General features: G+C 52.4%; 3 protein-coding genes, 2 long non-coding RNA genes and 1 other non-coding gene across 20 annotated transcripts; 3 read left to right on the top strand and 3 right to left on the bottom strand.

Moving 5' to 3' along the window:
- Positions 1-2,064: 2,064 nt before the first annotated feature.
- On the top strand, positions 2,065-51,899 carry WFDC1 (WAP four-disulfide core domain 1). 3 transcript variants are annotated; one of them, XR_011436934.1, is made up of 8 exons: positions 2,065-2,538; positions 14,784-14,967; positions 19,028-19,111; positions 20,103-20,243; positions 24,593-24,634; positions 26,209-26,281; positions 38,330-38,415; positions 50,840-51,899. XR_011436934.1 is itself a non-coding variant. In XM_070262118.1 (7 exons), the coding sequence occupies exons 1-6, from the start codon at positions 2,410-2,412 to the stop codon at positions 26,265-26,267; spliced, it is 639 nt and encodes a 212-aa protein (XP_070118219.1). In that variant the 5' UTR covers positions 2,065-2,409; the 3' UTR covers positions 26,268-26,281; positions 38,330-41,135. The 3 variants fall into 3 exon arrangements, 2 of the variants coding, with proteins under 2 accessions (XP_070118219.1, XP_023493180.1); XM_070262118.1 differs by lacking the exon at positions 50,840-51,899 and having other exon boundaries at positions 38,330-41,135; XM_023637412.2 differs by lacking the exons at positions 38,330-38,415; positions 50,840-51,899 and adding an exon at positions 27,785-28,211.
- MIR9073 (microRNA mir-9073) lies at positions 42,455-42,599 on the top strand. The gene has a single exon (NR_128096.1). It is a non-coding gene; the product is annotated as a microRNA mir-9073 (primary transcript).
- A 2,346-nt stretch (positions 51,900-54,245) lies between the features above and the next one.
- On the top strand, positions 54,246-131,576 carry ATP2C2 (ATPase secretory pathway Ca2+ transporting 2). 5 transcript variants are annotated; one of them, XM_001499832.7, is made up of 27 exons: positions 54,246-54,522; positions 76,486-76,596; positions 78,510-78,626; positions 84,685-84,774; positions 85,824-85,859; positions 85,960-86,021; positions 89,208-89,316; positions 96,112-96,261; positions 96,352-96,420; positions 96,763-96,838; positions 100,913-100,979; positions 107,694-107,818; positions 107,967-108,064; positions 108,944-109,045; positions 110,434-110,523; positions 111,044-111,145; positions 112,910-113,066; positions 115,622-115,792; positions 116,544-116,641; positions 116,727-116,777; positions 117,844-118,010; positions 119,611-119,679; positions 119,774-119,890; positions 121,328-121,475; positions 129,239-129,337; positions 129,520-129,661; positions 131,210-131,576. In XM_001499832.7, exons 1-27 carry the CDS (start codon positions 54,424-54,426, stop codon positions 131,326-131,328), a joined length of 2,841 nt encoding a protein of 946 aa, XP_001499882.3. In that variant the 5' UTR covers positions 54,246-54,423; the 3' UTR covers positions 131,329-131,576. The 5 variants fall into 5 exon arrangements, with proteins under 5 accessions (XP_001499882.3, XP_023493184.1, XP_023493183.1 ...); XM_023637415.2 differs by having other exon boundaries at positions 54,268-54,522; positions 112,916-113,066; XM_023637418.2 differs by lacking the exons at positions 54,246-54,522; positions 76,486-76,596 and adding an exon at positions 76,763-76,895.
- On the bottom strand, positions 61,750-77,889 carry LOC138923389 (uncharacterized). Its single transcript, XR_011436935.1, has 5 exons — positions 77,696-77,889; positions 76,860-76,977; positions 75,960-76,038; positions 75,714-75,863; positions 61,750-61,980 (listed from the first exon to the last, which is right to left on the bottom strand). It is a non-coding gene; the product is annotated as an uncharacterized lncRNA (long non-coding RNA).
- Positions 131,577-142,038: 10,462 nt separating the features above from the next.
- On the bottom strand, positions 142,039-162,174 carry MEAK7 (MTOR associated protein, eak-7 homolog). 8 transcript variants are annotated; one of them, XM_070262112.1, is made up of 11 exons: positions 161,977-162,086; positions 158,044-158,079; positions 155,848-157,187; positions 155,488-155,756; positions 154,907-155,084; positions 152,898-153,128; positions 152,399-152,543; positions 150,150-150,578; positions 146,003-146,121; positions 144,178-144,357; positions 142,039-143,718 (listed from the first exon to the last, which is right to left on the bottom strand). In XM_070262112.1, exons 4-11 carry the CDS (start codon positions 155,496-155,498, stop codon positions 143,602-143,604), a joined length of 1,410 nt encoding a protein of 469 aa, XP_070118213.1. In that variant the 5' UTR covers positions 155,499-155,756; positions 155,848-157,187; positions 158,044-158,079; positions 161,977-162,086; the 3' UTR covers positions 142,039-143,601. The 8 variants fall into 8 exon arrangements, with proteins under 8 accessions (XP_070118213.1, XP_070118214.1, XP_070118218.1 ...); XM_070262113.1 differs by having other exon boundaries at positions 155,848-156,092; positions 161,977-162,084; XM_070262117.1 differs by having other exon boundaries at positions 154,791-155,084; positions 155,848-156,092; positions 161,977-162,084.
- Positions 162,175-180,466: 18,292 nt separating this feature from the next.
- On the bottom strand, positions 180,467-185,701 carry LOC111772806 (uncharacterized). 2 transcript variants are annotated; one of them, XR_011436936.1, is made up of 3 exons: positions 184,095-185,701; positions 183,038-183,183; positions 180,467-181,705 (listed from the first exon to the last, which is right to left on the bottom strand). It is a non-coding gene; the product is annotated as an uncharacterized lncRNA (long non-coding RNA). The 2 variants fall into 2 exon arrangements; XR_011436937.1 differs by lacking the exon at positions 184,095-185,701 and adding an exon at positions 183,280-183,513.
- Positions 185,702-202,130: the final 16,429 nt, after the last annotated feature.

Here is a 202,130-nt window from a genome sequence, read left to right on the forward strand (position 1 = left end):
AGAGATACATTCTGAGAAATTCATCATTAGGCGATTTTGTTGCTGTGCAAGCATCCTAGAGTGCACTTACACAAACCTAGATGGGATAGCCTACTACACCCCTAGACTATGTGGTACTAATCTTATAGGACCACCGCCATATACGTGTTCTGTGATCAAAAAGTCATTATGCAGTAGAGGCCTGTATGAGCTCATGCCACCCTGTCCTCTTTCCTAGAGGGCTTATTTGTCTGATCTGATCACCATGGAAGAAAATGTCCTGCCTCCCTGGGGAAGGAGCATGAAGCCTCAGGGATTATGGGAGCTGGAGGGGCAGGATTTCTTCCTAGACCCTGTCACGTGAGCCAGGCCCTCTGCTGCTGCCAGTCAGGCCCCTAAGCACTTGTGCCCTTTACATTTTTAAAGGAGACCTTTTCTTCCGTCTTCGGAGGGAGCGAAGCCAATGGCGGGGAGCTGCTGTCAGCCCCCAGCAGGCAGGCCTCGCCAGCTCCAAGGCTTTCCCAGAGGAAACCTCACCCCCGGAGCCACAGGAAGTCACACTCACGGGTTGGTGAGTCCCAGGAGGACAGCCCGCTGAGCCTGGGATCCAGGCCAGGTCGCCAGAACTCAGATGAACTGGAAGTACCTCCACCGCCTGGAACACGAAGTTCTGAGGCTGGGCCAGAACCTGGGAGGAGTCACGGCCCCCAAATGGTGATGAGCCCCAGGCCCCGGCTGGCCCCCTGGGCCCGGTTGGGCGCGTCCAGCCTGGCTGCGGGGCCGGCATCCTGCCTCATCCCCGGCCACGGGAGAGCGGCCGGTTTTCCAGGCAGATTTGTCGCATGTTTATTTCTCGTCCTGGCGCTCTCTCTCCTCCCACAGGAAACCTGCGGGGCTGCCATCCCCGGGCAGGCACCCCGATTGTCCGGAAGACTTCGGAGCATCATCTTCGAAGTCAACGCTAGCGAGAAACTAACTGACAGTCAAGCTCAGCACCCTGGGTCCCTGTGGTCCCCATAGTGCTGCAGAACTGATATCTCAATTGAAGAACATATATTGCAGACCTACTGCACGCCAAGCCCAGTGCCACGTGCTCAGGGATGTGCTCTCAGTCACTAAGGGAGACTCCGGGACCTGCGCCTGACTTTCATGACCATCTCTTTGCCTATAGACCAGAGATGCTTCTGCGTAGGGCTGTCAGGATGATGAAGGCTACTCTGTGCACCGAGCCAGTGCCTACTGAGTGCCCATGAGGGCCAGGCCCCATGCCAGGCCAGGGGAGCAGGCAGCAAGGGAGGCATAGATTCTTGACTGTGTGGAGCCTGCATCCCACTCCGGGTGTATGAGCGTCCTGCTGCTGCTGGAACAATTGGCCACAAATGTGGGGTCCCAGATGGAAGAACTGAGGAGCAAAGAGGCTCCTCCAGCATGGCTCAGACGCAGAGGCTGAGCTGGGGCTCGGCCCCAGGACATCTGCGTCTGGAGCTTGGGTCCCTTCTGCTTCACCTGGCAGCGTGTCACCATGCTCAGATGGGCCTGGGGTCAAGCCCCAGCTCTGCTACCTGCTACCTGACCTCAGGCAAGGCTTGTACCTCTGTGTCCCCACCGTAAAGTGGGTGTCAAAACGGTCCCCGCCTTGTGGGTGCTGAGAACAGGCGACAGAATAAAACGTTGATGAAATCCTGGTCGGCACACACACGAGCCGACGTTCACAGCTCACTTCCGACGGCTGCGAAATGCTCATGTGCCCAATTTCATTGAACTCTCCCAAGAAACACAGGATGTGAGTAACTGGCCCCACGCCCACGTCCCAGCGCAGGACAGCAGGTTCCAGGACGTCAGTCCTCTTCCCGTGGCCACACGCTCAGCCAGGCCCCATGCAGCAATGTCTTGCACAGAAGCTCTTATGGGCAGACGGAGTTTGTCACCCCAGCTCAAAACGTGGATGAGGTGGCAGCTGCGCACCCCCACCCATCCTGCTGGGCTGAGTCCCCCACCCCCACCCCCCACCCCCCACCCCACCCCCGGCCCGGAAGCCCACACACCTCCCCCGGGGGAGCCGCCCCAGCCCGCAAGAAAGCTCTCATTATCCCAGTGTGGCAGGGCCACTCCCGGCCACGTCTCCAAGCACACCCGGTGCCCCCTCCTCCTGCCGCGCCCTCTGACCAGCCTGGGCTGCAGATGTCTTGGTTGGAGTCTCTGGGGCCAGATGTTATAGGGCAAGCTAAAAATAACCAGGTGGGCCGGCCACCATCGGGGCCGGGGGTGGGGGCGTGTGCCGGCGCGGACACATGATCCAGGGACCCGGCCGAGCGCAGCGGAGACGGTCGGCGGCCGCGCGCGCCTCTGCTCCCCGCTGACGGGACCCGCCGGCCAGAGCGCCCTCTTCTCGGAGCCTCTGGGCGAGGAAACGCCATCTCCAGCCGCGGGATGGGCAGGAGGAAGGGCATGAGGAAGGGCATGTGGGGTCTGTGCCTCCTGCTGCTGCTCCTCCGAGCCGCTTCCGCCAAGAACATCTGGAAACGGGCGTTGCACGCGCGGCTGGCCGAGAAGTCCCGCGTAAGTCCCGGGGGGCGGCCGGGAGGAGACGCGCCGGGACCCGCAGGCGCCGTGAGCGCTCCCCCCGCGGCCGGCGGCTCCCTTTATCCGAGGAGTCCTGAGTAGGGTGGGGGGAGGTGGACCCCTCGCCCTCCAAGGCTCCGTGCCTGGAGGGAAAGAGCGCGCCGAACGTGTGCGGGGCTGGGGACCTCCCTTTGCCCACAGAGTGTCCCTTGTCCCGACAAACGGCCCGGATCTCAGAGCCGGAGCACTTAAAGCGGAGTGTTCCGTCTCGACAATCCATAAGCAAATGCTTCTGCAATATGAGATGCTTGCATGCGGTTGTTTACTCATTCGGCAAACATTTAGTGGAAACTGCTCCGGGCCAGGCGCCGTGTGGGGTCCTGTGGGCGCAAGATGGAGACACCAGCTCCCGCCCCTCCGGGGGACACAGCCGAGCTGGGGGAGACACCCCGGCGACGTGGGACGGCAGCAGGAAGGGATGCACCACACAGCTAGGAACGTGAAGCACACGCCCGTGAGCCAGTGTCTGGGTTTGAATCTGGCCTGGCGCAGCTCACAAGCTGTGTGACTTCAGACAAGTTGTTCGACATCTCTGAGCACCAGTGATCCCATCTGAAAAAAACGGAGTGATGCGTTCCTTTGAACAAATGTGTTTGATGGCCGCTGTTTAGCAGGCACCATGTTGGGCCGTGGGGACAGGATGTCAGATTCCTGCCTTGGGGAATTCACGTAACGGTGGGAGAGGCAGAGAGTGAGGGAGAAAGAAAATGAAGCCTAGTGTGCTTGGTGACAAGTGCTAAGGAGAGAAATAAAGCAAGATGGGGACTAGGAGAGAGAGTGGGGGTGGAGGGGTGTGATTTTAGCCCCTCTCCCCAGGGGAGCACAGAGGCAACTAGGAGATAACACCAGCACTTCAGCATATATGTGAGGATTAAATGACTCGATATATGTAAAGTGCTTAACGCACAGCAAGTGGTCAGTGCATCTCAGTGACTTTTAATTAAGTAATTGTGAAATTGTTTGGTGCTTGCCTGGTGCCTGCCATTAAGTTGGCGCCCAATACATTCTTGTGGGTGAATTATGGGCAAATGCAATGCAAGCACAGAAGAACACGTGTGCAGCTCTGCCCCAGGAGAGTTGGGGAGGGTTTTCCCAGGTTAGGGCATTCAGCTTGGGGCTTTGAAGGATGAATAGGAGGTTGTCAAGTAGAGAAGTGGGAGAGGGGAATGTTTAATGACCCCAGGCATGGTGGGGTGCATGAAACCGTACTGAGGCTAATCTTAGCCTTGGGGCACCCATTCTACAGTTGGGCAGGAGGCCACTGGGAGTAGAAAAGAGTAATAGTGAGTAAAATGATGATAGGTGTTTGGAGGAGGGAGAGCTCACATGAGATGGTGTAGTCACAGAAGGCTTCCTGGAGGAGGTGGAGACTCTGGTCAGATCCTAAAGAACTATTAAGAATTAGGAGGAGGAAGGACATTCCTGGAAGAAGACTCCGTGGGGGCTGAGGCACGGAGGCAGAAACGGTGCGTGTGGGAGCCCCCGAGCGGGCCAGTCCTTGCTGTAGGAGAGGGCTTGTGTGTGCAATGAGGGAGAGAGACCCTTCTCGGGTGTGGCTCCTCTGTGCTCTTTGCTGGCCCCACAGGACGATTTAGGCCTCACCATAGTGAGCACTTTGCTGCTGGGACCACAGAAAGATTTCCAATACGTCCTCTGGTCTTGTCTCCAGCTGGTTCCAGAGGGTCACAGGAGCAGATGCCGTGGCACCTCGCTAGGACGAATGGGGAGGCTGGGAGGGTCGGGGGCAATGTGCATGGGTGGTGGGGGGAGTCTCTTTAAAAACACAGGCCTGAATGGGCTTCAGAAACCGAGTTGCTTCTAGTCACAAGCTGTCAGAACTCCCCCCAGTTATCAGCAGACATCAGCATCGCTCCCCAGCGCCTAGACTCAGGAGAGGTTTGTGCCAAGAATGTGCCTCGGAGAAAGCCCTGGGGAAAACAGGCTGTTGGCTTGTGACTCAGAGGACAGGGAGGCTGGGCAGGGCACCCAGCCCGGGATGTCATCTCTGCAGCATCTCTAATGAGCTGTGCAGCCTTGGGCCACTCACTGCCCCTCTCTGGGCCTCAGGTTGTTCACTGGGAAATGATGACCAGATGACCTCCGGGGTGCTTTCAGTTCTGATTCCACGTTCCACACAAATGTCCAACAGGGAATTTAGGAGAAACAGGGAGAGCCCCTACACACTCAGAGGCGAGACTTTCCCACGTGGCCCCCACCCTAAGCCGAGTCAGACTTTCAGCCTTGGCCCTGGACCCTTGAGGGCTGTTGGGCAGGTCAGGGCGAGCAGAGGCCGGGGCTCTGGTAGTTTCTGAAGGCAGCTTATACTGCTTCGGAGGGTTAAACACAGCCCTTGTTAAAAACTAAATCACATGAACTTATAATCATATCATTTATGTTAAAAAGAACGGAAGGAGGCACTCCTCACTAGGAATGTGTCGCTTCCTGATTATTTCACTCCATCTCACCGTTCTCTCGCTCTTGTGCTTTGCGTCTGTGGCACGTGCCTGGCAGAAATGCTCTGCGCCGAGGAGCTGTGCAGCGTCTCTCCCTGACTCCTCCTGCAGTGCGTCACGTCGCTGACTTGCAGTCAGGGATGGGGGAGCGTGCATCCGTGGACATCGACCGACAGCTGCGCGCAGAGCTGGTGGGGGGCACCTTGACCGGCACGCGGCCGCCTCCCTCCTCACTGTCGCCAAGCCCCTGCCCGCCGGGCGGGCAGAGGGGCTCCGCAGTTGCCTGACGCTGTGCCCCTTTTACTGCCCAGGACTCAGAGACAGCGCCCGAGGGGAAGACGCTGCCTTCTGCTCCCTTTGGGGGCCTTCTCCTCCGTGAGCCTCAGTTTCCCATCTGCAGCCCGGCGAGCGGCAGCGTCTGCTCAGCGGAGCTGTCAGCTCGGTGCCTGGCTCAGAGCCACCTTCTCTACACGTGCACGACTGCAAACAAAACACAGCAAAACACAGAACCAGATATTTACAAGGCGGGACGAGGCAGAAGAAGGATGCTTGTGAATCGTCTTACAGCCTTCCTGGGGAGCCCGAGGTCCGTTCTGTGGAGCTGGTGCCTTTGGCTTATCTTTCCTGGCATTCGATGAAACTCGTAAGAACAATTCTTTCCTGAGGGCTTAAGGCGTGTCAGGCCAAGCGTTCGCTGTGCTTGGTATGGTGAGTTTATAAAAAGAGGACAAGACACAGAGCAGAGACACACAGGGAGAAGACCACGTGGAGACAGAGGCAGAGATGGCAGTGATGTACAACAAGCCAAGGGGCACTCGGGGTGGCCGGAGTCAGCAGAAGCTTGGAGCGAGGCACAGACCGGATCCTCCCTCAGCCAGCCTCCACTGACACCTTGGTTTCCCACTTCTGGCCTCCAGAGCTGTGAGAGGATGTATTTCAGTTCTTGGAGCCCCCAGTTTGTGGTCCTTTGTTACAGCAACCCGAGGACCCTTGAAAAGCCTGCTTCTGGGAATGAACATAGTCAGCGTCTGTTGCTTGCAACCGGCAACTCTGACGACAGACATTTCCCAGACGAGGAAATGGAGGCCCCAGTGGGGAGTCACGCACCACGTGCCAGTCCAGCCAGCGACGGCTGAAGCTACCACTACACTCTCCGAGCCCTGGGGGCTTTCCTTGCTCCTCAAAGATGTGACACTACCCCCCTGGAGGGCACCATCATCAGGACCACTAAGATGCCTTCATCTGGAGGGGCGGGGGCTGCGCAGTGGGCCCTGAAGTGTCCATGGCCAAGAGCACGTGGGTCCTACCTACCTGGGGGCAGGAGAGAGGAGAACTGGCATGCCTGCCTGCCCGGCCATAGGCGTGGCCATCTCCTAGTGTCCAGCACAGAGCCTGGCACATCACAGGCCCTCAGAAACAGTGTAAGAATGGGGGTATGGCTGGCTGGATGGGCGGGTGGACGGAGGGAAGGAAAAGGAAACGAATAGGGTGACTTTGGGGGTGACCTCGGGCACATCACTTTCTCTTCTCTGAGCCTGGCTTCCTCATCTGAGGTTCCAGTCCTGAAATTAATTCCAGATGGAAACGAGCACGGAGAGGCCTCCAGGGCCTGCATGGTTATAATCTGGGAGCGCAGAGCGAAGCTCTGTGGCTGTCCACAGCAGCGCTGGTCACGACTGCCAAAGGCGGCAGGAGCCCAAATGTCCATAAGCTCAGAGTGGGTAACAAATGGAAGTCTGTCCACACAGTGGAACAGTGTTCAGCCGTAAAAAGGGATGAAGCCCCGACACACGCTACAGCACGACGGACCCCGAAGACGTGATGCTCAGTGAAAGAAGCCAGTCACGAAAGGCCACATAGTGTATGGTCTGTTTGTAGGAAATGTCCAGAACAGGCAAATTCAAAGAGAAGGAAGCAGATTAGAGGTTTCCAGGGGCTGGGGGCGGGGAACGAGGAGGAAGTGCTTCCTGAGAACAGAATTTCTGTTTGGGGTAATGTAAATGTTTTAGAAATAAAGGCGGTGGTTGCCCAATACCATGAGTGTAATTAATGCCACTGAACTGTGCACTTAAAAATGGTTAAGGGGCCAGCCCCGTGGTTGAGTGGTTCAGTTTGCGCACTCCGCTTTGGCAGCCTGGGGTTCCCCAGTTCAGATCCTGGGCGTGGACCTAGCACTGCTCATCAAGCCATGCTGTGGCGGCGTCCCACATAGCAGAATTAGAATGACTTACAACTAGGATATACAACTATGTGCTGGACTTTGGGGAGAGAAAAAAAAAAGAGGAAGGTTGGCAACAGCTTTTAGCTCAGGGCCCATCTTCCTCACCAAAAAAAAAAAAAAAAGATGCTTTAAAAAAATGGTTAAAATGTTATATATATTTTACCACAATAATAATTAAAAAAGCAGCAGGAACCCAAAGAACATCTTAGGGATTCTGTGAAGGGGGAGCGGATGGCGGTCCCCTCTGTGTCCCCAGCACCCCCGGCGGGCGTTCGGAGTGCTGACTCCCGGCATCGACTCTTGGTCTTGCTTCGTCAGCCTCAAGGGCTGCTCCTCAGAGGGCCGGTCCCTGAACCCCCCGTTTGAAGTTCTCTTAAGCGGCTTCCTAACATCCCGACTTCTCCTGCATAGCCTTCAGCTCCATTATTATCTGCATGATTTATTTTTTTATTGTGGCTTTGTTCAGTTTTTCATTAACTACTTTTGCAGATCACAAAGAAAAGCAATTAGTTTGCTTTCTCTGTGTGATGTTGCGTTTAGTTTGTCACTTGTCCTGGAGCTGAGCCGTGTGAAGACAGGGACAACGCCTTCTGGTTCAGCTCAGCTGTTCTCATCTGCAGCCGGATGCCTGGCATGTAGTCAGCCTGGGAACGATGAATTTACCATTAAATGAAGGAATACATTCTCTAAAACCATCCAGAAGAGGATAGAAGGGATGGAAGGTTCTAGAAGACCTTCAGGTGCACAGGAGGGCTCAGTGGACACCAGCTGAAGGAGTTGGTGGAGTTTGCAGTCTTGCTGCACTGAGATGGGGTGTCCCGGTGTGAGATCTCGGGTTTGGGGTACCTCTCCGAGGAAGCCCCATTAGCTGTGCAGCTTTCTGCTCCAGAGCCCGGCGCTGTGGTCCCAGGACGCAGGAAACGGCATTCGTCAGCGCACACTGAACTCAGCCCTCTGTTCCAGGGACGGACGTATTTTTAGATCTTTGACGTCCAAATTCCAGAGGAAGAGCAAGTAATACTTAGAGGAAAATTGGCTTTCTTCCTGCGCCAAGCAAACCAGTCCTAGGGTGCTCTTTTATTGGTCTGGCTCTTAAGTCTCTGGAACATTCCAAAGACGGGTAAAGAGCTCTTGCACGCGGAATGAAGTGGGTGGGGAGCGCCGAGGGAGGGATGCGGGTAAATTGGGGCAGCTTTAGAGATTAGATTCTTTCTCCTTAAATGGAAATAGTTTAAAACTTTTTCCTGATTAGAAAAATAATGTTTACTGTAAAGGAAATTCAGACAATACAGTTATAAATAAGTAAAAATGGTCTAAATTCTTCCTCCACGACATAAGCGCTGCTGACATTTTGATGTGTGTGTGCCTAGACTTTTTCATGAAACCGTTATACTCGAAACAAATTTTTACTTAGTGGTATTTGATTCATGTTGTTGGACAAAAATTTGATTGAGGTGAAATTCACATCGCATAAAATTAACCATTGTAAAGTGACAGTTCCTTGGCATTTAGGACATCCACAATGTTGTGCGACCACCCCTCTATCTGGTTCCAAAACATTTTCATCACCCCCCAAAAAAACCCCACACCCGGAGCCGGCCCCGTGGCCGAGTGGTTAAGTGCGCGCACTCGGCTTTGGGGGCCCAGGGTTTCGCCGGTTTGGATCCCGGGTGCAGACATGGCACCGCTCATCAAGCCATGCTGAGGCGGCTTCCCACATAGCACAACCAGAGGCGCTCACAATTAGGATACACAACTATGTACTCGGGGGCTTTGGGGAGAAAAAGCAAAAAAAAAAAAAAAAACCCAGACCTATTCAGCAGTTGGCTCCATTCCCCTCCCCCGGCCCCTGGCAACCACCAGTCTCCTTTCTGTCTGTGGATTTGCCTATTCTGGACATTTCCTATAAATGGAATCATACAACACGTAGAATTTGTGTCTGGCTCATTCATACCGTTTTGTAGCTTGTGGTTTTCATTGAACAATATATGATGAATATGTTAATATGATAGATCTGTGTCCTTTTTCAAAGGCTTCTATGGTGTTCCAAGGTGTGGATATACCAGTATTTATTCTTGCAGCCTACTTTATCCAGGCCGTTTGCTCCAGTGGAATCTGGACTCGGATTTCCAAATGGGGCTCCCAACTGGAGGAGCCCAGGACCGGCATTTCCCTAAGCTGCTTCCAGAGGACGTCAGCCGCAGAATGGCTTTGCAAATTGACAGAGGCCTCCAAAAATATCTCCCCAAAGGGTGAAAAAAGATAGCCCCCAGGTTGAAACCTTAAGGGAATCATTTTTATCCAAGTAAGGCACACAGCCCTGGAAAGTTCTGGTCTGAGTTGCATCATGAATGCCTGCTCAACAGCTGTTTGGATATAGATCTGCTATGCAGCCGCTTTGCAGGGATGGCGAGAAAAGATGGGAATCGCGGGTTGGTTGACTGGGGTTTCCATGAAGGATGCTGTCAGTCCAGGGTGCGCTGCCTCATTGCTCAGAGGGACTTGACACACCACTGAGTGGCAATGGAGGGGACAGCGGCCTGGGGCTGCAGAGCGTGGGGCGAGGACATGTTCTTCCCAGGACGTGTACCTGAGGGAGGCAGTCACGTGACTACATCCGGGGCTGGTCCACAGGCAGTCAGGAGGCGGGGCCATGTGAGAGGGAGGGGCCCTGTGCTGATGAGCTGGAGGAAGCTCCCGGGTGAGGCTGGCGAGCAGCTCCCCAGATCCAGGCTCCCGGGACAGGAAAGCGCTAGAGTCAGACAGACCCAGGTTGGAATCCTGCTTCCACTGCTTGCCAGCTGTGTGACCTTGGGCAAGTGCCTTTAATGTTCTGTGCCTCGGTTTGCTCATCAGTGCAATGGGTTAATCATAGCAGCAGCCTCTGAGGGTTATGCTGAGGGTTCAGTGAGACTCAGTACGTGAGGACCTAGCACAGTGCTAGCACACAGTAAGAGCTTAATAAATGCTGCCTGCCCATATGCTGACTGTGCCTCAGTTTCTCACCTATCAATGGGGACAGAAGCAGTAACTACAGGATGGGGATAGAAGCTACTTCCGCGGACCCTCAGGGAGGAGGACAGGGAGTGGCTGTTCCCACGTGCCCCACCTTCCTTTTAGGAACTCTGCTCATTGTTTGCCCTTGTCCTGTCTAGACGCCATGAGGCTGTAAATTGCGTTGTGGCTTGAGGGTGTCTTGCGTGCCTGCATGTTTTGTTAACTCCTTGGGGGCAGGAACAAGCCTCTGCCTCAGCGCCAAACCTAAATCATGCTTCTGTGAGTGACTCGAGGGCAGGAAGGAGGGAGGGAGAAAGGAAGATGAGAGAGATGAATGAAGCTACTGCGATTTGAACAGAATGTGACAGCTCCCTGGCTGCAGGACCAGAGGCTTCTGATGCCGTTGAGTCAACAATGAGAGAAGTAGAAATAATACCAGCAGATCCGCGTTGCTGAGTAGAGCACCACACCGATGCGATCTCGTTTGCTCCCCACCCCCCCCCCACAAACACCCGCAGCAGGTGCAACTCTCGTGCCCATTTTGCAGATGAGGAAAATGGAGGCTTGGATAACTCAGCCATTTTCCTGTGTGATCACACAGCTTCAGGGGTCCAGCCCAGACTCGCCGAGTTCCTGAGCCTGAGTTAAATCCCTGTCGGCTCAGCCCCCGCCCTTTATGAGGTCGTGGGCCTTGCATCTTGTGCCCTCGAAGCTCGGACACGGCTCCTGAGTTCTTGCCCCAAAGCTAGAGGACGTGTGAGCTGGGCCAAGAGATGGGGACGTTCTGGGTGGAGGGAACGGGGTGTGGAAGGCTCCCAGGCGAGGAGGAGGAAGGGCTCAGCAGTGGAGGCCGGCCCACTCGGGATTCATATTTTGGATGCATGACTTGGGGGCTCCACGAGGGAGGAGAGTAATCCGTGAGCTCGTGAGCCTTCTCTGCCTGTGGCCTTGGGCAAACCTGTCACTCTCCAAGCCTCGGGGGCCCCATCTTTAGAGCGTGGATAATGACAGGACCTACCCCCGCTGGACTCATGGGACCAAAGGAATGTGCTTGATAAAAGGCGCAACGTTAAACAAATATGAAGGGACAGCTCAACGGCAGTGACGGCCGCCTGGACCGCAGAGCCAGCCGCACGGGGCTGGCGTGCAGATTAATCAGTCTACACACACAAACACTTAGAAGCATGCCCGGCGGGGTACACCCCAGTGAGTGTTGCCCATCACAGTCATCGTCATCTTCATCACAGGTTTCGTTCAACCACACAGATCTGAACTGAGCATCTGTTCCGTGTCGGGGCCACAGCGAGGACCAAAACCGAATCCTAAGGAGAGCACGTTTAGGAGGAGAAAAACAGTGCTCCCCTGGGTGCTGGTGGTTTGGAGCCACATAAAGCAGGGGAAGGGGACGGGGAGCACCAGAGAAGGGTGTTCGTGAGAAGGCACCTGGGGGAAGCGATGGCGGGTGCCAGGCAGGTATGTCGGGAGGGAGGCACAGCACGTGCAAAGGCCCAGAGGTGGGACTGGACTTGTCATGTCCCAGGAACCTCAGAGAGGCCAGGGCGCCAGACAGGACTGAGCCAGGAGGAGAGTGGTGGGAGGCAGGTCAGAGAAGTGGGGGTTTGGGGGACAGCTCGGGTCTGACTTTGGCCTTTAAACCTCCCTGGGCTGCGAAGCCATCGGAGGGGGATCTATTTATTCCTGTGCTAAAAGTCAGTTCTTCCTCAGAACCCCAGGAAACGTGCTTTGTTTAGAACCCTCCTTGAGCATCACCTTGCATGACATGAAATATTTTTCAAAACATTCAATCCTTTAATCTGGGCCCCTCAGCAGAATCAGTTCTTTATCACACCATCTGCTGTTTCGGCCGTGCCATAAATAACTTGGGAGATTCGACTTCTAAGGCGCTTATCTCTTTTGTTCTCTCCAAATTCCGAGAAACGGCGTTTGAATTTTCCTCGGAGAGCTGTGGCACGTCTAAAATTCATGTCCCTCCAGTCCCGGGTTGGGGCTGCCATTAGGAAGTCATCGGTTAGGGAGGCGCCGGAGGTGGGTGGAAAGTGTTTCACTTCTGGTCTGCGGGTCCCATTAAATTTCATAAATGAGGCTCGATGTAAACGCAGGCGAGGCGGAAAAACCAGCCGCCCCTCCCGACCACGCTCGGGCCCTCCATGTCACCCCCTGAAGGAGGCCAGGGCGGCTGTCACATTGGATCGGGATTAAAATGGTGGAGCCCCCGCATGGGTCCAATTTCGCTAATTCTGAAGAAAATGAACTAAGAGCTAATGGCGTGGGATTATGTCCCCTGCTTGCAGCTTGGGAATTATTCATTATGGTATGGGAATTAGGGGGCCAGCCGAGCAGGGGGTGGCGAAAGGGCTGCCCAGGAATTCAGATGCACGCTCTGCTCTCCCCTTGGTTTTAGGGGGGGACAATCTCCTGAAGCTGTCGTTTCCGTCCATCTGCCAAGTGTTGGCTCCGTGTCGGTTTTCACTTTTCACGCATTTAATGACCTCCATAAGGGAGAAAAGATGAATTCTCTGGGTGAAGCCGGGGTGAGGCCAGGAGCCCCAGGCTGTCCCCTCCCCACCTGCTCACTGCTCTCTGGCCCTCAGTCTTAGCCCCTGGGGGTCCCTGGGAGGTAGTTTGAAAACCACTGGTCCTTGTTATTCCACCAGTTCGCAGATGCTGCTGGTCGGGACCTGTTCTCGGTAGCCTGACGCCCCCTACAGGGCGTGGGGAGCAGCACATGGAGGGTGAGGCTACAGCAATATGGGGGGTGGGGGAACACAACACACAGGACTATGGGGACAGACACTCCAGCGTCCTTGACCTTTCCTCTCTGACTCAGAAGAGATCAGCGGCATGTGCCATTTTGTGTCTTGCCTTTTTTTAAACTAACAGTGTTCTAAGTGTTTGCCCTGTCATTGAAAATCCTTCGTAAGCACTTCTGTTTCTAAAATTTTTAATTGCCTTCTGTAAATTGAAAAAGTAACATGCTCACGGCAAAAAATATATTGAACCCGTGCCAAAGAGTGTACAGTGAGGACAATGAGGAGACACCTCCCTCGGCTTCAGAACCTAGCTCTTCTCTCCGGGGGCAGGCTTCCATAATGTTCCTTGTGTATTGTTGTGCATTCTTCCAAAACGGTTCTCAGCCCGTACAATACACGCATATTCCGTGTGCACATCTGTATATTTTAAAATATAGTTAGGTAATTGCATAAAACTCTTCTGCGCCTACTTTTCTTCACGAGCCACCATATCCTGGGATCTTTGATGAGCAGCCCAACAGAGCTGACTGCATTTTTTGGTTAACACATTAAGGGCGGGTTTTAATGGCTGCATACTCTTCTGGTCTGCAGACAGGCATTATTTACTCGGGTAGTACAAGGGGGCAGGATTTTGAAATATTTCTCTCTTAGGGGGCCTGGGGGGAGCGTTTTTAGACGACAGGAGCAGTTTAGGCATAAGCCAGGAGGTGGGGCAAGCCAGGCTGTTTTTTCCCACTGAACCTACTCGATATCTGACTCTGTGTGTGTGTGTGTGTGCAGGGCTGTGTAAGACCCACCCTCCACACGCCCCACTTCCAAACCCAGAAGCAGAGCAGTGTTCCCAGCATAGATGGGGTCTCCTGTCAGAGGGACCAGCCTGTGTTGCCTGGTGTGACTTCAACACTCCCAACCCCATCTCTAAAATGCTTGTTTTATTGGTCACATGCCCATATTTCCTGTATGCCAAGGACTGTATCTTATCTTTAACCTTTTATTGAAACATAACACTGAAAAGAGCAAAACTCACTTATCCAGCTCCGTGAATCCCCACAAAGTGAGCACACCTTGTAGCCAGCTTCCAGATCAAGAAGCAGAACAAGGTGGGCCCCAGAGACCCCGGGGCCGCTGCCCCCGCCCCCACCCCCCCCACTAAGTGAGTACTCTGCTAACTTCTCACCCCGGACATCAGCTTTGCCGGGTTTTAAACTAAAACTATAAATGCAATCACACTGTGTGTTCTCTTGTGAGCTTTTTATTTTTTGCTCAATATTATGTTTGTGAGATTCACCCAAGTTGCATGAATTTATCCATTCCATGTGTGATTTGCAAAATCTCAAGGCTCTGTATAAACATATGGATAAGTATGTATATACAGAAATATATGTGTATATTCGTGTTTGTATATATACATATAGATGCACATATATACCCTGTTTTATATGTGCATATATGTACGTATGTAGCTATAAGCAACCGGATAGACACAACATACAACTCTTCTCCAGACTCACTGATCCTTTCTGCTGCTGACGGCTTACAGTTATTTCAGTTTCGGGATATTACAAAGAGAAACAGCATCTCTGAGTCCTCAGAGCGGGCCGCTGAGGCTGGTCCTGCTGGATCACGCCACGACGCGGAGGCTCAGAGAGGCCCATCGACTCGCCCGCGGCGCACAGCCGCGGGCGGCGCTGGGATCCGCACGTGGGCCCCGCCCCGCTGACCGCCGCCCTGTCCCCACAGGCCGAGGAGGCGGGTGGCTCCCGGCAGCCCCGCGCCGACCGCTGCCCGCCGCCCCCGCGCTCGCTGCCCCCCGGCGCGTGCCAGGCGGCGCGCTGCCAGGCCGACTCGGAGTGCCCGCGCCACCGGCGCTGCTGCTACAACGGCTGCGCCTACGCCTGCCTGGAGGCCGTGCCGCCCCCGCCAGGTAGGCGCCCGGGCCCGGAGAGGGGGAGAGGGTGGACACCGCGGGTCACCTGTTCCGCCCTGCCCGGAGGGGCCCGGAGGGGAGGAACGGAGCTGGGCGCACACCTGGGCCGTCCCCCTGCGCAGTGGGACTCTGCGGCTTCCTGCGCAAGCATCCCGCTGGATGCACTGAGCGCCAGCTGTGTGCGGGGCAGCCACTGCCTGCAGAGCTACGGCCCAGGAAACACCCCTCCCAGGGAAAATGACCCCTCTTATGAGGCTGGGGGGGGGGGGGGGGTTTCTCCTTAAAAACCCACATTTCTGGCTTTTCTTAAAAATGGTGGACCACATTCCCTGGGCCCCCATCCGCTGGAGCCTCAGGTGCCCCGTGGATGGCAGTGGGGTCCTCCAGCTTTCCACCACCCCACCAGGCCCACTCGACCCGTGCTGCCTGGCCCTGGGGGTATTTGAAATGCATTCCTGGAACCTTAGTAGTCTGAGTGGGGTATGCCCCAGAGAGGTGGGGGAGGCAGACCCCTGGGTTCAAATCCACAGCTAGCTGGTCACCTCCTTAAATCTCCTCACCAGAGAACAGGCCTGGAGAGAGAGCAAGCGAGTGGCTCAGGGCAGAGTCTGCACACTGGGCAGTGCTCAGCCCCACACCCGGCTTGGGGCAGGTGATCAGTGACGTCTTTGTGGAACCCTTACACGGATCTCTGGGAGACGGTGCTCAGGGATTCATCAACACAGAGGTGTTTCTGACCCCTTCCAGAGAGAGGCTTGGGGAGGGCAGGGAGCCCGGGGACACTGAGGGGGATGGCAGCTCCCTCCCCCCGGTGGGGGAAAACTGCCCCCTGAGTGCCCAGGATGGGGGCAGTAAACATCCCCCCCTCAGTTCTGCCCGGGCTGAGCCTTTAATAAGAACAGCCTGGGGCTGGCCCAGTGGCATAGTGGTTAAGTGCACAACTTGCACTTCTCTGCAGCCTGGGGTTCGCCGGTTCGGATCCCGGGTGCAGACATGGCACTGCTTGTCAAGCCGTGCTGTGGTAGGCGTCCCACATATAAAGTAGAGGAAGATGGGCATGGATGTTAGCTCAGGGCCAGTCTTCCTCAGCAAAAAGAGGAGGATTGGGAGCAGATGTTAGCTCGGGGCTAATCTTCCTCAAAAAAAAAATATTAACAGCCTGATTGACTGCACCTTTCAGCAACAGGCTTCAGGGTCCCCCCGCCTTAATTCCTGGAGGCAGCTCTGAGACGGCGGCCCCAGCCCCTGCTCCCAAGGCCAAAGCAAGACTGACCGCACTTTGTTCTCCTTGGGGTGAGGTCACAGCGATGACAAGGGACTCAGCACCCTTAATAACACTCATAATTACAGTCTCCAGTGCATTCGAGCACCGCTGCTTGTCCAGGGCCGGGGTGGGCGCTCAGGCCCAGGCTGGCTCCTCCAGGGCGCTTTAGAAGAAAGAGAAACTGGGGCGCCCTCCTGGTGGAAGAAGCACACAGAGGTGCTCCCCTCTCAGGGCAAGTCAAAAAGGGTGCCCCTTCCTTTGGACTGCAATACGGCATAGGGATTCTGGCTTCACTTGCCACCCAGGCCAGGTGCTTTTGAGCAGTGCACAAAATGTACAACTGTCCATGACATTCCCAGTAGCCTTTCTGTACATCATCTCATTTAATGGTCACACGGTCCCATGGGGTGGAGGAAGTGTTATCAGCTGAAGACACTGAAGCTCGGAGAAGCTGAGTCACTTGCCCAAGGTCACACAGCAGGCGGAGCTGGAGTTTCAATCCAGTGTTCTGAGTGTGGAGAAGTGTCTGCTGCTTTAGGCCCTGAATGCAGGGATGTGGCGCCCCCTAGGCACATTTGTGGGGTCCTTCACTGCCCGGAATATCCTTCCCCCAGACACCCACACAAGTCACTCCCTCACCTCCTTCAGATCCTGGTCCCGAGGGGGTCACTTTCTCAGGGATCTCCCTCTAAATGGCCATCCCTCCTCTGGCCATTCCTTACCCCATTCCCTGCTGAAGTTTTCTTTATAGCACAATCTGGATTGTTGTGTTTTGTTTTCGACTGTTCCCCTCACTTGAAAGGGAGCCCCCGAGGCAGGAGGTTTGGTCAGTTTCATTCATGGCTGTATCCCCACCACCCAAAACCGTCTCTGGGCGCCTAAAAGATACTCCAGTGAACCGTGAGTGAATCAATGAATGACTCGCTTCCCTGGCCAGCAGGAAGGGCCGTCAAACCATTAATTAGTCATACTAACAATTAGAGTAATAATATCGAACACGGCTTCTCACCCCGGGCACCCTTCACATTTGGGGTTAGATAATTCTAGTTGAAGTGGGCGCAGGGGGCTGGCCTGGGCATCCTTGGATGTTGAGCAGCACCCCTGGCCTCTACCCATTAGATGCCAGCAGCACCGCACCCGACAATGTGACAACCAAAAATACCTGTAGACTTTGCGGAATGTTCCCTGGGGGACAAAGTTGCTCGACACTGAGGACCACTGATCTGAGACGAGCGGATGACTTGAAATGCGCCAGGCCCTGCGCCCAGCAGCCCACACGCTTCATTGCCGTCTTCCTGTGGGTCCCCCCGAAGGCAGCCCCTGAGATAAGGGCTTGGGCGCGGGGCGCTTATTTAGCAGGTGATCCCAGGAAGCTCTAGTGAGAGAGCAGAGGGGAGACCCTGGGCCTCCAGGCTTTAGGGGTCTGCAGATGAACGGGAGGCCTGGAGCGAGGTTCAATATTTCCAAAAAGTACAGGAAAACGTGCCCATGTCCCTGCAGCTCGGAAGTCTCTGAGCAACGCAAAGGATGATACAGACAGTGAACACGAATACGTTCCCTACTGGTAACAATTGCATTGGAAATACGTTCACTAACAGGAGGTCCAGGGTGGTGGGGGGAGGAGGGAAGGAGCAGGAGATGGGAAACAGTGGCTGTGGGGCCTCGTGGGGTCATCCTGGAGTTTGGAAGTTGCAAACGCTGGTCTGTTCCTCTGTTGTTTCATTTCCACGTTGCGAGCTACCATCTCATGCTCTTTTAAGGAAAAAGCTAACCAGCATTTTTACCGATGTGCATCTGTGTACTTTAAAAGGTGCTAGACAGCACACCAGCCTCTTTATTTTTGTCATATTCTGGAGTCAAACTAAAGCGGAGGTCGAACACAAATGTGACCCCAGACCAGTTTTATTTGATCTCCAGAGCACTTAGAATTTTTAAAAATTAATTGCCAACATTTAAAAACCTGGAATTTATAGTTTAAAAAATATAGCCTTAAAGTTTTTTTGAAAAAACCCCAAACCCCAGAGGCCCTGGGAACCTGGGAATGGCCGGCCAGAGCTAACCAGCAGCTGACCCAGGGAGGCAGCAACAGGCTCCAGTTTGCCGTGGTCCTGCCTGCCCTCCTGCTTTGTCACCTGTCTGCCCCGTGGAGGCATTTGGGCTTCTGACTCCTGCTTTGGTTTTTGAGGACCTTCCAGTCTACTGTGTGGGTCACTCTTCCTATTAGAAATGTATTGGTTAGAGAACAGGCTGTGCTACTGTAACAAAAAGACTTGTAAATCCGGGGGCCCACCTGCGAGGCGTTTACCTATCCCTCAGTTAATAGGCGAGAGTCGATGGGTGATCCATTGCAGGCAGGTGGCTCCACTCCATAGTCATCCAGGGCCCCAGGTTCCCTCCGTCTTGTTGCTCTGCATGGTCAGAGTAGCTCCCAGCCTGCAGGAAGAGGGAAAGAGAGAGGGAGGGGAGCAATCAGGCATCAATGCAAGGGCGAGACAGGAAGTTGCATCATTGCTTCTGCTCACATCCCATTGGCCAGAACTCAGTCACTTGGCAACACCTAGCTGCAAGGGAGGCTGGGAAATGTAGTCTCCAGCCCGGCCACCTGGTGCCCAGCCAAAACTCAACATTTCTTTAACAAAAAGGAAGGGGTGAACATATGCTGGAGAACCCCAGCTGTTTCCCCCACAGGGAGCCCCCGTGTTTCATCATAAAATGTAGGCTCCCCCACCCCAGAGGCTGGGCCATTTCTCAGCTGCCTGAGGAGGGCCTCGATTTAACCATGCGTTGTGTTAGTTTTAGACTGGCTGGTGCAGCCGAAACCTCGATGGCTTGGTGGCAACGGCTGGCTCCTGGATGGCCCTGAGGAGACGTTGCAAGGTACCTACAGGGTGAACCCCCCCGACATCAGAGCCAGGTCCCCCTGTCTCAGGCTGCCACCAGGAAACTGATGACAGGGGCTGCCTGTGCCCCAGCAGGCTGTCTGTCCCCAGACACTCAGCCCTCTTGGATTCCCCCCTCACTGCAGCACAGAGGGTGGTGGCGGGGGCTTGGCCAGGCCTTCAGAATCCCCAGAGCCGTGTAGGGCTTGACCCTTCCTGGGAATGGGGCCTCCTTCCTGGTGGAGAATTGAGAGGGGGGGCTCGGGGTTTTCAGACCCTAAAATCATAAGAAGGTGTTCACTGCTCCCCAGTGATGAGGCCTCCTTCCTGGGTGTGTGGAGAGCCATCTCCTGGGGGCCCAGAGACTCGCAGCGGTGTGAGAGTGTACATCTGCGTGTGCACAGCTGTGCTCGTGACTCTGCACACCTCTGGGTGTGTGCCTGTGTCCATTAGGGTGTGCAGCTATGCATGCAACTGTGTGGCTGTTCTCGTGGCTGTGTCTGAATATTTGTGCATCTGTGTGCATGCAAATGTGTGTGAGTGTGTGTGTGGTGCAGGATTTGTGTGCCTGTGAACGTGTGTGTGGGTGGCTGTATGTGTAGTGTGTATATGTGTTTTAGGACTCATGGGGTGGTGAAAATACATGTGTGATATGTGTGAGCATGTGTGTGTGTCAGGATAGGTGTGTGTGAACACATGTACACATGTGACTGTAGCATGAGCATATGTGTTTCAGGGTGTGTGGGTGAACATGTATCTATGTCCGTCACTATGCATGTGAGGCCGTGTTTAGGATCATGTTCCTCTGGACTGCCCCTTTGTGCATGTGTGCGTGTGTGCATGTGTGCATGCGCACATGCATGCCGCTGTGAGACCCAAGGCTCAGCGTGGAATCTGGGGTGCAGATGAGAGGCAGCCCCTCTGGGTGATGAGCATTCACTGCCCTGCGGGGGGCTGCCCCTGAGACCCCGCGTGTGTCCTTCCCACAGCAGAGGCATGCAGCACCACGGAGGATGGGGCCGAGCCACTCCTCTGCCCCTCAGGCTACGAGTGCCACATCCTGAGCCCGGGAGACATGGCCGAGGGCATCCCCAACCGCGGGCAGTGCGTCAAGCAGCGCCGGCAGGCAGGTGAGTGTGGGTGCCCAGCCCTGCTGCAGCGGCCCTCTCCACGTACCCCCACGGGAGACTGTCCCAGAGAAACCATCGGCTCCTCCCGCCCCGCCCCTCCTTTCGGGTTCTTCACCCCTTGCCTGCACGAGACATGGGCCCTTGAGCAGGCAGACTGGCTTCAAACTCCCATTCTGCCATCTCCTACAGGGCTGACCTTGGGTCACTTGTTTCAAATCTCTGAGCCTCAGTGGTCTTATCTGTAAAATGGGGCTACTTTATGTTATTATGGAGATTAACATAAAACATACATGTGAAGCTTGGTGATGACAGGTGCTCCGTAAACGTCGGATATTTCATATGCATCTAGGTAGATCTATGTTTTGAATTGTCCGAGAACCCCTGACTTCCCAGGACCTCTGCTAGGACCATGCAGTGTGACTTCATTAGTCTTCGTCTTTGGAGACAGGGCAATAAACAGACCAGCAAAGAGCGTGAATAGCATTGCTTCCGTTTGCATAATTTTCTGTTGGAGGGCAAGGAGGGCAAGGAGGTACCTAGATACCTGGGTACACCACATGTGCCTCCTGCAGGGCGTGAAGTTGAGAGGTTTGCTGTGGAGTTTGGCAGAAATGGGTGGCAAGCAAAGAGTCTGGAACTTCAGGGAGATGTGGGGTAACCTGGTCAAAGTAGAGCTCACTGGAGCCCTGAGCCCACCCAGTCCAGGGCTCGCATCCCCGCCTCGGCACCTCTTAGCTCTGCTCACTGAGGACAGCATCCTCGGTTACGATGGAGGATAATTCCAGCCACCCCGTGGGCTGAAAGAACACATCAGTGCGTGATCTGCCAAAGCACTTTCTTCCCCTCATTTGAGAATCTGTCTCCCTGAACTGTTTCCAGAAAGAGATAGGCATTAAGTCAGTTACGCATTTAACATCATTATCATTGCAAATAATAAAATTATGAGACATCAGAACTGTCTCGAGAATCCTAGTTCCTGGAATTCTGAGCTTTGAAAAAATTGCCTATAAAAGGATTTGAACCACCTAGGCATTGGTGTGGTTTTCCCTCCATTTCACGTGCTATTTGGGGCTGTGAGCGGGTTCTCCAGCCAGACGGCCTGTGGTCTGAGGGCCACTTGGTCCCTCACTGCTGTGGGCAGCAAATAGCCTAACCTTTTGGGGCCTCGTTTTCCTTGTCTGTAAAATGGGCTAATCATACCTGAGCTACTTCACGGACTGGCTGAGGAATCCACATAAACCAGGCCCATCACTTTGCGAGCACAGAACAGAATCTCTGCCATTTGCATCGTTGTTCATCTCTAGACACCAAAGCACACCGTAGCGGGGTGTGGTCCTTCAGATGCAAAACTCCGAGGGCAGGCCAGCCTGCAGGAACCTGCTGGAGGGTGGAAGGGACAGCCTTTTCCGAACGAGAGTGGTGGGGCAGGTTAGGAGTCCTTTGATGGTGATGTCATTGCTGTAACCAGAGAGGCCGGGCACTGCCTCGCCTCTCATCTTCTGATCGCGCTCATTCAGTTATGTCACTTCCAAGACCAGGGTAAGCCAAACCAGTTCAAACCAGTTCCAGAGGGTCCAAACCAGTTCAAAACAGACCCACTTCAAGGTTGGAGGTTAGCGGAGAGAACAGACGAGTGAATGACTGTGCTTGGGATGCGTGCCGTGGTTTGAGCGCCTCACGGGTGCCCTCCTTAAGCTTTAGTGCAAGCCCGTCAAAGAAGTTGAACCAGGAGGCAGCGGTGTGTCTGATTAAGAATGCAGGCTCAGAACCACTGAACTGGGTTCAAATCCTGTGGCTTTCTTCCTGGTGACCTTGGGCAGGTAACCTAACCTCTCTTAGCCTCAGTTTCTTCCTCTGTATCCTGGAGATAGGGATGGTCACAGTAGTAATTGCCCTGGGGTAGTTATGAGGCTCGAAAGAGAGAACACCCATAAGGTGCTTAGAGGAGCACCAGACGCACAGTAGGTCCTCAATGAATGTGTGCTGCCATCGTGTCTGTCCACGGAAGAGGGCAGAGTTGAGATCAGGAACTCGCCCAGACAGTGCCCACGGCTAACCAGGAGCAGAGTGGGAACTCTGAGCCTGTTCACCTGTTCCCAAGCCCGTGAGTGTGTGTGTGTGTGTCTGTGTGTGTGACATCCCAGGGGGCTGTCACTTAGCAATAATTTTTGTTAATTACATGGAAGTTTGGAAACATCTTGAATTCCAGCAAGTTCCCTTGGAGCAGTGGCCTCAGGGAGGAGCACTCTTTTCCCAGGGTAACCAAAGAAGAAGCCTGTTATTTAAGTTTTGTTTTTTAAATTACACATTTGAAATAATTTCAGACTCACGGAAAAGTGGCAAGAATAGCACCTTGGACCCTCCACCCAATCCATCAATTGTTAAAATACTGTCACGTTGGCTTTGTCATTCTCTCTCTCCCTCTCCCCAACCCCTGCTCTCCCTCCGTACACATCTACCTATTTATTTTTCTGGACTATTTGAGAATAAGTTGCTGATCTCGTGCCCACACCTAAGATGCCAGTCTTCTCTGAGAGCCGGCTTCTAGACGGGGCCGAAGATCACTGGGATTTCACAGTCCCTCAGCCTGGGACCCGACGTGGGAGGGGTCACGTCTTTCTTAAGAGGAAGATGAACATCGACACGTGCAGGAAATCTGATTCCTCGGAGGACTGGGTCAAGGAATCCGGGCATTTTTCTGAGGGCATTCGAGGTCATTCAGAGGCTGACCATTCAGGGCCGAGAGGTGGGAGATGGGGCCCCATGCTTGCCTCTGACAAGTGACTTCATGGGATGCTGCGTGAGAATAAAGTAGGGCCACGCAGCCTTGAGCAGGGGAATCTGTTTTGTAAAAACTACATGGGATCTCTTTCGGTAAACATAGTAGGTGTGAGGTGGGTGTCCACTTCCACACATAGCTCTTCTCCTTTCTGTAGCATCATGGGCCAGAATTCCTCCCCAAGGAGAAGGGAGGAGCCGGGATGTCTCGGGGAGGAGCCTCCCGCCTGGAAAATCTCCATGTGCTTCGGAAAATAGTTGTTACCACAGTGGCTGATAAGCTGTCCGCCTGAGGGTGGATTGCTCCACTGGATTCTGTCGCCTTAAACAATAAATGTCAGGGCTGGTCAGTCCTAAACACCCTGAGGATTTTTAGGATGGTCATAAAACAGCAGAAAACAAAAGGTCCGTCTATAGCACAAATATGAGTTTTTAGTGAGATGTCATTGACAGATAACATTATATTAGTTTCAGGGGTGTAAATGTGATTTATTAACGTTACAGCAGTCAGACAAGCCCAATATGCCGAGGTGGGGAAGCGAGCCAACTGACGGCGGCCTTTTGCGCCTTCTGGCCTGACTTCCCCACTCTCCCTCGAATGTTTCCCTGCCGTGATGGGGGGCCGGGTGGAGGGAAGACGTGGGGTCGATGACAATCCACAGCAGGAATTATGTAGTGGAAATTGTCAGTAATTTGAGACATGAAATTGCCAAGAGTTGACCGCTTCCTACATATAAAAATGGCAATTTAAAATCATTCCTCCTAATATTGGCATATATATGTTTTAAATGAAATTATTTCTTTTAATCCTCACAGTCACTTCAGAGGATTTTGTGCCCGCTTCCAGGTGTGAAAGCCGGGGCTGAGAGAGGCTCAGCGGAGCAGTGGAGGGAAGACGCGTCCTTGAGTTCTTTGTCATTTTCAGTTATTACATTCAAGTCTCTTTTGAATGGACTCGAAAGAGCACCACTCACTCCCCCTGTGAACAGAGTTTGTAATGACACTTGCTGAACAATATGTTGACCTTTTGCTTCCAGTTCATCCTTTTTTTTTTTAGATTGGCACCTGGGCTAACAGCTGTTGCCAATCTTTTTTTTTTTTCCTGCTTTATCTCCCCAAACCCCGCCTGTGCACAGTTGTATATCTTAGTTGCAGGTCCTTCTAGTTGTGGAATGTGGGACGCCGCCTCAACGTGGCCTGACGAGCGGTGCCATGTCCGCGCCCAGGATCCGAACCCTGGGCCGCCACAGTGGAGCGCGCGAACTTAACCACTCACTCGGCCACGGAGCCGGCCCCCCAGTTCATCTCTTAAGACAGTGGTTCCCAAACTTTTTGGTCTCAAGACTCCTTTACACTCAAAAAATATAGACAACCCCAGAGAGCTCTCCTTGGTGTGGGTATGGACATCAGCTGTGATATCACATGTCCTGTAGCTTCTGGAAACTTCTACCATACCCTTGTGGGAGATTGAGAGTGAAAAACTACAAATAATTCTTTAGTATTATTATGGAAATAGTTAAGGGCCCTATAAACTCCACGAAAGGAGGTTAATCCTCTCATTTGTTTTCCAGATGGGCGATTCCTACGACACAAATTTCACAGAGAGTATCCAGGTAAGAGAGGACACCACTCTTTCTTTGCAGAGGGTATGGAAAAGGACCATGAGTATTTCTCAGGTGAAGAAGTAAAGTACAATCCCGTTGGCTGTTACGTGCACTCCAGTCTGAAGCTGCTCAGAAGGGAAACGCCCATCTTCTCCCCAGCTGCTTTTATGCCATCGGCTGGCACTTTGTGGGTGCGGTGGTGGGGTGCCAAGATGCTTCTGTTGTGAAATCTCTCCTCCAGCCTGAGCGGTCCTCCAGGTGGCATCTGATGTGGGCAGGAGCCATTCCAGGCTGCAGGCTGGGGCTAGGCAGCGGCTCAGGGATGTCTCACCGGGGAGAAATGGGAACTAGGATTGGAAAATAAACTAGAAGCCCTGTTGTCTGACGGTGGGCGGGGGAGGTGTGAGCCAAAGAGGGGCTCACAGCACAAAAGGGCTCATGTTAAACATCAGAACTTGGGACTGGGTGTGCTAAAGTACCTCCTATTTTCATTCAGGGAACTGGAAATATGGCTGACACCGTCCTTCCATCCAGTCATCCTTCCATCCATCCACTCTTCCATCCATCCACCCATCCATCTATCCATTCTTCCATCCATCCACCCATCCACTCTTCCATCCATCCACCCATCCATCTATCCATTCTTCCATCCATCCACCCATCCACTCTTCCATCCATCCACCCATCCATCTATCCATTCTTCCATCCATCCACCCATCCACTCTTCCATCCATCCACCCATCCATCTATCCATTCTTCCATCCATCCACCCATCCACTCTTCCATCCATCCACCCATCCATCTGTCCATTCTTCCATCCATCTACCCATCCACCCATCCATTCTTCCATCCATCCACCCATCCATCTATCCACTCTTCCATCCATCTACCCATCCATCTATCCATTCTTCCATTCATCCATCTATCCATTTGTGCATCCATCTATTCTTCCATCCATCCATCCATCCATCCATCCATCATATCTTTATTAAGAATCGACAGCACATATTTATCAAGCTTTGTTCTGTGCTTGAGGTTGGGGCTACATTGGTGAACATGGAAGACCCAGTCCCTGCCATCAGGCAGCTAATATAAAGCAGGAAATTAAAACATTAATAAAAACCCAAGTGGTTATTTAGTGACAAGAGTGATCAGGGCAATTGAGGTCATATACAGGAAACTGTGAAAAGGACATCTTCAACTAGGATGTCAAGGAAGCCTTCCTGAGGAGGGGACATGTAAGCTCAGCCTAGAGAACAAGACATAGTCTAAGGGCAGAGGAACAGCAAGTGTGAAAATCCTGAGGTTGGCAGCAACCCGGCCATCACTGCAGCCGGAGTGTGCAGTGAGCAAGGGGGTGAGTGGCAGGAGATGAGGGCAGAAGTGCAGGCAGTGGGGCCCTGGTGAGCAGAGCGGGGAGGCTGCAGAGGGGCGTGGGTGACCTCATCTGGGGAGAAGGGGGGCACGGGGCCAGGGCGCCAGGCCAGACCGAGGTATTTGACCGACTTTGGCAGTGGCTGGTGAGCCGTGACTGTTTGAGCAGGAATTGCACACCCGCCCTGACAGCCCAGTTCTCTTTACAGAAGGTGACTCCAAGAACGTGGCAGAGCACGGAAAAGGACAACAGAGGCACTTTCAGTAACTCGACGACAGCAGGTGAGTGGGAGGAGTGATGAGTCAACGGCGGGCCGTGGCTTCAGGCAGCCACGTGGCTTTAATCACAAGTTGCCCAGTGGGAAGGGGAGAATGGGGCTCTACCTGAGGGGGAATTTTTAAATTTCCTTCCGATTTCAAAGTGAACACTGGAGAACTTTGTGTGTAATCAGAAGCGAAAGTCCATATTCTCTGGACCTAAGTCTGCAGACTAGACAAGGCTGTCACTTTCTTTCCATTCCTTTGTCTTAATGCCTCCACGAACAGACAGACAGGTCCTCCACTGTCCTCAAAGTCTGTCCCTCTGTCTCCCCCTTCCTCTGTCACACTCGACTGTCGAGTGCCAGCTCTATGATGGGTGGGTACAGGCATGGCACTCAACAGTCGCCCATGGATTTCTGTGTAAGCCAGGAGTGCTGGGTAATGCAGCGAATGAATCAGAGAGCTCCTGCCCTTGCGGGGCTCACATCCTAGGAGGAGACTAAACAAGCCAATAAGTAAATCAGCAAGAAAGTGACAGACTGCCGCAAGTCTTGTGAAGGAAACGGACGGGCGATGTGAGGCAGAGTCAGGGGCGAGGACAGGGAGCTGCTTCAGGTGGGGGCAGGGAAGGCCGCGGTGAGGAGGTGACATCAAGGATAAGAAGGTGCTGCCCTGGGAAGACCTGGAGAATGAGCACCCAGGCAGAAGGAGCCGGAAGAGCAAAAGTCCCGAGGCAGGAAAGATGTTGGCTTTGAGGAAGCACTGGGGTGGGAACCGAGTGATGGCGGGGAGGCAGGCACCAGAGGTCACAGGCTCTGCTCTCAGACACTCTCCAAGGTGAGCTGCAGGTGGATGCACAGAGCTGTGGGATGGCAGCTCGGAGGGGTCTCAGTGGGTAAAATCTGACCACCCACCCATGCCCCGGAGATGCTGAATGTCTACACATGGTAGACAAAAGCCCTGGAGAGTGGACGAGCTCCCCAGGCTGTCCTTGAAAGGTAAACATCAGGTTTCAGATTCCAGAATATTCAGGTGTGAGTCGTCCGGGACAATCTAGACCCGTGAGGATGGATGCCAGCATGTCTATTACCTGCTGATGACAGGAACAGTCCTTGGAGTGGGGCTGACCCACCGAGGACTGTGAACTTCAAATGGGGAAGTGCTGGGGGCCAGCGGGGAGGAACAGGACTGTGAAAGCCAGTTCAGGATGGCTTTTAGGGGCCAGCCAGACCTGGGTTTAAACTCTCACTCTACCACCGTGTGACCCTGGGCAAATGACTTCAACTCGCCAAGCCTCCGTTTCCTCATCCGTAAAGGGGAAGGATGGGAAAGGATGCAGATGTAGGAACTAAATAAGATGGTACCCACAGAGACCTAACAGTGAGGTCGGAATTTAGCCTTAGCAGAAACTGGCATCTTTCGGGATTTCTGGCGGGTGAGGAAAAAGGAGGTGACACAGATTCGTGGCCCCATGTTCTGCCCAAGCAGTGGCTCCTATTCCTTCCTTCTTTGCTTCCCTTTCAGCCAGTTTACAAGAACATTCCTCCACTTTCTGCTAAGCCTTGGAAACAGTTGGGTAAAAATGATTTGACCCTCAGAAGTCACGCCCAGCTCAGCAGAGCACAACCCCAGAGAGACAGGACGCCCAGCTGTCAGCCCCAGCTTGGCCCCACCTGGCTGGGCGACTTTGTGGGAGCCCCTTACCAGCACCCGGTCCCCGTTTTATCATCCTGGAGACAAGGCACGCCCGGGAATCTCATCTGACCCTACAGCTCCGCAGGTCCTCCCCAGGGAAGAAGTGACTGCTGTTGCGAGCGTGTCTGAAGCCCTTTCTAAGACAGAGTTCAGCGTCCTGGTTCTTGACGACTGTCTTCCAGGTCTGACGCCGGGAGGCATGTCCCCATCCCAAATGCTCTCAAAATAAACTCACTCTTCATCACATGCAAATGCACTCACCTGCACATGCGTGATTCATAGTTTTAACCACCGGATGGTCTTACATTGAATGTACTGGTGCCACTGGGTCCTGGGGGCGGTGAGGGGCTGTCACTGGGATGAGAGGTCAGCTCAGCTCTGCTTCAGGAACCAGGAGCACCTGGGTCCCGTGCGCAGTGTTGGAGTTTGGGTCCCTCTGGAGCAGCCTTGGGAGGAGGGTCTGTTGAAACCTGTTTATGAGGAAAAGTTCCTGGGGAAAACGAGCAGAGGGATGGGGAAATGGGACGGGGGAGAAGGTCAGACGAGGTGAAGGGTCCAGGTCTCGCGGAGGATAACTTTGGCACCATCCCCTCAGGGGTCCTAGAGGCAGCCTGAGTCCCACCAGGGCCCCCAGGGGCGGTTCGGAACCCATGTGCTTGCTCAGAAGGGCTTTGCGCTTGGTGTGATGACATTCCTAGGATTTGTTGAACAACGGGGCGCACGTGTTCATTTTGCAAACGGTGCAGGTGGCCCTGAGTCACACTGTGGAGTCGGCCCAACAGGGAGGAAGGGAGTCGAGTGTGAATAAGGCCCCCAGCGCCCCTCAGTGATCAGGTATGGGTGGCCCCTTCAGCCAGGGGCTGTCAAGTACACAGGGACCCAAGGGGACATGGGCAGAGCCCCAGGGGCTCCTGTTACACAATCGAAATTTCAACAATGTCTGCACAAGAAGGGACGCACACAGACACAGGCTGTGGGGGATGCTTCAGTTCCCCCAACGGCTCGTCCCTTTCAAAAAGCCCCGTGGTGATTGGCGTTCATCAGCCCTTTGACAAGACTCCACCTTCTGAATTCCAGAATGGGCTCGTGTGGAGGCAACACCTGAGTACCCGTATGTTACACCAAGCAGCTCTCCCCTCTCCCGCCCCACCCACACCCACACACACACTCTTTCTCCCCATAAATCCGTATTCTCTTGGAAAATATTCCAAGTCCAATTTTAAGTGGAGATTGATGACTGATGGGTCTTTTTGTTTTTTGTCATTTCTGAGCATCAGTGCATTCATATTGCTCAAGAATTATTTTCTTGTTTTGTTTTTGTGTGTGGAACATGAGAGAAAAACAGTGAAGCGATTCATGTAAAAATTGTGTAAAGTGTGCACCTGTCACACTGCCTGGGGGCGGTTTGACCTTCACACTGATAGAAAAGAGAGGTGACCTTACCCAAGAGTGGCAGGTCCGACAGGAGACGAATACGATTGCCATTTTGCAGAGTGAGGTTTATGTCTGTCCCTTCCAGGCACCTGCCACGTCATAGAACTTATGCACGTGACTTCCTTGGGACAAGCCAGTGTGGGTCACTCATTGCGTTCCCAGTGCCCCACATGTCCTGGAGGGTCCATCTCACTGGTGTGGAAGGGACCCAAGCTGAGGTTGGCTGAAGCCCCAGGGGGTCAGGGGGGTGTCCTCACAAGCAGCCAGGCTCATCAGGGCTTAGGACCACAGGCCTAAGGGACTGTCCACCCCATGGCTCGCCACACACGGCGGAGGCAAACAGTCACAACCTTCAGGGACTTGAGTGTGCCTGGCATTCTCATTCATCTCCCAGAGGAGGAGACCAAGCGAGTGTCAGAGATCTGAAAGGACTCACCCAAAGTCCCAGGGCCAGTGAAGTGCCGGGGCCAGGACTCCACCCAGGTCTGCCTACCCACGGCTCAGGCTCCAGACACCCAGCTATTCCGCCAGTTCTGGGCTGGTGAAGCGGATTCCCTCCAGCCACTGAGGCCCAGAGGGGGACATTGCTGGTGTGCAGACCTGCACAGGGCTCTGGGTACAGAGCTGAGTTCATCCCCACTGCTGGAGGGCTGCCCGCTAGCCGGGGTGGAGAGAGTAGACTGGTCAACCTGGGTTCCAGTCCTGGGCGAGGCACTTACCCTCTCTGCGCCTCAGTTTCTTCCTCTGTGAAATGAGTGTGATAAGAGTAGCTGCCTTTCAGAGTTGCTGGGGGGATTACGTGAGACGATAGATAGTAAGAGCTCAGTGGGCACGGTTATAATTCCTTATTACTATTAGGGTGGCTCACTAGTCCCCGGGGTGCACAGCTGCCTCCAGTTGAGAACCTCTGGATGAAGCCCAAATAACAAGACTCCAATTGGCATCACTTCCGCCATCAGTCAGTTCCAGGGGAGCATTTCCCCTTAGGTTCGAGGTAATTAATTAACTTCCCCACTCACTCATCGCCTATTCATGCACTCACTCGTACATTCATTCTGTCAAGAAATATTTACCAAGCGCCAACCACCTTTTCTTAGAAAACCCAAGATGCACATTTTTTCATCTTTCCACATCTCTGAAGTTGGGATGTGTCACAGCTGTGGCCACCAGGCAGGAGGCGTCATTGCCGGCACATGAGCACGGCGAAACGTGCCCGTTGGCTGTAAGTGGCTTGGTGGAAACTTCCAGGAAACACAGAGGCACCGTCTTCTGGGAAATTCTGCGTCACCAGCCTCCCAGGGATTCAGAGGGCCACACTGGCAGAAAAACTCAAATATTGGCGACTCTGAGTGGAAAAGTCGGAAGATTGGGATGCAAAGGTAGTGATGTTCTTGGAAATGCCTTGTCCGGTTTATTTCACTTGTATTTTCTTTTTGGTGTACGAGAACGACACAGGATTAAAATCTAGGTCTAAAGAAGTCTGAAAGAGGTTTTTAATTTAAAGTTTGAAATAGAAAGGTAAAAGCATTAAACCAGCCAAGTGCCTTTTGCTGTTAATGATATATAAAGTTATGCATGAATTATGATATGATATGCCTGTCACTGTGTCAGTCTCAGATATAGATGGGAACAACCCAGAAATGGTCCCTGCCTGCAGGGCGTTGCTGGTCTAGCGGGGATTTGGACCACGGCCTGCTCTCCAGGGGAAGGGGCTCCGCCTTCCATCCCACTGCCCCCCGAGGGGCTCGCCTCCCCTCACCTGCCTCCCCTGTGTTGCTTCCCTGCCCTGGGTGCTCAGTCTGGAGGGGGCCACAGAGATGAATTGTTGCCGCAGGAGGTGGGATGAGTGCCCGGGCCCGTCTGGAAGCAGCTGTATTTCTCGGCTTTGAACCAGAGCCGCGTCCCCCTTGGGAGCTGGCACAGCCCTTCCTTGCACCTGACTGGTTTGGAAACCAGGCGATGGTACTTCTCACCTGAGCTGACATCTGAGCAGAGGTCCAGCTGTCCGGGGCATGAGAGAGCTCTGGTCTGGGAGCTGGGTTCCAGTGGTGGCCATGCCAGGTACAGCTCTGTGTCCCTGGACACACAGCTTAGCCTCTCTGAGCCTCGGTTTCCACTGCGATGGAATGGGAATGACACCTGCAGTCCCTTGCACAGGACAAATGAGGGGAGGGGCGTGAAGACGGCCGGCGATCAGGAAGGCCTGCCAGGGTCTCCCGGGGCTCAGAGGTGGAGGAAAGCAGAGGGCCCACGGGCAGCCCCAGCCCAGCACTGAAGGGGCCCGAGGGGCTCTATGTCCACTGTGCTGGTGGCTTCAACCAGCTGGGGAAAATAGGGCCTCAAGGAAGGGCAGGGTGGAGGAGGGGCTGGGGGCATGGCTTTGGTGCTGGGCTGACCCATTCAAGTGCTGGCTCTGACAATTGCTTTGTGTGACATCACACAAGTTAGTCACTGTGCCTCAGTTTCCCCATCTGTAAAAGAGAGTGGAGATGCTCCAGGGCTGTGATGAGGCGTAAAGAGCTAAAGTGTCTGCGGGTCTCGGAACAAGGCCTGGCTCGTTGCATGTGTTCTCCGGGTGCTGGCTGCGATTGTTGTTGTTACTATTATCTCTAAGGAAGAACCGACCGACCTCCGCGTGGGGAGACAGGGCCCCCCCTGTGGAACAGCAGGAACCAGGGACGGAGTCTCCCGGTTCTGTCTGTCTTCTCCGGGCAGAGTGACTGTCTCCTGGTGACATGAAATGTGGCAGCTCCAGACTCTCCATTTGGCACACCCACCCCCTGAAAGAGACCGAGAGGGAGGCGTTCGCTGCCCCTCTGAGCCCCTGGGGAAGGCACCCAGATCTGTGCCCATCGACTGCGGCCGAGGGAAGCCAACGAAAGAACTGGCAGCTCCCCATTAACAAAGGCACTGGGGGTGGGGGTGGGGATGGTGCGCCAGGAGCGGGTCCTGGGAGAACCACACAGGGGGTGGGCAGACGGCCTCCCAGATGTCCACACCAGAGACCTCATTTCACGAGGCAGGACAGCAGGACGCCAGAACGTATCGTGATTGCCCAAGATCATACAAAGCCAGGCAGTGATAGGTGGGTGGTCAACCCTTCAGGGACCCCCTCTGTTCCCAGCACTCGCCCTGTATTATTAGGTTACTCCTCATGGCAACCTTACATGGTAGCAGCACCTTCTAGCACTTACTATGTGCCAGGGCCTCTGTCAGCCCTTTACAGAAACTAACAGCTCCTCTGAGCTATCCCAACCCAGGAGGAAGACACTATTGACACCCATTTACAGATGAGGGAAACTGAGGCACAGAGAAAATCACTTAGCAAGGGTCACACAGCTAGTAGATGGCAGAGTGAGGACATGGACCTAAGTAATCTGATTCCAGAGTCCTAGGGAGGTAGGAACTTTTTCTTTTTTTTTAATCAACAACAAAAAGCCTATAATTTGTATAGGTATGTGAACATATATAGGTATTGCGTTTTTGATCAAATATCTGACTTAATTATGACATTATTCTATCTGTAGCCATCGGAGTAGAGAGATATGACAGACATTGTTAGTGTCCTAGAAAGTACAAATTACAGGAAGCCTTTCCAGAAAAGATTGTAGGAAGGAAAGAATACATTTGTTCTTTTTTATTTTTTTTTTGCCACTAATTGTCCAAGTCAAATTATACCTCATACTAAGGTCATCTACCTCTTTTTCTTTTTCAAAAATAGCTTTTAAAACCCTTTTATTTGAAATAATAGTAAATTCACAGGACATGCAAAGACATGTACAGGGAGGTCCCCCTCCCCCATGGTAGCATCTTGCAACTGCAGCCCAGTATCGCAGCCGGGAAGTTGGCGGGTGTACCAGTCACAGAGGTAGTTTTCTCCAGTTCCACAGAGGAAGCTGAGAGAGTGAAGCGACTGACCTGAGGCCACCCAGCTTGGAACTGGCCGAGCAGGCCACCGGGACATCAGAGCCCCATCTCCCATTCTCCCAGGAACGGGGAGGCCAGCTTCACCACTCCAAATTCCCAGTCTAGAGTGTTCTCTCTTGCCACACAAGGCCTCCCATAAGGAGTGGCCCAGCCTCTGAGAGGGCTGCGTCCCTCCTGGGAGCAAACAGAGCCTCGGAGCACAGCCCCAAGGAGCGGCACCAGGAAGCTGGGAAATGTGGGCGAGTCTGTGGGCTGCTCCAGCCCTGCCTGCCGTCCATGGCCCCTGAAAAGCGACCGGAGCCCAGGGCACTTGGCTGAGGGCAGGGGCCTCACCCACTGAAGCGGCTTTTCCAGAACTTAAGTAAACAATCCCTCTGTTCCTTGGGCAGAATGACATGGCCACAGTCTTTCCTGGGGCCTTTTTCCATCTGAGCTGCCAGGATTAAGTAACCCCCGCTCTTGCCCCCGGCCCCGAGAACATTCATACAGACATCAGCAAGACAGTCGAAAGCAAAGGCAGGTGGGGCCCTTCCAGGTGAGGCTCCTGCAGGACGAACCTTATCTTATACCCCCCTGGGGAGGGGGGGCGGCAAGTCTCCTCCTGCTCCTACCTGGGAGGAGCTGAGTAGCCCCAAGAGGGAGAAGGTGAGAGGCGCCCAGACTAAAACAGACTTCTTCCTGCTGGCACCTGCGGGCACCTGCGGGCGCTGCCTGAAATGCCACCATTAGACTGTCACCTGTTGTTGATGCTAGAGGCCTGCTACAACTCGGATTCCTCTAGGAGAGGCTGCTGTCGTCGGAGCTGTCAGAGACAGACACCTGTTGTCTTGCGGGGGACACACAGGTGTGGGTGCTCAAGGCACCGTGGGAAGTACTTGGGCTCAGGGCATCTGGTTGGGGTGGGAAGTCGTGGAGGGTTCCCAGAGGAGGGGACGTCTGAGCTGAGTTCCTGAGCATTCGTCTCCTGTGGCTGCCATACAAATTATCATAAATGACAGAAATGGATTCTTTCAGTTCTGGAGGCCAGAGGTCCAAAATCAAGGCGCCAGCGGGGTTCGTTCTTTCTGGAGGCGAAGAGAGAATCTGTTCCGGGCCTCCCTCCAGCCCCCGGTGGCCGCCCGCGATCCATGACATCCTTGGCTTGTGGATGCATCACTCCAATCTTGGCCGCCATCTTCCCATGGCCTTGCCCTCTGTGACTCCGTGTCCCAAACTTCCCTCTCCTTTCTTTTAAGAGGACACTTAGCAGACTTAGGTCCCACCCCAAATCCAGGATGACCTCATCTCAAAATGCTTAACTGAAATAGATCTGCAAAGACTGTATTTCCAAAAGAGGTCACATTCACAGCTTCCAAGGTTGGTGGGGAGGGTGGTGGTTGGGACATGGACATATCTTTTGGGGGGACACAGATCAACCCACTATAGAGAGCAAGTTAGTTTAAGTCAGGTTGGGGAAGAAGAGGAAAGGCATCTCAGGTAGAGGGAACCGTATGTGCAAAGGCACGGACCAGAGAAGTTCAAAGACTACAAACAGCTGAGCGGCTAGAGAAAGAAGGCGCTCAAGGAGTGGGAGGATGCAGGGTGGCAAGTCAAGCAGGTGCCAGCCAGTTCACATCACAAGTTTGAACTTGACCCTGAAAACAAAAGGGAACCACTGAAGGCTTTCCCTGGGTTCTTCTCTCATCTGATTCTCCCCACATCCCTGAGATTATCCCAGTATGACCATCCCCATTTACAGATGAGGAGGACCATTAGGAAAATGGCACAGACAGGATTTGAACTCGGGCCACGTCTAACTCCGTAAGTGGGAAGATGAATGCAGCAGAGTTTTGTGAGCCTGTGGGAAGCAAGGGATGGAATACCCAGGAAGGAGGAGGGGGACAGAAGTGAGATCTTTCCAGGACCAGGTGCCGGGCTCACATCATCCCCGCCCGCCCTCCTTCCAAAACCAGCTCTCTAAAGCTGGGCCTGGGGGTCGCCATGTTGGTACTCTGAGACCCACCTCCTTGGCTGCAGCTGATTGGTCCAGAAACAGGTCACCTGACTCAAGCTGGGCCAATCAGATTTCCCCCAGGGAATAGGGTCTTTTTGACGCCAGGAGGTAACACGGCGGGTGATGAGGACCCTGGCTCAGGAGTTAGATGCGGCTGCTATTCCTGCCCTGCTTCTTCGCTGAACTGTGTGGCCTCAGGCAGCTTCTTGAACCTCTCAGTGCTTCACTTTCCTTCCCTGGAAGTCAGAATGGTGAACACAGCACTTTCCGCCATGGCTCCTGTGGGATTACGTGAAATCCTGATGGTGATGCTTTTTGCCCAAGGCCTGGTTCACGGAGGGGATGGGACTTGAGCTGTGTGGAGGCCACCTCCTGCCTTGTATATGAGGAGGAGAAGGAGGGAGAAAGAGCCAGAGAGGGAGACAAGCCACGAGGTCCTTGACAGCTCTCCAGGACTTGCTTCCATCTCATCTGAGGCTTGGCCACCCTCCCTATCCTGAGGTTCTGTGGTCCCCAGGCGCCAGCCGCCCCTGACTTTGGCTTAGGCTAGCATAAATGAGTTTCTGTTATTTGCAATCGAAACCAAGCCAGAACAAAATAATACAGAACACCAACCAAAAAAACGCCTTGATTGGGACAGCTTGGTGAGCTGAAGACCCCATGGAATCCACTGGAACCACTTTTGAACTGGATACCAGAGAATTCCTGTCCCGGATGCATTTACGGTGTAAAGAAACACTCGCCAGGTCCAAGTCACAGTGTGGGGCAGCCATGGGGGCTCCTAGGCGGCCATCCTGCCCCTGACCACCCAGAGGCCTCACATCCTGGGGAACACATACATGGCCTGCCCATACCGTATTCCACACCCACGCCTCCCGCCCCCAGATGGACAGGCTTCTGGTAAATTCCACGCTCAACCCAGGAACTTGGTGAAGAGGTGCCTTGAGATGGGCGAGTCCCCTGCCCATTAGACGCTGCCCTGTCCAGGCCCGGGCTAGAGAACGTATGAGAGCAGGGCAAACTGGAGTCAGTATAATTTCGCGAGTTATGTGCCAAGGTGAGTGCTACGTGTCAAACATCCACTGTCTCCTCAACAACCCAATGGGAACAATGCCATCGTCTGCCTTGATAGCACAAGGACTGAGGCTCAGACATCGTAAGCTTCTTGCTCAAGGTCCCGTGGTCATCAGGGGTGGGAGCCAGAGCTTTCTCCTACGTGAAATCAGCAAGATTGATTATTAACACTTTCAAATATAAACAAGCCGTGGAAAGTGGTGTAACAGCCTCTTTGACCCATCAGCCGGCTTCCATTGCGTAATCTAAACCCTCAACTTTCTGCAGGGGAGAGAGCCTCGGGTGTTCTAAAGTAAATCCCGGATGTCACACACGTCACCTGTGACTGCTTCAGAATGCCTCTCTAGCAGATGAGGCCTTACTGTTTTTAACATAACCACAAGGGCTTCATTACAGGACTGCTTTGATGGGAAGTTCGCCTTGGAACCATCACACCGTGGGTCCTGGGAGGGAGCAGACGGTCCCAGCTGTGTCCTGTTCTTCCCTGGCGGGCAGTTCACTGGAGCAGTGATTCCCAAAGTGGGGTCTCCGGACCAGCAGCAGCAGCATCACCAGGAAACTCATTAGAAATGCAGAGTCTGGGGCCGGCCTGGTGGCGCAGCAGTTAAGTGCGCACATTCTGCTTTGGCAGCCCGGGTGTCGCCAGTTCAGATCCCGGATGCGGACATGGCACCACTTGGCAAGCCATGCTGTGGTAGGTGCTCCACATATAAAGTAGAGGAAGATGGGCATGGATGTTGGCTCAGGGCCAGTCTTCCTCAGCCAGAAGAGGAGCATTGGCGGCAGATGTTAGCTCAGGGCTAATCTTCCTTAAAAAAAAAAAAAAAGAAACGCAGAGTCTCAGGCCTGCCCAGACCTACTGAGTCACAAAGTGTGGGGTGAGGCCCGGCATCTGTGTTTGAACACTGCCTCCTGGTGATTCTGAGGCCACGTGAGGTCGAGGACTGCTGCTCTAGAGAAAGACACTGCACGAGGAGGCGATTCCATTCCTGCGTTCACTCGATTTATTCTTGGGCAGCTTCTGGCTCCTTCCCGGAAGGATGCTGAGGGCCTGGTCTTAAGTGGTATTGTCTTCCGGTGAGACGTGTCCACTCTGGAGCCCAATGGTCAGTGGGTGAGACCTGGCTCTTCCTGTCTCTTCTTAGGTGGCCCTGAACCAAAGTCCCCTCATCCATAAAGCGGATAGATGACAGCACGTGCCTTCTGGGCTGGCTGTGAGATGGAAACTAGTTAAAGTTCATGAAGCACTTCAGGTGGGCCCTGGTGCAGAGCAAGTGCTGCAGGAGGACTGGCTGTCTGACCAAATCGGGTGGCAGAGCCCAGTATGTGCCATCGTAGGACGCGTGGGAGTGAGCTCGAGTCGTGTCTCCAGGAGCCTGACTCTCGGGGCAGGGCTAGGGCCAGGCCTCCCGGGGGACAGCGGGAAGGAGATCTGGGGGCTGCCCTTCGAGCTTCTGGGAGTGAAGGATTAAAGAGGGGAGTCAGAGGATGGCCTCGGTGTGGGAGCTGCCGGGAAGAGCGGGGAGTCCCCCTGAGGTGAGGAGGCTGCAAGGCAGTGATGGCGAGAGATGGCCAGGGAGGAGCTCACGGTCGCCTGGGGTGATGGGCTCCCCAGAGTCCCAGGGAGAGGACCGGAGCAGGGGGCCTCCAAGGCTGCAAGGCCTCTGGGAGCCTCAAGAAGTTTCTCGTCCCCTGGGGTCCAGCGGGGAGACAGGAGGCGTGAACACTCAAGGAACGTTGGGGGCGTGGACACCTGGGAGTCGGGGGAACAGGAGGGAGGTCTGGCTGGGTTCTGAGCAAACACTGACAGGACACTTGCCCAGGTTTGGTTGTCCCCAAGGCTGGAAACATGAGTTACATGTTGTTAACTTAAATAGGACACAGACTCTCAAGCCCTTTGTTTAAATGAGAAATCTAACAGTGATGGAAATCTTGTCTCCTTCCAGGCACGTGAGAGAAGAGTCGTAGGCTTCACGCCTTTGACAGGACAGAGATGTCAGTCAAACAGCTCCATCAGGGAACAGCTTATGAGGTGCGATAACCAATCCACTTGCTTGGTATTCCATTTTTTAAAATACATCTATATTCTCTAGCCCTGCCCCCTGAAAAGGCTCAGAACAAGAGGTCACCTCCTTGGCCTAACACCCAGGTTGTGGTCCTGAAAATCATTTCCCATTTTAAACAAATGGAAAAGCAGGGTTTCTTGGAGAAATAGCTGTTTCTAGGGCTGGAAACGGACAGGAAATGGACAAGACAAGGCTGGAATATTTCGTTTTCCCAAACGGCAAGGGGACTATTAAGGAGGACTCCTGGGGTTATGCCACAAGAACTCAGAAGCCAGCTTGAAGACCCTCCCCCGGCCGAGGACATGAGCGTCGGAGCTTCGGAGAGGAGGATACTGCAGGCATTCAAACCCACCTGTGTTTAAATTCGTGAGTTCACAAAAATGTGTTTTAAATCTCGTGGATCTCCTCCAGAAGGTGATGAGGAAAGCTGGTGAAGGGAAGGGATCAAGCAGTGACTTGGCCTTTCCTGTACCAACGGGGAACCAGACTGTAGATGGGGGAGAGCAGCTCCTTGTGGAAGTGTTACAACTGACACGTTACCAGGAGATGACGGAATTAGACTATCACAGCTCTGCAATCCCCACTGAGTTAGTGAATCGGGACGTTGAGAACCAGCGAGTACGAACATCACAAAAAGAGACAGTGAGACGTTAGGAGCCGAGGGGATGGAGTCTGAGCCAGCCTCTCGACGCCACTGCTGCTTTGCAGGAAATCCTGAGGAGAGAGGAGCGTGCAGAACTGCACTGGGAACGTGCCATCGGAAATCCAGACTGGGGGCCGCGCTGTGGGCCGAACGGCCTGGTTCCTCACCAGATGGACTGTGAGGGGGGAAATAGATGGAGGGGTCGGCAGAATAAGAGATCCCTGAAGGAGTCCGCATCCTGATCCCCAGAGCCTGTGACTGGGTGACCTGGCATGGCAAAAGGGATTTCACAAAGGTGACTTGAGTTAAGGGTCTTGAGATGGGGAGACGATCCAGGTGGGCCCAAGGTCATCACGAGGATCCTCATAAAAGGGAGGCAGGAGATGGGGCAGCGAGGTGAAGCAGCGCGAGGAAGACTCAGCCAGCCATTTCTGGTTTTGAAGATGGATGAGCGGGCCAGGAGCCAAGGAATGCAGGTGGCTTCTAGAAGCTGGAAAAGATAAGAGAATGCCTTCTCCCCGGGAGCGTCCAGAAGGAATGCAGCTCTGCCAACACCTTGCTTTTAGTCCATTCGGACTGTTCCAGACATCTGACCTCCAGGACCGTAAGAGAATCAATTCGTGTTGTTTTAGGCCATGAAGTCTGTGATCATCCGTTACAGCAGCCACAGGGAACGAACGCAGGTGGGAAACCCGAGGGTTACAGAAATTTAAAGGACATATCAAATTATCACAATGGGCAAGACCAAACTGGAGTGGCCTGGACGGAAGTGATGAACATAACAGTCAGGAGAATGGGTGCCCCCCTTGGGGAGGGAGGCGGTGGGTATTGGAGGAGGGCACATGGCTGAGCTCCCAGGAGGGTGGCCAAGTTCTGCTCTGTCCTGGCTGGTGGTTTCCAGGAGTTCACCGGATAATGATTCATTAAGTTGCGCCTTTGTTTTGTGTCATTCTCTGAGACTGTTTCATTTTGCGTTTAACAAGATAAAAATAATAACAGTTGCAAGGACGGTTTTAGGTGTGGAATAGGACCTCCTTTGCTGCAGCTGTAGAAGATGGAACATTTTCTCCTTCTGATTTTTCTGAGGTTTTTTTCACCAGCAGCTCAGGAAACGGCATGGAGAGGAAAGAAGACAGGTCTGCGCAACTAATAATTTATATCATGCAAAGGAGCAGGGCAGAGTAGACTTACCAACAAGTGGCATGTGGGCTGAGTGCTTCGCATGTATACACATAAACCTCGCTGTGGCGCACGTGGCGGGCTCCCCGACTCTGGCTGCCCCACTCCTTGGTGGGGAGAAGTGTGTTCTGCACCGTCTGCAGGCCCCATCGTGGTCACCGGCTCCACGATACCCCCTTCATCTGTTTCTTCCCTTCTCTGCTTCACTTCCCCACTCCCTCGGCCACTGTTTCCTGGGGTCACCTCCCAAATGAACCTCGCATTCAAATCTTGGTCTCAGCGTTTGCTTCAGACGAAACCCAAAGCAAGACGCTAAGGAAAAACGTCCTGAGGTGGAGGAGATGGTTCGTCTGAATCGCCCAGTTGTGGGGAACACCTGTGGCCGCTTACGGATCAGCTTCTGCCACCACCGCCGTCCCTCCGAGCTCCTCACTCCATCTCTGGTGTGTATAGACACTGAGTAACTCTTGGCTGGATGGATAGGTGGGTGGCCAGGAGCAGCGTCCCACTAGGGAAGTTGAGAAGGACATATCCTCTCTCTCCCTCCCCTTGTGCAGTCCTGGCAAACCTGTTATCACTAAATCCTCCTTTTGCTTAAAATAACCAGAGTCAGTTTCTGCGGCTGCTAACCGATACAGCCAGGTGACCCTTAGCATTAACTGACTGCTCGATACAGCCTGAGCTTCCTGACAGCCAAGACAAAAAGTTCCACACTGAGAAGGAAGGGTACAGCGATCAAGAGAGACATGCTTTCCTTTTTTTGTGTGTGTGTTATATCCCATGATGTTGGCCAGGCCCTGAAGAATACATATAGTTGCTTTTTCATTAAAATGAATACATGAAACATTTAAAACTTTAACAAAATATAGAGGCGAATACAGTAACTTGGGGAAGATGGGGTGTTCCTAGGTGAAGGGGTGTAGTTGGGCATTGGGTTCAAAGTCATGAGCAGCCATGACACTTGGCGCTTTCTCCCCAGCTCATTCAAGCTCGTTTCGGCCAGTCCTTCACAGCCCCGGGACGGGGGGTGGGGGGAGTTATCCTTCTTGTTCATTATTCTGCTCTAACTTGTCAGAAAGGAGGCTCAGAAAGTGGGGCAGCTTGTCGAGGACTCCTGGAGGTCAGTGGTCGAGGGAGAACTGGCCCAGAGCGGGCTGATGTCCAAGAGTCTGTGCTAATCCTTCTGTCTGTGTGAGTCCTTCCCACCATGTTCTCTTTGCTGTCTGACTCGGCCCAAAGCCCCAGGAAAGAGGTGAAGCTCCGGGCTCCAATGAACCGCTCTCAGATGTGGGGCTCGAGCCCGGGTACCAAAGATGCCCTCCCCAAGGCAAGTGTCCGCAGTGGGAGCTCCCGAAGACAGCACTGCTGCTGGTCCACCCAGCGGCTCTGTGAGGCTTTGAAAAGGGTGCCCATCCTCTGCCAGGAGCATCTGCAAACCTACCATGGTGTGACAGGGGCCCGCTAACCTCTGCCTAACCTGCCCCAGCCTACCTGGCAGGGCTTACTCAAGGCCAGGTCATTCTCATGGGACCCTCATGACCTCCTGCAAGGCGTGTGTAATTGTTCCCCTTTGGAGATGAGAGAGGCCGAGGCTGAGAGGGTCGGATACATGTGGCCCAAGGTCCCAGAGAAGCAGAGAAGCCATCAACCTGGGGCCTGGGTGCTCACCCCACACTGAAACGCTTCCCACAGGCAGGTGTGCTGCAAGGGCCGCCTCCACGGGCGTTTCCTCCCAAGCTGGGCCAAGAGCATACTCACTCTGATTACGTGTCCTCCTTCCAGCCCGACCGGGAGCCTCGGCTGTTGTGCAACTGCCGTCTCCCAGACCAGGCGTCTCCACCCCTTCTGCCCCGGCCAGACTCCTCCACATTCTTTAGACCCACCTCTGCATCACCTCCCTGGGAGTCTGCCCTGAACCTCCTGTGGACTGATCTGTGCCCCGACTGGGTCCTGCCTGTGGGGAAATTGTGACACACGCCGTGTGGTTTGCTCCTTCCCCACCAGATCCAGAGCTCCTGGAGGGCAGGGACCACTTCTTACTCATCTTTCCCCCAGCTTCTAGATGCAGCAGCTTCGTGCATCCGATGCAGACACATAGTAGGTCCTCAACACAAGATTATCCAATTGGTGAATGATCACATGGATGAGGTTGAGTCTGCCTTCCTAAATAGGCTAAGAGCTGCGGAGGAGGGGCCTGAGCTTCCTCTTTGCCCTCATGAGCTCTGAGCCTGGCAGTGGGGGATGGTCCAAACAAGTCCGTGCATGAGTGAATGAGTCCCCACACGGAGGCTGTGCAGCATGATGGTTAGACGTGCAGGTTCTGGCCTCAGACTCCGGGGACAGAACTTCCAGCTTTCCATCTTCTTTTAGCTGTGTGACTGTGGTCAAGTTGCTCAACCACTCTGTGCTTCTGATTCTGTCCCAGGTCAGGGTCCCCAGAAGCAGAGCCTGAGACAAGGGCAAGTGGTTGGTTAAGGACATCCTTCCAGCAGAAGCTGGTAAGAGAATGGAGAGAACAGGAGAGGCAAGGGTGTGGCTTCAGGCCAGGCCCCAGGCTCAGCCTGGCCCACAGGGAGCTCTGGAGGATGAGCCAGACCTGAGTTGTCCCTCCCGGGGCCAAGGAGGTAAGCTTTCTGCCTGGGGCTCAGCCTGGCCTGGTCAAGGGAAGCCCTGGGGGGTAAAGACATTCCCAGGCACTTAGGTCTCGTGCTGCCAGGTCTGGCCTCTCGAGATCCCCAGGTGTGGGTTGTTAGATGGGGGAGCCCCAAATGGGGAACAGGGAGACCCGGGGATCTGGGTGGAGAGCCACATCATCCACTGCAGCTCCCTCTTCTGTGCAGTGGGGCGCTGACAGCAAGTAGGGTGTGTGTCATGAGAATTAAGTGCAGGCCAGAACCCAAGCACAGAGCCTGGCGCCAAGCCGGCAGCACGGTTCGCTGGTGTGACATGCCACCGCCAGCCACCTCTCGTCTCCACTGGCTCTCAGTAAACATGTGGGATGAATGAACCGGCTTTCCTACTGGTTAAACCAGGTTTCCTGTGGCCGCCCCTTCACCACCCAGACTGGTTATCAGAGTCTTTTTGTGTCCAGGCTGGCTGGTACGAAGGCAGCGGGACCCCAAGCAAGGAGGAAGCAGTTGCAGCCTCGGCTCCCCCCTCCCCCAGAGCCCTGTCTTCCCACAGGGCCCGTTGGTGCTTCAGGGCCACTGTCTCCAGGTTGTGCCTCCCTTTGGTTTCACTGTGGCCAACACGCTCGGTTGCCTCTGGCTACAGCTCTCCTATTCATTTATCAATTCAGCAAAGTTTTAAGCACGTACTATGTGCCAGGCGCTCTTCTAGGTGTGAGGAATAAAGCAAGAAAGGGGCCGGCCCTGTGGCCGAGTGGTTAAGTTCCTGCACTCCGCTTCGGCGGCCCAGGATTTTGCCGGTTTGGATCCTGGGTGTGGACATGGCACCGCTCATCAAGCCATGCTGAGGTGGCGTCCCACATAGCACAACCAGAGGCACTCACAGCTAGAATATACAACCATGTACCGGGGCGGGGGGCGGGCTTTGGGGAGAAGAAGAAGGAAAAAAAGATTGGCAACAGATGTTAGCTCAGATGCCAATCTTTAAATTAAAAAAAAAAGGAATAAAGCAGGAAAGATACAAATTCCCTGTTTGCCCTTATGGAGCTGACGGCCCACGGGGGACTCTGCTGGTAAACATTCACAAAGCCATGAAGTCAGCCAATACAAGCTACAGAGAAAAATAAATCAGGATGGGGGATGTAGGGTGACAGAGGTGGGGTGCTATTTCTTTTACTTTTTTAACTTTTGAAATAATTACAGATTCATAGGAAGCTGCAAAGATTGTACAGAGAGGCCCTGTGTACGCTTCACGCAGGTTCCCCAGTGGTCACGTCTCATATAACTACACGGCCACATCCCCCGGTGGTCACATCTCACCTAACGACAGGGCCACATCCCCCGGTGGTCACGTCTTGCCCAACTATAGGGCCACGTCAAAGCCGGGGAAGTCACACGCTGCAGTGTGGGGGTGTGGTTTCTGTGTCATTTGATCGCATGTGTAGATTCATATAAGCACCAGCTCCACCAAGATCCAGAACCGGTCCATGCCCGCCTAGATCCCCTCACTACCTTCATAGCCACACCCACCCTCTGCCCCACACCGCCCCTCACCCCTGCCAGCCACTGCCTGTCCTCCAGCTCTCTGATTGTGTCATGTCGACAATGTTATATAAGTGGAATCACACAATATGTGATCTTTTCAGATTTGCATACGCTCCTCACCAGATTCTCCACGTCTGTGTGCATAACCCTCTTTCTCTCTCCTCCCCCATCTTTACCCCTAAAAACTTCAGGGTACACTTCCAAAAAGGGACATTCTTTTACCAAACAAGAGCGCAGTGATCAAAATCAGGAAAGTCCAGTCAATATATTACTATTATCTACAGACAGATGTATTGGAATCCGCCAACTGTTCCACTGATGTCCTTTATAGCAGAGATAAAGATGTTTCTCCAGGTCCAGGATCTGGTCCAGGATCACCAGCTGCATTTGATTGTTATGACTCTCTAATCTCCTTTAATCTGGAACATTCTTTTCCTTATTGTTCCTCACGTTGACATCTTTTTTCTTCTTCTTCTCCCCAGAGCCCCCCAGTACCTAGTTGTATATTTTAGTTGTGGGTCCTTCTGGTTGTGGCATGTGGGACGCCGCCTCAGCGTGGCCTGATGAGCAGTGCCGTGTCCGTGCCCAGGATCCAGACTGGCAAAACCCTGGGCGGCCGAAGGAGAGTGAGCGAACTTAACCACTCAGCCATGGGGCCAGCCCCCTGACAGTGACATTTTTGAAGCGTACAAGCAGCTTATTTCCTAGGATGCCCCTCATGTGGGTGTAGTGTTTCCTTACAAGGGATTCAGGCTCAGCATTTCAGCAGGAGCACCCCGGAAGTGAGGCTGTTGTTCTCCTCAGTGCATCGTATCCAGGGCCACACAATGTCCTTTGTCCCATCACTGGTCTCGTAACGCTGATCCCCTGGTTAAGACGGGGTCTGCCAGCTTTCTCCACTGTAAAGTGACTATTTTCCCTTTGTAATTAATTAGTATCTTGTGGGGACATACTTTAAGAATGTGAAAATATCTTGTTTCTCATTAAACTTTCATCTGCTTTTTAAAGGAAATATTTAACAGAATTTTTTATTGAAGCAAAGATTACCTACGGGAAAGTTCACAAAGTGCCAGTTTCACTCAGTGGACTGTTACTAAATGAACGCCCTGCAGGGCAGCGTGAGGGTGCTGTGATGGGGGCGCTCGGATGCTGTGATGGGGGCGCTCAGGGCAGGTGTCCTGCCAGAGGACACTAAGCCTAGGCCGGAAGGGAGGGCGAGCTGGGCCCTGTGAGTGGCTCCGGGGTGAACACCCTGGCCTGGCGGAGGGACCTGTGAAGTTCAAAGGCCAGGAGGCTGGACTGAGCTCAGCTGGTTTGACAAACAGCCAGGAGGCTGGAGGGCGTGGGGGTGCTGGGCAGGAGGAGTGGGGTTGACAGATGGGGCCTCCTGGGCCAGTGTCAAGAGTCTGATTTTATTGCAGATCCTGGGGTGAGGTCCCAGGGTTCCTCGAGGAGATCCAGGAAGCAGAAGGAGGGGAGCGGGAAAGCGAGACAGGGAAGGAGCCCAGATGGGGTTTTCCCAATAGCCACCCCCGTGAGCAACTGGATCCTGATCCTCTGGGAGGGCCCTGGGCAACAGTGTAGACTACACCTCAGGGCTGTCCCCTGCAGGGGTGAGGAAAGCCGGGGGATTTCTCCATCAGGTCTGGTCAGTCACTGCAGAATGCATGGGGGGTGGGCATTAACGCTGGCATTTCTGGCCCAGGGTGCCAAAATCAAATCCTTCAGCAAACACCCAGGGGGGTTCGAAGTAAGTGGCCTTCGCTCACAGGTGAGTGTGCACAACGTCGCCCTGGGGAGCCAGGAGGGCTCTGAGCAGGGCGGGGTCTGCTCTGAGGCGCATCTGTGCGGGGCCCCTCCGATGGTGCACAGAGGCCTGACTGCAGGGGCAGCGGGATGGGAGACCCCCCTGTCTCCTTGCCTGGAGGGATTCCAAGCCCCTTCTGAATTTCTCCACCCTGGGGAACTGAGTCTGGGACGGGCTGCACCAAACCAGGGGGAACGCAGGTCCCCCCAATTCTAACCAACAGCGACTTTGCTGAGAACGAACCCCGCCCTTCACTCACAGCCGCCCTGGGCACCCAAGGGCCCCACAGACTTTCAAAGGGAGGAGCTGGGAACTTTGCACTTTTTATTGTATCAAAAAGCCAACAGAAATCGTACATTCAATTTCCCATCAGACTTCCCAGTTTAACTACACACAGACTCATTCTCCTCCTTTCAACAAGTGCATATTCAGTGCCTCCTTTTAAAAGGTAATTTTATTAAGATAAAATTCATGTAACATAAAATTCACCATTTTAACCATTTTAACGTGTGTAATTCAGTGGGTTTTAGCACATTCTTGAGGTCCTACAGCCACGCTCTCTACCTGATTTCAGAACATTGCCATCACCCCAGGAACTTTCATCTTCAAACTGCCCCTCTTCCCAGCCCCCCGCACCCCCCCCCCCCCCCCGACACACACACACACCCGCCTGCTGCCTCTCTGGGTCTGCCCGCTCTGGGCCATTCCTACCAATGGACTCATACAATACATGGCTTTTGGGTCTGGCTGCTCTCACTCAGCGCAGCATTTCCGAGGGTCATCCACGCCGTAGTGTGTCTTGGTCCTTCCCTCCTTTTTCTGGCTGAGTACTATTCCACTGCACGGATAGGCCCCATTCTGTTTATCGAGCCCCTGCTGCAGGACATGTGGGGGGTTTGCACTCAACAGTCCTCTTTCTAACTCGTCAATGGAATAAAGTGCCGCGACTCTCTGGAAAGCATGGGGACAGTGGGAGAGCCCCTGCAGACAGTCCCTTTGGTCCAGGGATCAGGAGGGGCCTCTCGGGAGAAGCAACAATTCAGATAAAACCTGAAGGATGAGTAGGAGCTGGAGGGATGAGAGTCAGGGTGAGGGGGCCTCTGGGGCATGTTCCAGGCAGATGGGACAGCTCAGGCACAGGGTGGGGTGGGCGGGGGGAGTGCACACCAGGGCCCTTTGAGAAGGAAAGGGGTTTGGCATGGCCAGAGCGGGGAGGTGGGGAGAGAGGCCGGGGCAGGTCTTGGTGTGGCTGCTGTGGCATGTAGGAGTCTGGACTTTAACCGAAGAGAAGGGAGCAGCCGGGGCTGACATGTGCAGTATGCAGCTCCCAACAGTGCCGGGGAGGAAGGGGGACTAGCCATGCTGGGACTGAGGGCTTTTCCAGGATGCCAGGACTTTCTGCTAAAACTGGGCCCATTCCAGCCAAACCAGGACAGTTGGTCACCTCTGAGTGACCGTGGGGAGCATGAACTGGAGGGTTTGAATATGGAAGGCCTTGGGCTTCTCTGCTCTGGATGAGAATTCTCTTGACTCTGGGAACAGGTCTGGATGCTTTTTTTTTTTTTTTGCTGAGGAAGATTTTCCCTGATCTAACATCTGTTGCCAATCTTCCTCTTTTTGTATGTGAGCCACCACCACAGCATAGCCACCCATAGATGAGTGGTGTAGGTCTGCACCCAGAAACCAAACCCAACCCACTGAAGCAGAGTGTGCCAAACTTAACCTCTAGACCACTGAGGCTGGCCCTGGATGCTTTTGAATTTATTAAAATGAGGGTAGATTTTGAAAGGAGTCAAATGTCCAACTATATGACATTCTGGAAAAGGCAAATCTCTAGAGACAGTAAAAGGATCAGTGGTTGCCAGGGGTCTGGGGTGAGGGGGGTGGAGCACAGGGGAGTTTTCGGGCAGTGAAACCATCCTGGATGATACTGTAATGGGAGAGATATACCATCACGCATTTGTGAAAACCCACAGAATATACAACACCGAGAGGGAACCCTCATGTCAATTATGGACTTTACATATGGAGATCTTCTCCTTCAGCCATACCTGCAGCTTCTAGAAGGCTCTATAACTCCCGCTCCCCCCCCCCCAACCCCCAACCAAGGTCATTCCTTCCTTTTCTGAAAATCTTTTGGTAAATAGGTTTAAATCATGTGCCAGCTCCAAACAATTGTTGGTGGCTACTTAAAGTGTGACAAGAAGAAGAATTCCTAGGCCTGCCCCAGCCAACGGGGACATGTCACCCCATGAGTGAACGATGACGTCTGCCATGGGTGGAGGAGGAGGGGGCTGCGGCATCTGAGCTGTGTATTTACCTCTTGCCATTTAGCAATTCCCAAGGCGCAGTCATTTGGCACCTGGTGTCGTGTTCCACAGGGCTGCGCCTGGTCTCTCCAGTGGAACTGAGCTCCGCGGAGGCCCACGACACCCACAGCTGCAGGAAGTGCTCAGCTGATGTTTCCCCGTTGTTTGGTGAACAGTGACTATGGCAGAAGTGACAATGTATGACACGGACAGTGCCTGGAAACAGGCTCTGTAGGGGGTGTGGGGGGTTGGGGTGTGTGTATGTCACCATGGTTTTGGTGCAAATGTGTGAATTGTTTCACATAAGTGGGTCTCACTATGGCGACACAAGCTAAGCACATTTTTGCCCGGGACCTCGCCTCTTTCCCTTCTCTCTGCATGGGATGCTGTCCCCCAGATATCCACAGTGGTCACTTCTCACCTTACTCAGGTCTCCGGTCACATGTCACCTCTCCTGACTGCTCTCACTATGAGGGCCACTCCGTCTCCAGCCCCCATCCTTCGTACTTCCTAGCCTTGCTCACTGCTCTCATTTCCCGGGGCTGCCATAACAAACGACTGCAAACGGGGGGCTTGAAACAACACAAATCTATTCTCTCACAGTCTGGAGACCACAAGTCCAAAATCAGTGTCAGCAGGCCACACTCTGAAGGCGCTGGGGCAGAATCCTTCCTGAGCTCTTCCAGCTTCTGGTGGCGCCAGGTGTTCCTCAGCTTGTGGCCGCATCCCTCTAGCCTCTGCCTCCATCTTCACTCGGCCTTCTCCCTGTGTCTGTGTCTCCCTGCTTTCGTCTCTTATAAGGACAGCAGTCATCGGATTTAGGGCCCACTCAGTTAATCCAGGACGATCTCATCGTGAGACCCTTACCTTAATGATGTCTTCAAAGATTCTTTTTCCAAATGAGGTTACACTCACAGATTCCGGGTGTTAGGGCGTGGACACTTTTTGGGGGGCCATTACTCAACCCACTGCATCCGCTGTCTGACACTGCATTACTCGTTGATCCGTTTGCAGCCTGTGGCGCCCACTAGGAGACAAGAGACAAGAGACCAGGGATGGAGTCTGTCGTGTGCAGGGGTCTGTCTCCAATGCCACACAGTAGGTGCTTAAAAATATTTGCTGAATGAATGCAAGTGGCTTTGCCTCCCTCAACTCCAATTTCTTCTGGTAGGGAATGATTATGTTATTGCCTGTGTGCACGGCCATTAAAAACAAACAGAACTGAGGGTTTATGTAAAGAGCCATAACTTCAGACCAAGCCCTAAAATTAAAATATATATATATATACAAATTATACCCTTTGTGTACTATACCCCCCTGAAAAGGATGCCTTCAAGTGCCAACCTTATAATTTGTGAGTGAGGTTCATTACCAAGTGAATTTCAGGTGCTTTGGGATCACATCAAGGCTTTCCAACAGAGTGTATTGTTGGGAAATAATTTATGGGCAGTGGAATGACACCACTTTCCTGTAGAGAGTGAATGGGAGTTGAAGAGTGTGACTTCATTGTTCAAGGTGCCCAGAACAGACATTTCGAGAAAGCCTGCATGCTTTCGGCCGAGTCCCGCCCTGACTCTCAGCGCTGGCCGGAGCCTGAGGATCTCCCTCAGAGCCACCAACCTGAGAGAGTTCCCAGCAAACTGTCTTGTCTGACTTGATTCCTTGAGAGTGGACTCGAGAATTCAGCAGGCTGAAGGCAGAAAAAACTCCTGAGGTCAGTAGTGAGGACCATGAGATCCAAACGAAGTGGCTGAGCTAAGAAAGGACGCTGAAAACAAAGATAAATAGCAGGTGTAATTCTGGAGCAAAGTGGAGAATACATGATAAAAAAGACTCAAAAATAAGAGTTCAGATAATTAGATTAAATTACTAAGACTAGGAAAAGAAGCGAAGAATGGAAAAGAAAAGGAAATTCACAAAATTCCTTTATATTTGTAAAAGGGAATCGAAAGAGATGGTATAAATATTTGTGTCTATTTCTGAAATGCTTTCAGAAAGTTCCTGATAGCACTTTCAATGAGTTGCTTACTCTGAAATCAAAGTAAAAGATGACAGGACATAGCAGAGTGCTTGCTCAAAAAGCATGGAGATAAAACATGAATGAGGATGACAGACTACCTAGGTAGTCTAATGGTAACAGTTATAACAACGTAGACACAATGTATGTCCTTAATAGAACATGAATAATCTCAAATTAGCTTAAAAACAGATTTCAATGATCTGCTGCTTACGACAGAGATAGATTCAATAAATATTTTTTGGGCATTTCCCATGTTTCAGGAACTATATCTACCATGACACACCCTGAGCAGACACACAGTGATGAGGATGAAAGAGGTCCCTTCTCTTGCAGAGATTACAGTCTGGTGGAAAACAAAACAAGACAGATAAAAATAAGATATCAACAAATATCAATATCAAAAAATAAGGTAAGTATAGATCACACAGACTTGAGCCATGGGGAAGAAACAGTGGCAATATTAACTCTAGAAAGTGGAATTTAAGGAGTATGCTTTAATGATACACAGATGGCATTAAACAATTACAAGAGTTACAATAAACAGGTAAGTCATATGCACTAACCAACAGAGAAGCATAATACAAAAAGCAAATATTCAGACATACAAGGAAGAAACGGACAGGTAAGCAATGAGACTGGGAAATTTTAAACTCTTCTTTGTCTTCCTGTGTCAGATCAAACAGTCAAAAATAAGGATGTAACAATGTAACTAGAAAGTTAGAATGAATAGATACAGAACTAATTTACAAAGGAGAGTACAGCTTACCGACACCCTTACAAAGACGACTACACCAACTTTTCTAGTGCCGTTGAAATATTTACAAAAATTGCATACAAACCAGGCACAGTCTCAATCAACCAGGAAAATTTAGTACACATGTTGTAAGTGAGCAAAAGTGAGGCCATCTTGTTTCGCTAAATGGCCCCAGCCCCTCCTCTGTGTGACTACTCGCTGCTCTGCACGTACTCTAAAAAACTCCCCTGCTCTCCTAATTTATGGCCTCTGGCTTATGTATGTACTCCTGGATAGCTTGATAAATTAAAACTTTGTTCTATGAGTTTCTCTCCGGGAACAGGCTGACCACAGGCGGGAAACACACCTACAAGGTATCCATCACAGCGGACAGAAGAATGGAACAGTAAAAGACCCTGGAGTCCGTCATGCCTGAAAGAAATGCCCTCCTCGTGGCCCATTTTCCCTATCTAACTGCCTCAAGATTCTGTAATCCTTGAAGATATATATTTTTTTTGAGACGTTACTCTGCCGTCTTCCAGATTATACCAACTAATAGAATTAAAACGTCCTTTCTCCTTCTCTAACTCGTTGTGATTAATTGGCTCCAATCGTGGCCAGCAGAGCGAGCCCATTGGTGGGTATCCATGTGTGCAGACTACATTTTCTGATCACAATACGACGAAAACAAAAATTCAACTTAGGCCTCAGGGGACCCATTCAGCTGCTTCCAGTCTCATAGCTGATCTCTTCAACTGCTTTCTCTGTAGTCCGCTCCATTTTTTGTTCATCCCAACAGGGCTCAGTGTTCCACCATATCCACTCCCCAGAGCTTCCTTCCTGACTGCTCTAGGCGTTCTTAAACCTGATCCACGAACTCCGGCCTGGACGTCTTTGAGCTGGAGCAGAGGCCACGAGGATGGGATCCAAGAGGCTGGGCTGTGAAGGGCAAGGCGTCTGACCAGCACATCACTGCCTTGCTCACGGAGGCTGCACCACCTGGAGAAACAACGATGGAAGTTCTATGCCAAGAAGGCATCTTCCAACCTGGATCCAGTGCCCTCTGAAAATCACAGAACGCCGCTGGAAAGGACCTGAGAAATAACTGCGCTGCGTTCCCACGTATTCTTTTGTATTAACAATAGAGCTTTCTGAGGACATCCTATGTCAGGTACTACTAGGCGCTCTAGCTACGCAAACGTGAGCTCAGATCTGTACAACAGGACTGTGGGGTCGCTCCAGATCTCTCCACTCTCCTCCCTTCTCCTTTGGCCTCTCAGACCAGGACTCTGCATCCGCAGCTTCCGTTCCCTTTCCCTCCGCGGAAGCGCTCAGGTCCCCACAGCTACTTTCTCCAGGGGACTGCTCTCTCCTCTCTCCTTCCAGACCTTGGAGGGGGGCAATTTATCGTTGCTGCTAATCTTGGGCAACTGCAATGTCTTCTGGTTTCTCTGCATTCCACCTACACCTTTGTAAATAGTCTGTTTCTCAAACTCTCCCCAAATCACCCAGTTTGAGGGTGCCGTCTGTTTCCTGCTGGGACCCTGACTCCTATAGGTGGGTAGTGCCATCGCCATTTTGTGGATAAGTAAACTGAGGTGGAGGAAGATGAAGTCGCCTTAGGTCATGCATCTGGAAGGAACAGGCCTGGGACTCAAATCTGGACTGACTCACACCAGAGCTTGGCTTTGTCCCTTGTTCCTGGGCCTCTGCTGAAATCGGTGGAGCTGGGCAGCATGATGTCGGTGCCCTCTTTTGTTTCAGTAAAGGGGGAAGAGGCAGGAGAAAGAAGAAGGCCACTAGGACCCCCCTGTGGTTGAATGGGGCTGGGGGGCCACCCCTTGGGGAGCAGTTAAGGGGCAAATATTTGCTCAAAAGGGGCAGCATAATTTAATGGACAAATACACATGCCATGTCCTACAGTCCTTAAGTGACCCCACTCTACAGATGAGGAAACTGAGGCACAGAGGAATAGCACAGCCTACTCCAAAGCCACCTCCCTACTACGCAGGGGGTCTTGCTATGGATTCCAGTCCCATCTGAAGCCATGGCCCTTACACTGCTCAGTATATCCACCTGGGGCTGGAACAATCTACACTGCACATCACTCCCAGGCTTCGGGAGCCACTTGAGCCCAGCTGCTTGCCTGTGATGGTGATGATGATGATGGTACCACCGACAAACGCCCTGCCCCACCCCTTCCTGTGCAGCGCTGTCCACTGAATGCTCTCGATTCCACCACGAGGGAGCTGCCCTCATGAATGCCCTTTTAGAGAGCAGTAAACTAAGCCTCTGAAGATTTAAGAACCACCCCCCCCCCCCAAGGTCCCCGGATTAGCCATCAAAGGAGCCCATTCTGCAGATGAGGATAAAGTGCTCAGGGCTCATTCAAGACCACGCAGAACCCAAAGGCAGCGGGGTCCTCAAACTCTCCTCCCGCTTCTGGGATTCACTCCCAGGGCGCCCCCTGGAGGTGAGGACTTAGCCTTCTTCTCCTGCAATTACAGACGAAGGCACCGAGGCTCAGAGAGGCCACGTGGCTCGCCCAGAGCCGCACAGCAGCGGCAGGAGTCTGACCAAGCTCCGGTTCTCCGTGCTCCCAGCGCCTTAGGGCTGACCACACTGGGCTCCCCAGGAGAATCACCTGGACGCTTGTAAAAGCCCAGCTTCCTGGCCCCCTCCAGACCCAGCGACTCAAGATAGGAGTCTGGCAATCTGCACTTTAAACAAGCTTTTTCTCTCCCCCACTGCACCATCCCTCCAGGTGATTCCTGTGATCTGGCAGGTCTGGGAAACAGCCCGCGCTCTAACCTCCCCGCGGCAGCTCCCCAGGCCTTCCCGGGCCGCGGCTGCCCCCAGGGCGGGAGAGTCCCGGGCGAGCCGGCAGGGCGGGGAGGGGACAGGTGCGCCGAGCGCAGCAGGATGCGCAGCCCCGCCCCGGGGCGGGGCCTCACCTGCGGCGGGCAGGTAGGCGGCTACTTGGTAACCTGGGCCTGGCCCAGGAGGCTTGGGCGCGCGCAGCCAGCCCCGGCTCGCCAGGCACCGAGGGACGCAGGCAGGGGCGGCCGCGGTGGCACGGGCGGCTGGGAGAGGGGCCTCCGCCCGCTCACCATGGTGGAGAAACGCTTCTCCAAGTTCCTGCAGAAACTCGCCTTCTCGGGCGCGGGCCACCGGTACGAGCCGCTGGAGAGGGGCGAGTTGGACACCTTGGTGAGTCTGGGCGACCTGCCTCCGGGCGTGCGACCTGATCCCCCATCCACCCCAGTCCACCCCCCGAGACCCCATCCGCGCGCTGCGGGCTGCGCTCCGCCGCCTCGCCCCCCTCGCCCGGCTCTAGAAGGAAGCCGGCTTCATAGCAACGCCTGCGCGCGTTCCTGCCCCGGGCCGGGCGCTACCGGTTCCCCCTCCTGCGCCAGCCCATTTTGCGGATAGGAAACTGAGGCCGAGACAGGTTAAATTTGTCCTTTAAGGGGCACACAGCTAGCAAATGACCTCGCTAGGAACTTAATCTAGGTTTCTCTAACTCCAGAGAATGTAAATGTCTTGGGTCTCCACACCCAGGCTGCTATATGGATTTTTCAAAGTTACTTGATTGGGGCTGGGGGGGCGGAATTAAAGCGACGTTAAAAACAAAAACAAACTGTTGCGCAAATGTTTTAAGAATAATAGTAGCAATATGGTGGAAATCAAGGTAAGAATGGCCAGGCCTCCCAGCCTTGCTGCCCGCGACCCCAGCGCACTTTTGAAAAACCACTTAGATTTGTGTGTTGACTTTGTGACCTCCAGGGGATGCTCTAGGAGCTCAGATTCCCGGGTGTGGGGGTTTTTACTAGCGGACAAAATGACAGAGCTGTCCCCAAAAAGCCCTCCACTTGGAGAAGCCAGGGGTGAGCCAGGGGTGACAGGTAACCCAAACTTTCTCCTTTGCTTTGTAAGCAGAACCCGCTCTGTGATGCAAGAGCAGAAGGCACTGAACTCCTGCAGAAGCATCTCTGATCCTTCCACTGTTTTCTTTTAAGCTTCATCAGTCATTCAAAAATGAAATGCCTAAATAGTCCCCTGGACGTGCAGGAGTACATCTGCGATGGCCCTTTGACTGCTGGCGGGAAACTTCACTGTTAGATTTACTTTCTAATGAAAAACATCAGCTGGGAAGATGTAATTTAAAACGCTTAGTTTTCCTCCCAAGAATGACAACAGTCGGAACATTTTGGTTGTATGTTTCTTAAATATTTGTGCATTTAAAAAAAGAGTATTTTGTTCATGGATGTTAGGAGAATTCTGGAGCTGGAGTGGTCGACCCCAGGGCCCTGTAACCAGCAGTTCTCAGATCATCTCTCGTTTTCTGAAGCGAGGTGTGTGTTCAATATGGATTAGGTATAGAGTTCGATTATTTTGCCAAGATCCGTTTTGCAGCGTATATGCTGTGCAATGCGTTCTGTTAAAGGAGTTTGAAGTTAGTTTGCCAATGGTTGCCCTTTCTGCGTCACTTTTTCTGTTTTTTTCCTTCCATCTTTTGATTTTTGCATCAAGCTGGGCATTTGTCAAACGCTCCTGATGTGCAATTGGTTAGAATCAGATTCTATAGGACATCTGGGTTCACCAGGGATCCAGGTATGGCAGGTGTGGGGATGAGGTAAGATGATGTCTCGAGATGCTGGGGTGAATTTGATTTCAGCACCAAAGCAGACTTCATCCCCCTCAAGCTTTTCGGAGGGGCCTTCACGCGTGGGGCAGGTCTTCAGCCTGCCTGTAGGTATGCTGGGGGGCTCATGCACCTGGTGATGGACCCCGGTTTCTCAGACCACCCTGGGGGGGGGGGTGTGATGACTTGGCAGTGTGAAGTGACCAGGCACTGGTGACCAGGCAGCCACAGCAAAGGCCGGTGGAGAAATGAAGTGTCCCCTCTCTGAAGGTGGCCTTGTGCAAACCCAGGAACTTACAGCGAAGTTAACGCGGAGTGTGGCGGGAGGCCACTGGGCGAGGCGAGCTGTTTCCTGCCAGCTCAGCAACACCACCTTTGCTGTCACACATACATCCTCCAATCTGAACTCTTTTTTCTGAGGAAAGATTGCTTCTTTTTCAAACTTTGCTTGCAGTGGTCATCTCCACAATGGTGGCGACTCTCTTTTAGGAGCACTTGTTCTGTGCGACGTCGGAGCAGCCCTGAACCTCCTATTGCTTTGCCAAGTCACCCCAGTTTTAATAGTAATAATTATTGAGAACTCGCGTGTCGCCTCGCTCCAAGATATGAAGCTCACAGGTGGGGCTAGGTGGGGCCAGGCAGTAAGGATGCAGCTGTGTATAAAACAAAGTTCACAGCCCGCAAGGAAAGCGACAGATGTTTAACTGAAGATCAGCATTCTCGAGTGTGCTGGTGAGTAAGGAAGCAGAGTGACTGGGCAGGGGACAGGTGGTTGAGACGGGAGCAGGAGGAGCCAGAGTTAGTGTCGGAGGCTGAATCTGAACAGTCCTCATGGCTCCAGAGACGCTCATTCTTGCTGCATTTCTGTGTAATGAAAAGAAAGGTGTTTGCAAGCCCCGCTTAAATTAGTTACTGGAAAAAAGTTGCTCTCTGCTGACCTGAACGTTGGGCAAGGAGAACGCTGGACCAGAAATTCCTGCTTCCCGGATGACTGGGTATCGACTCTGGGGAAGTTAACTCTCACCCTCAGGGCTCCCATCTCTTAACCAAGTCTCGCACGGCTCCACCCTGCCCTGCCTGCCTGGTTGGTGAACTGGCTCATCTTCCTGGGGCTCTGTGGGGTGAAGGCTGGCTTCCTCCAGACTCGGGTAGTGGTCGCCATTCATTCAGCCGAGAGTCACGGAGCACTCACTGTGTGTCAGGCCGATGCTGCACACCAGGAATGGGGTGGAGAAAAAGATGCACACTCTCCCTGCCCTCGTGGCACCCCATCCTGGGGGCCAGAGATGGATCCCAGACTACAGGTCAGAGTTGACTGTTTAATGACAGGTGTGTAACAGCTGGGAGCGAGGAGGGATGTTTAAGATGCACAGGAGAGGCAAGGATTAGGAGGCTGTGCTGGGTGAAGGGCACAGGTTGATGGAGAGTTCTAGGCATGAGGGAGTGAGGCGCAGGGCTTGCCGGGAGGAGGATGGGGCTGCAGAGGGGAAGTGCTTGGAGCCTTGTGGGCTGTGGTGAAGAATTCGGGCTTTATCCCCAGAGCAGCAGGGAGCCACGGAAAGGTTTTAAGTTGGGGCATGACAGTCATTCATTTATTTGATGCCAAACATTAGGAACGCAGTAAACAACAGACACAATCAGATTTGTGTTTTTAAGAGATCACATTTGTGTTGCAGGAAGAGAATGTACAAGAGGCCATTCGGAGGCTATATACACACACGTGCAAATACACACATCTTTAACCTCAGGCTTGCACACACATATAAATCCTTACTGGGAGGCTTGCACACACCTACACACACAGAGACACAGACACAGATACACACACACACAAGTTGTTAGTGCTTCTCAAAATTTAGCAATATATGACATCTTGAAGAAATCTATTGAAAGCCCACAGTATTGTCTTAAATCATTTGTATCAAAGTGTGACAAATAAATATATGCACAAAACTTGCAATAAACATAGATGTGTTCCTATAACTCAATAACATCCAACTAAGTTTATAATAAAATCATCAAGTAAAAATGTAGCAACTGTATTTTGATATGACTGGCGATGTTTTATTAAAACTCAGTCAGTGATGTTGAATGGCTGTGTTCGTTGTCTCCTGCTGTATAACAAATTACTCCAAAATGTGATGGCTTAAAACAATGACTATAAGCAAAAAGAGGAGGATTGGCAGCAGATGTTAGCTAATCTTCCTCAAAAAAAAAAAAAAAGAGTGTTTATTATCTCACAGTGTCTGTGGGTCAGGAGTCTGGGTGTGGCTCATTGCGGTGCTCTGGCTCCAGGTCTCTCGTGAGGTTGCAGTCCAGCTGTCGGCCGGGGCTGTGGTCTCCTCTGAAGGCTCTCGGGGAGGCAGGGGAAGGACCTGCTTCCTGGCTCACTCTCAGGGTTGTTTGCAGGCCTCGACCCTGGCTATACGGGCCTCTGCACAAGGCTGCCTCCTGGCTCAGCAGCTGGCTTCCGCAAGGGTGACTGATCCAGGAAAGACTGATTGAGAGAGCACCGTAAAAGCCCAGAAACCACAGTCTTTTTATGACCCAATCTTGGAAGTGACATGGCACCACTTCTGAGTTCTGTTCACTAGAAGTCAGTCTAGGTCTAGCCTGTGCTGGAGTTGTTGGGGGGACTACACAGGGGTGTGAAAACGGGGAGGGAGGGATGACCGGTGCTTAGAGGCCTCCTGCTGCTGTAGAGGAAAGCAATAGCTCCTTATCATGCATATGTAAAACAGAACCACACCTGGCATGTTATCTGCTCCAGACTTATCTGTTTTTGTTAGTGTTTTCATTCATCTTGAGTTCTAATCTTTACTTAGACTTTGAATTTTGATTTTGATAATGCTCATGTTGAGAATGTCTAGTGACACATACGTGTACAAGCGGCATGTAACTATGTCAAGAATTTGCTGGCTTGGGATAACCAGCCTGCTGTGTAACCACGACTGCCAGCGAGCCGCCCATGCGTGCTGGTTCTAGAGGCTGTCGCTTGATAACTGCAGGGCTGCTCTTTCACTTGAAGGTCAGGTGAGCGTTGACGTGGTGGAGAGACTTTCTTCACTGTGTGTTGATTCCCATACTTGGTGCTTGTCAACGGTGGCAAGCGGCTGTGTACAAAGACTCGATTCATGTAAGGCCCCCGCTTGCAAGGTGTCTACACCCTCATGGTTCTTTAAGGTTGACCCACCGATGCCACGGCCGTGTGCTGAGATGACTCAATTCTCCCGCCCGTGTTTCCCTCTGAGCCACTGAGAAACTTTCACCCTTGCTGTGTGCCATGTGATTGTTGTCACGGATGCAGATATGGTCACGAGTGTCACATCACAGTGCTTTATTGGCCACCCAGAAGGTCTCTGTTAATTAGGCTACTCATTAAAACACGTATTCAAAGTTTACACGTTCTTAGAAGACTCTTGTGCTCTTGAGGATGTGTTTGAAGATCCCGTCCTCGAAACCCTGCCTCAGACCCCAACGTTAGGAGCCTTGTTATCAAGGGTAACAGACCCTGGATCCCCAGAGCTGCCAAGGGGAGTGACTAGAAGGCTCGTAGGTGGCTGTCTCCTCTCTGTGCGTGTCTGTGTCCAAATTTCCCCTTCTTGTTCGGATGCCAGTCATATGGGATCAGGGCCCATCTTAATGACCTCATTTTAATTTAATCACCTCTTTAAAGGGCCTATCTCCAAACACAGTCACATTCTGAGGTACTAGGGGTTGGTTCTTCAACGTACGAATTTGAGGGGGACCCAATTCAGCCCATAACACTCTGCTCCTTGTAGAAGATATCCTGAAAGGGTATTTGATGAAGGGAGAGCTGTGGGCCACTATGGGAAAATATGTAATGCTTATTAACCCCACCCACCCGCCCCAAGTCCCCGGCTAGGCAATGGATGGATGGTGTTCGTCCAGCGCCACCATCTTCCCAATGACCTTCCCATTGGTAGGGAGCAGAGCCCAGCAGAGTACGTGTTAGGCCCGACTTGAAAGTCAAGTACATGACAGGGGAGAAGAGCTCAAAATTCCTGATTCTGGAGTCCCTGGAGAAAGGGAGACTTGAAACATCTAGAAGAAAGACAGGTACTACACATAATCATTCTTCATATGTCAAACCATTGAAATCAAACTACCACGTTGATTAGGTGTGGTTATCTTACAGCTTGCCCCGGGGTCGCCCCGTGTGTTTCTCAGGGTCTTCCTGTCTTTGCCTCTCCAGCAAGACTGAATTTGGGGGCCCTTGTGGGTGCAGGGGAAAGAATATTGGCCCGGAAGACCACTCCTCATGGGAAGATCTTGGTTTAGAGCGTGGACCGGGGCCAGAAGCCCAGAGTTCGAGCCTGGGCTCCATCACTTACTGGCTATGTGAATTTGGGTAAATTTCCTGCATCTCCCCACATCCAAATGTCTTTGTCGGAAAGTGGGGATGTTTGCCCTCTGGCTTCTAGGTTCCTCATCAGTGCCTCCCCTGCTTTTTGTGAAGATTAGATTAGGTAATGTCTGTAAATGTTCAGCACAGTTCTTTGCACATGGAATGCCTTCCCTCAGTGGATGTAGTGATAAAAAAAAAAGGAGAATGAGAGAATGTGTTTAAAACTCTACACAATGCTTAGTTCAAAAAGGGATCATAGTTTTTATTAAAACTCTTCGTGCAATGGCTTGTTCAAAAAGCGACAATAATTTTTCTCAGGAATCCATCACTGGCTTGTTGTCTGACCTTGGGATGCATGCTCGGTCCTGTGCCCAGAGAAGAGCTCAGTGGTGGGGGCAGGACCGGCTGCATGATTTGCGGGGCCCCCTTCTGGAAAAATGACTGAGAATTTCAAGAGGGCGGTTGCAGGGCGATGCAGGCAGCGCACACCCTCTGAAGCCCACCTGTGGAGCGGCCCTGGGTGGGTCGTGGTCCTGAGGTCAGCCGTGGGAGACGCCAGCTTGCTGGTTCTTGCCTTTTGGTTCCCTCCTTTTCAGCCTCCACCACACTGTGCTCCACAGACTTTTGTTGCTCTTTAGATCAGCTTTCCTCCAGTGTGGGCTGGGGCCCCACGGTCTGAGTGTTAACAAGCCCTCGGGTGGTTCTCATGGTCGCTTGCGTTTGAGAACCACTGCTCTGCACAGTTGGCTTCTCCACTCCTCTGACATCCATCCTCCTATTTGCCAGACCCGTTGTCTCCCACTGGAGACAGAATAGTGAGCAACACCTCAGTCCTACTGGGTGGAGCTCATAGTCTGGTGGGCAAGAGAGAGAGTTATCAAATAATGCTACTAGTGAGCATGTAACTACAAATTGAGATTAGTCCATGAAGGAAAGCAGCACACGTAAGAAAGGAGTCGGGCACAGCCTGAGTGTGGAGGCCTGGTGGGGTTGCTACTGCTGCAATCTGGGGAGGCTTCCTGGAGTTCGTGGCAGGGAGTTTGAGAAGTAAGACTTGCCCTCAATCCATGCGCTCCTGTATTTGTCATTTTGATTCTTGATGTCGGCCACATTTTATGCTTGGCCCGGAGCGTGGCTTCCCTCCTCTGATCTGGGAGGTGCCTGTCCCCCAGCGGAATTCTGCAGAAAGCTAGTGTCATTCAGCAGCACTTTATCTCCAGTTTCGGAAGTCACCTCTCTGTGGCTGCCCCTCTCTGTACCTTCCTCCCCCAAAAACCAGCACACTGACCTTTGTGACAGTTCACCTTCCTTGACTGTTGAATTAAGCTGGTGTCAGTTGCTGTTTTTCTGCTATTTTTTATGAATCAGGAACTATACATATTTTTTCTTTCCTTCCCTCCCTCTTTTTCCTTTCTTCTTTTTTCCTTCTACACTTGTATTAAATTCTTTCATAAACCACAATAAAACTTGCACAATATGAAGGGCCGGCCCAGTGGTGCAGCAGTTAAGTTCACACCTTCTGCTTCCGTGGCCTGGGGTTCGCCAGTTCAGATCCTGGATTCGGACCTACGTACTGCTTGTCAAGCCATGCTGTGGCAGGCATCTCACATATAAAGTGGAGGAAGATGGGCACGGATGTTAGCTCTGGGCCAGTCTTCCTCAGCAAAAAAAAAAAAAAAGAGAGAAGGATTAGCAGCGGTTAGCTCAAGGCTAATCTTCTTCAAAAAACAAACAAAACAAAACTTGCACAGTATGAAATTCCTCCTTCCCTCCCCCACTACTTTGCTCTGCTCTCCTCCTTGGTGAGGGGTGGAGGGAGGGACTGATCACCTCTAATTGGTTGGCAGTAATCAGGTGGCTGGCTGGGCATTCCTGGCCCCTTGTCTGTGCTTTTCTGGAGAGTGTAGGGGAGGAAGACGTTTCCTCTACCCACTCTGGGTCCTTCTGGCCGGACAACGAATTAAATTCCATGGGACAGAATAACAGGAGAAAATTAAACAAAGCTTTATAACATGTATACATGGGAGAGGCTCAGGCAAACTGAGGAACTCAGCCAACTGGCCAAGGCTGCCTGTTTAAGTATCTCCAGCTACAGACAAGGAGGATGTGTCGGGTAGTGGTTTGGGGCTTCAAGGGCGGGGAAGGCAACACACATGGAAATGGAAAAGCAAATGTTTGGTAAATAGAACTCTGATAAGAGCACGCTAGGCAAGGATCCTCCCAGTCTACCGGAACCCAGAGTTATCTATGGCGATGGCCTGTCCTGGGGACGGGCCTTTATTTTAAATTTCTTTTAGGCGTTTAGGGGAGAAAGATAGAATGTTCTTGCTGAGTCTGAGCCTTCGTTGTCTTCAGCTGGAAATAGTCTGCATACCAGAGTGGCGCATCTTGGGGCGGCCTGCCCTGAACCCCATCGAGAGGCTGTGGTTCAGAGCACCTGGTGCGAATTCTAGTTCTGCCACTTGCCGGTGGTGAGAGCTTGAGCAAATCCCTCCATTTGTCCGTGCCTGTTTTCTCTTCTGCACGATGGGACAGTAACTGTGCGCACGTCAGAGAACTTTTGAGGAGTGGAAGGACTCGATGCACACGAAGCACTTAAGGCAGCACCTGCTCACAGGAATTACGATTTCTATACAACGACATGAGCATCTTTTAACTTTTTTTTTAGCACACACGGTCATCCTGCACACACCGTCTACACCTCCTCCGCCCTCCCCGTATCCCCACTGTATACGCATAGGGAGAACATTCCCCTTTAACCTCTGGAGGCATTTTTATTTAACCCACCCCCTATTGAGGGCCCTTTAAGTGGTTTCCTTTTTCTAATTTTAAAACAGTGTTCCAGTGAAAACCTATGGATGCACCACATTATTTTGAATCCTTAGGAAAATCCCCGCTGAAATCCGAGGCTTAGAGAGCTGAGTAACTTGCCCAGGGTCACACAGCCCTCTCAGGATCGTGGACTGGTCTGCCTGAATCCTCTGCATGAGTTCTCTCTGCTCTCCTGGCCCGGTTTCTCTTCCATCAAGTGACTAATTTCCCCGTTGTAGTTAACGAGCATTTTCGGAGCGACAGTGCTGAGGCTGTGGCGGTAGCCCGGCTCTCGTGCGATTTTCCTCTTTAGCTTCTGCATCCGCTGGTGACCCTCGCCTGCGTCAGTTATTCTGACAACGTTTGCTGGACGGTGATTCTTGGATTCCATCTTCGCTCCTTTGTTTACTACTTGGTGTTCTGGAGGAAGGACGAGCCGCCCCTTTCCCCTTCATTTAGTCATTTATTCATTTGTATATCGTCATGAACTCAGGAATTCCTATTTTATTAAGTGTGTTAAAACTCGTTAGCAGGGGGCCGGCCCCGTGGCCGAGTGGTTGAGTTTGCCTGCTCTGTCGATGGCCCAGGGTTTCGCCGGTTCAGATCCTGGGCGTGGACATGGCACCACTCATCAGGCCACGCTGAGGCGGTGTCCCACATAGCACAACCAGAAGGACCCACAACTAGAATATACAACTATGTAATGGGGGGCTTTGGGGAGGAGAAGAAAAAAGAGGAAGAAGATTGGCAACCGACGTTAGCTCAGGTGCCAGTCTTTAAAAAGAAAAAATGTTTGTTACCAGCATTTTTTCTTTTTTTATAGAACAGTTTTATCGAGATGTAATTAGTATATCATACGGTTTACCTATTTAAAGTGTAATTTTTAGTTTTGCAGTATATTCACAGAGCTGTGCAACCATCATCACAGTCAATTTTAGAGCATTTTCATGACCCCTAAGAGAAACCCTGTGCCCCTTAGTCCCCCCAACTTCCCCCAGTCCCCCAGCCCCCCAGCCCTAGCAGAAGGCTGGAGCAGTACCCCACGGGTCTGTTTTCTGTCTCTCTAGATTTGCCTGCTCTGGACACAGCATTTTTTATTTTGATGCTCAGATTGTCGCAGATTTGGCCCGTGGGAGCCCTGTCAGGTGACTTCTGTGTCCTCTGGGCATTTTTTCCATTATTCTTTGAGCACTTCCCTACTTTCTGGCATAATGAGGAATCCCAGGCTCGTCTGGTGCCTTCCCTGCCCCAGCCCTGGAATCAGCCATTTCTCCCGGGATTCTTGGTTCTTTCTGCTGGAAGAATGGTGCTTAGAAATCAAGATCTCAGGGGCCAGCCCGGTGTGGTTGTGCTGCGGGGTATTAGGGCTTCCGGGCCCTCTCAGGGGGCGGGCGGCGTATGGGGTTAGATCCGTATTTAGTTTTATATTTGGGTATATATATAAAAAACTATAGATTCCAGTTCTCTAACTACCAGAGGGTCGGGGCCAGCTCTTCCTGTGTCTGTAGCTCTGTTCACCAGCGCTGAGCGCGGCAGCCCCATCGTCCTCAGTGTATTTACTCACTGAGTAATCTCCCTGTGATAGCCACTCTCCTTACCTGCCAACCTCGGCCTCCATCACGCTGGCCACCACCTAACTCGGCCGTCTCCTCCCTTGGCCCCTGACTACACTGGTCACCCCCGAACAAGATAAGTACTCTGTGCATCTCATTTTGCCCTGTTGATCGTTCTTTGCTGTCTGGGGTCCCTCCACCACTACACACACACACTCACACACACACACACACAATCACAAACACTACCTAGATATGGTATCAGGAACTGGAAAACGTCTCTAATCTCATCTTGACCCGGGGCTGGAATTGGAGGACCCGTGTCTCAGCAGTCCTCGGTGTAGGATATCATTATTCCCATTTTACAGAGGAGAAAACTGAGACTCAGAGAAGTCAAGGGACTTGCTCAGGGTTGCACAGCTGGTAGCTGGGAACTAGAATTAGAGCCCAGATCAGGGAGTTGTGGGCCCGGGGATGCTCCCTCCACCCAGTTTGCTGCATGCAGGGTTTTCCCCCTAACGGCAAAGCACATTGGCAGGCTTCTTGAGTCCCTTTGCAGTGCTCTCGCCCAGGAGCTGAGCCTCCTGTTGCTCTGTGCTCCCTACCCCACCCCCACCCCAGCCTCCTCTCCGCTCCCTCTGCTCGCAGCCTTTGCCCACGCTGTGGCCCTGCCTGGGGGGCTCTTCCTCTCTCCCCCCTTCCCCAGTTAGCATCTGCATCCCTCTCACTAGGAAGCCCCCGCCCCCTGCCCCAACCCGGCACCAGCTCTGCCCCCAAGCTTGGTCAGGACTGGGTTTTCCCCCGTTGAATCAGCAATTCTTACTCATGGTTTAAGATTCAAGAAGGTACAAAAGGGTGTCTGGCAGGAGTCTCTCACGACCTCTGTCTTCCGGCCATCCAGTGCCCAGCCCCAGAGGCAGCCTCAGCCCCCAGTTTCTGTGGATTCTGCCAGAGATGTGCCTTGCATATACGGGCATATTCTTCTCCTTATTATACACAGGCTAACGGATTACTCACAATATTGTGCGCCTTTTTGTTTTTCCTTCTCCATCTATTGTTAACGGTCCCACCACTTGGGAAAACTGTCAGTGTCTGCTTCAACTAAAGGCATGTGCGCCCTCTGGCCCAGCAGTTCAGCCTCTGGGTGTGTACCCAGGAGACGTGACGGCTTAGATCTGCTGGAAGACCTGCGTGTCAGCGTGCATAGCAGTGTTATGGATTACAGGCCGAGCTGGACCCGACCTAAATGCCCAACCACATGCCGAGAGTTCAATGACTTCTGGCACATCCGTGCAATGGGGTGTTTGAAATACACACAGCAGCAAAATAGAATGACTTGGAGTTGTTAATCCATATTGTTCACAGAACAACCCAGATGAGTCTCGCTAAGATGACAATGAGTAAGAGAAGCCAGACGCAAGAGTACATGCGTATGATTTCCTTTATCTGGGGTTCCAAAACGGGGAGAAAAACTCCACGCTGATAGGAGTCCACATGCTGGTCGCCTTTCGAGGGCTATCAACTGGGAGGGGGTATGAGAGAGACTTCTAGAAGCTGGAGAGCTTCTACACGGCATTTGGGTGGGGTTACCCAGGCACACACACATGGAAAAATGCATCCAGGTACACGCTTATGATTTGTGTACACGACTGTCTGCAGGTTATACGTCAAGATATGTTTAATGTTTTCCATGCAGGTAGATTGAAAACTTTCACACTCTTATTTTAATGGCAGCATAGTGTTTCAGGTTATGGAGGTACCATAAGTGATGTAACTGGTCCTTTATTAGTGGATGTGTGGGCTGTTTCCAGCAGTCAGCTGTTACAAACAATATTGCAGTAGGGGACTTTGAACACATACCATTCTGCCGTAAGTAAATCTGAGAATAAATTACTGGAATTGGGATCTGTTTTAAACTTTGATGCTGCCAAATTGCCCTCCACGAGGGCTTGTCCAGTTCACTTCCTGCCAGCCATGGATGAGAGGCCCTCCCCACCCCCCGCCTGGCACCACCTGTCACTAACTTCTCGAACTTTACCTATCAGCCAGGTGAAGGATGGTACGCTGGAGTCTTTTGAATGTGCCCCTCTGATTTTAAATGAGTCTGACTATCTTTTTGTGTTTCAAAGTTATTTATCATTCCTTTTCTGTGAACTCGGTTTATATCCTTGGCCCATTTTTTTAAAAACACGAGCTGGTCATCTTTTCCCTTCCTCACAGGGGAGAGCTCTTCGTTTGGGAAGGTATTCTTCGTTACTGTTAGGAGCTGCAGATACACTCCCAGGGTGGTTTTATCTTTGCACTTGGTGTGCAATTCTCCTTGCAGAAAGCAATCCCATTTCTATGTCATGAAATCGTCAGTCTTCCTTCGTGGCACCTGGCTTTTCCTTACACTCAGAAAGTCCTTTCTCACTCTCAGATTTAAAAAAATGTAGTCCATGGTTTCTTCTATGCTTTCTTGTTTTCCTGTTAGTCCTAATTATTCTTTTAAATAAACTTGCTTGTGTGATTTCTCGATTTGGGGCAGGGACTGTGTCTGCTTTCCTGGGGCACCAGGCGTAGTTTCCTGCACACAGTAAGAAGGTGGGGAACGGATGAGGGCACCAGCAAAGGATGGTTTGCTGAGAAAAGATTGTGCAAGGACTCGGGCCAGCTGTGCTGGCCGACCCCCGGGGCATTTGCTCAGCCAGCATCAAGAGAGGCAGCGCAGGGGGAAGAAGCTCCATGCTCTGTGATTGTGCCTTCTAACTGCTACTCCCTTAGGCCGCCTGCGCCTGGCCATTGTCCTTGGCAACTGTACCTGCCACTCGTACCTCCCTCCAGTCCTGGCATGGCCCCCAGCACATGGGGACATCGAGGCCTTCCAGGCAGCTCAACACCGTGCCCCATCCTCCGTCTCTCCCTCTGTCCCTCTCACAAACATTTTTGAGCACCTTCTACTTGCCAAGCACTGCGCTGGGCACCAGGGTGTGAGTTGGATAAGACCAGCCAGTGCCCAGGAGGCTCACAGTCCAGTGTTGGACATGAACACGCGGGTCAGCGGTGTGCCGGGCAGAGGGAGGCCCGGGAGTCTGGGAGCTCAGAGACGGGGTTCCTTCCCGGGGCCGATGGGGGACGGTGTGTCAGTTTCTGACCTATGGCAGCTGAGCAAATGACTGCAGACTCAGCGGCTTAAAACGACACAGTTTTATTCTCTTACAATTCTGGAGTCAGGGTCTGACGCAGATCTCACTGGGCTAAAATCAAGGTGTTGCAGGGCTGGTTCCTACTGGAGGGAGACTCTGTCTCCTTGCCTTTTCCAGCTTCTGGAAGTCACCATATTCCTCGGCTTGTGGCTCTTTCCTCCCTCTCAACGCCAGGAATCGCATCACTCCCGCCTCTGCTTCTGTCCTCATGTCTCCTTCTCTCGCCCTCCTGTCTCCCTCTCATAAGGACCCTGTGATGACATGGGGCTCACCCAGGTCACCCAGGATCACCTCCCCATCTCAAGATCCTGATGTAATCACATCTGCAAAGTCCCTTTTGCCACGTGAGGTCCCATTTTCACAGACTCCAGGAAATAGGACACGGACGTCTTTTGGGTCCGTTACCGAGGCTTCTCTTTTCTTCTGCTGCCACCATCCTCTCCCTCTGCTCTGCTCAGAAGATCCAGAAAGTCACCTTTCTCTATCTGCGCTACACAAAACCCACAAAGAAGTTTGCTCATGTTTTCATAGAGTGGGAACGAAAAGTGCTGGCTCAGAGTCGGCCCGTTCAGCCACGTCTTCATCTGCAAGATGGGAGAAAAACTGCATCCACCTCAAAGGGCTGGCTGGTTCAATGGGATTGTGTATGTCGGATGCTGGGCAAGATGCGTGATATCAGAATGTTAGCTGTCACATCTGCTGAATCAGTAGTATTGATTGTTGTAGCTGGGCGTCTCCTTCCCTTGTTCTAGAAGGACTTGGGGGTACTTGCTGCCTTAGGCCCTCACCCCAACCCTACCTCCAGGAAGCAGAAGGAACCCTCCCTGCTTGGACTCCCCAAGCTCTCGCGGGGCCCCAGGCACGTCCCCCCTGGTGCTTGGCGCGTTGATCACCATCTTTTCTCTCCTCCAATATGGCAGCCCCTTAAAAACAAGACCCACGGGGTCGCTCTTGGAGTGCCTCTCCCAGCCGGGCGTCCTCAGCTCAGCTCTGGCTGTGTATTAGAATCACCTGGGGCTTTTAGGAATCTGATGGCTGAGCTCCGCTGCTCAGCTGGTCTGGAGATGGGCCACAGCAGGTAGCGTTTTACAAGAGGCCAGTGATTCTCCAGCTTTGGAGTGTGTGAGGATCCCCTGGAGAGCTTGCTAAGATATAGACTACAGGGCCCACCCCCGGAGCTTCTCATCCATTAATTCCAGGATGGGGCCTGAGAATCTGCATTTCTAGCAAATTCCAGATGATGCTGTGCTGAGGACCACACGTTGAGAACCATCAGACTCAGGTTTAAGTAGGTAATTCAGACACGTGGCTTGAGAAACATGGCGACCGAAGTCTTGGAAAGAAGGAAGTATTGGCATTGAGTGGGGATCCTTTGCCCCTTGTCTCACACGTCACCTCCTTAATGATGCCCACCTGATTGTTCTTCAGATCCCGTGACCCTTACTTTGTTCTTCCCCAACTGCATTGATCCCAGTAACGGGATCCACCCATATTATGAAATTCTCAAAGGGTCAGGGCAGGGCTGTGTGGTTCACTGGCCCCTGGCTTTCTCTCTGGCCCCATCCCTCCCTCTGAGACCCTCCAGGGCTGCGTGCTCTCCCACCAACTCAGGACACTTGGAGTCCCCAGACGGGCCCCCTGCCTGCTCTTCTTGGCACCTTCCAACCGTTCTTCCCGAGACCCGGAAGGGCTCTCCATCCCTGGGACCCACTCCTGTTCCTTCTTCAGGGCTGTCTTCCCATGATTCCTGAATGCAGCACTCTGAATCACGGCCCCCACCTGTCCCCGTTACAGAGTGAGGTCTGTCACGGCATGGCACACGGGTCATGGGCATCTCTCGGCTTGGTCCTACCTAGTGTTGCCAGATTTGCACAGGATGCCCAGCTGCATTTGAGTTTCAGATAAACAGTGAATCATTTTTTAGAATATATGTGTCCCACGCCGCATTTGGCAAGCACACATACTGAAAAAGGATTTGTTGTTTATCTGGAGTTCAGAGGTGACTGGACATCCTGTTTTTTGTGGGGGTTTTTTTGCTGAGGAAGATTCATCCTGAGCTAACATCCGTTGCCAATCTTCCTCTTTTTGTCCTTTTTTATGTGGGCCACCGCCACATCGTGGCCACTAACAGACAAGTGGTATAGGTCCACGCCCTAGAACCTGACCTAGGCCACAAAGTGGAATGCACCGAGCTTAACCACTAGGCCCCTGGAGCTGGCCCGGACATCCTGTATTTTCATTTGCTCAACTTGGCAGCTCTATTCAGAGCTCTCCTCCCACTATTGTGTTCTCGGAGCTGCTGGGCACGAGGAATCCTGGGGTTCCCATCAGCTGTCACGTTTCATCACCCCGGGTGCTCACATTCCATTTGTACTTCCTGGGGGCTGGGCTCCAGGTCGGTGGTTTCCTGTTGTCCCAGGGCAGCCTTAGGGCGTCCCGGCTATTATCCCCTCCCCTTTCCAGAGCGGGAAACCAAGGCATGGGATAAATTTTGGACAAATATCTTGAAGAAATCAATGTCTGTGTAAGTCCTTTAAACAGGGAAGCGATCATTGGGGTCTAACGCAATAACTGTTTGAAATGAGCTGAATCCCCCCACTGGATGGGAAGGCTGGGAAGGCAGAGAAAGTGGGGTTCCGGCTCAGGGGAGGCCAGTTCACCCCCAGGTGCCACACACCGCTTGCTCTGCCGTGAGCTCTCAGCTCATCTTTCAGCAAAGGCCGTATTTACCCTTCGTGGTTCCCTCGGAAGCCTCCGCGAGGTTAGACGTCGGCACCCAGATGTCTGCACTTGGTGAAAATACCCGAGGGGCTCCCTACATTCCAGACTGCTTCCTTGGGGCTTGGGAAGGCCCCACTCACCATGGCCAGCCCTGGCACGCCAGCGCGGGTCTGTTTGCCGTGGGCAAACAATACTTTGGGGGGCACAAAAGGGCACATACTGTGTGATTCTATTTATGTGAAATATGCAGAATAGGTAAATCCACAGACAGACAGCAGATTGCTGGTCACCAGGGGCTGGGGAAGGGGGGATGGGGGTGACAGTTGATGGGTATGGGGTTTCCCTTTGGGTGATGGGAGTGTCTAAGAACTAGACAGAGGCGCTGGTTGCACAACGTGGGGAAGGTACTAAATGTCACCGAACTGTGCACTTTAAAATGGCGAATTTTGTGTTACGTGAATTTCACCTTAATAAAAAAGAACTTAAAAAAAAAAGAGAGAGACACGCACAAAGGAGAAGGGAGGGCAGCTCCCCCCAAATCAGGTTTGACAGGAAGCGAGAATTGGGGCGCCCCAGAAGGCGCCTAACCTCAATCAGGATGCACCACTCTCGTTCCAAAGGGAGCACACTGTGATTTGAACCGGACAGACGTCTACAAAGTGTGTGTTCGTAAGGGATTGAGGGGGCCGCGTGTGAGGATCATGGGGGCCAGGGGCCACGTGCTCAGTCCCCGAGCCACGGCCTCTGCTTTCTGAGAGTGACAGCCTTACAGTGAGATGCACTGAGCCCTCGCCGGTGACGTTTCGGCTCCCGGGCCACTCCCAGCAGCCTTGGAACACAGCAGGGACCTGGGGGACCCAGCCCAAGTAGGTTGACAATGAAAAAGTGGAGCTGGCGAGTGTAGACGACTTTCCTGAGCTCGATTTTGGTGAATGAGGGGAAAGAGCGACATCTCCAGCGTGAAGCCCAGAAAGAAGGTTGTGTTTAAGCTGGAAAACCATATTGAGATGCTCATGGGGAGACAGAGTGAAGAGCCAGATGGAAAGTCGCCTGGGGCGGGCGCGGGGCGGAGGTCTGAGACCTGAAACAAGTGGGACCCAGGAGCGAGTCAGGGGTGCCCGTTAGTTCAAGGTCACGGAGGGGGTTCCCGTCTGCGGCTTGTAAATGGCTTTTGAAAGATGCTTTTTTAAAAGAATTTTATTGTGGTGAAATTCACATAACATAAAACTAACCATTTTAAAGGGAACAACTCAATGGCATCTAGTACGTTCACACTGTTGCGTGACCAGTGTTTCTAGTGGAACCCCCAGTGGAGGGTTCCAAAACACTTTGTCACCCCTCCAGGAAGCCTCGCACCCGTTGGCAGTCACTCCCCCTGCCTCCCCCAGCCCCTGGCAACCCCAATCTACTTCCTGTCTCTACGGATTTGCCTCTTCTGGATATTTCATAAAAGTGGGATCAGCTGATATGTGATCTCTTGTGACTGGCTTCTTTCACGCAGCATCATGTTTTCGAGGTTCATCCGTATTGTAGAAGGTGTTCATTTTCTTAGGGCTGCTGTCCCCAAATACCAAAAATATGTGGCTGAAATCAACAGAAATTTATTCCACAGCTCTGGAGGCCACAAGTCCAGAATCGAGCAGCTGGCAGGGCTGTGCTCTCTCTGAGCCTCTGGAGGAGAGTCTGGTCCAGTTCTTTCTCTTAGCTCTGGGGTTGCCGCCGTCCTCGGTGCCCGTGGCCGGTGGAGGCCCTGCTGTTCACGTGGCTGTCGTCTCCCTGTGTCTTCACGTCATCCTTCCTCTGTGCGTCTCCATCAGTGTCTGAATTTCTCCTTCTTATAAGGACACCAGTCCCATTCGATTGGGGCCCATCCTCATGACCTCATTGTAACCTGGTTCCCTCTGTAAAGATCCTGTTTCTAAATGAGGTCACATGCTGAGGTACTGGGGTTAGGACTTCAAGATATCTTTTCTGAGGGGACACCGTTCAACCCACAACACAGCCTGTGTCAGCACTTCATTGCTCTTTAAGGCGGAACACTATTCCGTCGTGTGGCTGTTCCGCATGTTGTGTATCCATTGTCATGGACGCTTGAGCCGCGGTGACTCGGGCTGCTCTGCACGTCCATGCACGGGTCCTTATTGGAGTCCCTGTTTTTGGTTCTGTGGTCACATAGCTGGGAGTGTGGAAATGGCGTTTGCTCACAGAGCACAGTTGGAAGCCAAGCGTCGGCCCTCTTTAGGCTCAGACTCCGCCCTGCAGTCACAGGACGCAGCGGGTGGGCAGGAGTCTCCTGGAGGCCTGTCCGGCCCCTCCCCTTAACCACACAAGCCTCTTTCCACCACTTGGCTGGCTCCCAGGGTCGTGCACTTGGACAGCCTCGGACACCGAGAGTCCCGGAGGAGGGTGGGAACACCTGCTGGCCTCAGCCCACAAAGCCAGGGGGAGTGGGTTCCTTTGATCCTTTTTGTTGTTGTTCTGGGTTTTTTGTCTGCTTGGTAAAATATACATAACATGACATTTACCGTCTTAGCCATTTTCAAGCATATAGTTCAGTGGCATTAAGCACATTCACGTTGCTGTGCAGCCATCCCCACCATCCGTCTCCAGAACTTTTCCATCTTCCCAAACTGATACTCTGTCCCCGTTAACACTCGCTCCCCATCTCCCTGCCTCAGCCCTGGTAACCGCTACTCTGCGTTCTGTCTCCGTGAATTTGTCTACCTAAGTGCTGCATATAAGTGGAATCCTACAGCATTTGTCCTTTTGTGACTGGCTTATTTCACTCAGCATAGTGTCCTCAAGGTCCATCAATGTTGTAGCATATGTCAAGATGTCCTTCCTTTTTAAGGCTGAATAATATTATTCCATTGTTGTGGACAGACCATGTTTTGTTTATCCATCATCTGCCGATGGACCTTTTTTTAAAACTGAAATATAAAGAAATTATTTGAGACTAGTGTCAAATGCAAATCAAGGGGGACTTTTAAGAACAGAATTCACAGTTTTCCCACCTGAAGTTTCAGTGTTTACTAAAAACACAGATTCAAGCATTTGTGCATCTTCTAGACTGACTTGTAGAAACCTCAACCTCTCAGAGAAACAGAAGATCAGTCCCCAGGAAGACAAAGTCACAGAGAGAAGCCACCTGCTCCAGGGTTGCCCCCCACCCCCACCCCACACCCCGACCCCTCTGATTCTTTAGGTTGCTGGTCGTTTGTGGAATATTTGCTGAACGCACCTGCCACGTGCAAGGTGCATTTACGGAGTTGGTTTTTTAATCTTCAGAACTACCTGAGACCCACAGATCATCGTCCCTGGTGACAGGGCTGGTCAGTGACAGAGCCTCAACCCAGGTCTGTGCGGTTCCTACCTCTGGGCTCCTTTGCTTGCCCTGTGCTGCTTCCTGCTCTCGAGTTTCCTAAACACAGCTGAGCCATCCAAGTGAAGTCACCATCACTGTGATTCTTAACAAGCACTGGACGTCTGGTCCCCACCACATGTTCTGAGCCAGCATTCGCTGGGAGCTCATGGCGGGTCTGGCTGCGTCGAGCCCTCGGCATGCGTGCACTCGCTTGATTCTTCAAAAGCATCACAAGGTGGACATCATCATCCCCATTTCGCAGATGAAGAAATTGTGATCCCCCTAGGTGACCAGCTAGCAAGCGGAGCAGGAGTGTCTCCGGGGCAGCCCTGACCGTGAGGGTTGCCCTTGTGGCTGAGAGCGTGTACGCAGTCATCCATATAGTGCAGCTGAGCACACGGACATTTCAATGGCTGTCCTGAGCTCTGACTGACAGATTCTTGTGCTGCAGCCCGCGTGGCCCAGGCACTGGTCCCCACCTTGCAGAGTGGCTGCGTTCTGAGTGGATAAGGGCACTTAAGTGATGACCACTTGCTGCCAGTTGTGCAGGTGCCATCAAGGAGCAGTCCAGGATGCTGAGAGGGGACAGCAGGTGGACTAACCTGGTCTGGGAGGACATCAGGACAGACTAACCCATCTGTCTCTAGAGCAGGTTCCTCGCCCTCAGCATTGCAGACACTTTGTGCCGGATCATGCCTTGCTATGGGGGCGTCCTATGCATTGTGGGACGCTTGGCAGCGTGTCTGGGCTCTGCCCACTGGATGCCAGTAGCATCCCTGCCCCCCCCAGTCATGACAACTAAACAAGTCTCCAGGCATTGCCAGTGTCTCCTGGGGACAAAACTGGCCCTGGTGGGGACCCCTGATTTAAAGTGTGGTGCGGCAGCCACGAAAATGTGCCATTGAGGCCCCTGCAGGGACACTAGAATGGGCCCTTCCTGGGGGACACGGGACTCCAGTGGGCAGCCTTGTGTCTCATGGGCCTACGAAGTAGGTTTTTAGTTAGGTGTACTGCTGCCCTGACCACGACCAGGAGGACATGGAGGGTGGACATGAGGCGGGTCTGCGGTAGCCATGTTAAAGATAGTTGGGTTTTTATCCTGAGAACACCTGGAATCTATCCAAATGTTTCAAGCATGGGGGAGGGGCAGGGGTGAGGACTGGATTGACATTTTTCAGGGTCACTTGAGATGCTGTATAAAAAAAGTGAATTGGGTGTGGTCGTGGTCAGGAAGAAATGGCAAGATGGAGAACAGCCAAGGCAGCAGGTCCTGAAACCCCAGGGCAGCCTCCGTCTGTGGCGTGAGCAAGAACCGAGCGCTTTACTGAACCAGATCTTGAGATGGTTCTGTCTCATTTTATGACGCACATTGCTCTTAAAAGTGAAACTTGACAACAAAGAACGTAGCATTGACTTAAGGAGAGCTCGCGACAAAGGGCAGAGCCTGTCGAGTGATCTGTGTGATGGCTGCTTGCTTCCTGGTCACTGGCCCAGTGAGAAGCAGCCCCGGGAAGTGATGCGGTGAGCAGAGCTTCCTAAGCACGTGAGGCATTGGGACATCATTCGAGTGGGGTAGGAGGGCCCAGCAAGAAGGAAAAGAGGAATTTGCCATCTCTCTTCCAGCTAAAGGAAGAGGCGAGCCACCGCCTCTTTGCCCTTCCTCCTTCCCAGTGCCCAAAAACCTGGGGGAAAAGGAAAAGATGATTATCGTGTCCTGAGTAGCTAAATACCAGGAATGATTTTGTAAAAATACCTAGCAGTTTCCCGATTCTGAAGTCTGCTCTTTGTCGTCATGTCGTCAGCCTCCAGGTGTTCCGTACGGCGTCCTCCCAGGGCCTTCAGACGCCCAGACACATTTTCTCGGGTTATTTCCAACATCCCACAGAACAGTCTGTGATACCACCTGTCATCATTGGGCACATTCATTACAAAATGGTGCATATTTGACTGAGAATCCCAAAAGTTCAAGTTTGACCATTCTAAATACGTAAACTCTTACCTCACTCTGTCAGCTTTGCGACTTCCAATTCTGTTCAGTAAGTTTGCTTAAGAACAGATGCGTCAGTAATAGCCAACAACTGGAAACAACCCAAATTGTCCATCAGTGGTAGAAGGGATAAATAAATTGAGATACACTCATTTAGTGGAGTACTATGCAGCCATGAAAATGAGCAAGCCATCGCTCCATGCAGCATCATGCGTGGATCTCACAACATCGAGTGAAAGAAGCCAGACATGAAAGAGGATTGCATGTTAGCGTTTCTATAAAGTTCAAACCCTGGCAAAACTCATCTGTGGTGACAGAGATCACGACAGAAGCTACCCTTCAGGCGGGTGCATGAGGGAGCTTATGGGGGCTGGTAATGTGTTTTTCTTGATTTGGAGCCTGGTTATATGGGTCAGTTTCTGAGGATTTGAGCTGTATACTTACGACACGCGCACTTTCTAAAGGTATGTTATGCTTTAAAGAGGTGCATCAGTACACAAGTTCAATTTCCTTAACGGCCATCCTGCTTTCTCCGCAGATTGGTGAACCATGTGAGTCAAAAGCCATTGAAAAAGAGAAGACGGTGGTAGCTTTGCCACCCAAGGAGGCGAGCAAATGCCACAGAGAGGATTTGGCCAAAGCATTTTACGTAAGAACTGAATTTGCCTTTGATGCCATTTATGGTAAGGTTTGAGATGAAGAGGAAAGCCTCACAGAGTCCTGAAGGCTGCTTTAGAATTCTGTGTTATATTACATTTTTATTATCATTGTTAGAAAATACTGTTGACGCTGAACCTTTCCGATTTCCCACGCAGAACACCATCAGCATTGTTGTCCACAGAGCTAACCCCCTCCCAACACTCCAGAGAGATGCTTCTCTTGGTGGGAGACACAGAGAAGGCAGTGACTCACGTGGTCCCACGGCAGCACAGCCAGAGTTGAATCCAGGTGCTTTGACATCAAAGCTCAAACTCTTAACCATCCGCTAGCCACACCCTTCATCGTTTATAATCCTCGGGGTTGCCAATTACTGAAACCAAATTCCCACAAGTTCCACAAGTGAATTTGAACTCCTGGCCAGTGCAAGACAGAAAAACAAAAGCAAAAAACACCCACCCGCGCTCCGTGAAGCTGCCCTCTGAGGCTGCAGGACTTCATGCTTATGTTTGAAATTTGCTTTACTGCAAAGACTGAGCGAATGTGGTGATGTGTGTGTGTTTACTCAGACCCCAGCACGCTTTAGGAAAGCAAATTAGAAGCCACTGAGAAAAGGGCACAAGCCGCAGCTTCTAGGAAGCTGGAAGTCAGTGTTTCATGCCAGTCTTAAGAATAATGCAAGTCTGTTTAAATGCCAGCCCTGCTTGTTAGTCTTTGCAGAGGGGAAGGAAGTATTTTTTCCTTGCCGAGATATTTTTCCTTACTGGGAAAATGAGCTTGGTTTTTCGTCTCTCTTCAAAAGAATCAAGAAATCAACTCGGCTTTCCCTGCCTCCTCTCCTACCGGGTGGAGCTTTCTTGTGGCCGACTTTGTCAAGCCAAGGATACCTTTGCTGCAACCAGAACAACAAAGTTTCCTTACATTGTTATTGACTCCAATCAGCTATATTTAACCTTAGTTTATGTCAAGAGCTTGACGTTGTATCTGGCACCGGGTATGCACAATATAACAGTTCTTCCTATTATTGTTGCCTTTTTTATGTTTTTTAAAAAATTGTGGTAAAATACACAACATAAAATTTACCATCTTACCCATTTTTAAGTGCACAGTTCAATCGTGTTGTGTTCGTTCACACTGTTGTGCAACCAGTCTCCGGAACTCTTTTCCTCTTGCACAACTGAGACTCTGTCCCCCTTAAACGCGAGCTCCTCATCTTCCCTTCCTCCAGCCCCTGGCGCCCGCCCTTCTGTTCTCCGCCTCTGAAAATCTGGCTACTCTGAGTACCTCAAATCAGCGGAATCATAGAGTACTTGTCTTTTTGTGACTGGCTCATTCATCCATTGACGGACACTTGGGCTGCTTCCACCTTCTGACTATTGAGAATAATGCTGCTGTGAACCCTTGTGTGCAAATCTCTCTCTGAGATCCACTCCTAATTCTTTCGGTAGATAGACACCCAGAAGTGGAATTGCTGGATCCTGTGGTAATTCTTTCATTTTTTGAGGAATTTACACACTGTTTTCTATAGCAGCTGCACCCTTTACCTTCCCAAGTCCTGGGTTGTTTTTTTTTTTTATGAAAAGAGAAAATATGTGCTTTTGCATTTCCAGAATTTCGTACTACAGTGGCACTGGTTGAAACTGAGGCCCCAGGTTGTCTCCTCTGCTGTAATTGTAGGGCAGAAATGTGGTCTAGTTGAAAAAGAATGCAGCGGTGGGACTGTGGGTTTTCCTTCTCTCTCTGCCCCATGTGCTCAGGGTCTTTGAACTGGTCCCCTCTCCTTTGTGGCCAGCCCATTTTCCTCATCCGTCGTGAAGGTGGCTGAGTGGGCACTCTGTGACTTGGGCCCCTCGGTCCTCCCTGGCCCGTCGGTGAGTTTGTGCCCGATCATCTCCCTCCTTCCAGGTGGACTTACAGAACGGGCTGTCGGAGTTCTCGGTGACGCAGCGCAGGCTGGTCCACGGCTGGAACGAGTTTGTCGCTGACAACAGCGAACCCGCATGGAAGAAATATCTCGATCAGGTAGGACCGTAGGTGTCATTTCTTTCATTAACTAGTCTAAGCCGGAGAGGGTGGGGCAGCCATTCATTCTTTAAATATTGATAGAGGGTGTCCTTGGACGGTCCCAGGGCGTGGGGTGGCTGTGCTATAAAGATAAAGAAGGCTCCCCCTCATTTGGGCTGCTCTAAGCCAGCAGGAGGGACGGCCTGAGTAGATCACTAACTACCCAGGCAGCCATGGGCATGAGTAACAGTTGTTACATTCAAGCAGGGTTTACCATGTGCCAGGCACCCTGCTAACGGCGTAAGTAAAGTCAGCCTTAACTTACTTAATCTTCCTCCCAGTCCCCGTTTTGAGAGGAGGGGGTGAAGTACAGAGAAGTTGCAGTATTTCCCCTGGCTGCGTAGGGTTGTCAGATACAGCAAACGAAGATACGCGATGCCCTGTTCAATTTGAATTTCAGCTGGATAAGCAAGGAAGAATTTTTTGGTATAAGTAGGTCTCAAATGTTGCATGGGACCTACTTATATTTTTTTAAAGTTCCTTGTGGATCTGAAATTCAAATTTAACTGGATGTCCTGTAGTTTATCTGCCAAACCGGACCCCAAAGTCACATAGCAGTAAGTGGCAGGGCTGGAGAGGGACGCCACAGCTGGTTCCGGAGCCCCTGCCCTCCTTAGCCGCTGCCGTCCGGGCCAGCATGGTGCTGAATGGATGGCACACAAGTCAAACGCCTGGAAGACGTTGGAAGAGGAAAGAAAAATTTGAAATAGACATGGCTGCAAGTTCCTGCCTAGAAGTCAACACCCCCATCACCCACCCACGACCAGTTCAGAAAGCCCCCGTTAACAGGCAGAATACCCCAGATACCTGAAGCCATTCAGACTGCCTCAGTTTCCCTTCCCTGGCCTTCTGCACCCCCTCTCCCATCCCTTACACCTTGCTCTCCATCTCTGGCTCCCTCGCGCCCCAGGCTTCAGCTGCCTTCCTATTGGCTCAGCGTTTAAGGCTTTGTTGATTGGTCAGTTCAGAGACCAATCACAGCCCTCCTTGCAGCATCCTCAACCTCCACTCTCCTCCAGTCCCCACCCTGCTCACTGGTCCATTCTCAGCACTGGGGATGTCATTTATTGATGCCTTTTGGCTCCACAATAGGCTTCTGGGTAAGCAGGTGGCTCGGGCCAACCCAGAAACTTCCTGGAACCCCAATGTTGGAAAGAGGCAACAGAGCCTCCTAGAAGTCGGAGTTCAGGGAAGCAGGCTGACGCAGGCTGTGGGGACATTCTCCTCCTGCAGCCCAGCCCCGCCGGTTCTGCCCTGGCTGTCCCTCCCACTAGGACCTGCTCACTCGTTCCCCTGGCTGTCCCCTTCCCACCTCTGCCCTGCCAAAACCTCACACCAAGGGCTCTCCTCCAGCCGCCAGCCAAGGCCTCTCCAGAAATGAAACCTCTTCCATTTCTAAGAGTGGGGCCCCTGCTTAATTCATCTTAACTTTGTCGCTTCAGGGATCCATCTGTGGAAATCCTTGCAGGATTGGAAGGCAGTGCCCAGCGGCCTGTTCGCCTGCCCTTGACACATACAGAAAGTCCGTCTGCACTCACTTATCAATTCTTTACATTCGTGCAGCACCTGCTCCCTGCTGGGTGTGTGCTTCTCCTGTCTCTCCTCCAGTGACGGGGAACTCACCACTTCACAAGGCAGCCCTTCTTCTCCATCTCAGGAGACTCACCAACAGGCCATGCTGCCCAGAATCATGAGGCAAAGGGAGATTAGAGTCATGCTGCCCGGGTTCAAATCCCACTTTCCAGCCTTGTGACTTTGAGCAAGTTATTGATCCTCCTTGAGCCTCAGTTTTCCCTGTCTAGAAAATGGGACTAATGAATACCTACTGTTCTGAGTTTTCCATAAGAAGAGGAAAGCTTTGCATGTATTAACTGCTTAGTAAAGGTTGCCCCCCTGCAATTGTGAGTCTACCAGGTGGTCCTATGGGACCACGGCAGTTAAGGGCACAGGTTTCGGAGCTGAGCTGGGCTGCAGGAATCCCTGGGCACTTCCGTTTCTTTCAGAGCCTTAGGTTGCTCGTTTGTCACAGGACTACGTAGCAGTGCCTGTGCCCTGGGGGAGGAGGGGCCCCCAAAATGATACAGGAGGAGCAGTTAGCACAGGGCGCGGGACACAGTGGGTGCTCCAGAAAGACTGGCTGTTTTTATTGTAGGAAACATCGCCAGTGTATCCCCAGTTCCCACACAGCAAGGTTTCGACAACCCCCTCTGCCTGTCTGCCTTCACAACCGGGGCATAGAAGGGGCCCTGCGTGCCGGGAGGGGTCTGATCATCTGTGGCCAGAGGTGCAGTGGTGCCGCGTGTGGCTTCTTCCCAGTGGCTCCCTCACCTGTCTGCTGTGTCTCTCGGCAGCTCCCATGGGGATGGGACAGGACAGGTGCTTGGCACTGTCTCCAGGAGGTGGCGGCAGGGGGTGGGTGATATCAGTGTCAGCCTGGAGAGCTGCTCAGGTCCAGCCTCAGGACGGAGGTGAGAGGAGACTTTAGGACTGGAATTGGGGGTGGAGGAGGGAGTTGGTCCGGGCCTGGCTAGAGACCAGCTCTCAGGGCGGCCCTGGCCAGGACTCTTCCCCTGAGCTGACCCTGAGCCCATGGCTGGAGGGTCCCTTGTCCAGAAACAGCCCATCGCTCCCAGAGGCTCCAGTGGGTGCAGCCCGCAGGGACGAGGGAGCTGCCCAACCAGGGACGCGAGAGGTGGGGGCAGGGAGCCCAGAGGCATCATCAGTGTGACCTGGGCGGGAGGACACACAGCTGGGGCAAGACGGACCCCGTGCTGTTCTCCACTGTGCTGTGCGACCTTGAGCAGGAGCTCCAGCCCCCCCATGCCTCGGATGCCCCACCTAAGCGTGGGGCTTCACTGCTTCCTTTGTTCATTCTTCCCTTCCTTCATTCATTCCAGATAAATCCCTGATCTGGGCCCTGTGCATAGACCGGCAGCCAAACCAATTTCTTCTTTCAGGGAGACAGACAGACAGGCTGCATGTACCACAGCACCCGGTGGCTGTGGTGGGGAGAAGAGTCAGGATGAGGAGTTAGGAAGCGACGGCAGGGGGCGGCTGGGGAGGGCTGGTGGGCAGGGAGCCATTGACCTGTGCTCAAAGGAGGCAGGGTCTGAGCAGGGAGCTGCAGGATGTGAGGAGGGGAGCCATGCAGGGCTCTGGACGCAGGGCACCATAGGGGAAGGCATGCAGGGGCCTGAGGTGGGAGGGCCTGGTGCGCGTGAGGCTGATGGGCATCGGGAGGTGCCAGAACCCGGTGCATTGTGGGCATTCACTGCCTGTTTGTGCAACACCCCATGCTTCTCACTTCCATCCAACTGGATGGGAAGTCTGTGACGGGCTCAGGGCTGAAGTAAAATCTTGTTCTTAACTCCCCTGGACTGAGGGGTTCTTCCTCTTGGTACTAGGGTGCATAGTGTCCCCCCAAAATTCATGTCCACCTGGAACGTTAGAAGATGACCTTGTTTGGAAATAAGGTCTTTGTAGATGTGATTAGTTAAGCTGAGGTCACAGTGGATTCACGTGGGCCCTAAATCCGATGACTGGGCTCCTTATAAGAAGGGAAGAAACTCAGAGACCCACACAGAGAGGAGAAGGCCCTGTGACCACAGAGGCGGAGACTGGACGGATGCATCTACGAGCCAAGGGTGGCAGCCACACCAGGAGCTGGAAGAGGCAGGAAGGATCCTCTCCAGCAGCTCCAGAGACATCATGGCCCTCTGATGCCTGGGCTTCAGACTTCTGGCCCCTGGAACTGTTGGAGAATAAGTCTCCGCTGTCTTCAGCCCCCCACGTTGTGCTCACGTGTTACAGCAGCCCCAGGCCCCTGACGTGCTCTGTGAGCCGAGCTTTTCCGCGCTCACGTTTCCTTCTTCTCTGGCTCTTTGTCCTCCCTGGATTTCCGAGGAAAGGGCGAGTCCTCCTTGGGGCGGGTGGTTTGTTTGACCGTGACTGTGAGCTCTGCCAGGTGGCCAGCTCTGCGTCCAGCCCAAGGACTCTCGGCAACCCCTCCCTCTGCAGGCTGCACCCCACCCACCCAGCACTTTCCAGTGCTTTCAGAACCAAAACTGGGACTTCTCTCACCAAAAGCTTTCTTTTCATATTTTATTGGAGAAAATTGCAAAACTATGCATAAGTAGAATAACAGAATGACCCCCACGTATCCATCATCTAGCTTCAATAGTTACCAACCCATTTTGACATTTGTTAGCCCCTTTCTTTCTCTACAACATTTTAAAACAAATTCTAGATGCAGAATCATTTTACCATCCATACTTGGGTACGTATCTCTACCGTGGGAGGACATTTTTCTTTTTCTTTTTTTTTTAACCATAACAACAGTATTATTATCCCGCTAATACCATTAACGCTTCGTTAACATCCCCAGTGCCTGGTCCAGAGCCGGTGTTCCCCACGTGCCTCAAAGACGCCTCTTTACAACTGATTTGTTATCCTCGGGGTCTAAACACAGCCCGCTTTCACTTTTGGGTGGTGTGTCCCTTCAGTTGCTTTAATCTCAGCCCTTTTTCTGATCCGTGAATCCATGCCCGTGGAACAGTTTATGAGGTCCACAAAACTCACAGATGGTTTATCTACATATTGGAGATGTGATGCTTACGGAGAAGCCTCTTGCTACCTGATTAAGGTCCCACCTGGGACCTTCGATGCGGTTCCAGTTTCGTGGGGAGCTCCCCTGAGGGCCTCCCCGAGTTGACTCCCAGTGTGTCTCAGACCTGAGCCCCGGGCTCAGCAGGCCAGCTGGCTTTGGGGGGCGATTCTTGCTGAAGGTGTGATGACCCCAAGGGCCAGCTGTGGGACCGAAAGCCCTGATAGAGGGACAATTTTCTGGAACGTGGGCGGCCACAGTTCCCCCTGTCGCCTGATGTTTATCTAGTGCCTTCCGTAATCAGTCTGGTGGTCCCTGTGGCCACCATGTCTTGAGCATCCACTGTATGCCAGCCACCGGGCAGGTGACTTTACTGTCATTGTCACCTCCGGTCCTCACATCGGCCGAGAGAAAGCAGAGGCTTGCTGAAGTTACAGGCTTGCTCAAGGTTTCTCAGTGAGGGAACGGTGGAGGTGGAGCTAAGAAGGAGAAATGTCTTTGAGCTGCTCAGTCTTGATGATTCAAAACAGATGGTGTGGCTAACTCAGGGCTGCTGGTGAGTGGACCACAAAGCGCCCTGTCCCTCATACAGAGAAGGTAAAGTACAGCATTTCTGGGGTGGGAGGCATTAAATCCCTTCTCGCATCATACTGGCGTGATGTCTCTGAAGGGCTGCTTTTTGTGGACAGCATGAATCACACATCTGATCACATTTCCCCTTTTGCCTTGGCTGCTGGGAAGCTCTGGGCCAAATGTGCAGCCCCATTTTAGACAACCATGACCTGCTTGTTGATATTTTAACTCTCACCCTGATCCTGATCTTTGGCCTACTGTCTCTGATCCTGTTTTTATGTGTTTGTGTTTATGCTTCCTTTCAGTTGTCTGTAACAATCGAAATGTATGTGTGAAACGAGGGGGCAGATACATAGAATGATAAAGTAGAAATCCTTTGGGGAAGTTTCTGGAGGACCTGTTCTCAAGAGGGACATCTCCAGAGCCCCCATAGGCAGTTACAGGAGCAGATGGGTGTGATTGGGACACAGAGGATTGGGGGACTGGTGTGGCGGGAGGGGACCCTTAGCTGTGCTGGACCAGGGCTGGCATCCTACCAGAGGGGACAGCTTGTGACCTGGAGCCTCATGGAGATGTGGCCAGGTGAGACCAAGAATTCAACAGCAGGACCAGGACCGGTGTCCGGACAGGGGCAGTGTCAGGGAAACTGCAGCAGTGGGATTTCAGGTGGATGAGAACCGCTGGATGGCAGTGGCCCTCCTCCCCTCCCCTCGGGTCACTGCAGCATTGGCCTGGCCGCCTGGCCTTGAGGAAGAGCTGGCACTGCTGCGCGGTCAGAAGCTGGGTCCCCCATCTTTGGGAGGCTAGGAGAGAACCTAGTGGCCTGTTTCTGTCTTTCAGTTTAAGAACCCGCTGATCATGCTGCTACTGGCCTCCGCCCTGGTGAGCATCCTCACGAAGGAGTACGAGGACGCCATCAGCATCGCCTTGGTGAGTGCGCGGGATGGCGCGTGTGGACAGCACCTGGCTCCCAGACCTGCTGTCAAGGGGCCCACTGAGTCTCTGCTTCTTCTTGTGTGAGGAAAAAAGAGTTTGGCTGTAGAGGAAAAAAATAGAAAAGACGGCAGCAGAAGAAAGGAAAGCAAATCCTCCTGCTTCTGCATCCCCACGTGGGGGGGTCCTGGTTTATGTGGCTGGTGCTCTCTTGGGGACACTAGCCCTCCACTCGGTCCTGGCCATGTGTGGACGACAAAGAAGAATCGCTGGTAATCCTTTACCCAGAGAGAACCGCGGAGCACCTTTCTTTAAAAACATTTTTCTTATTTAGGTGAAAAGCACATAAGAAAGTAACCATTTTAAAGTGATCAATTCAGTGGCATTTAGTACATTCACAAATCTAGTTCCAAAATATTTTCATCGCCCTAAAGGGAAGCCCCGTATCCATTAAACAGTCGCTCCCCCTGCCCCCTGGCATCCGCCGATTCCTCTCTGTCTGGTGGGTTTGCCCGTTCTGGGTATTTTGTATAAATGGAATCATACACTGTGTGACCTTTTATATCTGGCTTCTCCTGGAACCTCTGGATGGCTGTCACTCCTGCCTCCTTCCGTCTGTCCTGTGCTCCTTACAATACAAACCAGGCCCATTCCACGTGATGGGACGCGCTGCCTCTGTTTAAAAGGCTGAGGTTAGACCCACATCTCGTGATGTGGAATGATGTTTACAGCACGTTGTTGGGTGGAAAAGGCAGTTTATAAAAGAATATATCTGTATTTTATTATCCTGTGTTGTTAGAGTGTCTATGCAGAAAAATCTAGAAGGGCACCCCAAAATGTGAACCTCTAGGTGGTAGAATTTGGGGTGATTTTTCTGCTCTCCTTTTTTTTGGCTTGTCTGTTTTCTAAATTTCTGCAAGTGCACTTACTTGGCAAGAAGAAAGGGAATATGTTTTGAAAGACGATTCCCTCTCCTCGCCTCCCGTGGGTCCCCTCACTCGCTCGCTGGGCAGCTGGGTGCTAACGTGCCTCCCTTTGCCCCACAGGCCGTGCTGATCGTGGTGACCGTGGCCTTCATCCAGGTGCGTATTTCCTGAGGCCCCCGCTGGGGTGACCCGGGCATGGCGGGAGCTCTGTGGGGTTCCCACCCTTGAACTGCATGTTCCATGTGCTTCCTGCCAGGAGTACAGGTCGGAGAAGTCTCTGGAAGAGCTGACCAAGCTGGTTCCCCCCGAATGTCACTGGTAAGTCGGAGACCCCCTGGAGCTTTGGTTCACTGGCGTCGCTGGCGGGCTTGTGAGCTTGGCGAGATTTGTGTCCTTTGTAGTGTGATGTGGCAGAACCAGGTCTTCCCGGGGTTAGGAGAGCTGGTCTCCGCCCTGGCCGTGGATGACTGTGTGTCCCTGGGCACGTCACTCGACCTCTCTGGGCCTCAATTCTGTCATTAGTGTCTAATCAGGGTGCCTCGCCTGGGGGCCACAGCTGGCAGGAATGGCTTTGGGAAGAGGGTGGCCCATGAAACCTGGGATACAGCGTGCAAACCTGCATGCACTGTTCCTCGGGAGAGGGTGCAGAGGTTCCCCTGGCCTCCCCAAGGGTGGATTCAGCTGAGGGTGAGATGCGGGGCTTTAACAAGCCGAGGCACCAGAACGCTGGGGTGGAGGTGGGACCAGGGAGGATGAGCTCCAGGCATTTGAGCAGCAGCCCACCAGCCTCCTTCCTGCCTGACATTCCCGTGTGGCTGTTTGTTATCACGCAGCCCTCACCGAAGACGTTTAAAAAGCAAAAAGAAAAGGCAAAAATGTCTGCCGACACCTCACAGGCATTTCTGCTTGGCGCAGTGCTGTGCCATAGAACTTTCTGGAATGTTCTGTAATCTATGCAGTCCAGTCTGGCATCACTAGTCACATATGGCTACTGAGGTCTTCAAAGGTGCCTGGGGTGACAGGGACTGAATTCCTTTTTTATTTAATTTGAATGTAAGTAGCCGCGTGGGCTAGTGGCTGCCAGATGGGACCGCTCGGGCTTCGGGCGTCTGCGAGGGCTGCTGCCATTGGAGGAGGAAGCCACAGGCACAGAAGGGATGATGGGTTAGGGTCGGCTTTTTCTTGATTTAATTTTTAATATACCAGTAAGTCATACGTTTATTCTCCTTGTGAAAATGAAATGATTTCAGAAAAGGCCAAAATCTTCGCCCTCGCCCCTCCTAGGGTTGGTTGAGTTCATTTCAGGGTCACGTGTCTTTCTCAAAGATGCCCTGCTGCTCCAAAGAAAGTCAGGAGAGGGTCCCATGAGTGGAGGTGCTCTGGAGGGAACTAAACATACGGTAACTATTTTCTGGAGGATAATTCTTGGGGAAGAAGCTGCACATATATTTGGGTAAATATGGCACCAGTGAGCCTCAGGGCTGGGGGATAGAAAGGTATAGTGAGAGGGAGTCCTGCCTCTCAAGGAATCGGCAGCAAGTTGTGTGTGTGTGTGTGCGCGCGCATGTGTGTGTATATAACACAAGGCAGAGAATAATGAATAACAAAATAGAGACGAAAAGAGTACAGTGTGGAAGCCTGAGAGAGGATGAGTCAATTCTAGAAGGTTCGTTGGAGGCAGTAAGGACATCTGGGCAAACAAGGCCGTCAGAAATCCAGGCGTGTGATGCGAGGTAATCGTACGAGCAAACGAAAGCACACGTGGTTTACGTGGTTTGATGATCTGATCGTAGGTTTACATACCAAGTCGTGGCCTTTCGGGAGAGTAGTGTGCATCACTGATGTCCCCAGAAGTCACTTGTAAAAGGCGAGTTTCTTTTCAAGAACAGTGGTGGCAAGCAGCCTGGTAGAGTTGAAATAGCGTTGGAGACGTATGGCCGCACCCTCTGAGGCTCTGAGACCTGTCTTACAAAGTGGGAGAAACGCCTTCTGCACAGCCCCTTCCTGCACCCCTCCATCCTTCGTGCAGTCATAAAATATTTCTTGAGCACCTACGGCATGCCGGAAGCAATAGGGCCGGGGTTACACCTGTGAGCAAGATGGGAAGGCCTTGGCCTTCGGGTGCTCACATTTCCACCAGGGCAGTCAGGTAATAAAGTGAAGGAACAAGACGATTTTGGAGTGCGGCACGTGCATTAAAGTCAAAAGACCCCGAAATCTCAAAGCCACATGAAAGTCAAAACAAACAGAAACCTCCCAGAGATGCTATATTGACTGATGGAGGAGTGGAAACAGCTTTCCACAGCTGGTGATCAGGCTGCCCTGGTCTGCTGCTTAAGGAGAAGCTGACGTTTAAGTTGAGGCCTGAGAAAGAGAAGGAGCCAGCCATGGGAAGAGCTGAGAAAACAGTAGGTGTCTATCTCATAGGTGCTCTTGGCTACGAGGAACAGAAAATTCAGCTGCACAAACCACAAGGAAATTGTGTTATCTCATGGCAAAGGATCTAAGGTAGAGGGACAAAGGGGTTAGTTAATTTAAGATGGCATCGAGGACTTGTTCCTTTTATTTCTTTACTCTCCCATCCTCAGCTTATTGGCTTTGTTCTCTGGCTGGCTCCCCTCCTGTTCCCAAGATGGCTGCCACAGCTCCAGGCATCACAGCCAGACATGAAAAGGTCCAACAGAAAGAGAGGCCATCCGTGTGTGTATGTGTGTTTACAGAGTGAGGAAACCTTTCTCAGGAGCCCCCAGCAAGTGTCCACTCATGTCTCCCAGGCCAGGATTGCAGAATGTGCCTGTGCCTAAGCCAGTCATGGGCAGGGGCTGCGTTCACCATGATAGTCTCAGCCTATCATGACCCACCCCCTGGAGCACACATGTGGGGAGAAGGGTGAAGACCTGAACAGGATCGAATTCTGTTAACAAGGAAGAGGGGAACGTGTGCGCCAGGATTAAGGTCGGCAAAGACCTTGAGACTAGAAAGATCTGGGTGTGTTCAACGGCTGGACAGTGTGAGGGTGGGGGAGCGGCAGGAGGTGGGGGAGGAGGCAGCCTGGGCTAGAGAGCCTTTGCAGGGCCTGTGGGTTTGATTCTAAGGTCATCAGAAAGCCCCCGAATTCTCCAGATGGTCCCTGTGCACCAGAGTGGTGTGTTCTCTGAGGACAGAAGTGCCGCCAGCTGCCAGCTCCATTGAAGGAGCTTTAGAGCCGCTGACTTAGACCTGCAGAAGCTTCTGGAGGCCGCGTGGCCCAGCTTCGTTTCCAGACAGCATAAACTGCAGTAGTCCCATTTTTCGGATGAGGCCCAGGGTCCGCCAGAAGCCACACACTTTCCCAAAAGTCTTTTAGGATGCGTGAATTTAAAAAATAATAAAACCCAAAAGGCACAAGTGTTTGTCCATAACCGAAAGAGAAAGTGTGCTTCTATTATCTTTGCTCAGATTTCCCCAAGTGCGTAAAAATGGGTGTCAACGGGGCGCTCTTGCTTTTTGGCGTTTCCACTGCAGCATCCGAGAAGGGAGGCTCCAGCACCTGCTCGCCAGAGACCTGGTTCCCGGAGACATCGTGTCTCTCTCCGTCGGAGACCGCATCCCCGCAGACATCCGGCTCACGGAGGTGAGGGCCCCGAGCCCGCTCGGCAGGCGTGCAGACCCTGAGCTTATGGAGGCAGGCGTTCCCCTGCTCACACCCATCCACGCACAGACACGCACACAAGCAAGTCAGGAAGTTAGCAAACAAGCTCATTTTAAGCGCAAATCCCCTCAAATCGTATTTCACAGATTTTTTTATTCTCATTTTAAGTATAAGCCTGACAAATTTTGGTTACGTGATTTTCCTAGTTTACAGCAGACTACAGCAGCGAATTAAGCCAGGGTGGGGCTGAGGAAGGAGGCAAGAGTTCCTTCTAGAAGCGGCTACACTGATTCAGAAAGAAACAATATCAGACTTTAATAATGAGGAGGGAAACAGAACAATAAAGACATAAAACGTAGCACAATCTCTTGCAGTAGCCCCGTTGGGAGATGTTGGGTATGGGGCAAGCTGTTTCCCCAAGCTTCGTGGGTGTCAGGGTGCCCCAACCTCACAGAACAATACGGGGGCTCTCCCAGATAATCCTGGGTTCTCAGGAAAGGGTGACGTTAAGTTCAGAGGGATCTGTGGAGAGAAATCTGTTTTATCATTCCTTCCAAGAATGCTTAAGAATTGTTCAAAGGCTTTAGTGATAAAGGATTAATCACAGGTTATCTACCGAGCCATTTATTTATCAGTAGCATGCTGCTAAAAGGGTGGCCTGGGCACCTGGGCGTGGAGGCGTGGAGAGAGGCAAAGAGGCTGGGAGCCAACCCCAGGACCTGTGTTTATAACATTCTTAGCCAGTCGTCGAAGCAGAGTCAGGGCCAGAGGGACGGGGGCCAGAGGGATGGCTGGAAAACCCCTCTGCCCCCGGCCGTCGGTCTCCAGGTGGGGCAGGGACCAGGGTGAGCAGAGACGGCGCTGGCTCTCAGGGTCTCTGCTGCCCCTTAGTGCCAGAATGGCTTCCTCCCCATCTGCTCCTCCCTGCACCAGCGTTCAGGGTCCGACTCCACGTCTGGGGCGTGTGGGTCCCATTAGAGGAACCATTGTCCAGTGGCCAAACCCCACCCGTGGGAACGGCTGGGGAAGCCAGTCAGACATTGTCCACTTCTCTGCCTCCCAAGGTGGGGGACCCCCCAGGTCCAGGGCTGGGTCCAGATGCTGGGCCGCCAATCAGAGGACACACATCCGTGGGGTCAGCTGGTCAGTGCCGTGGGCTGGGCACTAGCCTGGGTTTGAGCCCGGGGCCTATCATTCACAAAGTGAAGCAAGCTGCCCAGCCTCTCTGTGTTTCCTCCTCTGTCAAATGGGGAACGATAGTGCCCACAGGGTGGTTGTAAGAATTAAATGGCTTCATAGATGCAAAGTGCTCAGAACAGTGCCTGGCCGGGGGAGTGAGGGGCGTGTGTGGGAAGTCAGGGGGCCCTGGGTTTCACGTCCCCGCCCTGCCCCTCCCAGGGTGTGACTTTGAGGAGGGGATTGGCCTCACCGAGCCTCAGTTTCCTCATCTATCAAAGGGGAACGTTCATTTCCACCTCAGGGGGCTCCTGTGAAGATTAACCCAGCCGAGACCTGTGTCAGGCTGACACGCTCCCCGATGCGGGTCAGCGGTCAGCAACTATTAGCAGCCGACGTGAGCGCGGGTCATTACCAGTCTCCCTAAGGGTTCTTTGAGATAATTTTTAAACCCCAGATATCTCCCTTACTACTTCAGCTGGCCTCCTTCCTGCCCTGCTGACTTGAACTCACATGGTGCCTGGTTATTGACTCTGCAAAGGGTTTTCTCCAACGCGACCAGCACGAACCCTCCAGCTCTCCTTTTTGGTATTTTGCCACTCCACGGAACAATCGATAGCTTTGTTTATTCACAGGGGAGTATTTTTATCAGCTATTAAGCTCTGAGGTCCCGGAGAGCTGTATATACATTTTAAAGCATTAGGTCCAGGAAACAGTAGGTTCAAGAAAGTTCCTGAAGTTAAGTGACCCACGTGCTGGCCCTTTTTGCATAGGGTATGGGGGTCACAAAGCATCTTCTCTTCCTGGAGTTGAAGGCCAAGGCCTCGGTGACAGGCAGACGTGGGACTGCAGCCAAGCGGGGCCACTGCCCTTTCTTTCCCACCGTTTTGAAAATGCAGAGGGAGCTGTCAGGACTCCCCGTCAGCTTTACCCTCGAGGCAGGAGACTGGGGGGTGAGGAGCGGAGGTGATGGGGCCACTCAGGAGCCCTCAACTGTACCCAGTCTTCAGGCTGAGCCACCTCCTGGGTGACCTCTGGCATTGTGCGGCTTCTGTGTGCCGGCTCTATTTTTGGCCACTGGCTCCCTCGCCTGACATGGTGCTGGGAGGTCACCAGAAGACGCCCATACACACACACACACACAACCAGCTGCTGCTTCGTGGTCCAGACACCCCCCTTAATCTCTATCCCCCTTGATTTTTCTCATGTGAAGAGAACTAATATGTACATAGGAAAAAGCTGGGTCTGCGCTGACCACGGATAAAAAACGCCTCGTCTCATCTCCCAACGCCCTTAAGAGAATGGTGCCCCCATTTTTCAACAAGGGCGCAGAGCTTGGAGAGATGGAGCCCCCCAGAGGTCACAGGCGGGCCGCGGGGAGGGGGATTTTGGCCGCCCGGCTGCCGGGCCGCATCCTTCGCCGCACGCTGTGTCTTTGCGTGTGGCTCGCGGGGCTGGCTTCCTGGCGCTGGCCCTCCCTCTGGGTTTGCTCGGTGTGTCCAGTCCCTCCAGCTGCTGTAACACGTTACTACAGACGAAGCGCCTTAAACGACACACATGTAGCATCTCATAGTCTGGAGTCAGAATGAAAATCCGTTTCCCTGGGTGGAAATCAAGGTGCTGGCCGGGCCTCCCTCCCGGCAGAGGCTCCGGGGAGAATCCGCTCCTTGCCCTTTCCAGCTTCTGGAGGCTGCCCGTGCTCCTTGGCTCGCGGTCCCAGTCACTCTACCCGCGGCTTCTATCATCACATTTCTCTCTCAGACACATCTCTGACCCTCCTCTTTTAAGGACCCTGGTGATGACATTTAGGGCCCACCTAGATCACCCAGGACAATCTCCCCACCTCAGGGCCCTTAATTCATCATGGCTGCAGAGTCCCTCTTGCCATGACGGGAAACATATCCACAGGTGCCAAGGATTAGGACGTCGGTGTCTTTGGGGCATGGAATGGGGGGCTACTATTCTCCCCACCACACTGAGGCCTCCTTGAAGCCACTCTCCCCTCCCTTCCTGCCTCAAGGCCCCCCCCCCCCATATCCCCATTGCTCATTCATTCAACAAATATTTCTTAAGCACCTGCTGTGTGCCAGAACCTGTGCTGGGTGCTGAGGAGACAGTGGTCCCTGCGCTTGTGGGCTTATAGCCTGAGTGATGGACAGACCACGTTTACTCATGACAGGCAACTGTTCGACGACTGCTGGGGAAAGGACAGGGAATTCTGGATTTCCCAAACAGGACAGGCTTGCCTAGCCCAATGCAGTCACAGAGGGCTTCCTGGAGGCAGTGGCTTTTGAGCTGATCTGGAATGGACATGAATCAGCTGTTCTAGGCAGAGGAGGCCCAAGCTGCGTGCCTAGCCCTGACTTAGAGACCAGACACGTTGCTGCTTTCTTTTTTAGAGCCATTTTAACTTTACAGAAGAACTAATAAGGTAGTAGTATGGAGGAGCCCATACGTCCCAAACCCATTTGCTCTATTGTTAAAATTCGTATATCAGTGTGGGACATTTGTTATAACGAATGAACCAATAATGGTCCATTATTCTTTTTTTTTTTATTGAGTTATTGATAGGTTACAATCTTGTGAAATTTCAGTTGTACATTAATGTTTGTCAGTCATGTTGTAGGTGCACCACTTCACCCTTTGTGCCCACCCCCCACCCCACCTTTCCCCTGGTATCCACTAAACTGTTCTTAGTCCATAATTTTAAATTCCTCATATGAGTGGAGTCATACACAGATTATCCTTCTCTCGCTGGCTTATTTCACTTAACATAATTCTCTCAAGGTCCATCCGTGTTATTGTAAATGGAATGATTTTGTTCTGTTTTGCAGCTGAGTAGTATTCCATTGTATATATGTACCACATCTTCTTTATCCATTCGTCTGTTGCTGGGCACTTAGGTTGCTTCCATGTCTTGGCTATTGTAAATAATGCTGCAATAAACATTGGGGTGCATAGGGCTTTTGGGATTGCTGACTTCAAGCTCTTTGGATAAATACCCAGTAGTGGGATGGCTGGATCGTATGGTAGTTCTATTTTTAGTTTTTTGAGGAATCTCTATACTGTTTTCCATAGTGGCTACACCAGTTTGTATTCCCACCAGCAGTGTATGAGGGTTCTTTTTTCTCCGCAACCTCTCCAACATTTGTTGCTGTTAGTTTTAGATATTTTTGTCATTCTAACGGGTGTAAGGTGATATCTTAGTGTAGTTTTGATTTGCATTTCCCTGATGACCAGCGATGATGAGCATCTTTTCATGTGCCTATTGGCCATCAGTGTATCTTCTTTGGAGAAATGTCTGTTCATGTCTCCAGCCCATTTTTTGATCGGGTTGTTTGATGTTTTGTGGTTGAGTTGCGAGAGTTCTTTATATATTATGGATATTAATCCTTTGTCAGATATATGACTTGCAAATATTTTTTCCCAGTTAGTGGGTTGTTTTTTTGTTTCAATCCTGTTTTCATTTGCCTTGAAGAAGCTCTTTAATCTGATGAGGTCCCATTCATTTATTCTTTCTATTGTTTCCCTTCTCTGAGAAGGCATGGTGTCCGAAAAGATCCTTTTAATACTGATGTCAAAGAGTGTACTGCCTACGTTTTCTTCCAGAAGCCTTATGGTTTCAGGTCTCACCTTTAGGTCTTTAATCCATTTTGAGTTTATTTTGGTGAATGGTGAAAAAGAATGGTCAATTTTCATTCTTTTACATGTGGCTTTCCAGTTTTCCCAGCACCATTTATTGAAAAGACTTTCTTTTCTCCGTTGTATGCCCTCAGCTCCTTTGTCAAAGATTAGCTGTCCATAGATGTGTGGTTTTATTTCTGGGCTTTCAATTCTGTTCCATTGGTCTGTGCACCTGGTTTTGTACCAGTAATGGTCCATTATTCTTAACTGAGGTCCATGCTTTTATCACATTTCCTTAGTTTTTCCCTAATGTCCTTTTCCTGTTCCCAGGCCCCATCCAGGATCCCACATGATATTTAGTTGTCCTGTCCCCCCTGGCTCCTCTGGGCTGTGACAATTTCTCAGACTTGCCTTGCTTTTAGTGACCTGGACACTTGTGCAGGGTACCGGTCAGGGATTCTGTAGAATGTGCCTCAGCTGGGATTGCTCTGGTTAGACATTTGTCAGGGTTAGACTTGGGCTGTGGGTTGTGGGGAAGACCCCAGAGGTGAAGCGCCCCTCATCCTATCAAGGGTACGTGCCGTCACCACAACTATCGCTGTTGATGTTGACCTTGATCACCGGGCTCGGGGGTGTTTCCCTGCGTTTTAATGTGTTGCCAATGAATAGGGTTCTTTATGTGAAAGATCCTTGTGCCTGGGCCACCGCTGCTGTCACTCCAGCCGAACCTCCCCTGTCTCGTCCATCCAACGCAGCCCCCTCAGGGTCCTCTCCCAGGCTCTGTGTTCACTGAGCCTCTTGACCCCTGGAGCCTGCGGTGGCTCCTGCTCCACGGGCGTCGAGTCTAAGCTCTGCCCTCTGACCATTCACGGCCTGGCCCGCCCACCTCCCCAGCCCGGCCTGCGCTTAGGAGAATGGGGAGTGTGCAGAATCCAGCTGTGAACGTCCAGCCTCTGGGCCTTGGGAAAGTTTCTTCAGCTCTCAGAGCCTCAGTTTCCTCATCTGGCAAGTGGGGAATCAGAGCAGTGTCTTTCCCATGGGGTTGGTGTGAATGCTTCAAGTTAAGAATTGGAAATTGTAGAGAACTCACGGGCCCCTGTTTGAGAAATGCTGATCTAACCACGCTCTTGTGAGTTTGTAGGAAGATGGCTTCTCTAAGATGGTCTTATCACTCAAATGACAAGATCCTGAGGGGTAGGACCCGCCCTAGACCGCTTATGTCCTCGGCGGTATCTGGCGCACAGGAGACTCACTTCTTGAGTGGTCCCTGCTGGGTCTCTGGTCAGTTTTGCAGGATGGTTAGGAGTACGGTTTCTGGAACCAGCCTTGGGTCAAACCTCAGCTCTGGCACTAAGCAGCTCTGTAACCCTGAACAAGTTACTTAATCGCTCTGTGACTCAGTTTCCCCATATGTAAAATGGAGAAAATCATAGCATTTTTCATGGAGGGCGTGAGGATTAAGAGATAAGCCTTGTAAAGTGCTCAGCAGGGCAGGGCCGGGTACATAGTAGGTGTTCTAGAAATGTTAGCACCCACCTCCTCCTTTCCTGGTGTGTGTGTGTTTCTGGCGTTGACATAGCTTTGGGCTGGCTCAGTGATATTCAGACCACATGGATCACACAGGAGTCTCCAAGCTAGGTGGGATGTGGCATGTTAGGAGAGAGGCCCAGGTGTTTGAAAGGTGTATTCTAAATCAACCATTGCCTAAGTTTTTTAATCTTATATTAAAATTTAAAATAATGTTAAAAGAGGGTATGAGACTTTATGTTTTTCGGGAGGGGCTGCAGGTCAAAGCTTTTCTGATTCCTGGAGGCGTCTCAGGCCATGGTCTGGGACTTGTTCCCTGATGCCGACGTGTCCCTTGTGCGTCGTCTGTTGTCAGATGACATTAAGGTGCTGGATACGGTTCTGTGCTTTTAAAACCAGTTCACAGGGTGAGCGGGCAGATTCCATCGTCCCTTCCCTTTGCTCCCTAAGGTCACCGACCTCCTGGTGGACGAGTCCAGTTTCACGGGAGAAGCTGAGCCGAGCAGTAAGACAGACAGCCCGCTGACAGATGGAGGGGACCTCAGCACCCTGAGCAACATCGTCTTCATGGGGACCTTGGTGCAGTGCGGGAAGGGGCAGGTAAGCCCCGGGGCACCCTGGGGGCCTCGACCTCCGTCTCCAGCGGGGGGTCTCCCAGCTTCAGACCTCACACTTCTCTCTCGCACACAGGGAGTCGTGATCGGGACAGGGGAGAAGTCTCAGTTCGGAGAGGTGTTTAAGATGATGCAGGCTGAAGAGGTAAGGGCTGCAGCGGGCTTTGGTCTTCTTGTCGGCTGGGCTTTGGGATTATTCTCAGCTAGTGATGCCAGCCCTGCCTACCCCTTAAGAATGAGGATCGTATAGTTATTCTGAGTATAGTTTTTAAAAATTTATTTTTATTTTAAGACATTTATTAGGATTTTGGGCAAGATGTAACTTACACTAACGCACGCAGATCTTAAAGTGTCACGGTCAATGAATTTTTATATGTGTGTGTCCCTGTGGGATCTTCACTCTGCTCAAGACAGATCAGAGCCAGGCAGAAGCTGGGGGACGCTGCTGGGATCTTATCTAACCAGCCCATTGTTCTCATCCTTTCAGACGCCTAAAACTCCTCTACAGAAAAGCATGGACAAGCTGGGGAAGCAACTGACGCTCTTCTCGTTCGGCATAATTGGTGGGTGAAGCGGTGTCTGCACTGGGTCCTGGGGATGGGGCTGGGGGAGCAGTCCTGGGCAGCCACGGCTGACTCTCACAGGTTGTGCTCCTCTGCTGCGGGAGGATTCCGGGTTGGCATCAGAGACTGACAGCAACAAGAGGTTTCCGTCTTAGTCAGATCAGGCTAACTGCTGTAATAAGCAGCCCCACATTTCAAAGACTTTTTAACATGGTCAGAGTTTATTTCTTGCCCACACCACAGTCCACGGGCATCTTCCTGGTTGAGTGGCTTTCCTGGATAACTCACCTCTGAACACTGACCCAGGGGCCCAGGCCCCTTCTGCATTGTTGCTCTCCCTTTCTCTGGGTCCTGGGAGGCCACCCATAATTTTATTCAGCCAGCAGGTGCAGCAAGAGAGGACACGGAGACTTGTATGGGAAATTTCTAAGGCATGGACTGGGAAGTGCAGTCATCCCCTCTGCCCCTTCTTGATTGGCTAGAATGGAGTCACATGGCCTATTGAACTGCAAAGGAGACTGGGAAATGTAGTTTACAAGTGCTCCCAGCCATGCCTCTATGGTACCAAGCTGGCTGTGCCTGGGCTTGTGCCTCCTGGCCAAACCACAACACGATGCTGCAGACCTAAATTCGGGTCTGACGCCTGAACATCCCCTTGGGGCTGCCTTGGTCCCCTCACCTGCTCCTTCCTGCTCTCTCCAGCTCTGGCTTTGCTTCTGTGTCCTTTGTTCCCAGCCTTCAGAGCCAACCAGTGCTTGGCCCGTAGTCAATTCTCAATAAACATCTGATGAGTGAGTGAGTTAATAAAGGAAGAAACCAACACTGCCCACAGCACAAGCAGTGACGGGAGGAAGGACTAGAGAGTCTGCTGAAACTGCAGGGTCAGAGGAAGGTCTGGGACAAACAGCTGGCCCTCCTAGGGGTAGTTTTCTTGTGCCTCTGGCCACCCAGATGCATGAATTCATTTAGTGAGTGTCTTCTGACACGCTAGACCCTGTGATAGGTTCTGGGGCCACCCAGATGAGTCAAATACAGTTATCTTCTCTTTGAAGAGCCCCAGGAGAATGGAGGAGAGACATCTGAACAAATATGAGACATGAAGGTAGCAGTTAATCTCGTTAATCTGGGAGAGTTGGGAAGGCTCCAGGAGGAGGTGATATTAAACTGGGTCTTGCAGGATGAGTAGGAGTTTGCCGAGTGAAAAAAGAGAGGACTGGGGATTCTAAGCAGAGCAAAGGGTATATTCAAAGGCATGGAAGGTACCTCCCACTCCTTTACAACTTGTAAGAGGTGGTAAATTTTGCAAAGTGGTTGCGAGGATGTGGCATGGAGTCAGGGCTCTCAATTCTGTCGTGCTGGGGACAGATCTGCTCTCTCTGTCCTCACAGGCCACCCTTCCCAACATTCCAACATCCAGTCTCCTTTCCAGGCTTCAGCGTTGGGTTTAGTGCTCAGAGTTTGCTAAACCACTAGGTTTACTGTTTGTAAGGAGCTCTATGCTCTCTTCCCTCCTCTCCGCCCTACTTTGTCCTGGAGCTGTGATGGAAAATGGGTTTTATCTTAACCCGCCAAGTCTGATCACAGCTCTGGGGCTCTGGGCTGTGAGATGATCTTGAGGCCGTGCTCAGGCTTGGTGGCAAAGAGGTCTGTGATGGCTTAGTGACATCTGTCGTGGACACAGGAGGGGAAAGCGGCTGTGCACCGCCATTCATCTGCCATCCTCAGGGTTGCATGTCGGTCAGGCGTCTCTGGCAGAGCAGAATGCCCACATGGCCCTGGCTGCCCGGAGGCCCTTTTGGCATTCTAGAGCAGGGTCTGGAAACTATGACTCTTAGGCCAAATTGGGTTCGCTGCCCTTTCTTGTATGGCCCACAAGCAAAGAATATTTTTTACATTAAGAAGAAGAATATTTCACTGACATGGGAGTTATATGAAATTCAGATTTCAGTGTTCATAAATAATGTTTTATTGCCACGCCCACTCACACATTATCCGTGGCTGCTTTCCCGCGACAGTGGCCGAGTTGCAACAGAGACCATGTGGCCCACAAAGCCGAGACTATTTGCTATCTGACCTGTTTATAGAAAAGGTCTTGCAGCACCTGCTGTAGGTGACTGGGCCCCCCAGAAGGAGACTGCGGCTCCTTCCGTCTCAGTAGCCCCAAGAACAGATGTCAAGTAGCTGCGCTTCAAGGCAGATTGTCAAATAGATGGTATGAACAGGCCTTTCCACAAGATGAAATTTGTCCAAAAAAAAAGTTCCGACTCAGAGGTCCTTCAAGGTCACTGCCTTGTGTGAGCCGTTACTCCTCAAGTTATATTAGAACTTAGTGAAATTGGCACATCTGTGGTCAGTCCCATGATACCACTTAGACCTTTTTCTTTTTAATAAATATTTCTAGAATGTTCTAGGAGAGCGGGAGTTTTGAAATAGTGTTCCATGGATCCCTAGAGGACCCAGGAGGAGATGCAGGGAAGCAGTGGTGGCTGGCAGATGCTTAATTACTGGCTTTCCAGGGGCAAGGAGCGTTTGCCAGTTTCCGTGGCGTAAACGGCCAATTTCAAGCTCCCAGAGGGGAGTGACCAAACGTGGATTTGGGAAGAGATGTGCACAAGTGGCTCCTGAGCCCCTGTGAGCGAGCTCCAACCTTTCACTGCAAGGAGGCCATCAGGGCAGGGTCGCATCCTAGTGGGTGGACCCCCGCCCCCATTTCTAACAGACCTTCCACCCTCTAATCCTTTGCATCTGGCTTTGTTTGGGTTCCAGCTAGGATTTCATGTGACTACTGAGTTCTGTTGCTAATCATAGTATGAAAAAATAATAATAATTATGAATCAGATCTTGAGAACCCCCCACACACAGACACACACACACCCCACTACTGCCCAGCACAAAACTTGCCCTGGCTCCCCATTCCCTGCAAAACAAAGCTGATTTTTTTTTTTTTTTGAGGAAGATTGGCCCTGAGCTAACTACTGCCAATCCTCCTCTTTTTTTTGCTGAGGAAGACTGGCCCTGAGCTAACATCTGTGCCCATCTTCCTCTACTTTATATGTGGGATGCCTACCACAGCATGGCTTTTGCCAAGGGGTGCCATGTCTGCACCCAGGATTCAAACCGACGAACCCCGGGCCACTGAGAAGCGGGAACGTGTGAACTTAACCGCTGTGCCACCAGGCCGGCCCCAAAGTTGGTGTTCTTTAGCAAGTCCTCCAAGGACGTCAACAGACCATTCCCCTCGCCTTCCCACTTTCCTCTCACCCCTTCCAATAACCATGGCGGCAGCAGCTAATGACGGCCATTTACTGTGGGCCAGGAGCTGTGCTCAGTAAGCACCTCCAATGGACTGTGACATCTTAAATCCTGAGACAACCCCTTAAGGAAGGCGTGGTCATTATCCTCACTCTACAGATGAGGAAACTGAGGCTGCCCCTGATGGCCCCAGAACTTGTCCCTATTACCGAGACATCTCATGCACTTTCATGGGTCCCAGCATGACTCCTGCCACTTCTCTGTCTCAAGGGTCCGCCTCCGACGGTGTCCATGTGTCCGTGCCCCGCACAGGGCCTGAGGTTGAGTAAAGACTGGGTAATGATGAAGGAGAAAATGGAAGAGGGAATAGATTTAATCAAGAACACGGTGGGATAAAATAATTTAAGAAACAGTGGCCCTTCCGCCCAGTACAGGAGCAGCTGTCGTCTGCCACATCAGATACCCCCCGGGGAAGTCCCGGGTGTGTGTGGCACGGAGGAGACCTTTGGAGTCATCTGTAAATGTCTGCAGACGGCCCGGAATAAACTGGGTGGTTGTGTTTTTAACTTGACCTGGCTGGGTCCTTCCCTGAAAAAGTAGGACCATTCTTTTCTGTGGGCGTGGAAGGACCTTCCTTAAAAAGCTAAAGGAGAGGGGTTGCAAGCCCTTGGGGTTATTAACCGCTGTCCTGTGTCTATATTCCTGTAAACTGTCTAAGGAAATGAGTTTGAAATGCCTTCGGATGGTGGAGAATGTACTTGTGTGCGTGCGTGTGTGTGTGTGTGTGTATATTGTTTTGTTTTGTTTTGCTCTCTTCCCCAGGCTTAATCATGCTCACCGGGTGGCTGCAAGGGAAGCAGCTGCTCACCATGTTCACCATCGGGGTCAGGTAAGGGCGCCGTGCCGTCTCTCCCCTGGTCAGTGCAGCCGGAGGAGGCGGGGAGATTTGGGAGCGGGAACGGTGTGGGGCGGCTGCACCCTCCTCACCGCAGCCTCAGCCTCCCAGCAGCACGTTGTCTGACAGGTCGGGGCCCAGCAAACGCCTGCAACATGAATGAAAGCAGACCATAGGGAGTTCCTGTTCCCGTCACTCTTTGCCTGTGGGTTTGGATCTTTCTGGCTAAGAGCGTGGACTCCAGAGCCAGCCAGCCTAGGTTTAAATTCTAGCTTTGCCCCTTACTAGCTGCGTGACCTTGGGCAAGCTTCTTAACTTTCTGTGCCTCAGTTTGCTCCTCTGTAGAATGGGAGTGATGATATAGCCCCTCCCAGGTCGTGCTGAGGCTAACACAAGTTAGCATGGGCGGGTGCCCGCGACAGCACATAGCCACAGTGTGTGTTTGCTTATTATCTGTCAGGAACTCAGTCCAGGCCTCCTTGTTTTCTGGAGGAGAGGACAAAGGGCATGTCATGGAGGCCACACAGTTGATGGCAGGGCTAGGCATCAGGGCCGTTGTCTTCAAGCCCAGGGAACCTGCCTTCCTCCACATGGCAACTCTAACAAGCGACAGTCCCCCTGCCCCTGCCGGGTCCCAGTGGGCGATACAGAGATGAAGGGGGGAGCCCAGCTCCGTGCAGTGGCGTGACGTTGCTGTGGCTTTTCCACGCTGCTCACCAAGGCCAGGGAGGCAGAGTGCGGGGGAGTGTCACTGACTGGGTGTGTCCTGGTGGAAGGGTGGCAGGTGACCCTTCTGGGACACGGAGAAGGCAACACATTTCTAGGCTCCTGTCAAGCCCGGTGCTTTGGGAGGGTGACCGCCCCCGCCATGGTCTTGGTGTCTGCAAGATGGTTTAGGTGATACGTGGAAAATTATTTTAAGGTCTGTGGGCAAAAATATATATACTGAGTATATCAAACCCATGATGGACACATACTTAGATGCCTGTCAACTAATGAATAAACAACATACAGTGGAATATTAGCCACGAAAAGGAACGAAGCACTGAAACATGCTACAACGTGGATGAACCTTGAGAACGTGATGCTGGGGGAAGGGAGCCTGCCACAAATGACCACGGGTTATATGACTTCATGGATATAAAATGTCCAGCACAGGCACATCCATAGAGACAGAAAGGAGACGAGTGGGCTCTAGGGGCTGGGCCAGGGGAGGCGGGGGGACGAGGAGTGACTACTAACAGTGATGGGGTTTCTTTCGGGGGTGATGAAAATGTTCTAACGTTGACGATGTTTGTACAACTCTGCGTCAACTAAAAACCGCTGAATTATATACTTTAAAAGGGTGAACTTTATGGTATGGGAATTACCAATAAAAAAACAAAAGAAAACATAGAGGAGGTCGTTAGGAAGCTGTGATGACGAGGATCCTTAGAGCCTTTCCACTTTATATGTAAAAAGCAAACTGTTTGCTGACACGGCGCTGTGTCATCGCAGTCAATTACAGTCACGCCCCCACACTGGACCGGGCGTCCCGGGGGGGCTGGGACAGGTCAGGGCTGCGGCTTCCCCAGTGCTGACCGGTGTGGGCCAGAGCACCTTGCTTTAAGGGCTGGGAGGGTACGTCAGTGGTACAGGGTACTGTGTATAAACGAGTGTGCCCGTGACCTGGCAGTTAGCAATAGCAGAGATTCGGGTGCAGGTCTTTAAAAACACCAGGGACCTTGTGTTTCAGTCACACTGCACTGTGTGCCTTGATTGAAGGCTAGGCCAGCAAAATGCACGCCTGGGCAGGAGTGTGTCCTATTATAGAGGCGTTCACTGACTATTGTTTGAATGAATGGAAACTGGAAAAGTCTGTGTCTGGTTTTAGACACTTTGCCATTCCTTAAAAAACAAAATCTCATTAACGCCAGATCCTGGGTGATGAAAGAATAAAACTTAAGAGAAAAGTGAAATTGGTTTAGAGAATATTATGCAGTTAGAATACAGAAGGTACCCAGGGGCCAGCCCGCTGGTGGAGTGATTAAGTTCGCGCACTCTGCTTCTGATCCTGGGCACAGACATACACACCACTCATCAAGCCATGCTGTGGCAGCATCCTACATATGAAACAGAGGAGGATTGGCATGGATGTTAGCTCAGGGCCAATCTTCCTCAAGCAAAAAGAGGAGGATTGGCAACAGATGTTAGCTCAGGGCCAATCTTCCTCACACACACACACAAAAAAGAATATAGAAGGTACACACACATGACAAAAACCGTAAAAGCAAAATGCAATGACAGACATTTGGAAAACCCCATCTCAGACTAATTCCAAAAAATAAAGTCCACCTCCTTCCTTAAAAAAAAAAGAATTCCTCTAAGGAGACACACAGACATTCAAACCACATCAGGATACTTAAAAAGATAGTTCTCCGTGTGAAACCAAAAGCTGCACGAACAGTTCATTGTCCTCACGTTTTAGCTTTAAATAATCTATAAATAAATGGGTTAATACTGGGGTCTGGGCTTTTCCCCACAAAGTTGTTGGAACCTTGAAGATAAGGCCACTGTGCTATATGGGCGGTCCTGCTGGATTTCAGGCTTTTTCCCTGAAACGTGCCAGGCTCATCTTTGCGTTTTGCCAGTGGCCACGAGGAAGGGCTTCTAAGCTGCAGATCACAGAGCCCAAGGTTTTCTTCTGAACGTACGAGGTCATGATCTCAAGTCCACCGGGGTTTCCTGACTTTATAGCCTCAGCTGCGTGCGAGCGAGGGTGTAGAGGAAAAAGAAACCATCCTCACGAGCTGAGCACGAGAGGGATCCAGTGAGAGTCACAGCTGGATCCCACACAGAAGGGTGACTGACCATCGACAGCTCTGCGAGGATGCTTATGAGCAGGGGTGGAGAGGACCATCCACGTGGATGCTGAAGCTGCCAAGAAGGTGAAGCAAGTGGAGAGAGCACTAGGAAAGCGGTTCTAGAGTCTTCAAGGAGCGGGAGGGGGCGTGCCCAGGGGTCTCGGTGCTGTAACAAGAGGAGGAAGCATGAGCAGAACGTGTGACCCCCAGTTCATCACTGCACAGCTCCGTGAGGCAACCGGTCTCCACTTCACAGATGGGGAAACTGAGGTGTCGGCTCACATGCTTGCCCACAGTTACAGAATCGGGGGGCGGGAGAGACAGGTTGAGACCCACTGCGTTCTGACCGAAAGCCAGCGTCCTTGTCAATGCCGCTTGCTGCCTCTCGGGCAGATAGGAACTCTCCCACATGCCACCACCCCACTGCCTACCCTCCCCCCAGCGCTCAGCAAGGCTGTCGATTTGCCCTACAGGTGTTTGTTGGGCTTCTGTTGACTGTTTGCATCATCCAGATAGAACTGGATCACGGAGTTTGCAGGCTGGTGGGGAGAGTAAATATAAACAATTTTAGTGAACATTAATAAAATAATCACAATTTATCATCAATGCTACAAAGGACACAATTGCAGGGAGAGAGATTAAAAGGGAGATCAGAAGGTGCGTGCCCTGAAAAGGTGGCCAGGGAAGGTGTCTCTGAGGAGTGGAAGCTGGAGAGGTGAGAAGGAGCCCACTGACAGCAGAGCCGGCTGGGCTCGGCAGGGGATGGCCTGGGCAAAGGCCCGGAGGTGGGACCCAGCATGGTGCACCTGGGGGACGCCAGGGGGAGACGGGATGGGCTCCGTGAGCAGAGGAGATTGTGGAGTCAGTTAGGGGACAGATCCTGGGGAAGCTTCTGCTTCTCTCCTGATTCTAGTCATGTCATCAGGACCCTTCTCAACATGCCATGCCAGGCTGTTACGATTCCTCTTTTGGAGCAGAGAGGTGAAAAGCGTTGGCCGTTCTTGACACAGAGACTGATGGCCACGGAAGTGGATCCCAGCTTGTGACAGACAAGAGGGAAGAGGGGGTGATGGGGAGGGGAAGCTGGCTGTGCGGTAGAAGGTGGAGTCTGAGGTGCGGGCAGGGCAGCCTGGGAGAGTGGATCCCTGTAGAGTCCCTCGGACTTTTTTTTTTTTTTTTTTTTGCAGGGTAAGAGTGGCCTTGAGCTAACATCTGTTGCCAATCTTCCTCTCCCTTTTTTTCTTCCTCCCAGAGCCCCAGTGTATAGTTGTGTATCCTAGTTGTAAATCCTTCTAGTTCTACTGTGTGAGTCACCACCGGGGCATGGCAACTGACAGACGGGTGGTGTCGTTCCACGACCAGGAACTGAACCCGGGCCACCAAAGCAGTGAAAGCACTGAACTTTAGCCGCTAGGCCACCCGAGCTGGCTCTCAGAATTTAGCCTAAGAACATAAGGGCCCCTGGGGAAGCATGTTCAACACTGATTGCCGGTGGCCTGACTCGGTGGGTCTGGGTGGGGCCCAAGACTCTGCATTTCTAACAAGCTCCCAGGGGGTGGAATGCTGCCTGATCAGGGAGCACACGCTGAGCAGTGAGACTGTGACTAGAAACTACCCCAATCAGGGCTCCAGCAAGAGGCAGGAAGAGGGCTCAGCGGACGAAGCCTGCAGAGGCAGGTGTAGCGGCAGAGGGACAGAGAAGCCGGAGCCCTGGGGGCTCCCAGGAAAGCAGAGTGCTCAGAAGCCATGATGCTAACACGCTCCTGAAATAATGGTGCATTCCCGTCCCATTCTGTAACCACGGAAAGTTCCAGGAGCCAAAAAGACTATTAAAAATTTCCAGGTAAATAATGAAAAAGGCGCCATGTCCATCCCCGCCCTCCCCCCCAGGGCAATTGACTGGTCCTTTCTGACCCCCTGTCTGAACATGCCCTTCGTCGCATTCACCCCGCCTGGTCCGTGGGAAACTTGCGACCAAGAGAAAATTTACTCTGTTCGTTTCACTTGACTTGGAAAGGATGAGGTTTTTCCATTTTTAGCAGAACAAAAGTCACTCGAAAGCACCGAATCAGAAGTTAGAAATGGTGGGATAGAAGGCCAGGAAGAGATTCTCCAAAATAAATAAAATGAGAATGGTTCTTTTAGAAACTTTAGAACGGTCCTAATTCCCCCTGCCTAGAATGACATTCGAGACAATCCAAGGGACACTTGCTTTTCCTGGTCCAGGCTAATCTTTATTAGCTTGCGGATTAATTTTTCATGATGGGGAAAGCATCCAGGTACGTGCTCACCCGCCCTTCCCACGCCACGTGGGGAAGGTCCCCATCGTAACGCTCTGCAAATGTTTGCTGAGCTGGGCTCGTCGGCCTGAGTCATAAAACCGAGGAAGTCTTCTTGCTGTCACCATAGAAACTGGTCACAGTCCCTTGACCAAATTCAATAATCTTGGTTTATAGAACTTGTTCCTGAATGCTCCATTGTCTCTGGGCGAAAGGCCACATGCACGTACCGTATTTCTTTGATGCAAAGATGCATGTTCTTTTTCATGCTTTAACGTCTCTGAGGTCCGGCTGCATGTGATAAGCAATGTGCTGGGGAAGCACCGTGCCCTTGACTGGCAGGTAGTATCTCTTCTTTCTTAGTGGGGCACGAGATCACGCTGCCCTCCCCCATCAGCAGCGTCCTTGATTTCGTGAACTGTGATAGCCGTGTGTGACTTTGGGTGCACGGGCATCCAGCAGCCAGGCCTTCTGAGTATGAACAGCCCATGTCAAGCGATTGGCGTGTGCTAGGCCAGCGTGGCTCTCGGCACCTGCCATATGTTCACTCGTTCTCGTTTGTTCCTTCAGTAAATATTTACCAAATGCCTACAGGGCCCTGCTGGGTGTTTACTGCAGAGGGTGAGCTGTGCTGGGGTGTGGCGTGGGGACGCTCATGGCACTGCTCTGCACAAAGGCCCCCTCTCACTTGCTCCAGCCTGCCCTTCAACCCTTCAGCTGCCCTCATTGGCCTGAGGTCAGCGGAAAATCCAGAACCCACCCTCCGCCTGGGCCAGGCCTGCTCAGGAGTGTGGCCTGCGGGATCAGTCAGCTCCAATGTCCTGGAGCCATAGTTGAGGCAGAAGGAGTCCCTCTTAACAGCCTATCCGGTGTTGACACACCACCCACAGGAAGCGCATGCTGTGCTCAATCTCATTCAGATTCCCAAGAGAGAGGCTCATTGGTTCATCTTGAGTCACATGCTTGCCTCTAATCCAATCAGCCGTGACTATGGGAGGGCGGGGTCACATGGTACAGAAAGAGTAGGAGAGAGAATAGAAAAGTGATGAGATGCCCAAAACAGATCTGCTGCAACAGGCAAAGGCAGAGCTATGTCACTTTACCTCGCTTAACTTTAATTTCCTCGTCTGGCTTCCTTACGGGAAGTGCCTTAAACCATTGGACCAATGAAAAGTGAAATTCAAGGGACCCGAGGAGGACATTCTGAACAAAAAGATTCCACTTCCCTCTTATTGCCTGATTCTGGAAATTCCTTTCATAGGGCCCAAGATTTTTCTAATGAGAACAATGTAAATGCAAAAGCACTTAAAGAGACAAAGACAACTGACAGACTAATTCACACTAAAGTGTGGATGCCTCATAGGGGAGGTCCCCTCCCAAAGGCAAGGTTTTGTAGGGTGAGAACTCAGAGCAATGGATGCTGAAGGAGGAGGCAGGTGCACCATGGCGTTGGAAACAGAGAACAGAATGGGGGCGTTGGGACACCAGAGACGAGCTCCACCAGGTAAAAGTGTCGCCAGCCCAGTTGGGATTCACATCGTCCTTGAGCATGTGTTAAAGGGGACCTGTCTGGCCTTTTGATCCAGCCTGGCTGTGGCCACCATCCCAGAGGGTCTGCCCATTGTTGTCATGGTTACGCTGGTCCTGGGAGTGCTGCGGATGGCCAAGAAGCGGGTCATTGTGAAGAAGTTACCCATCGTGGAGACACTGGGTGAGTGACTCCAGCTGGCTGGATTCTTGTGAGTTGGATTGAATGGATATTTTGGTGCCATGTTAATTCACCCTGGTTGTCCCATAAGCCTCTGAGTTGACGGTAATGACTTCTTTTTCCTGCAAACTCTGATATTTTCTTCTGCCAGGTTGCTGCAATGTCATCTGTTCTGATAAGACAGGGACTCTGACTGCCAATGAAATGACTGTCACCCAGCTTGTAACGTCTGATGGGCTCCACGCTGAGGTGAGTCCTGTGCGATTTAGAAGGTTCGAGACAAAGGTATGCCCTGCAGACCCTTTCCCTCCCAGAGAAAGCACGTGACGTCTTCTAGAAAACGGTGAGAAACAAATATAGGTTATTGGACAATCTCCTTGCTACAGATAGCAGCAAAGAACATGACTGATTTAGGGTAGCCATCTTTATTTTTTAATTATCTTTCCATAATAAGCACATTTCAAAATTGAGAAGCTAGAAAACAATCACCCATAACCTCACACAATCAGCTGACCACGAGGAGTCTATCTGTGTTTTTCAGTCTCTCTCATGCGTTCGGCACAGCTGTGAGCTCCCTGAGTGTGCGATTTTGTATCCTGCTATTCTTTTCACAAAACTTTGCAGGCCAAGGGGGCAACAATGATGGCCCGGGGGCCAGTGTGCATTTTTGTAAATAAAGTTTGATTGGCACGCTGCCACACCCTTTCGTTTACGTCTTCGTCTCCGGTTCCTTTCACACCGCTAAGGCGTGAAAGGCAAGTTGAGTAGTTGTGATAGCGACTGCGTGGAACGCAAAGGCTGAAATATTCGCTCTCTGGCCCTATGATAAAAGTGTGCCCAGCCGTGTTCCAGAACATAAGCACTCTTCTATGCTGTTACTTCATTTTCGTAACCATAATCGTTACCGGCTGCAGAATATCCCGTTGCGATTTACTGGAGCAGGGCCCTGAGTCGGCGAGGTATTCTGATTGGAACTTAATCCTGCAGGGAGCATCTTCGTGCTTGAAGCCTTGTTCGTGGGGAGGAGTATGTCCTTGGGAGGGATCCCCAAAAAAGAGATTATGGGCCCACCGGGGGAGCGGATTTCTGACTCTGGGTGACCTCCTTTCTGCGGCTCTGCCCCCGCAGGTCAGCGGAGTTGGGTACAACGGCAAAGGGACCGTCTGTCTTTTACCGTCAAAGAAAGTCATTAAGGGGTTTTGCAATGTCTCGGTCGGGAAATTGGTGGAGGTAAGTGTCCGCGGCGCCACGGCGGAAATACGCATGTAAAGCGGAGCTGATGGGGGCTCTCTCTGGACAGAGAAACAGCAGTTGGACCAAGTGGTTCTTGCTGACGACAGGGCCACACCCAGGGGTCAGGTTGTCACAGTGGCCCGGAAACAGATGGCAAATCAGAGGGAAGGCAAGAGCTGGAGCTGTTTGTGCTCCTTGCTGCCTGCTGGAAGGGCTTTAAAGAGACGCCTGCGCTGGGCGCTGCCTACTGCTGTCGTTGATATGTGCTCCTCCCCACATAGCCGTGCCCTCCCTCCGTGAGGTCTGAACCGAGCTCTCGTCTTATGATTTTTAATGAGTCTGTGGAAGTCCCACCTCCAGGGGCCCACTTCATTACCACAGCGACCCTATTATCTCAGCTGTGCAGATGAAGAAACAGGGGACTCAGAGAGGGGGTGTGAGTGCCCAAGATCACCCAGCCACTGACGGAGGGAGCTGGGATCCACCTCCATGCTCTTTTCCTGTGTTTGTTTCTCCTTTTCTGTTTTTTTTTTTTTTTATTTTTATTTAATTTTTATTTATTTATATTTTTTTGAGGAAGATTAGCCCTGAGCTAACATCTATTGCCAATCCTCCTCTTTTTGCTGAGGAAGACTGGCCCTGAGCTAACATCCGTGCCCATCTTCCTCTACTTTATATGTGGGACGCCTGCCACAGCATGGCTTGACAAGCGGTGCCATGTCCACACCCGGGATCCAAACAGGTGAACCCCGGGCCACCAAAACAGAACGTGTGTACTTAACCGCTGTGCCACCAGGGCTGGCCCCTGTTTTTTTTTTTTTAAGATTGGCACTTGAGCTAACATCTGTTGCCAATCTCCTCTCTTTTTTTTCTTCTCCCCAAGGCCCCCCAGTACATGTTGTATATTCTAGTTGTGAGTGCCTCTGGTTGTGCTGTGTGGGACACCACCCCCGCATGGCCCGATGAGCGGTGCCATGTCCGTGCCCAGGATCCGAACCAGTGAAACCCTGGGCCACTGGAGCAGAGCGCGCAAACTTAACCACTCGGCCACAGGGCCAGCCCCCTTTTCTTTTTTTAATTATTATTTTTAACTGAGGTATAAGTTATATACCACAGAATTCATCCTTTTAAAGTGTGCAGTTCAGTGGGTTTAGTATACACACAACGTTGCGCAGCCATCACCACTGTCCAATTCCAGGACACTTAGTCACCCCAAACAGAAACCCACACCCACTGGGGTCACTCGCCGGCACCCCACACTTGTTCCCACAAAAATGGGTCCAGCTGTCCATGTCTGACTTTTTCACGTGCCTGAGTGAGCCCAGGACCCTGACGGGTGCTGGCTCCAAGTATTAACTAAAGACGTGGGAAATCCCCCCTTCCAGGCAGGCTGTGTCGCCAACAACGCAATCATCAGAGGAAACACCGTGATGGGACAGCCCACGGAGGGCGCCTTGGTCGCCCTGGCAATGAAGGTGGGAAATCTCGGGCGGTCTGAGCGAATGAGGAATGGGGGAGCTTAGTGACAATGGGAGAAAATGGCCCCAGACATCCTCAGGCCGTCCGCTGACTGGTGGAAGAGATGGGCTCTGAGATGCTGTGTGGCTCCAGAACATTCCGCAGGCCTCTAACCCCTTTCCAGTGATTCCGTAAGAGTTGGGGAAACCGAGGCTCAGAGATGTCAAGTAAGTGGCCAGAAAGCCATCAAAGAGCGAATGAATGTCAGGCCGGGCAAGGCCCCCAGGCTGTGACAGCAGGCCACCCCACTAACCCAGGCTTTCCGTTTTGGGAAATTGTTACGTCCTCAAGTCTGAAACCTTCCTCCTGGCAGAAACCCCTCGGGCTTTTGTTTCGAGCAGATTTCAGCTTCTAGCTGAATTCTAGCTTAGATTTCTGCTCGAGCTGGTTAGAGTAATGAATCTTTTAAATGGACTGACGTTGCACAAAGATTGGTTTAGGAAGACTCACCGACAGTGCCCCAATCTATTATCCCAGATGGACTTAAGCGACATTAAAGATTCATACGTGAGAAAAAAAGAGATCCCCTTCAGTTCGGAGCAGAAGTGGATGGCAGTGGAGTGCAGACCCAAGAACGAGGTGAGTGTGTCTCCGCCCCTTTCCTACCCCCCCCCCCCAAAGCAAGATGCAGCCGTCAGGGAGAAGCGTCTAGAGTTCCTATCTGCTTCTTCAAGGGTCCAGATATGTGAAAATACAGTTGATAGCAACAAACCTTGGATCCTCTCGAGTCCATTTCTGAGATTTTCGTCTGAGTCACTGGTTCTCGTACTGGGGTCTCTGGGCCAGCAGCACGTGCAGCCCCTCGGAATTTGCTAGGAAATCAGATCCTCAGGCTCCGGAAATTCCAGGGCTGGGAGCCAGCACTCTGTTTGCTGGGGCTTCCGAGCACGCTCTGCTGGGAGACTCGCCGGCCTGTAATATAATTATTGATTAGTGCGCAGCCATGAGCTCCCACTGACCCCAACCCCATCGCCAGCTTGTCTTCCATCCCAGTGCGAGTTCTTCACACACATGAGCTCGTCAGCTGTCACCGTGGGGAACAATCCTTCATCCCTCAAGAGGGATCCAGGAGGCGCATCCCAACATCCACCACAAATGGTGTGAACCGTGAGCTCACACGGACACACATGCACACGGACATACACGCATGTGCACATGTTACAAGTGACTAGAGGAATATGTACCAAACGAGAATGATTACCCCTGGCTGGGGATTACAGCTGACTTTGTTTCCTTTTTTTCTTTTTAATTTTCTGCAGCTTTCCAGATTTTCTACAGTGAAAAAAAGCTTTTTTTTAGAAAAAGAGTTTTTTATTGCCTTCCAGCTTTTTCTCCACCTTTCCCTTCTCTCCCACGCCTCCTGGAATCTCTCACGTTTTGCCCATGCTGAGATTTCTCATCTCATTGGGGGCAGTGGGTGGCTCGGCCAGTTTATCCCAGGTCTTTGCCATGCGTGGATGGGCACACAAATTCTGGGTGCATACAGGGGTTATGAATTTTTAAAAATGTTTGAATACCTTCAAATCTTTTTTTCCCCCAAAAGCAATGGTAATATATTCTCATCAGAAAAAATTATAGAAATGTGACTTAAAAAGTGGAAGGTCCTTGTAGTTCTGCCCTCTTCTCTCCCTACCCACCCCGCTCCCCAGCCCTTCAGTCTGGGAGAGAGCGTCCCAGACTCTAAATGTAAGCATCGCAACACGTGGCATGGGAGTTTGAAAACAGGGTCATGCTGTGTATAGCATTTGCACTTTGCTCTTTTCCCTTAAAATGATGTCTGGGGCATGTTTCCCTGTCAGTTACACGAGCTCATTCACGGCCCACCGTGAGCAGGTGGGCACTGGGCTGATGCTGGGGATCCAGTATGACCACAGCACCCGCCACTGAGTCCAGCCGGGACAGAGCTTAACAAATGCACAAGCAAACAGTCAGCTACTCATGTGGCTTCACTCTCACGAGCCCAGTGCAGGGGGGAACGAGATGGAAATGGTGCCTGCAACAGTCTACCTGAAATAGACATCTCGCAGTCAATGACATACCTAAAGGCATGACACCGACTGGGATGTGACCAATTAAAGAAATGTATGGGATGCTCTGGGCGACATTAACAAGGGGACTGAACGTACAGCAGGGGAGGTGCAGATCAAGCTCGCTCCTTGTCTGGGCTGCGTAGTATTCCATCGTGTGGCTCTCTTGTGGCTTCTCTGACCTGTCCTGTGTTGGTGAGTGATGACAGTCCACTATAAACCCCTCCGTCAACATCTCTGCGTGGATGAGGTGACGGTCACGAAGGGCTGAAGCATCCAATGACAGCACATTTTTTTCCCATTTGTCCTTTTCAAGGAACAGGAAGACATTTATTTCATGAAGGGGGCCTTTGAAGAAGTGATCCGTTACTGTACCATGTACAACAACGGGGGCATCCCCCTGCCACTGACGCCCCAACAGAGATCCTTCTGCCAGCAGGAGGAGAAGAGGATGGGCTCGCTCGGCCTGCGGGGTGAGTGCCTGCGGCTCGGGCCCCGAGCTTCAAGTTTGCGTGTCATATTGAACTTGCGAGCACATAATGCGGGGTCCTTAGTCAGCACGGTGACCGATCGCAATGGCAGTCGGACGGTGTGTACTGGAAGCCAAGCAAGTGTAGAATTCATGGCCAGATGAGAGATAGAGAGCCCCCACCCCAGGCCAGCCCCCCAGTGACACCTGTTAGCTCAGGCGTGTCCCAGGGTGCAAGAAGACTGGGAGCCCACCCTCCTGAGTTTTCTAAGGTGGGCGAATGGGATGCACCAGAAACATCGGTTTTCCTGGTTGGTCTTCGCACCTGTCGCTGACTGTCAGGAGAACCCAGAGCGCTTTTAAATCGAGGCAGACCTCCCACTCCCTGGCTGTTCCCAGTTTTCCGCACCGGGGCCAGCGCCCTCCCTGACAGCCTGACATTAGACGCATGCTTCCCATGGTGTCATTTGTCAGCCTGCCCGTTTCCAGACAGAGTGTTTACAGACACCCTGGAACACTCGTTTTCTCTCAGGGAACACGAGGAGTGTTGGCCTTGCCAGCCTGGTTCCAGCCGCCCTGGTTTCCCCCTCGGGGAACAGAAATGACAAGTGGCCGGCAGCTCACTGACGAGCGTGCAGAGCAAGGACAGAGCAGCTGCCGGGCTGAGGTTGGCGAACACCGAGCCGTTTGTCGTCCCTTCCTGAGTGAGGGTGTGTCCCCCCAAAGCAGAGGCGTTGACACATCTCAGGGTCCCCCAGAACGGTCTGTGCTGTGCCAGGTCTAAAACAGGCCTGCAGGTAAAGGCTGTGCCTCGGTTTCCCCACCTGGAGAAGGCAGGCACGGCAGCAGGTGCTGTGGGGGCAAGTCCGTGGAGGAGGGGGGCTTGGAAGAGAACGGGTGCATCTTTGGCTGTTGTTACAACTGATACAAGCTGTAAAGTAACTACGCATCTGCTCACGTCACACGACTCCCAACACTGACACAGCATCACTGAAGAACCGACAGATTAATAAGCATGTCTCCCACCTGTTACTGACCCCTGGCCAGCTGACCAGCCAGCTGAGGTCAGTCGTGGCCACAAGCCCTCTAAGTCCACGCCTGCTCCTGGCGCTTCCCCCCAGTTGGGCCCCGCTCGTGTGCCGGGCACCCTGCCACGTGCCGCACTGAGACCACTCCCTGAATCCCCACCGAGCTGCTGCGAGGCCCAGAGAGGTTGAGGAACCAGCCTGAGCCACACAGCTAGTCCATAGTGGAGCCAGCGCTTAAACTCAGACCTGTCTGGCTGCAAAGCGTTGGAACCTAAAGACCCATTCTGGGCCTCAAAGGTGAATGTGATGAGGGTTGGTCAGCCGTGAAGATGGGCCAGGACTCCACCTCCACCCCCAGTCAAGCCTCGATCCTCTCATATTTATAATGGATCATCTCCAACCTGCCTCCCGGAAAAGTGTATCCTGGGGACTGGAGATAGAGAGACCCGTGGTCTTCCCCAGCCCACAGCAGAGCAGAGGCAGAGGGCACGTGCCTCATCTCCCAGCGAGTGTGAATGGAGGGCCTACTGTGGGCGAGGCGCAGAGACACGCCAGGGACTCAGGCCCCACAGATGTGGGAGCCCCCAGAGGGGTGCAGGCTTCAGACGCCAGCCCCTAAAAAGGATGAAGACCCCACAGAGTGACAAGGAGGGTGAGGGTGACAGGAGCAGAGGCGGGAGTGGGGTCCTCTGGGCACAGAGAGTTTGCAGACTCTTTCCGGGACTGAGAGCACAGTCATGATGGGTCTTCAAGGATTTGCGGACCCCAGGGGCAGGGTGGGGAGGGGAGCACTGGGAATGGGGAGGACTGACCCCCGCACCATTAGCACATGACACCGGCACACGGCACCCACACCGTTGGCACACAGTGCCCACATTATTGGCAAACGGCGCCCACGTTATTGGCACAGTGTTATGACAGAGCAAGAAGGAGGCACAGCTGGAGACTTCTTGGCCACAGCCCCCTCTAGTGTCATAGGTGACAAAGTAAGGTCAGTTGTCACCCCACCCCCACTCGGAGCACTGCCCCCAGGAGCCGGGCCCAGCTTCTGTGCCGCTGAGACAACCACGGCCAACAGGAGCCAGCAGCCAGCGTCCTCTCACCTGTGTCGCCCTCCCACACGTTCTCTTGACCTTTGGTAGCTGCTGGAGGTGACAGAGGAGTGAGCACAGAGCAAATGAAGGGCAAGAACTGCCAGGAACCCCCCCGTGTGCCACCTCACAGGTTTTCTTGTGGCCACTCTGGTTGGGTGGGGCTGGGATTTTATGCCACCAGCGGACAAAAGTTGTCTTTCCTGCTGGGCCAGTCGTCCAGCATTTCTCTGGGTTTGGGGTGAGTAATCAAGATCCCTGCCCTGCACAAGCCTGACGGCCTCAGGGCAGACCCTTGCCTCCCTTCTGTGGTCCAGGAACTGGACGTTCAAGCCCCTTGCAGACAGAAGAGGCTCTGGGACGCGATGGGGGCGGGGGCTGACTAAAACCCACCCCCTCGGCCCCCAGTGAACTTTCCACGGGTCTCGTTCTCTCCTCAGTGCTGGCCCTGGCTTCTGGGCCCGAGCTGGGAGCACTGACATTTCTGGGTCTCGTCGGAATCATCGACCCACCGAGAGATGGCGTGAAGGAAGCGGTACAGGTGCTCTCTGAGTCGGGCGTGTCTGTGAAAATGATCACGGGAGATGCTCTGGAGACGGCCTTGGCGATAGGTGAGCGGGGAGCAGAGCCGGGGGTGAGGAAGAAGGGGTCTGCCCGTCCTTTCCAGCGGGGCGCTGCCGTTGGCTAATCCTCGAGACGAGCACCTGCCTTCCAAGCACTTAGAACAGAGCTGAGATTCATGGACCAGCGCTCCACCCTTGAGGATGCTGTCTCTGAAATGTTGGCGGGTTCTCCAAAAGGGGAGAAGACCTTATGTATTCTGAGAAGCTCCTGTATGCCAGGGGCCTCCATCCGTGATCTCACTTCATCTTCACAAGCAGCATCATTCCCGGTGTACAGTTCCAGGCTGGCTTCTGCCACTAGCTGTGTGCCCTTAGCAAATCATTGAACCACTCTGACCCTCAGGCTCTTCATCAGCAGAGGGTTAACAGCCCTCCTCCTTGCAGTTTACTTATTACTGCTATGAGGGTTGTCACGCCTTGGTTTTCTTACCCCTCTGTCTTGAGGCAGCCTGGTACTGTGAAAAGAGCATAGACTCTGGAATCAGACAGAATCATGTCAGCTTACAAAATTACCAATTACCAGCTCCATGACCTTGAGGAAGTCACTTCCCTCTCAGTTTCCCGATCTTTAAAGCTGGGATAAGAAGGCCTCTCTTGCAACTTAATTCCGTGGCAGGTGCTCAGGATGCGGTTGCCATCGTGGTTTTGTTGTGGATTCTCTGCGGCCAAGGCAGGGGCTGAGGTCAGGGCGGGTGGAGGCAGGGGCAGCCCTCAGAACGGGTCCTCCCTCCCCCTGCAGGAAGGAACATCGGCCTGTGCAACGGGCAGCTGAAAGCCGTGTCCGGGGAGGAGGTGGACAGCATGGAGCAGGACGAGCTGGCTGACCGCGTGCGGAAGGTGGGGGCCTCCCAGGGCTCCGGCCGAGGGGCCTGTGTCCAGCTCTGCATGCACTGACCCGGCTCTTTCACGTCTCTGTGTCCAGGTGTCCGTCTTCTTCAGGACCAGCCCGAAGCATAAACTCAAGATCATAAAGGTACGCCATGTGAGGGGACAGGCTGTCCCTCGTTTGTCCCTCAGGGTAAAGCCAGGGTGGCCGTGTCAGTGGCTCTGCCCCACGGGGTGGGCCAGGACTCATGCTGGCAGGAACCTCGGCCATCCTCAAGCTGTGGCCTCCTTCTCTAGGTCCAGGGTGGCTACACCAGTGGGGACCTTGTCCCAGCTTCTGGGGAGAGGACGACTGGGGGCCCTTGGCCACATACACCGAAAACAGCAGGAATTGAGTGGTGCCAAGGGAAAACTAAAAAGAGGCTAGCCTCCGTGAGTCGAGTGCTCTTCAGGGTATTCTTGTTATTAACTCCAAGCCTTGGTTTCCTCGTCTGTAAAATGGGGATAATATGAATGACATCAGCTGAGTCACAAGGTTGGCCAGAGGATTAGACGAAGCCAGGACTGTAGAGCTCTTGGCACAGTGCCTGGCACACAGCAGGTGCCGAGTAAAGAACTGACGTGATTTTCTGATTGTGCATCAAAAAATGGAAGCGCTGGAACGAGAGTCCTGCCGTGTGCTTGGTTTCCCTGCACACACGCGCTTTGAAAATGGGCTCTTTAACTCTGCTGGTGGTCGTGTTTTTTCTTTTATGTTATTTTTGGGGTTTTTTTAGTTCTACAGAGTAAATTTCTGTGCAAGTTATTCCTCAAAGGAAATGTTAATACTTACTGGGCACCGCGCGGTTTCAGGAGACGATTGTCGGTTATTATGTGGCCATGGTGATGGACAACACGTGCCAGCCTTTACTGTTGCCGGGCCATCACACCCGTGGTCTCAGCTGAGGCCTCACGACAGCCCCGAGAAGGAGGGACTGCTGCTCCCACTTTGCAGGTGGAGAAACTGAGGTTGAGAGGTCCAAGGCTGGCCCGGTTCCCACAGCCGGTGCAGGTGCAACTGGATTCAGACCCGGGCCAGCCAACTCCAGCGCCCTCCAGAGGCGCGGTCCCTGCTGTCAGCTGGCGGTGTGAGAGGCAGGGCAGCAGGCGGGAAGGAAGGGTCTAGAAGGAAGGTCCTCAGGCTGCAGGCCTCCAGTCGCCTCCTCTTTCCAAAGGCCTTGCAGAAGTCGGGGGCCATCGTGGCCATGACGGGGGACGGGGTGAATGACGCGGTCGCCCTGAAGTCGGCGGACATCGGGATCTCCATGGGGCAGACGGGCACGGACGTTAGCAAAGAGGCCGCCAACATGATCCTGGTGGACGATGACTTCTCAGCCATCATGTAAGTGGCTCTTCAGGGTTTTTTTAGTTGCAAAAACGCCTGGAGCAGCCAGGTGCCCCCTGGGATCTGCTGCGCTGGAGACACGAGGTGTCCCCAGACCCGCACACCACTTAAAGCAGGGTCATGGGGCCCCCCTGAGGTTGGTGGCACGCAGCACCCAGGGGAATGTTACAGACAAGTGCAGCAGAACCGTAATTTGCAGCCTGAGGGTGCATTTCAGGCACTGATGGAAAATGCGGGGTGGGGCATACAGAAGAGGTGCATGTGGCCTGTGAACGGTAGCTGGTTATACGGGAATCCTAGACCAGCCCTAGTGCCAACAGCAAGGGCCTGGCAGACTATGTGGCCATCAAAAATCATGGTTTGGGGCCGGCCAGGAGGCGCAGCGATTAAGTTCGCACATTCCTCTTTAGCGGCCGGGGGTTCACTGGTTCAGATCCCAGGTGCGGACATGGCACCGCTTGTCAAGCCATGCTGTGGCAGGCGTCCCGCATATAAAGTAGAGGAAGATGGGCACAGATGTTAGCTCAGGCCCAATCTTCCTCAGCAAAAAAGAAAAAATCATGTTTTAAAAAAACATTTTAATGACACAGAAAAATGCTCACACTGTAGTGTTAAGTGAAAAAAGCTAAAAATGAACATATTCAGTTTGAGTGGAGTGTTGTGTTTGTGTCACTATGTATGTTTCATGCATTGACAGAGATTGGACAGAAATGCCCAAAGCATTAATACAGATGCCAACTCTAGGTTCTGAGGTTCTGAAAAATCTGTTTTCTCCTGTTTCACTTTTCTGTATTTTTCTCTGGATAAATTTACCTTTCCTCTAGTTCTAATTTTAATTAGTTCTAATTAAGACTTCACTCATAGGTAAATCGCAGTAATTGGGGCTGGGAGAAAAGTTGTCTTAAGCCTGATACCAAAAATCTGAACCCACATTGAAGTTTGGTGTGCTGATCGACTTTATAAAAGGCATCTTTTCTTTACTAATGGATTCACCATGGGAATCCTTAAAACACATCGTCCTGAGGAAAAGAAAAAAATGCAGTTAATATATATATAGCCCTTCAGTTTTAGTTCTTTTGCAGAATTTTCTAGTAAAACAGAGGAGGAATTAGTTCTCTACGTTTGTGACTCAAGATCAAGTTTTTTAAAGGACTTCTGCAAAAAGTGTTCTAAAAATACAGTAGTTGATGTCTTCAACCTCCTAGCCCTCCCTTCTTGCCGCTCCTGGATCCAGGGACCAGGTTTACTGGGTCTGCTGTGCCTCTTGTCGTGGGTGACCCACCGAGGCACGTTAGGCCCCTCAAGAGGCCTGGGCAACGGCTGGGGCCCCGGGCTCGGGTGACAGAGTAACTGACAGTCCTTGGACAGAAGGGCCATCATGGCTCGGGGACCTGTCCCCAGCGGCTGATGGCACCCATTAGCACATCATCCTCCTTACGGGTGTGTCTCCGAGAACGCCAGCCAGGGAGGACGGGAGGAAAGGGTCCGAGCATGTCACCCCTGGGTGGCAGCATGACTTCCTTTAGCAGCTGACGGAGCCGAGCGCACGTTTCCGCCAGGCCCCCTCTGTGAACAAACCCTCTCTGCTCTCTCGCAGGAATGCAGTGGAGGAAGGCAAGGGGATTTTCCATAACATCAAAAACTTTGTCCGATTTCAGCTGAGCACGTAAGTCGAGCATCCCCACTGCCGCCAGGTGCTGCGTCTGCCTCTGGCGAGCGGCCGTTGACGGTGCCGTGTGTCTGCCGCTTGTGTCCCGCAGGAGCATCTCGGCCTTGAGCCTCATCGCTCTGTCCACTGTGTGCAACCTGCCCAACCCTCTCAATGCCATGCAGATCCTATGGATCAACATCATCATGGACGGGCCACCCGCGCAGAGGTGAGGCACCAGGCTGGCCGGGAGCACTTGTGCCAGGCTCCACTGACTGTACCCCTTCTCTGTGCAGGGGCCCGGGGCTACAGAGATGGGCAAAGACAGTCGCTGGCTGTCAGGAGTCCCAGGAAACTTAAGTGTGGTGCATTGGGTCGGGGGAGGGAGACAGAGTGGAATGCACTGGACACTGGAGAAAGCACCTATGCAGGCAGAACTGTCTGCCCCCCTGCCTGGAATGCTGTCCCTGGGCTACCTGCGTGGCCCAATCCCTCTCTTCATTCAGCTCACCACCTCCAAGAAGTCCTCCCGGATTACTCTAACAGCAGCCTCCTCACTCTCAGTCACCTTACCCTGCTTTATTTTTCCCTGGAGGGGAAAATATACATAGATTTCCTTATTTATCTGATTATAATCCATCTCCCCTTGAGAGTCAGCTTCACGGAGGCAAGACTTTTGCTTCGTTCTCTGCAGAATCCCTGGCTCCTGCAACAGTTCCTGGCACGTAGGTGCTCAGTAAATTATCAGCTGAATGAATGAATGAGAAGGGACGGCTAGGCTAGCTGAATGATGCAGGAGAAAGAGCGAGCTTGCATTCAGGAAGCCCTGCAGGACCAAGCCAGCATCACTGGGTCTGAGCACATAGAGGTGCTGTTTCAAATGGGGTGGGCTCTCGTTACCGGGATTAACTTAACCGTCACCGTGACAGCTGCCGAGGGAAGGAGGGTCCTCCTTTATTCCCTCCAGGCCCAGCACGAGGCTCACCTCTTCTACACGCTCTCCCTGGGCATGGGGCCGTGAGCACAGCTGGACCGCGGCTGCGTCTGCACAGAGTGGGGCCCCACCCCGCCTGCTCCCTCCTCAGTGCCCCCGCGCTGTCTGTTGTGGGTCCAGCATCAATCCCACTGTTTCAGAGTCGGCTGAAGGCAACTGTTGCTCAGTTGATGGGGGGTCTCCGTGGCGGGGCCTGGATCCCATTTACCCACGCCAGCTGGCACGAGGCCAGGCCCAACCTGGGCAGGGGGGTGAGGGGGTCCCCGCATGGTGATACAAATTGCCTGAGCATGAGGAGTGACCAGGCGTGGATCCAGGACCACAGTGTGGTCAGCCGCTGGGGGTGGCTTTCCATCCCCGTGTTTGGGGATGGCTGGAGATGGGCAGGCATGAGGGTGGAGGGGGTAGACGGCTGCCCATGGGGTCCAGGCTGTTGGGGAGCACCCCGGAAGCAGCTGAGGGTCTGGGCGGTTAGGGAGAGGTCCAAGGATGTGAGGACGGGGAGGTCCCCGTGAGACTGGGAGCACCCCAGGTTCAGGCAGGACAACCCGGAGTCATTTGCCAACTAGCGCATCTGCTTCAGGGGTCCTTATTTATTTAATTGTTGCACGTCTTTTCAAAACCACCCTTTCTCTGTGGCCTTTTCAAAGTGTCCCGTTTTGTTCTGAGCAGCTTGGGGGTCGAGCCGGTTGACAAGGACGCCCTCCGGCAGCCGCCGCGGAGCCCCCAGGACACGATCCTCAGCAGAGCCCTCATCTCGCGAATCCTCCTGTCGGCTGCCGCCATCATCAGCGGGACCCTCTTCATCTTCTGGAAAGAGGTGAGGAAACTCCTCGCTGGCTCGTCCAACGAGAGGGTTCCCCGAGGGCCTGTGTGGTGGCCGACATGGGGCTGGGCTGTGTGGGAAGCAGGGCGCACGCTCCCTGCCCTGGCCCCCATGGGGCTCAGGACCATGCAGGGGAGACAAACGTACATACAGGGGATCGATGGGGCTGGGTGGTAGAGGGCAGGGGGCTGGCAGCTGACTTTGCAGAGGTGGGACAAGGCGGAAGGATGTGAGGCCTCGGGGCAGAGAAAAGAATCCACATTTTTTTTCTAAATAGGACACGATGCCATTCTTCTTTCTGTTATCACCAGGAAGCAATTTGAAATCTAAAAAGGACTCCAGGCTTAGTCCCTGGAGGTGTCTGGTTGCAGGATCTTGTTACGGGTCACCTCTTCGGGGCCCACAGGCTCAGGGAGGCCCCGTGCCGTGACATCCAGTGACCCCGATGGAAGGTTAGGCAGGTGGTCGGTCTCCACCTGCCCACGTGCAGGACGGGAGTGTTGCAGTCTATGAAATCCTTGACAAAAAGGTCTTCATTTGAGTGTAGTCCAATTTACCCATTATACTTTGTGGTTAGCATTTTGCGTCTTGTTTAGTAAAATTTTACCTATCCCTATTTTTTTTTCTTCTGAAAGCTTTAGTTTTACCTTTTACATTTACAATCTACCTTGGTTTGTTTTATATGGTATAAGTAAGGGTTAAAAGCCACCATTTCTCACTTTCTCTCGAGCAGCCGCTCTGCCCCAAGAGGAGCAGCTTTGCTTTTTTCCGAATTCTCCTTGCCGGGCCGGTGGCGGAGGCCCCACTTTAGTCCAGCCCGTGTGCTCAGCCTGCTGGAGGGAGAGGCGCAGGCCTGCCCGTCCTAGCCCCGCGGTCCTCGGCGTGGGGCCCCGCAGCATCCGCGTCCCCGGAGCCTGGGAGAAACGCAGAGCTCCTGAGCCGTCTCTCTCCACACACGTCCCGGGGGAGCCTGCTGCGAACTGCGCTCCAGCAGCTGAGCTCAGGCAGGAGTGGTGGCTGCTGCCTGGGCCAGAGCGAGGTCCCTCACTGCTCACATCAGGCATGGGAAGCTGGGGAGAACTGCCCAGAACCTTGTCATCGTGAGTCGTTCTCACCTTCGGTTCCAGCTCTGCCCCCGAGATGCAGCCAAAACGAGACCTGACTCGGGTCCTGCAGGGGCGCCAAAGCCAGGGCGGGGGTCCGCGGCCTCCCCCGCTCAGCCTCAAAGGCCCTAGTCCATTCTCTTTTTTCCTTCTACATCCTCACCAACACTTGTTATTGTTCTTTTTTTTTTAATTGAGGTCATATTGGTTTATAACATTGTGTAATCAGGTGTCCGTTATTATATGTCTCTGTGTAGACTGCGTCGTGCTCACCCCCAATGGTCTAGGCTTTATCCATCACCATACATGTGGGCCCCTTTACCCCTTGCACCCACCCTCTTACCCGCTTCCCCTCTGGTAACCACTAATCCATTCTGTTTATCTATGTGTTTATCTTCCACATAGGAGTGAAATCATACGGTGTTTGTCTGTCTCTGTCTGGTTTATTTCACATAGTATAAAACCATCGAGGTCCATCCATGTTGTTGCAAATGCGATGGTTTTGTCTTTTTTATGGCTGAGCAGCATTCCATTGTGTATACACCACATCTTCTTCATCCATTTATCAGTTGGTGGGCAGTTGGGTTGCTTCCACATCTTGGCTATTGTGAATAATGCTGCAGTGAAAACAGGGCTGCAGAGATCTCTTTGAAGTATTGATTTCAAGTTCTTTGTGTAGATACCCAGTAGGAGGATGGCTGGGTTGTATGGTATTTCTTTTTTTTTTTTGAGGAAGATTAGCCCTGAGCTAACTACTGCCAAACCTCCTCTTTTTGCTGAGGAAGACTGGCCCTGAGCTAACATCCGTGCCCATCTTCCTCTACTTTGTATGTGGGATGCCTACCACAGCACGGCTTGCCAAGTGGTGCCATGTCCACACCCAGGATCCGAACTGGCGAACCCCGGGCTGCCAAAGTGGAATGTGCACACTTAACCGCTGCGCCACCGGGCTGGGCCCCCTGGTATTTCTATTTTTAATTTTTTGAGGAGGCTCCATACTGTTTTCCATAGTGTCTGCACCAGTTTGCATTCCCACTCAAATGGGAATGAGTGGTCCCTTCTCTCCACATCCTCTCCAACACATATTATCTCTTGTCTTAATTATAGCCACTCTGATGGGTGTGAGGTGATAGCTCATTGTAGGTTTGATCTGCGTTTCCCTATGGTGAGTGATGCTGAACATCTTTTCACGTGTCTGTTGGCCGTCTGTGTATCTTCTTCTGTTCATCTCCTCTGCCCATTTTTTGAGTGGATTGTTTGTTATTTTCTTGTTGAGTTGTATGAGTTCCTCATATATTTTGGAAATTAACCCCTTGTTGGATAAATGATTTGCAAATATTTTCTCCCAGTTGGTGGGTTGTCTTTTCGTTTTGTTCCTGGTTTCCTTTGCCTTGCAGAAGCTTTTTAGTGGGATGTAGACCCATTTGTTTATTTTTTCTTTCATTTCCCTTGCGTGAGTAGACATGGTATTTGAAAAGATGCTGCCAAGACCGATGTCAAAGATGGTACTGCCTATGTTTTCTCCTAGGAGTTTTACGGTTCACATCTTACCTTCAAGTCTTTAATTCATTTTGAGTTGATTTTTGTGCATGGTGTAAGGTAGCGGTCTGCTTTCATTCTTTTGCATGTGGCTGTGCAGTTTCCCCAACACCATTTATTGAAGAGACTTTACTTGCTCCATTATATGTTCTTGGCTCTTTTGTCAAAGATTTGCTGTCCGTAGATATGTGGTTTTATTTCTGGGCTTTCAGTTCTGTTCCATTGATCTGTGCACCTGTATTTGTGCCAGTACCATGCTGTTTTGATTATTGTAGCTTTGTAGTATATTTTGAAGTCAGGGATTGTGATGCCTCCAGCTTTGTTCTTTTTTCTCAGGATTGCCTTAGCTATTCGGGGTCTTTTGTTGCCCCATATGAATTTTAGGATTCTGTGTTCTATTTCCCTGAAGAATGTCATTGGGATTCTGATTGGGATTGCATTGAATCTGTAGGTTGCTTTGGGTAGTATGGACATTTTTAACTATGCTTATTCTTCCAATCCAAGCACATGGAATGTCTTTCCATCTCTTTATGTCATCATCGATTTCTTTCAATAATGTCTTATAGTTTTCAGTGTATAGGTCTTTCACCTCCTTGGTTAAAATTATTCCTAGGTGTTTTATTCTTTTTGTTGTGACTGTAAATGGTGTTGTATTCTTGAGTTCTCTTTCTGCTAGTTCATTATTAGTGTATAGAAATGCAACTTTGAATGTTTGGTAGAATTCTCCAGAGAAGCCATCTGGTCTTGGACTTTTGGGGGGAGGTTTTTGATTACTGTTTCACTCTCTTTACTTGTGATTTGTCCATTCAGATTCTCTGTTTCTTCTTGGTTCAGTTTCAGAAGGTTGTATGAGTCTAAGAATTTATCCATTTCTTCTAGATTGTCCAGTTTGTTGGCATATAGTTTTTCATAGTATTCTTTTATAATCCTGTGTACTTCTGTGGTATCTGTTATAATTTCTCCTCTTTCACTTTTAATTTTATTTATTTGAGCCTTCTCTCTTTTTTTTTTTTTTTAGTGAGTCTGGCTAAGGCTTTGTCTATTTTGTTTATCTTCTCAAAGAACCAGCTCTTAATCCCATTGATCCTTTCTATTATTTTCTTAGTCTCTATTTCATTTATTTCTTGAAAGGTTTTTGTTTTGGGTAACTTTTTTTCTCTTTTTTTGGTGAGGAAGATTGGCCCTGAGCTAACATCCATTGCCAATCCTCCTCTTTTTGCTTGAGGAAGATTGTTGCTGAGCTAACAGCTGTGCCAATCCTCCTCTATTTTATACGTGGGAAGCTGCCACAGCATGGCTTGCTAAGTGGTACTAGGTCCATGCCTGGGATCTGAACCTGTGAACCCTGGGCCACTGAAAAGGAGCATCCCAACCTAACCACTATGCCACTGGGCAGGCCTGCATTTCATTTATTTCTGCTCTAATTTTTATTATTGCCCTCCTTCTGCTGACTTTGGGCTTTGTTTGTTCTTCTTTTTCTAGTTCTGTTAGGTGTAGTTTAAGATTACTTATTTGAGGTTTTTGTTTGTTGAAGGAGGCCTGCATTGCTATAGATTTCCCTCTTAGCACCACTTTTGGGGCATCCCATAAGAGTTGGTATGTTATGTTTTCATTTTCATTTGTCTCCAGGTATGTTTTTTATTTCTCCTTTGATTTCTTCATTGATCCAATGGTTGTTCAGTAGCATGTTATTTATTCTCCATATATTTGTGACTTTACCAGCCCTTTTCTTATAGTTTATTTCTAGTTTCATAGCATTGTGGTCAGAAAAGATGTTTGATGTGATTTCTATCTTGGATTTGTTGAGGCTTGCCTTGTTTCCCAACATATGGTCTATCTTTGAGAATGTTCCATGTGCACTTGAGAAGAATGTCTATTCTGCTGTTTTCGGATGGAATGTTCTATATGTATCCATTCAGTCCATCTTGTCTAATGTATCATTGAAGTCCACTATTTCCTTGCTGACATTCTGTCTGGATGCTCTGTCCACTGATGTGAGTGGGATGTTAGTCCCCTGCTATTGTTGTGTTGCTGTCAATTTCTCCTTTTAGGTCTGTTAATAGTCGCTTTCTGTACTTTGGTGCTCCTGTGTTAGGGGCATATATATTCATAAGTGTTATGTCCTCTTGATGGAATGTCCCTTTTATCATTATATACTGCCCCTCTTTGTCTCTCACTGCCTTTTTTATCTTGAAATCTACTTTGTCTGATCTAAGTATGGCAACATCTGCTTTCTTTTGTTTGCCATTTGCTTGGAGTATCGTCTTCCATCCCTTCACTTTGAGCCTCTGTTTGTCTTTAGAGCTGAGATGTGTTTCCTAGAGGCACTGTGTTGTTGGGTCTTGTTTCTTAATCCAACCACTCTGTGTCATTTGATTGGAGAATTCAATCCATTTAGAGTGATTATTGATCTGTGAGGGCTTAATGCTGCCATTTTCTCTCTTGTTTTCCAGCTGATCTATATCTCCACTGTTCCTGTTCCCTTGCATTTCTGTCTGCCATTTCAGTTTGGTGGGTTTCTCAGTTTTCTCTTTATTTGTGATTTGTGTCTGTGCTCTGATTTCTTGTTTAGCGGTTACCATGAGGTTTGTATAAAAGATCTCATAGATGAGATAGTCCATTTTCTGATAGCCTCGTATCTCCATTAGCCAAAGAGCTTCCTTCCCTCTCCTCTTGCCCTTCTCAGTTATTGTTGTCACAAATTGTTCTTTTCTGTGTTGGGAGTTTGTGACTAAACTGACGTGTTTATAGTTATTTTGATGCTTTCCTTCTCTTTTATAATTAAATGTTTACTAACCTCTCCTGCTAGAGAGCTGCAATTTTCTGATTCTCTTTATCTCATTTTGTAAACCTTCGCTTTTTAGTTTCGGATGGGAGGGCCCCTTTCAACATTTCTTGTAAGGGAGACCTAGTGGTCATGAACTCTCTCAGCTTCTGCTTATCTGGGGAAGCTTATTTCTCCATCGTATCTGAAGGATGGTTTCACTGGATATAGTATTCTCCGCTGAAAGCTTTTGTCTTTCAGTATTTGGGATATATCATTCCATTCTCTGTCATTGACTTTTGCCAGTTTTACTATTTGCCTCAGAGAAGGTCTTTGTGCATTGATGTAATTAGGAGTTCTATTGACGTCGTATACTTGTAAGTCCAGTTCCTTCCCCAGGTTTGGGAAGTTCTCAGCTACTATTTCTTTGAACAAGCTCTCTGTTCCATTCTCCCTCCTTTCTCCCTCTGGAATACCTATAATCCTTATGCTGCTTTTCATAATTGAGTTGAATATTTCTTGAAGAATTTCTTCATTTTTTAAAAATCTTAGTTCTCTCTCCTCCACCTGAAGCATTTCTATATTTCTATCCTCTAAATCACTAATTCTGTTCTCCATAACGTCAGCTCTATTTTTTTATTGATTCTAGATTATTTTTCTTTCCTTTTTTTGCTTAGGAAGATTTGCCCTGAGCTAACATCTGTTGCCAACCTTCCTCTATTTTGTATGAGCTGCTGACACATCATGGCCACTGATAGATGAGTGGTATAGGTCCGTGCTTGGGAACCAAACCTGGGCTGCCAAAGCGGAGCTCACCAAACTTAACCACTAGGCCACTGAGGCTGGCCCTCTGGATTATTTTTTATCTCATTAATTGTGTTCTTCATGGCCAGAAGTTCTGTTTGGTTCTTTTTTAGAGTTTCGGTCTCTTTGGTGAAGTCTTCCTCCTGCTCATTAATTTTATTCCTGAGCTCACTGAACTGTCTTTCTGAGTTTTCTTGTAATCATTGAATTTCTTTATGACACTATTTTGAATTCTCTCTCATTTAGATTGTAAACTTCTGTGACTTCAGGATTGGTGTCTGGAGACTTGTCATTTTCCTTCTGCTCTGAAGTGTTACTGCAGCTCTTCATGGTGTTTGATGAATTGATCCTTTGCCGGTGCATTTGTGGTCATATCAGGTCGCAGATTCCAGCTGCCACCACTGAGGGGGAGCAGGAGCTCTGTGTTCTGATCCAGCCCATCTGCAGGGAGTTGTGCTAGTAGGACTGCTCTGCATTTTCATGGGCTGGCTGCAGCGACGTGGCAGGTCACGAACATGTGCGGGCGCATCCTCTGTGCTCTGCTGCCAGCAGGTCGCTCTGGGGCAGGACCGCTGCCCTCGACAGGGAACCGGACAAGCTGGTGTGCTAGGCAGGAGGGGATGGGCGCTTTCTTTCACACGCATGGGCCAAGTCTTCACTCACGCATGGTTCAGCTGACCTGCTGCGCTTAGTGGGGGCTCCTTTTTGGGGACTGAGCCGAGCCACTCAGTGGGGAGCGTTCTCACAAGTGGGGCCACCACGGCACAGTGGGTGCTCCCGTGGACTGGGCCACAACTCTGAAAGTGTTGACACGCAGGCTGGGCTGCCCCTGCCTCCTCTGACCGTCACGCTGGCCACTGTGTGAGGGCCCACAACTTAGATCGCTGCTCCCAGGGAGGGAGAGGGGGCCACTCACCTGGTTCCACTGCTTCCCGGGGATCCAGTCCCCCCGGCTTCAGATGCACGGCTGCAAGGATCTCTCAGGCATCCTAGTGTGTTGTATAGGGAATCTTGTTGGTTAATGAATGTCCATTTAGTTGTAACTTAGAGGACAGAGACAAAGGGAACAACTCACTCTGCCATGATGCTGATGTCACAGGTCCCAGTTCTCCATGGGGTCCATGTCCTGCCTTCCTTGTTGGAAGTGACATTCTGCTAAGTGGATGTAACTGTACCAGTGTCACCTCCCAGGAGGCAACGTCACCTGCTGTGGGAAGGGGCATCTCCTCTCCCTGTGCGGGGTTTCCACTCTCCAGTGTCGTGGCAGCCGAAATTCCTGAGGAAGGGCTGACGGCCCCCAGGTGCCCACAGAGGGGCCGGGCCCTGGAGTGGTCGGAGGACACACTTCACCAGGTCACCAAGACAAGGGAGGTCTTGATGAATTCCTAGTAAAACATCTACACTGCTGCGGCCTGGACACAGGAGTGGCCATTACAGCGTGGCCTACTGTGTGGACTGCCCCTCCCTCCCTGGCTCTCAGTCTGATGAGTATCTGAGGGAATCACGGTGTCTCCCTGGGACCCCCTCATCCTGTGCATGTGTTCCAGATCCCTGAAGACAGGGCAAGCACCCCACGTACCACAACGATGACTTTCACCTGCTTTGTGTTCTTTGACCTCTTCAACGCCCTGACCTGCCGCTCTCAGGTGAGACCCAGCTGATGGGGGCCACTCTCCTCTTCCCGTAGATGCAAATCGGGTCCCCAGTGAGAAACTCTGCGGTCCCCACCCGCCCCTCCGTGGCTCTCCCTCCACCCTGGCGTCTGTAGGCGTCCTTGTCTGAGCTGTGGGCTGTGTGCTGGCTGACGCACACCCCTCTCCTCCCACAGACAAAGCTGATATTCGAAATTGGCTTCCTCCGGAACCACATGTTCCTCTACTCGGTGCTCGGCTCAATCCTGGGGCAGCTGGCCGTGATTTACATCCCACCCCTGCAGAGGGTCTTCCAGACAGAGAACCTGGGGGTGCTCGGTGAGTGGAAGGGGTCACCGAGGCCAGGGCCACCCCATGCTGCCCCATCCCCCTGGGGAGTGGAACTGCAGAGCTTTCTAGGGTACGAAGTCCCTAGGTGGGGCCATTCTGTCCCCAAAAGGACCAGACTCATGCCTGGGCATCTGCATTGGGTTAAGAGGGTGACATGATGAAGCATGGAGACCCAGGGACCCACAGAGGACAAGGCACCTGTGGCAGGAGTAGGGCTGAGGGCGGAAGGGGACTTGGCATCCCAGCCCCCCTACCCCAGGGCAGGGGGCTCAGAGTGCACACAGCAGGTGCAGTGAGGCCTGGGGGCTGTGCCCCAATGGACCAAGTCTGGACTCAGCCCGTGACATGCCGCATGCCCCCAGCCCAGGAGCGAGTTTGCCCCTGTTGGCAGTGGGGGGTTTTCACAGTCCTGTGTGACATGGACACCTTACTTGGCCACAGGGAGCGGGCCCAGCCAGTAGTTCTTGCTGAAAGGGACACCATTTAATGACTGTGGCTCTCCAGGGGCCCCGACCATGCACACCCTGGTGCGGAACCCTGGGGACTCCGCTGGTTCTCACCCAGGCTTCCCGCAGATCCGAGTTCTTCCTCTGGAAGCTTCCTGGGGTGGCCTGAAGCTAGATGACAGGGAGCAGAAGTGGGAGGAGGGTGGGGTTGGGGAGGGGGAGGAGGTCACCTAGAGAGCAGCAGCAACCCGGGGGACTTCTCCTCCTCCTCCTCCCTTCCTTCCAGCCCTAGTTTCCATTGGCCAACCCCAGAGGGCCGGGGCTGGTGAGGCAGCCCCCCAAGGCAGAGCACAGGGTGGGCACAGGTCAGGCACATCTGTGAGGACCAGGAAATAATTCGTCAGGTCTGAGCACGGGGGGACAAGTCCATTGACAACTTTAGGGCAAGACTGGGGAACAACAGCTCTTTCTTGCCCAAAACCTAAAAAGCAGTGCCCTCTGAATGCCTGCAGGCACAGACAAGAGAAAGAACCGAAAGAAAATGTTTGTAATGGCGGTTTCCCTCCCCTGGGAATGAAGTCAGCTCACCAGATCTGAAGGGAGCCCTGTGGCTGTGCTTGGGCACCGTGCTGTCATGAGCTGTTGACCACAGGGAGCCAGGGAATGCTCTAAACCCCAAGATAGAGTGGGGTCAGCCGAGACTGGAGGCATCTGTCCCCAGGAAGGAGGGAGGGAGGGCTGGGCTGGGAGAGGGAGCGATGGTTGGGGGCGGCTGCTCTGAGCCGCCTGGAAAGGCCGGTTGGTCCTGTGGAGCCGGCTCTGCAGCATCCCGGATGCTGGCTGGGGGAGTGGAGAGGGCTGGTTCTCAGCTCCCAGCTCCTGGCCCCTCGCCTCTGTCTCTCTGTAACTAAGGATGAAGCATAAGGAACAGCGCTCCGCAGCAAAGGCTCCTGGGAGCTGTGTGGCGGACCCGTAGGCACCGCCACATGGCCTGCTGCCCCGATTCTGGCCAGAGTCCGGAGCGGGTGCAGCTGGGGCCAGGGGTACCACCTGTGCTCTCTGACCCTTTTCTCTTCTCACCTGTTGGCAGATTTGTTGCTTCTGACCGGGTTGGCCTCGTCCGTGTTCATTTTGTCAGAGCTGGTCAAACTATGTGAAAAACTCTGCTCCAGAGCCAGGAAAGCCCGGGTTCCCCAGGAAGCCGTATAGGGGCCCCGGCCCGTGGGAACTCCCTGAACCATCTCTATCTGCGTGACTGTGGCCCTGCCCCGGCCCCTCCTCAGAGGGCGTGTTCGGGCCGCCACAGCATTAGGTCACTCCCTCGTGGTTCTTCTCGGAAAACCAGCAGGAAGCTCGGGTCGCGTCCCCCGGTCACTCTCCCGCGGGGCTCTGGGACAGACGGTGGGGAGCCCGCACAGAAACAGCTCGCTATTTATTAAACCAATGCTTTTTATTAACCACGTCTGGCTACGTGTTTGCCACAGCTCGACGTGCCGCAGCCCGCTCATGGGGACTACACGGGCTGCTGGAAGGACGCGAAGATTGGCCGTGGGGACGGGGCCTGGGCTTCCGGTCACTTCTCTGCCCGATGTTGGCCCCTTTGAGGCCCCATTTCTTCATCTATAATATGGGGGCTTTGGGTATTTTTGTTCAGTGCTATGCCAGGGGCCCAATCATCATTTTGAAGGGTTTAGTCACTGGTTTCCCACACACGGCCGGGTTGGAACCCAGCCTCGTGTTCACGCCCACGGATATGGCAAGAAGCAGTCACGTCCTGAACGGCCGAGACAAAGGCCTCAGCTCTGAAGATGAACAGTGAGCTGCCCTGCCCTCCAGACCCAGGACCCGGGCTATTTCCCGCCTGCCCGAGGATTAGCCTGACCTCCCACTGCCCACAAGACTGCTCTTAACACACGTCTGCCCCTCCAGTTGAGAGACGGCAGAGCAGGGCGGCCTCCATCCCAGGCTTCCGTCTGCAGCCAGGCAACCTCTGCAGAGAACCAGAAAGTGCGACTCCGTCTCTCATGAAATGAGGCCACAGCTATCACACCCCAGTTATCAGTCTGGGTTTTCTAGAGAAACCAAACCAACAGGATGGAGAGAGACAGACAGACAGAGGGAGAGGTTTGTTTCACGGAACTGGCTCACAGGATTGTTGGGGCTGGCAGGGCTGATATTTTTGGGGCCAGCCAGCAGGCCAGCGACTCAGGAAAGAGCTGATGCTGCAGCTCACAGCTGAAGGCAGTCAGGTCTGGATGCAGAATTCCTTCCTTCTCAGGGGACCATAGTCTTTTCTCTTAAGGTTTCAACTGATTGGATGAGGCCCACCCATTACGAAGGTAATCTGCTTTATTTACCATCTACTGATTTAAACCTTAATCATATCTAAAAAATCCCTCACAGAAACATCTAGACTGATGTTTGAGCAAACAGTGGGGCGCCATGGCGTAGCCAAGTTGACATACGAGAGTAACCATCAGCCACAGTAGCTGTGAGATGGGCTGCCCGGGGTGGTGACACCTGGGCCCGATCAGGGTGAGGAAGGTCAGAGTGGACCCCTGCAGCTCCAAGGTAGAGTCCAGATTCCTCCAAAGTAAGAGTCACAGCCTGTGGGCAGGTCACTCTGCTCCTCCATCCACACAAGTGACACTAGAGCTAAATGAGGAGACACACCTATGGGCCGTCCCTGCGAGAGGGCCGGGGGCTGGCTGGGGAAGAAAGCTTGTGGGCAGGTGATATGCGGCCAGCAGCTGCCATCCCAGAGCAACTGCTGAGAAGTGAAGGCCAAGTCAGGGGACACACGGCCTATGTGGGGCTTCGCGCTGAGTCAGAGACCCCTCCTCCTGCCTCTCTCCCTTTCAGGATCCTTCAGCAAGTGGGCCAAGAAGTATGCTTCTCATGTAAGACATAATAATCAAAAAGAACCAGGGCCGAGTGATACTTGCACTCACAACAACAAAAAGTACTTTTAACCCTTACTTATACCATATAAAACAAACCAAGGTATATTGTGATGTAAAAGGTAAAACTGAAGCTCTCAGAAGAAGAAATAGAGGCAGGTAAAACTTTACTGAACAAGGCACAAAAGGCCAGCCACAAAGTGTAATGGGTGAGTTGCGCTGCCCGCAAATGAAGACCCCCTTTTCATCAGGGATTTACGGGCTGGAATGCCCGCCATTAAGCAGCTTAGTTTGGTTCATGTTTATAGAACATTCCACCCATCGTTCACCAAAATAAAAATAGTAAAGAACAGAAGTCAATGAAGTCAAAGATGAAGGTAGAGAAAAGATCAAATCAAAAGTGAGTTCTCTGAAAAGATCAATAAAAGTGCCAGTCTTGCTAAAGTGTATCAAAGGAAAAAAAGATAAAAATTGCCAATATTAAAAAGGAAAGAGGGTGTATCATCACAGACCCGTCGAGATAGTCCGACAATAATTAAGGGAATACTAAAAACAGTTTTATGCACATAAATTCAGCAAGTTAGAGGAAATAAATCAATTCCTTAAAACTACAAACTACTAAAACTTACTGAAGATGAAATAGACAATCTGAGCAGTCCTATAACGAGTAGAGACACTGAAGTTGTAGTTAAAACCCTTCCAAAAAAAGGAAATCTCCAAAGCCAGATGGCTTCACAGGTAAATTTTACTAAAAAGTTAAAGAAATAACAATTCTACACAATCTTTTCCAGAAAATAAAAGAGGAGGGAACACTTGTCAGCTCGTTTTGTGAGGTCAGTGTTACCCTGATGCCAAAACCAGACAGACACACGACAGACCAACGGCACTCATGAACACAGACACAAGAATCCTCAACAAAATCTTAGCACGTGGGATCCGGCCATAAATAAAGAGTATAAGATACTGTGACCAAATGGGGTTAACCTATGAATGGAAGGCTAGTGCGGTATTTTAAAAGAATAATCAACGTAATCCACCATATTAAGAGTCTAAAGAAGGAAAAACACATGGTCATATCAATTGATGCAGAGAAGCCTTCGATAAAATTCAAACCCCATTCATGATTTGTAAAAAGCTCTCAGCAAACAAGGAGTAGAAAGAAACTTCTTCAACCTGATAAAGAGCATCTACAAAAAACTTATAGCTAACATCATACTTAATGATGAAAGATGAATGCTTTCCTCGTAAGATCTTGAACAGAGCAAGATGCCCAGCCTTACCACTCCTGTTCACCATTAGTGCTGGAATTCCTCGCCAGCGCAATATGGCAAGAAAAGAAAACGACAAGTCGCTGGAAAACAGAAAATCAGACTGACCCTATTCACAGATGACATTATTGTGTATGTAGGAAATCCCAAGGAATTTTTAAAAAGAAACAAAAACCTTTCTAGATCTAAGAAGTGAACCTAGTAAGGCCACAAGATACAAGGGTAGCACACACAAATCCCTTGTCTGTCTGTATACCAGAAATGAACAACAGGACACCACAATTAAAAACTTAATACCATTTACAATTTTAAAAAATGGAATAGGTGTAAACTCACAAAACATGTATAGGATCTGTGTGCTGAAAACTACAAAATGCCAATGGAAGAAATCAAAGAAAATCTAAAAAAAAATGGAGAGACATACTGTGTTCGCGGATTGGAAGGCTCAGTGTAGTAAAGAGGTTGGTTCCCCCTAAATTGGCGTGTAGATTTAACACAATTCCTCTCAAAACCTCAGCAGGATAGATTTTGTAGACATAGACAAGCTTATTCTAAAATGTACATGGAAAGACAAAGGCACTACAATAGCTGAAACTTTGAAAAAGAGGAATAAAGTTGGAAGAAACACACTTTCTGATTTTAAGACTTAATATATAGCCACGGTGATCAACACAGTGTAATATTGGCAAAATGACAGACACACAGATCACTTGAACAGACTAGAGTCCAGAAATAGCCCCACCCAAGTATAGCCAACTGATATTTGACAAAAATCCAAAAGCAATTCAATGGAGAAAAGACAGTCATTTCAACAAATGGTGTTGGAACAAGTAGACGTCTACAACCAAAAAGGAACCCCTTGACCTAATCCTCAAACCTTCGACAAAAATTAACTCAAAACGGGCCACAGACCAAAGCACAGGGGAAAATCTTTGGGATCTCAGGTCAGGCAAAGAGTTCTTAGACGTGACCCCAAAAATACCATCCATAAAAGGTAAGAAAAATTGCTAAATTGAATTTCACCAAAATTAAAAAGTTTTACTCATGAAACTTACTATTAAATGAATTTAAAAAAAAAAAAAAAAGGCCACAGACTGGAAGAAAAGTATTTTGAAATCGCAAATCCAACAATGGACTGGGATCCAGAATATTTTTTAAAACTTGAAGTTCTAACACAAAAACATTTAGGAAATGGGCAAAAGTCTTGAACTGAGCCTTCACCAAAGAAGACATATGCATGGTAAATATGCACATGAAAAGATGTTCACCATGAGTAGCCAGAAGAGAAAGGCAACCTTAACCCACAAGGAGCTACACCACACCTATTAGAATGGCTAAAATAAAAAATCCTGACAATACTAAGTGCTGACAAGGAGGTGTAGCAGCTGGCACTCGCGTATATTGTTGGTGGGGAGGTCAGTGCTACGGCCTCCCTGGACAACAGTTTGGCAATGTCCTGTAAAGCTAAGCAGGCTTTTACCATATGATGCAGGAATCTCACTCGTAGGTGTCGATCCTAGAAAAGACTTACATTCACACAAAAGTCTATTCATGAATGTTTGTGGTGACGTTATTTATAAGAGCCAAATCTTAGCCACGGTCCAAGTGTCCTTAAGTGGGTGAATGGATAAAGAAACTAGGGCATCTGTACAGTGGATGACCACCCAGCAGGGAGAAGGACCACACACACACAACCTGGATGGATCTCATGGGTACTAGCTGAGTGAGAGAAGCCAACCTTAAAAGGTTCCATGCTCATAATGTTCCTAAAGTGACAAAATTACAGTGGCAGAGAATGGATTACAGGTTGCCAGGGGTCAGGGTTAGGAGGCTGTGACTACAGAGGAGGGAGTTTTGGGGTCATGCGACAGTTCTGTCTCCTGACTGTAGTGTGGGTACATGAATCTACACATGCACTGAAATTTCATAGATCTCGTGTCAGGGTTCCCAAGGGCACTCTCGGGCTCAAGGACCCCCTAGAAGGATCACGGGGAGAAGATGACCGGAAGCTCTTCGTGGGGAACCCTCCCGGATTCTGCCCTTTGCTGGTTCCAGTTTGGATCCTTTCCCTGTAATAAACATGACCGCCAGTAGAACAGGTTTCATGGAGTTCTCTGAGTCTTTTTAGTGAATTAGCAACCCTGAGCGTGGTTCTGGGAACCCCCTAAACTTGCAGTTGGTGTCAGAAATCTTGGGCAGAGCTTGCCGGCTACAGGACTGTGCCCTTAGCCTCGAGTTTGCCTACAATTGGCTACTGTGTAGAAACGGATGAAATTCAGACACGGTCGGCTGTTTAGCTCACAGAGTTGTACCAACACCAATTTCCAGGTCTTCATATTTGGGCTTTGGTTAGTAAGATGCTTTCGTTGGGGAAAACCAGGTGACGGTACAGAGGAACTCTCTGTACTATTCTTGCAACTTCTTTGTCAGCCCAAAATTATTTCAAAATAAAGCTGATGAGAAAAAAAACAGACTCAGAAAAATTGTTCACAAATATACCCGGCAAATGCAAACCACAGCAGGCACCGCAGGGGTGACAGGATTGAAGTCCATGCCAAAAGCATTGCGACAGACAAAGAAGGGAATTTAATGAGCAATAATCACCATGCAAAATCTAACAGGCCTGGGTATGCACCAACACAACCGCCAAAGGCACAGGGCGCAGTAGGGGAAATTTAGGGGAAAACCTAGATGCAGAAAATTCAGGACTCTAATGGGCCACATGTGAGGACACAACTAAAATCTCAATTGATTCCAAGAAGCAGACATAATCTAGGTGACTTCTCTAATCACTGTGCAACAGAACTAAAAAGGAGCAAGAGAATTTGTGAGAAAATTCTCTGGCACACCAAAATTTTAAGACCCTTGGGAGCAAGAGAAAATCAAAATAACAACTGAAGAAAATCTAGAAGGTAACCATGAGCACACATCTGTTGAATCTATGCAGTGCTGCTAAAAAAGCAGAGCTCAAACAAAGCCCAAAGTCAGCAAAAGGAGGGAAATACTAAAAATAAGAGCAGAAATAAATGAAATTGAAAGCAAAAAAAAAAAAAACAAAAACAGTAGAAAGGCTCAGTGAAACTAAGAGCTGGTTCTTTGAGAAGATACACAAAATGGACAAACCCTGAGCCAGACTCACTAAGAAAAAAAGAGAGAAGGCTCAAATAAATAAAATTAAAAATGAAAGAGGAGAAATCACAACAGATACCACAGAAATACAAAAGGTTATACGAAAATACTATGAAAAAACTATATGCCAGGAACAAAACAAAAAGACAACCCACCAACTGAGAAAATATTTGCAAATCATATATCCAACAAGGGGTTAACCTCCAAAATAGAGAAAGAACTCACACAACTCAACAAAAAGCAAATAACCCGATCAAAAATCGGGCAGAGGAGAGGAACAGATATTTTTCCAAAGAAGATATACGGATAGCCAACAGACACATGAAAAGATGTTCAACATCACTAATCATTAGGGAGACGCAAATCAAAACTACACTAAGATATCACCTTATATCTGTTAGAATGGCTATAATCACTAGACCAAAAAAACAATGTTGGAGAGGATGTGGAGAGAAGGGAACCCTCATCCACTGCTGGTGGGAGTGCAAACCGGTACAGCCGCTATGGAAAACAGTACAGAGATTTCTCAAAAAATTAAAAATAGAAATACCAGATAACCCAACTATCCCGCTACTGGGTTCTTATCCAAAGAACTTGAAATCAACAATTGAAAGAGACTTATGCACCCGTACACTCATTGCAGCATTATTCACAATAGCCAAGACAGGGAAGCAACCCAAGTGCCCATCAACTGATCAATGGATAAAGAAGATGTGGTGTATATATATACAATGGAATACTACTCAATCACAAAAAAAACACAAAATCATCCCATTTGCAACCACGTGGATGCACCTTGAGGGTATTACATTAAGTGAAATAAGCCAGACAGAGAAAGACAAACACCATATGATTTCACTCATGTGGAATATAAACAAATTTACGGACAAAGAGAATAAATTAGTGGTTATCAGAGAGGAAAGAGGTTGAGGGGGTGGACACAAGGGCAAAGGGGCACATCTATATGGTGACTGACAAATAATAACATACAACTGAAATTTCACAGTGTTATAAACTATCATGACCTCAATAAAAAAAAAGAGCAGAGCTCAGAGTAAAAACAGCTCTGTATATTCTTACTTTCATTCTTTTTTATTTAGTAATTTAACAACCAACTCAAAAAATCTGACAAATAAAAATAAATATAAGCAGGAAGAAGTACTATGAAAGCAAAATTAATTTAAAAACAAAATTGGGGGCCGGCCCGGTGGCGCAGCAGTTAAGTTCACACGTTCCACTTCAGCGGCCCGGGGTTCACCAGTTTGGACCCCTGGTGTGGACCTACACACCGCTTGGCAAGCCATGCTGTGGTGGGCATCCCACATATAAAGTAGAGGAAGATAGGCAGGAATGTTACCTCAGGGCCAGTCTTCCTCAGCAAAAAAAGAGGAGGATTGGCAGATGTTAGCTCAGGGCTGATCTTCCTCAAAAAACAAAATTGGTAGAACATAACTTAGGGAAAATGAAAGGAAAACAAGAAAAAACCCAGAATTACAGAAGATTTCAAGTATTTCAGTCAATCCTATGTAAATTAATTTGAAGACTTAAATAAAATGGAAAATTTACTAGGAAATATAGAAATTGCCAAAACTGATCCCAGCAGAGATTTAAAACAATCCGGACGATAAGAGAAAGAGATGAGGCCATCAAGGGTGAACCCCCTCCTTGCCTGCCAAACCCCAAAAAGTACCAGGTGAATTTTACCCAAACTTTAAGAAACTCCTTCTATTTGTATTTTCTAGAATCTGAAAAAGGAAAGGTTCTAAATTACCTTGGAAAGCCAGCACAACTTTAAAACGAAAACATGACTTACATAAAATCTGAACAAAACAAAACAAAAAACTACAGTGGCTGGCCTGGCGGCACAGTGGTTAAGTTCACGTGCTCCGCTTTGGCAGCCCAGGGTTCACAGGTTCGGATCCCAGGTGTGGACCTACATGCTGCTCATCAAGCCGTGCTGTGGCGGCATCCCACATACAAATTAGAGGAAGACTGGCACAGATGTTAGCTCAGGGTGAATCTTCCTCAGCAAAAACAAAAACAATCCTTCAAAAGGGAAGGGAAAATAAAGAATTCACACGAAAAACATCAGAATACCTGCAAACTCCCAGAGAATTCATAATTAACCAAAAACAATGAAAAGCAGTAGTTCTCAGTGTGAGGTCCCTGGACAAGCAGCGTCAGCAGGGAATTTATCAGAAATGAAAATTCTCAGGTCCCTCCCCAGACCCACTGAATCAGAGCCTCTGGGGGCGGAGCTCCACAATGTGCATTTTAAGGCATCTTCGAGATAATTCTGATGCAGGCTCAAGGTTGCGAACTACTGGATAAAAGAATTCAGCAAGGTAACTGTGTACAAAACCATGTCGAAAATTAAGAGCTTTCCTGGGTTCAAACAATCATCAGTTAGGGAAAAAAATCGTCCACTTCCAGTGCCAGCAACGACAATGTAGCAAACTCAGATGTGCCCATTCATGGACAAGAACCGACATTAGCCAAACGTCAGTTCTCACTGTGTTCATCTCCACTTAATGCTATCTCAGAAACACTATCGAACTTTTTAGAAGTGGTCAAAGTGCTACCAAAGATCAGAGAAAATAAGAGGGCAAGCATAAGAAGGAAAATTCCAGAAAACAGCACTTACAGGGGAATAGATCTTACATCTTTTGATCATCAAACTCCAGTAATTAAAACATGAGACAGAGACCTAAGTTCATAGGGAAATTCAGCTGATGAGAAAGTAGCATTTTAAGTCAGTGAGAAGAGGCACACCATTTAATATAAAAGGTACTGGAATTTATTTGGGGGTAAGATAGAAGTATATTTTAAAATACATTTTGAATGGATTTAGAAGTAAAAAAAAAATGGAAAGCACAGAAATAGCAGAATACATGGATTTTTTTGTTTTTATCTCAGAATGGAGACAACTTTCCATGCAAACTGCAACTCTCAGAAGGCTTAAGAGGAAATGCTGGCAAATGTGACATAAGATGCAAAATTTATGTACAGAAAAATAAAGTCAAACAAATTAGAAAAAATATTTACCATACACAGCAAACGCTATTTTTCTTCATTCAAAAAAGCCCTCTTGTAGGGGCCAGCCCCGTGGCCGAGTGGTTAGGCTCGCACGCTCCACTTTGGTGGCCCAGGGTTTCACCAGTTGGGATCCTGGGCACGGACATGGCAGCTCATCAGGCCATGCTGAGGCGGCGTCCCACATGCCACAGCTAGAAGGACCTACAACTAGAAGATACAAGTATGTACTGGGGGCTTTGGGGAGAAGAAGAAAAGAGAAAAAAAAAAGACGATTTGCAACAGATGTTAACTCAGGTGCCAATCTTTAAAAAAAAGTCCTCTTGCAAATCACTAAGAAAAAGACCCACACCCTAAAAAACCAGGCAGGTGAAGGATATGATACAGATGGCTTTTGAAAAATGAGGCTGTCCACGGCCGCTCACAAGAGAAATAGAAAATTATAGTTTTTGTGTATCAGGTAAAAACTAAATTTTAATATACTGTGGGTGAAAACATGTTAAAGAGGCACTCTCCTATGTTAGAATTATATATTGAGCTCGAAAGAGATTTGTTAATTTGCCAAAATCTCAAAAGAAAAGCATGCAGTTGATCCAACAACTCAGCTTCGGGGAGTTCATCCTGCGGACACAGTCAGGGCAAGACGCACGTACAGGATATTCAGTCGAGCAACAATTAGCTACAAACAAAACATTTCCCAGCCAGGGATGGTCAGACACCAGAAACATGGAGCATCTGTATCATGGGACGTCATGAGGTCAATGACGACAAAGAAGGAGACAGAGGGGTGGATACGGAGCCATCGTCACCAAAGCAAGGTGAGGGACACACCAGTGTGTAAAACACTGTTACACCGGGCGTGCAGTGAGTTCCCTCTGGCAGGAGCCCTCAGCGGTTTTATCGTGAGTGGTTCTGCCTCTAAGGAATGAAAACAGCTGGAGAAGGGACAGGAGGAAGACATCCTTCAAGCTATATCCTTTTGTCTGTCACCCTTTTTCACCAGGTACACATATGGTTAATAGTTTTAATAAAGACAATTTGATGGGGAAAAAATAACAATAGCCACATTTGCACCACAGACGTCCTCCTTTCACTTCTTCCTTCTAGCACCTTCTGGGGCCCTAGCCCGTCTTCAGTTTCAGGGACACCGCTGGTCTTTACAACCTGAATTCTTATTCCCATTTCATAAAAGAACAAACTCTTCATTTGTCAAAACTAGCATCACAGGTTTCTCCGCCTCAGGCAGAGCGTGGTCTGTCAGGCCCAGGGGCCCCGGGCACGGCTGACATCCTCAGCAGGTTTGTGTGCTCAGAGCCACACCCAGTGGGGAGAGGCAGAACCTCATGCCAAGCAAGTGGCATGGCTGACCTGCGCCCACCCGAGGGCCACGTCCCCCAGGTTACCAAGCGCCTGGCCGGGCAGGCTCCTCTCCGCGTGGAGGTGTGCTGTCTTGGGAGACAGTTCCCCACTTGTGACCTGACTCTTGTTAGAACAGCACAGGGCAGAAGGCATGCATGCAAAATGTAACCCTCTCCGCCAGCCGCCGACAGAGGCACCAGGAAATGGTTTTCAAGGCACGGACACCAAGGGACCTTTCAGCAGCGAGGTATTTAATTGCATTTTATAAAAAAATTCCACAACAAACTGAAGATTCAGGACCTAATTCTACGGATTCTGGTGAGGATACTTGAGGGTCTTAATATCCCATATCTGCTATTCCATCAGTTCAGAAGGTCACATAATGCACCTGAGAAGCTATTAAAGACTGGCTTTTTATGAGGAAGATCAATCGCGGCCACGTCTGCAGGTGTCACGCCTCTGCACCTCCGTGCGCCGTCTGAGCTCGCCCTCTCCTTTTGAAGGCTAAGTTACAAGGCCTTCTGCTCAGCCAGGGGCCCTGCCAAGTGCACAGTGTGATGAGCCTCCTGGTAAAAAATGCAGAGCCTGCACTATGCAAAGAGCTCAGTCTACCATGGCTTATAATCAGGGCAAACTTTGTAAGAAAAGGTTGCGCTTTTGTCAGATCTGCATAAGGTCAAAGTTTGCAGCAAAAGACAAAAAGAGGAGGTAAGTTTCCTAGAGATGAGCCCCACAGCTCCTTTAAGGAGGGCATCCTCACAGTGAGATCAGAGTTTCTTCAGGCCTGCCTCTGACGGATGGGGAGATGGCAGCTCTGCCTGGAGGCCCAGCCCGCCTGGGGCATCGTTAGCATTGCGGAATCACTGGAGTCTGTTTAAAGCAAGTCCACACTGACCAATTACCCTCCCTCCCCTTCGGGAACAGCACTGACAGGGAGGGCGATACTGCTGGGCGTGGCTCCAGGAGGCCAGAACACAGGCCAGCACTGTCAAGTGCGTCACCACCAACCTATGCGACCTGCCGTGTGTATGTATCAACAGAACTCTCGCCTTAGGGACCAGAGAGTCCCCCACATTTAAACTAGCAACAGAACCACAACCAGGAGGTTTCCCCATTTGCTCACACGTTCATTTAAAAACAGCCAAAAAAGGCAGATGTGGCACCTTATTATAAACACCTCCTGAGGACCCATGCCTCTGTGATCTTCAAAATCTTCAGCTATTTTCCCCATTAATATACTATGCTTTTTTATAAATACAGAAATTCCATGTCATAGGACGATGCTCCCCAAAAGTGTCCAAATTCACATCCAAACGCCGCTTTACCAGTTGAAATGGACCATCGAGGCCCGTGTGTAACTGGGACGGTCTGAGCAGAGGCCATGGGAGCCCCGGCAAGTGGAACCCCCTCCGACACGGCAAGAGCTCACGTTCCCAACGAACGCTAACTCCAGCAGAGGTCTCAGCATCTCGGCACCTCAGCCTCTTCGGATTTCATCCAGACGAGATGGACAAAGCATAAGAATTCCATCGCTAATCTGACTCGGGATTTCTAGGAGACACACCCACCAACCAACATATGGCACCAGAGGAATTTTACTCTGTTATGATTGAGCACGGCCAGGACCACCTGGACACGACCAGCGTGGCTCTACGTTACAGGAGGCACAAGCCGGGTGAGGGGAGGGTCGGCAGCTGTGCGCTCCGTCCAGGCGGGCTATGTTCTGCAGGCTGTGCACTCTGGTCCTGGGGGACCACACTCCAGCTCCAGGAAGACTCGAGCTCAGGGACACCTCACTCATCGTCCTCCGGGACTTCCCGGAGCCCCTGGCTGTGGCAACTCCGCCCACAGCTTTCCAGCAGGATCTGGGCCTCGGGGTCCACATCCAGAATGCTCTTCTTGCTCTTGGCCTTTGGAGGAAGGGAAGGTGGGGGTGTTCAATGATGGTGGCCAGCTCAAGCTCATTAGCATGCAATCAATATGCTATTATTGCCACAAGGACACTGCAGTGGGCGCTCTGGCTCCCTCACTGAGGTCGCCCCCACACCATCATAGGGAGGTGACGAGGTACAGAGGGCCCAATGACTCGTCACAGAGCCACGGAACTAGAAGGAACCCCAGACCCTCCCCACCTTGCGGACAGGCAGTCCACCCACCCGGGGTTCACGCCTTACACAAGGCCCTGCCTCCCTGGGCAGTTCGTTCTACTAACCCCCACGGACCCCGACAAGACCCCCAACTGTGCTGTGCAGCCGGGGGCATCCCTCTGGCCAGCAACAGCTGCCGGAAACAAATCAGGAATAAACCACCCCCAGAGGGAGGAGTAAAAGGGGTACAGCCGAGAAGTGGAGAAATGGCTGCACGCTCACCAGCTGCGACTCTGGGGGATCGCCCACCGCCCACACCTCCAACTTCTCGAACCGGAAGTTCTCCTTGGCCGACAGCTGAGGGCTGTTGTACGTGGTACACGTGGGCTTGGCCTTGCTGTGTCCTTTTCCGAAATCGACATCGATCCACAGCCCGAAGTAATTGTGCTGCCCGCCCATGCCCTGTGAGGGGAAGAGCGCCAGTGCGTCCTCAGCCGGGACATCAGACACCCTAAGCTCGCTCAGCCTTAAGCACCAGCCTGAGACGAGGGCGGAGGAGAAGTGGATGCAATTTTCTTTTCTTTTTTTTTTTTAACTGTGAAATATATAGATTGACGCCATTTAAGTTTCCCATTACAAGTTACTAGAACCACCACGGAGGTGTCCAGACTCCCACCCCATGGCTCTTTCTCATGGGGCCACGCTGGCTGGAAGCCCAAGTGACAGCAGAAGACAAAAAAGAAAAATATAGCCCACCAGGGCCCAGAGACCCAAACCACTAAAATAACGGAGAGGTCAACACAGAAGGTGACGCTGAAAAACCTACTGTGTCTGGGCCCTCCAGGCAGGGACTCTCATCCTGCACAGACCGGGACATTGCGCTCAGAGCGTGAGTCACCCGCTCACTGCAGGGGATGAGGCAAGGAGAGGAAGCAGGAGGCGGCCGGGCCGGCGACCCCCAGCCGTCCTCTGCACCGCCCCGCACACTGTTAGCTCCGAGCCACCGGCTGGCGGAACAGAACCGCTGTTCCACCTTCCTGATCACTTCTCCCTCCACCTCCGCCTCTTCTCGGGTCTCTGGGAGGCCTGGAACTAATGTGGAGCACAAGCCCGAGCAGGGAAATGCAGTCGACTCATAGCTGCTTCCCTCCTCGGGCCGATTACTGGCGACTACTGGGGACCAGCTGGGTGCTGTTCCTGGGGCCAAGGCCCTCACCGCTGTGGTCACCAAACTGCCCTTTCTGGGAGGGGCTGGGGGTCCTCCGGGGGCTCCGTAGGAGCTGTGCAGCGAGCCTGGGAAGAGCACTGGGGCCCTCTCCATCCTGACAGGGTGGACCAGTCTTCTGGGCCCCGGGCTCTGCAAGCACAGGGCTGGAATTTCCCCAAAGGCACTTTTTGTTAAGAAGAAAACAAATGGGCTGGGGTGCTGGCAGAAGACACATTCCTCACCCAAACTAAGTGGCTCACAGGTGCTGAGCTGGTGGACATGCGTGGATGCCAGTCCCAGCTCCTCACCTCAGCCCTGACCCCATCGGCCACCCCAGCGCCCTCTGCCTGTCCTTGGCCTTCAGCCTGTCCTCGTCGTCCTGTGGCTGAGTCTCCAGGCTGGAGCACGGAGCTGACAGGCTGCACTGTCACCCTGACCGGGGCCCCACACGCTGTTCTGTGAGTCACTTCAACAACTCCTGGTGGGTCCAGGGAGCCCAGCCTGGGACATGCCCCCGGCCGCTGCCCCCCGATCCCTCAGCATGTGGCAGGGCAGCAATGCCTGGTGGCAGGTCTGACACCGACACCATCTCCAGCCATGACGGCCACTGGCCAACCACCTGATTACCAGGAAAACTGGCCGAATCCACCATTTGCACACAAACCACCGAAACACCCCAACAGAGGCCCGTCCTTCCATGAGAGAAGTTCTGTCCTGTTGTCTCTGGTCGTGGCCCCAAAGCCCAGGCAGGATGAAGGGAACCCGGCATGCTCAGGTAACCGAGCGCGTACAGCTCCCAGTGACATGGGGGACGCGCCGGCCTGGGCATGTGGGGGCCGATCCCGTCAGGGATGGACAGCAGGAAGGCGGGACGCACCCCTGCCCTTCTCAAGTCCTTACCAGGCCATTGGGGATGGTCTGCTGCCGATGATTCAGGTACATGTAGTGGTCGTTGTAGCCCGTGCAGGTGTACACAGCCATGCTGGGGGAGATGGAGAACAGGAAGCATCTGTCGTCCCCTGAAAGTGACCAGAGGGCAAATAAGCAGGGTCGCGGATCCGGGCTGGGCACGGAGAGGAGCAGAAACAGAAGCAGCCACCGCTCAGGAGGCAAAACCCTTCACACAGGTCCTCTGGTGCCCTGAGCTCGCCACACCGGGGCCTCGGCCATCACAGACCGTGGGCAGGTGTCAGTGGACAGCTCCCAGACCCCACGGAGGACAGGCCACACAGCTGCCGGGACCCAGAGAATGAGCTGAAGATGCTTGGGCCGGGGGTAGCCGTGACAGCTAAGAAGGAACGTGACATCCTCTTGCTGGGGACGCCGTTTAGCTCTCTCCTGGGAAGCAGAGGTGGGAACTCTGTCTGCTGTTCCTGGCCGAGCCCCACTAAGTCAGAAAGAGCAGTGTCCTTCTAACGTAGGAGCAAGGGGGCAGGCGGTCACCCCAGGTCCTGACTCGGCACGAGCACAGCGTCCTCAAGTAGGCACGTGATGCTGTGTGAGGCTGTCCCCAGCCTAAAAGCAAGCATCATCCGGGGGGCAGAGAGCCTGCAGACACACTGCCGCCCACAGGGCACGAGCTGGTGGGAGGGACACACGGTGACAGGGGACTGTCTACCTTCGTCCAAGGGCACAGGTGTGGGCAGACGTGCCACTGAAAGAAGGCACCCGTGGAAACTCCGGAGACGCCGGCACCCCCGTCTCATAGACGCCTTCCCACCTTACCTCCTCCGTTCGTGCAGGAGAGGGACGGCGGCCGTGCCTCGTGCCCCTCGAGCGTCCAGCCAGGCAGGAGCCAGACAGGGATGCTCCCACAGTGGTGAGCACTTGGCCCAAAGGACTGCCCCTCCACAGCAACGCTGCGAAGGGCACCTGATGTCACACAAGCCGACACGGGGCCGAGCTCACGGCACTTTGGGGTCGGGCCATTTGTGAGGTGGGAAGGAAGGTCCTGGGAAGCGGGCCGGGAGCCTGACTGTGGGGACACGAAGGGGGATGCGAGCCCCAGAGGGGCCTCAGGGGGAGGACAGCCCTTGGAAGCAGAAAGGGCCCAGCAGAGTCGGGCAAGCGACACTGGGGCCTCCAATTCAGACAGATCCACGGGGGCCTCTGCGGTCAGGGTGGTCAAGGGGCTTCTGGAGGCCAAAAATTAGCGCCTCTGAGGTCAGAAAGGACATCCTGAGATGGAGACGGCTACTCCACGCAGGGACGGGGACAGCAGGGCCCCTGGGCTGAACCACAGGGTTTGTGAGCCCTGGGACCGGGGAAGAAGGGAAATGAGCCTGGAGAGGTCACCTGGAGCTGGACGACAGAGGGCTCTACTCCAGGCTAACAACTCAGGCTTGACCCCACGGGCTTGGGTGGCCCCAGAAGGCCAGGGGCACTTTCAGATGCAATGACCTGCCTGGTCCCACCCTGGGCCCCGGGTGCTGGGCACAAGCACCACTTTGCTTTGCAATCCTAAGGCTGTCCTTCAACCAACGTTTCTGGGGCCCCGGATGCTAAGCGAGGTGCTGGGGTCACAGAGCGTAGGCCCGTCGGCTGCAATGGACCCCATTCCAGTGGACCCTGGGGTCCGCTCCCAGCGGGGAGGGCCGCGTCGGGGGATGCTTGCTCTCCAGGGTGCAGCGGCAAGGGCCCGAGGGGTCGGCATCAACTGCAGAAGAGCCGAGCCCACAGAGAGGGCGCACCTAACTCACAGCAAGGACATTCGAGAGCCAGGCAGGCGGCGTTCACACACAGCCCCATCCCACACGGTTCTGGGGAACCGAGGCCGCGAGAAAGGAAGCACGCTGCCCAGGGCTGGCGCTGGGACTCGCGAGGCTGTGTGCTCAGTCCAAGGCCGTGGGCCCGTCAACTGCACCACAGAGAAGGTGAGGGAAAATGAAGTCCCGTCCCACTGCTATCACTTCCTGTCTCAAATATCAGGGCTGTCTGCAGGACAAAGCGACAAGAAGGCTCGCCGACCTCCACCTGGCTCAGCGCTGCAAGGCTGCCCTCTGCTGGAACCCAGCCTCACACGTCAGAACGGAAAGGACTCATGTTCGGAAACCGGGTAATTGATTTCTCCACTGTGTCCAGGAAGATTGATTCTGCTTGTTAATAAAACATTAAGACGCAGCAGTGCCAGCCTGGCATTAAGATTAAAGGCGCTGGAAGAGAAGGAGGTTCCTCTGATAATGATTCTCAGGGTTTCTTCCCTCTCCTACAGCAGAGCCCCCAACGGTGCAGGGACAGCAGCTCGTTCGCCCCCCACAGCCCACAGATGGAGCAGGGGGAGGACGCCCCATTCCCACGACCTGTGACGGGAAGGTGGGTGCGCAGAGGAGCTCACACAGCAGGCCTGAGCCGGCCGGCCCCAAAGCCCTGCTTCCAAGGCCGGCCCTCAGCTGGCGTCTGCGCACGTGGACTTAGGAAGGGTCCCCACCACCCCCAGAACTGAGAGGAGGGGCTCCCGGGGCCTAAACTGTGCAAACAGCGTGGCTGGTGCTGAACACCTGCTCTCCTCCTGGGGTCTGGGATTGGGGTACATATCGGCAAAGGGTGCTCATGTCCCCCCCGTAGGTCCCTGGGCTCTGGGTCCCTAATGTGTCCCTGGCAGACAGCATTTCACAGGTCTTGCTGGGGGAATTAAGTGTGTCCTGTGTGACTCCCCTGGGAGAAGAGCCTGGAGCGGGCGTCTGGTTTCCCGTGGGCTTCACCCCATGTGCCTGTGCCCTTTGCTGATCTCGCTCTGCATCCTCTCACTGTGAGAAATCGTGACCGTGAGGATGTACTGACCATAGGCAGAGTCCTGTGAGTCCTCCTAGGGGGTCTTGGGGACCTCTGACATACTGGGGAAGGGCTGGTAGCAGCAACTGGATTAAAGATCTAGAACATTCTAAAACCTAGAGAAAACCAAATCCTAAAAGAAAGGGGCTCTCAGGGACAGAGGTACCCAACCCTTCATCTCACAATTCCTTCCGCCTGTCCCAGGCAAACGGCTGCCCCACTGCTGGCCAGACCCTCTCTAGAAATGGCAGCTCTGCTCCTGGACACAGCTCCCCGGCCGGCAGAAGCTCTCCTGGTAGGGAGAAGACAGGAACAATTCCAGGGGCAGGCAGTACGACAGAGGATACACAGGGAGCACCCAGCCCTTTCTGTGTGGTTGGGAAGGCTTCCTGGAGGAGGTGACCCTGGACCGAGTCCCGACAAGGAGCTAGCAGTGCAAACAGGTGAAGGAGAGAGAAGAGCGGCATCTTCTGGAATTCCTAAGGCCAGGCCGCTCCACTTAGCTCACGGGAGTGAGGGCAGCTGGAATCTGGGCTCCCAGAACCACTAGGCAAAGCCGTCCATTTTGACAGCTGCTGGCCCCCAAGGAGACCCACTGAGAACACAGCCTCAGGCAGCCGGGGCCATGCACCCGGGGGACATGCAGTGACACCAAGTCCTGGGAAGGCAGGTTCACCTCTGAGTACAAGAACAGCCCACTGGCCTAGAAAGGAGCGTTTTCAAAAGTGGTCCTTTAAAAATGTTTTCCAGAATATTTTCCTTTGAGGATGGGGAAGAGTGCACTCAGAGCCTTTCAGCCAGGGCACTGAAGGCTCACAGAGAACTTCCAAATTCCAACAAACTCACAAAACTGAAAACTACAGACGAGAAGGGCAGAAGCGGCAAAGCAGACAGACGGGGCGGGGCGGGGGGCGGCTTCCAGGAAAGGCAGCGGGTCCTGGAGAGAAGACATCCCATCTGACAGAGTCAGCATCCCCCGGTCCCTTCTGAGGCATCCCAGTCTCTCCCACGGCCGGGACCAGACACCGTGCAATGATCCTACACCAGTTTCCTCCCCTGAAATCCGGGGTAAGGGTGCCTGTCCTGCTTATCCTCCTCTTTCCAGAATCAAAAGAGATACCCACAAAGTGTTAAACCACCATAAAGCAGCATCACCTTTTAAAACCCTCCCGACAGCACCCAGAAAAACCACTTAGAGAAGATGGAAGAAACGCTCACATCCTTTGTCGGTGCTCACAGTGGCCTCTACCACTCACGGTCCTGGTCAAAGTCTTACCTTGAAACTGAGGCTTGACCTCCCAGGAGCAGGAGGCAAACCCACCGAACACGTGGCCGTCGTGGTCCTCGAGGAGCATCACACAGGGCCCCCGCTGGGTGATGAGTCCGCAGAGCTGGGCGAAGCTGTGCCCGTGGAGCTCGGACGAGAAGAGCAGGTGCCAGCGGTGCCGCTGCTCCCTGGGCAGGTGGGAGTTGAGGTAGATGACGGACAGCACGTCCAGGATGCTCTCGAACTCCCGCCCCTGGTCGACTAGACGCTCGGGGAGCAGGGCGGACAGGTTGAGGGATGAGCACAGGAGGAGAAAGCCTCTGTGGATGACCACGCTCAGAAACGTGGCCACGTGGGGGGTCCTGAACACCCAGTCCTCGATCATGGCTCGGTCACAGTCACAGTCCAGCTGCTGAGGCCCCAGAAGCTTCTCACCCTCTAAGGGAGGGGAGAACAGGGTTAGTGGGGCGACGACATCACTTGTATCTCCTAGCTAAACCTGGGCTGTCCCACACGGGAGCCATGTGCAGCTTTTGAGCACTTGACGTGTGGCTCGTCTGAACCGAGATGTGCGGTATGCACAACACACACCGATTTCAAAGACTTGGTGTGAAAAAAAATGTTAAAAAGTCTCGATCATTTTTCATATGATTACCAATATTAAATTATATTTTGGACATGTTAAAATTAACTTCACTTGTTTCTTTTTACTATTTTCATGCGGCTACTAGAATATTGAAAGTTTCACGTGTGGCCTGCCTTAGTGCTTGCATTATATCTTCGAGGAACAGCACTGATCTGAAAACTTAACGTCAACACTCTTATCTTTTCTCTCCTCTCCAAGCTGCATTTCAGAGGCCTCCCGAGACAGCCATGCCTTCACGCCCAGCCCCGCGACTCCTCACCAACTGTTCCGGACAAAACGACCCCAAAAGCCACTTGTCGAGGGCTTCCGCCCCCCACCCCCAGAGTCATTTGGAAAGCATGTGGACGCGTGCTGTTCTAATTTACTGGGCATCCTTCTAGTTCATCTGGGAAGAGTGGGTTTCATTAACTATGAATGATGCTTACTTGTTTCATAGCAACATCACTAGTCCTCCTTTCTGTCTCTACTGAATAAGAATAGAGATGACGTGGTATCTATACCAGAAGACAAACTGCTGGTATTTTATTTATATTTATATATACACATATATATAATAATAGATAATATTATGTAGTTCTTCTTTCCAAGTTCTAAACACGACTTAACTTTTGAAATATGACCTATTTTCAAACTGCATTTAAAAATCCAGCTTGATAATAAAACAGTAATGCTTTTATAAAACAAGTCTATTTTGCAAAGAGATTCACCACAAGGTATTTTTAAATCTCAAGGTATTTTCTAATCAAATTTAAATATATACTATTTCTCATCCAACAATAGCAGGATACACATTCTCCTCAAGTGCACGTGGAACATTCTCCAGGATAGACCACGTTAGGCCATAAAATATGCCTCCATAAATTTAAAAGAATTTAAACCATACTAAGTATGTTCTTCAATCACCTGGAATGAAATTACAAATTAACAACAGAAGGCAATTTGAGAAATTCACAAACACGGAGAAATTAAATCACACACTCCTAAATAACCAACAGACCAAAGAAGAGGGCATAAGGGAGGTTAGAAAACACTGGGATGGACGAAAACAAAAACACAACATATCAAAACTTAGGAGATTCAGCTAAAGCGGAGCTTAGAGGGAAATTTATAGCCATAAACGCCTGTATTAAAAAAGAAGAGTGATCTCAAATCAATAGCCACACCTTCTACCTTAAGAAACTAGAAAAAGAAGACCAAACTAAATCGAAAGCAAGCAGAAGGAAGGAAATAAAAGACTTAGAAGCAAAGAGAAATGAAATAGAAACTAGACAGAGAACAGAGAAAATCCACAAATACGGTGGATATGCTCTTCGAAAAAAATCAACAAAAAAATGGACAAACCTTTAGCCAGACTGACCAAGAAAAGAAGAGAGAAGACTCAAGTCACTAAAGTCAGAAATGAAAGTGGGGACGTCACCACCGACCTCGCGGAATAAGGATGATGAGGAAATACTATGAATTGTCTGCCAACCAATCAGAGAACGCAGAACAAACTGGAGGACTCGCACTTCCTGATTACGAAACGTTACTCCAAGACTACAGTCATCGCGACGGCGGGGTACCACTCCGCACAGCCAAGGTCTCAGCGTGCGAGCCCACACAGGGCACTTGCCTTGAAGCTTCATCTCGGAGAAGAGCTGAGCCGCCAGCACCTGCACCCTGGGCGGGCAGCCGGGGGCTTTCTTCTGAGTCCAGCCCCTCAGCTGCTGTCTGTGGTCTAGCACATGCACAACAGAGCCAACCAGATCCTCTGTAAACTTGGACATCACAATTTTACCGTTAGTAACATTTCCACCGTGACCCACGGCCTATGTCATATCAACACGGGGAAGGGCGTTTTCTCTCTTTAATGCCAACCACGTGGACTGCAGTGTGGGAAAAGATCACATAACTTAGGTACGTCTTCATTTTTCTAATGACGCTCTGGGCTGGCCTAGAAGTTTTCCCAAGGCCTTTGCCCAGGAGTTCTGACCTCACCCAGAGATCGCAGGTTCCCCACGGGTGGACATTTCCATGAGGCCTCCACCAGCTGCCTGATCCTCCCAAGTCCCCCACCCTAAGGACACCAAGACTGCATGGGACGGCTGCCGAGGGCCTCCTGGCCCTGCTACCTTTAGGACTTCTCTTGCTTTCACAGGACCTTCCGTAGCAGAAATCATTTTCAGGATAATGAGACTCTTCTCCTCGGAGTTTCCTTTTAAGAGGTGGGACATCGACACTGTGAACTGCTCCTGGGAGACACCCTCGCTGGGCCCCTTCGCTGTCCCTGTCAGGTTGACCCTCTGCATCCCGTCATACAGTCTGGTGACCATCTCTGGGGGGAGAGCTTCCCCAATGTGGCTCTGTTGGGGACAAGCAGGAGAAAAGGCTGGACAGGGTATGAGTTAAACGTGGTAGGATCAGGGAAAAATAACTAGGGGACCAAGACCAACCACTGCTGTTTCCACCAGAACGTAACCTTCCTGGGCCCCAGGTGTGCCATCTCTCCCCCACCCAAGGGCATCGCATCACTCAAGGACCCACACACCTAACACGTCCCGGCTGGTGGCTCATCTTGGACATCAGACTCATCCACAGTCTTTTCCCATCCTGTCCTCCAAACTTTCTAGCTTCCCCAGATTGGCCGCGTCCTTCCTGCCTCTGGCCACTGTCTGCTCTTCACTCTGCTTACAACTTCTTCATTCTAGACTCTAACAGCTGCCATTTGCGTGTTGGAATTTATCCGCAAGGACCATACGTCTGTGTGGAGCTCATCTGGTCTCCTCTATATTAGGCACTTCCAAATATATGAACTAGCTTTCACTTCTTATCCGAGTTCTTTGTGCTCAGTATGCATTTTTCATTAACTTTTATTTAAATTTTCAATCTAATTCTCAATTCATGTCTTGCCTATGACACTCTGTAAATGTCGTTCTCCTTTTTGACACCAACATCAAATCTGATTTGGTCCAGAGATTACAAATAAATGGGGAGAGAAAGCAAATCAAGAATGAAATCGCGAATTTCCTTCCTAGCAGAGTCTGAGGACCAGATCCTCCTATAAGCATGCACTGCGTCTGCACCATTTGTGACAACATCGACATGCGGCAAGTGCTTGTAAAGCCGGTTCTCGCCCTCACTGCTCAAAAAGAGGATTCCTGTCTCTGTTGGTGTTTTCAAAGTCCCACTGGAAAAGCAACCTCTGATTCCTTCCCAAAGGAAACTTGATTCAGTCGCCAAGGTTTTCTGATCGACTTTTAACCATGTTTATCTTGATAACCCACATGAATGTAGTCACCCGCTCTGCAGGCAGGTCCTTCACTGGCCCGTCTGGTTCTGGCTGCTCCAGCTCAGAGGGTGACCTGGCAGCCTTGGGTCCTCTGGGGCTGGCGGAGATGCACACAGGTGCACACGTGTACACACCACAGCTGGGACCCGGCCAGCCTCCCTGGCCAGCTTCCTCATCTGCCAAGTGAGCACATGGGGGGATCCCCAGTGCCCCAACCAGCTCCCATTCTGAATGTTCTAGAAGAGGAGGCCGCTGGAACGTCTTCACACACTACACGCCCTCCCCACCTCCCGGGAAGATGGGCTGATGTCTCTTCACCAGCGTCCTGCCTCAGCCTGAGCACTCAAACACACAGTTAAAAGCCCCAGGAAGGGGGCAAAAAGATGGGGAGATGGGCGGTTTTGACTTCTCATCAGGTGAACCCCGAATCTGAAACTTTGTCCTTTCATTAGGAGGACCATAAATTCCTACGACATCAAACACTTACAAATTCTCAAAGCAAAGGCATACTTGAAACTTTGTGGTTACTGGACCTACAAACCCCACTCAGGCAGTCTGTCCCCTGGTCTCGGAGGCAAATCAGGGGACAGTGTTTCGAGAGGTGGGCAGCAGGGCTGGCCCCTTTGGTCAAACTCAAGTTAAAAACGTCCCCAAAACATGATGCTACAAAGGCAACAGAGAGGATGTGGCCCACAAAGCTGAGATCCATGCTATCCAGCCCTTTACAGAAACAAACCTCATAGCATTCCCATAGACCCGTCTCAAAACACGGACAGCCGACTTTGGCCCGGGGCCCACAGGCTGCAGACCCTCGCTCTAGACTAGACATTAACTGCTGACTGTTACTCTTGCCTGGAGGGCCTGCAGAGAGAAGGATCTGTGCGGGGTATTGGAGCTGTGTTTGCCCGAGGACAGAGCATCAAACAGTCGATCGATCTCTGCCCGCTCCTCAGGAAGAAACTGTGAACACGCGTTCTGCCCCGAGCGGCTTTTGGCATTCCCCATCTTCCCTTCTATCTGGCAGAATCCTCTGCAGAAGGAAAAGATATCAAGTCAGAGAGAAAAACCAAAATGTAGTAATCACACAACATAAATGTTCATAATTACATGGTCAAGTTAATAAATACTGATTTCGCTGCAAAATGCGGCTTAAATGCATCAGAGCCACATAACATTGTTTCAGTGTGGTAGAAACGGATAGTTGAGACAGATGGAGTGGGAAAAGCCAATCCTGATTCCCACGGCCTCCAGGAGCAAAGAAGTCTGGATTTCATTTGAAAACACAGTTCCCAAGCTAATGTAAGTAAAAAGTAGAAGAAGATCAGTGTTTTAATCTAAATGTTCATTTTTTAAAAACCTGAGTTGAAAAAAATCTGTAAGGCTGATGATCACATATATTTGAATAAAATCAACACCTTGAAAATGTCACCTACAAAGCCAACATGCTATTTGACAAGCTCTTCCTCCGTGATCCTGGTTCCACCTCCTCCTAGCTGTGTGGTCTTAGGCAAGCGACCGAACCTCTCTGTGCCTCGATCTCCTCATTTGTAAAACGGGAATAATCACGGCCCTACCCCAGAGACTGTTAAGTCAATGAGTTAATTATCACTCGAGATCCCAGCAGAGAATGGCGCCCAAACGCGGGTGACCTCTGTTCATTGTCACAGACCTCATTACAGGAAGGGGTCAAGGGCCAAGAGATCTGGAGATCCAAACAGAAAAACACAGTCAGATGAAAAAATCTCTCAAGAAGCAAAATGCTGTGACTTCTTAACTCTGTCCTGAGCCTTCACCTGGAAACTCCCGTCAGCGAACTGCTGGAGACACAGCACCTTCCCCCACTTCTCCTCAATCAACTCCGTTGGTGCAACAGTAAACAGTCTCCCGCCAGGTCCTCAGGGTGGGGTGTCGGGGGGCGGGGGGGACAGGCCCTCCCAGCTGCAGCAGGGAGCTTGGAAAAAGGCCCAGCAAGAGCTGGCTGATCAAGACCTCAAGGGGAAATGGGGTACAATCGAGATCTTTCTTGTCTTTCTTTTTACTGCAGTGAGAATCACAGACATAAAATTATCCATTTTCATGTGTACAATTCAGTGGCATTTAGTACATTCGCCATGTTGTGCAACCACCCCCCATCTAGTCCCACAACGTTTCATGAGCCAAAAAGAAGCCCCAGACCCGTTAGCAGCCACTCCCCACTCCCCCTCCCCCCAGTCCCCGGTAACCACTAACGTGCTGTCTGTCTGTGCGGATTTATCTACTCTGGACATTTCATATAAATGGCGTTGCACGCACGTGGTCTTTCGTGTCTGGCTCCTTTCACCTGGCAGAATGTTTTCAGGGTTCATCCACATGGCAGCCTGTGTCAGGACGTCATTCCTTTTCATGGCTGAATACTATTCCAGTGCATGGGGATGCCACATCTGGTTTACCCCGCCATCTGTTGATGGACATCCAGGCTGTTTCCACCTTTTGGGTGTTGTGACCAGTGCTGCTGTGAGCATGTGTGTGCACATGGAGTTGTTTGAGCCCCTGCTTTCAAATTTGGGGGTATATGCCTAGCAGTGGAATGGCTGGTCATACGGTAATCTGATATTTAACTTTTTGAGGAACTGCCAAGCTGTTTTCCATTTTCCATTCACAGCAGCCAAGCACAAGGCTTCCAATTTCTCCATCTCCTCTCCAACACTCCTGCTACTCTTCCGTCTTTTTAGCACAGCCATCCTGGCACCGGGACCGTCTGCCCGGGACAGGAAGCCTCCGGCAGGGGGCTCCTCACAGAGGCAGGCTGCAAGCAAGGGCTTCTGCAGCCTGGCATGGGGCTGCTGCTCACGGGCTCTCTGGCCTCATGCTTCCACTCCTCAAGTTTCTCAGCGGCGTAAGAACCCAGAAGGAAAACCGCCAGCCCTGAGCTCAAGGTCCAGCCTGCACGAGGCCTTCCTCATCTCTAAGACACAGGGGGCGGCACCAGCTGGTGCCTGGTCCCCTCCAGGGGCACAGCCCAAGCAGCCATGCCAAGGCAGACAGACCCATCCTCTTCACCAGCTCTTCTAAGGGCCGCGAGAAACAAGCTGACCGTTTAGGACTTGATCAGGAGAGGAGCCACTGTCGCTGGATTTGTAAATATCCGCTGGTTCTGGAGAAGAGGGGGGAGGGTGAAAGCAAAGGGACTAATATCCCTAACATCACCGCCTCCGCAGTGAGTTCAGCAGAGCCCACGGTGGGAACCCCGGAGAGATCACAACAGACCACACGTCCACGCCCGCCAGCTAAAGAGCAGGAGCACGTGGGTGGGGGGGCCGTGCAGCGAGTGTGGGGGTCTCGGTAAGAGCGTGGGAGTGGGGCTTGGTCTGAGGTCGGGGCTGTCTTCTTGGAAGACTCCGAGAAGGCAGGGTTCAGTCTGGGTTGGGTGCAATTCAGTGCCTGGGTATCTTAATCATTTTTATTGACGATGCTCAGAGGAACCGAGCGGGGCTAAAGTTAAGATCAGGAAGGACACGGCCCTTCCTTTTGCTGGTGCCCTCAACGATGCTGCTGCTCCAGGAAGGTGTCTGTGTTCAGCAGGACGGCCCCTAAGCCCGTGGTGTGCGGGCCAGCTACCAGGTGACAAACACAAAGAGAACCTCTCTAGTATTAACATTGCACGCCATCTGGAAACCTGCAGCGGTCACAGCTTTATAAACATTACAGATATTAAATCAGGACAGCCTTAGCCAAAGTAGTTTTAGGTTTGTATTTTTCCCTCACCAGGAAAATTCAAGACTTTCTCAAAATCTGTTGTTAATTTATCAAGTCACCAAAAAATCTGTCACACCACTCTCCTTGTGCCCCTATGTTGTTATTCAGCTGAGATCCTGAAAATGGTTAATGTATAAACGTGCACTCCAGTGATTTCTATTTCCTTCTTAGACAGGGTCTTCATAGCAAAGACCATCACTCTCTCACTTCTGGAAAACCTGCAGGTTTGTGACATGAGAAGGCCCGTGACTTACCTACATGGCTGGAGGAGATGAAAGTCTTTCCAACACCTAGGAGGGAAAGGTTTTTGAGACGTTAGCACAGCTTCACACCAGAGCTGGACCCTGGAGGCCGGCTGAAGGCCGTGCCCACCCCACTTTCCAAGGCCAGCCTCACAGATGCGTGTGGTCCACTCAGGGCATCAGACTCGAGTCCCTCTGAGCGGCTCCTTTCTGCTCCCCATCTGGCTCAAAGGGCCCTCACTGTGGCCCTGCACACCCTCGACCTTGCACACCTCACCGTCCTACTCAGCCTTTGGGCTCCAAGACTACCCGGCATTCTGGAGTTTCCTAGTCTGCTGACTAGGTCCTTCCTATTCCTGACTGTTGCCTTAATAGACACGGAGCAAGGCCCCCCTTGCTCACTCTGCTCGAGCCACGCTCCCTGCCTTAGTCCATGCCCAAGTCGCCTGCTACAATCTGAAAGTCACAAAAGAGACTCTGCCCCAGGGCCACCTGCCCAGCCCCTGAGCCAGGCTGGCGCGTGCAGGCGCTAGGACGCGCATGTCCGATGGCTGTGTCATTCCTTGGTGACCTCTCAGGTGGACTGGTCCCTTCCCTTGCCACCTCGTGGGCTCCCATGCACAACTCCCAGGAGGCTGGCCTGGCCCAGGTCCTCAGAAAGCCCGAGGCCCCCAACTGGCTCCCACAGGGCTCACTCCCGGCCCCCGGCAGCCTCAGGGGCCCCCTGGATCAGTGCTGCTTGCTCTATCACCTACAACCTGTCCCCTGCCCAAGGACAGGCTCCAGGACGCCCTCACCTCGGTATCCCACAGCCCACCAGGCCTGGGCATGGCAGGGACTCAGCACAAACAGGGAAGCGCTTTGCTGAGCCACCCCCACTTTGAGAACAAGCTCAGAAGCCATCAGGGAAAGCCAAGAGCAAGGACGGGATCTCAGGCCGATGCCACCTCCGGCCTCTCTTTAACGGGGATGCCATTTAAATGCTGTACCTCAAAGTCCCAAAATCCAGAGAAAGCTTCTCCCTGCTCAAAATCAAGGAACTGCTCCATCGGGGACACCAGCCTCTTTAAGGGGGGCGTCTGGGGCTAAAAGGCCACCAACATTTAAATGCCACTCCTCAGAAGTTTCCAAATGTTCTGTGATTGAGGAATCAGAGACCCAAGGATATGCCACCAAGAGGTCACGGGTCCCACCTCCTCCAGGACTCGTGCCTTCCTGACGTCAGCACACGCATTCACTCCTTCAATAAATAACTCAGCGTCTCCTGGGCCAGGCCCCGTCAGGGAGAGCGGACAGACACAGGGAAGCCCCAGAGGGGCCCAGGCCTGCAGGAGTGTCCCGTCCACCAGGGAGGGACAGACAAGGGACGCGGGGATCAGTGGGAAGGGGGTGAGAACACAGGAGTCAAGAAGGGAAAATGTCCCGAAGGACACAGCCGGCTGGGTCTTCAGGCACCCACAGTGGCTGACCCGGGAAGTGGGGACAGTGCGCACAAAGGTGCAGGGGTGAAACTAAGATTGAGGCGAGGTCTGGTGTGGCAAAGGGTACCAGAGGGGCTAGCGAGCAAGGGGTCCCTCGCCTGCCTCCGCCCAGCCCCTCACCTCCAGCCCACCCAACGTCCTCCTCCACCCCACCAGAAACAGGTTCCTCCACTGTTGTCTGAAAACAGAGCAGGATGGAGCAGCCTGGCCAGACCTCCACGGCTGGCAGGAAGGAAAGGGGCTGGGCAGGGCGCCAACAGGCAGCAGAGGAGGGCAGAGGCGCATAGCAGAGGTGCAGCCCATGAGCACGCGGGTGGGCACAGGGCAGCGCCAGGGGGACACACCAGGAAAGGCTGGGAGCAGGGCACGCTGGCAACACCAGGTTTTCAAGTAGGAGGGAGAAGGGTGTGGAGCAGCCGCAAGCAAGAGCCATGGGCCTGGAGTCCCCGAGAGGGGGGAGGTCAGGCAGCCTCTGCAATCACGCCCCTGCCCCCCGCCCCGCCCCACCATGCTGGTGAAGGGATGCACTCAAACAGCTCCAAGGACAACCCCATCGCCTTTTAAGATGAAGTAATGGCCGTGGAACAAAGTGTCCCCAGGCACATGGTCCTAGCCTCCATCGCTTTAATCACCCCGGAAATCTTTTCTATCAACGTTGGGGAGGAATGAGGCCCTCGATGTGTCCTTACTTCTCCCCAAATGCAAGTTCCTGAACTTTCTTTCAGTTCCTGGCAATAGTTTTCTCACGGGACTGTCCTGGGTGCACCTTGCTACCTGGGACAGCCTTTTTCCCAGCAAGTTGAGCAGAAAACCACCCTAGGCCGGCCTGAGTCTTCCGCAGGTTGACACACGCCAGATCCTCATTCAGCAGGACGTACCTCAATGCTACTTTGAGACTGCTGACACCGGTGCTCCTCAACTGGGGCAGTTTTGTCCCCCAGGGGACATTTGGCTATGAGGTCTAGTTGTCGCAACTGGGGAGGGGGGTGCTGCCGGCATCTCGTGGGTTGATACCAGGGGTGCTGCTAAATATCCTACAATGCACAGGACAGCCCCCACAACAAAAAACTGCCTGGCCTCCAATGTCAGTAGGGCTGAGGGTGAGAACCTCTGGCTTCCAAGGATGCGGGCCAGTGGGCAGAGTGGGAGGGGCCACACTGAAGCCTGCTGATGCCCAGAATGCTTGCCTCCAATCACAGGGGCCCCAGGCTCTGAGGTCATGGCATTAGCCAAGATGGGAAGATCTGAGTTCGAGTTCTGATGCCGGTTGGTTTTATGTCTGTGGGCAGGTTACCAAGGCTTTTTGACCCTTAGTAAAATGGGGGAATACCACCAGCTGCATAATGAGGTGGAAAGGATTAAAGGTGGGAACATAGGGTATTTAATTCTGCTTTCTGGAGGCCAAAGATGGAGTCAGATGGCGCCGAGACAACTAAAGGTTGTGTTCTTGCCTTGGAACAAGGGGAACAGCCGGGCCTGAAAGGAAGGAACTCCCTCAGGGCTGGGGAGGGAGCCAGGAGCCGTTTTTCTGCAGAATGGGGCCCGCAGTTCCTGCTGGTGTCCTAGGATAGTTCAGTCAACTCTTTCTCAGAGCCTCTCTGACTGGCTCCTGTCCTGAGGATGCTCTCTGCCCTGGCCTGCCAACCTCCAACCCACCACCTCCAAGGGGCCACTGTCCTGAGAGTGGTGACCCGGCCCTCAGTATCCCCTTTCTGGGCAGACTGCAACGGCCCCTTCTAGACAGAGGCACTTGACGCCCTGTTTATGTCCCAGAACCAGCAGCTCTTCTGCAAAGGGCCAGCTTGAGCCGGGGCCAGCCTTCACTCTGCGGAGTCCCTACTGGCTGGAAGGTGACCTGTCCTGCTCCTGCCCACGGCTGGCTTCCCTCCTCCAGGGGGCCCACTGGCTGATCTGCAGGGGTGGTATAGTCTGGGTGCCTTTCTGCTTTCTTCTCCTCTGCCCTCTGCCCTGAATTTAGCTATCACTCGACTCTCCTGGGACAAAGCTAGTAGGTTGTAGTCACAATACAAAAGGGAAGGACTCCCCACCCCACCCCCCCGAAACGCACTCCAGTATAACCCCCTGACGCTCCTCCCGCAGATGCTCCCGTGTCCTTTCCGCATCTATACCAGCTCTATCGTCTACACTGGCTCTCTCGCTCTCCAGTCCGGACGGCTGGCTCAGCCCTGGGGTGACCACCTGCCGGGACCCTCTTATTTCCACCACAAAAAGGGAGAAGGTGTGGGGTGCTTTTGTGCTCCGACTCACCACAGAGAGACCCTCTCTCCTTGGCAGCTGTCCCCCCACCCCCCCCACCCCCGGCCCGCGGCGTAGCCAGCCACGGAGAGACAGGCCCAGGCCCACTCCGGCACCGTGTGCTCCCGGGACCAGGGCCATCAACCTTGATCCCTACGCCAGCCCGAGGCTCCCGTCAACCGCCCGCCAGCGCCTCCCCTCGGCTCACCTGGACTCTCGGCCTCAGCACCGACCCGACCCACTTCCGGTCAGGCCACCCACGGATTTTCCTCTGGAGCGCCGGCCCCATTGCCTGGCGACAGCGCTGACGGGCAGCCATCTGACCCAATCGCAGAAGTAGAGGGGGAGGGGGCGGAGCCCTAGAAAGGAGTCGGCCAATGGCAATGCAGGTCATGGGGAGGGGGCCGGCGCTGGAGGGTGAGGGCGGGCCGTGGGCGGAGATGTGGGCGGGGCCGTGGGCGGGGATGTAGGCGTGGCCCGCGGGCTGCTGAGAGCCCGGAGGAGCAGCTGGGAGGATGGTATTCAGCTTCGCCGCTGGGGAGGAGCTGCAAAAGAGTGGCTGGTGATTCGGGGGAGGAGCGCCTGGGGAGGGAGGCTGTGTCTGGGCTGGGGTGGAAGCGCGTAGCTGGGCTGTGGGAGCAGCTAGGGTGTAGCTGGAACAGGGGAGTAGCTCGGACAGAGGAGAGTCGGCCCACATGGAGACACAGAGAAAAGAGAGGCGGGTAACCCAGCCTCCGCCCAGGCCTCAGCCTCTCCCACCTCAAAGAAAGCCCGGCCTCGGCCCTGCCCCCACCTGCTGCCTCCCTCGGTAGCCACCCCTCCCTGCCCCCGGGAACGGAGCCCTCCGCCTGGGTCTCTAACTCCTGCCCTTCCCAGGAGCAGTTGCACGCACTCAAGCCTCTCCAGTCTTGATCAGTAAACTCTCCTTGACCCCCACGGCCTCGTCAGCTGGTACCCACCTCCCTTCCCTCCAAAATGTTTCAAGACTGTCGTCCCCATCGATTCACCTTGCATTCACCCCCCAAAGCCCTGAGCCCTGGCGCAGGGGCACTGCCGGTCCCTGGGCGCAGTGGTTCCCAGCTGGCACGCCCGCCTCCTCCTCAGAGCTCTCCTCCTGGGCTCCGAGGTCGCCCCTTCCCAGTCTTTCTCCCCCTCTCCCCGAGGAGTTTTCGCCCAGTCTCTGCTGCCTTCTGCCCTCCTGGAGCTCCTCACGCTGCTCCTCTCCTTTTTTACCCTGCACATCCTCCCTGAGATGACATCCTTCCTTGTGACATCTCTTCTCTTGACTTCGATTCCCACCGGTCCATGGTGCCGGCCCCCAAACCTGCATGTCCAGCTGGTCTAGCCTGCACCCTGAGCTGTGTGGACACTTGCTCACACCAAACTCACGCCCAGCCAAACCCAAGCTCAACCCCTTCACTCCCAAACTGCTTCTCCTGTTTGCTCCCTTCCTCGGTGCGGGCCACCACCTTCCAGGCCTGAGCCAGCCACCTGGAGGCATCCTGGACGCTGCCTCCTCCCTCTCTCCCCGTGTTTGATTGCTCACTAAATCTGTTTTACCTCCAAGATATGTCCTGCATCCACCTGTGTCCCTCCGTGTCCCCAGGATGCCTGGTCCAGGCCAGTACCGGCCTCCTTCCTGGCCTCTTTCCCTCCTTCAGGCCATCCCCCCACCAGAGCCAATGGAGCACTTACCACGCAAGTACCTGTCCTGTCCCCCAGCCTGAAGAGACTGTCACAGGAGCAGCCAGGCCATTCACCAGGCCAGAATGACAGACACAGATAAAACCAGCTGCAAAGTTCACGAGGTGCAGAGTTTCTCAAGGACACGCGGCTGCAGCTATAAAGTGTGGTAACAACTCCCCCAGTTTTTTGGGGGTTTTTTTGGTGAGGAAGATTGGCTCTGAGCTAACATCTTTTGCCAATCTTCCTCTTTTTTTTTCCTCCCCAAAGCCCCCAGCACATACTTGTATATCCTAGTTGTAAGTCCTTCCAGTTCATCTTCTATGTGGGATGCCCCCACAGCATGGCTTGACGAGTGGTGCACAGGTCTGTGCCCAGGCTCAGGAAACGGTGAACCCTGGGCTCCCAAAGCAGAGCGTGCGAACTTAACCACTATACCACCAGGCCAGCCCACCACCCGCTCCTCTGAGTAATAATTATTTTACTCAAAAATAACTTTGAGGGGCTGGCCCCATGGCCGAGTGGTTAAGTTCCCATGATGCGCTGCAGGCGGCCCAGTGATTCGTTGGTTCGAATCCTGGGCGCGGACATGGCACTGCTCATCAAACCACGCTGAGGCAGCGTCCCACATGCCACAACCAGAAGGACCCACAACGAAGAATATACAACTATGTACTGGGGAGTTTTGGGGAGAAAAAGGAAAAAAATAAAATCTTAAAAAAAAAAAAAGAACTTTGAACTCTAAGTCATAGATTCATAGAAACTTTGCTGTTGAACTTCTATCAGTAAGATGAAACTTCCCGCTCCCTCCCGGAGAAGTTGTCAACTTCGGCAGAGAAGCAGCCTGGGTGTCCAGCACCTCAGCAGAGCTCCAGATGCGTGGCTTCTGGACACGACATTCCACAGCTGTCTCGACTTGGTGGTTCCCAAGGGACCAGGGGCCGGGGCCGCTTTGCAGCTCGGACCCAATGCTGGCCCCTTCGCACATGGCCCTGCTTTGCCCTGAGCCTGTCAAAACACTGCTTCAGGGGCCCGGCCCCGTGGTGCAGCAGTTAAGTGCACATGTTCCGCTTGGGCGGCCTGGGGTTCGCCGGTTCAGATCCGGGGTGCGGACATGGCACCACTTGGCACACCGTGCTGTGGTAGGCGTCCCACATAGAAAGTAGAGGAAGATGGGCACGGATGTTAGCTCAGGGCCAGTCTTCCTCAGCAAAAAGAGGAGGATTGGCAGCAGATATTAGCTCAGGACTAATCTTCCTCAAAAAAAAATAATAATAAAAAGAAAAAAACACTACTTCAATTAAACTTCACTCAAACCCACCCTTCCCGAAAATCCTATGACAACTCTTTCCCTTTCTCAGGTGAGCAGCCCAGCTTCCCGGCACGTGGATGCCTGTTGAGCACCCACAGTGTGGCAGGTGGCAGTGACACAGCAATGATGGACCGTCCCCACTCTCAGTATTCTCGGACTTCATCATCAGTTCCCACTTGTTGAATGAGTGGGGGGACCAGGACCAAGGGAGGGGATGGTTGGGGGATGTGGGTGTGGATGAGAAGTTTGGGGAAAACAAAGGAGGAAAAAACCCCCAAGGACGGTGAGAGGCTACAGCGGGAAAACAGTAGGATAGAAAAGAAAGAAACGGGGATGTTTCCTAGACAGACTTACAAAGAACTCAGAGGCCATCTGAACGTTCTCCTTTTTTGTGTCAAGGGTCTACCGCCTTTCCCAGCTCTTCCTGCCCACCCTCCCTGCCAATCCGATTCTTCCTGGCCGTTTTCCAAGGCCAGGAGCAAGGAGAAGGGAGCCCCTGCCAGCCTGGCCTGCCTGAGGGCTGCGCCTGGCTGCTGACAGTGCCTACGGCGTGGTCCCTAGGGAGAAGTGGGTCAGAGCCCGAGGCCCGCATGCTAGGAGAAGCAGCTCCGTGAGCACAGAGTCCCGGAGCCCAGCTGCCCCCACCCTCCTGTGGGCTGGTGACTCGAGTGACCAACTTCAGCTCATTCAAGTTAGGTTTCTGCCCCCTGCAGCCCAGGATGGGGCAGGATTAAACCCCCTCGTGCTTCTCATGCCCACAAACCTCGTGTGTATATCCCACAAACCTCGTGTGTATATTTTCAGTAACACCAGGCGGTTGCATTTTGCACAAAGAGGCGGTTTCTTGTAGGCAGAAGCTCCCCGATGGCAGGGGCAGTAGTGGCCGCCCCGGGGGCGGGTGCGGGGGCAGTCAGGGGGAGCGCCTGGCCTTAGAGATTGGAATACAATAAAGCCCAGTAAAAGTCAGTCTGCTTTGTGTCACCAAGAGCCAGCAATTCTAAGCAACATCAGTGATCTAATTGTGCTCCCTGAGAGAGCCTTCGATTGGTTTAAGCACTAAACCAGGGCCTGGCAGACTTTCTGGGAAAGCCCAGACAGTAAATATTTTAGCATTTCGAGCCATATGGTCTCTGTCACAACTCCTGGATTCTGCTGGCCTTGCACGAAAACAGCCACAGACAAGATGTAAACAATAGAACGTGGCCACGTTCCGCTCTAACTTTATTTATGGACACGGAAACTTGAATTTCACATAATCACACGTCATGTAATATTATTCTTCTTTTGACTTTTTTCCAACCATTTAAAATATAAAAATCACTCTTAGCTCACTGGCTATCCAAAAACAGGCCGCCGGCTGGATTTGCCCTGCCAGCCACGGCTTTGCTGGCTCCTGTTCTCAACAGTTACTACAATTACTGTTGTGTTTTAATAATATTTATATAAGCTGCAAATTTGTACATTTTTATTACGTATCCTTTAGAAACTGAGTTTATTCGGAGAACTCCCAGTGACAGATCTGGCCCCCATCACACGTGGACTCAGCCCCAGGCCTTCATCTCAGAGTCAGTTGAAATCTCTGGAATTTTCTGAGCTCACTTAGGGCACAGTTTGAGTGTCCAGCTCCTCCCATAGCACCTATTCCTGCGTTAAAGGAATAGATTTGACATAAACATTTCGAACACGATGATTGTAAAGACAGGCAGCCAGCACTCGTGCTGGTTCAGTGCTGTCATTCTCCATGACCACTTGGAGTGTTTGTGGTTAACAGTGTTCCACGACAGGGGCTGGCTCCATGGCCGAGTGCTTAAGTTCACGCACTCAGCTTTGGCAGCGCAGAGTTCACGGGTTCGGATCCTGGGCATGGACCTACGCACCGTTCATCAAGCCATGCTGTGGTGGCATCCCACATACAAAATACAGGAAAGACTGGCACAGATGTTAGCTCATGGACAATCTTCCTCAAGCAAAAAGAGGAAGATGGACAACAGATGTTAGCTTAGGACCAATCTTCCTCACCAAAAAAAAAAAAGTGTTCAACTACAGAGCAATCTAAAAGCTATTGTTGCACTGCTCTGTGACTTTGCACATGACTGTAAAAGGGTCAAGGCCATGGAGAAGAGAGGGGATCTTGGGAGAGACCTGTTGGAAGGCTGAGTCCATCTCCCCCAGTGAGTTGGTGGGGAGCCTGCCTCTCACCCCAGGGTGGTTGCCCGCTGGGGGCCCCAGTGGCACCTCTCTGCGAGCCCCCCACAATGTCCACATCGCACATGCAGTAACTGAGGGGCGAGGACCACAGAGTGGAGTCTGCTCCTGGCAGGGACCATCCTGCCCCCAGCAGCTGCTCAGAGGTGCGGGATCTGGGACGGGATCCAGAAGACACCGTGGGCACGGCCACCTGGGGTCATGGGGAAGGAGGCTCTCCTCAGGGCCCAGCGGCGACAGGCTGCAGGGGTGTCAGGCAGCCCTGGGTGAACCGGGAGCCTCCAGGCGAAGGATGGATATTGCCCAGGGAGGGGAGAGGCAGCGGGCAAGGAGGCCTCCCAAGGATGCACAGAAGGAGCCAGGAGATCAAAGTCAGCTTGAAACTAGGCCATGCCCAGGTGGCCCGAGGCCAGCTCGCCACCTGTGGGCAGCAGACGGACAGCCCCCGAGGACACCCACGTCCTAATGCCTGGACTCTGCAGATATGTGACCTCGTGCAAAAGGGACTTTGCAGGTGTGATTAAGTTAAGGATCTTGAGATGGGAGATGAGCCTGGATTATCGGGGTGGGACCGATGTCATCACAAAGGTCCTTATGAGAGGGAGGCAGGAGGGTCAGAGTCAGAGGAGGAGACGAAGGAGAGAGGGGGGAGGGAGCGAGGGAGAGACTGGGAGACGCTGTGTGACAGGCTGGAAGACAGAGGAAGGATTCCTAGAATCAGGAAAAGGCAAGAGAAGAGATTCTCCCCCTCGAAATCCCAGAGAGAACACAGCCCTGCCAACACCTTGATTCGAGACGTCTGACCTCCAGGACCGTAAGAGGACACATTAATGTTGTCTTCAGCCGCTAAATTTGTGGTAATTTGTCCCAGCAGCAAAGGGGAACTAATAAACTGCCATACATCAAGTAAAAACGTCCGGCCCGTCCCCACCCCTCCTCCCTCCCCTGCCCTGAGCCTGGAGGGGTCAAAACCGGGTTGTCAGATGTAGCGAATAAAGATACAGGATGCCCCATTAAATTTGAGTTTCTGATAAACAGCGAATAATATTTTAGTATAAATTGCCCCAAATATTGTATGAGACGTACTTATGAAAAGTGAAATTACTCATTGTTTACCTGAAATACAAGTCTAACTGGGCATCCTGGTTTTATCTGCAACCCTAGCCAAAAATAGCAGCTGTAGAGGAAGAGGGGAGCCAAGGAGAGAAAGGCCACACTCCTCCTGAGCCCCACAGCCGGCTCAGAGACTTCATGTGACATCAAGGTCCAAGCTTTCTTCTCTGGGACTGGACGTTTTTAATGAATGAATTGAGACCACCCCCCACCCCGGACCCAATTTCCTAAGAAGGGACATAAATCACGGGGAAGATCTGGGCTTTTCATCCGGGCACAGGATGGGTGGCTGCCTCCTTCCATCACCACTCAGCAAGTTCAGGGACAGCCGGAAATAAGGCTGGTTTCACCATTCCGCTGCAAGGCTGGACCAGGGACGATGGGGTGGATCAGCTCAGTCTGTAGCCCAAGGTAAAAGGGCAAAAAGGTGTCAGCGGTCCCGAGGAGGAGCCCTGTATTTGCTCTGCCTCTTCACCCTGGATTAGGAGCCACCGCAGGGCAGGAAGCAGCCACTTCCCTTCCCCATGCGCCTGGGCTGTGACCTGCGGAGACGCCGCACAGCTAGCGCAGCCGCGTGCCCACAAGGTGGCGTTCATGACCACTGCAAAATAATTTGCCATGGTCTTGGTTTTTCAAAAAAAAATTTTAGAGTAGTTTTAGATTTACAAGACTGTTGAGAATAGGGTAGAGAGCTCCTGTGTCTCCCTCAGCCAGCCTCCCCTGTGATAAACGTCTTCCGTCCGTATGGGACATTGTCACCATTGATGAACCGATATTGATCCCTGGTCTATTTATTGTCTCATCTCCCTGGGCTCTCTGGGCGGTGACACTTTCTCTGGCTCTCCTTGTTTTCGATGACCTTCACCGTTTGGAGGCGTGCTGGTCAGTGTTTGTCAGGTGCCCTTCTATGGGGGTTTGTCTGATGTTTTTCCCCCAATTATACAGGGGTGACAGGTTTGGGGGAGGGACATCCCAGACATACGTAAAGCGTCTCACCACATCATATCAAGGGTGTGTGCCATCATCCTGACTTGTCACCATTGGTGTTGACCTTGACCACCCTGTCTGGTTTCTCCGCTGTAATCGCTCTTTCTCCCCCTCCCCCCACCCCCACACTCCTCCTCCCGTCCATACTGTGCTGTTTGGATCACGTGGTTTTCAAAGGCTTGTCTTCCTTTTTTAACCATTTCCTGTCACCTTGGCCGTGAGAGCCATCCGGTTGTGAGGACTGCGGGAGTCGGGGTGAGAAGTGGGGGCAGGGGATTCTAGCCCCACGGTGTGAGAACAGAGTGATGACATGCAGCCCGGGGGTTTACAAAGTTGGGAGCATAAGACAATTACTTGGGGTGCTTGTCACTTCCCACCTCTCCCATTATCCAAGGAAAACCTCATCAGTGTGCTCACAGGGGTCCTAGGAAGGAGAGCCCAGGAGAGGGCAGCCTGAGAAGGGTGAAGGGACAAGGTGGCCCTGCCCTGTAAGCAGCCCCAGGACGCGGCACCCCTGAGAGTGCAGCCCGGTGTCTGCACCCAGCCCCGAGCTGGCCCCACGCTGGCCACGGGAGGCACTGAAGGGACAGCCGCTGCTCGAAGAACGAGAGCTTGCTCCCTCACTGTCCGTGCCAACCTCCTTGTAGCCGTCAGCGAGATCCCACCAAGTGAGTCAGATCGGCCTCTCGCCTGCTTCAGACCCCTCCAGCGACTTCCCAGAGCCCTGGGCGGACCCCGCAGCCCCCGCTTCCTGTGCACACCACCTCCCGTTCTGGGGGCACGCCAATTCCCCAGCTCAGAGCCTTCGCATCGGCCCTTCCACTCTGCCCAGAACAAGCGTCCACACTTTCTCCGCTCCCTCACCCTTCAGGCCTCCGCTCAAATTCCACCTCCCAGAGACCCTCCTGCCCGGTTTCCACCCCCACCTCTGAGGCCAAGATGAAGAAGTGGAAGCAGAGGGGGTGAAGTCCTTTGAAGACAGAACAGGGCTCCAGGACAGTTGGGGAAGTCTACCCTGACTGGGAGGCCGGCAAGACTCCAAGGCTGAGCCCTGAGGCTCAGGAGGGGTGGAGGTGGGTAGAGGGGGGTGGAGGGTTTATGCCCCCTCAGACCCCCCTCCCCCGGCTTAAATTCTGCAGCACATCCCCGTGACTGCCTCTTGCGCCCGTGGTGACCTGGGGTGCACACTGCCTCCTTCACGGGGTATTTTGTGAACCAGCCACTCTGCCATGTTAGTTACATCCTGGTTTTGCAATAAGTGTCTCTATGAGGTCAACCCACCCTTTCTCACCACGATAAAGCTCTGTGTTTCTGCTTTTGTGGTACGTGGGTCTTTTTCTTCTTCTGAAACCATAAAAGGTGTCAAAATCTCCCTGTTGCTAAAATCCTTTGTGCACACGCTCAGCTGGAAGCGTCTTTGCGGCTTAGCTGAGCGAGGCCCTGCAGCTGCTGGCTCACCTGTGTCTCAGCCTCGTCAAGGGATTGCCTTATATGGCGAAAAGCTGCCCCGGGCTCATAAAGGAAGTCCTCAGTTTCAAAAGAGGCTCTGTAGGGATCTTTGCAGAAGGTCTGGCCTCCGAGCCTGCAGGAGCCAGCTCGCTACCTTTGTGGGAGGGACAGGGTGTCTCCAGCAACCAGAGTCAGGTGCCAAAGACACGGCGTCCGGGGAGGGGAGATCCTATGGTTAAACCAAGAGATGCTCAGGAGTCTATTGCTTGGAGAAGACCGGCAGCGAGAGGCAGGAGGTCGTGTAAAGTTAGGAGAAGCAGACGGAACTGCTATTTTTCATCTCCAAATGGCAATACTGGTAAATGTCAGCTTCCAGTGAATTATGGCCAGGCCACAACCAAGTGCCCAACATGCAGCATCTCCCTTAACCATCACGCAGTTGGGTAGGATGAGCACCATTATTAGTCCCACTCTACAGATAAGGAAAATAGGCTCAGGGGAAGCCAGTCACTTATCTAACGTAAAATAAGCAACTTATCTACCAGACAACCAGTAAGCGGGAGAGACACAACAGGCCTCCAGGCATGCTGTCCCGGGGAACAGGGGCAGAAGCCCGTGCCGTCCCACGCAGCAGCCACGGGCCGCGTGTGGCCACCCAGCACTTGAACTGGTCCAAACTGAGATGTGCTATGAGTGCAACACACAAAGTTCAGAGACTTGGCTGTATTTTTTAATTTTTTTAAGTTAAAAGATTATTTTCAACTGTAAAATATCTCAAATTTTTTAAGCTTCATTTTGAAATAATTAAATGTTTACAGGAAGTTCAAAGGCAGTACCCAGAGGCCCAAAGATGTAGTGACATCTTACATAATTATCGTGCAGTATCAAAACCAGGAAACTGCATGTGTGTGTGTGTGATAACTCCGTGTGCTTTCGTCACACGTGTGGATCCGTGTAACCACCACCACAGTCCAAGAACAGAACCACCCCTCACCACAGGCATCTCCCTCCTGCCACCTCTTCATAATTTTAAAAGAGAGATGACATGTTGAAATAATATCTTGGCTATCTGAGGTTAATAAAATGTAGTTTTGAGATTAATATCACCCATTTCTTTGCCCTTTATAAGATTGAGAGTCATGTTTGGGGCTTTCCTCCTGTTCCCGCTGGACTGCCCTGGCCTGGAAGTGCAGCCCTGGCTCGGCCTTTGACACAGGTCACCTGACCTCCTGGAGCCTGGCTCCTCCGGAGTAGACAGGGCCTTCAGAGTCAGTGTGCAATTGTTCGTCCATTCAGTGCATCTATTGAGTGCCTGCTGTGTGCTGGGCATTGTGCTAAGGGCTAGGGTGCAGAAGCAAAGACTGCTGCTCAGAAACCTCAGTTGTCCGTGCTCCCAGAGCAGGGAAACCCAGCAGGGGACCCCAGAATCCTGCCCCCTTCCCAAGACCTTCCCGAACCCACTCAGGGGCACACGGAAGGAAGGGACAGTGGCAGAAAAATTTAAAAAGTGCTGACACACGGAAGATGCTGATGCCTACAGCCATTGCTCCCAGTTAGAGAACTTGGGAGCCGGCCCTGGGACCTAACGTCCAGTTCATAAGTGTCCCCCATCCCCATCGTTCTGTCTGTCCTTCTGTCCATCTGTCTTTCCATCCATCCCAGAGGTACAGAAGGCTTTTTTAACATTTTTTATTAGGAAAATTTTCTAACAGAAGGAAAAGCAGACTAATAAAACCAACCCTCTTGTACCCACCACATAGATTTAATCAGTGTTAACATTTTTGCCATATTTCCTATTATTCATGGGACTATTTGGGGGAAAAAAAGATAGTCATCCTGACCTGTCAGCCTTACATCTGTCCGTCTGCATCTCTTGGTTAAAAAAAAGGCACTTTCTTACCCAACCACAATACCATTAACAGTCATTTTTTTATATAATCTGATCCTCAATCTCGGGCCTCTGGTTGGAAATGAGTCGCAGGCCTTTCCCAGACCCACTGAATCAGAGTCTGTGCCTCCTCGAGGTCCCAGAGTAGTTCAGCTCACATCACAGTCTGAGAAGCAAACATTATACCCAGTCTGTTTGGGGTTGAATTCTGTCCCCCAAAATTCAAATGTTGAAGACCTAAACCCCAGGACCTCAGGACATGACCTTATTTGGAAACAGGGCCATTGCAGACATCGTCAGTTCAGATGAGGTCATACGGGAGGAGGGCAGGCCCTAACCTGGTGTGACCAGGGTCCTTATTGTAAAATTTGGACATAGAGACACCTGTGCATGGAGGGAGGACGATGTGAAAAGACAGAGAGAAGGCAGCCGTCTGCAAGCCAAGGAGAGAGGCCTGGAATGCGTCCCTCCCTCACAGCCCTCAGAGGGACCAGCCTGGCCGAGAGCCACCTTGGTTTTGGATGTCAGGCCTCCCGAGCTGGGAGAACACGTCTGTCGTTGTCAGCCACCCAGGTTGCGGTCCTGTGCTATGTCAGCCCCAGGATACTCATGCCCACAGCCTGCGCTCAGGCTCCCCCCAAAGCTGAGCCCACCCTGAAAGGTTCTGATGTAACCGGGCTGGGGTGGAGCTTAGGCGCCGATGCTCGTGACATTCCCGTGGGATTCTCGGCTGAGCACCGGTGGATCCCTGCTCCACTCTCCCGGTTAGCTGGGAAACAGCAGGCCAGGTGAAACCCCAGTGCTGCCTGGCGCTTTGTGGGGAAGGGCTGTAAGCTGTCCGGGGAGAGAAACACCAGCGCTAGAGTGGGAACCCTCCAAGCTGTGGTCTTCAACGTGGAGTCCTGGACCAGCAGCGCCAGCATCCCTTGGGAGCTTTCGAGAAATGCAGATGCTCGAGCCCCAGGCGGGCCTCTTGAATCAGAGACTGTGGGGTGGGGCCCTCCTGGCAATTCTGATGCCCGCTCAAGTGTGGGAACCAGAGCCTTAAAGGGGTGTGGGCCGCAAGCGCCCCGTGCATCTCATAGCCTCCATCCGCACCAGCCCACAGGGATTTTAAGAACGATTAGCTGTCTTTATGCTGAGTTGTAAAGAAGCAAAATCCACTTGCATAGCCAAGCTTATGCCGGGTGTTTCCTTCCTGGACCTCCCAGCTAGCATCTGCATCCGACTGCGGTCCCCACACAGTCACTTTGTTAATCCACTTGTTTGTTGAAACATTAATAGAGGAACACAGTAACGACCTCAAACAGTCCTGAGAGGATTTAATGACAAGGGAATCTCTCCATCGCAGTCCGAGTCCTGCTCCCCAGAGGCGGCCACAGCCAGAACTCTTGTGGATTTTCCCAGAGCTCTTCTCTAAATCCATACTCAAGTCCACGAACATCCCTTGAACACGCACACCAGAAGCCGACCACAGCTTTACACAGTGTCTTTTTCCTGCACTTAGCAACATATCATGGAGCTCACACAGACCTCTGTTTTCGTAACCTGCTTGTCTGACTGTGTGTGATTAATTGAGCAAACCCCTACGGCTGAGTGCTTCATGTGCTTCTCATCTTTTGCTTTTACGTGCAACAATCCTTGTGCATATATATCCTTACACAAATGGCCCAACGTTGGGGTTTCCAGATGTGTGAATTTCACAGGCCAATTAAAGTATCAAGGGGCTGGGGCCGGCCTGGTGGCACAGCGGTTAACTGCACACATTCGCTTCGGCAGCCCAGAGTTCACCGGTTCGGATCCCGGGTGCGGACATGGCACCACTTGGCAAGCCATGCTGTGGTAGGCGTCCCACATATAAAGTAGAGGAAAATGGGCATGGATGTTAGCTCAGGGCCAGTCTTCCTCAGCAAAAAGAGGAGGATTGGTGGCAGATGTTAGCTCAGGGCTAATCTTCCACAAAAAAAAAAGTTAATAAAAAAATATATATATCATTTAAAATATCAAGGGGCTGATCCAAAGCTGCCTATTTATTTTAACAACTAAGGATAGTAAAAAAAAAACAATAATGCCATTTATCATCTATGTTGTAAAGTAAAATAATTTAGCACCTAAATCTTAGAAAGACAAGATTTTTTAAAAAGCAATAAGTTAAACGCCTTGTCTTGTAGAACACTCGAGTTTCTTATGGTATTACAGATCTGCGATGACTGGTTTTCAACAAGATTCTTCGAAGGATGAAGGGAGCTGGGATTATACACATGCACTCGCCCCGCCCTCCAAAATCCCAAGGGTGTCGTTTTGTAGCGGGCCTCCGCCAGCTTCTCCCCATTCTGCTTTTAATGACGCCGCCCTGCGGTCCCAGGTGTTCCCCGTGAAGAGCGAGCGCTTCCATTCTCGTTAGGTAGGGCGACTGATTTGCTAGAAGGTAATTCCAAGCAGGTGCCTAATGAGATTAACGAGGCAACTGGACAGCTGCTTCACTTTCAAAGAAATCTGTTAGCAGGTGCTCGTGGGCTCAGCTCTATTAAAAGCCAATTGCTCTGTAATTCAATTGCGTGGCAGCCTCTATTATCCAGGAGTCCAAATGCCTGGAAAACAGGACGGCTCCTGCCTGCGGTCTGGCCCTGCCCCACTTCCCCAAGAGTGCCTGGTCTCTCATCCCTTCTGTGTATTTGCAGATGGCTCCTGCAGATGGCTCCTAAACTGAGCCTTGCGGAGGCCCTGTCTGAGGACGACGGCTTTGGCATCCCCCGGGAGCCAGAACCCACATTTTCACCAGGTGATTCACAGGCACGTTACAATCTGAGAAGGCCTGGCCTAAATAGAGCTAGCCCGAGACCCAGTGGGGGGCGGGTGGGCAATGTGTTGTCAGACCGCTGGGTGGGGACCCGACTCTGCCAGATCTGCTTGTGGACGTTGAATAAGAGGCTTGGCTCTCTGGGCCTCAGTTTGCTCACGTGTAAAGTGGGAGTAAGAATGGGAGGTGCCTCCAGGAGCTGTTTTGAGGATTAAATACACGAATGAACGTAAGGCTCTCTCACAGGGCCTGGCACAGGAGAGGTGCTCCAACAGTGTGGGTGCTTTCTTCCCTGCCCCGATGAGAAAGGGACTCCGGGGCCACTGTCTCCCCAGCTCTGACCATCCCAGAAACGCACAGGGCCCTGTGGGCTCTAAATTCAGCGCTTGTCAGGCTGTCCCAGGGCAGTGGTCAAGGTGAGGTTCCAGGACTCGGTCCCAGAGAGTCTGTAGGTCAGGAGTGGTGCCTAGATGTTTGCACTCTTCCCTCTGCCTCCCAGGTGACCATGACACACGTGGTCCAGGGAGCACGCACAGAGAAACCATCCAGAGCCCTCGCTGCTCAGAGTGTGGTCTGCGGACCAGCAGCGTCCCCTGGAGCCTGTTAGAAATGCGGGATGTCAGGCCTGCCCCGGACTGTCAGCCCAGGATCTGCATTTTAACCAGCTCCCCGGGAGACCAGGCATCGACCTAGGACTCAGCGCAGGCAAAATGCGGGCACACAGGAAGTGCGTGTGGCCTCTCAGGCTCAGCCTCCCAGCCCCCTCTTCTTCCGAGGACAAGGCTTAGCTGTCATCCTCCAATGTTGAAGCTTGATTTTTCTGGAAAGGGTCTCATACTATTTCCTGGCACTGCTGTAACAAAGTACCACAAACTGAGTGGCTCAAAACGACAGACATGTATTCTCTCACAGTCCCAGAGGTCAGTGTCCAAACTCAGGTTCCCTCTGGGGACTCCAAGTGAGAATTCGCTCCAGGCCTCTCCCCCAGCTTCTGGTGGCGGCCAGCGACCCTCGGCGTCAGGACTTGTCGACGCATCACTCCCCTCTGCTCCATCGTCACACGGCCTTCCCTGTGTCCGTGACTTCTCTTCTGTCTCTTATAAGCACATCAGACATCAGATTGAGGGCCCACCCTAATCCAGGATGATCTCCTCTCAAGATCCTTAATTACATCTGCAAAGACTATTTCCAAGGCAGGTCACACGCACAGGCACCAGGAGTGAGGGCTTGGACGCATCTGTTTGGGGGGGCCACCTTTCCACCCACCACAGGTCTACTTTGTGGCTTACACCTTTCAGTGTTTAAGTCGCTCTTCTCTGAGGGGCTTTACGTTTGTTAAATCTCTCATGTGGGCGGGAGAAAGGCCATGTCCTTTAAGAGATTTCAGTCCTCCGTAAGCTGGTGGGGGAGGCCTCATTCCGGTGACAGGTGCTGACGATCTCAATTACAGCACCACCAGCGGCTTTTGACACCCACCAGGGGCCAGAGAGGGGCAGCCAGGTGGCCATCAGGCCTGGCACCTCCCCTGGGGGTGGGGATGTGGGCTTGAGGTGTGGCCCCACCCACCAGCCTACAAATGTCATGCAAGAAACTGGGGCACCAACGCCCAGGGGAGGCCACCAGGGAAGGATCCGGCCCCAGATAAAAGGATGTTTATCTGGTGGTGCTTCTAGAAACATCTAACACCCGCCAATAAAGGATCCCGGCGTGGGTTTAATGAGACCCCTGAATGGGAGTGTCCAAGTCCTTGGTGCCCAGCACTGGAGGTCCCCGGAGCTGGGACACAGGCACGGACACACACACTTGGACAGCACAAGCTGTTGGAGGCAATAGGAACGATCAAACTGCCCATCACTCTTGGTGTGGACGGGAGGCTCTCGGCCTGCTGCACGTGGGAATCTCGTTGGGAACTCACACAAGTCCTGGTGCCCAGCTGCTCCCAGACCAATGGGTCAGCAGCTCTGGGAGGCAGGCCTCAGCCACCCAGGGGATCCAACGCACAGCAGCACTGAGAACCGCGAGCGTGTGACCGCAAGCTGTTGCCACACCGACTGGGGCTTTGTGGGAAGATACGGGGCCTTGTGGCAGCCAGGGGCGTCTTAAGAACCCGCAGGTGGAGGCAGTGGCAGGTTGAGGCAGTGGCCCACACGGCAGCCTGTTTGAAACCATGCTTCTGCTTCCATCCCATGGGGCCCCCTGGGCCGTCATCCTGGGACCCTCCTCGCCTTCTACCCCTCACTCCCGCGGAGGACTTCTGCCGCCAGAACCCGCCCCCTTTGGGGCTGCTCTGTCCCTCCTCTCAAGTTTGTGGCCGCCGTGGGGGTGCACTGCTCAGACCTCCCTCCTTTCTGTCCCCAGACAACAGTGGAGCAGGGCGGGGCTGCCAGAGCAGGCCATGCCGGCCCCAAGCCGGCTCCTCCAAAGGGTCATCTTCGTGCCGGGGCTCCCTGTCAGCTGGCCAAGACTTCCTGCTTGTTGCCCTGCAGGCTGAGCCTCTTTCTGCCCAACCCGCCTTCCTTCTGCTTCTCCTTTCTCGGGTGTCACATCCGCACTGTGGGCTGAAGCATCTCCCGCCGCCTGCTCGGTCTCCCTCTCGTCCATCACAGGCATCACACCCAATAAGTCTCTTGCACATCTAATTCCAGCTGGGCCTCTGCTGCCCGTGGGACCTGAACTAGCTCAGGACTCAGCAGTGGGCGTGTCCCCATATACAGGAATGGGGTTCAGGAGACGTGGCTGGCCACAACATAAGTGTCCTCTGTGCTCGGACCTCTCCCCAAAGTCCCACGCGAAGCAGCAGCTGACCCAACCTCGCTCTCCCTAACAGCCCTTGCCCCCTCCTCTGTCCCACCTTCCCTCGCCTTTAAGGTCTCTTCTCTTTGCTGCATGTTTTCACTGTGTCTTTGTCATGTAACTATAACCCATTCCCCTGACCAAAACTATAAAGATCGGAGAGCGTGTCAGTCAACCCATCCGTCCATCAACCCCGCTTAGAAGGGCAGAGAGGGACATGCATTGTTAATATTTTTTCCCTGTCCCATGGACCCCAACTTAATGATTATAACAGCTTAATAAGTTGCTTCTTGCTTCCCTTACTTGTATGTAAAGATGAAAGTCCGGAGAATTCCTGACCATCTGCCGGGAAGAACATAAGGAAGGCCCCTCCTGACCAGCAGGTGGCCCCCAGGCCACGCTTTCAGGAGCTGTGCCTTAGAGGTGCCCCATTCCACCATTAGCCCTGGCCCCATAACCCCCTTTCTGGAGCCGGTCCTTGGAAACAAGACGGCAGCAGCAGGTGGGCAGGCCCCCGCCGCAGCCTGTGTGCAGAGGAGCATCTCCACGCCACGGGGCGGGAGGGTCCCTCCTGTGCTGCTCTCCGCCCGCTCCTCCTCACCTCCCTGCAGCCTCCACAGCTCCGCTTCCATCCTTTGTTCGGCCGCGCCAGCCAACCTAAGAGCATAAATCGATTCTGCGCAAATCCCCCTCACAAAGCACAATCCGCCCTCGGCCAGTGCAGCCAAGACGCCACCCAAGACGGTCCCTGATCCACGAGGAAGGTGGACTTTCCTCCAGCTCAGGAAAGTCATGTGACACCCCGGAACGGGGCCCCGGTATGTTTGTGGTGGAGAGCACGGCCCTTGGAGAAGCACAGGCATATTGTTTTCTCTGTCGGGACCGAGAGCTCCTGACGCTCCTTCAATGCCGCCCCAGCCCCACTGTGGACAACACAGTTCCAGCCCCTCAGCGGCCCACGGCAGGAAACGGGAAAAGACAGTGAGGCTGTGTTATTAACGACTCCTCGGGCTTCTAATAGCGGCCTGTGCTGAGCTCAGAGAAACACGATCGCTGCCCTGATGTTCGATTGGCCTGTGTGGATCTTAGATTAATTGGCTGTAAAGAAGAGACTCAGGTTCAGCCACTTGAGCCAGGATTTCACTGAATGCTCATGGGAATCTCGTGAAGAAGGACCACAGCTGATTTCACACACGTGTGAATTGGGGCTCAGAAAGATCCAGTAACTTTCCCCAAATCACACAGCCAGTAAGGGCAGGGCCGAGGCTGGAGCTAGAGTCTCCTAGTTCTAAGCAGAGCGGACTGCTTGTCTGGCCACCCAGGAACCGATTAAAAGAACTTTCCAACCAAAGTCTGTTCCTTGAGCAAATATGGTTTGTTGTTATTTGAAAATACCAAGCACACAAGTTGCGCTTGCTCTGTGCCAGGCGCTGTTCTGAGCCCCTCCCAGCGTTGATTCACTTAATCATTTCCACAGTTCTGTGAGGCAGGTTCAGGCATCATCCAAGCTTACACTTGAGGAAACCGAGGTGCTGGGGGTTAACTGACTTGCTGGAAATCACACAAGAATGTCTGAGCTGGGATTTTCACTCAGGCATTTGATTCTGGAGTCGATGAACTTCACCACTGCCCCCTGCTACAAAGAAAAGAAAGGAAACGCAGAAAGGAGAAGTGCGTTTGGCTCATAAACAGGATCAAAACTCACTGAATTTAAGGGCAAAAATCCCCTTGGCCTGTTTCTTGGAACAGCTCATTGTGATGCGCCCACCATCAGCCAGAGACAGCAGAGGCTCCAGGTAAAGACAAAGGGCCGGGGAGCCACGCTCTGCAGATCCACTAGCTGTGCGACACGGGCCAGTTCTTCAGTTTCCCGTCTGTAAAGTGGGGGTGGCAATGCCTACCTCACATTCCAGGCATCAAACGAGTGGAGCTCCCAGAACCGCGCCTGGCTCCTCTTGAGTGGGGAACAAAGGTCACCCTTTGCTATTCCTGTTTTTCTGCTCAATTCCACACTCCCACCACCACCACCACCACCAGCACCATCACCTCACTGCTCTCTGAAAGTCGAGTGAATTTGCAGGAATAATGCAGCCACCCAGGCTAACTTAATGACATCCGAGTGTGGGCCACATGGGCTTATGATTTATGATTATGACTTTTAAAAAGTCATAAAGGGGTCACACCCATGTCTATGGGTAATTTCTCCCATTTCAACACCAAAGCCTGGGACATGAACTCCCTCAAGGGGAATCCAGCGTCAGCTCCTCCCTGTGCTGACACGAGTTTTAAGTTTCAGGAGCTGGAGACTGAAGGGACCTATGGAGATCCTATCTCACTTACTCATTGGTTCATTCATTCATTCAGCAAATGTCCCTGGAGTGTCTGCTATATGCTAAGTAATGGCAGACAGTGGACATAGTTACTGACTCCTGGAATGTTCTAAGTGGACAAATACCAGCAAACCACATATCATGCACATAATCATTTAATTGCCAGTGCTGTGAAGGAAAACACAAGAGGGCCAGGACACAGTGTCACAGAAGGATGGGACCTGGTCAGGGAGGATGTGGGAGTTAAGCTGAGACCTGAGAGATGGGTAGGAGGAGATGGACGCGAGGGAGAGAGGAGGAATCAGTCCAGGCTACAGGAAGGCCCAGGGAAGGAGAGTGGGCTGAGTCTGGGGAATCGAAAGGAAACCAGTGGTAGTCGAGCAGAGCAGGCCAGGAGAGGCAGCCACAGATGTGAACAGCCTGGCTCATGAGAGGCCTTTAGGACCACATTCTCAGAGCAATGGGAAGTGATTAAAAGCTTTCAACAGGACTGACATGCTAAGATTTGCGTTTCAAAAAGATCACCCTGGCAGCTGTATGGACAACAGATGGGAAGAGTGGAAAGCAGTGAGGAGGTGAAGGATGGCAGGGCTTGGACCAGAGTCATGAAAATGGAAGTGAGCTGCTTTTATGAAATCGACAGGACGTGGTGATGAGCAGGACATAGGGTGAAGGAATGGGGTCACGGATGCCTCCTGTGATTCTGGTATGTACACCTGGGAATGAGCTGGAGTCTTTCACTGATGACAATGATGGGAACAAGCTGTGGAACAGACATTTTGCTGATTCTCCAACAGTCTTCACATAATATGCAGCCAAAGCCGCATAAAGTAACATTTTCATAGTCTCTGCATTTTATGTAAACCATCGAAATAGGGAGACAGTTGTTATGCTTCAGCATGGGGTGGTCATTCAGGGCTTGTTCAGGACTATATTATGAAGCTCCTGGAGGTCTTTTTATTTGGAAAAAAGGACTCCAGCTTGGGCTGCTGACACTTCCAGCCCAACTGCTATACCTTCAGCTCTTGGCATAAGAAAGGAAGCCTTTTTCTTTTCCCAACGCTTCTGTCCTAATCAGCAGGGTTATTATAGGAGACAGGAATGTGCGTTATTTTTTTCAATGTTTGGATAACTCTGGGAAAGTTACCATTACTTGCCCCACTTTACAGTTACGGAAACCAAGGCTCAGAGATGGTAACTCTCTGGCCCGAGAGCACGCATCTAGTAAGCAGCAGATCTGGGATTCAAGGACATGCTGGTTATTCTCCAGATCCGCTCTCTGCCCTTCTCCTCTGTCCCAGGCCCAGGAAGCCGATCTCCATGCCCTTGTGCCTCTCCTGGTTTGGCCACTGGGAAGCACCAGCAGGAGATGAGAGCCTGGAAGGAGAGAGAGGCCAGGGTATTTATCACGCTCCCCCCAGCTCCATCCACACTGGGCTTGCTTTTGGCAGTGCCTTCATTCTTTAGCCATGGCCACAGCTGCTGTTGGCCAGCATCTCTGTGATGCTGCCACGCTGGTAGAGTCCAGCGAAAGCCTTCTCTCACCTTCCCCGCTCAGCGTCCCTGCAGTGGCTCCCTGCTGTGGCTTCTGGGTGTCTTGCCATCCTGGTCTGGTTCCCTCCACTGCCCAAACCTCTGTCCAGAGCCCCTTAAAATGACACCCCCTTTGAGGAACACTTTGGGAACACCACCCTTTCCTGCCAATACCGACTTATACAAATGCAGCTCACCCGCACACAACGCTGCTCCCGCACCCATCCTCACCCACACACTCTGGGTCTACCATCAAAGCTTCACTGCATCCGCCCCCTTCCTATTCCCGCCCCTTATTCCAGGACTGTATGACCTCCCACCCGAATTGCTTCAATAAGTTCCCGATCTGCACCCCTCCTCCATCCTTTTTGCATCAGATCCACGCTGCCCAATGCTGTCTGATTTATCTTCTTGTCATATGTCAACCAGCATGTCACCTGGCCACTGAGAAACCTTTAGCAGTACAAGAGAAAGAGCACGGCCTTTGGAGGCAGACACATCTGGGTTTCCTCACTGAACCTCTGTCTCCTCCTCTGTGCCATGGGCCCCGTAAGAGTTGCCTACCTTCTTGTCTTTCCAAGTGTGGTCATGGACCAGCAGCATCAGTGTGGTCTGAGGGTCTGTTAGACACATAGAATCTCAGCCCCCGCCCCCAGACCCGCTGAATCGGAATCCACATTTTCACAAGCTCCTCTGGGCGATTCGTGTGTACAGTAAATTTTGAAAAGCCCTGCCCTGCCTCAGCGGATTCTGGTTTGGAGGAAAGAAAAAGTTAATTTCCTGCTGGATTACTGACTGAGAGCAAGGATAGTGCCCTTCCTCGTCCTTCTTTTCTGCGGTAAGGAGGTAGAAGTCTGCCCTCCTCCAACGCTGGATCACGCCGCACCTGAGGGGCTAGCAGTTAGCACAGCACCTGCGCCCCTTACGCATAATCTCCTTTCCTCCTCGCAGTGCCCCTCTGAAGAAGAAACCATCGTCCCCATGGTACCGACGGGGAAACAGATGCTCAGGGAGGCCCTATGACTTGCCCAAGGTCGCTTTGCTCGAGGCAGGTGGGGGACCACGCCCATCTGAGGCCCCCGCCCTTGTCTGACCTGCCATGCTTGCCCCCCTCTCTCAGCCTGCACCGCCGTGTGGGATCCTAGGTTTGGGGTCCTGCGTTTCTAAGAGCCACACCTGCTCCCACTCTTATCCGTTTGCTCGTCCATCCACGACTTCCACAGGGGGAGGCAGCATCGTCCTGCGGACAAATTCTGAGTTCCCCTCCAGGGCCAGTCTGGAAACTCCTGACAAACACGTCCTCTGAGCAGACAGGCCAGAACCTGAACAAAGAAACACAGAAATGTTACCGACTTGCAAATTTATGGGCAATCCAGGCTGCCAGATTTGCATTTTTGGCCAACTGTCCTTTTGCTCACTCTGCTGAAATCACTCCGTTCCGGCTCCCTCATTCATGAGTGTAACCAGGAGGGCCGTCGGGACAGAGAGTGTGATGAAAGCAGTGACCTTTCCGGAACAGAATGGCCAGTGGCCCCAGCATTCCTGCGAGGAATGCCCCATTAGCAGCTGAGGGCCTTGGTGCTGTTTCTGGAAGCACCTTCCTCGGCAGCTGAAAATCTCATCTTTGTATCTGGCAGTTCTGGCTCTTCATTGCACGCACATTCGGTTCCCTCCCGGGGGCGAGGCCTTCCTCCGGGACACCCCAGCCGTTTCCTGCCTGCCGCCAGCGGCTGAGGAGAGGTGGGGGTGAGTTCTGACAATCTCGTCATCGGGAGGGATGTTGGGGCCCTGGGGGCTGGGAGCAGGAAGGAAGCCACACAGCTGAGCAGCTGCCAGAAACTGTCGCTGCCGATACTGCGCAAAGAGCATGATCTTACTCCTGAAATAACGTCATGGCTGTGATTCATTCGACAAAATTTTAAAGCATATTTATTGTTCCTTATGAAAGTATTATAACTACCTTCCAGAAATGAAAAGCAAGAAATTACACACACACACACACACACACACACACTCACAGACACACTCATTGTGTCAGGGGTCCCCAAGACCACCCCCACGTTCAGAGATTCCCTAGAAGGACTCACGGTTTTCAACATCTAGCTGTATCTGTGGCAAAGAGCGATTTCAGCCGTGGAGTCAGACACACCACTGCATCATAAGGGGAAAACCCACAGTGGGACGCAGCCGTCTGCAGGGCGCGAAACAGGCCCTCACCAGGAACCGAACCTACCGGCACCTTGATCTCGTGCTTCCAGCCTCCAGAACTCTGAGAAGTAAATGTCTGTTGTTGAAAGCCCCGCGTCTGTGGTATTTCCTTACAGCAGCCTGAGCTGACTGAGACATGGAGTCTAGAAGAATCCGTACCCAGTCTTCCTGATGCTTCCTCTCCCAGGAAGGTGACACAGAGCACTCTCCTCCTGCAGCAGTGTCCCCGCCCCGGGCAGCCCGTGGGAGACTCCGTGCCCAAGGGTTTCCCTGGGGCTGGTCATGCAGGCATCCTCTGCCTGGCACGGACCAAAACACCAGATTCCCACAAAAAAAGCAAGGGTTCCGCATAAGCCGTACTGTTGTACAAACACACCAGGCACAGTGACGCGTCCTTGTCAGCTAGGGAATGCACAGAACGGGTCCAGTGCCCGGTTCCTGGACGCCACCCGTGAGCCAAGACGTAAGCAGGCCTTTCTAAGGAGAGGTCTCCAGCCTGCCACGTCACCTCGGTTCTGCACCTCCACACACAAGCATAACACCACCGCTGCGAGCACTTCTACTCATTGCCATCTTCTCCACCCCGGGCAAGACTCTAGAATGGTTGACCCAGGAAACCCGGAAAAGAAGTAGTGTCTGCTAGGAACCCATATGGAAGAACAACGACAGCAACGATAATAATAATCCGCCTCGCCACATGCCAGGTAACTCTACATTATCTCCTTTAATCCTCACGGCAACCTTGTGGGACAGGAAATATTATGATTCCCATTTTACAGCTGAGGAAAACTGAGGTTCAGAGAGGTTACGTGACTTGCCAAGGTCACACAGCCCTTAAGTGGAGATGCTGTGATTCGAATCCAGACCTGTCCTCCACTAAGCCTGATCTCCAACTGTTGCACTGGGAACGTCACGCCAGCTCACCTATTTCCTTTTCCGCCGGAATTCAGACAGTAAATCGGGAAAATGCAACAGACACGGTGAGGCTGGAGGTGAAAGAGGTCTCTCACAACTTCCTGGACATTTAATCCACTCAGGTGGATTCCAAGTTGTTGCAGGACGGCCCTCAACGGGAACTGACTGATTCGTGGGCAGGACTGATGACCACTCGAGGGGGTGACACATCACAGGACTGTGGATGCAGCGTGGTCCTAGTCGGCTGATCCCCTGACCCCCTCGCACCCCGTCAGCAGCGGGCACAGTGCCTGGGATGTGTTGTGCGCCCCAGGCAGCAGAGACGAGCTGGCTAAGGGAGGCCCCGTGACGGACACTGCCGACCTCTCCTGTCTGCTCCGAGCCCCAGGCTCGGGGCCACATGCAGGTGGGCCTCATCCAATCGGAAGAGCAAGGCGCGATAGTTCTTATGTTAACTGGAGATTTTACAAGGATCGGGCGGGAACATCAGAACCCACAGTGGAGAATAAGAACAGGACGCAGTCAGTTCCATGGTTAACTAAACGTAGCAATGGACACCAAAGAGCAGGTGTGCAGATATGCCCGGAGGGGCGCGGTGGTCTTCTGCAGCCCCCAGGCCCACGCCCCATACTGCTGATGGGCCGAGAGGAAGCTCTCGCTCTGCTCGGATCTGGTCCAGGCTCCCCTTCTCTGCTGTCATGCTCTTGTGCTAGTCCCCTCCGGGCTCTCGGGCTGCCCGGCCCTGCCCTGGGTGTGCCTTTTCTCTCATTTCAGTTAGTCATCCTGGACATTTTCTGTCCTCTACGTTTCCTTGGCCTGTGGCCACCCGCTTTGATGCAATTCTAGAAAGAATTTTGAAATGCCTTTCCTTCCACTGGGGCGACCACCTTGCCAACAGAGTCTGTCTGTCTTGCTCAAAGTTCTTTGGGTTGCAGATAACACAAACCCGGGGCCGGCTCCGTGAGCACACAACCTGCCCAGTGGCAGAGGGCCCCGGCTTAGGAGGGGTCCCCACTTGGTTTCATGCTCTGCAGTTGCCACCTTAAAATTCTTGAAGGTGTTTGAAAAAGGGAACCCCCAGTTTACTTTTGGGGCCAAGCCCCACACTGCATGTAGCTGGTCCTGCATAAAGCCATTCTGGAAATCTGAATTACCAAAGGAGACGACTGGAAGGACAAGGGGGCGCCTCAGAGAACCCAGAGGCAAGGTTGAGATGGGGCCTCACAGGGCTGGAAGCAGGGCCTGGGGAACCTGAAAGAGCCCAGGAGGCCCCTCTCCTCCCCCCACCCCCCCACCCCCACTCCAGCTCTCACTTCTGCCCCCTGCCTTATTCTCCCTCTGAGCAAGACAACACGCTGCCGGCCCCTCCAGGATTCCCTCTCCTCTGTTCCGGGATCCTTCCTGGCAGCGACTTCACCGGACGGAGATCAGTGCTGGCCAAGGGGGCGGGCCCCACGGGACCCGCACGGCTTCCCTCTGTTCGGGAAGCAGGAAACAGAGTCAGCTGTTGGCAGAGAGCGAGGCCGCCTTCCGGTGGAACACAGACCATGGCCCCCGGCCGCCGAGGCCCAGGATTTACGGCCTCATCATCTCAGGCTCGCTCTCCCAGGAGCTGCCCTGCCGGGAATGAGGTCCACCGACGCGTGGGTGATGGATTAGGTGACCTTCGACCTTCAGTCCATTTCCAGCTGCGCTATTGATTTGGGGAAAAGCCTATGGCTTCTTTGTCATTTTCTTTCTCCTCCTGTTTAAAAACCAACCAACCAAAATAAACAGAACTTCACAAGGCAGCTGGGAGGGCAAACAATGTACATATCTGTGAAGACGGCTGGTCTGGAAAGACGCTTCTCTCACACACACACACACACACACACACACAACAGAATGAGCATTTTCTGACTCTGTAAGCAAGCTATATATCTTTGGCCCTTCATGGTCCGACCCTCAGTAGCTCCCTGCAAAGCATCCTCTGGGGGCAGTCGGAGTTCTGTGTGGGGCCCTCAGCAGCCTCGCCAAAGGCAGTTGATTAGACGCTGGGAGATAAATCTTCTTCGCTTCCTTCCTCTCCGAGATGATTACGAGGAAAGTGCTCCCAGAGCCCCGCCGGGAACAAAGGCCCAGTGTCCGGCGGGGCACCCCGCCCCCGACCTCTCATGCATTATGAATCAAGACCTCATGATCGTTTCATAAAGCTTTCCACGCTCTGAAACGGTCGCTGCCCCTCCTCGGGCTGCACGCTGCAGAAACCCCCTGGGCCCCTGCAGGCTGCTATCTCCCTGCTGTCCCCACGCCAGCCCCAGGGGACTGCCAGCCCCCAGCCACAAATGCCAGCCAGGCCTTCTGTGGATGCCACCCTGCCTGACGCCCGTGCCTGCCGGGTCCCTTCTCCACAGGGCTCTCCCGCTTCCCTGTCATGATCTCGGCCTGTCTGAGGGGGCCTGACCTGCAGCAGGGCTGGGGACCTTTAGGGGGTAATGAACACAGGCCCAGAAGCCTTCAAATTCACCCAGCACCCACTCCCCAGCGAGCCCTGGGAGGGCTGCTTCCAAGCTCCCTGCTTCTCTGCCTCCTTATCTGCAAGAGGGACATGACGACAATAAGGCGATTTCACAGGGGAGGTGAGAGGTTAACTGTGATCTCTGTGTAAAGTGCTTGGCAGAGGTCCTGGGCCACGGCGAGTGTGGGATCAGCTCTAGCCGGGTCTGTCTGTCTGTCTGTCTCTGTCTCACTCTGTCATGGTGTGTTTTTATTTTGTTATTTAACCACATGCTCCCATAGGCACAGGATACTCATGGGACGATGCTCATGGGGACCAGCAGTGGTTACCGTGGGGGGGCAAGGGAGCAGGTGGCTGAAAATGCATTCTGGGAGGTAAGGAGGTAGCAGCAGGTGGGACCACCAAGCCCCTGGCACACGCTGCGTTGTCCCACCGCACTTCACTTCCAAAACACAAAAGCAAAGATAAAATTATCCAGAAGGTCCAGAAGGCCACTGCAGAGCGTTAATTCCCAGGCACAGGCCCGTGTGAGCACGAGGCCATTCACCCCTGAGGCCAGCCCTGACTGCAGCTGGCGCTTCGATTTACCTGTCACCCTGATTCTCTGATTCGAGAAAGCCGCTCATTGAATATACATCTTCTACCCATTTGGGACTATCTACCAGAGCTGAACACAGACACACGCCACAAGCCAGCAATTCCACTCCTCGGTGTACACCCAACAGGGCTGTGGGCATGTGTAAGAACTTGTACCAGAATGTTCTTAGCAACATTACTCACATTGGAAATGACCCAATGCCCACCAACAGTAGAATGGCTGGACAAAGGGGGCCCACGCATGTGATGGAAAACCACACAGATGAAAGCTGGCTCACAGGTCCACACAACCACAAGGCTGGATCCCACGAATGCAACGCCAAGGGAGAGAAGCCACACACAAAAGAGCTCACGCATGTGGTTCCAAGCATAAAGGCAGGACGACGAATCTGTGCTGTTAGCGGTCAGGATAATGCTTACCCCTGGGCATGCGGGGGTCAAAGGGGACACAAGGCGGGCTGGGGGCTGGTAATGTGGGGTTTCTTGATCTCAATGCCGATCACGTGGTTGTGTTCAGAGTGTGAGCATTCGTGGAGCTGTGTGTTTCAAATTGTGCACTTCTCTGTATGTATCATATCTCAATAGAAAGCAAAGTGTACAATAACTTTCCCAGGGACTCACCGAGGGGAAGATCGAGGGGGTGAAGGAGCCGACTCCGGCCCCTCCCCGGTGCAGCCCCGAGGCCTACGTTTCCTCTGCCCCTGCCCGTCTCCTTATGCTAGATGTGATTTTGTGACACTCAGAACATTGCTTGAAGTCCAACAGAGACGACACAGAACCAGCAGGCTCAACGCCAGGAAATAGGGTTCCTCTGCATCCTCTTGGTTTTATTTATGAAAGATTGGCCCAAAGAGTGACAGAAAAGCAAGGGATGAGGGAACACTGCACAGCCACCGGAAATAATGCTGGAGAAGGTCTTTGAGTGACTCTCAAGGCCCGTGAAGGAGAGAGGCTGCACCCTACGGGCAAGCCGACAAGTTAGCCTGCCACGGTTTCACAGCTGCTAGTAGAAGACACGAGTCTCCTGGATCAGAGACAAAGGACTTTATGACTCGCAGCACAGCAGGCAGCGTGAGCTTTAGCTTTGCATCACTTCACCTTTCCCCAAGTCCCACCGGGGCGATGTGATGGGACCCGGGTGGATGCCACACGCAGAGCATGTTCCTACCCACTGAGGAATCCTGAGCTTAGGGAGCCCAGATCTCTCCTGCTGGGCAGGAAGCCTGCCTGACCTTTGTCCTGGAGGGAGATTCCGTATTACATTGGGCAGAAAACTAACTGGTCCTTTGCTTGGTGGGAGATGCTATGTCTAACCACCAAGGCCGTTTGCTACACAAACATCCTTGAAAAGACAGTCAATGCTTCTGCGTGCCAGACATGCAGAAACCTGAGACCCACGGAGAACAGTCTCCCCACAGCGACAGAGAAAGAAATTTGGGGATCACGGAGAAACAGGTTACAAAACGGCCCATATCTTGAGTTCTGGGTCCACACACATGCACATCACATAAGCTAATATAAGCCTGGCGAAAGATACACACAAAGGCTCACGGGGCTTCTCTCTGAGTATTCTAAAGTTTCAATAGTCAACAAGCATTACTTTTATATGCAGAAAAATAAACATAAAAGATAGTTATCGTTGGGGCTAAGAATAAGTAGCTAGCCTTTGCCCTGTGTTTCCAAAATGCCAAGCCATCTTCTGAGCACGTTTTCTGTATCACCTCCTTTAACCTTCACAACGACCTACGAGCCAGGTGCCGCTTACCACCCCCATTTTCCAGATGAGGCAAACCGAGGCCTGGAGAGGCCACACAGTGAGGAACCAGTCCAGCTGGACTCCGAGCCCACGGGGAGCGGCTGCCGACTTCAAGCTCTTAAAACCTCTTCCCTCTGCACCTCGCATAAAGCCTTATTATGACAGGAGAGAAGGCCTCTTACCAGCAGCCTTTTATTTATAGACGTAATGATAAGTCTGAAAATAGACAAGAATTGTTTTCTCTCCACCCAGAAAATTAGAGGAATCTAAACCCCACCATAGTTGGATAGGAAGGCCGTGTAATAACACGCAGATGCTTATGATGAAGTCAGAAAGGCAGGGCGGATCACGTATGCTCACCAATACTGCGCATTTGTAAGAAAAAGACACGTAGACACACAAGGGGAAAAAAGAACCAGGACATGATATGCAAAGAAATTGCTGTGTTTGCTTTGGGGGAAGAACTCCTGGGGATATTTTTTTCTTTTCTTCATTTTCTGAATTTTCTCCAACGTGGTTATAGTTCTTTTATATTGAAAAAAGTTATAAAATGCAAGAAGCGAGACAAACCACAAAGGAAGCGAATCATACGCTGTGAGGACTCCCGGAGAACGTCGGTCCATCAGCCAGAGCTGATGACCCGGCCGCCAGCAGCCAGCATCTGCCTGAGAATGTTTTACTTGGCTGAACCCTCGTTTAGACAAACACTTGTTGCTTTCTGTCTCTGTAAAATAGGGAGATTTCAGATAAAATCCATCTTTCTCTGAACACTTGCCTTCCTACGACCCAGCAATGCCACTCCTGGGATACGTTCAATAGAAATGTGCATGTCCATACACCAAAGGCATCTTCTAGAATGTTCACAGCTGCTCTATTCACGATAGCTCCACACAAGAAACCCCCCAAATGCCCATCGTGGTAGATGAATAAATGAATTGCGGTACATTTGCGCCAGAAAACAAGGTACAGAAGCTGAGAGTGAACGATTTACAATGACGCCCAAAACTCGTAAGCGTTACAGACACGATGTGAGGGAAGGAAGCCAGACAGAAAAGCACACCCTAGGGGCCAGCCTGGGGGTGCAGCGGTTGAGTGCACCCGTTCCGCTTCGGTGGCCCAGGATTTACCGGTTCGGATCTCGAGCGCAGACATGGCACCACTTGGCAAGCCACGCTGTGATAGGCGTCCCACATAGAAAGTGGAGGAAGATGGGCACGGATGTTAGCTCAGGGCCAGTCTTCCTCAAAAAAAAAAAAAAGCACACCTTGTAGGTGAGGTATGAATATAGACCAGCACAGCTGATATCCGGCGTCAGCAGCTGGGACGGTGCTCAGCTCTGGGGATGGGGGTCATCGAGGCAGTGATGCTGGGGGGTGAGGGGGAAGGTGGGATTTTGGGGATGGACGTGCTCTTTCTTCATCTGGTTGCTGACCTGTGCGTTCAGTTTTCAAAAATCCATCCAGATGCACACTTTTGATTTGAACATCTTTTTTTGGCGTGAGTCCTATTTGTGGGTCCCGACTCCTAGCAACCCTGTGGCCAGCACAGCGGGACCCTGCCCCGTCTTTTGCCCCATCCTCACCCCTTCCAGCACCGCATCAGACAAGCTCTGCTGCTGTTCATAGGGTTTTCATGGCCAAGTTTTTTCAGAAGTGGGCCGAATCTTAACACTGGACCACCAGGACCAGCATGAATGTTATACTTTAATTAAAAGAAAGAAAGAAAACCTTAAAATGACAAAAGCAAGTATGATAAAATCTTGACATTAAAAAAATATCCAGCGGCAGGCCCTGTGGTGCATTGGTTAAGTTCGTGTACTCTGCTTTGGCAGCCCGGGGTTCACTGGTTTGGATCCCGGGTGCGGACCTATGCACTGCTTGGTAAGACATGCTGTGGCAGGCGTCCCACATATAAAGTAGAGGAAGATGGGCACGGATGCCAGCTCAGGGCTAGTCTTCCTCAAAAAAAAAACAAATCTGAAGTTCTGGTGTCTCCTGAAAAATCAGAAGCTTTAGAAAGCCGAGTCCTCATGGGAAGCCAGCTCGGGTCTCCCACAACCTCATCCTGCTTCCCCTGCCCTCTGGCCCTGTGACACTGTGTCTGCAGTATCCTGCTTCTGAGTGGAGGAAGCCAAGGCTCAGAGAGAGGCAGTGGCTTGCCTGGGTCCACACAGCAATGCGGGTGGCAGAGCAGTGGCTAGAACCAGGTTCCAAGGCCCTCAGGCTATCGCCCACTGCGGGTCAGGCTAACCTCATCTGGGCCAGACAGAGGACCTGTCACGCTCAAGGTTAAAGCTGACTTCTTGCCTTGACTTCAGTGCCTGGAGGCTGGCTGGCCCTCCCTCTGGATTCTAAGTCCCTGGCTGCCTGGACGGGGCATTGTTTCAGGTCCTGCTGCCCTAGATTTTTCTCATTTTGAAAGCAACTGGGGCCCACTGGGAAAGGGGTGCTGACCCCTGGTGAGGCCGAGGGGTGACTTTGCAGAGAGCGGGAGCATTGGGGACCTCCGAAGATCTGGAGACCCGCGGGGGTGAATGCAGGGGCGTGTCCCACAGGCTAGTCCCAGTAAAACGGAAACGGGAAATCCTGAGTTCAACTCCTTCCACCGCCCAGATCCTCTTACTGCAGCCAGTTCTGGGGGGAGGGGGCAAGGAAAGTGGGGGCTTCAAGTATTCCCCCCAATTTGATGCCTGAAATTCCACCAGGAAGCTTCCCTCCCGTCATCACTTCCCTTCCCCTGGAAGGGCGCAGCTTCACTCTCACCGGTCCTGCCACCTCACTGCGGCTTCCCGGGTGGCAGGAGCCCTCACAGAGGGCTAGCCCTGAGCGAGGAGGGCCGGGGGGCTGGGGAGCGGGGAGCAGGGAAGACACGAGTCCCCCGCACCCACGAACACGCCGTAAGCACCCTCTGTGTTCGGGTGATGTCCTTGCCCTCCAGCGAGGGCACCAGCTGGACAAAGAACCATAATGGACTGGGGACAAATGTGCTGGGCAAACACTCAGATGGAAGCGGGTCCAAGTCACTTCTTGTCATTAAGCCTCAGTTTCCTTGTCTGAAAAGCGGGGAAGATGCGAGCGCCCACCCAGGAGGACTGTTGTGAAGCCTGGGTGAGAAGGTCAGGAAAGCTCTGAGCACAGTGCAGGCAGGCAGCAGGTGCTCAATAAATGCCAGCGGAGCCACTGTTTCCCTTGGGGCCAGCCCGGCGCGGCAGTTCTCACCGATAGTCTTTCCCGCTGAGTCTTGTCGACCCAGATGCTGGCAGCTGGCTTCCCCTCATCCCCACCTGATGAATTCGGTTCCCGAGCCTGGCAGCTCTGGGAGGGGAGGGTGGCAACCTTGTTATTGAGCTCCACCTGTATGCCCAGCAGCCAGAACAATGTCTGCATGCGGTTGACACTAAGTATCGGGTGACCGAATGAATGAATGAACGAATGCACCTTTCAAGGCCTGCTCAAACGGCGCCTCATCTCTGACCTCTGACTGCTCCTTCCCCGGGCTCCTGCAGCCCCGGCACCCTGGCCCCCTCACACCACAGGGCTCTCTCAGCACCATGACGGCGGGTTTTCTCATCCGCCCAGTGCCCAGGGCTGAGTGTGGGCTTGGCAGTCCCTGCACGAACGAATCCATGAATGGCATGACTCAACGCTGATGTAGCAGGCGAGGCTGGGAGTGCGTGAGGAGCCAGCGGTGGACGATGAGCCACGTGCTGCGCCTCCGGCTGGTGGCCACAGGGAAGCCTTGTTCCTATTTCCTCCCTTCCCCTCCTGTCTCCACTCCTGGCTCCTCACACTGTTTAGGAGTCAGAGAAAACGAGAGGTGCGTCCTCCTTGCCTCTGGGCTTTGTGGGGATGATTCCAGCTCAGAGGGGCCGTCTAAAAAGCTGACGGGACAACCTCTTCCTCTCCTGGGCCAGGGCAGGAGGGCGTCCCTCGGAGAGAGGCTGATAGGATGATAACAAAGCAAGCTGCCTGAGGCTTCCGTTCCTTAACTTCAGCCTGTGGGTGGGTCCTTGCAAGGGGTCTGCAAACCCACCAGCGAACAGAATTTAAAAACAGTTCCAGCATACATTTGCTATTTCACAAAGTCATGTAAACGCGGCTGTAAGGAATAAAACAGAGGCTCGACCACTGCTGTCTTAAAACTGCAGTAGCCTTTCATCCTTGGACATTTTCTGAATCACCAGATGTTGGAAAGCACAGCTCGGGGCTCAGTCCTCGAGCCCACCCCCCCACCTCCCCAGGACTCTGCTCCCCCTCCTCCCAAGCAGGGACCCTGGCGGCCATAATTGCACCTGGCAAGTCAGCTGCTCTGACCAGAGCTGATGGGACCAGGGGTGGTCACCTGACTCGATCTGGGCCAATCAGATTCTTGCCCTGAGCACATGCCTCCACCAGGTTGTGTCCTGGGTTGGTGGCTCGTCATTTTAGATGTTGAGGGGTAGCCGTCTACCACATGGACAGAGGAGAGCAAGCAGGTCGGCAGTGACAGAAGATGGAGAAAGGACATTACCAGAGTCCCTGATGGCCTTCCCTCTGGTCGGACTCCCTCCTGAGGCCCTGCTGCCCTTGGTCAGCAGGAGTGACTGGTGCCTCTTCCAATAAGTACCCCGCTGCCCGTTAAGCTCGCCCCCGTTGGGGGGGTGGGTAGTTCTTAACAGCTCTAACAGCTCCCACACTTTCCGTTTTTGCATAAAGCAGAGGGCTTGCATTTGAAAGGACTCAGAACCAAGGGTCTAGGCTGCAGAGAATCCCACACTTCTGTGATTAAAGTAATTGTGTGTTAAAGCAGCATCAGAGATCTGGCTTCTCTCCATAACAGGCTTCTTGAAAAACAGACTAGGAAAAGGATATATTTACCCTCCTTCTCATGACAAGGTTTTACTAGCTCCTCGTTTTGAAACAGAAGCCAGCCAGCAGCTTTCTTTAGTTGGGCCGGTCTCCCTAACAAAACCTCGAGAGCAGCTATGTGCCATGGCCTCTCCCACTCGACGGAGCATCTTGTTTCTTGTCAGTCCCTGGTGCCTGCATTGGAGAAGAATCTGAGACCCTGCAATAGAAACAATGGATGGGGCGGCTAGGAGGAAGGGACCGCCCGCGTTTGGGCTGGGATGTGAGGGTCAGGGTCAGAAAAAGCTGGGATGGGTGACCTGTGGTGGTACACGGTTTGCTGTGTGGCCTCAGACAAGATTCTCCCATCTCTGTGCCTCTTTTGGGAAATGAGGACTTGGACTCGGGTGCCCAGCTCCCCTTCACCACGGGGGCTTTTAGACTCAGAGGCAGGCCGTCCTTGCCCTGTGGGCTCCCTCATGGGCACCCAGAAGTGGCCCGTCCCCCATCACATGCAGCCCGGAGGGCAAAATGTCAAAGGACGAACGGCTCTGCCCTGGGTCCTGTGTGCATCTTGCTCACCAAAGTTGTCACCTCTGACCTCTTTACGGGAGAAGCTGTCCCCACCACGCCCTGGACGCACACTATTGGGCCCACCCAGAGCTTTATAAGTGTGGATTAATTCCAAACAACTAAATTTGGGAGATTTCACACAAAACCCAGGTTTCTGGCTCTTCTTAAAATATTAGATGATCTGGCAAAATCGAGCCACATTCGCAACATGACCAAGTTCACTCAGCAAGGTGGTGACTGTCACTTCAGAGGGAGCACCTGCTTTGCACGGTATCACGGTCCCCACTATAGGGGGGACCGACCACCCTGAATTACCTCGGATGTGTGGCTTTCAGTTTTAAAAGTGGACAGTCCTAGGGCAAAACAGACCGGTTGGTCACCCTGGTCCCCACCCAGACCATTTGCTCCTTTGTGATCCCCGTCTGGCCCCAGAGCCTGAGTTTGTAACCCCCTTGTTAATCGTATGTTAATTGTATGTTAGCCACATGCCCCCCAGACCCTGTCTCTTTGCCTCTCTACGCCCCCCGACTGCCCTTGATCATGTGATGTCCCCCTGCCCTCCACCACCAGCACCCGTGTTTCTCTGCCTGGCAGCCCCTTTGGCCGGGACCCGCTTGGCCATGGGAAGTGCTGAGGGCTGAGGTCCCTGAGCCGACGCCTGAGGGAGCGGAGGGCAGCGCTCAGCTGCCTGGATCTAGGGTGGGAAGACGCTCAAGTGTGTCCCGCAGGGCAGCCTCCCCAGGGGGACTGAGCCCCCGTTCCTGTGGGGGTCACTGACTCCACAACCGTGCCCGTTGTGGGCTGCTTCCCTCCCCTGTCGTCCCCCCCACCTCCACCCCGCACCCCTGCTTCCGTACCTCGGGCCACCTCCCAAATAAACCGCTCACATTCGAATACTTGCCTCTGGTTCCGCTGGTTGGGGGCCCAAACTAAGTCAGCCGCCACATCCCCAGCCCCCAGGGTCTGGCATGTAGGGCACTCAGAAACCATTTTGGAACCCGTGGGTGAAGCAGCAGTTTTCTAGGACGTCGAAGCTGCCCCCCTGCTGATCCACAGGCAGCACCCTGGGGGCTGAGAGTCGGGCTGTGGAGTCAGACCCGGATTCCAGTTGCATCTGTGTCACTTACCAGGGTCAGTTACTGCCCCCCGAGCCTCAGGCCCTCATCTGTGAAATGGGAACAACTGCCACTCGCCCCAGAAAGTGATGGTGAGGACGGCAGCGGAGGGAGGGCGGCTCACAGCAGTGTGGGGCCCAGGGCGAGGGCCCCCAAAAGGGGTGCGGTTCTCGGTGATGCTCCTGGTGTCTCCATCCGCCCAGAGCAGTCTCATGACGAGAGTGTCAGCACCTTGAGGGGCTGGGGCTCAGGCTGCCCCAGGACACGAGGCTGGAGTACATCCACCGGAATGAACCCGGATTCCTTTATGGTGAGACGTGCCTGGCGGACATCTGTCCGAAGCTGACTCAGTGTGAACATTTTCCAATGGCCAGAGTTCTGAGAGGAGCCCAGGGAACATCCCCGGACAGTCTGGATCTCAGGGATGGGGCCAGGCAGGGAGGCGAGGGGGCCGTGTTTCATGGCCTGGTTCCGGAGGCCCCAGCTATCCATCTCCAGCAGGGCATGGCTGCCGGGGAAACTAGCCATCAGAGTCGGGTGACGAGTGCCCACCATGTCAGTGCTGGAGATGCTGTCCCTGTGTCCCCGTGGCTGGCAGACCCCCCCCAACACTCTCTGTCTCCCAGCTACACTGACTTAGTGACAGCTGCCCACCCATACCATGCCCTTCCTACCACGGGGCCTTTGCCCGGAGCAGTGCTTTCCTGTTGCTGCTGCAAAGTTTGGGAGTCCCAAGACCACCTCCCCTCCTGCACCAGCTGCGCGTTTCCCAAGACCACCCTCAGGCTCGATCATTTGCTGGAAGGACTCACGGAACTCAGAAAAGCCAGCGTACTTACGGTTGCAGCTGACTAGAGGGCAGGGACGCAGGGTAACCTCAGCCACGGGAAGAGGCACGTGGGGTGGAGTCCGGGTGACACCATGCCCTGGCCAGCGTCCGGGATCCCCTCCCAAAGGAGTCGTGTGGACAGCACTTATTTCTCCCAGCGCTGATGAGTGACAACACGCTCCGATACTGCCAAACAGGGAAGCTCCCCCCAGCCTTCAGGTCCAGAGTCTTTACCGGGACTCAGTCCCGTAGACGTGGCTGACCAACTGCATGACTGACCTCAACCTCCAGCGCCTCCGGGGGTCCAGCTGACAGTGTAGGGCCCAGGCCCCCAGTGCAAGTCACATTGTTGGCATTGACCACACAGTGTGGCCAAGGCCCCAGGTAGACAAGGACACTCTTAGGCAGCGTATTCCAAGGGCTTTGGGGTCACCTCCCAGGACAAAGTGCAGGCGGGTCGAGGTTAATCCTTTACTGCACGCTGTTATAACGACCACAAATACAGTGGCTTAAAACAGCACAGATTTATTCTCAGCTCTGGAGCTCAGAAGTCTGAAATGAGTCTCACTCAGCTAAAATCAAGGTGTCACAGGGCTGGTTCCTTCTGGAGGCTCCGGGAAGAATCGGCTCCTCACCTCTTCTGACTTCCTGCAGCTGCCAGCATCCCTTGGCTTGTGGCTGCGTCACTCCAATCTCCTACTTTCGTCATCACATCTACTTCTGTAGTTCAATATTCCTCTGCCTCCATTGGATAAGGATACCTGCGATCACACTTAGAGTCCGCCTGGATAATCCAGGATAATGTCAAGCATCCCCCACGTCAAGAATCGCAACTTAATCACACCCACAAAGTCCCTTTGGCCATATAAGAAACACACAGGTCCCAGAGGTTAGGACCCGGACATCTTAGGGGGCCATTATTCAGCCAGTCACATTTCTCCTCCAAATGCCCCAGATCTTCCGTGGAAAACACCTCCTCAGCCTTCAGATTCCAGCCTAAACTTCATACCCACAGGAGCTTTTCAGGAATCTGAGGTCGGAGAGTCCCGATGGTGACTTCTGGATTTCTCTGTTATTTCTCTATTAGCTTCCCTGAGCCTCAGTCGGCAGACGTTTAATGCCTATAATGTCATATAAGCAATTAATGCCCACAAAACACCCAGCACCTCCGAGGCGTGCGTTCAACGCTGGGTCTGGTCCTGCTGTTCTGGTCCTGCTTTCACTTTCCCCACGAAAAGCCCACGGCTGGGTCCTCGCAAACCAGCAGAGCTGGCAGGACTCGGCCCACGGCATCTCACAGCCCTCTCCGTTCAAGGCCTCCCTGACAGATTTTCCCACTGCCAGGCCCTACCTAGGGCGGATTTCTAAAATCTCCTTGGTTTTCCATTTTTACATTGATAAGATCTCAAAGGAATGTGCACAGATCCAAATTTTAGGACAAGTTTGAGCTTGCATCACTATTTAAAAGTCAAAGCCAGGGGCCAGCCCAGTGGCACAGCAGGTAAGCTCTCATGCTCTGCTTTGGCCGCCCGGGGTTCGCCATTTCGGATCCCGGGTGCAGACATGGCACCGCTTGTCAAGCCATGTTGTGTTAGGCATCCCACATATAAAGTGGAGGAAGATGGGCACGGATGTTAGCTCAGGGCCAGTCTTCAACAAAAAGAGGAGGATTGGTGGCGAACTTTAGCTCAGGGTTAGTCTTCCTCACAAAAAAAAAGTCAAAGGCATAATGCTCATCTCATCTAGAAACATCATCTGAACTCATTGATCCTCAAGAGCCCCCTGCTTGTTGAGCACAGGCCTCTGCCACCAGCCCCGCTCATCCACGGTGTGAACTCTCCCCACTGTGGAAGTGTTCTGGCTCCTTTTCTCCAAAGGAGGGCACGGCTTCCCTTATAAACAAGCCCGGGAAAGCCCACCTGCCATCTGAGCTAACTCTGTTGTCTGCAACACAGCAGTACTAGTATTTAGTGCATATTTTTAAGAATCAACCCGCCGTGGTTTCTTTTTTCTTGGCCTTCCCAGAGGCAATATCCATGCAACGGGGTCCTGAGGAGCCGTGCAGCTCAGTCATTAATAACACGCGCAGCAGGTCCAGAAGGTCCGGGCTCCTGAGTCCTCTACCGCTGTGTGACCCTGGGCAAGTTACTTAAACTTCCTGGGCGCCCGTTTCCACCTCTAGAACAGGAATAACGGTAGCATGGACTGCATAGGGTGGCCGAAAGGATTAAGTGAGCGGACATATGCGAAGTGCTTAGAACAGGCCTGGGCCCGCAGTGCGAGCTGGTAGATGGTTATCAGCTGGTTCTGAGGGGCGCCCCGAGGGGCAGTCTTTGCCGATTTCCCACTTACCATGTAAATGCTTGCATCACGGCTGATTTCAAGCTATAAACGTGGAGCTGGGAAGGGACCAGTGCAAGTGGCTCCTGTAAGCCGGTTCTAGCTGGCTCCAGCACACCATTGAGCACACAGCAGCCGGGGAGTATGATGTTACCCAGCCATTTTCAAGGTGGGTCCCCGGACCAGCAGTATCAGCACCACCTGAGGCCTTGTGGGAAAGGCAGATCCTCGGGCCCCACCCAGCCCCACTGCATCAGAAGTGCTGGGGGGGGCCCAGCAATCTGCATTTTGACACGCTTTCCAGGTGGTTCTGTGCTTAATCGTCAGAACTGCTGATGGAAGCGTTAGCCTCTGCTAGTGTGTGTTTCAACACAGGACAATGGTGACATAGCAATTAACATAACGACTGTTCCTCTGTGTGCCCTGAAGTCACCGCACAAACAGCCAGTCTCATACACGTCACCTTTGGGAAGATTGACCTAATCTCAGGGGACACTGAGAGCCCTAGAAGCAGAGGGACAGCCCCAGGGCCACACAGCTCGTCCACAGCAGAACCAGGACCGGAGCCAGGACCCTCTCTCGGGCCGCGTTCTCTCCAGTGACCGCGTGGGGTCCGTCTGACACCTGTGGCTTTCTGACTTTTCTTGTTTGGTGGGGCCTGTTGATTCTCAAAAGACCCTCAGGTGAAGGGAACAGGATTTCACATGAGGAAGCACAGGTTTTGGGGTGCTGGGGTCCCCACCTGTTCAAGCATCAGTTCTACCACGTCCGGCTGTGTGACGGGGGCCCGGCGGCCTGGCCCTTCCCAGCGTGCGCTCCCCAGCGGCAGATGGGGACGTGGGGCCACCTCGCTTGTCCATGACAGGCTGCACCAACCCCTGGTACCCGAAGGCCAAGGGGTCGCAGGGTCATCGCAGGGTTGAAATCACAAATCTGAAACCAGAGCCCAGAGCGGGTTTCAGAGTGGAACCCGAGGATGCAGCAAAAATGGCCGCTGGTATTAGCTTTTCTTTTCTAAACTGAGATAAAGTGCGAATCATGAATAATTAAAAAGCTCTCTTGTCTGGTCCTCGTGGTGGATTCTCAGAGCATGTAGGGGATGTGTGGATTGGGTCGTCTCTGCCGGGGCCCCTGGGGGGACATCGATTACAAGCAGTGTTTGCACCATCCTCCGCGCCCCCCGCCCCTTCAGGTTGATTAAACCTCCTCTTCACCGCCGTACCAGGAACTAGTGAAGTCACCAGTTTAGCCTTTGGGGAAATCTATACACAACCCATTTCAACTTTCCCCAGTTTTTGTGTCACAAACCTAAGCAAGAGACAGTTTGACATCGTTCCCACGCTCCCTCCCAGTCCCCGTGACACTGCTGATACTTCAGGACAGACCGTAGCCCCGTTTCCTGCCCATCTGCACCTGCTATGGCCCCGGTGCCCTCCCAGGTGCTGGGCCCCAAGAAGGGAAGGGGCGGACGGAGCCGCCACCCCAGACATTGGACAGGGAGGCAGACGGCGGGCAAGCTGGCCCAGGACTGTCATTTCCCTGCTGCCTGAGATGCTCCCGGGAGGAGAGGAAAGCCGACTGACGGACGGAGAGGCCAGGGGGCCACACACACCTCCTCCTGCCCACCCATTCCAGGCCTTTCCTCTGGCGGAGTCCCAGAATCATTCTTTTTAATGAGCAAAAATAAAACTTTCTTTCTCTATAACTGCATGCCATTTGTGGGTGAGGTGGCAAGTAGAACATTCTCAATCTTGGCACTTCAGGATAATTAACCCTGCTACGGACTGAATGCATGTATCTCCCCAGAATTCATACGCTGAAGTCCCGCCCCCATTGTATGTCTATTTGGAGATGCAGCCTAGTAAAGGGGGTGATGAAGGTTAAATGAGGTCATGAAGTGGGGTCCCGATCTGAAAGGCCTGGTGTCCTTACGAGAAGGGACACCAGGAGCTCGCATGCGCGCTCTCTCCACGCGCACACACCGAGGAAGAGACCCATGGACAGAGTAAGACGGCGGCCGCCTGCAAGCCGGGAGAGAGCCCTCGCCAGGAAGCCCTGATCTTGGACCTCCCGCCTCCAGAGCTGCGAGAAGGAAACGCCTGTTCTTGAAGCTCCATCTCTGGTTTTCGTTCCGGCAACCCGAGCGGGACCACGACAGAGCTGATGCCGGGCTCGCAGACTCCGTGGGGGCGCCCCATAAAGCACTCGGTGTTTCCCCTACGGCGGGACATCTGGCTGCTTCCAACTGTTCAGCTTTATAAATAATGCCAACAGCTGTCCTTAAAGGACCGACACAGGAAGAGCCCATGTTCGGGGAGCGCTAGCAGCCCGGAGGGTCTTTGTTAACAGTTACCAGTCATAACTAATTTCATCCCCAACACTCCTCGAGCGGGGACTGCTCTGATTAGCTCGACTTTACACATGGAGAAACTGAGGCACAGAGGGGGAAGCGGCTTGCCCAGATCGCAGAGCTGATAAGTGGCAGAGCTGAGCTCTGAGCTCCCACAGAGAGGCGTGGGGAGGAGCTGGCCCCAAAAGGGAAAGAGCCAAAGTGGCCCCCTTGGCTCTGTTCTCGGCACAAGCCTCGTCTCCCTCCGGTGGGCGCACTGTGCC

This window comes from Equus caballus, chromosome 3 (genome assembly GCF_041296265.1).
Source record: "Equus caballus isolate H_3958 breed thoroughbred chromosome 3, TB-T2T, whole genome shotgun sequence".
NCBI lineage: Eukaryota > Metazoa > Chordata > Mammalia > Perissodactyla > Equidae > Equus > Equus caballus.

What these genes read in the sequence shown, in the direction of transcription:
- WFDC1 (XM_070262118.1), top strand. Translation starts at nt 2,410, where the DNA reads ATGGGCAGGAGGAAGGGCATGAGGAAGGGCATGTGGGGTCTGTGCCTC. An exon ending in CAAGCAGCGCCGGCAGGCAG is followed by an intron (nt 20,244 to 24,592) that starts GTGAGTGTGGGT and finishes TTTGTTTTCCAG; the next exon opens with ATGGGCGATTCCTACGACAC. An exon ending in ATTTCACAGAGAGTATCCAG is followed by an intron (nt 24,635 to 26,208) that starts GTAAGAGAGGAC and finishes TTCTCTTTACAG; the next exon opens with AAGGTGACTCCAAGAACGTG.
- ATP2C2 (XM_001499832.7), top strand. Translation starts at nt 54,424, where the DNA reads ATGGTGGAGAAACGCTTCTCCAAGTTCCTGCAGAAACTCGCCTTCTCG. An exon ending in ACGCCATCAGCATCGCCTTG is followed by an intron (nt 84,775 to 85,823) that starts GTGAGTGCGCGG and finishes TTTGCCCCACAG; the next exon opens with GCCGTGCTGATCGTGGTGAC. An exon ending in AGTGCAGACCCAAGAACGAG is followed by an intron (nt 111,146 to 112,909) that starts GTGAGTGTGTCT and finishes GTCCTTTTCAAG; the next exon opens with GAACAGGAAGACATTTATTT.
- MEAK7 (XM_070262111.1), bottom strand. Translation starts at nt 156,438, where the DNA reads ATGAAAAGGAATGACGTCCTGACACAGGCTGCCATGTGGATGAACCCT. An exon ending in AGACCATCCCCAATGGCCTG is followed by an intron (nt 144,358 to 146,002) that starts GTAAGGACTTGA and finishes TTCCCCTCACAG; the next exon opens with GGCATGGGCGGGCAGCACAA. An exon ending in ATCCCCCAGAGTCGCAGCTG is followed by an intron (nt 143,719 to 144,177) that starts GTGAGCGTGCAG and finishes CTTCCTCCAAAG; the next exon opens with GCCAAGAGCAAGAAGAGCAT.